The 256,514-nt window shown below is 43.1% G+C and overlaps 3 protein-coding genes across 13 annotated transcripts; 1 reads left to right on the top strand and 2 right to left on the bottom strand.

The window, feature by feature from the left end:
- Positions 1-36,898: 36,898 nt before the first annotated feature.
- Positions 36,899-61,298, top strand: LDLR (low density lipoprotein receptor). The gene is made up of 18 exons (XM_063294446.1): positions 36,899-37,130; positions 43,605-43,727; positions 45,597-45,719; positions 46,292-46,669; positions 47,820-47,942; positions 48,434-48,556; positions 49,838-49,957; positions 50,455-50,580; positions 50,741-50,912; positions 52,176-52,403; positions 52,929-53,047; positions 53,866-54,005; positions 54,929-55,070; positions 55,270-55,422; positions 55,538-55,738; positions 56,301-56,378; positions 56,644-56,801; positions 57,997-61,298. Exons 1-18 carry the CDS (start codon positions 37,055-37,057, stop codon positions 58,030-58,032), a joined length of 2,619 nt encoding a protein of 872 aa, XP_063150516.1. The 5' UTR covers positions 36,899-37,054; the 3' UTR covers positions 58,033-61,298.
- Positions 61,299-66,904: 5,606 nt separating this feature from the next.
- On the bottom strand, positions 66,905-136,361 carry KANK2 (KN motif and ankyrin repeat domains 2). 2 transcript variants are annotated; one of them, XM_063294443.1, is made up of 13 exons: positions 136,264-136,361; positions 106,197-106,321; positions 84,070-84,187; positions 80,318-81,841; positions 74,556-74,678; positions 74,374-74,476; positions 73,662-73,898; positions 72,663-72,750; positions 72,237-72,456; positions 70,549-70,691; positions 70,058-70,258; positions 68,858-68,956; positions 66,905-67,057 (listed from the first exon to the last, which is right to left on the bottom strand). In XM_063294443.1, the coding sequence occupies exons 3-13, from the start codon at positions 84,104-84,106 to the stop codon at positions 66,998-67,000; spliced, it is 2,835 nt and encodes a 944-aa protein (XP_063150513.1). In that variant the 5' UTR covers positions 84,107-84,187; positions 106,197-106,321; positions 136,264-136,361; the 3' UTR covers positions 66,905-66,997. The 2 variants fall into 2 exon arrangements, with proteins under 2 accessions (XP_063150513.1, XP_063150514.1); XM_063294444.1 differs by lacking the exon at positions 136,264-136,361 and adding an exon at positions 136,018-136,049.
- Positions 136,362-150,474: 14,113 nt separating this feature from the next.
- DOCK6 (dedicator of cytokinesis 6) lies at positions 150,475-250,942 on the bottom strand. 10 transcript variants are annotated; one of them, XM_063294435.1, is made up of 49 exons: positions 250,787-250,942; positions 238,097-238,187; positions 229,849-230,024; positions 223,515-223,583; positions 220,961-221,090; positions 218,822-219,034; positions 218,191-218,276; positions 216,953-217,019; positions 215,415-215,564; positions 212,195-212,275; positions 211,511-211,667; positions 209,316-209,440; positions 207,735-207,828; positions 206,762-206,924; positions 201,609-201,726; positions 200,500-200,570; positions 200,088-200,226; positions 199,503-199,604; positions 198,360-198,446; positions 197,406-197,637; positions 196,403-196,552; positions 194,811-194,986; positions 191,894-191,998; positions 187,848-187,937; positions 186,179-186,274; positions 185,484-185,624; positions 184,545-184,658; positions 183,783-183,953; positions 182,895-183,034; positions 181,510-181,679; positions 178,797-178,948; positions 177,822-178,004; positions 176,771-176,897; positions 176,011-176,095; positions 174,825-174,921; positions 173,791-173,925; positions 172,499-172,651; positions 171,554-171,712; positions 170,623-170,723; positions 169,596-169,788; positions 168,974-169,117; positions 166,978-167,109; positions 161,194-161,319; positions 160,556-160,645; positions 159,850-160,086; positions 159,173-159,316; positions 156,958-157,064; positions 154,174-154,341; positions 150,475-152,311 (listed from the first exon to the last, which is right to left on the bottom strand). In XM_063294435.1, exons 1-49 carry the CDS (start codon positions 250,828-250,830, stop codon positions 152,269-152,271), a joined length of 6,324 nt encoding a protein of 2,107 aa, XP_063150505.1. In that variant the 5' UTR covers positions 250,831-250,942; the 3' UTR covers positions 150,475-152,268. The 10 variants fall into 10 exon arrangements, 7 of the variants coding, with proteins under 7 accessions (XP_063150505.1, XP_063150504.1, XP_063150507.1 ...); XM_063294434.1 differs by having other exon boundaries at positions 150,475-152,262; XM_063294436.1 differs by lacking the exon at positions 150,475-152,311 and adding an exon at positions 153,743-154,019.
- Positions 250,943-256,514: the final 5,572 nt, after the last annotated feature.

Genomic DNA, 256,514 nt, shown 5'->3' with positions numbered 1-256,514 from the left:
GTAGGGGATGCACTTTCCATTGCTGTGCCCTGCATCACACAGGGTTGTTGAAGGAGGCACACTACAAGGGCGAGAACAGGCACCTCCCTCAGGAGCCGGTGAGTGGAAACCTGTAGCTGCCTGGGCAATTTTTTCTGGAGTGACTGCAGTGGTAGCTGGGTGCCTTCCATGAGCCTTGTCGAGTCCACTCTCTCCTCCCAAGCTGCACTCCTCATGTGCTTTCCTCCTGCACAGACCGTTAGCTGGACAAAGCATCTTTATATTGCCGGCTTGCAGTCTAGAACTCTGTTCTGCTGCTGTTGAGCACTGCCTCCCTGTGTCTGCTTCCTGATTCTGCTGCTTCTATACGTAAGGGTACACATAACCTGCAGAGCATAGGTCAGCCTTGCAAGTATTGGGCAGCCATGGTTTCTATGCCCAGAAAATCTCAAAGCAAATATGAAAGAGAACGTCCTGCGGGGTAACTATTTTTTCTTGCTTTCTTGATATGGTTACCTAAAGGTGCAAAGTGCTGCCTTCTTCCACCAGAAAATCCTGGTAGTTTCTTTATCCTGCCTTTGTAAGCCCATCTGGGCCAGGCAATGTGAGGGCTGGGGCTTAATGACGTGGCATTAGCCGCCCGGGGAAGCCCTGAGCCCTCTGCCTCCGTCACGTGGCACAATGCACTGAGAAAGGGGGCCTTTATCCCTGCATCAAGCAGGCTGCTCGCTCAGGGCTGATCCACATGACCAGCTGGCTTCAGGGCAAGGGCTAACCAGTTCTGAGAGCAGGAACGCACAACGTTGTCCTCTACCTGCTCCCCACCCTCCAGGAAGGCCACCTCTGCCTGTCCTTCTGTTACGTGTCATAAAATAGCTTTTTCTCACTTGTGCCAGTTCAAGAGATGCTGCCTGCTGGGCTTCATTTCACTGTTCTCAAAGACCCCTGCCCCCTTGGCTACCAGGAACACCTCCTCCCCCCAGTCACTGTCCTCCATGACCCTGGTGAGACCACTGTGCCATCGGTACAGTGAAAAACTGGGCTTTTTAAAAAACAAGTTTATCCATGAAACAATAAAATGCCTGCTTATTTGTTAGTTTGTTTATAATCAGGTGAAATAGACCAGCTTTTGCCACTTTCGCCTCCTAGCCCAAGAGCATTTTTAAAAACATTTTCCACAGTGGATTTCTCCAGTTGGGCTGTGGGAAATATGTCCCCGTTCTAATATCAGATGGTCACCATGGCCAAAATGGAGGAAGGTATTTGAAATCCCCAGAAAGGGATTTCTTAAGCCACCTTTGATCCCAGCTGGTCAACACATGGGAAACAAGCAGCTCAACGAGGCAGTGCAGAAAATCCCTGAGTCTATCTGCTGTGCAGATCATATTCCCATGGAAAGTTATGCAAAAACTGACTTGGCTCTTAAGTAGCTTCAGAGAGGTGGCACAGAAAGCTTGCAGCAAAATGTGAATTGAAATAGGCCTGAAGTTGTTTTTGTACCATAACCCTTTTGTTACAGTTGAGGCATTGATCTGCTGTGTTGAGCTGCAATTGGGACTGAAATTATAAATGTGGTTTCACAAAGTACCTAAATCGTACAATATTCCTCATTATAAGAGCAGCGTTCATCCACGTAGGGAGAGACTAGCACATAGTGCCACAGGGCTTCTGCTGGGAGGCACTGCTCATCCAAGCCACCAGCAGGATCAAGTCCTGGCCTTTCATTAAATGCTCAGACTGCTCTTTTTTCTATAACTGTGGATTTGCATTTTTTAAAAATGTTCAGATTAAAAAGAAGTCTCTATTTTAGAAACTTAAAAAGCTTTAAAAAAATAAGGAAAGAAAGGATGGAAATAAAAAGCAGCTTATAAGGCTTCTTCTGCCTTTAATCAGAATGGGGAAAATTTTACATACATTCACTTTTTTAAAAAAAATTGTCCTCCATTAATAAAATCTCAGGAAATGGACCACTGGATGGCCTTTGGAAGGAAGGTCCATGGACACAGGGAAGGGAAGGAGTATTATTTATTTTATTTATTTTATTTTCTATCCCGCCTTAATTATTTTTTATAAATAAGTCAAGGCAGCGAACATACCTAACACTCCTTCCTCCTCCTATTTTCCCCATAACAGCAACCCTGCAAGGTGGATTGGGCTGAGAGAGGGCGACTGGCCCAAGGTCACCCAGCCGTCTTTCATGCCTAAGGCGGGACTAGAACTCTCAGACTCCTGGTTTCTAGCCTGGAGCCTTAACCACTAGACCAAAGAAGTACCCCTGCTTGAAGAAGAAGACCATGCTCCTCCCGCTGAGCTGCCTCTGAAGCCTCCTTCCCCAGGAGTAGCTCCAGTGTTCCCACTATTCACCCCACCAGCCACCCGGTAGGCATGGCTCTTGAGTCTTCCAGGCGCCACATGGTGAAATGGCCACAGTGGCATCATTCAGAAGACCTCTTCAGAACTGAGTCATCCTGCCAGAGTTAGTTTTCTCACTCAGGTTCTCTTTCAGAAAATTGACAGCCAAGCATTCAGGAAATTTCCAACATTTCCAGATTTTCCATGCAGGGAATAGTAGCAATAGCTTTGGGCACGATATTTGGACAGATGTTTCTGTTTCCAAAGTTGATCACCACAAGAACAATCTCTCTTTCTTCCCCACACGAGTTTAAAATGAGGCAAGGCACTGGCTTCTTTGTTATAAACTATGTTGTCATGCAGCCAAAAGTGGTTGGCTCATGGTACTGCTATATTATCACAACATTACTTGCTAAATAGTGAGGCACCTGCCAGGCATTATGTGGGCTCCTTGTATACACAGGGCTAGCCCCTTTTTAAAAAAGTGCTAGCCCTGTTTTTATTTGAAACAGGCTTGGTGCTCTGTGGAAGGAGTGCTAGCTCTACATTTAAGAAACAAGAGGGGCACTCTCTGGAGGGCCCATTAGCCCAGTGCTGCAGAGGAGGCTGATTTGAACCACAAGAGCTGGGTTCTGCTGGCTATCCCCTATTAATGCATTACTGGTTTTCCAATAAGGGATTTTGCATGGCCGGACTGTACTTTAGGCTGTTTTGATGACCTTGGGGAGGGGGCAGGGCCATTTTGCCTACTCCGTGGAGTATTTCCAGATGCTGCCAGCCACTGCCAGTCCTTTCATTCCCTTGAGGCACTTATGGATCCTTCCCTCTCATTTCATCCTGTAGCCTTCCTCTGCACTTGTGATCTGTCAGCTAGGCTGTTTTTGGATACAGATTTAGCATTCTTTCAAAAGATGCTGGACCTGTGTCCAAAAGTAGCCCAGGTCCTTTAAGCAACTTGAAAGGTGGCTAATCCCTCTGTTCCAGGCAGCCATCTCATCTCATCTCATCCAGCCTCACCCCACCACACATTAAGGAGAAGTTCTGGTGGAGGATTTCCCCTAGTGTGTGACTCTTTGGTGGGAGAGGAAACAAAGTCACAGAAATCTACAAATCGTTTTCCTTAATTTGTCTCACACTCAATCTGTAGGGACGGCACCACTCACCAGCCTTGTTACTGTTCAAAAGTCAGGTCAACGAAATTTATGCTTAGCTGTCCATCAAGACTGGGAGATAGCATTTAATGCAGCCATGAGGAAAAGCACTCTGCATTGCACCATGCAATTTCCCTTCTGGACACTAGGGGCCGCCCTGCTTCCAGACATCTAGAAGTGAATTGTGGTCCAACAAATCTGGTTCAGCCTTCTGCAGTTTCCCTCTTGTCTAACTAGCCTACTGTTACACTGTCTGGAGACATGGTTTCTAGCCTAATACCTCTGCAAGTTGCCAGAACTGGGGAAGAGTGTTGAAGAAAGGGGTGATCAGCTTAGAAACTGCATAAGATTCTGTGTTGTTTCTCTTTTATCAGTCCTGTTTTAAGACAGTAGTTTTTGTCTTGAGTTTCAAGAAGAGCATAAATGACAAGAGAAGGCAAGGCATATATATATAGTTCTAACGCAAAAGGCCATGAGGTCCAAAACAGGTGCTTGATGATGTGCTGTCAAGTCAGTGTTGACTCTTAGCAACCACCTACAGATAGACCATCAGGATAATCTGGCTCCAACCGGGCTCTTCAGGTCTTCTAATAGTCCATCTATTTCTATTGTAACTGAGTCCATCCACCCATCTGCTGGTGTCCTCTTTTTCTCTTTCCTTGACCTTTCTCAGCATTATAGACTTCTCAAGAGAGCTAGGTCTTCCCATATTGTGTCCAAAATTTAATATGAACCTGGTCAAAACAAGTAGGGTGCATCACATAGGAAAAAAGGGCAGACAACTTTTTTTCCCCAACCATCCAAATGAGGATGAAGAAATGGAGAAGCTGACAGGTCCCCTTGAGGGCCCAAATGGACATGCTCTTTCCCATTGCAAGAGATGTTCCTGACAGTAGAGGACCCCGCACATTCAGGGTTCAGGTATTATGAACTCCTTTCCTGACTGGGATGTATAAATCATTAACAAGCCTGTCTGCTTTCTGGCCTGCCATAATGGGACAAAATTAAAGTTTCACTTTTCTAATATTCATGTTTGTTGTTGTTTATTCGTTTAGTCGCTTCCGAGTCTTCGTGACTTCATGGACCAGCCCACGCCAGAGCTTCCTGTCGGTCATCAACACCCCCAGCTCCCCCAGGGACGAGTCCGTCACCTCTAGAATATCATCCATCCATCTTGCCCTTGGTCGGCCCCTCTTCCTTTTGCCTTCCACTCTCCCTAGCATCAACATCTTCTCCAGGCTGTCCTGTCTTCTCATTATGTGGCCAAAGTATTTCAGTTTTGCCTTTAATATCGTTCCCTCAAGTGAGCAGTCTGGCTTTATTTCCTGGAGGATGGACTGGTTTGATCTTCTTGCAGTCCAAGGCACTCTCAGAATTTTCCTCCAACACCACAGTTCAAAAGCATCGATCTTCCTTTGCTCAGCCTTCCTTATGGTCTAGCTCTCGCAGCCATATGTTACTATGGGGAACACCATTGCTTTAACTATGCGGACCTTTGTTGTCAGTGTGATGTCTCTGCTCTTAACTATTTTATTGCGATTTGTCACTGCTCTTCTCCCAAGGATTAAGCGTCTTCTGATTTCCTGGCTGCAGTCAGCGTCTGCAGTAATCTTTGCACCTAGGAATACAAAGTCTTTCACTGCTTCTACATTTTCTCCCTCTCTTTGCCAGTTATCAATCAAGCTGGTTGCCATAATCTTGGTTTGAGGTTTAGCTGCAAGCCAGCTTTTGCACTTTCTTCTTTCACCTTCATCATGAGGCTCCTCAGTTCCTCCTCACTTTCAGTCATCAAAGTGGTGTCATCTGCATATCTGAGATTGTTAATGTTTCTTCCAGTGATCTTAACCCCAGCCTTGGATTCATCCAGCCCAGCACGTCGCATGATGTGTTCTGCGTACAAGTTGAATAGGTAGGGTGAGAGTATACAGCCCTGCTGTACTCCTTTCCCAATCTTAAACCAGTCCGTTGTTCCGTGGTCTGTTCTTACTGTTGCTACTTGGTCGTTATACAGATTCTTCAGGAGGCATACAAGATGACTTGGTATCCCCATACCACTAAGAACTTGCCACAATTTGTTATGGTCCACACAGTCAAAGGCTTTAGAATAGTCAATAAAACAGAAATAGATGTTTTTCTGAAACTCCCTGGCTTTTTCCATTATCCAGCGGATATTGGCAATTTGGTCTCTAGTTCCTCTGCCTTTTCTAAACCCAGCTTGTACGTCTGGCAATTCTCGCTCCATGAATTGCTGAAGTCTACCTTGCAGGATCTGGAGCATTACCTTACTGGCATGTGAAATGAGTACCACTGTTTGATAGTTTGAACATTCTTTAGTGTTTCCCTTTTTGGTATGGGGATATAAGTTGATTTTTTCCAGTCTGATGGCCATTCTTGTGTTTTCCAAATTTGCTGGCATATAGCATGCATTACCTTGACAGCATCATCTCGCAAGATTTTGAACAGTTCAGCTGGGATGCTGTCATCTCCTGCTGCCTTGTTATTAGCAATGCTTCTCAAGGCCCATTCAACCTCACTCTTCAGGATGTCTGGCTCTAGCTCACTGACCACACCGTCAAAGCTATCCCCGATATTGTTATCCTTCCTATACAGGTCTTCTGTATATTCTTGCCACCTTTTCTTGATCTCTTCTTCTTCTGTTAGGTCCTTGCCATCTTTGTTTCTGATCATACCCATTTTTGCCTGGAATTTACCTCCAATGTTTCTAATTTTCTGGAAGAGGTCTCTTGCCCTTCCTATTCTATTGTCTTCTTCCACTTCCGCGCATTGCTTGTTTAAAAATAATTCCTTATCTCTTCTGGCTAACCTCTGGAATTTTGCATGTAATTGGGCATATCTCCCCCTATCACTGTTGCCTTTTGCTTTCCTTCTTTCTTGGGCTACTTCTAGTGTCTCAGCAGACAGCCATTTTGCCTTCTTGGTTTTCTCTTTCTTTGGGATGTATTTTGTTGCTGCCTCCTGAACAATGTTGCGAACTTCTGTCCATAGTTCTTCCGGGACCCTATCTACTAAGTCCAGTCCCTTAAATCTATTCTTCACCTCTACTGCATATTCCTTAGGAATATTAGTGAGCTCATATCTAGCTGATCTGTGGGTCTTCCCTAATCTCTTTAGTCTGATCCTAAATTGTGCAAGAAGTTCGTGATCGGAACTACAGACAGCTCCAGGTCTTGTTTTTACCGACTGTATAGATGTCTGCCACCTTTGGCTGCAAAGGATGTAGTCAATCTGATTTCGGTGTTGTCCATCTGGTGAAGTCCATGTATAAAGCCCTCTCTTAGGTTGTTGGAAGAGAGTGTTTGTTATGCAGAGTGAATTGTCTTGGCAAAATTCTATCAGCCTATGTCCTGCTTCGTTTTGTTCTCCCAGGCCATACTTACCTGTAATTCCAGGTGTCATTTGACTGCCCACCTTAGCATTCCAGTCTCCCGTGATGAAAATAACATCTCTTTTAGGCGTGTTGTCCAGTAGGTGCTGCAGATCCTCATAGAACTGCTCCATTTCAGCTTCTTCAGCATCTGTGGTTGGGGCATGTATTTGGATCACTGTGATGCTTGCCCTGAATTCGAATTGAGATCATTCTATTGTTTTTTGGACTGTATCCGAGCACTGCTTTAGCCACTTTACTATTAATTATGAAGGCTACTCCATTTCTTCTGTGGTCCTCTTGTCCACAGTAGTAGATCTGGGGGTCATTTGATGTGAAGTGGCCCATTCCAGTCCATTTCAGTTCACTGACGCCCAAAATGTCTATCTTTAATCTGGACATCTCACCAATAACCACATCCAATTTGCCCTGGCTCATAGATCTTACATTCCAGGTTCCAATGGTGTGTTGATCCTTAGAACATGGGATTCGCCGTTCACCACCAGCACCGTCGGCCGCTAGCCGTCCTTTCGGCTTTGAGCTAGCTGCGTCATCACGTCTGGGGCTAGTTGAACTCATCCTCTGTTCCTCCCCAGTAGCATTTTGACCATCTTCCGACCTGGGGGTCTCATCTTCCGATGGTATACCGACATATCTCTGGTTGTACTGATCCATTTAGTTTTCATGGCAAGAATACTGGGGTGGGTTGCCATTACCTTCCCCAGGGATCACATTTAGTCTGACCTCTCTGTCATGACCTTCCCGTCTTGGGTGGCCCTTCATGGTTTAGCTCATGGCATCATTGAGGTGCTCAAGCTCCAGCACCACGACAAGGTAACGATCCTTTGCTGAAGCTAATATTCATACAATTATAATAAAAAGCACCATAAACATCCTAGTTATCTAGTTACGACATCTTTATTCTAATGCCTGTTGAAAAAACCTACGCTTTTTAATAACTTTCTGAATATAAACATTAGGATACAGTTCTTAACTCTAAAGGTAACTGGTTCTACAGGAGAGGAGTTCCCACGGAGAATACTCATCTCCGAGTCCCCTCTTGCTGCCTTTTACAGAGGGAGGAGACTCTTAATAAATGCTTTCTACAGGGACACCTCAGGCAGACAGATTTTAGAGAGTTGTGGTTAGCTGAGAAGCCAGCTGATTGTATCAACTTTGGCTCTGGATTGGGTTGTGCTCGCCTGAAAGTGGAGGTTCACCATCTGGAGATGCTCCTCAAGATATCTCTGGTGGAAATAACAGGCATAAGCTGTGGCTAGGGAGGGTGTACTTTGGCTGGTGCACCTTTCCTGGAGCAGGAAGTGTTACAATGTGCCCCAAATTTCTTTGCCATCTTGACAGGACCATTGTAATTTGCTTTACATGGAACTAGCCTTGATGACCATCTGGAAGCTTCAGCTGGTACAGAAAGCAGCTGCCCACCTGGTCACAGAAGAAATGTCATATCCTATCTCTACTAAGGGAGCTGCACAGGTTGGTATTTCATTTCTGGATGCAATATAAGGTGCTGGTGATCACCTCTAAGGCTTGGGGTCTGAGTATCTTTGAGACCATCTGTCTCCTCCAGGTATAATCTGCTCGACCAATTCATGTAAGCTGCCTGTCTCCAGCCGTTGTGACGTTCAGTGGAAGGAAACTCTGAAGCAAGTGTTTCCGATGCGGGCTGCTCTCCTCTGGATCAACTCACCCTCTGAAGTGAGATGACCGCTCTCCCTCCTAAAACAGAAGAAGTTAGTTAAGCCCTGGCTTTTCCCTTCAGGGACCCTCATCTCCTGGCAGTGAAAAAAGAGCATGGTCACTAACATGGAACTGTACCTTTAACTTTGTTGGTGGACTGTTGTTTATTTGTTTATTTTTAGATTATATTGTTGGACTTTATCAGCCACTTAAAGTTTTTTTTACTGAAGTGGGATAGAAGTCACAGTAACAAATATCCTTTTATAGAGTTTTTGATCTTAATGACTAAGAATCTTTTGTTTTTAATATAAATCACTTTGGTTTCAATTCTGTCACAGATAAATTTCCTTGCCATGTAGTTTTGAAAAAAACTCATTTCCTTGATGTAAACACTTAAAAATATGTCCTGCTTGTATGTGGCTTTCAGTGATGAACCTCCTTTTCAGATATTATTGTTTTCAAAGATTTTTGATCAGGAAAAGCTTAACTCATGTTTGTTTGATGCTGGCATTTGTACTATTGCATAATTGGGGGGTGGGGGGGGTGGGGGTTGAATACCCAGTGGGATTGCCCCCTAGGATGTACCCTACTTAAGCCCTTCTCCTGTGCCTTCCTTGCACATCTTTTGTTGCATTGGTTGCCTTTTCAGCTCCAAGGTTCAGCTGTGACCTGGAAGACAAAAAACAACAAAAGGTGCTTGGAGGAACAGAACTGTATGGAAGTAATGCACTGCCGGTGTCCAATTGCTCCAGCACAATCTAGTTGCTTCTACAAAACAACCTTGAGCTGTATGTGGCTCGTGAAGTCATTGTGGATAACCTTCCAGTGGCATTCCCTGTGATATACCTTATTGTTCGTAATCCAACTAAAGCTGGACATTTATTTTAATATTTAGTAATCTCTGCTCTGCTTATGCACAGAGGCATTCTGAGCCACAGATAACAATATCTGCCGTGGGCCTTGTCCAAGGATGCAAACAAAGAACATAAAGCAGGCACTCAAAAACCATCTCTGGGGAAGAGAAAAGATTTGGGTTATAGTACTCCAAATTCACTCCAGGTTCAAAACTACAAAATATCAGGTATTCAAGGGGTCAGGTCTAAAGAATAATCAAAAGGCAGACCGAAATGCAGGAGCGACTCACCAAGGAAGACTACAACAGACTACTTGTTTGCAGCTTTGGTCTTGTCTTCCATCTAAGGTGTTTTTGCAAAGGTAACAGATGGCTCTACTCACCCACAGAGTTTATGCTCCCAAGTCCTAAAGAGGAATGGCCTATTCAGGAGAAATTCCTGGCTTGCAAGCAAAACTTTACTCCCAAGAAGCCCAGCTCCAAGCCTTGAATTTCTGTACCATTCAGTGCATTTCTCTGCACTTAATGGTGACACCATTCTTGGGAGCTTGGGGTCTATGAGGCACCCATAAGTCAGATGTCTGAGCTGCAGGAACTGACAATGTAGGAGGCCTGGCTTTACCCCTGACTTCATGTGCAGATGAAAGGCCACCAAATCTCTGATCTCATCTGACTCTCATCTGACCATCTGCCAGCAGAACAAGGCTTTATTGTTGCAGAGCAAACTTCTAGGGAGCAAACAGCTATTGTGTTTTCTCTGCAGCAGAACTAAGTTCTTATGGTGCCAAACAAACTTGGCTGCAATGGGCGACAACAGGATCCACCCAACAGAGACTGCTTGACTTTAGTTATGTCCAAGGTGGGCAACCTTCCACAGCAGTCTTTAGAAACCACCTGAGTGACTGCAGCTTCTTCCCTGGGGACCTATGGCATCTTCAGGCTTTGCCCCTCCATTGGCAAGACAGTATAAAGCCTGTCCTAGAGTTGTCTTTTTGGCACAAAGACTCTAGAACAGAAATGTTTATGGGCTCTTCCCCACACCTCAGTTCTTTCTGCAAATAGAAGGAGCCCACTCTTAGTAGAAGAACAAGGCTGGTTCCATCCCTCGCCCTCTAAAAAAAGATGGAAGAACAGTGCTAAGAATCCTTTGCATTGCATCGGTTGCTTTAAAAAACAAACAAATTAAATGTTCCGTGTCTCTTTCCAGAGTAACAGACGTGTTAGTCTCCTGTAGCAAAACCAGCAGAGTCCTGTGGCTAACAAATCCACTATTGAATAAGCTTCCATGGATTATGTTCATTTCATCAGATGTACTCCTTTGTTATGACAAATGCATACCATACCCAAAGGCCTGTTCCCAAAATTCTTTCCCACTGTCACATGATTAATAAATGGAAAGCAACTACTTCTGGTATATTAATAAGGGCCTAACCTTGCTTTTCATTCCAGATATTGCTAGGGCAGCCTTTTATTCTCTACAGTACAAGTGCACATTTGTTGCACACTCTTGATGTGGGGACAAAGCACAGACTGCTGTGAGGAACACAACCAACACAGTAGGCCTGGGCCAGGGTGACACTGCTTTCATGCTTGGAAGTCTTCTGGAGAAGCAGATGGACTCAGAAGGCTTGCAGTAATCTACCATGTATCTATGAAATGTAGACCCATATTTTAATTATGCACTTTGCTGTTTGTAAAAATATGTGGCATAGAGAAAAGAGAAGTTGCTTCTCTTCTTTCCTTACTTCTCACTGCTCCCTCAAAATTTCTGATTCCATCCAAGATTTTAAAAACTCTGGAATTCCTATGAGGGTTGTGAAAGGAACTTGTCAAGGGATTTTTCAGCAGCCCTGGAAGGATCGCCCAATAATATTAGTCATGTAGAAAAGCACTGCATGTATTGCTACTACGTGTGATTGCTCATCGTTTATTGGTGGAAAGGATGGGACACCAAAAAAGGAGACGTTCCCTCCTGCTACTCCCAGATTTAGCGTCTGGTTTTGAAGCCTTTTTACTCAGCATAAAATATAGAAAAACCTTTGTTCTCCTCAGCATCTCTGCCAAAGAAAGAAGGGAGCGATGCTGAATGTTAGCTAGAGTTAAGTTCTCCAGGGGTGTTTCCAGGCCGAGAACTTCTGGCATTACCAATCAAAGACATTGCACAACTTTTGTATATTTTTCTCAGTAGATTACATGGATTAAGAGAAAAAAAAAGAGCTAAGAAAATATTAGAGGGTTCCAGATCAGAAGCAATTGAATCTGCACCCTGTAAAATCCTGTGAAAGACAGTTGCCCCATAAAACATACATCCCCACACCCACCCGCAGCTGCCTTCTCCTGGACATTATCCATCCCAGAGAGGAAAAGATTCCAGACAGGTACAATGATATATTTCAGAGCAAAACTTACGTCGTAGTAGGAAAATGTACATTTTCACTGAAAAATAAGGAAGTTTAGTAACTCAGTATCTTTTATATATCCTTTCACTTCCTTGCCAGTGCCAGCTGAGAGGCCAAAGCAAGAGAATAGCAATCCTCCTCATCACATGGAAACACTGAGGCAGAAGAAACTCTTCCCCGGTGACCTGCATTCTGGAATGGCAGTAAAAAATATGTTTCTTCAGGCCCAGAAGACCATCTGCCCACTCACCTGGGGAAGGGAGGCATTTCTGGTATCAAATCAGAGGTGCAGCCCTCAATAAGACAGGTCTGAGTTTGGATGCCTAAGTAAGGGAGCTCTACTCTCCCAAGTCTAGAAAAATCATGTTCCTTTTCTTGCTGGGCCTGTGCAGTTTCAGTCCTCACCCCTGGCATTGTTACTGCTTCTGTGCCTTTGAGTCAGCACTGTAGTCCCTGCAGTTTTCTTGGCAAGGTTTTTCAGAAGAGGTGTGCCCTTGCCTGCTTCCCAGGACTGAGAGAGAGGGACTGGCCCAAGGTCACCCGGCTGGCTTTGTGCCTCAGTTGGGACTAGAACTCACGGTCTCCCAGTTTCCAGTCTGGTGCCTTAACCACTACACCAGACTGGCTCTCTTGGCATCCTATTTATTGCCCCAAAATACTTATCAATGTACATGCAAGGTACTTCAAAAAAGTCATTGGGGTAGGAGCAGGGATGAAATAGTGCCTCACAGAAAGCTGTTTCTAGAGAATGTTCAGAAGAGCATTTGACTCCCAACTTTAGAGATACAAATGCTAAATTAGATGTATGGAGACAACTGAATATATTTTATTTATGTATCTACTCCAGCCACATACCGTATATATAAAGCAGAGCTCCCTCTCCCTCTCCCTCTCTTTTATAAATCATATATAATGCCCTATAAACCTATAGGGCTAAAAACAGCAATAGCAGCAATATTTTGGTACTGCAGACAAAATCACCTGGTTCTTAATTTTGAAAAATCCAACATTTTGGTCTTTGCTAAGAAAGCCATCCAATAACCCTGGAGAGTTGGAGGGCACGAATTAGAGCAGGTTACCGCATTTAAATACCTTGGGGTAAGTTTCCCCTCTAAAGGCGCACCGGAATCACGTAGCGTGGCCAGCTCTTAAGTCTACAAGTGCCTTTAAGTGCTTCTTTTATACAAGCAGAGGCCAGTTAATCCTGGCAGCACTAAAACCTTTTGAGGCCAAACCACTGGCCCAAATCCTTTATGGTGCACAAGTAGGAATTTATGCAAAGAAGGATGCACTGGAAACAGTGCAAACAAAAACATTGAGATCAATCCTCACTGCACCCGATGGAACGGCAAATGCCCAGTTAAGACTCGAGACAGGAATGCCTGAAATCAAGGCAAGGGCCTGGAGCAGGAAGACAAACTACTGGCTGAAAATCCAATTCTTCCTAGACAGACTGACGTCTTGAGTTTTAATAGACAATTCTCCCTGGAAACAGGCCGTAGAGCAGAAATTGGCATTATATGGGCTTTCCGTGCCATTCCTAATTTCTTTAGGATATGACCAAGCCAAACAACTGCTCACCCAATGAATAAGGGATATGGTGTTTCAGATTGAAGTTAGTTGGCTGCCCCAACATGGCAGAAATTGGATGAATAAGGGCACTAGGGAACAGGCCAGCTACCTACAAAATCTAATTCTCCCCAAGCTGAGGACAGCATTTTTCAAAGCTGGACATAACATCGTACCATCCACACCACTGCAAAACAGATGCTCCAAAATCCCATTAACTGAGTGTACCTGCCCATGGGGTGACAAGGCGATTGACACCACTGTGCATGTATGATTACACTGTAAATTCTACAGGGGCATCAGTCTGATTATATTCTCCCCTAGTATTTGAATTTCTAGGAAGGCCAGATTATTTCTATGTAAACCATCTCCTAGAAGATTCAAAACCCTTCATCACTTGTGTAGGAGCCAAATTCTGTGTTGCCGCAATGAAAATAAGGCATAACTGGTAAATGCTAAAGTACATGCTAGCTATCTCATTTTAGGTGAAATATATCTCATGTAATATATATTTTTACTTCATAGATTGTAGTATTTTAGATTTACACTCCAGTGCTGGCTGGGGAATTCTGGGAGCTGAAGTCCACATGCCTTAAAGTTGCCAAGGTTGAGAAACACTGGCCTGAAGGATGCCAGAGAACACAAACACTAAAAAGACAAGAATCGCAGGGAGGCGCAGAAAAAGCACATAGAGTTAAGGCTGGTCTACTGCTTGGTAAAAGACCTGCATGTACTAAATGTGAACCCTCAGTTTCTGCTACACCAACCAGTCCTGTTGGGTTCAAGGATCCTTCAGAGATCAAACCTGTAATCTCTGCATCTAAGAGGAACAGCCTCTGCAACTGCTCTGAGCTTCGGAATTCCATGCATTCTCTGCGCATTTCCACCACCCTATTCCTGACGTAGAGTTGTCCAACCAATCAGCTGGCGCGAAGGGAGGAGTCTCAGAGTGGTCTGATTGAGGCTAACATTGGCAATCACCCTCATGTGGGAGGGCCCTTTGTCAGTCTTCAGGCTGTCCCTGGAGGGAGGGCTGGGTTGTGCCATGAATATCAGTAGAGAGATCTTTCGACTGCTGTTTGCACCAATGAATTGCATAAGAACAACAACAATAAATTGCAGAAGGCAGCATCCTTAGTTACCATTGCCAGACCTTGAACATGCAAAACTGACATCTGCCTCTGACTGTAACGTATGGAAAATGTAACAATGATGTTAAACCAGAAGCACCAGGCTAGAAACCAGGAGGCTGTGAGTTCTAGTCCCACCTTAGGCATGAAAGCTGGCTGGGTGACCTTGGGCCAGTTGCTCTCTCTCAGCCCAACTCGCCTCACAGGGTGGTTGTTGTGGGGAAATAGGAGGAGGAAGTTTGGGGTTTTTTTCCCTTGATTGTATTACACAAAAAATATTGCCTGAATCAGTAGTATTTTGTAATGATAAAAACATGTATCTTTCCACCCTAAGCCACAAGTGTTGATTTGTCTTGGAATTAGACATTACTGTTTTAAAAAATGATAAACAGGTAGAAGACAAGCGAGAAGAAACACAGACAAGTTGAGTTATGTATAATGAACTCATGCTAACTCCATAATATTCTTTTAATTACTTTACGGTGTACACATATAACTTGTTCTTACATCCCTCTAATTACAGCACAAAGGTGCTTCACCAACCATTATTAAAGGATTGTGATGTTGTCTTTTCTCATCTCCACCCTCTTGGGAAGGCAGTCCACAGGGAATTATGAGGAAGCACTCCTTATGTTCCTTGCATGTGAGTGTCCTTTAACTCAGGCCATTTCTGGAAAAGGGTCTTGCACTCTTTTGAACCCATGTCAAAAGAAAGAACACCTACCTTATAGGTTGATGAAAGAGGGGTGCCAGGTAAATTGGGAGGCAATTTTCACAGTGCACTGGAAAGCACCTTCCTGGCTGATCCTGCACCTCTCCTGGACATAATTGAAGCATTCTTCCAGGAAGCCACAAACTTGGGTTCAGAAATGACATGTCAGTTGGGCAGAGCAGCACTGCGCTGTCCACCTATAACTGGGGCAACTTCAAAGATGGCTTAAAGCCACTGTCCCAGGCATCTGCCCATACTTGCTTAACTCCACTCCGCCCCACCTTATGAAGAGGGATTGCTGATTGCTTTTGCCACTGGTGGGTAACAAACATAGTTAGGGTATCTGGCCCTGAATAAATAGCCCTGGATGGAAGCTGCAAGGACAGCACCACTTGCAGCCAGCAGATTAGAATTCAGATGTTGGCCAGCGTAGTAAGATGGTATACTTTTTGGCTGACTCAAACCCTGGAGGCAAGCACACTTATACTAAGATTCCCACCCAGGGAAGTAACAGATCATGGCAGAGATAGCACATGCACATGTGCACATCATCCTTGTTCTCTACCTCAGTGGGGATAGCTACCCCAACATCACATATTCCTTACAGTAACTTTAAGACAAGAGAAAACAAGAAAAGGACACAGATTAAGGTTTGTCCTCTTTTAAAAGTAAAACCACAACACTGTATTCCTATAGCTATTACAAAAATAGGATCCTCTTTTTCCTATCAGGTTCTCTGAAGAATTTCCATCCTGACAAGACATAACAATCCTTCTATAGGGCAATGTTTCTCAACCTTGGCGACTCTAAGATGTGGGGACTTCAACTTCCAGAATTCTTGGAGTTGAAGTCCCCACATCTTAGAGTCGCCAAGGTTGAGAAACACTGCTACAGGGAAAGACAGCATGCTGGTATCTTTCTTTGGTACCTTTTCCTTCCTGGTAATCCCACTGAAGGACTCCACAATGATTTGGCTGTGTTCATGTGAATATAGCCTTGGTTGAATCTTTGTAGCTGAAGGTCATTTGGAACATAACAGAGCACCACATGATACTAGACAAGGCCACAAAAAAGCAAGGAGGTCACATTTCCTGGTTGGGGATGTCCCAAGGCCTGCAAAGAAAACGGGGTTGGCTTCTTGTCTGTGAACTTTCTATTTGAACAAGGACAACTTCACTTGGACTCTCATTTTCTCCTTGGAAAAGGAAAGACCTTGACAAAATTATGCTGTGTGTGTCACAGAAGAGAATTCTCTTCAAGGAAATACAGATCAAAGCCTGGGGAAACAATCCCCTTGGCATTTTTCAATGTTGTATCTTCTGTGAATTGAAAAAAAAACGTGAAGATTCTTGTGGCACTTTAAATGCTGAAAAATGCCTGATGCCAGAATTTGGGGGATCATTTTCTTCTATGAATTTTTAAATGAAATTGAAACAAGGCACAGAAAAGACAAATGAAGACCAACGTACCATTGTCTCAACCTACAGTTCTATATACTTGTAACAATATTACAGAACAGGCTGAAAATACTTTTGCAGTAGGGAGCTTCTGCAGTTGCTGGGGGTCTAAGCACCTATTATATCCAATCTAATAAGATGTGGATTAATACTACAAAGCAGTTGAATGCTTAGGTATTGCAAGCTAATAAACTTTTAATCAATACCCCAGGTAGACCTCTCTCAATTCATAACATAGCAAAATGCTGGTTGAAATGTTTGTGTGCTTTAGGGCAAATTTCACCCTTTGTTAAAAATGAGGAAACTATACCAACCCAGATCATCTCAATAATCTACCAGTGATCACTCAGAAATGACAAGTAACTCAAGAAAGTATACCAACCTACCTACCATAAGTGAGCTCACATATATTCTCTATCTAAACTGGGAACTAAATATCTAAAAATATTAAGCAGATTTACAGATAGAGATCACTAAGTGTCAGCCCTTCAAGGTAGTCCCAACCAGGAAGCCAAAGTTATGAATGCTAATACTACTGTTATTATAAGATTACAGTAACAGAATCTTGCAATGTGTCTCCTGCCTCCCTGACTTTATGTTTAAGAGAACTAGGGAGGGTCAAATCTGCAACACTTTCTCAAATTACATTCCTGCTTTGGACTCAGATTTCTCTTATCTGACCATTGTCTTGGTTATGGCTCTTCTTCCTGTTCCTCTAGGTTATTCTCACAGTCTTCTCAAGGCTGAGAAAATAAGTTATATATGCAAGAAAGTGAGTCAAGCCACAGATTTGTGTGTGTGACATATATTAATCAAAGGGCAGTAACCTATGTTGCTGCTTGCTCCTATAAGCTTGTGTTCTTATTGGCCGAGAAAGGGCATGGGGTTGAAAGAGTTCCTAAAGTGCAGTGCATCTGAGAAGATGATAATTTCTTGGACAGGATAGCTGAAGATAGTGAAGAGACCACCAGTGAACAGGAAAAACTTCCTTTGGCAGAGGAGAACACATGGAAGCATGCGGCTGAAGAAGCATGAGGATCAGGAGGCACTCAATGCCAGTGGAGCTCAGCAACTGGGATCACATCAACAATCCATAGCCAGCTGAGCAAACTTTGTCATGGAACATTGTGAAGGTCACTTGGGCCCCTGTGCACTGAAGAAACCCAAGGGTCACTTTTAGAAAGAAGAGGTGTGTTGTGGTAGTGGCTGAATCCCTGCTGAGAGAAACTAGGTGCCTGTGTGCAGCTCTAATATAATGTTGTGAGAAATGTGTTGTTTTCCAGGTGCCCGTATCGGGGATATGGCAGAGAAGTTACCTAGACTATTCAAACCCACTGACAACTATTATTTCCCCTTGATTCATGATACCACCAGAAGAGACCTTGAAAGAATCTTTGGAGACTAGGAGGCCTTGGACAGGAAAGTAAAGGAATTGGGAACACAAGTAGGTTTTTTCAATCAATCCTTGCAGTTGAGAGTCCTGATGCATGACAAGAAAACAGGATTCTGGAAGTCAACAACTGCATATACAGATGGTAACACCCAGATGGCTTTGGCTTCTACAATAATAGCCTATGCTACTTTCACAAATATTCCTGGAAAGAGACAAGCTACATCTTACAAAGGCTAGGAAGGGAGTGCTTGGCAAAGGCTCTTGGCAAAGGCTCTCTGGACTCTTTAGAAGGTTGTTAAGAACAAAACAGGGAGAGGCAGGTGCAAAAACCCAGCACTGAATGTTCAGCCAAGGATTGGGACCAAGGAAAGTCAATACAGGGAGAGAAGCAGGATACCAGAGTGAGGACTCAGAGTTTTGTAGAAACGACAAAAGATCAAAGTGAAGCCAGTAGGTGGGGCCACTCAAATCTTCATGTATCTCCACACTCATGCACAGAGTATGGGAAATCAACAGAAAGGACTAGAAGTCCTAATTCAAGAAGACCAGTACAATGTGATGGGCATCGCTTAAATTTGGTGAGATGGCTGGCACACAGCACCGGAAGACTACAACTTGTTCAAATGAAACGGACCCAACCGAAAGGGTGGTGGTGTTGCACCGTACAAGAGACTTGCGCAGAAGTTCAGGAAAAGCAGCATGGACCTTCTGCTGGAAAGGTTTGAGCAAGAATCAAAGGGAAGGGAAACAAAAGTGACACTACTCTGGGACTTTTTCGTAGACCATCTGGGCAGAAGCCCTTCTGCATCAGATGAGCAGACTTTCAAGAAGACATGGAGTAGTGATGTAGGGAGTTTGCCATTACCCTGGCATCTGCTGTGAAGCTAATTCTGCCAAGAATCAGATTGCTGCAAGGGTTCGGTTGCTGGATGGGAAGCTGGGGCTCCGTGTGCTCTACAGCAGTCCTTCCTCAGGCATGAAAGCCGGCTGGGTGACTTTGCCCCTCCCCCCCCGTCTCTCTCAGCACAACCCACCTCACCGGGTGGTCGTGGTGGGGAAAAGAGGAAAGGGGAGAATTACGTACGTCACCTTGAGTTGTGCAAAATAAAGGCAGGATATTAATCTAATAATGAGTGAATGAAACAGAGATTCTCTATACTACTGTCCTGTCTTGTGGACAACCTACTTGGTCAAAAGGTCACCTCACGGGGTCGTTGTTGTGGGGAAAATAGGAGGAGGAAGGAGTATTAGGTATGTTCACCTTGAGTTATTTATAAAAATAATAAAGGCAGGATAAAAATAAATTTAAAAAAAGAAAGAAGAAAGAAGAAGAACGAACAAACGAACGAACAAAGGACAAACAACCATAGATTTAAGAGGTTGACTGAAAAGTTACCACACAGAAGGATTGAACTTATTCACTGTTGCCCCAGAAGGCAAGACCAAAACCTATGAATTGAAACTATAGGAAAGCAGGTTCAGGTTAGACATCAGGGTGAACCACCTTGATGTACAAGCTATCAGCCAATGGAACAGGCTGTCACATGAAGTGATGAATTCTTCTTTACTGGAGATCTTCAGACAGAGGCTGCTCACCTTTTGTCAGAAATGCTTTAGTGAATCGGGCTTCTGGGGGGCGGTCATGGTGGACTGAACAGCCAGTAGGTGTCAGCTCAACGGGAGGAGCTGACAACGCGGCAGTTTTTTGGGGCTCAGGTAGGTTTTCCTGAAGCCCAGGAGTGTTTTCTGGATGAAGGAAAACACCTGGAATCACCCCAGCTGTCCTCCAGAAGGCTGCTTGAAGCCAGAAGATCGCAAACAGCATTTCGCGTCTGGCTGGTAAGAGCTTAGCCGGGAGGCTGGGATGTCACCATTTTCCAAGCCACACTGTAGCCTTACAGGGACACTAAGACCAGCCACCCCATTTCTAAATCATCCAATTTATATATTTTTTTAAAGTATGTGTACTCTAAGAGAGGCTTTCTACAGCAAGAAGTGGGCTCTCTTGGTGCTTATCGTTATTTTGGGGATTACTTTTAAAAAATTCTTTTTAAGTTTTGGACTTTTGAATTCCCTCCAGATATTGAGGATTGAGAATAAATAATTGTCTCCCTGTTATTATTTCTGTACTAAATTTGAAGAGATTAGTATTTTCCTATACATTGAATCGGCTGTTTTGAACTTTCAGTTCTCTGCTTCTACTTTCCCTGGGGAACTGTCTGCATATCTGTAATGGTTGCCTACTCCAATATACTCAGTCTCACAAGCCCGAGCTTTAAGATAACTGATTTATTAAAGGAATAGTGTGCAGATACAGACAAAGCTGAGAATAAACCAAAAGCGCGTGAAATACAATTCAAATAATGTTGCTTCAGTCCAACTCCGCCCCATGCCTCATCGTAGCAACCACCCCATCCCAGATGTCAACCATCGTCATACATCGGCCTGGGAAAGTAACCTTGAATAGAGTCACCAACCCAAACATGCATTCCAGAGATTACAGCCTCGCAGGGCTGGAAATTTCCAACAGGGAAACACGGATTAGAAGAGTGACATGTGAAACGTTACGATGTATACAGGACATTGAAACGGAGAACATAACAATATCTCACTTTCACTTATGTAAAGAAACTTCGGAATTCTTTCATATCTTCGACTTTCGCTGGTTAAGCTCCTAGGGGGCGCCATAATCTACTGCATGAGACATGGAAGACTTCAAACAGATTTTCTGACTTCCATCAAGATTTTAAACAGATTCTTTCTGACTCCTACCAAGTTTTTATGCAAGACATTCAGGACATGGTGGAAAATATGAGGTCTAAAATGTGTCATCTGGCTGGGGATGTTGTGGATGAAACTGAGGAATTTCACAGCGACAGAAATGTCTTGTCTAAGAGTGAGATCGGGATTTCTACTGAAATGCTGGATGAAGATTGGATAGTCGAGCTGGAGAAATTTAAGGGAGATAGCGAGCTGCAAGCCACAAGTGAAATTGATTTTCTGGTGGAACGCCATGGAAAAGAAGGGGTTATTATGTATGGGAGGTTTCCTGAAGAGAAGTCAGAATTTTTGAGGGGGGAAGTTGGGCTGTTTGATTTTTTTAGGAAAAATGCTCTGTGAGCATTGTGGGGATATGTAAAGGCTCTGGTTTACTTTGAAGTGGGATGAGGGTTAAAGACTATTTATCTGGACTGCTTTCAGGGTTTGGCTGATTTCATTAATCTTTAATGATCTGGATTAAGATTATTAAGGTATAATGAAAATAATAAATGTCTATTTAGATGGTTTTAGGTTTAATATGATTATTATAATTGTTGTATTATCAAGTATAATGGCAGACAATGCATATGTTTTTTTAGTTTGATTTTTATTACAATAGTCAGAAATGTATAGAATAGTAGTGGGAAGGAAATAATTAAATAAATGTTATCTCTGGGGGGAAGTTTTTGTTTTTCTGTAGCTTTTATCTTTGCTTGAAATTTAATAAAATTCTTATTAAAAAAAAAAAAGAAATGCTTTAGTGAATCTTGCACTGAATAGGGGGTTGAACTAGATGAACCCTGAAGCTCCTTTCAATTTTTTTTCCTTTTTAATATTTTTTTTAAAAAATCATTCAGTCATGTCCAATTCTCGGAGACTGCCTGGACAAGTCCCTGCAGTTTTCTTGGCAAGGTTTTTCAGAAGTGGTTTGCCATTGCCTCCTTCCTAGGGCTGAGGAAAGTGACTGGCCCAAGGTCACCCAGCTGGCTTTGGGCCTAAGGCAGGACTAGAACTCCAGGTCTCCCAGTTTCTAGCCTGGTGCCTTAACCACTACACTGAAGAATACAAAATATAAGCAAAACACCAAGATGCACTAAAATTACAAAATTATAAATTTTATTTTGTTTAACAATTCTTAAACTTTAAAAAAATGATAGAAATGAGAAAAAGAGGAAAAAACTTAAAATATCTATCTTATATACTGAACTTATAGATAGTCAATCTATAAGGTATTTACTAATAAATACCATATAATACTGTAGTATACTCCGATACAAAATATTACTATAAATATCACTAAAACTCTGCCAAAGTTGCCTTTTCCAGCATGGATAAGTTACACATTTCCAAAAGCCATTCCTAAACATCTAGATAATATAACTTTTCCAATTTCTCAATCTTATTCTTTTAGCCACCCCCTATGCATGATACAACCATAACCTGATGCCCATCCTTTCAAGTACATTCTTTGGGGAGTAAAAAAAAACATACTTAGAGTATACTGGTTTCCCCAATTTGAGGAATGTGGGCAGACAGTCCTGCCTCTGGGCAAGGACTGTACAAGGAGCTCTTCTGGACTTTGTGTGCATAAAGCAACTGCATTTGGAGGCTGCACTGAGATTCAGTTTTAGGTTAGTAAATAAACACAAACTGAAATCTCAACACAAACAGAAATTAGTTGCAGTTGAAACAAGTCATCTCCTCCTGCTAACATCTAGCCACGTGTTTTGGGGGTGTGGGCACAAAACCATCAAATGAAGGTTGCGTATGCATTGAACATGGTGTGAATCCACAAAGAGCAAAGACAACGAATGTGCTTGTTCAGACAACCAGGACTACTCTAATGAATAGATGAGAGATTTATTTACAGCTAAAAGAACCCAAGTACCCTACTAAACATGCCCAATCCAGGCTTTCCATCTGATGGCCATCTGGGATGATCTGAGATGGCTACTTAACAAATAAGTGTCAGCTAATTTAACCTGCACTAATGTGTAGACCAGTACAGGACATTTAGAATAAAAAACCAAAAATCTCTTAGGTGAAGACAAATTGAATAGTGGAATGGCCCTTGCACTTTTACTCTGGATCCTTAAGTGTGCAGGTGTGATCATTCAAGGTGTCACATTGGAACTACCATGTGTTCATGTTCTGTTGAAAAGGAGCCAATAATGATGCAATTGGTAGTGTCTTGATAAGACAGTGGCATGAAGATAGATGTGAATGTGTACTTTTCCACATTTTCCATGTATGAAGGAACCCTCACTATAATAGTAGAAATTAAAATCTGGCCAACCTGAGGAACACTTCTGAATTCAGTCAGTTGAATGACAGACAGAACTGCCTCTTCCTCTTCTAGACTGGCTCAATTTCATTGCTGATAAAAGCAACATTACCCCCCCCACCCTCCACATCCCATCTCTTTATCTCCTTGTTAGTGCACTATGCCCTCAGGTCACACCCAGTGGATGAGAACTGCATTGCAGCTAAATCCTGGAATGACCCCTATTGTAGTAAACATGCAATTGTATATTATTAAACTGGTCCAGCAATAACTGTAACAATATTACGTTATGCTTCTGTTGATGGTTCTATCATGGCAACAGCAGTACAATGGAGAAAATGGATGGAACCAGAGCAACAGAGAAGAAGCAGGACTTAATCTGTAGCTTAAGTTTTCTCTCATCCCACCCAGCTCCAAGTCTGTACTGTGCCTCACTGCCAAAAATCAATAAAAATAATGTGTTCTTCTTGCAAAAGGAAAGTTAAAACACTGTCAGGAAAATCAACAGAAGCCAGTGTTGACTTGCCCTCCTCCTTCTGCAGAGCCATAGTTGAGGGCAGGATTTCAATTAACTCTACAACCAATTTTATCCCAATTTGGAAACACTTATTTTATCCTCTTACCTGGAGAACTTAAAATGTAATGGAAACATTGGTGATGGTAACTGTGATGAAAGGAGACTTGTGTAAGCACTGAACAGTAAAAGCTAAGAACAAAAATAGGAAGGGTAAGTTGCTTACACTTGTCCCAGAATGCTTTTTGATATTTATTTATTCATTCGTTCATTCAGTTTATATTGCCTCCCATCTCAAACTAGTGACTCTGGGCAGCTAACAACAATAAAAACAGTCATAATATAAAACAATAAAAACAATAACAAAAATTAAATATAAATATAAATATAAATACAGCCAAGTGATCTTAAAAGCCATGGTGTTAACATAACCATGAAACAGGGCCCTTTGCACACTCGGGACCCCAGGCCCGGGCACAAAGCCAGGTCTTCAAGGCCTTCCGACAAACCAACAGGGTTGGGGCCATCCTAATCTCAGGAGGGAGGATTTTCCAGAGGGCAGGCACCACAGCAGAAAAGGCACGCCTTCTGGTCCCTGCCAGCCAATGTTCCTTGACTGACGGGACCTGGAGCATCCCCACCCTGCCGGACCGGATTGGACCAGTAGAGACAACTGGGAGAAGACAGTCCCTCAGGTAACCAGGTCCAAACCATGAAGGGTTTTAAAGGTGACAACCAGCCCCTTGAATTGCACCCGGAAGCACACTGGCAGCCACTGCAGCTCCTGAAGCAGAGGTGTTACATGTGCTGAGTAGCTGACACTGTTTACAACCCGGGCAGCTGCATTCTGTACCAGCTGAAGCTTCCGAATGCTCTTCAAGGGCAGCCCCATGTAGAGCAGTAGTCCAAACAGGAGGTCACGAGGGCATGAGTGACAAGTGAGTAGTGCCTCCCGGTCCAGGAATGGGCGCAACTGGCACACAACCCGAAGGTGTGCAAAGGCCCTCTTAGCCATGGCTGCCACCTGCTCTTCCAGCAGGAGCCATGAGTTCAAGAGGACCCCCAAATTGCACACCAGGTCCATCTGGGGCAGCACCACCCCATCCAGGACCAAAGATGGAAGAACCTTGGTACCAGGTGGCCCAAACACCCAAAGCCACTCAGTCTTGCTTGGGTTGAGCCGGAGCCCGTTGCGCCCCATCCAGATATCCTGCAGATGCAACAGAATTCCAGGCATAAATATTCACCAAACCTCCCAACCCCAGTGTTGAAAATGGGGCTGTAAGGGCAAGACATGTATAACATGCAAGCAAGGGAGCAATGGATTTGCAGGGAAGCAAGGACTCCTTTGTGTCATCTAGTCCTCACAGCTCTCCCATAGCTTTTTTCTGCCCTTACCTGGATCAGCCTGCCAAAAGATCTGTCCTGGGAGCTTTTCTATGGGCAAAGCTGTTGTTGCTTAGCTCAGTTTGAATTGCAAACATGGTTTGAACAATCCTTGCTTCATGCGTGCAATCTGACATACATTTTAAAAAGTGAAATTAATATTTTTCCAGACAGTCATCCCTTGAGAAAAGGACAATCTTTCCTTCTCCCTAAACTTCTAACAAAACAAATTTTCAGCCTGAAAAATACCTCTCTCTGAGTCTGCCCCAATCTTTAAGAAGGCCTTTTTCCAGAGCAAGATTTGAGTTGTTGGATTCAATGGCCAAATATGGACGTTTTCACAACATTCCATATTATGGGAGAACTCGTATATGCGGTTCGCCTGATATTGAAAATATTTCTCATATCCTGTTTAATTGTCAACTATATGCATCTATCAGCTTAAATATCTATCTCCACTAGTGGAAAGAACAGCTTACTGGGACCTGAATTTTAGATTGTCTTATTTTCTCCAGGGTATCTGTCCTAACAACCAGGAAACACACTGAGACAAGGAACTGGTCTCTAATATTTATTGCTAGTACTTAACAGGAATCCTAACAAACTGAAGAAGCGTGGGGAAAACCCAGACATATAAACCCCAAGGGTTAAGGCGGTCCCGATCTGTGTCTCTTTGAATGGCTGAACAATTCATCAGTGCTACGCATGCGCTTGACAGTCTGGATGGGAGCCCCCTGCTCGCCATCCTTACTCATGACAGTATCAATATAAATATTGTACGCAGAACTGCTATGTTCATATTGAAGGCCGGGGCTTTAAGATCCCAATATATCGAACAAATACCCTGTAAAGGTGACTCTCTCATCTGATTACTGCCTCCTTGTACTGTGATCACATATATATGTACTTTGTTTTATTATTGTATCCCTACTTATTATTTGATTATGCTTTGTTTATATTTTAATTTTATCTTGCTGTATTGATAAGGTCAATTTGACTAATCAATAAAATGAAATGAAACCCTAAACCTGTAGTCAGTTTCACAGTCCAATAATGTGATACAGTCAGTTCTTAATACTTTATGAGCAGTTTCATTTAGAAAATGAACTTGATGTTCCCTGTTTACAATAGCTTACACTCTCAGCATCCCATAAATTAAACTGATGTACTATGTTGAAACCACTATACTCACCATATGGTGCAACTGCCTGAACAACCTATCCTGGAAGCAGTCAAGAAAAGCCATGAGTTTTGAGCATCAAAGCAGAGATTTGAACATGCGTCATCTACTTCATGAGTGAGCAAGTCATATAATGCCCATGTGGATCCACATGTGAAGGCCTTCTCAGGAGCTGCTTCTAACCAAGAAGAAAGGGTAAAAGCTGTTAATGGCTTTACATTGCAGCTTAATCTTATGGTCCTGCTACCCTAAAACTACTTTGCTGTGTGTCCCTAATATAGCAGCACACAGAATTTTTTATTTATTTTATTTATTTACCAAATCTGTCACCGCCCAACTCCTCCGACTGGAGGGACTCTGGGCGGTTCCTGTGAATTCCTGTGAAGCCCCCAGTACAAAAGGCCAATTGGACATTCACTTGGTGCTGGGCTGTGGAAAAGGTGTTTAAAAACTCTTAACACACTCAAGGGCCTTTCCCCACTCAGCTGAAGCACTTTCAACCACCCTTAAATCAGCAGAATACTATGCCTGCATGCAGTTTTCTGTCTTCACTCATTGCTGTCTATAACCTGATTCTATTCCCAGGTATTCAGTCTCCTGAATTCCCTCCAATAGGTGAGAAAGGGTAACAGCTAAGGGTGACTTAAGCTGGGCCTGGGGATGAGTTAAGTCAGTGGTACAAGAATATGTCTGGGGGAAAAAAATGTTGCCAGGGCTTGATTGGGTTGTAGTTAGATGCAAATGGGGAAAGGCCCTCATAAATGGGGGAGACTAGATGTGTGTATGTATGTATGTATGTATGTGATTTCTATGCTGCCCATCTCAGCAAGGGACTCTGGACAGCTTACAACAATAAAAATTTTGCTCCCTTCTCCCTTGTGCTTTGTTCTATATGTGAAGGAATATAACCCCTCTTTCAGCTTTATATGTGATTGCAGGGGGATATTACAAAGTCAAAAGCACAACGTAATGGGCCTTCTCTACAGGGGCCCCCGTCCTCTGGAACATCCTGCCACCGGAGGTCAGGCAAGCTCCATCCCTCCTGACCCTCTGGAAGTCCCTGAAGACCTGGCTCTGCCGAGGTGCCTGGGACAGGGAGGGGGGTGGTCATTCCTGGGGGTGGGTGGCACCTTAGAGTGCACCCCTCCTCTTTACAATCTTTTGTAGCCATCTGGATTTTTATTTTTATTTTTATTTTATATTGTATTATATTTTATGCTTTATTATGATTACTGTTTTTAATGTTTGATTAATTTATTGTAAACCACTCGGAGTCCCTCTTTGGGGGGAGATGGATGGTAGTACAAATTTGAGAAATAAATAAATAAATAAATAAAGAACATTCACCACTATTGATCATGTGCCATCAGTTGGTGTTGACTCTTAGTGGCCACGTAGACAGATTTTCTCCAGGAGGATCTGTCCCCATCCTGGTCCTTCAGGTCTTCCAGTGGTGCACCCACCACCACTGCTGGTCATCTTCTTCTCTTTCCTTCCACCTTTCCCAGCATTAGAGCCTTCTCCAAAGAGCTGGGTCTTCGCATGTGTGTCCAAAGTATGATAATTTGAAACTGAGCATTTGTGCCTCGAGTGAGGATTTTGGATTGATTTGTTCAATGATCTATTTGTTTTCTTGGCTATCCCTGCTATCCAGTTTGGTCTAGTGGTTAAGGTGCTGGGCTAGAAACTGGGAGCCTGAGAGTTCTAGTCCCGCCTTAGGCATGAAAGCCGGCTGGGTGACCTTGGGCTGGTCACTCTCTCTGTCATGAGTAAGGATGGCGAGCAGGGGGCTCCCATCCAGACTGTCAAGCGCATGCGTAGCACTGATGAATTGTTCAGCCATTCAAAGAGACACAGATCGGGCCCGCCTTAACCTTTGGGGTTTATATGTCTGGGTTTTCCCACGCTTCTTCAGTATGTTAGGATTCCTGTTATGTACTAGCAATAAACATTAGAGACCAGTTCATTGTCTCGGCGTGTTTCTTGGCTGTTAGGACACTCTCTTAGACCAGCCCACCTTACAGGGTTGCTGTTGTGAGGAAAGGAGGAAGAGGAAGGAGCATTAGGTATGTTCACTGCCTTGAGTTATTTTTAAAAATAATATAGGTGGGATAAAAAATATATTTATATATTCATATATTCATTCATTCATTCATTCTCAGGAGTCTTCTCCAACACTAAAGTTCAAAAGCATCACTACTCTTTATATCTTGATTTTTTCAAAGTCCAACTTTTGCTTCCATAGAGTGTCACAGGGAAAACTATTCCACGCTCAGTGCTGAACTTTGTAGGTATAAATACATCCTGACATCTGAATATCTTTTCCAAGACCTTCATGGCTGCTCTACTGAGTGCCAGTTTCAGCATATTTCTTGACTTCTGGTTTCTTTACTGGTGATCATTCCTAAAAGGCAGAAGCTATCCACAACTTCAATATCTCCACTGTCAGTTCTAAGGCTGGTTGCTGTACCTGTTGTCATTAGTTTAGCCTTATTTATTTATTTAAGACATTTATATAGCTGCCCATCTTGTACTGAACTCTGGGCAGCTCACAGCCAACCGATAAAACATCTGTGTACAATAAAAAATATTAGAACCACAAATATTAAAACCTGGCATCAGAGTTAAGCTTTATCATAGTTAAACTTTGTTATTTAATCTTAGTCCCATTTTTCCCCATGTTCCTTGACTTTTATTACTACAGCTTGCAGATCATTTGCATTTACTGCTACTAACAAGAGCTCAAATAACTGAATAGTCCCTTTCTCAAAGCACCCTGAAGGAGCCTAACTTCCAAAAGAGCAGAATGCCACGAGCCAATCAGTGGTCTCTCCAATTAAGCAGTAATGCAAAGCAAGTTACAATCAATTTATTATCACGAGCTACTCCTGTTGCCAATCCGGGAGCCATAGTTTCCTGACTATAAAGTCATCATTCTTTCGGCATTCCAAAGCTTAAGGTCTGCTGTGAAGGTGAAAGGATAGCATCTCAGCTTTTCTGCAACCAGCACTTTTCCCAGTAGCTGTCACAAGGGTTGCATGTTGTAGCAGTGGTCAGGTTAAGAGAGAGATACAAACACTGTCCACCGACGTGCAGCTGGAATAGGACCCTGAAATGGCTGCCCTGAATTCTGGAGCCAATCAGACAGGAGCAGCATGGGAAAACAGATAACTGGTAATCTCTGCAGAGAGAGCCATGTGTATTGAAAAGGAGAAGCCAGTTTTCTCTAGGATCAAGTAAACCAACATGGAGGAAGAAATAATCTGCCTTCCAGAACTAGTTGCCACGGTTTTGTCTGATAGTTCTAGAACTATTTTTGAACTACTGAAAAGCCCTTGTACTGGTATGTCTCTGATGTTAGCAGTGGCTCAACAGAAGAAAAAATAAAGGAGGTCTCTCAGGGTAGCCTAGGTGTTATTTTGCCTTTTAAAACATGTAAAATATGTGCATTAGAGTTGCTTCTCTTTCCTGCCCCAGAATGTTCTTGGGCCTTGCAACTAGGCAGGAGGTCGGGGAGAGATTTAAGAAGCAGTTGTCTCTCACAGTGGTTCCCAGCTGAGGGCGGTTTTCCCTCACGACCTGAACAGGCCACAATGTCAATTGCCAAGAAAGTCAGGGGAGGTTGGCCAGTCCTGCAGGGAAGACGGGCAAGGGGAGAAGAGGTCTCAAGACACAGCGGGAAGCATACCTGAACTCTGGCGCTCTCCCGTGGAGCAGAACGAAGAAATGGAGGCTGAGCTGAGCTGGGAGCAATTAGGCATGTTCCCCACATATGCTCTCCCATTTTTGCAGGGTGAACAGCTGTCTAGATCAGAAATCTTGCTCCCCTCTTCGGTGATTCCCAAAAAGACAGTATGTGAGGAAGGACCACTGTTACCACCTAACTGATATTCCAGTAGAAACAAAGATTATTTGCTTTCTTCTTCACATAGGCATTGGCGGGCTATATGCAACATGTGAAGACAATACCAAACAAATCACTTCATGGCTTATCATGATGTGTGAATTCAGCTAAGGAGATTAGTGGATCCACAGATCTACTTCTGTTGGGGACTGAGTAGACTAAAATTGCTTCCTCGTGTCTCATGTACTTGTCTGCCTTTTCTTTATGCTAGATATCCCACTGTGTGTACTTAGTTCAGCTAAATTGTCCTGATTACCAGGAAACACACTGAGACAATGACTTGGTCTCTAATATTTATTAGTAGTACTTAACAAGAATCCTAACAAACTGAGGAAGCGTGGGAAAACCCAGCCATATAACCCCCAAAGGTTAAGGCGGTCCTGATCTGTGTCTCTTTGAATGGCTGAACAGTTCCTCAGTGCTACGCATGCGCTTGACAGTCTGGGTGGGAGCCCCCTGCTCGCCATCCTTACTCATGACATAAATAATGAATCTCATCATCAATAAGTCTTGGAAGTAGTATTTATATTTCTATGAGCCTATATGGTACAAGAGGACAGGGCATTGCATGAGACTTGAGTAAGAATCTATGCTATAATCCCTGGCCTCTTGAATTTGAAGCTACTTCCTTAGCCATTAGGTTGCACCTACTGCCTTCAGAGACGGGGCTTCTCATCAGTGAGTAGCACTGCTACTTTGGGACACCCTCTTGGAAACCTTGGCAGCTTTCACTGTATAATTCAAAGTGCTATAGAATGTGTATTTTGCAAAACTTTGGGGGATGGTGGCTGCATTTACCAGTCTGGTCCTTGGAAACTGGAATAGCCCCTTTCTGGTCTATCCATTATGTCAAGCTATTTGATTTCACTCCAGCCGCTCTTCTGTTTAATTAATGGCCTTTGTTTTTATCATTGTTTTACTATTTTATATTAAGCCATGCCATGGCAAGCTCCACATTTTAAAAGATAAGAATAAAAGGAAGTGTGCATCAAGAGAGAGTAAACTATATGTGACTAAAGCATGCCTTGACTGAATGATTTTCAGACTTCTTGCATTTGGGTTCTAATCAGTGGAACAGTATTTCTCGCATCCCTTATAGCACACTTGCCTTGACTGCTTGGGCCTTGGGCCCAGCTTACTCAGTAAACAGGGCAAACTGTTCAAGGACCAAGAGTGGGTAAACAAATACTTGCTCACCAAGGCTCTGTGTGATGCTGAGATCAGTCAGAAACCTTGGTTAGCCTTCAGGTCCTCTATTCCGTCCAGCAAAGGAGTCAGCCTTGTGATGGAGCGACGTAAGCAGCAGGCAATCACTTTCTCCTGCTCTTGGCTTATCTTGTGGTAAGAATTGCTGCTACAATCTTCAGAGTTTTTCCTAAAGGAAAAAAGATAGAAAACCCCATTTATTTCACTAATACTGAATATACAAGCATCGTTGCTGTTTCCAAGGTTCACCTACATTTCACCTGCACACATCTGGTCATTACATTAGGAAGATTTTTTTTGTCCTTATGAAATGCTAATAATGGAGATCCATTGATAAGCATCTGTTTGGGTTAGGGTTGCAGTGACACATTTGTATACTCTGATAAGCTATAATGTGCTTTGCTTGGCTTAGAGTGTCTATGACCTGGTCATTTGACCTGAGAGATGGCCTCCTGCCGTGGGTGAACCCTTCCACTAGGATTTGCTTCACACAACCCATGAAGCCATAATGTGGTTTCATAGAATTGCTCAGTTGGAAGGGGGCATTTAGGCCACTGAGTTCAATGTCCTGCTCAGCAGAGGAATCAAAACAAAAGCATCCTCAGTTTAACTTATCTTCTCAAGGGGAACCCATCACTTCTTTAAGCAATTGGTTCCACTGTCAACCTGCTCTTATCACTAAGCAGATTTTTCTAGCATTTGAGTCTGTTTGGATTTTAGCTCTGTAAGTTGTGTGAATCCAGCCACTGTGGCTCTTCAACAATGATATATGGTTCAGTATTTTTCAACAGATGTTGCTTCACCCAAGAGGAAGGGGAGGTGCTGCTGGTTTTGGTGCCTGGAAATCCCACACAAGTTTTCTGCTACATTTCTAGGAGGAGAAGAATTAATGATATTTTGAAATTCCCATGTATGCTCAGAAGGCAAATGTCTGGCAAGTTCCCTGCTTTGTTGCAAAGTTTCCCCTTTTAGTACTGGGCCCTTTTTTATATAGTATCACACTACCAGGAAATGCATTATGGGACACCAGAGAAAGAAAGCTGGCTTGAGTTCAGTCTTTGCAGAGTTTATTCATTTAATCCAGTTTGGATGCTCCAACTGACTCTGGGCTTATAAACTGCTACTGAACAATAATTTTTAATGTGACAAAAGGGGAAGATTATTAAATATGTGGGCAAAAATCATATTGCCTATATTTGTTAAATTTAATTACATTGAATTTAAAAGTTAATCCAGATTTAACTTTTGTCTAGGCCTCACCCACTATTTTTTGGCATATGGCCCCTACAGAAAACTAATTATACAGCTTTGGGGCTGAAAAAGGTTATACATCGCATAACCGTAGCATGGCTTATTCAGTTTTGGTTTTGCATGATGAGTGGACCCAGTCTTTACACATGGGAACCAAACAGAGAGGAAGAAGGAAGGGAGACAGCTGGATTATAAAGGTGTGTTTCTATTTTCAGATCTGTCTTGAAGGATACATCATCCCTGCCACCAGAAGGAATTATAATATCATGTAGAATTGTGAAGGTCCATGATATCTCTCATTCAATCCTGTCTGGTCCTAGAAAAACTAATTGGATGTCAAAGCAAAAGCAATTTGAATTGCTCAGGGGCAACTGTTGCAATATTGGGAGGGATTGGCTAAGTAAGAACTACTTACTGATGTCATGCCTTGTTGTATGCAAACTGCAGCCCGCAAAAGATGTGCAATTCGTACGTGGTTTACAAATTTATGGTAAGTACAGCAGCCTCCATGATATGAACATACTTTTAAATAATCCAGATGCATATATTTTTGTCACATCCCTTGAATTCATTTTATAAAGATTGGGAATTGATAGGAAGAGGTATATTTAATTATTTCATCTTCATGAGCCAGAATAGTATAGCAAAGACCTTCCCAGTGTGGGAGGGTCAGTGGGTGGGAGAGGCTTTCATATGTTTTCCTTGGGACAACTTGCCTAGCTTCCCCCTCGTTGATTTCAGATGTACATTAAGAACCATTTTAGTCAAGCAGGATTTTTATGAGACATTCTGCTGCAGTTTCTAATGGCTGAGGTTGATGAATTTTGTATTTCAATTTCTTGGGCTTCTACCAGAAAAATGCTAGAATTCTTCATTGCTGCCCAAGGAGAAAATTTCCCAGGGACAGTGATCTTGTGCTGTAGAGTTGAAAAAATAATGCTAAAAAAGTCTTTATGGGTATTAGGCACTGAGCACTGTTATGGTACAGAGCACTGAGAATGAATATCACTCATTATGAAACTACTTCAGGTCTTGGTGGCTTTGAAAATTATATTTCCTCTTTGGTCACAAATATCAAGTAACACCTTAAACATTTCTGAGAATTAAATAGATTTGGTGAGGCTACGCTAAAGGAAATGAATGACTGTGACGTTTACTTTTTCATTACTTTTTCACCATGCTGGCTAAGGAATTCTGGGAGTTGAAGTCTGCACAGCTTAGAGTTGCCAAGGTTGAGGAACCCTGCCTTACACAATTATCTTCAGATGTATAACTGTCTCTCTCAAATAAAAAAATTAGTGCCAGAGCAGGGTGGCAGAAAACTTTTGCCCCAATACTTTGCAGATGTGAAGTTGACTTCTAAGGGCAGTCCTATTTTTCTTCTCTCCTTTTTTCATTTTTATAGCTCTGCCAGACCTTACATTAGGCAAGAGGTCTCCAGCATTGGGGCCTACAAGCACCCTTGGCATTCTGAGAGCATGTTATGAGCACTTCCACAAAATGGTTGTCACAAAACACCCATAGACTAGAAGAACCAAAGCCTACTGCAGCCATCCACAATTTTATCAAATTAAATAGTGGTGGGAGCTTAGTGGGTGCCAAGGAATGTGTTGGCAAACACATTGGCATCTCCAGGTGCCAGGGTGAGGTTTTTGCCACAAGTAGCTAATTCTAAATAGTACACACTGCTACTGTTGTTACATTTTTGCCAATGAAAAGGGAAAAAGATGCTTCAGATATTACACATTTTGACTTGTGGAGGATGGTAATGGCAACATTTGCTGCTCTAGCTGGAACTTAAGTTGTTTAGAGTTGGTCTGAGTTTGTAATACAATCTGCTGTAAAATGTACCTCTCCCCGCTTTCCCTCTAGATTTCTGTCTAGTCGTTCATGATGGGATCCCAATCAAATAATACAAAATTAGATGTTGATGTACATGTTAACCATATCTTAATTATATGACAGCACTGAGGGCAAACAAAGCCACTATGTCCTCATGTCTTATCCGTCTTGGCACTAAGACAAAGTAAATCCTTAGTAATGCAGGTTGAGTTTGCAGCCTCCTGATAGCCTCTCTTTGAAGACTCTGTGTGCCTGTATAAAGACCAACACATGGGAAGGAGCCGCTGGGTGACCCTGGGCCAGTCCCTCTCTCTCAGCCCAACTCACCTCACAGGGTGGTGGATGTGGGGAAAACAGGAGGAGGAAGGAGTATTGGGTATGTTCCCCACCTTGAGTTATTTATAAAAATAATAAAGGCGGGATAAAAATAAATAAATAAAATAAACTCCTAGGGTAGAAATATTTTGTTTAAAGCGCTCCCTCACAGCAGTACCTCATGCTTAACTTTTGCTATCACACGTAAGATGGTATGATGGCCGGAGGAATGGAACTTTTCCCTCAAAGTATCTTAACCAGAGCAACTCCTCTCAGCTGGATTAGAGGAATGGGCCGAGGCTGTCCCCAAATGTCAGTTGGGGAGAAGGAAAGGGAGGTTTGATAGGAGGACGAGCTGTGCTGGCGGGAAGCGCTGGGTCTTCACCCAATGATACCTTCCAGCAGACTTGGGTGTTTGGTTTATGAACAGTCCTGTCAGCTAGAGGATAATGCTGACAACAGAAGAATGCCCTCAAGTAATGAAGACATTTCTGAAGAGGAAAGACCTTTTTAAGACCTTCTAAACCAAATTAGACCTTTTGGTTTAATTTGAAAACACACTTACTTTATTCACTATAGAGCAATACAAACCTGTACGGGCCTCTTTAAGTTGAACAATAAATGCTGTTTTATTTTTGTTTCTGAACACCGTGCAGAACATTTGCGACTGAGCCTATAGACGTTCTCCCCGTATTCCACTACTAAAACAAACAGAACAGTTCCAGATTGGGAAAAGATACTAAGGTGGTAGCAATACTGGGAAGATCTTATACTAGTTATAGGCCACCTTTTGGTCAGGAGCTCAGGGTGGCATATATAGCATTTCCTCCTCCATTTTTCTGGGGGCTTTCAGATTCTTGTTAAATAACATATGACACAATCTGGTGTTAATGTAATAAAGTGATGTTAAAATATACCGTTTTGCAATAACTGAATGATAGTTAAGGGAACATCTGAATTTCCTTTTGATTATTCTTATATTTTTACTACTTCTCTTTGTGAATATGAATAAAGAGAGGTGGTCAGATCTGGTGACAGCTAATGTATTTCTGGGCCCAAGTTAATCCCTTGATTTTGGCTCATACAGTAAAGCCTTAAAAAGGGATCGGTATTATATGCAGAACTGCCTTTGTTTTCCCTGCATTCTGAGAACTCTGTATTACAAATCCTACCTGTGGAGATGAAATGGGAACAGCAGGTCCTGCTTAGGCCAGGCTCCATCCCCGGCAATCGCTCTCATGGAGCCTCTAAACACTCCTCTGTTTGTCTTGGTGTGTAATGGAATTCCAATTTCATTGCAGCACCTATGTTAGTTTAGACTCTAATTAGTTGTACGCAACTGCTTTAATAGAAGTGGCGGTTTTTAAGTTTTGTAGTACTGTATGCTGCCTGAGCTGACATTTAAATTCTGTCAATACCCTGCAAATTGGGTACAAGGATACTATACTGTAGTAATATAAATTGTAATATAAATAAGACATTTTTAAAAAAGAGGGTGAGGAAAATAATCACTTTAACATGTTACATGGCCAGGTGGCATGGGTACTATTCTGGGTAAAAGGGAGGAGCTGAATAGTAACTGGGTTCCAGTCAAGCCATTTTTACTTGCAAACTCCAAAATTAAAAAAAAAAAAAAAGCCAAGGTGGAGGCAGGGTCTGCAGTGAGCGAACCTGCACAATTGATTGCGAGGGGTCGTCTGGCCCAGGCAGCTTTGCATTGGACAAAGCGCCCCACCCGCTGGCTGTGTCTGGCCGCTAAGCCAGGCAGGGTCAGGGCCCGCGATTAGGCTGTCTCAAACGCAAAACTTTGCCATTGCCCTTGGAGGGCAGGGGGCAGAATCAGGTCCTCCTTGCAGGAGTTCCCCCTTTAAGAGCCAGACAGCACTGTTTTTCACGAAAAGTGGAAACGAATCTCTGGAATGCTTTTTACTGTTTTGTTTTTTAAGTCAACTGGGGGAAGGAGAACTTGCGCCATGGAACGCGCGCACCTTGCCACGAATTTCACAGACTTTCGGGGCGCCACGCCAAGAGCATCCTGAGCTGGACCTGGCGGGGTTAAGCATAAAGACGTCACATCGTGCGTTCGGAACTCCGCCCCCCCGCAATAATGTGGAGAGGTTTGAAAATCACCCCACTGGAAGCCCCGCCCCCCCGCTTGCCTTGAGGAGGAGCGCGAAGAAATCGGGTAAATGAAGCTGGTATCTACCGCGTGTACTCGTGAGTGGTGAGCGCCTGGCACCTGCCCGGATTCCGCGTGTTTGTGCACGAGTCCCTCGGGGTCGCCCAGGCGCAGCCGAAGCAAGAACAGAGCAAGGAGGGCGCTACGAGAGAACCATGAGCCCGGGCGGACTGGAAACTTCATTGCTCGCCTTGATGCTGTTCGGTACCCTCAGCCGAGTTTCCACGAACGGTAAGAGGGAGCGGGCAAGGTGTTGAAACTTAGGTGGCTTTTCAAATGACAAGGGGAGGGAGGCAGGGAGCAAAACAGAGGAGCCAGCAGAGGTTTCGTTTGTAGCTAAGAGGGCAAAGCCTGGGGAGTGGAGGAGGGTTGGGGGCTCGGAAAATGCAAATCCTTCCGACGCCCCCGGGAAAGCCGCGAACTCTGTCTCCGGGTTAGAACCTGGTACCCGAGTCCCGGGCCGAAGGTGGCGCCTTCTTTCATTAAGAAAGCTTCTGAAGTTATCCCCGCCCTCCCCTCCGCGTGGCTTGGGTGGGCTTCTGAACGCGAGTCGTTCCCACAGCTCCCTTCCGGGGCTCGTTAATAGCGTGGTTCCAGCGACGGGCGAGAAAGCAACGCGTTCCTCAGCACCTGGTTTTAAAGGAAGTCGCTCCTCGCTTGGGATAACTGGATTCCCAATTCGTTCGGCTTTCCGCCGGTTTTTTTTCCCAAAGCATAGCGTCGTTCGCTTCGCTTTTTGCAGGAACGGGCCATAAACCTGTCGCCCCTTAGATTTTGACAAGGATCGATAGTTAGCTTGCCTTTTCTCCGGCCCTTCCCATTCCCACCTAGCTGCCGCTGTCCTTTGTATCTCATTCAAGGCAGCGGAAGTCCCGTACTCATTCAAGGCAGCGGGACTCTACCCTCTGTGCTGGTTACTCCGCCCTTCAACTTGAACGGGAGAGATGAGCTCACGCGCCGGACCCTCCCACCGCGCGGCTCTTTGGTGCCTCTGAGTTGCTTCGTGACCAACTTTCGCCGGGTGGGGGAGGCACCGGGCAGCGGGACCTTTACGGGCAGGCTGTAATTAGAAGGCGGTTTGCTTCCTTTTGCTGTTCAGTTAAACGAGGAGTCTCCCCTTGAGTAAATCCCACGTTGAATGGTCTGGTAAAGATCCGAGGTGGATTGTTTTGCCGCTCCTTAGAAAGGCAAATATTGATAGGACATTTTAAACTACCCAGAAGTTAGCCAGCGGTGCGCACTTGCTTGCTACCGTACAAATCCTCTTAGAATCATTGCCGCTTAAAGACTAAGGAGGATTTTCAGAAAAGCGCTCGAGGTTTAGGTATTTGGGTGGAGCTCTGAGTTGAGATGTGGTGGAGGGCACTCCTTTTGCAGGAGGTGGCCGGAAACGGGAATATGGGTAGGACTGAGCTGTGAGTAAGCACCCTCTGCTACTGGGGGTTCTTTTCAAAAGAACTGGCGGCAGGATGGGGGCTGTTGTTCCCTCCCGGAGTTGCACAAGGCTGGTGGACCTGGTCGGGGAGAATAAAGGCATCCTTTCTTGGCGCTTGGCTTTTTCCTTAGAAAGGTATCTTGCGTGTATATTTATGGCTGAATTATTCCAGTATTTTGAACCGCAACCCGTTGGTGTTTAAAGGTGGGTGTATGTGAGGAGCCATCTGCTTTAAGAATTGCAATTATTTCAGGGAGTGTAAGGGAGGAGTCCTACAGAGATGATCACGCTTCTTGGGGAGGATCCTTTAGAGACCAGGAGAAGGCTGATGGAAATTAAGAATGGGCTGTGAGGTCATGGAGGGAGGTAACTTTTCCCTTTGGCGGCATGCAGCTAGCCAATCACGGACTTTCTCACCCTTAGGTTGCCATCCCCATATGCTCCTCTTGCCTATTGGTTGGTAGAGAAAATAGGGCCTCTAATAGCTCTCTTGCTTCAGGCAGTGGCAGAGCAAAGAAGGAAGGCTCTCCAGTTGAGATCCTTTGATGTTAGACATTCATTTTTCCCTGGTTTCTGCCATCCCATTGCAAAAGCCTGGCTAGACAAATACCTCCCTCTTCTCGTGATACCCTTTAATATCCCTTGCCTATGCTGGTGTTGCAGTTTTAGATTTCTCTACACATAACAGGGTAACTGCTAGGTAAGACAAAAATATTTGTGATGGGGAGGGTCTTGAAAGTATGGGATATGATCTCTTCTCCGAATGCCCCCTTATTTAAAATTGCCCCCAATTTTATCACAGATCTTTACAATATACATTAATAAATTGACAAGGATAGACTTCACTTTTTTTCTGTGCTTGTTTGCAAATAGACATGCTCTTCAGGTTTGCTGTAGTTAAAGGTTTTCAAAAGAAAGAGCTATTTTCTGCCATGTAGCTGTTAATAATTGAAGGAAATCTGTTCTTGCCTAATATATCTGCTATTTGGGTAGCAAAGTTCCAAAGGACAGTTACCCCCACTTTGTGTCTGATATATTTGCTTTAAAAACTCTGCTGCCATAATCTGAAATGAACTTCAGTCATGTTTACAAAGGGAGGCTTTTGATCATTATGGCAATACTCGGTTGTGGTTTGATAATACTTCTCTCAAAATTATCAAAAAGTTTAAGCCTTGGTCCACAGAATCCTGTAGAAGGTAGTGATTTTACCACAACAAACTAACTTGACTCTTGCTTTGGCAAACTGTAAGCTCAGGAAATGGTTGGTAAAATTTGGCATTCAAGAATAGCCTTTATGAACTTCTGAAGGTGTTGGGACTGCAACCTCCAGAATTCCCAGCTCATGTGGAAGCACTTGATTAGAGAAAGCTGTACTAGAATAAAATTAAAACTCAAGGTTGGAGCAGTGTATCTGGTTAGAAGAGCTTGGGGTCCTCGACTGTGCTTCAGACTTTGGTGACAGGAAGATCTGGAAAGGGTCATGGTATCTTCTCATTCTCCAAGGCGTATTTCTAGCTTATGAAGAAGCAGAGTTCTGGTCGAGAAAAGGAGAAAATAGCCATGTGTGAAGAATGGCAAGCATGTTGGTCTTGCCCAGAATATATTAACAGAATGCAAAGTGTGCTCAGGCAATATCCTGCCCCTTGAGAAAGACCTTCCTTAAGAAGTACAACCCCTGACATTTGCACACTGCACTGCTGGTGGGGTAGGTGTGTGATGCTGCCTCATTTACCGAATCCTCTGGCCATTTACTTGTTGGAGCTGCTTTAAGTCAGCACCTTATGCTAGATTCAGCAGGGCAAGATGCATTGCTGCTATGTTGGCTGCACTCCCAGACACACTGAACTGAAGGCAAGTGCTCCCCACTAAGCTGTAATTGTACGGAATGCTATGCAGGTGTGATTCATTTGTCCTGCTGGCATCTCTGAAGCCAGAAGCTGTAGAAGTTGAGCTTGCCCCACTCCAGTGTGCACTTCACTACTGAACTGACGTCATCTGAACTCCTGTTAGGTGAATCACTTTAGTCTGGCCAGCAAGATAAGACTTGGGTGTGTGTCTTTAGTGGAAATAAGCTCCTAGTTTAATGCCGTGCTTTGGTAATGTGCAACTGCAAACTCATGGTTCCGGAATGCCCTTTATAAAACAAATACATATAGGAGGCTAGAGTATTTTGTGAGGCATTTTAATAATATTTTTTTAAATAATTAAGCTGTATGGAAACTGGGAAGAACATCTATTGGGTTTGCTTAAGTAGGGGTTGATACTGGGAGATAATGTTTTATGGAAGCCATGTTCACACTAGGTACTGCAGACTAGGCCCATTTATAATAACTCTGTGGAGTTGTTTACTACAGGCCAGACCATAAAGTAATGGTTCACATAGCTATGCAGGCATCCAGTTTTGAAGGTAAAAATGTTGCCCTTTGAATCTGAAACTTTGTCCAGCCTTAATTGTTGGATAGTTGACAACCTATACTATAGCTGTTTACTATAATAAGATAACTATAGTCTGCCCATAGTTGACTACCTAAATGACTGTCCTATAGTTGTTGATTGGGAAGCTGTGTTGGGAGAATAGCTTACAGTACTCCAGCCCTATATTCCAGTGTTTGAGATTGAAGGTCACTGGTGAGGTGGTGTCTTATTTGAATTTCCCATAAAAAGCTCCTTGAGATCCCTTGAGGTTGCATAAATGTAAATCTGCTTGTTGCCTCTTCTGACTGCCCCCTATGTGGTGTCAGGCACAGAACCCAACAAAAGCATCATAAAGTGAGTACAGGAATCAATTTTCGACTTCAGTAGAATCAGAGTCATTAACTGTCTGTAGTTAATAAAGAGGTAAGCAAAGTCGGAGACAGAGGTGTGTGAGGTTGTTTTTAATAACTGGGTTACAAACTTACATTTTTTTTTAAGATACAAATCTGTAAAGGTAAATATTGTGAACTTTTACTGCAATGAGGAATAATTAACAATCATAAACATGGTTGCATGCTGTTAGAAATACTTTAACCTTAGATTGTGTGTCTGGAGTAAGACAAAATGCAGAACTGGGAACTGTTACTCCCGGCTGTCCAGGAAGCTGTGTAGTATACTCCGTGTAGAGAGCAGTTTCTACTTTTTGGTGGTCCAGTTCATATCACCATGGGTAAATTGACTGACAGACTGTTGCTCAGTTGTTTGCTGTTTGTTCTGTAAACAGTGTGATTGTCTGGACTGCCCATCCTTCAGTTAATTTATTTACTACGAGCAGTCCTGAAAATAAGAGGAGGTGGTGGTGTAACTGCAGCCCCACCTCAGGATGTGTACAGTTGGCAATGACAACCAGCCTCCTCCCTCTCATGAAAGGCAGGGAATGACTTGGTGATTCAGCTGAAACCTGTCCTATATCTTGCCCAAATTGCACCATCAGAAGATATAGTTATACTCCTCCTGCTATATATGCAGTTTTTCAGCTATAAATTACAGCTCAGGGCAAAATTGAGGCTTGCACTGTTTGCACAATTAACAACTGTGTGAATGGTTTAAATGTTAATTACGGCACTTCCAGGCAAAACTAGAGCAGACCCTTGCAAGGTCTGATTATAATTAACTCTTCAGTGATTTAACATGCCACCAAGATCTTAATCTGACATGCCCCATGCTTGTATTTTAGATCTGTAAAGCCATTTGCAGATTATGACATGCGTGAATGGCGCAGAAGACCCTTTCTTTAAAACTGCCCACCATACTAAATCCATGGGCATAGGCCCATGGACATGGCCAAGCTTCATATGAAGTAGGCTTAAGGCTGGACCTGGGTTCAGTGAACAATCCCATACTAGAATTTGAACAGGCTACCTCCACATCTGAGGATCTCATTAAGTGTTACAGTGCTGATGTTAAAGGGCTGTGTGTGCTTATCCATGGCAGCAATCACACAACTGAAGAGTCCTATCCTCATGCCTTGTGGGAGTAAGTCAAATTCAGGGAGCTTCTCCAAGCCAGAGGCATCTGTTGTGATGGTCTATTCTATATCTGGAGGAGTAAGTCTCCAGAGCAGATTAACCTCTGATGCTATACTGCATTGGATTTGCTAAGGGTTGGATCTAAAGTTAATCAGCAAAGCTTTATTTAAGGCAATTTCTCTTAATTAACTCATGAAAAAGAAGATCTATGCCCAGTCCTTTTGTGGCAACTGTTAAGTTTCTATAAGGCCCATGTGACATTGCCCGTATTGTCTCGGAATGATAGGAGGACTCCAGTTGAGAGGTTGGCATAAGGTTTTAGCAACAGGTATCCAACCAAACAAGTTGGCTTGGAGGTCATGTCCTTCCCTGAAAAAACTTTCCCTCAACTAAAATCTAGGAATTAGTGAGCAGGGAAGAGATTGCCTGTGTTTACAACAGCAGTGAGGCAAACAGAACTCTTAGCAAATTCCAGGGGTCAGCCCTGGCATTAAAGAAGGCTCTGAAGCTTGTGACCCTGCTGAGGATACAGCTAGTCCAAAATCAGACTAGAAATGTGCATATTTTAGCAGCTAAGAAAGCAGTTCTCCAATCTTCAGTCCTCAAAAACTATCTACAACATACAGTTGGAATGGAATTGATGAGTGGACTAGCTGTTAGGGAAGGAAGGGTGCACCTTCATTGAGATGAAAGCTGCTCTCACTGCTTTGTGGCTTCCTGTAGAAGCTCAAATGGCAGCCTCTTCACAAACTAGAGTACAAGCTGCTGCCCTAGATTGGGTCATCTGACCCAGATTGCCAATCCTCATGGGTACCTCTTGCCCAGAGTTTCAGGCACAGCTGTTCCAGGCCAACCTAGGTATGCAGGGGATTCAATTTCCGTATGTAAAGAGTGTACTGTACCAGTGAGCTACAATTCCTCCTCCAGCTGTATCAAATAAATCTCACTGTTATTGTCTCATCACACATCGTTCTGTGTGTGGGTATGTTTGTTCGTTTGTGGATACAATCAGAAGTGTCTAATTCTAGATAAATCTATCTGGTCGGTGAGATCTTTGGAGTCCCTTCCTGCCTCTTCCATCTTTGTGGAGTTTGAGAAGGATAACTCTGCACTTAGAATTAATTTAAGCAATTGAGGTGTGTATAGTAATAATACATATAAAATAGACTTGGATTCATATCCTGTGGTGAAGGTACTGATAAATACCCCATGAATAGGTTTTGTGTAATTCACACTTAAAGAAGTTGTGCTTACTGTATAGTGGTGAGGACTGAAGGCAGAATGTGGTTGTTGCTCTTTCTAATGGCAAATGAAACTCTCTTGCAGAGGCGGGTAAGTGTGGAAGAAACGAATTTCAGTGCAGAAATGGAGACTGTATTCCTTACAAATGGATCTGCGATGGCAAGGCTGAATGCCAGGATGGCTCTGATGAATCTCTGGATGCCTGCAGTAAGTTGGCTAATGCTAATTTTGAGCAACTTTTCCTCTTCCAATCTCCCCAAAAGCCACACATGAAGAAGGGACAGTCTTCAAGTACCTGTGCCTACAAGAATGTACTCTGGGTTTGCCTGGATCTCTACTATCTCCTTCATAGAGGCTGGATTTGCACATGCTAAATCATGGTTTTGCTAACTAAGCTGTTTAGAATAAATCACAGCTAGCTGTGATTGCTCAATACACTAATACATAAACTGTAATATAGAAATCAGAGTGGGTTCACACAACATGCTAAATGATAAACAGGTAAGTTACCTGATGGCTTACTGTAATGTGTACGTTCAGCCAGTATCTTACCAATTATATTCTGCCCTCCTACTGAATGTTTTCCAAGTTCCAATGGGCCATAAGTAGAGGAGACATTCTTCCTACAGACAAACTGCTTGTTTTGAGGATGGATGGAAGTTCCCTACCAGGAGAAGTGGAACAGCTGAGAACAAAATATGGGGTTAATCCCTGTTAGCTTCATCTTGTCTCATAATGTGGGGGTTCCCTGCTTCAAAAAGAATTTGGAGAAGAGAGGAGTTTTGTGGAACAGGAAAGAGACCAGTGTGGCTTGTTTATGCATGCTGAGGATGCACTTGGAATAGCTTTGTCTTTTTTTTAAATTCTGTGAATGCTAGCAGCTTGAGATGACATGGCAAAATTTGTTTTATGTAAATGACTGCAATGTTTTAAGCTGTTAGCCTTCCTTCAACACTGCTCTTGGTTTAGAGTATATGAAATGGAGCCACCTTGAAACTTGTAGCTGATCTTGAATGTAGGCAGCAAGTTAGACTAAATTTCTCTGCATCGTTAATCCTGAGCTTTGTAGTGAAACGAATGAAGTTCTAAGGCCTTTATTGTATTCATGATTTGATCAAAAAATAAACACGGAGACTTTCCAAGTAGATCGAAAGATGTATTCATTCTGTGGATTTCAGGTTTTACTGACATTCCCCCCCACCCCCCAAGTCTGCAGCTAAGAGTTTTCTGCTGCAGCTTCTTAGCCACCTGACTGGGTGGCCTCCTTCCAAGATTCAGGGGTGAGAGAACAGAAGTGACTAGATCTGTGGAACAGAGTATCTTTGGGCAAAGCATAATGGGCCAGCACAGTGACGTTTTCTCCCAGATGCTAGAGTTCCTCTCTCAGGAGGTGGGATGGAAGTACCTGGAACCCTGGAATACCCTTTACAGCTCTCGAAGGGAAAAGTTGGAGGGAGGCATGGTGGCAGCAGTCTTGCAAGGAAGATGATTTTTGCCTCTGTAAGGATCAGCTGCAGTGCTGCATGTCAGGAGAGCAGAGTTGCCACGCCTTCTTGTCAGCCCCACTAGGTAGGTCAGACCAGGAAATCAACTCCACAGGAAGGCTGGAACTACTTTTATTGAGATTGGCTGTAATAACAGAATCTTGTAAGCCTGATTCTGCTGTACCACCTCCTCCTCATAGTTCAGTGATTTAGGGAGGTGTCTGTCTGAGCCACTTCCAAATGTCATTTCATCATTCTGTAGTTAAAAAAAAATGCGTCAGCCCTTTTTGCCTAGGTAACAGTCCCTGCCTATCTCCATCAAGGTCGTGTTCCTTACTCTCTCTATGTCTTGTAGCATTGCACTTGCTAGCCTGACAGCATGTGCTGGGACACATAGCTCAGCTGACCAAGACTGCCATGTTTTTTTCTCCCCATGCTAGAGCTTGTGCTGTCTCCCTCTCTCCCAGGCTCTCTGGGCAGAGAGCAACATCCCTACGCCTAACCCTAAGGGGCTGCTTTGCTGAGGCTGTTCTGTGCCACAAGGCTGTGGGGTTACAGTGTAATACAATCAGGGTTGTGTGTGTCTTTTCAGAATCTGTAACCTGCAGTTCAGGCCAATTCAGCTGTGGTGGCCGCATCAACCGTTGCATTGATATGTCCTGGTGGTGTGACTCGCAAGTGGATTGTGAAAATGGCTCCGATGAAGACAACTGCCGTAAGTCAGGGCTGCGCAACTTAGTGATGGAGGATATTGTGTCTTAATGGCCTCATAAAGGCAGGTGGTACCATAATACTGTCACTTTTAATGTAATTGGCTGTTTTTGTTGCTGAATGCTGTGTGAACTGTAGTAAAACCAACAGGGATAGAGATTCCTTTGTTGGAGCACCAAAGCTTGCGCTGCTTTTAAAGATATGAGAGAGAATGTCCCCTATTACGCCTTGTAGATTTTGATTATCATAGTCTACTAATCTTGCATTTTGGAGCGTAAAAGCTAAAGCTAAAAAATTAATTATTGTCCTCTATCATATTTATTAGTTGAGACTTCAGGCTTCTTGCATTCATCTGTTGCAAGCAGTCTTGGACAGGTAGATGAAAAGCAGCAAGACAACTCTGAATCCGTGAGAAATGATATGTTCTTCAGGATCAGGGCCTCTCCCTTGTTGTTTAGTACGAAACCTGTGTCTACTGATGGTGCCCTGTTTAAAAAAAGAATAACTCACTTGTAACCTTTGTATCCCACTGCAGCTGTAGGTTGTGACCGATAATCTTGTCTTCTGCCTTTATAGCTCCTAAAAGCTGTGCTGATAATCAGTTCCAGTGCCAAAATAGGAACTGTATTGCTTTGGATTTTGTCTGTGATGAAGATGACGACTGCGGAGATAGCAGTGATGAGTTAGACTGTCCCGCCCCAACCTGCAATCCGGAAATGTTTCATTGCAACAGCTCGGAATGCATTCCCAAGTTCTGGGTCTGCGACAATGAAGCAGACTGCAAGGATGGATCGGATGAATCGCCCGCGTTTTGTGGGGTCCAGGCAGGAGCCAAGAAAGCCAATCCATGCTCTCTGCTGGAGTTCCACTGTGGGAGTGGGGAGTGCATCCACCAGCGCTGGCAGTGCGACGGAGGCTTCGACTGTAAGGACAGATCAGACGAGGCCGACTGTGGTAAGCATGAGCTGAGCACTTCTCTGAGCTCTCTGCAAAAGCTGCGGGAGGTTATGATACACGTGGCACGAGATCCTTCACTGAAGGAGATGTTCGACTTGGGAGCCTTGGGTGGCTGAAGGGAGGGGTCAGGGATCAGTTATTTAAAGCAGCACGTTTCAAGGTAACCTGGAAGAGGGCTGGAACAGACTGCCTTAGAGAGGCTTTAAAAGTGCTTCAGTGGAAAGAACAAATAGGAATCAGGGAAGGTCTTTCTTTTTTTTTTTAACTGCCAGATGCCCTGGGCAGAGCAGGTGCTGCATGTGTTCTCAAGTCTTCAAGCACTTCATGTAACAATAAACACAGCTACTGTATGTGGGTTCAGTACGATCTCTGGGACGCAGGCTGGGAGAATGAAAGGCATCTGTTTCCCCAGCCCCATCTAGTGAATGTATGGATTGGAATTAAGAGCTTGATAAAGAGAGCAGACAGTTGGAGAAATGGTGGTTTATGGAAGACTAGACCCAAGTGAGAGTTGAGCAAGATGCTGAGCAGCCTTCAAGTTGCCCCCAATTTCATTCATGATGTCTTGCCCTTCAGTAGCTTCTGGCAGGTGCTGGCTGACAACTCAGGCTTGATGGAGTGCTTTACACTACAGGCAGTCCTTGTTTAGTGACCACAATAGGGACTGGCGATTCTGTTGTTAAGTGAAGTGGTCACTAAGTAAAGCCGTGACTGTGCTTATGTTCTTACTTCAGCTTTATATTACAGACCTGCTAAGGTTATAAATACCTTAGTGGTTGCAAAGTTACTTCTTCATCACCGTTGTAACTGTTAATGGTCGCTAAGTGAGGCAATCACTAAACAAGGACTACCTGTCCTGCTCTCTGGCTCCTGATCAGAGCTGCAACGAAGACAGCCTCGTGTGGTTTTGGAGCCCCCTTTCTTTGCTCTTTTAACTCCACTAGCCTAGTGACAGATTTCCATTTATGGCAGAACAACATAGTAGCTGCTCAGTTCAGGGTGCTGTGCAGGAGAGTTGGAGGTGCAAGCTTGGTCCCACGAAATGAAATGAGATGTACTGTGTGTCGTGCAGAGCTAAACACTGGGTTGGCAAGGTTTTGGCCAAATGGTGTTGTCTGTCTCTAAAGATCTTCTTGCTTTTGCCCAGTGAAAGCAACCTGCCGGCCGGATGAATTTCAGTGCAATGACGGGACGTGTATCCATGGGAGCCTGCAATGCAACAAGGAGTATGACTGCAAAGACCTGAGTGATGAGGTCGGCTGTATCAACGGTGAGCCCTGCAGGTGGCTTTGTGTATGAGTCTGGAGAGCCTGGGGGAAGGCCACGTTCTGTCTCACCCTGAGGTCCTCAGAGAAGGCACCTCTGCAGGTGCAGAAAAGCCGGTGACGCATTTACAAAGAAGAGAAGAAGTTGCTTTCCTGTGGGGGTACCCCGACTTGGACAGTGAGGGGAAGACTGCCAGCTGGTTTCTTCATTCTTAAATGTTTGCTGGGATTAGCTTATTGTCTGATGAAACTGGAACTGCGTTTGCAGTATGGTAATGTTTTACGTTGCCTTGGGATGTCTTGTGGATGAAGGATAGTTCAGATTTTTTTTTAAAAAAAAATAGAGAATATAGTGTGTGTTAATGTGTTAAGTGCTTCTGCTGTCTCCTGTTGCTACTTTTCTGCTTATCTTCACTTTCTTAACAGCTTTCCTAGAAAAGCTAAGTGGAAACTGCAAAGGGAGATTAAACAATGTTTCTTTTTGCATTCGTAACAGTGACAACTTGCAAGGGGCCAAACATATTTAAGTGCCTTTCTGGGGAATGTATCAGCATGGACAAGGTCTGCAACGGGCTGAAAGACTGCAGGGACTGGTCAGATGAGCCTCTGAAGGAGTGCCGTAAGTATTTAATAATTTCATATGCTCACTGTAGTTTGCTGTGGCTGCCACAGGTTTGCTAAGCTGACCTTGGCTGAATCCTCCCCCAGTAACGTTAAGCAGAGTCAGGCTGGCTACTACTTGGATAGCAGACCCCCCAGGAAATACTAGTTCTGTAGGCTAGTCTGGGGAGTTGAAAAAGCATCTGGGAAGAAGACAGTAGCAAACCAATACTTATGTTGTGTTGTAAAAAACCATACATGGATGTGTTGAACGGGACTGGAAGGGCTCTGTTTTCGTTTGCTAAGCTTGCCCTGTTCCACTTCAAATCAGAATTCCAGATTCCTTGGCTAGAAGTAACCATTGCTTACCTGAGCACCTTCACCTCCTCCAGGCTAAGGCAAGAATTCTTCCAAGCCTGGCATAATGTTTTACTTTCAGTTTCCCCTAACTGGTAGATAGAGCAAAAACCCTATACATGAACACATATGCCAGTGGGACCCTGGAGAGGGAGGGAGGGAGGGAGGGACAGTTCTTTAGAGACAGTTCAGTTCTCTGCACCAGCCTTTCTCAGCCTTTTGACCCTGGAGGAACCCTTGAAATATTTTTCAGGCCTCGGGGAAGCCCTGCACATTCAGGCTCAAATATAGGCCAGACGTTTTGAAATTATTATATTCTATTATAAATTATAATCTATTCTATTCTATTAAATTATTCTATTATATATTCTATTCTATTCTATTATATATGCATTAGCAGTGTTCTTCAACTAAAAATAAAGCATGAAACTTACCTCTTTAATGTGAAGTTGCCTGAATCTGAAATAATTTTTTAAATAAATCGTGATCTCCCAGGAAACCCCTGGTGACCTCTCGTGGAACCCTGGTTGAGAAACCCTGCCCTGGAGTGATATTTGGCACATTGTGCAAACACTGGAGCTGAGCAGGAACAGCAGATGTGGAGAAATAGCAATACTTGTGACCTCAGTACTTCAGTGGTTGAAAGCTAGGCCTTTAGAAATCCTTACAAAAGCATGTTTCCTATACTACTGTATCTGGCAAGCTCGTGGCAGAGGCAGTATTTGAACTGAGACTTCCTCTTGGTCTCGGTCAGTAATGGGAAGACACTACAAATGGACACAGCATTGAAATTCAGATTGCTCAAGAGGGCTCTTTGTAAATGTGTCCTTAGATCAATCATTTTGGAAAACAACAAGGGTTTGCAGATGTTTGTGAAGACCAAAAGTGCTTCAAGGTTGTTTCTCTGAAATCAGCTTCATAATGTACTCTCCTAACTTTCCAGGAACCAATGAATGTTTGGCTAACAAGGGAGGTTGTTCCCATATATGCAATGACCTCAAAATTGGATATGAATGTTTATGTCCTGAAGGCTTCCAGCTGATTGACCAAAGAAAATGTGAAGGTAAGAAAGTTCTGCCATTTAATTTTCTACAAGATGCTTCTCGATTTAATGCTGGTTTTCCCAACTTTGTAGTCTCTGGGTGTGTTGCTAATGTAATTCCCATCATCCCCAGTCAGCATAGACAACAATGAGGATGAAGGGACTCTTAAATTTAACATATTTGGAGATGAGAATTCTTGCCTAAGGAAGAGGATTTCTTTCTCAGAGGCTTCCACTTTTTTATTTCTTTTGCGTTGGTTCTTGAGTTGCATAAAATGTGTTCTTCCTTGCCATATTTCATCATGCAAACTGCTACGGAAGTTGTTGCTTCCTGGTAGTAGCTATTGTGCAGATTCCTTGCAAACCTGGATAGGAACACTTGCCCCTCCTCTTTTGCATGACCTCATGGAAAGTACCCTTGCATTCACAAAGCACATGAAGCCTTTTTCAACAAAAGATTGACCACAGCAATGCCACAGTTCCATTGAATGCTTAGCAACATCATCTTGGCTTTGTAGATATTGATGAGTGTCTCAGCCCTGATGCCTGTAGCCAAGTCTGTGTGAACCTGAAAGGAAGCTATAAATGTGAATGTAATGAAGGATATCAGATTGACCCAACTACCAAGGCCTGCAAAGCAATTGGTAAGTCTAGGATTCCTTCTGTGCAAGAGTACTGGGGAATCCTTTGGAACCTCTCAGTTCACTGATTGTTTTGTGTGTGTATATGTGTGTGTGTGTGTGTGTAAGAGAGTCCATTAATGACCCTGGAGTCTCAAATGTCCCCTTTCTTATTCCTTTGTAGGCACCATTGCTTATCTCTTCTTTACCAATCGCCATGAGGTCAGGAAGATGACACTGGACCACAGCGAGTACACAAATCTGATTCCCCATCTTAAAGAGGCAGTGGCCTTAGATATGGAAATTGGCAACAATAAAATCTACTGGTCTGACAGCTTTCACAGGAAAATATTCAGGTGAATTAGCTGGAGCACCTGTGATACCTTTCTGATTGTTGGGTGAACTAGTGAAGAACCAGAACTGTCCTGGGCAAGGGGATTCACCAGCACCTAAAAGGGTTCTGTGAGCAGATTTGTGAGTTGATATCTTGGAAAACTACACTTTTGGGCCCAGGGACAGCAGGTTGAGATCTCCCAACATCTTCAGTTTAGGGAACATTACTGCCACCCCAATAATTAGGTTGAATGACCCCACCACCCCTAATGCCGTTGCATAGCAGGGATAGCAATGCACCTGCAGCAAGCCCAATTTCCCCTGCAGGCCCAGTTGCACAAACAAGGTTTCCCTTCTGGTTATCCACAGAGCAGTGCCTCTTGATGCCAGAAGACTCCCACGGATGACTATAACTACTCCCCCTCTCTTCCCCTCACATGGGACTGTAGCTGGTGCCAAAGCTGAAACCCAACCAGGCAGAATCTTTGTCATCTAGTGCCAAATCCCAGGTGACTTGGCAAGCTTTTGGAGCTCCTCAGCCACCCCAGTAGCCCCACTTCCACCCACCCTATTCTCACTAGAGACAGGAGGTCACAAGCAATGCCCAACCCTGGTTTCTCACCCAAGGTATAGCCCTCCAGGCCCCCACCCAAACTCCGTCTTGAAGAGGATCTCTTGATATTCTTACATGAGGAGCAGATGCGAGGGAGCCGATGACGGAATCAGAAGTTATTGCTCCAAATCACATTCTCACAGATCAAGTCTGTGTTAAAAGGTTTATGCAGCAGGGCGTTAACTCACCCCCAAACACCTTCCACTTAACCTTGATGTCACAGAGGTTCGCTGGAGAACCCATGCCCAGAGCATGTCCTGTGCTAGCTGCTGCCAGTCTGGATCTCCTGTTGTCCACACAACCTTTGGGGATCCCATCTGCTTCCGCTGCTGTCTGTCTGTTGATGCTCATGAGTCAGGACATTAGGGAGACAGACAAAATACAGTAGCAACCAGGGATTTCGCAGGGGATCAAGAGAGAGTACTTAAATTGCCTAGCAATTAAAGGTTGCTGTTAAGAAATGGGTGTTTTGGGTTTGTTGAATGCTGTTTTTATCAGGCTAGCTAAACCCTTTCTCTGCTGATTAGCAGGGCTCAGTACTAGCTGCTTCTGAATTATTGCTTGGAAGTGTATGGAAAATAGATGCTGTTTGCCCACTAATCCTGCACCCACCAAATTCTGCCATTGTGCAGCCTTTATTTAAATGGGACTTCCCTGTTTGTCTTGCACACAGTACCCCAATTGATAAGGCTGGCAACCACTCCCATCATACCACTGTGATCAGCAGCGGCATCAAAGATCCAGATGGACTCGCTGTTGACTGGGTGCACCGCAATATTTACTGGACTGACTCTGGCCTAGGCACCATCTCTGTGGCCAGCAGTGAGGGCTTGAAGAGGAAGACTCTGATCAAGGAGGTCGGTGCCAAACCACGTGCCATTGTGGTGGATCCAGTCCACGGGTATGAGTCTTCTTTGAATACTTAACTGTTGGAAAAAAGGAGGGCAACCAAGTCCTTCTCTGTGGGAACGTGCAGTGAGAATGGCATCAGGAATTGTTAAGGAGAAGGGCCTGTGGCTTAAGAGAAAAAGCACATACTTCGTATGTGAACAATCCTAGGCTCAGCCCCTGGCATCTTCACTAGGTTCTGGGAAAAGTTCTACTCAAAAATCTAGGCAGCCATTTCATGTAGATGGACCATAGACCAATTCAATATAAAGTAGCTTGTTACATCCTAGTGCATCTGAAAATTTAGGACAGCACAATCTGGCTGCTGTTTCCTCTCGTGGTATTTCAATTGTGGGACAGGATTGTGGGAGCAGGGAAGGCTATTGGGAGAAGCAGAGAGGCTTGACAGATTAGGGAAAGAAGGTGCTACGGTAAGCATTCAGGACAGCGACGAGTTTTGTAGCTATGGATGAATTGGCTTAAATGGACTTTTTGCTCTAATTGTCTTTTCCCTCTCCCTGTCTCCTCTCCTTGGTAGATTCATGTACTGGACTGACTGGGGGATGTCTGCTAAAATTGCCAAAAGTGGTCTGAATGGAGTGGACAGTTTCCCTTTGGTGAAAGAAGGCATTCAGTGGCCTAATGGAATAACACTAGGTATGTCTTGAACAGTTGAAACAAAGCTAGTTCAAAAGAAGACAAGGTTCTGTTCATCTGCATCTAAAGAGAGATCCTTCCCTCTGAGATTTCTGTTGCTTGGCTCCTGCTATCTTGTTTCCTTCCCTGACAGTCATTTGCCTAGTTAGAGAAGCATAATACAGTTTTTTAAGCTCTTCCCACATTGGACATTCCTGTGTTGGGGTCGAGCAAGGCTGTGATACAGTTTGGGACATGGCTGAATAGTGCATCCTAACCCAGAGAATCTGCTTTTTCTGTTGGACTCATACTGGTTGTCCAGTATTTGCATGAAAAGCAAATATGACATGGTGCCCTTTTTCTGTTTTGGAGTATAGTTCCAGTAATCCTTGAGTCTAAGTTTAAGGGAGTCCAAACCGTCTGAAGGGAGTCAAGTTGACTACTGCAGCTTTAGACTCTAGGCATCAAAGGATAACAAACACATTCAATTTTGGAATTCAGATCATCACATTTCTTCTCTTGGGGATGGCCTTTGAGGGCAGATTTCTCAGTGGTAGCATGGGACTGGGAATAGCTTCTTGGAAGTTGTTTGGGTCAAAGTGTTCCTGATATCCAGGGCACTTCAGTAAATGCTAAGGGCTCCTCTTTGGAAACTGATCCTTAAAATAAATGAGAAATTCAGCAGCCTCACCTGGAGGATTGTGTTGAAAATATTGCCTCGTGTGACTTGTTTTCTATTCTAGGCTGCTGTGAGCTGTTGGAGGGTTTTTTCTTTGCATGTGAACAAAACGGTGTGGGATTTTGCTGTATATCATTTTGACATCTTTCTTCTGTGCTAGATCTGATTACCCATCGCCTTTATTGGGTAGACTCCAAATATCACTGGGTCTCCAGCATTGATGTGGATGGGGGAAACAGAAGGACTATCCTTGAGGATGAGAAGATGTTGGCTCACCCTTTTGGCATCACAGTCTTTGAGGTAAGATAGATTAATAAGTTGTGAATCTTCGGCAGCACCAAATAGTGACACAGTGTTGCTTGGATAAGACAGTTGCCCTGCGATGGAATTAGCTCTAATACTTTTTTCCTGGTTTGTAATCAAAACAGCCGCCACCACCACCAGCAGCCCAGCAGCAGTGAGGGGACAGAAATAGTTGCTGTGAATCCCAGACCAGTTTAAATATATACAACCCATCCTCTTGCAGGAATACTTAACAAGTTGCCAGCATTTCAAAAACCAATTATAAGACTATAAAGAACAACTAGTAGAAGAATTGGATTTTGTATGGTATTAGCTTTAGTAGCAGAAGAGTGAACACAATTTTAAAAACAGAATTGCTCCAGATGTGTGCATTAGATGGCTGCGAGGCAATGGAAATTCTAATTCAATGCATCTGAGGTACACTAAAAATGATATTTTAGACATCTGTTCTAAAATGTCGAAAGTGTGGATTTCTGGATAAAAATTTAGACCAGGGCAGAAAATTTCTAGTTCTCCAGATATTGGTGAATTACAACCCCCATCAGCATGAACAGTAGGGAGGGATGTTTGGCAATTCATCAACATCTGTATGACCACAGAATCCCTATTCCTGTCTTACACCCTCGATACAAACAAAATAGATGTTACGATTAAAACCAGCTTACGCTATGCCATCTCCTTTCTACTGCATTTAAAGTTTGCTTTAAAACCTGAAGCAATTTATTCACATGTTTGAAGTGGCCGATTTGTCAGCAAATCCTATTTTCCTAGACCCTTTAATTCTGCCCCCTCCCCCCCAACTTACTTCTGAATGGATCCCTCTTTTGTCTTGGGAAACTGCGGTGGCTGGATGGGTTTGGCAGAGTTTAATGCAGCTAGTAGTCAGCAAGATTCACTGTCCATATTGACTCCTTATCCAGGATAAAGTATTCTGGACAGACGTCATAAACGAAGCCATCTTTAGTGCCAACCGCCGGACTGGCTCAGATATTGTCAAGGTGGCAGATGATCTCTTTTCACCTGAAGATCTGACGCTGTTTCACTCTGTGCGGCAACCAAAAGGTAAGATGCCTCTTTTTTTCCCTTAGTTTCCCTTTTTCCTTTTATATTTTAGGCTGCAAGTCTGAGGGCTGGTCTTCGTTAGTTATTTGTTGGGGTCACTGCCTAAAAAGTGATGACTTGTTTTATAAAGGTCGCCCACTTAACTTGCCCATAGCTTGTGAAATCTTCTCTGAAGGAAGAGGGTGTCTCTCTTTTCCAGGTATCAATTGGTGTGAGAAGAACGGCATTCCTAACGGAGGCTGCCAGTATCTTTGCCTTCCTGCTCCCCAAATCACTCTCCACTCTGCCAAATACACCTGTGCCTGCCCTGACGGCACACACCTGGACACCGACATGAAAAGTTGCACCAAAGGTACAGAGACCAAAGGGATAAAGTCAGGGTCCTTGTATGGAGCAAGGGGGAGCTTGCAAGGGAATCAATGCTGCCTTGGTGGAGGTGTTGATTAGCAGTTTTCTCCACCATTCAGGTCCTGTTGTATCTGATGCTCCGGCTGCTGTTGCTGCAACAACAGTGCAGTCTGCAAAGACCTCACCTACAGCATGGCTGCTAACCTCAGCCGGGACGCCACGGCAGAGAACTGAGCGTTTGCCTGCAGATGTGCCGAATAACGTTGCTACCAGCATCCCGGAACATACCACTCGTAGGATGGTCACCCTGTCCCAGCAAGGTGAGGGGCTTCTGTTCCATCCAGGGACCCCCTTACCTTTCAGGGCAGAGCTGCAGCACCAGTTAGCATCACTTAACTGCCATTGTAAACTGCCCAGAGTCCCTCGTTGGAGGGAGATGGCAGTGACAAAATTTGAAATATAAATCAATATAAATAAATTTTTGCCTGACAACTGAGTGGCAACCACTGAAAAGAAACCTATCCCCAAAATAAAATATTGGTTCCATCCTGTTAAAACATTTCTTCCACACACCTCCCACATGATGGGAGGAGATGGGCAGGGACAAATTGAGTAAATAAAATAAATAAATTTTGCATTAGATAAGATTTTGTAGTCTTGGAATAAGACCTCCGTAGTAAAAGTGTAGTGTTAGAATCTGACTAACCCTAAAATGAGGGAAATGGGGTGGAGAAAGCCTGGCATGAATCTGTTCTGCAACTAAAGGAGGTTTGCTTCACTGCGTCAGTTCAAAATGGGGAGCAGGACATAGTCCCCTCCCCTTCCCGTGGAAATTCAGCACATACTGGTTTCTTCAGTCTCTCCTGTCTCTTCCCTCCACAGCTCGAAATGGCATTGCTGCAGAAACAGATGGGAGAGAACGGAGTGGTCCATCGGCACTTGCTATCGTCCTACCTCTGGGTAAGACTATTTTCAGAGGAGGGTTTGCTGGGGGCAGGGAGAGGAGGAGGAGGAGAGTGCTCTAACTCACAACAGTTAATATCTTCAATTAAGGGCCATTACAAAAAGTAAGCATTTGTGCTCAGAAGGCATACTGGTGTAATTACAAATTATTTATGATTTGACCTGCAGTTTTTACACGTCTACTTAGCATGTTTCTTGTTCTAAGCCACTGCAATGGGTTGCTTAAACTGATGTGTCTTCTTGGGGGCGGGTTTCATTTCAGTTCTGGTCAGTTTAGTCTCTTTTGGGATTTTCCTCATTTGGAAGAACTGGCGTCTCAAGAACACCAACAGCATCAATTTTGATAACCCTGTTTATCAGAAGACAACTGAGGATGAAATCCATATCTGTCGGAGCCAGGAAGGATATACGTACCCATCGGTAAGCTGAGGTTCAAGACGACAGGAAGATAAAAGCTTCCACAAGGCACTTGGTGGGCAATATTGGGCTATATTTCAAAATTACTGCCAAGACACTTGGCTTCCTTAACTTGCTGTACTGTTATTGACCCAGCTTGATCCTCCACCCCTTTAGTCTCATAACCACAGAAAATGCCCCAAGTAATAGTTTGCTTAGATTGAAGAACAGAAACTGGGATACTTAATTTCCAGTTTATGCAAGTTTGTAGAGTTTATTAACAAAAAGAAATTCGTATTAGTTAAACATCCATTAGTTTTACATCCATGGCATGTATACAGCATATATGTGTATGTACACACGCACATACATACAGAATATAAATGGAATGTGTAGCAGCTCTTAATTTGAATTTCTTTAAACAGCTACAATTTTTTTAGCAAATAGATACCTTTATTTTATTAGAGTTGCACAAATCAACCCTTTGATACTAACATTTTTTAAATGTATTTTAAAATGTATTTTAAATGTAGCCTAAAAGTTCAGTGTCAAACTCTTACATTAGTTTAAAAATTCTTAGCCCACCCGTTGTCTTTTATAGCATGCCCTCCACTCCCCAATGCCACACTGGTTTCTCTTTTTAGAAAGATGTGATAAAGCAAACAGCTTTGGTTATCTAACCATCCTTACTGAAGGGAGATGAAATTTACTCAGAGGAACCATTGGCTTGCTCCAAATGATGAATTGATTGAACTACAATAATTCACTTATAGTTAGGTTTGGTTTTCTAAAAAAGTAACTGCACAAGGGTTCAGTGGAAATGCCAAGATGCCCAGCCCTTGGAGGCTGGTGTTCCATTCCCTAACTTGGTTTCACACCTTTCCTGTTGGCCAGTGTTCCATAAAATAGAAAACACTTAGTTTCCAAAGTGCTTAGCACCTCTTTTGAACTGTTGATGCCTATCCCACATTTATGAATCTGTAACTTTCCAAAGCTGAAGCAGTTTTTAAGATCTCTGAAAAGCTGAGTAAAGTAGATGAATTTGCAGAACTTAGCCTGACTTCTATCATTAAAAGTGGGAGAGAAAATGCCCATATAAATACTTGGCCTGACAAAGATCACTTGGCTGCCCGACTAAGATCTGAACCCAAGATTTTTTGAACCATCCCACCTAGTACACCTCAGTAGCTGATTTCTTCATTCCACATCTTTCTTTTAGAGACAAATGGTCAGTCTGGAAGATGATGCAGCATGAAACTGCCTCTACACTTCAAGTTCCTCTCTCGGGACTTTGCTGCTTATTTTCTGGGTAGAAGAACACACACCGTCTGGCTTCAGTTCTCCCCCAGGCATCCAGTACCACTTCCTGAATGACTTGCTGGATTGTTCCCACTCTCCTTTATTTTTTTTAAGAAGGAGGCATTTGTCAGCTGCCATCTTCACAGAACACTGCAAATGAAAATCGATGGCATTGTTGGGTTTTTATGTTTTTTCTATATTTATTGTGCCCAGTGCCAACAGGACACTGGTATCTCTGATGTGCTCTGGGTCTCCTTCATCTGACACAGAATATTCCTAGGTGTGAAAAACAGGAATTCAACAAAGAGGAGAAGTTCTTCTCTGGATGCAAGTTGGGTGTGCTGGGCTCTTCCTGTGGGGAGACCTTTATGCCCTAATTTATTAGGCATGAAGTGAGCCTGGAAGGGCTGGGAACCTAAGTCTAATATGAGACAAGAATCCAAAGATACCTAGTCCATGAGCTGCTAGATCCCTCCCTCCCTCCCTCCCTCCCTCCCTCCCAAACTAGACTAGAGAAGTTTTGAAAGTGGATCCAATCACCCATGTTGTCAACAAGAAACATTGACTTTATTTTCTAACCCCAAAGGAAAAAGCTCAAGGTATTAGGTCCTCTTGGGAACCTCCCTCTTGGTTCAGGGTTGCCCGTTCTCCAGCTTTCCCTGTCCAACCTACCATGCACTTTTGTTTTCGGGTTCAGTTTGTGATCTGTGTAGCCTGTGATCTTGTATAACAATATTTGCACTTGATTGTTTTCCTTGCCTCTCTGGTCACCTGTGCCCAGAAAGTAAGGGGAAAAAAAGTAAACCAATGACACAAACAGGCTGACTCTGGGGATGTTGCATTTGCTTGGTGCTGGGCCTCTTGTGCCTTTAGTGCAGGTAGACAAAAAGGGGCAATAGACTGTGCTGGCCAAAAAACAGGAAACAGAAGCCATTTTTTTTTCATATTCCATCTCAAGTCACTGCTATACTGTGGCCTTAATACTGCATCTCTCTTTTCTTCAGCGTTACCTTTTTATACTTGTATCCCTTCCCATCTTAAAGGGAACAACACTTTTTATATGGGGAGGGAGATGCACAATGGATTCCCCCTTCTCCACTGAGTTGTAGCACAGAATCAGAGTTCCATGTAAGACAGAAAGAACCTGTCCTAGATGTGCCACTTTCTATGGTTGAAGGCAGTGGTCTGTCACGGACTCTGAAGTGGGCTGAAACCAAGCCGATTTGCTCTTTTGCAACTGAATTTTCTGGAATGGTAAACAGATGATATCCTGACTACTTGCTTCTTTTAAAATACTGGTATTGATACTTACAGAGAAGTAGAATTGGGATATAAATACGAAAGATCTGCTATTGGTATAATCTTTCCCATTCCCTCTAAGAAACAGAAATTACTTGTGCATCCTGTCTCCCTTCTGTAATGCAGAGCAATCATTGGCTAGAAAACCAAGTGGCAATTTTTTGCTCTTGGCCTGGCACTTCTAATTCCCTTCCCTTTGAGAGGAAAAGCACTAAATGCCAAGGGGAAGCCCTCAAACCTTTTGTTCAGAAGCTGTGAAAGATGCCAACCTCTTTCACATATTGTAGAATGTGTAAATGTATGTGGTCTATGTTAAGGTATAGATTTCCTTTGCACAAAAGTTGCCTTGTCTATTTGTACATATGTTCATAAAACACATGACTTATTTATTTATATGTTTATATTATTGTGGTTGCTAATTGGACTGTTTTTCTGTCCCGCCTTACGTTACAATGTCTTTTACATTGTTTTCCCTTCCACAAAACTCTGCTTGGTGTGTGCACGTTTGTGTGTGTGATGTAAGCGTGGCCCCTACCTGGAGTAAGCCTGCCAGGGTGAAGGCAGTTTAAAACAGGCATTTGTGGAAATGTACTTTTCAAAGAGAAGACAAAATCTACTGCCACTTCACATGGTTGGACCTTCTCCTATATGGTTTGAATCACAGGTTATTTTTGCTTTCCTACTGGTGCTCTTAATAGTGTTCCTGGTAGCAGGTGACTGATACCAAATGAATGATTAACTTTGTCTTCTGCAATAGTTATGAATCTAGTTAACCTAGAAGAGGTATGTCTCCCTTAGATTTAACTGCTGACAGCATTTCTTAACTAGCTTAGGGCACTGCATGTTTTTGTTATTGTCCTCTGCTGCCCAGTTTCTTCCTTCTGGGTCAGCAGAATTGACTACAGCTGAAGGCGGCTGGGAATCAATTGTTTTTGGTTCTGCGCCTTTTGCTGTTGCACTGTGAATTTTTAAACCCTTAATTCTGCATCACTGTATTAGAATTGCATGTGAGTGTCCAAATTCAGAAACGCAAGTTGTGAGGGTCAACAAAAATTTGTAGTGATGAACAGCTAGGGGGGGGGTTCTGTTTTTATGTCTTCTGTCAAAGTAAAACCTTATCAGAATGACAATCCTTGTGAAAAGCCTCACCAATTAAAGGCTGAATCCTCAAAACAGTCTAGGCATATCTAGTGGGTTGTCTTGGTTTAGTCGTGTTCCAAAATCTGCAGTTTTTTACACAAGCATTAGCAATGGTGCCACTTGGGACAAAAATGTGGATTTTGAGAGGATTGTTAGCTGTCTAGTTTTTTTTTTCTTCAGCAGCCTAGAACTCTGCTCTAATACCTCTCGTGCATCTGCATGACTCTAGAACTGGAGGATAGGACTTTAGGGTGAGCCTGTGTTCTCATTTTATGAAGCAAGGCTCTAGGAGAATCTCTTCGGCCTACAACTCATGAGCCACACTTAACAAACTTGTGCTGATCCCTGGAATGATAGGGCCAGTTACGTTTCAGGATGTCTATGTTAAATCTCAGTGTGTTTTAAAAAGCAGAAAACCTGTGGAAGATAGATGGGGATGGATGGGGTGTGAAGAGAACAGCGGGCCTCTGCTTTGATGTGGTAGAAGGTTGCAGAATGACTCGGGATGCAGGGATGGCAGGGTTCTCCCTCCTTTCTGTGATACCCCCACTTCATGTTTGCATGTGTTGATGCTCTTGCCTCCCTGGTCGAGGCAAAGGAAATCCAGGTGAAGCCATTTTAACTGGATAGTTAAACTGGTTTTACATGTAAGCATCTGACAAGTAAGTTGTACCTTTACAGATGTGTTGAGCAATATTTTTAAAAATATTAAACATGCCCCTGTTGAAATTTATGGGGTATTTCCCCAGATGTTGAATGAATTTAATAAATGTTTAAATATGCTGGAAGTGTGTCATGCTTCTTTCTATGGCCAGGGTCTGAAAACTGCATTTCAGTGTAAGTGTTGACCTGGGGGAGGAGTGGTCTTTTGTATTGTCTCAATATATTTGAAGTTGGCATTCTTGGATTTTTGCAAATACCCAACATGCTGTTTTTGTGGAACTGAACTCAAGAAGCCTCATGTTGCCAAGTCCCAAATGTACATGAAGTTTCAGAGGCCAGTAAGAGTTTTGAATGCATTTGCACACAGGCAGTTGAACATAGTCTGGATGCCCTCTATTGAGTTACAAGAAGCCCTAGACCTGCCTAATGGGAGCTCTTCTACCTGGGCCAAAGAGGCCTGTGGAATAGCGAGCAAACAGACTTCACCGGGGCACACTGACCCGGCCTAGAGAGCATGCCCAACCCTCGCTCTCCCGCTCTTGGGAAGAGATTGCTGCAGGCAGCCCTGCTCACCCACAAGCCCTTCCCCCAGCCCTTGCTTTGAGGGTGCTGAATGTCCCTGGCATAAACAGGCTGCTGGAGAGCCCTAAGGGGCTATCCTGGGAGTTTTCTATCCCCTGAAACTAAAGCCAAGCAGAGGTTTACCTCCACCGTGTGGTGGCCTTTGTTCCTGACAGGGAATGAATAATGGGAAGAGAGCGTCCCTTTCCAGCAAAAGTGGTACAGGATTACCTCCTGAATGGGCTGGATTTCCTGGCATCCACCATGAATTCAACTCAGTTTCAGGGGGGCACCAGAACACAGCAGTCCGCAAACCCTTTGACCCTTCTCCACATAGGGTTTGTGGCTGCCCTCCAGCCACAGTCCTCATGGAACAAGCTCCCAACACACCCCACCCTACACCTGGCGGGCTGCGCAAAAGTTGCAGCTGGTTACAGAGAATTGCTTTCTTTGTGTGCTTGTGGTAGGCTGTGTGATTTATTTTCATTTTCTTGTACTTTTCCTGGCTTTTGATGCTTTGTTAGCTCTGCTACAGAAGCCAGTGCAGAAACAGGCAACCTTCAAACTCACCTTGTGTTTCTTGGGGGAATTTCTTTACAGCTGGGCGGTGGAGTTAAATCTAGAAACAGTGGGGAGCTGGAAAGGCACAAGATATCTCAAAAGCCCATTACTGGAAGAAAATGCTTCATAGTTTCAAAAATCATTTTAAATATTATAGGGGGTCTTCATAAGCTAAGAACTAAAACGTTGGTTTGATGCCGATGACCAGCTTCATGCCCTATGCGACCACATCCAAGGGCAGCGCATCTAACTGATTTCTGTGCCGCACTTAAAACCAAACTAGTCCACTAAGATGCACTATGTTCTTTGAAGGCCATTTGGAAACTTTAATTAGTACAACATTGTCTCAGGGTAGGCAGTTGAATCATACTGCACCAATTCTGTATCAGCTGTTCTGGTTACCAGTTGGATGGGAGACCAACAGGAAATCAAGGTACCATACACTTGACTGGAAAGTTGAAATTAGGAGTTGAGCTTCATCTTGAGGGAAAGTTTACTTCTTCTACATGTTTGCTCTTGTACAAAAATTCTGGGGATGCGAAGGTGAGTGTTCTCAGTCCTTTCTTTTGTCCCCTTACTTTTCTACCTTTCTTGTTTTGCATTCTCCTCCTCCTCCTCCTCCTCATTCCTTCTATTTTTGTTGTCTCTACCATACCCCACAGTCACTTCCTCTCCCTTGCCTGGGAGATTGCCTTAGATGCCACAAAGCGATACGTTTAAGTATTCTCTTTGTGCTTTTTAGGAAGAAATGAAATGAATAGAAAATAGTTGGCAGTAGAAATAGGTGATGGGGAGAGTCCTGCCAGCTCTGAAACTGCCAGGTCCATGAGGACAGGATGGTGAGCAAGGGTGAAGCACCCTCCTTGGCATTTAGTTTTTAATACTCCCTTTCTTGGGCAGGACAAAGAGAACTCTGGGGCTCAACCAGAAGCTGAAAGGTTAAGGACCCACTGATGCCAGGGAAAATCTTCTCATGGAAAATCAACAGTGCCTTGCCTTTTGTGACAAAGAAATGGCACTTCCTGACACCCTGAGAGTTACCTAACGCGTAGGTAAATAATTAAAATGATAGCTAATTGGGCCATTATATAAGGGAAGATGATTACAGGTCAACTTACATTTTGCCAAATATTAAATACTTCTGGATGTTCTGTAGTAACGCTCTACGTCCAGTACCACCAAATATTCAGATAGTTAGAGAATACTCAATGTAGTGTCAAAACTCACCCTGAAATAAGACTAATTCCAGCTCCCACCAAAACTAACTGCAGACGACTTTTCATTCCAGGGGGAGAAAAACCCTTTACTGTTTCATCACATGATAGAATCATTTGCAAACCAAATATTAAATATGACACCAAGTTATTTTTATTAAATTATTTTGCTGGAGGGACGCGGTGGCGCTGCGGGTTAAACCGCTGAGCTGCCGATCGGAAGGTCGGCGGTTCGAAACCGCGCGGCGGGGTGAGCTCCCGTTGCTAGTCCCAGCTCCTGCTCACCTAGCAGTTCGAAAACATGCAAATGTGAGTAGATCAATAGGTACCGCTTCGGCGGGAAGGTAACGGCGTTCCGAGTCGTCATGCTGGCCACATGACCCGGAAGCGTCTATGACAACGCCGGCTCCAAGGCTTAGAAACAGAGATGAGCACCGCCCCCTAGAGTCGGATTCGACTGGACTTTACGTCAAGGGAAACCTTTACCCTTTATTTTGCCTTTAGGCATCCATGTCATGATCCATCAACCAATGCAGCACAAGGTCTGTGTACAGAGGACTCCACAGGCATCAAAAGGAGGACAGGTTTCCCCCGCATCTTTGACAGGCATAGATCCATACACGCCCACAGCCCGCTTTGAGGAACAAAAGGTCTGCTTGGGACTGGATTCATCTCTCCTCAGCAGTATTGTTTCCAAGGGCCCAAGTCAGAAGGAGGCAGAGATGGGGATATGGGGGAGGAGAACCTTTGGGGACTCTGTAATGGTCCACTCTGTTGAATGCGAATACTGCAGGACAGTATTAGAGGAATGGCGATTTCTGCACGTGCTGCAGGCAGGCACTGCTCCCCACTGGGGTGGATGGTGCCCTTTGGCAGAGTTACGTTTCTGATCCATAAATAAAAATCTGATCATGAGTTTGGGTGGGTTTTATTTTTGGTGCAGAGAAAGCAACGTATGACGATGTTTCTAGAGATGAAGCAGAGGCAGCCCTCTATTCTATTTTTATTTATTATGATGTATATAAATGGCATCAAGTTCATTTAAATGCATAGAAAATACCATATAGAAATTATAAAAGAGATTACACATATATGAAGCAATATCTCAAATACAATATTCAGATTCACTCCTAAAGACGTGCATTTCTGGCATTTCTAAAATCTTCCCTGTTGCCTTTTAAAATATCTGCCTCAAAACAGCAACAAATAATGGCTGTTAAGAAGAAATACTTGTACCATCTGTGTATTCAGAGTCACGGAAGAGCCAGCCAACTTCAGACAAACCCCAACCTGTTTCTAATAACTTTTACACAAAGCAGAATATAAATTGTGCAAAGTATCAGCCAGCAGATTTGCAGCTAAGGCAACAGTTCTTCTGGCCAGCCTCTTCCCTACACTTTGGACATCGCCTTCTATTAAAAAAAAAACCCTATGTGATGTGCATTGGAATAATTTACATAAGCCATTTTTTTTGGTGTATATTACTATATATTCATATATTGATATAAAAATAGGATGTGCCCTTTATTATTTCAAATGATTAGCAATTACAAAAACCACTATGGTTCATTTTGTTTATTATACGTTTTGTTAGGAGAGACATAAGTAAAGTTTGGCATCTGACACACAAATAATTAAGTGAAGAGGACTTTTCAACTTGCAAAGCAAGTGGAATATCGATTTTCATCTGCTAATAAGCCTGATTCTTTCCAACAAGAGGAATGGCTTTGCCTAGTTTTTAATACTGATTTCAATATTTAGGCAAATACATTTTGTTCATATTGTTCTTGGATCAAAACTCTTCAGTTTCAGTAAATTTGATTGAACACAGCAATTGACAAGGAGAGGTCATCTTTATTCCAGGCTAAAGGTCCAATTCACTGGGAGAAAATCTCCTGTGCAAACTTTGTTTAAATAAATAAGAGCTGTGTAACAGTGCACAAGCATCCTTGCACAACTCCACCTTTATATTTTTTTAAAAATTACCAAACAAATATATATATCTGTGGCCTAGGCCCAAAATAGCTATAATCTTGGGAGTGGGTACATGTTTGTTATGTGTGCTATTTATTTGTTCTGTGATTCTTTTATGACTTGCATTGTCAAGTGCAATGATACACTTGTCATACAAATATTTTGACAAATGTATAAAATCTTAAAATTTAGTGTCAAATACTCATTTTAGATCCATTTAAACACTGCTTATTTTGTGATTTTACATTGTAATAAAAAAAAAAAAGAACTCCTGCTTCACACAGGGCTAGGGATTTCAAAAATGATTTCAAGTAAATTAAATACAGAGGTTCCATGCCATTAAAATAGGAAACGAATGGATTATTTATTCTCTATGGAGTTGATTTAGAGAGACACTCCTTCATTGGCCTCTTAAAAATATTTTGCCCTTTTTACAATGGAAGAGGAACAAAGATGAAGAGAAGCAAGGGATTCAGCCCAAGAAGTTCATGCAGAGACATGGGTCTAAAGTCTGCTGGATCACTCTACAACAAACAGAATTGAATCACCAATATCCAGACTATCCAAGTTCTTGGTGTCTTTTTATTGCTCAAGAATCAGCTCCGTTTTGTGTGATTTTATGTTTGGACAGCTGAGCTGATTTATTTTTCACTCAGCTTTGGTCTATCTGAAATTGCTGTAATGCTGGTTTTTCCCTTTTGAAGCACCAAAGCTCTCTGGTGGGCACGATGATTTTCCCCTGCCTCCTGCCTCAAGCCAGCATCTCCCACTCTTCAGCTATCATCACACTGTGCCAAGTCTTTGGAGGCCTTGCAGTTCCCCTCACAGCAAACATTCAGGTTTTTGGGAAATCACCAGAGGAAGGCACAGAAGGAAAGCTAAAAACTTGGAGGAGTGGGCCCTGATTGAATAAGGTTGGGTTTTTTTTGCATTTTCTTATTGGCCATCAGAAGGGAGTATGGAGTGCTTTGAATTTGGCAGCCATGACAACGACAATGTGGATCACTGTCAAACTACTGTTGAGGGTTTGGGGAAGAACACTGTAGTTGTTCTTCCTCCTTTTGGCCTCCTTTTATGGCCCTTGCTTCTTCAGTAATTGGGATGAAGAGGAAAGATACACAAGCCTCTATGAAGCAGAGAAGCCAGGGCAACCTCCAGAGACCTTAAACGGCCAATCTTCCCCTTGGCTCACTGTCCGGCATAACGGCATCTGATCAAGCATAGCTGGATACATGGCCACCCTGCTGAAACGAAGCTTATAGGCAGAGTTCCTTCTCCTGGAAAGTCGGCTCCCCTTCTCTCTGAACAGAGCGGACGGCAGGATTTCAGCTGGTGCAGGCAGTGAGAGAAGCTAGCATTTCTACAGAACTGTATACATTGGCAATCTGTACGGTGTGTGTGTGTGTGTTTGTGTGTGTGTGTTCATTCCTTCATCCAGACTGTGCCAAGTTTTCAAGTGGAAGTAAGAAAACATTTGGGGTAACAATAAATCGATCATCCTACTTTGGGTTACTGAGTATCACTGGATATCACAGCTGCATTTTCAGGCTTCAGCTGCTTCAAGGTACCCTGAAAAAAAGCACTTCATTATTGCTTCTTAACAAAAGAGCCACACTTTCCCCAGCCTCATTTAGCCTGTTGAATTGTTTTTAATCAATCTTTCTCTTGTCTGACAACAGCTACATGAACCCAACAGTCTACAGAGCCCACACACATAGGACCCCTGCTTACTTACCACTCCATGTTAAGCCTAGCAGCCATTTGGGGTGGGTTATTATTATACCCAATATGCAGAATGGAATATGGAGGCACAGAAGGATAAGCAGCTTGCCCTGAGGTCATATGGCAAAATGGGTTAAATAAGGTCCTAGAATTCTCTTGCTGCGGCTGCAAGTGCCCATCCTCCATATCACTTCACTGAAATCTGGTGGCAATTGTCAAGTAACCAGATTCTCCACTGATTTTCACCAAAACAAGATATGTTAAGCATGCTACCATGGAAAAAAGTATTTAAAAAATCTGATCAATCTTCTCAGTGATGTCATAGCATCACAGCTATGCTTCCTGCAGTTCTCAGCCATCAACAAAATTATTTTTTTTAAAACTGCATCCACAGAATAATTGCCCATCTCTGTTATTTGGGAAAATACAGTACCAAATGCCCTGTCAGTCTTCTCCAGGGATTCTGAATCATGTTGTTCCAGTCCTGCCTTTTTTGTGTGACATCATGACATCACTACTCTGTACCCCCTCTCTGTCCTAACAACCAGGAAACACACTGAGACAAGGAACTGGTCTCTAATATTTATTGCTAGTACTTAACAGGAATCCTAACAAACTGAAGAAGCGTGGGAAAACCCAGCCATATAACCCCCAAGGGTTAAGGCGGTCCCGATCTGTGTCTCTTTGAATGGCTGAACAATTCCTCAGTGCTACGCATGCGCTTGACAGTCTGGATGGGAGCCCCCTGCTCGCCATCCTTACTCATGACACTCTCCCATTTAATCTTTTCTAAAAAGGTTGACACAAAGTGGCCGGTCCAGGAAAAAGAGAGAATCCTTACTGAATTAGTTATGATGATGATATGAAATTGGAAAGGACAATTAACACTTGAGAAGGGAGAAACAACATTCAAAATAACTTTGATAGAAAGGAAACTTGACTGAAATTACCAGAATAAAGAGTCAGCAGAAAGAAGCGGACTTAGGTTTGCACTTAAAGAAATAAATAATAACCAGCTATGTAGGTGTGTGATGAAAAAAACTGGCTTGGTAACCATGGAACTAGAGATTGTTGATCACAAACTGAACAGCAGCACTGTGTAGCTGCAAAAATTAGTATTACGTTCATGCTGCATAATGCCACCTAATATTGCATTACCAGAATCTTAATTTCTTGGTCACAAAAAGTTTATTCTGCCTTAAACCAGATTTCATCTGGAACTATGTAGCTGTTATCTTTGGACTTAAAGAAGGCTGTAGACAAAATGAAAGAGGACATCAACAAGTATGATTAGGATTATGGAAAACAAGTCCTACGAGCAAGGCTTAAGGGAACTGTTTAGCTTGGAGAAAAGTTCATCCTTTGTAGTGCTACCACACAGAAGAGGGCAAAGACTTTTTCCGTTGGCTGGGAGAGTATGTTCTAATGGGCTTAAACTGCAGAAGACAGATTTTGGTTGAAGACTAGAAAGAACAAAAGGATCCATCCCCTACAGGCTTTAGTGGAGATCCTTAAACAAAGACTGGATAGTCATCCTTTGGGAATGCTCTACCTTGAAGTTTCCTGGATTGAGCAGAGAAGTCAAGAGAAAATGGTTTACAAGACATTTTACGACAGAAGCTTCTACAATTCTAGGGGGCAACTCACCAGTGATGTGGCTTTGGCAAAGTTCAGATGAGCATACAGCATGATGGCAATGTCGTTCTGGCCTGCCTCTAGTGCAATGGAGAGAGCTGTGCTGCCATCCTATGGAAGAAGACAAGAAGACACCCTTATGGCTGTAGTGATGGCGGTGCTGATGGGACCACTGTTTTTGTCAAGGAGGAATTGCTAAATAGGAAGGGAGGGCAACTGAAATAAATTATTATTTCAGTTGCCCTCCCACTTCCTGGAATTCCAGGAAATGGTATCTGGGATTGAGCCATACAGATCTATTAACTGTTAATATAGCGTAGTGCAGTGTTCCTCAACCCTGGCAACTTTAAGAGGTGTGGACTTCAACTGGCTGGGGAATTGTGGGAGTTGGTCCACACCTCTTAAAGTTGCCAAGGTTGAAAAACCCTGGGGTCGTGGTTAAAGTACAGTATTAGACTCGCACCAGGGAGACCGAGGTTCTTCACCATAGTTGGTTAACTCTGAGCCAATCATTCCCCCCCACCCCACTCAATCTACTCCACAAGATTGTGATTGTGGAGATAAAATTAGGAAATACCTCTATGAATGCCACCTTGAGCTCCCTGACAAAAGGTTATTAATGCAATAAATGGAACAAATTAGTATTCTTCAGAAGTGCTAACTGGAACTTCCTAAAGCTCACCCCAAAGACAAGAGAACCAGCCCCTCCACGCTCTGCATGTCCTTACAGGCAGACAGCTGTCTGGCCTCTTTCTGTTGGAAAGAGGATGTTCGGCAATGTACACATGGGGTCTGATCAGCCACACCATTGTTGTTTTCTTAGGTTCTCACAGCTAGATAATAGGAGAACTGTGGCAAATTAGAGTAGAAGGCCCTGCCATGCACAGGACCAGGGAGGCTGGTGTGTGGGGGGTAGAATTACTTGAATTTGACAGTCAGATGAGGAAGTACATAATGTCTTGATTATATTATTCCCAACTTGCACTTTCTCCTCCTCCTCTCTCTATTAAGATTGAGCTGCAATTACTGATTGCTTCAGATAGTCCAGTACTAAGCCTTGGCCCGAGTAAGACTGCTTATTTTCCTGGGGAGCTGAACTAAACCTATTGTGCGAAGTTTTTGCTATGGTCACTGAGATGGAAGACAAGGGTTTTTTTTCCACCCAACAAACTCAGCAGCAGCAGCAGCAGCTTAAGCATAAGCAGGACTCACATTGTCTGAGAGAGCAACATCACATCCAGGAGTAGCCAACAGCAGGCGGACGATCTCAGCATGGCCGTGTTCACAGGCGCACATCAGGGCGGTGGAACCATCATTGTCTTGCAAGTTGACATCTGCAGCACTTGCTAACAAGGCACGCACCATCTCCAGATGCCCGTGGCTGACAGCTAACATCAGCGCAGTCTGCCCAGCCTGCAGGAATGGGTAGAGAACCCAAGCGTGTTCAGGGGCAGGTAAATGCAGGGTGGGGAAAAGCCCGCTACAGTGCCTCGCCCTTAGAAACCGTGTGCCTCAAGAACAATCTGAAATATTTAAGAAGCATGAACTCTATATTTTGATGATTTTTATATCTATTGCAGCCAGTCAATAGCATTTTAAAAGATTTTGAGCAATTCCCACACACCCATGTGAGAGTACGATTCCTGGTAGTCACCACCATCCTCCTCCCGTGTTCTGCAAGAAACTATTGGGAATGTTGGTACCTGGCTGGCTTTGGCATTCACATTGCCCCTTTTCAGTAGCTGCACAATAGTCTCCATGTCATTTTCTGTCTGGGAGGCAGCCAGTGCTGTGAGCATGATGGCTGTATAGCCAGCTTTGTTCTGTTGGTCCACGTGACACAAACCTAGAACAGCAAGACTGTATTAGAAACCTCATCCCTCTGGAAATAAATATTTGGACATGGTGGGTTCTACAGTCTCAACTGTGCTGCTGGGAAGCAGTGGTAAGAATTCGTTTTATGATGTATCTAAGGAAAGAGATGCCATAAACAGGGAAGTTAAAGAAACTGAAAAATCTGCCAAACAGACTCCATCTGTGCAACAGAAGGCCTTACGGTCCATTACTATCTGCCTTTCTCTGGTTGAAAATCTACAAAACCTCCATTTTGAACAGAAACACAGTGATTGCATTTTAAGAAAGATTAAGTAGGGTAGTCCATTTTAAAAGTTCACATAAGGAAATATATACCAAACAACTAAGTAACATCTGAGAAATATGCAAAGATTTCTTTAAATGTTAAAAAGAAAAAAAAATATTTCCCAGTATACTGCCCACCTGACATAAATCCTACACCTTTCTCCCAGATTCTCCAAATAGTTGGCCTTCTTATGAGCATCTTCCTACTGCTTTTGGAAAAATCCTCACTCTTTGCATTACTTCTCCTTGCATTAGGCTTAACTTTCCCCACTACTTTCCCCACTACTTGCATTAGGCTTAACTCCCCCCCCCCACAAAGTCCCAGCCCACCAGTTTCTCACTGACAAACTGGGGTGCTGCTGTGGCCAGAGCATTGTCTGTGAGGTGGGAAATCCAGCCTTAAATGTGGATATGTTGGGTGGATTTGGTGAGTCTCTTTCCCTTCAGCCTCTTTTGCTTCACAGGGTGATTGTCAGTGCTAATGTTCTACTCTAAATTCCACGGAGGATGGATATACTAAATGCAGATAAATACCATACATGGCCTTAATGCCTTTACATCCACCAAAACCAGTGCACGCCACCTGGTGCCTGCAGAACATCCCTTGGGGCACAGCAGGTTTCCTGTGCCATTTAACTTTTTAAAAAGATTCTCCCAATTTAAAACATAAAGTGGAAAATGGATACATGGTGAGGCAAAATGCCAACCAGTTGCCTCATATTTATTTCAAAAGATGCCTCTGGATCCAAGACTGGCTCCATAGGTTTTCTTAGAAAACGGAAGTTAGGGAGGCTGCAATCCAGGACTTTGTTTGGAAGTCTGCCAAATCTTCTGTGGGTGGGGGTGGAGGACAAAGTTAAATTAGGAGGGGGAGAAACCTCCTTGGGGGGTTAAAGGGAGCACCAGGCAGCAACCTCTGCAAGTTGTGCAAGTGTGGTGACTCTGTCAAACAATTGTTGGGAGCTATTATTTAAGCCGGCAAATAATTCTGTCCATGACAGCTATCATATGACAGCACCCCACCAGGTTCTCAGAATTCAAAATGTCCTCACCAGCCAAAAGTGGGGGCCTACCTTCAAACCCTTAGGCTCCCATGGCTTTAAAGTCATCCTGGGCTCTACACCCCGAAGTGCCCAAAGCACGCGGGTCGAAGTGACCCGGCAAATGGGCTGCCCTGGACAGCCGTTTCTGTTCATTTAGATGGGCTCTTCCGCTCAGAGGGCCCCCTCCCTCCTCTTCTGTCCCCACTTACCTGTTTCAAGCAGCTTTGCCACCACAGGGAAGTTGGAATGCGAGACGGTGTAATGCAGGGCTGTGTTGCCGTTGGCATCGGCCATGTTGATGATGAATTCTAGCAACTGCGGGGAAACGGCCTGGAAAGCCATCAAGTGTAGCCAGATCGGCTCTGGATCGGCTTCTTTGTGGCAGGAAAGCTTGAGCCAATAGTGGAGCACTGAGCTATAGGCTAATTTCTAATACAAAGAAGAAAAAGAAATAACAGAAGAGGCACATAAAAAATTGTTAGGGCCCACTTTGGCTTGCTGTCTTCACGGCTGAATGCTCTGTGCTTTTTCAGTATTTCCATGCTCATTATTTTCCTCTGGCAAATGTGTCAGCGGAGGCTATTTTATTTGTTAATTCCTCTCCATCCACCCCATCTTTAGAAATACATGCATACCGTCTCTTCATCCATATGTGGGTTGTGATTCTCTAGGTATTTCTGAAGAACTGCACAGGCTGAAAGCAACTCTTTGCTGAGAGCCAACCTGGTAATCAAAAGAAAGCAAAAAAGGGGGATATATTAGTTCCTGCCTGCATTTACATGTATTACTAATGCTACTATTTAGCATTATGTATAGAAAACTGGGCTCATGTATTCTCCCTGCTTTCCTTTTGCATGGCTACAAGGGTTAAGCAGGATTCACTTTCAATTCTCATGATTCTGGCTTGTTTTTTAAGTTTGAACAAGATCCTGTACTTTGAAACAAACTATGTTTATTTTAAAACCAGCCAGCATACTAATTCAGAGTTTGTGGTCAGCTTGTTTAATAATTCACTGGAAAGTTTGCTGTAAATCTTTTGTTCATATATTACACAATTTAGATAAAGTGGGAGGAGGAAGAGGGAATACGTGAGCCAAGTTTTTGTGCAAGATTACACAGAGCAATAATCCTAAATCCTGGTTTAGCATTACATGTGAACCAGGTTACTAGGAAGTTCCTCTGAGAGGGAAAAGTGGTACACAGAGGCAGAATTTACAGTGAATTGTTCTGTTTTGTGCTAGTTCTGGATTACAACTCTATTGCAGTTGTGCAACAACTGTTGGCACTTTAACATACAACACATGGAAATAATTATTTTACCCAAGAAATAAAGAACTCTGAAACTATTTCCAGGGCTGGGCACTATGTAAAGCAGGAAAGGACCATTTTTGACCCTCACATCTCCTGCTGCTGAATGTTGGCAACAATAATTATCAAATATCAGCAGTGGAATTTCAGCCTCAGTTTGGTGTTCGTTGCTGTTTGTTTTGGAGTTTGGGGTCAGCAGAGTATGAAGATAGCTGTAGGTCAGCTTCGAACTACTTTCAGAGAGTCGGGGAGTGGCCCCGTGCAAGTGCCTGCCCAGTACAGTACAGAGTCTCAAGAGCTCTGAAGATTTCCAAGCTGATGGTTACCCAGTTTTGCCTGCTGGTTCCTTGGTGGGACCTTCTGCTGTAGTTATTTTCCCCACCTCGACAGGCACTCCAGGATGTGGTGTATCTGGGGTTATTCCAGAAAGCTTCGGGGCTTCAGCTACCACTCCCTGCCCTGCAGGGAGGCCCTCACTCGCCTCATGGTATTCACTCTCAGTGCTTTCGTTGTCTGAGATGTTCTCAGCTGTGCTGGAGTCCTCCGAGGAGGTGGACTCATACCTGGAATGAGACAGGGTTGAGAAAGAGGCCAAAGGAAGCTTGAGAAGCTATCCCAGATTCTCCCCAGAGCAGAGAGAGACTAGGGGAACCCCAGCTGTGAGCTGCCACAGCACTTCAGAATGGAGACTTCAGAAATGCCAGGTGATTTGGGATCTCACAGGCCACAATGGACAATGGAGATCCCAAATGGCAGCTTAGAAGAAAAGTGGCAAGAGCAAGTAAAGCTCCCTCCCAGTGATGGATTATGATAGGACTCCTGTGCAAACTCTGACAAAACTGTTCAGGTGTTGGGTTTCTTTGAGGTGCGGATGGGATATTGCTTCTCTGGACTCCAGATTAAAGGTAAAGGAAGCAAACAAGATGGGAAAGCTGCCTCTGCTGCTAAACACCCGTGTGCCGTGCTTTCTCAGTTGGGGAATTGAGGAATGAACTGGGAGATTTCCATTCTGTGTATTATTCTGGAACTGAGATTTACCCTCCATTGACACCCACAAACTGGAGGCTCTTCTTGCTAGTCAGAATTTCTGTAGGTTCTTCCTTCTTCTTCATAATTGACCGGATCCCTGTAGCAGATGAAGCTATGGGGAAACAGAGGGAGGTGGCAGCATCAGCTTGTCAAAGGATTCCAGGGCACCTTTCTCCATCCCACTTTCTTACCTTGATCCTCTCCCTCTTTCTGCACATCCAGATTAGGTTCTTGAGAGAGGCATGGAGCCACCTGTTCTGCCCGAAGGGAGTCAAGAACTGAAAATTCAGTTTTCTCTAGTGGTTCTTTGGGCTCTGAAAGAGGAGAGAGGCAACAAGGTTACTGCACCCTGGAGGTCTTCTTGTTTATGAGGTATCAATATTGCCGCTTTGTGGGCTCATGCTAAGGAATGCAATAGAATGCATGGCTTGATTACAACAGGACCAAGTGCCGTATAGTAACATATATTATTCCAAACCTGGAAAACAGAGAACAATGTATGTAGACACTTTTGTTTATATGTAAGTAATATTCAGGCACTGTATTAAGCCATGATTTTTCTAACCAATATTTGTTGAGCCACAATGGCTGAATTTACACATAGCACTAAGCAATAAATCATGGTTTACATGCCAGAGTGACACAGAGTTCTCATAACATGGTAAAGCCCAAAGCAAACAAACTACATTGCTTAGCACATGTGATATGGGCCAGGGTTTAATCTGTAGATAAATGGGAGGGCAAAAGAACCAAACTGAACCTTGAAGAGCACTCAGAATCTGCAGCTGGTCCAGAATGCAGCGGGGTGGGCATTTTTTAGCGTTTCTCATTATGCTCATGTTACATGGCTGCTCCATGAGCTGCTGTGGCCCCCAGGGGGCTTCTGAGTGCAGTTCAAATTGCTGGTTATTACCTATAAACCCCTATGTGGCATAGGGCCAGGCTGCTGGCGGGACTACCTCTCCCCCATTGTCTCAGCTCAGCCCACCAGACCTCCAGGTCCCTTCTATTAAACAGCACCATGTTGTTGGACCCTGGAGTTGTGCTTTCTCTGTGGCAGCACCTGCCCAATACAACAGCACCCCTCTGCAGATCTGGATGGCCTGACTCCGCTAGCCTTTTATAAGCTGCTGAAGACCTGGCTGTTTCCCCAGGCATTTGGGTCAGGAGGCTAGGTGACCTCTGCTGCTGTTGATGTATTTTTTGTGACTGGGGTTATTGTTACTATTATTTACTGTTATTTATTATTGTTATTGTTCTGTCCTTGGGCCCTGGGGATTGTATGCTGTGGTTCATGCTTTAATTCTTGTACACCACCCACAGTCACTGTTGTGAGATGGGCGGGCATCTAAATCATATACATAAATCAGTTTTTAAAAATCAATACACATATACATCTATACAAGACTGCCTTTTTTCTTGACAACTTACAATACAGAAAGAGTGGCACATAGCAGAAATCCTGTTGCACAAAACTCATAATAAATTCACAATTCATCGTAAGAGTTTGTAGGAAAAATAAAGATGGGTTGGCACTGAGAGAAATAGCATAAGAGGGAAGTATTGTGAATATTGTGAATGAGCACTATAGAAAAAGAATAAAAGAAACTTGGAGTCAAGTATCTTTCAGGCAATGCCCACCACTTAGGCTATCTTGGCTCCTCTGTGAAGACTGCTTCTTCATCTAGCTTCCTGAAGACCATCCTTTGTGATTAAAATGGAGCTTACACCTCCCATTGCACAGGTACTCACTCACCATTAGAGTATCTAACATAATCTCCATACTTTTGGGGCTGGTGGCGTATTTGGAGTTCTGTGAATAATATCTGCATTCTCACCAATGGCTGCTGAGGAGCTCGCACAATCACATAATGGGGACAGCAGACTCATGTTGCTTAACATCCCTCCACCATGAGATATTCCCTGCTATTGTCTTTTTTTCAAGACAATTGGTACCTTTCCAAAGTAAACCTTGGGCTGAAGCCAAAGAAAGCTTATAGAGTCCATTAGGGGCCAAGTATTGAAAATCAAGGTAATGCAGGTGGCTGGAATTTTGCTTAACAATAGGACAACCCCCCCCCCACTTTTAAAATTAAATTATTATTTTTTTAATGTAAACAATCATATTCAACTGGAGCTCGGGGGTGTCAAGGAAAGTATTCATCTTGGCAATTATTGACTGAGCTGTATACCATCTATAATACATTTTGTACCAGTTTTCTCTTAAGTTACAACTTGGGGTGAATTCTACAGATTTGCATTTAGTCACACCAGGCATTGGCTGCTCTGAAAAACGCAATGGTTCCACTTGGTAGCTGGAAGGTTATAGAGAAACATAAAATAATAGTAAATAATAACAGTTTAATTCTTTGTGACATTAGGGACAGAGAGTCAAATCTTGCTACGAGACACAAAAGTGGGAAAGTTGAGATCATGTTAAATGTTAAACAGACTATGATCACTTTGCTTTCCTGATTATTTGCTCGCTCATTTATACTTATTTTGGCTTGCATGTTAGAATTTTTTTTTATAAAGCTCAAAGTGGGTTTGGGTTTTCTTTTCTCTCTTTTTTTGCAAATCTCAGTTTTTCAGCTTACAGGCTTCTCAGCAGCATTGTGCCAGCCCCATAGAAATATACAGTGAAAAGCTTCTTGGGGTTGTTGCCTGAATTTTTTTCATTTCTTATTGGATAAGAAAAGGACACATATTCTAAGCTAGTGGAAAGTGAGGGACTAAGTCTCCTTAGTGTGAGAAAACTTTTGCATCACACCAATAACTCCAGGAAATAAAAGAGCTTGATGTACTGTAGCTGAAAAATCAGTACAGCATTGCATTAACAAAGTTGGAAGAATAAATAGATAAGCAATTAGACATTGCGTTCAGCAGGTGACAACACCTAGGCAATTTTAGCTGATCTTGAAAAAAAGCAGGTCAAAAGATCACCAGGAAATCCCAGGGCTGATGGCAAGACTGGGAAATTGAAAAAACATCCTGGAAGAAGACAATGGTAAATCACTTCTGTATTGTTTCCAAGCAGCTAGATGGATTTGTCATATAGCCACCAGGAATCAGGCTTGACTTGAGGGAGTCTTTATGCTTAATTAGGCAACTCAGGGAAGTAAAGTGTTCACCAGAGTTGCTAGTTTAATTAAGGTTGTTACCTCCTTGCCTTTGTCTGCAATTTCCACTCAGCAACCACAGGAACAAACTTAAATCGAGACGGGTTATTTTAGGTGTTGTTTTCTTCAGCCCTGTTCCCCCAGCCACCGCCCCAGGATTACAGGAGTGGGATGAACCAGGCCCCTTTTCCTATCACCCTGCAGCCCACCCCCACCCTGCAGACCACCCCTGGCAATAGAACCCAAAGCAGCACAGCTGTTCCAACCACAACACTCACTATGCTGAAAACAAAAGCCTCTTTCTGTGATCAACCTTGCAACTGCAGCAGGAAGAAGCTTGGACAAATAAGACAGTAAGTGCTCCAGTTTGCTTTCAGGTTGCAACTCTGAAACATCTGGAAAAGCCCTGAATGTCTGTCCAGGTCCCAGTGCCAAGAATCTAGGCAGCTCATCCCAAGGGACCAGAGTTGACTTCCACCCCATGTTGGAGATTCTGCTGTCATTTTCACATGCAGAGTTAAGGACACACCAGTACCAACGGAGAGCTAAGGAAAGGATTGTGGGGGAGAGTTGGGTCCTCCAGAGATTTGGGCTTGAGGTAGCCCTTTTGGCCCACCCTGTAGGTTTAATTGGACAAAGATAGTTCATAATTTCAGCTTCCAATAATCTTTTTGCTCCAGAATGTTTGATCTCCCCACTGGGAATTTCACTGCCTATTTTAAAACTGCCTTTTTCTTTTGCTCCAGCTATAAATTGTGGTAAAAAAAGTCAGTTCCTTCCATGCACACTTCTTTTAGACAACAATTGTGGGAGAAAATAGTTGAGTTTTGCCATAAATTTGCAGGCCAGGGAATAAACATAGATAAGCATTTTTTCCCCTGGGCTTTGACAAGAGGGACAAAGGGATTCTGCCAGAATTTTTTTATCTTCCTAAAGACTATGGACACCCTGCCAAGCCTTTTGTCTTGGCTATTTTTAATAGATTCAGATATGAAGTGATTTTAATTTAATATAATATTATATCATATGTCATTTTAAAAATTACGTTCATTAGTTGAAAGTTTGGTCATAACACATCTAACCTTTTATAAGGTAAACTGAAAGATTCCAGTTCAAAGGCAATACAGGTAGTCCTCGACTTATAACCATTTGTTTAGCGACCGTTCGAAGTTACAACGGTGCTGAAAAAAGTGACTTATAACCAGTCCTCACACTTACGACTATCACAGCATCCCCATAGTCATGTGATCAAAATTTGTGCACTTGGCATATTTTGGGCATAAATATGTATTTATGACAGTTGCAGCATCCTGGAGTCATGTGATCGCCATTTACAACCTTCCTAGCCAGCTTCCAACAAGCAAAATCATTGGGGAACTGCGTGATTCACTTAACAACTGCCACAAAAATATCGTAAAATCGGGTGCGGTCATGTGATGCCTCACTTAATGACTGCACCACTTAATGACAATGTTTCTGGTCCCTATTGTAGTCATAACTGGAGGACTACCTGTAGATAAGCAAAATCTTTTAATGCACCCTTGGGTGAGAAAGTGAGGTAAAAGACACGTTACCTCATGGCAAAATCTTTTGCCAGGGGGCGGGGATCTCATGTAACAATAGTCTATTTAATGTGATATAAGCTAGTCCAAAATGTCTTTAATACTGCATTTTGGTTGTCTTATTAACTATTCTGAACACTGGTAGAAAAATGGAAAAATGGTAGGTTTGGGGACTGGACTGATTTGCATGGCAAATATTTACTGTATCTTAATACCCCTAGAAGTTCAACAGCAACCCTCTAGTTCTCAACAGGCACACAATTTATTCCAGATGCTCTGCATCTATTTGAAGCCAAATCATTGGCCCAGCTTCTACATGGGGCCCAGTTAACACCAGGCGCTAGCTCAGCTACACTAAACTAAAAACAGTGCAGTGCACTAATTTTGTATGAAAGATATTTCAAGTAGCAAGAAGTGTTTGCAGCATAGCCCTATGGCTAGAAGCTGGGCTGTTGAGGAATGAAACAAGGACATGACTATGTATATTTAAATACTGGCTAAAGATTAATTTTTAACCACAAGGCTTGACTTCTCTTATTTTGTTTGATCTACCTGGAAGTAACAAATTGAAGATAAAATTCAGAAATTGGGCTTTACACCAGAGGTATTGCTGTCACTGGGACAAGAGCAGGCCATGGCAATTCTTAGACAAAGAATCCTTGACATGGAATTGCAAAGTGAATACAGTAGGATACCAGCTGGTATAAAATGGGGCTGTAGTAAGACCCACTTCAAAGTGGCCCAATACCTTAGCCAGCTTGCAGTTAACACATTTTATAGGGCGTTCACACCATTGTGTCTTGGTACCTTGCCATCAGCTATACTAGAGGGCAGGTTTCTGAAGATTTGCTGTGCAGAAAGGATTTGCCCTTGCCAGCCTGGGAATACTGAGTTGTTGGCCCCTGGGCTACTGTACTGCAACTTCCACAGAGATACTCACCCAGAACCTTTCACACCTTTCATTAGGCACTTCCTGGACATCCAGATGAATCTTGCGTATGCAGAGTCAGCATTTGCATTATTAATGTCAAATTAACTTTGGGCTGATTTTGGGCTGTACCACATAAAGTATTAGAGAGTTATACCATTTTTATTTTATTTTACTATTTAGTGTTTTTCTTTTCTTTTACTTTATTCTTTTATCTCCCTGTCTTACTGTCCTGATATGTATATCTGTGACCTGCAATAAAGTACTTGAATACCTTGTCTGAAAAAAGGTGTTCTGCCCCTCTCAAAGCAAATCCATGACAGATCATTTTCCTTGTTCCTTACCTCTGGCTTCTTTCTTTCCACTCCCATCCTCCTCTGTGTTGACAATGCTGATCTTTTTCACAGAGTGGAAGGTGGTAGCTGTGGCTGCTGGGCCAGCGTGAATCGGGAAAGTGGTTTCCACCACCTCACTGCTGTGATATGCGGCACAAAGCGGCAGCCAAGCTTTCTCAGAAGCCGAATCTTTGCCTGCTGAAGGTCTGAGGCTGGCGTAGGGCTCCTTGCTCTCCAGGACTTGTGCCCTCTGAGGCCCCGTAGCTATGCTGGCTGCAATCTCTGGCTCTCTTTCCACTTGGACAACTTTGACGGCATCAACCCGAATGGGGGCATCCCACTGCTCTGGACCTTCTATCCTCACTCCCCGTTCCGTCAGGCCTACATCCCTCGTCGAAGTTTCTTTGTCTTCCTTCTCCCTGCCCTGGTGCTCCAGTTTCTGATGGGCAGCCTGGAGATCTTGAAGTGCTTTCTTCAGTTGTGTTTCTAGCAGAGCAACCTTGCTGGATAGGGCCTGAATAGCCTGGCATTGCTGTTCCTCCTCTGGGGAAGGCAAGCCCAGCTCCTCCTCCCTGACTGCTACCCCTATGTCACATCTTCCCACTTCCACATTCAGCTCTCCATCTTCAACTGTCCTTCCCACACCCACCGACCTCACTTCCTTCTTATCCAATCTACCCTTTGTGCCAGACCTTGTACTGCTGTCCTCTGTATTTCCGTCTGCCCCCTCCTCAGGGATGTCTATGTAGAGCTCCCCTCTGGATTTGCCCTTGCCAAATCCTCCTGGATGCCCTAAGAACTTCTGGCTTTTAAGCTGAACACTAAGTTGCCGTTTCTCTTCCTGTAGCACTGAGATCTTCACCTGAAGCACTGGGATCATCTTGACCTGTTCTTCCAGTTGGCGCAACTTCTTCAAGGCCACAGCCATCTGCTCACGGACATGTTGAAGATGTCCTGGGGTTGGCGAGACTGGAGTGGACAACCCAGAACCAATTGGTGTGAACTGTCCAGGAGCACCTTGCTGTGAGCCATTGTAAGAAGTTTGACGGGAGACACTCTGGCTTCCAACCAAAGAACTTGTTGATCCAGATACACTGCTGTGGAGACTTCCGAGACCACTTGCTGTGGGTGTTTCCCCATCTAAGTCTGCTTGGTCTTCTAACTTCTTTCTAGCATCCAGCAAAGTTTTCTCCACACGGGCATTGAAACTGCTTGGAATTGCACTAGTGTACTGTGGGTAGAAGCTACGGCCGCAATAAGAATAGGAGGAGTGGCGACTGTCCATACTGGCATTGGAACAGAGGGACTCAGTGGATGTCCACCATGAACCAGTGTAGCCATAGCCCCGTGGCAATGAGCTGTAGCGTGGTCGGCGATGGACTGGAATGCGCTTAATAGTGTGGCCCTTCTCAATGTCATCCACATACTTGAGAAAGTCCAGGTCAAGGCGGTAGCCATAAGGAGTCTCCACTGAGTAAGCTAAGTCTTGCTCCTTCCCATGGAAGATTGTAGCAGAGGCTGGATTGCCCTTTCCTGCAAAGCACCAAAGAGAAAGATCAGCTTAGAACACTTTTCTGTCTGGGTTGAAGATGTGCATGAAAGGACTGACCACAGGAAGACTGGGATCACCAGGACATAGTTTAATAATGAACCTTTTGCATATCAAAAAAGAAGAGAAGAAGACTGAGGGGAGACATGATGGCAGTCTTCTAATACTTGAAGGGCTGCCACAGGGAAGAGGGTGTCAATCTATTCTCCACAGCACCTGAGGGTAGGACAAGAAGCAATGGGTGGAAGCTCTTCAGAGGGAGATCCAACCTGGAAATAAGGAGGAATTTCCTGACAGTAAGAACTATTAAGCAGTGGAACAGCTGGCCTCCCGGAGCTGTGGGTGCTCCGTCAACTGGAGGTTTTCAAGAAAAGATTGGAGAACCATTTTTTCAAAGGTGGTATGAGGATTCCTGCCTTGGGCAGGGGGTTGGACTAGAAGACCTATGATTCTATGATCATGGCATGTATTGGCAGATCTCAATATAGGTAGATGTAGTCATAGATCTAGCTCCAATTGTCTCCCACTTCCATTCTGTAAGAGAAAAAAATAGCTTAGAACCAACTGTGTTTTTTTTAATCTGCCTATTGTATCACAGCAGCAGGGCCGCAACTAGGGTCTGTGTTACAAGGGGCAAACATGGATTCCACGCCCATTTTGGCACCCCCCCCCCCAGTGCGGCGCCCAGGGCACATGCCCGCTTGCCCACCTCCCCACCCCCATTTGCATCCCTGCACAGCAGCTCTCCTCAAACAAGGGGGACTAGTTTAAAACAGAGTTCTTGCAGCCAGTAAATAGGAAGTCTACATTTCCTCCAACTTTGTATTACTTGGATCTGGCTGCCAAACCAACAAGCCTCACTGATGGATTGACTGATGGATTGCAAAGCTACGTCTTAAGAGTTTGATGCCTTAATTCTGTATTCTCACACCAAATGTCGTAACAGCTCATTCATACCTCAGTACTGACGTGACTTAAGATAGTAGGGCTTGCATTTATAAAGCTCCATGTATGGGCAATTCTAAATTCACAGGCAATCCTATGCCATTCTCTGTGGACCGCAGATCCATCAGCAGCCCTGATCATTTTTTCCCATAGTCCCAATGATCAGCTGTCAGTACAGTGGTGGGGAAAAGACGTTGTTCTGGCATTGTTATTAAAGTATTTCCAGAATGGCATAAAGTATTCAAATATGCAAAGAAGTTTTTTTAAATGCTCTGCATGTACACAAAAAGCATTCTAGAAGAATACAAATAGTGTTCCCGAGTCTGTATACTTCTAAAATGCTGGATAGAAACAGGGAATGGAGACCATTAGCTTGCTCTTATTATAAACTGACCTTAGATGCATTTCTTATTAAGTTGCCAAGCTGGGCATCTAGCTGGCTACTGTTAGAGAAGTGTAGATAGGGCTTGGTTTGTTCTAGCAAGGAAATGATTTTATTCTTATAACAGACTTTTTCCCAACCCCTTTTCTTTAGTCTGAAGATGAAACAGATCTATGCAGTATTTAGGGATTCCTAGAATGCTTCCAGATGGGGTTTTTATTGTCTGTGAAATCTTATTTAATGGTCCAGTCAGAATTATTTCCCATTTGTAACCCTCCCCTATTTTTGCCACCACAAATGGAATGGTTGTATGATACATTGAATTGACAATGAAAAGATCCTTCTGTCAGGAAACACTTTGATTCCCAACTTGTATACAAAGACTACCAATATACAGGTAGTCCTTGTTTAGTGACTGCCTTGTTTAGCAACTGTTCGCAGTTATGACAGTGATGAAAAAGTAATTATGCGACCAATCCTTGCATTTACAACCTTTCCAGGCCTGTAAAGCGAAGGAAAGCTGAAGTAAGCACAGTCGCAATTTCACTTAGAAACTGCTTCACTTAACAACCGAGTTGTCAGTCCCAACTGTGGTCACTAAACAAGGCTACCTGTATGCTATAGACACTGAACTATATCATTAACTCCTGATAGGATTTTACAGGCATCAAGTGGAAACATATTTGCATACCCCAAAAAACAGAATTGTATCCCACATCCCTTCCCACGCTACAAAATAAGAGAGCTTTCAGTGAGGATAATTCAGAGATTGAATGTGGCAATGTGATCCAAGATTACCATCTGGGCTGGCACAAAGGATGGTGTTATAGCACCGTGCCCTCTGCTGACACTATCTGTTCAAAAGTAGTCTTCACACACACCTACCTGGGAAAGCAGTCTCCATGTGCAGAACCTGGGCCATTCTTTCCACTTGATCTAAATTCAATGGGCACGTTCAAACAGCCCAGAAGTCTTCTCACAGCACACAGGAAACACACATTGCCTGAAAATAGAAATCAGATGCCACTTTAATCCACATATTCTTAAGACAACCAGCCCAGAGTAAGGAATTGTTGTTCTGCTTGCTGCTTAAAATGTTTGTGGGAATGACTAATAGGAATTTGAGACTACTTTCAGAAAGCAGGACATGGTGCTCTGTGATAATTACTTCCAATAACACTTTTAGTGAGCAATCACCACCAATCTTGTGCTATGTAGGTGCTGCACTGAACTTAAAAATGGCACAACAAAACAGCGTTTACAGTTCCCAACTGGGTTATTCCCACTGTAATTATCTTCAAGTTACAGAGAACGAAAGTAGCAACAAATGTGTAATATTCTAAAAGATATGCAGTAAAAATGTGCACAACTGAACATAGCTCAAACGTTTAATAGCTTATCCATTAAAAAACACCCTATCTAAAACTGTTTATATACTGCTTGCTTGCTAATTAGAAGAAATATTAATACACAGTTCTCACACCATTCTGCCCTTCATCTTCATGTGCTTAATTATATTGTGGAAATTGTTTTAATTTTTTAAAGTATAAGTCACCACCATGGGGGCCTAACTGGCTCAAAGGACAACTCAGAAAGTTTTAATAAACCTCTTCTTTTCATGTAGTTACTGCAAACTAATAGGCTTGCCTAAAAACACCTCCTCTCTGTACATTGTGTAGAATGCACTGTGCCTATATATATAGTATATATATATACACACAAATACACACACGCACACGCACAAATACATACATACATACACACACATATAAATATTTACATGCCACCTGCTCTAGTTTTTCTAGGGAGCATATCAGTGTTGATAAATTAACACATAAATGTATTTTAGGTTGCCAGTGGAGGAAAGTCATGCATCTTCAAACTCGCTGCATGAAAAGCTGTCTGCTAATTTGTAAACATCCTAATGGTAAGGAGATAACATCAAAGCTTCCAGTGTGCTAGTCTCATATTGAAGGATTTAACAAACACAGTTGTTACAGAATTAACAAATACAGTATCCTCTCCAGGATACTGACGACCACCTTTCAATTTTCCATGGTCTTTTCTCTGAGCAGTTGGGCACCATTCCAAAGGAAAAAACAGCCTGCATTCAACCACCATCTTTATTCATGAAAGGGCTCATGCAAGGGTCACAGGCTTGATTGATTGATTGTCTCTATACAAGCTCAGTAATGGCATGTTTTTGCAACTTGGAACTTCTTCACAGCTAAGTTGCCTCCAAATAGGGACAGACCAGATTTTTGTGGCCTCCCAGGGCTTTAGATTTTCTTTATATTTTTCATATGAGAGATTTATTTATTTATTTTCTATCCCACCTTTATTATTTTTATAAATAACTCAAGGCGGCGAACATACTTAATACTCCTTCCTTCTCCTATTCTTTAGGATGGTGTCTGTAAATTGAACAGTTCTATATTTTTATTTCTTTTTTGCCATTCAGTATCTTGCATGTATATCTCAAAGCTAAAAAGATTTTAACATTCTCTTTTCCCTTTTTTTTTTTTTTAAAGAAAGTTTGATTTTATCAATCTTGTTTATCTCCCAAGGGAAGGGAAGGAATTCTGCTAGCTGCATGCCTTGACCAGGAGGTGGCACTGTGTAATGTATTTGATTTTTTCTCTCTTTTTTAACAGGGGGTACTGGACCCCTCACTCACTCACTCACTCAGGTTCAGGGAGGGGGGGTGGGGAGAACAGCAAGTAAGGTGCTCCCTAGAAGATAGGCAGTGGTAGCAAGAACTAACAGGCTGCACAGCAAGGCAGGGAGCAGAGCTAAGCTGCAGGCTTGAGGGCTTCTGGGAGAGGTGGGCTAAGACCACCAACCTTTTATCCTACAGGCCCAGCCCTGCTGCTGCTGCTGCTGCTATAGTTACAAAATAAAAATTCTTAATAGAAAATTAAACAGTTGGGAAATAGAGTACTACATATTAACAGATTCCCTGGAATCCAGAAAATATATGCTACAGCATGTATTATAAGCCTTGCTGGCTTTTTGAAAAATTATTTACCTGAGTCCATGTAAGTTAAAAAATGCAAGTCTAAGTCTTGTTCATACTGATATGGGTATGATTTTACCTATTGTTAACACTTTCCAAGTTATGGCACTATGTAAGGCCTTTTTACTCTCAAATTATGACAATCTGCATCTTGGTTGTCTTCAGCAATAAAATATCTTCTAACTGATGAAATGACGTAATTAAACTGTACAGTAGTTTTGTTGTTGTTTATTTGTTCAGTCGCTTCCGACTCTTCGTGACTTCATGGACCAGCCCACACCAGAGCTTCCTGTCAGTTGTCAACACCCCCAGCTCCCCCAGGGACGAGTCCGTCACCTCTAGAATATCATCCATCCACCTTGCCCTTGGTCGGCCCCTCTTCCTTTTGCCTTCCACTCTCCCTAGCATCAGCATCTTCTCCAGGGTGTCCTGTCTTCTCATTATGTGGCCAAAGTATTTCAGTTTTGCCTTTAATATCATTCCCTCAAGTGAGCAGTCTGGCTTTATTTCCTGGAGGATGGACTGGTTTGATCTTCTTGCATATCCTGGAGAGTGTGTGGTCTGCATATTGTTTAACAACTGTTTAAGCCAAATGTATGGACAACTCCTCCAAGTAAAATTAGAGTATTTGTTTATTACATTTTTAATCTACAACTGTCCTAACTACCAGGAAACACACTGAGACAAGGAACTGGTCTCTAATATTTATTACTAGTACTTAACAAGAATCCTAACAAACTGAAGAAGCGTGGGAAAAACCCAGCCATATAAACCCCAAAGGTTAAGGCAGTCCCGATCTGTGTCTCTTTGAATGGCTGACCAATTCATCAGTGCTACGCATGCGCTTGACAGTCTGGGTGGGAGCCCCCTGCTCGCCATCCTTACTCATGACAACAACAGGTAATTTGGGTGAATTATTCAGAATAAAAGAATTTTATAAGTGGACCTTACTTAACTAGGATTGCTGTCAGGGGCTAGAAAATTGTAAAAAAAAAAATGTTTCTTCTATATTTAATGGAAGAGGATATAATGAATGATCAGGACATCCAATCTGAGGGCCATGTACTCAACTTGGGCAACTCAACCAATTTACCCAAATTTGATAATGTAGCATATTGGCTACTATTAGCCAATTAGGGGGAAATGGCAGCTGGGCGCAACAATGGGGAAACGGGGATAAAAAGGCCCTCCCCCACATCCAAGAATTGATTAGGAGCTCCCATAATAAAAGAGAAGGAAACTCCCAGGACCTGTGCCGTGTTGCTTCTGTCCCAAAATCACACACCATGATGGCTCAGGCAAGTTTTTAGGGAAGCCAGAGACTTGTGATGGGGGGAGCCTTCGCCACCCCCATACCCAAGTGTAATAGGCTTGGCTTGGAGATGCAGAGGCTGGAAAGAACACACCTCTCTCTTCTCTGGGAGAGCGGAGTGGCTCTGTCCGTGTGTCGGGAAGAACGGGACAGCTGTTGCTCCCCTCTTTCACTCTTCCCACCCCCGCCCAGGGCACAGCCTGAGGTGGCTGCCTCCATCTGCCTGTCAGGCTGGCCCGCAGCTTCAGCCCTGGACATAGGAGAGGACTAATCACGATGGGCTACCTTTTAAAATGCCACGTTTAGAGCTCCCCTAATGGGTGAATGCCTTTGAAAAGTCAGGGCACCGTGAGAGAAGCAGATGCTGGATCCTGTCGGGCAGATGCAAGAGTTGTGGGCTGAGAACAGAGACCATCTGGGTTTCCATCTGGCAGACAGCCCAAGCGCCGGACAAGGGCAGCAGCAGGGGAGCTGAATGGGACTTTGTTTTCCATGGAGTGGCATCTCTTAAATTTATGGGGGAATTGTGGCAAAACCATAAACATTCCTGTCTCCTTATTCCTTTCTCATTGCGGGTTTCACATTCTTTGGCTGCGAAGCACAGCCACGAGGAAGATTGGATAGGGGAGGACACTTCCTCCTCGCTCGCTCACTCTCTCATTTCAAATTCCCCAGCACTGGGTCAGCAGATAGTCTGGGTCTTTCTCTGTCCAAAGCCTCAATCCTCTAGACAGGGCTGCTGCCTCGGCCTGCTCCCGCCACTGCATTCCCTCAGCAACTGCAGCCAAGACCTGGTGCAGCAGGATTGCAAAAGCCCTTCCAGTAAGAATTCCTAGGCCAGAGCGGAGGAGTGCTGCAGAACGAATACAAAGAGGAGTGGGAAGTGCTGTGACTCCTTCTGCAGGCAACTGGCCAGGGATGAATCCCTAAGCAGAGATTTGCTGGCCTCAAGCCTGCCTTGCATGTAATACACACTGCTCTGGAAACTCTAATTGAAGCAGGAGGATGCTGGAGAGAAAAAATGCCCTCTGCGTATACTCAGGGGCTCTTCTCCATAGCTTCGCTTGTTTTAGAGTTGTCCTGGGCACAAGAGACAAGTTTTGGGGTTAAAGCCTGGAGAGCTACATGACTGACTTGTGGGCTAGAGTGAGAGGAATCTGCATTTGTAGGACATCCGGTTGGAGAAGACTGACCTGGTCAATTCACCACCCCAGATGACCTGAGATGGCCTTTTAAAAGGATGTGGTAGATTCACCAGGACAAGTCTGTCAGCAGCAGCTGGTGTCCAGTTATCTGAAAACAGCTTCTTTCCTCATTTTCCCCCATGCAGGCAGCTGGTCTTCCAAGTGGAAGAATAAAGGTGTGAAATGTAAAATGGACAGCTGCCTTTCAACCAACAGTTGCCCAAGGCTCATATTTCTACTGTAGGAGAAAACGGATATTCAATGCCAGCGGACAGAGGAGAACAGAGAATGCACACCACAGCACTTTTTCTTGCCCCCATGTAAGGCCCTTACATCTAAAAGTCTAATTTTTTAAAGAACTTGATTGTACCTATGTACATCAATCATTTTTTGGTGTCTTGCCCTTTTCCCTAGAATGGCAGTGCTTCATACAGTTTATGTTCTAATGTCAGTGGATATCCAATTATGAAGCTGGGTTAGACAGTTCAAGCATAACAGTCAAGTTGCTTTGTTACCTAGCTGAGTTCTTTTCTGATACCAGATGTGGTTTACATTAGGGCTGGACAACCTACAAGGCAGCCCCTGAGCCCCTCCCCCTCCTCTTTTGCTTTTTGGATTCCCCCTTTGATCAGGCTGCTGAATTTTGATTGTGCAGTTTTTGAAAAGTGGCAGTGTGGTTTCTCAACATTTTAGTCAAGGAATACAGGGAATACAAAGAACCTTGTTGTGTAAGCCTTAATATAGTCATTTTTTTAAAAATCCATTCGATCATGTCCGATTCTCAGAGACTGCCTGGACAAGTCCCTGCAATTTTCTTGGCAAAGTTTTTCAGAAGTGGTTTGCACTTGCCTTCTTCCTAGGGCTGAGAGAGAGTGACTGGCCCAAGGTCAACCAGCTGGCTTTGTGCCTAAGGTGGGGCTAGAACTCACAGTCTCCTGGTTTCTAGCCTGGTGCCTTAACCACTACACCAAACTGGCTCTAATATAGTCTTAACCATGTTTAAAAAGGATTCCCCCCTTCCCTCCCCACAATCAATTCTCTCCACATCCCCTGATCAGGAAACTTTAGTTAACTCCATGCACTTTGCATCATCGCCTCTCTCATTGTAACCTCCCCCCAAACAGATAAATGTGGTTTCCAGCAACATAAAAGATGTCCACCTACGGCCTACATGGTTAAGCTCAGATTCAGGAAATCTCCTTAAAACAAACAAACAGTTTTAATTTCCTGAAAACTTACTTCACCTGGACATGTGAGTAGACAAGACTGCTGCTCTAGAGAGTCTTCTTTTCACCCTTGTTTAAAAATGTTCAGTGTCAAAGAAAGCTACTAATTATACAGAAGGTTCTACTCTGGAGTCCCAAATACTAGTTGCTGTTGCCTTCCTGCCCTGCCTTGGATCTCTCCAGGGTGTCTGTGGAAAACAGGATGCTGCAACCAGCTGTAGATCCAGATGGATGTTTCATGTTTTTTTTAACAATGCATAGGTTGTGCCAGCATTTATACCAGAGCAAAATTCCAGTTCTTTGGGTTTTTTTCGTGTATAAGCCATAGTTACCCCCAATTAATACTTAGGGCAGTTAGACATCATCACTACAAAAATCCCTTCACTGCTATTCAATAGAACAAAATCAAGAAATCATGAATGTTTCCCCCCACCTCTTCTGTGGATTTGCCTAGGGGAGGGGAGGGGGAGGGGGAGAGGGCTGTTTTGGGGGGGAATCTGCTGGGTGGGGGAAAGAAAGGCCTTATTTGGAATGCCAGTGACAGGCTTCAGGAAGCGGATGGTGTTGCTCTATGGAGCAGATGGAGTAGAGTAATGCTTGCTAGAGACCAGGACTCAGGATCAGGGTGAGACAAGAGTCCCGGTCAGTGGGAAAGCTGCCTCCTATGAGCTCTGCAGAATTTCAGTTTTGCAAATGAAAAACCTTCCTGCAATTCTAGATACATTGCAGCTGAGCCAGAAACACATCAGCATAGATCCTAAGAACAGACCAGAATGGGAGATCCCATGGGTGCAGAGATACTTCTGATATGGTAAAAGATCCTTGTGTGGACATACCCTTAATTAAGCTCTAAGTATGGGAGAAAGATGGGCATATAGCTGCTTGGAAACTAAAATCTTCTTTATTTCCTTCCTTTAATCACATTGCCATGGCTGGAGGTTGGCATGGGTTTTAAAATCCAACAGGTCAAGTAGTCATTAAATGTTTCTGCTACAATTCAGAGCACCATTTCAAAGGCATAACTGGAGATTCAACCTGCCAATTCAAATGGTAACACTGAGAGGCCTCTGGACTTAGCAAAAGCCAGTTTTCACTATTCTAAGATGTTGTTTTATGCAAACAAGCCAATGATGATTTTCAGCCATGTTGCCATGGTCAGTGGTTAGCAGGCACAGAAATCTGCATGCATCCTAACTCCTGCTTGACAGCAATTTGCACTTTTTAAGGTGCTTGAGCCCACCTGCTAACACCTACTTCAGCTGTTGCTACACAGCTGAAAATGGGCATATCCTGAAAAAGAAAAGAATTCTCAGTGGGCTCAGTGTTTTGATTCAACAGCTTTTCTTTGCAAGGAACAGCTGGTTCATTTCACATGCACTGCAGTGAAAACAGCTGGCAGCATAAGTTCACTGCTGACACCAGAGAGAAGCCAGATCCCAGAGCCAATTCTCCTGGGAATTGTGGGAAAGGACGCGGCTGTGCTGGGGCTTCAATCTCAGGGTCTTGCTGGAATGACTCCATTGCTGGGACAGGCATGACCGTTCTTTTTAAAGAAACCGTATGTGATCCTTTCTCAGTTTGCCTTTCTGAGGCTGGCAAAAATATTCTCAGGCTCTTCAGGAGGGGTTAGTTTTGATGAAAAAGTTATTTGGGATACTGCCAGCCATTATATCCCTATCGTAACTGCTTGCAAGCAAGGAGACTGCCCAGACTGGGAAAGGACTAATCTGGATATGGGAGATTTTCTGAAACTCTTTCTGCCTCACCTTCCATCTTTGAGAAGCTACACCAGAGTTTCTCAACCTTGGCAACTTTAAGATATGTGGACTTCAACTCCCAGAATTCCCCAGCCAGCATGCTGGCTGGGGGATTCTGGGAGCTGAAGTCCACATATCTTAAAGTTGCCAAGGTTGAGAAATTTTGAGCGACACTCTTCGCCTCCCCCCACCCCACCCCAAGTGCACTGAATGCAAGCCAGCAAAGAAACAGGGTGAGCAGGGCAGATATTGTCTGTCTGGCAGAGACCCCAGAAACCCTTCCAACTTTGTCTGTAGCATCCTGGACAGAAGAAACAAACAAGTGGCAGATAAATGATGCATATACAAAGAGGGGCTTTTCAAAAGCCTTATTCTTGGCAATGAATAATTAGAAGAGAAACCTACAATGTCATGCTGTACTCTCCAAGACAAGGGAAAGATCCAGGAATACCAGATTTACCATTCTTTTTGGGATCTCAAGACTTCCGCTGCCTTTCCAGACACCTCTTCTGCCCTATCAGAATCTGAGGGGTTCCCAGACTAAGATGAAGTTCTTGTTTTAGCATGAGGTGAGCCCTTTAGTGACCAAATAACCTTGTGACCAGGCAGGTTTTGAGCATGTCACTTCCCAATATATCCCCATTGTTTCTGTGGGCGTGGCTCTTCCATTTCTTGGAAACTGATGAGCCATGACAAAACCAAACCTGAGCAGCTGAGCATTTGGAACTCACCCCCTTTCTCAGAGAAAGGGACTTCAGTTATCTGGGAACTCTCTCTGTGATTTAAACGGCATAAAATGGGCCACAAAAAACCCCCAACCCACTTTGCAGGCTGGTTTGTCCCTGATGAAGAGAAGGCAGATTATTATTTTTTCCCTGTAGCCTGCCAGGAAGAAAGCAGACAGTCCCAACTGATCAGTGGCCATTTAACTCTGGTCAGTTTCACCACCACTTGATTTGCTGGGCTACTTAACACACAGGAAATGCTCAAGAAGGAAAGACAAGGAATAGATTCACAAACAGTCAAGCGGAACAGATCAGCCTCAGGGGCAGTGAAATCAGAAGGATTGGGAGAAGGCCAGTGGTCTGGAAATGGCGCTCTTTCCTTAGCTTTAAGCACTTATCTCTCCTGCCTGCTCTTCCCAAAAACACTAATATTGCCAACAGAATCTTTGGCCCAATTGCCTGTGAATAATCCTCATTCTCTGTAATGTCACTTGGAAAGTATCTGATCTTAGCAACATATTTGGTCCCCTTATTATATCAGCGAAGCATCATAGCCCAGGGAAAGCATACCGCTTCCCAAGGATGCCAATAAAGACATGTGTGTGTGTGTGGTCCCCCCCCCACCCCCCCGCTGGAATTGTAACCAAGCAGATCTGTAACTCCCAGCAAAACTCCATGTGGTTTGGTCACATCCATCCCCTGCCCCTGTGGGGGTTCTGGAGAGACTGACAGGGTAGTGATGCTGTGATACAGTTGCACATTGCATGCCTCTAGACCATTTTACACAAGACCAACGGGCATATGACCACACAAAAACCTTCAGTTAAGAAAAGTATATATATGAAAGAAACCAGCATGCAGAACTCAGTGGAAGAAAGAATCACACATCATATGGTGGGCCGAGAGGAGGCCTGTGTGTGCTCTTGGGCAAAGTTTTAGAAAAAAGAAATTAAAGGAAATACAACTCAGGGAGGAGAGATTGATTTTAATGCCAGGATTTGTTGTTTGTTTTGTAGGAGAGACTGATTCTACCACAGAATTATGAAGGAAGGGATAGACACAGCCTTCAAAACAGAATTTAGATGAATTTTTGCCACAATATACAACTATCTTGTTTTGCAAATGATTTTTTTTCCTAACACATGGTCTACAGACATTTTACATTTAAAAAAATTAAACTTCTCTTGTACTTTAAAAGGTCTGGTTTTCTGTGAAAATGATTTTTGGCTCAGCCCTAGTTCTTAAATTTTAAAATATATCTGCATTCACTATCAATGCTTTAGGGACTAAAGAACAGTTTCATTAAGACTGAAAACACTTTGCTAACTTAGTATAACCAAATATTGAGTCTGCAGGAAGGAGAGAACTAACTCCTCACTGTTAACACTGCAATTTGTGATTATCCATACAAATTTCTTGAATACTGGCATATTGTTCTTTAACAAGATGGACCATTATATACCAGGTACATGTTATACATTTTTGTCATTTAACTGGAAAATCTAGGCGCAGGGCCAGAAAATAAGCAGTGGAAAACATGGGCTATCCTGAAACCTGGAGATTGCATGCTATTCGCTGATCACTTCTGAGTTGAAGTGCTTTTTAGCCATCCTTCTTCGTTGGCCAAAATCTGAACCAGCATAAAATGTTCAGGCCCCACTGTTCATCCCTGTGCTATCTCTACTGCCTTTGTTTGGTGTTGAAGAGTGCTGGTTATGCATCTGCAATATATTAAGCAAAGTTATTGATTGAACCTTCTGCCTTTGCTGCCTTCACCAACTTCTGAATGTCACCAGTTGGCAGGACACTTTAACCAATCATATGGGGCCAAGTCAGACATCAGAAGTCTGATTTCTTTGAGCTTTTTATCCTTTTTGTTGAAAAGTGACCAGGTATTTGTCAATGTGCAGAGGAAGATGCAGATGTGCATTTCTTCCACAATTATCTTCAGGTTACATCTCTCCAGAGATGTGCAAAATCTATTGATGTGGGAATTGACTATTCCAGGGAGACCCAGAAAGTTCCATTTCCTTCCAGACCATGTCAAAATTCTCTAGACTATGCCATTCTAAGGGGCAGGTGGGCAGTTTCTGGAAGTAAATGTTCTGATTTACAGGTCCCTGAACAGCTTTTTAAAATGTCAGAACACCTTGGACCTTCAAGTTCATAAAGGATAAGTATATTTCAGGGACAAGAAAAATCAAAACAGTTAAATCAATGATCCTTTGAATGATAATATATTGGTTTTGCCAGCAGGCTTGGAATGGGAGGGGGAATCGCCATACCTGGGGATGGCTAGCGCCCTAGAGTGACTTCTGATGGACCTGTTATACTCACGGTCTGATAAGGACCTCTTGGCCATCTAGATTCCATCTCATTTTTACTTTTATTGTATTTATTGTATTTATAACTGTTCTGGTTTTAATTCTATTTTATTGTAAACCGCCCAGAGTCCCTTCTTGGAAGGGAGATGGGCAGTGATAAAGTTTGATCGATCGATTGATAAATAAATAAATAAATAAATAATATATAGCGATCAATGGTGAACACTAGGAAAGAGAAAAACGGCTTTGAACTATGGATTTGGAGATGATTACTAGCAGTACCATGGACTGCAAGAGCCAGTCAGTCAGTCAGCCTGTCCACACACTCTCCAGGAGTCAAACCCAACTTTCTGGCACCTAACTAATATATTCGTTCAGCATCACTATCAGTAAATGAAGATAATCAGCTTATTATGTAGGAACCTTGTTTCTTAATTATGCTTTGATATACATGGGCTGCTGTGGCTCAATCTCAGTTAGTAGTTGCTACGGATGAGAGTTTGATCTCTTACCTTTAAATATTACTGCAAGTTTTTGTCACTATTTCCTGATTTTTTGTTTACAGAAGAATTTAATTTGGTTTTGCTCTGGGTCAAAAGTTACCCCATACTGATGCTAATGTTTCACTGGCCTCCAAATACATTATGAAATATTTTGGATGATGTTTCCTGCTGCTTTTTAAGGGAAAGATATTTTAATTTTTAAAAATGCCTAATTTTTAATTTAAAAAATAGTATTGCAATAAATAACACTGACTACAACTCAGTGAAGGAGTGAGAGATTAAAACAAGCTCCTGATGCATAATCTAAATATTTGTGCAACGTCTTCACATATGTGCAGCTTGCTGGACCTTCAATGACTGACATTGCAAGGTGGTCATATAAGTCATTGTCTTTCAGCACAGCCCTCCAAGCTGTGATTGGAGTGAACAGCAAAGGAAACAGGCTTGTACTATGTGGTGATAAAAGCAGTGGTTACATCTGCAGCATTTTTATAAGCTACTCTACCAGCTGAAGTCTAATTGCTACCTTCTAATATTTCTGGAGAATGCTGCAGGGTTATTGTAACAGGACTGTCACAGTCCCTTCTCTTCTCCATTAGTATATGCCCTTAGGGCTGTAATAAACGAGTTGTTGTTCTCTTCTCCATTATAGATTGTTCCAAAGTCACAATGAGAATAAACTGTATATGAAATGAGTCAAAAACAACATTAGTTCTTTCCTTTCCTGTTACATTTGCTTTTTGTCTTGTGTTCATGGACATGCTGATGCCCAATTTCGACTGTTTTAAAATCTATGATTCCTCCATTCTATGGGCAGCTTTCTTCTCAATCCCTGAGAACAAAATGGTTCCTCAATACAAAACAGGAAATTACCTATCTAGACCTCTCTCTCTCTATATATATATATACACACACACACACACACAAACACACACAAACACACACAAACTTACATATACATATGCTGTTTATTTGTTTAGTCGCTTCCGACTCTTTGTGACTTCATTGACCAGCCCACGCCAGAGCTTCCTGTTGGTTGTCAACACCCCCAGCTCCCCCAGGGACGAGTCCATCACCTCTAGAATATCATCCATCCACCTTGCCCTTGGTCAGCCCCTCTTCCTTTTGCCTTCCACTCTCCCTAGCATCAGCATCTTCTCCAGGGTGTCCTGTCTTCTCATTGTGTGGCCAAAGTATTTCAGTTTTGCCTTTAATATCATTCCCTCAAGTGAGCAGTCTGGCTTGATTTCCTGGAGGATGGACTGGTTTGATCTTCCTGCAGTCCAAGGCACTCTCAGAATTTTCCTCCAACACCACAGTTCCAAAGCATCTATCTTCCTTCTCTCAGCCTTCCTTATGGTCCAGCTCTCGCAGCCATATGTCACTACGGGGAACACCATTGCTTTAACTATGCGGACCTTTGTTGTCAGTGTGATGTCTCTGCTCTGAACTATTTTATCGAGATTTGTCATTGCTCTTCTCCCAAGGATTAAGCGTCTTCTGATTTCCTGACTGCAGTCAGCATCTGCAGTAATCTTCGCACCTAGAAATACAAAGTCTTTCACTGCCTCTATGTTTTCTCCCTCTATTTGCCAGTTATCAATCAAGCTGGTTGCCATAATCTTGGTTTTTTTTAGGTTTAGCTGCAAGCCAGCTTTTGCACTTTCTTTCACCTTCATCATAAGGCTCCTCAGTTCCTCTTCGCTTTCAGCCATCTGCATATCTGAGATTGTTAATGTTTCTTCCAGTGATTTTAACTCCATCCTTGGATTCCTCAAGCCCAGCTTGTTGCATGATATGTTCTGCGTACAAGTTGAATAGGTAGGGTGAGAGTATACAGCCCTGCCGTACTCCTTTCCCAATCTTAAACCAGTCCGTTGTTCTGTGGTCTGTTCTTACTGTTGCTACTTGGTCGTTATACAGATTCTTCAGGAGGCATACAAGATGACTTGGTATCCCCATACCGCTAAGAACTTGCCACAATTTGTTATGGTCCACACAGTCAAAGGCTTTAGAATAGTCAATAAAACAGAAATAGATGTTTTTCTGAAACTCCCTGGCTTTTTCCATTATCCAGCGGATATTGGCAATTTGGTCTCTAGTTCCTCTGCCTTTTCTAAAGCCAGCTTGTACATCTGGCAATTCTCGCTCCATGAATTGCTGAAGTCTACCTTGCAGGATCTTGAGCATTACCTTACTGGCATGTGAAATGAGTGCCACTGTTCGATAGTTTGAACATTCTTTAGTGTTTCCCTTTTTTGGTATGGGGATATAAGTTGATTTTTTCCAATCTGATGGCCATTCTTGTGTTTTCCAACATGGAAAACATGATGGCATATAGCATGCATTACCTTGACAGCATCATCTCGCAAGATTTTGAACAGTTCAGCTGGGATGCCGTCATCTCCTGCTGCCTTGTTATTAGCAATGCTTCTTAAGGCCCATTCAACCTCACTCTTCAGGATGTCTGGCTCTAGCTCACTGACCACACCGTCAAAGCTATCCCCGATATTGTTATCCTTCCTATACAGGTCTTCTGTATATTCTTGCCACCTTTTCTTGATCTCTTCTTCTTCTGTTAGGTCCTTGCCATCTTTGTTTTTGATCATACCCATTTTTGCCTGGAATTTACCTCCAATGTTTCTAATTTTCTGGAAGAGGTCTCTTGTCCTTCCTATTCTATTGTCTTCTTCCATTTCTGCACATTGCTTGTTTAAAAATAATTCCTTATCTCTTCTGGCTAACCTCTGGAATTTTGCATTTAATTGGGCATATCTCCCCCTATCACTGTTGCCTTTTGCTTTCCTTCTTTCTTGGGCTACTTCTAGTGTCTCAGCAGACAGTCATTTTGCCTTCTTGGTTTTCTCTTTCTTTGGGATGTATTTTGTTGCCACCTCCTGAACAATGTTGCGAACTTCTGTCCAGAGTTCTTCTGGGACCCTATCTACTAAGTCCAGTCCCTTAAATCTATTCTTCACCTCCACTGCATATTCCTTAGGAATATTAGTGAGCTCATATCTAGCTGATCTGTGGGTCTTCCCTAATCTCTTTAGTCTGATCTTAAATTGTGCAGTAAGAAGTTCGTGATCTGAACTACAGTCAGCTCCAGGTCTTGTTTTTACCGACTGTACCGATGTCCGCCACCTTTGGCTGCAAAGGATGTAGTCAATCTGATTTCAGTGTTGTCCATCTGGTGAAGTCCATGTATAAAGCCCTCTCTTAGGTTGTTGGAAGAGAGTGTTTGTTATGCAGAGTGAATTGTCTTGGCAACATTCTATCAGCCTATGTCCTGCTTTGTTTTGTTCTCCCAGGCCATGCTTACCTGTAATTCCAGGTGTCATTTGACTGCCCACCTTAGCATTCCAGTCTCCTGTGATGAAAATAACATCTCTTTTAGGCGTGTTGTCCAGTAGGTGCTGCAGATCCTCATAGAACTGCTCTACTTCAGCTTCTTCAGCATCTGTGGTTGGGGTGTATATTTGGATCACTGTGATGTTAGATGGCTTGCCCTGAATTTGAATTGAGATCATTCTATCGTTTTTTGGATTGTATCCAAGCACTGCTTTAGCCACTTTACTATTAATTATGAAGGCTACTCCATTTCTTCTGTGGTCCTCTTGTCCACAGTAGTAGATCTGGGGGTCATTTGATGTGAAGTGGCCCATTCCAGTCCATTTCAGTTCACTGACACCCAAAATGTCTATCTTTAATCTTGACATCTCACCAATAACCACACCAATTTGCCCTGGCTCATAGATCTTACATTCCAGGTTCCAATGGTGTGTTGATCCTTAGAACATCGGATTCGCCGTTCACCACCAGCACCGTCGGCCGCTAGCCGTCCTTTCGGCTTTGAGCTAGCTGCGTCATCACGTCTGGGGCTAGTTGAGCTCATCCTCTGTTCCTCCCCAGTAGCATTATGACCATCTTCTGACCTGGGGGTCTCATCTTCCGATGGTATACCAACATATCTCTGGTTGTACTGATCCATTTAGTTTTCACGGCAAGAATACTGGGGTGGGTTGCCATTACCTTCCCCAGGGATCGCATTTAGTCTGACCTCTCTGTCATGACCTTCCCGTCTTGGGTGGCCCTTCACGGTTTAGCTCATGGCATCACTGAGGTGCTCAAGCTCCAGCACCACGACAAGGTAACGATCCTTTGCTGAAGACATATACATATACATATACATACTCCTTTTAAAAACATATATGGGTCTCCTACTTATTATTTCTACTGATAGGAGGAGACAAAAGGAGGAAATGAAGCAAGGAACAACAGAAGGAAAAACATAGAAATATAAACCATTTACCTTCTACCCTCCCTCCTCTGCCTTTGCTGCTGCCATCTAATCAGCAGCATTTTGCAGTTTCACAAGCTACCAAGGCCCCATCTTCTTTTCCATTGGGCACTTCCAGCCAATTCCATCTGGTGCTCTCCACCATTTTCTTTTCCCAAGTGACTCCATGTTCTGCAGCTACTGGGGATGCTTTTTTCTCACTGAGCTATGTTTTTTTTTGAGTGGGAATTTGCCTTTACATTTTTTTCAGGTGATAGTTCTGCAGACTTTGGCACTCCACAAACCGACTGATACTTCTCTTTTCCGTGTGGATTGCGCTGTTTTGACTATGTAGGGACCTTTGATTCATTCCCAAAAATTGCTGATAGAGGCAATAATTATATAAAAATTACAATGGGTCAAGTTTAGAAGTTATGGGTGTACAAGTATTTATGAAAAGAATGGGTGCTGTAAATGTTCACAGACATACAAAACACCCACTTCTGCTACCTTAAGCCCAGCACCCGATGCTCATGGAGACAACATGGAAAGCTTTACCTTCCTGGCAATGCCTGTTCCACCAAAGGGCCTCCAGCTTGGGTGAATGGCTGCATCACCGTAATCTCTCAGCTAAAGAAACAGAGCCTGGCCATCCCAGGTAAACTGCTACATTTTTGAGCAGGGCTGGGAAGGCTAGCCTGACATTTCTTCAGAATTAAGTATCCACCGTGCAAATCATGCCTGCTCATTAGAAGTACATATAAATAAGGCTGCTTGCTTTTATGAGCACTTCTTTTCAGTTTCCTGCAACATCCCAACTAGAAATGAAGTGCTAAAAAAGAGCTCTTTTTGTTGCTCATAATTGATAGATGCACAGAAAGAGTTTGCAGAAGCAATAGGAACTCTGGATGTAACTCCCAATATCAAACGGGACCAACACAGATGTAAAAGCAACTTTTTAAAATTCAGCTTGGCTCCTGATGACTTCAAGGACAAGTCTATGCAGGTTTCTTGGCCACAGTATGGATTATGATACCCTTAAATGGCCTGGTTCTATTCCTTTGTCTCACAAGACCCAGATAACACTCAAGATGCCAGAGATGCTTGTCCTCTTGAGCAGAAGCAAGGTCTGTTAGGCTTTACAAGAAGCAGCATGTGAAGGAGCACACAGTTGAGAATTTGTCCTCCAGTGAAAAAGTATCAACCATGTGAAGGCAAGAGAAAAAACAAAGCATGTGTTTAATAGAAAAAAAGAGGGACATTCTAGCCACATCTTGACTGAAGTCTAGTCAGAATGATGGGACTTAGCTGATATAGGATGGGGTGGAAAACTGATGCCGCTTTAGGCTAAATCTCAAGCTAGTAGCCCAAGATCACTAATATCTTGCATAGAAACAGACTGATCCTGAATAATAGTATTAGTAGTATAGTACATAGCAGTAGTAGTATGGAAGGAGGAGGAGGAAGAGGAGGAGGAATGATTTTTAGCCTTGGCTTCACTTGTCACAGGGAACTGCACAAATTCCAAATAAATTGCAATGCCATTCAGAGATTCCCCACAAATGAAGCACCCGGATCTAAAGGATTGACATTATGTCCTGTGTGCTTAAACATACTGTACATAGGAAAGTCTGAACCCATCAGTAAGCCAGAGCCCTGCCCCCTTAAGGACCCCAAAGCAGAGATGTTTTGCCCAACATAAGGATCCCCAAAGATGCAGTAGCCTCAGAAATAGGCAGAAGCAACAGTTCTGAAGAGGTGTGGTGATATGGGATCAAATTTATTTTGGTTCAATATGAATTTAAGTCCATATTGTCCTGCCTTATTTCCAGTTTTGTAAAGCAACCCAATCCACAAACACCAAGCACAGGGTGGAATAGCCTTTTTCTTCACCCAACCCACCCATTTTTTTTTAATAATGGAAAAAAAGTCCACTGGCATCAGTGGACAAGTTTAGTAATGAAACCCACATTTGCATGGTTTCTAAAAGTCTGTACATATGTGCATTTTTCTTTTAACAAGTTGGGTACTGGGATAAAGGGTGACTTCCTCCACCCAATGCTAAGTCCCAATCTGGATGGGGTCACTATGTAATTACAATTAAGTAAAGCCAGAATGCAAAACTTCAAATATCATCTTGTTTTGCCATAGGAAGTTCAGGCATGATATGCATAACATTGGCCCAAGGAAGAACAGACACATTGTTTTAAAATGGGCTAGGCTGGAACAAAGCACTTCCCTCCCCTTCCCCCTGGATTATGCTGCTTAACCTCAGAAAGCATTTGGTTTAGAATTCCTTGCAATTCTGCAGTGAATACTGGGCTATTTAAGGACTGCATGAAACTGCTAGCATCCTCCTCAAGCTTATAAGGGCTTCAAGGGCATACTTCTTCAATCAAGCTGCAATTCTTACTGTCATCCTAAAAGACATTATAGATGGCTTGGGCAGCCTGACCATGACATTGCTGTTGATTACTGCAGAATGAGCTGCTGATCAGGACTACAAGTGTTGGAAGAAGGTTGAAGAGAAAGGGTGAGGAATGACACTAAAGGCAGTGGACAGAGACACACGCGAACATTAGAGATGATATGAGGATTTGGAGATTTTAAGAGACTGAAGCAAAAACAATATATTTATTTGCTTATGTAGGACATAAAACCGAGAACCACACTGTTAGAATAGGACTGAGGTTTCAGTTTCAAGCCCACCCTCAGCCATGGAAACTCGCTGGGTGACTTGAGCCAGTTACATATTTGGTGCAGATAAAATAAAGGGGGGCTCCCACATAAACCACCCTGAGCTCCCAGAGGAAAGGTGGGAGATAGACAGACAGATTTGACAACCAATAACAATAACAACAATAACAATACATTATTTTTCAATGAAACCTTCAGAATGGACTAAAAAACAATACAGTTGGAAAAAATAGGAATAGTTATCAGAGGCAGTAAATCAGTAAAGAGATAATTTTACAGTAACAGAATGGGCAGCCAAATATATCCACTCCCACACATACCTGGGAAAACAAGAACATGTTTGCCTAGCTCCAGGAGACTTAAGGGATTTGCTCCTGGGGAAGACATTCCAAAAGACAATTGAAAAAGCTTTCAAGTAGCCACTTATTTGATCCAAATTAATGTCTCCAAAGATGGTAAGAAAGGTGAAAAAAGCAGGCTTATATAACCCTAACCCTGCAGTAGCCAAATTCAGCCATTCGGATTTTAAAATAAGAACCAGTGCTATGAACCGAGCTTGGAAATGGGTACAGCATCAGTAAAGCCGTTCTGAATTCTGACTGATCCCAAAGCTGTATTGTGGACTGAGTTCAGTTTCTTAGAGTCTTCAAAGATAATTGCATGTGCACTATAGTCTAAAGTTACCAAAAAATGGCTAATACACAGTTACAAGAATAAGAGCCATTGAGTAATGACATAGTAAGTCCGAGAGTTGCTGAGGAAGGAGAAGAGGAACCTGAACATTTTAGCCCGGGGTAGATGCTGTATGTGAAAACGGCAGGAGGAGAGAATTCTTCAAGAGACAGGCAGAACACAGTGCTGGCCTTTTCCCCCTATATGGAAGCAATTTTCTCCAAAAATAAACAGTTTTGTAGGCTGTTACATGAGAACTTCCTCTTACCCACAGAGAGATCTTCACAATGATGAGGGAGGAGGAGAGGCTGAAACATCAACCTGATGGGATCACAGAGAGCAAGAAGTTTAGCAGCCAGGATTTTCCTGGAGCAGGAAGTGGTGAGGGGAACAAAAGTTTACAGTCAGAATGTAACTGAGGCAGCAAAGGACAATTTGGGAAAGTGGAAATTTGGCGTCCCTTCCACAGATCAGTGGGATAGGGAACACGGATCGCTGAGAAGCAGATTGTAAGATCACTGGATCTTTCCAATGACCGAGGATCCTCAGGGTATCAGTCAATTAGAATCTGCAGCAATCACTTTGCTGTCTGAGGTGAAAGTCTCTCTCTGCCCTTGTAAGTCAAAGTGCCTGGTGCCCAAGACAAGCTCTGGCATCTGAAGAGATCTGAGCATGGTTCCTTCTGAGAACTTAGAACCTGATGCCCTTTTATGGCCTTAGCAATCAGCCGCCTGAGTTGTTGCCTCAGCATATGCAACATCCACCTCTCTTTCCAGAAAACTCCATTCCACTTTGCCCATCCTGAGCTCAAGGTGGCCTCCTCCCTACTAAGTTTTCAGAAGGCAAGGCAGTCTAACTAGTGCTCTTCCACTTTGCCTTTGGGGCATAAGAGGCATTGTTGAGGGGCTATAGTAATTTTAATGTAATTTTAGCAGTTATTCATGGATCTAGTTGTATTTTTTACATTATTATTTTACGCTCTGTATGCAGCCCTGACTGGGACAGCATATAACTGACAAACAAACAACACATTCACTCTTCCCCGCCCCCACGCCACTCCCATTTCCAGAGTCAGGGACATTCTCTGCTCAGTGAGCAAGCTTTGAAGGTCTTTAGCTTTACCTGTATTTCTTTTTTCATCTCTCCCCACAATGCTCAGTGTTATTCATGCTTCTGCAAACCTGCCTCCTGTCCAGATGACACCTTGTTGACTACATTAGAACCCGTTCTCAGAGGATTCAGTTCACTGAGTTATCCTCTCAGTTGTTATCTGAATTAGGTCCTGGTTAGTTATTGCCCTTTTGACTATTCTCTGGAGTTGCCATAATTTCAGTATTTCACCTCTGTCCTGATAGGTGAAGCAGTCACATTTTAATACTGTATAAAGAGATTAATCCAGTCCCTTGGTAGAAGGGAAGCAAAGGTTTGTTTATTTAATTATTTAATTAATTTAATTAATTTCTATAGCTAAAGGTTATGAGGTGCCCTCTTTTTCCCTTTGACACTGTAGTCCATAACTCAATCTGAATGAAAAAACCTGCTTTATAAACTCTTTTCCACAATGCTGCCGAACAGTGTCCAGTTTCATTTCCAAAAGTAGTGTGCACATTCTCTCAAAAGCATTTAATAACCGGATCTTACAGCACAGGAAGTTTAAAATATAACTTGTTCAGAAATGCCACATCTATGCATGTGTGTGAGAAGTTGTCTCAGCTCCCCAGCAGGGCCATACAACTGCTGCCCAAATAGTTCCAAACAGAGGGAGTGACAGTTCTGAGGCAGAGTTCAAACTAGTTCCCCGCAAGAACAAACATCAGTTCAAACAGAAAATCACTCATGTGCTGCCTTCCAAATATATTAATTTACTCATAGCTAGCTATCACCTCAGATAATGTCAGCCTTCCCCATTCCTTTGATAAATATCTACTGACAATTCTTCTTCCACCTTCCCTGCTTCATGGGATAAGCATAAAGAAATAAAGCAGTATCTTAGCTCGAGACAGTATGTGTCCACAGGCACTTCCAGATGACGAATGATTTTCACCACTCCATTCTCCACCTTAATGCCTTGAGAATCTGCCTGCAACTATACTCACTACAGGTAAGTCCTCGTTTAGAAACCACAGTTGAGACCAGCAACTTGGTTGTTAAGAGAAGCAGTCGTTAAGTGAAACCCAACCGCTTATGATCTTATTTCAGCGTTCCTTTGCTTTACAGACCTGCGAAGGTCATAAATGCAAAGCTTGGTCACAAAGTTACTTTTCATCACCGTCATAACTGTGAATGGTTGCTAAACAAGGCGGTTGCTAAACAAGGAATCCTGAAAGTGTTTGCCCCGCCCCCTCCTCTCAGACCCTTATAGGATGTCATCAGGGTCTTCTCCATGTTCATTTCTAATGCAGGAGTCTATAGGCAAAGCACCCTTAACCAAGTGGCCAGCTTGAAGGCATTATCTTCTCCAACTTTCTGTGCAGCCTGGCCCTTGTTCTGACAGGCTGCAATTTCAGGTAGGCCCTTCGAGACTGGATTCTTGGAGAATCATGACCATGAAGCCCTGACTTCTCTGTGGCCACATTTTCAAGCCATTAATTCCCCAGTGTATCTCTCTTCCTGTTCCAAAGCTGTCTTCAAATCTTTATTTTTGCTTTCACTTGTCTGATTAGGGAGTAATGAATACTAATTCATTCTCAGTGAATCATGATTGAGAAGCTATTAATTATACATAGTTGCCAGATACTCAGACCAGACCATGATGAATTCCCGCCATTCGCTCAGAAACTGCCCTTGGAAGAAGTGAGTGTTTTGCCTTAAATTCCAGTTCAAACAAGCACTCTTTTTCACCATCAGTTTAAAAAGACCATTCCGAACTTCAGATGTTGAATCACACTGTATTCCAGCTCCATCACTGACTGGCTAAATCTTGTGTTGTGCAATAGGGATGTCGCAACAAAGTGAGATTTAATGAGCCAGGTCCTAGACCCTGAGCTAATCATCTCTGGATAACCTGAATAGAGTCACTCGACTCACTTAGAATATTACTACAGCAGGATAGATAAGGCAACTGTTACCCATCACCTTGTCCCAGGTCTCTGTTCCAGGAGGCTGGAGGAGAAAAGTGATCCATTGCCCTCCAAGACTATAATGAGAACTGGGTGTTTTAGGCACAGCTCCATTTGACAGCTGGGAATAACCTGCAGTTTTCTTCAGGTTCAGGCCAGGATCTGTACTCTACTGCACTAATAAAAAGGAAACGATCTTTGACTAAACATCACAAAAGCAGCCATAATAGTTGCCTGAGCAAGAAAAGTTTTTCTCACCTGGATCAGAACGACATTCCTATCTCTGCTGCCTGGAGAGAGGAGACAGGAGACTGAATCCACATGCTTGTCTCTCTTTTGTCTTCCCTTCTTTTCTACCCAGCAGTCCCAACGAATCAATGACCCTGCAAAGCAAGATTTAAGAAGGCAATTTGATCTTCCATTTTTTCCCCTAAAATGGGAAAAGGTCACTTGATTCTGCAAAAGGAAATAGAATAAGATAAATGTATATGTGAATACATGAATTTGCCTTAGAATATTCAGATTCAAGCCACTATCAAGCTGTTAAGTGGTCCAGCAATTGCTACTCTGAACAAAAAAGCCAGCGGAACAAGAAGACACCGCTCTGAATCACCCCAGTTCACATAATATTGTTCTGGTATTTGTACTGTTAAAATCAGCCCTGTCTACACAATTTCATCCAAATCTTGTTCCTTGGGTCTCTTGCAAGCCTCAGACTCTTAACACTGCTTAGCAAAGGCTACCTCCCTACACTTCCTTTATTTTTTAAATCCATTCAATCATGTCCGATTCTCAGAGACTGCCTGGACCAGTCCCTGTAGTTTTCTTGGCAGGTTTTTCAGAGGTGGTTTGCCATTGCCTCCTTCCCAGGGCTGAGAAAGAGGGACTGGCCCAAGGTCCCCCAGCTGGCTTTGTGTCCAAGGAGGAACTAGAACTCACCATCTCCAGGTTTCTAGCCTTGTTCCTTAACCAGTACACCAAACTGGCTCTCACTTGCTTACACATTTCCTTTATTTTCCTTTATTTAGAGAAAGCAACATTCAGATTAAGCCCAATCTCTCTGTCTCTCCTTATAAGTGGGGGCTTATAAAACAGCAAAATAAACACACAGAGCCAGCCCACCCATCTTTTCTGTTCTGACTTCACCCTTGACTTGTCTATTAATTCATGAATTCACAAAACTCATCAGGAACTCAGACTTCTTGCTGCTACTCCCATCCAGGCAGGATCATGCGGCTGCAGCAGGAGACAGCTGGTTGTCTATTTCATGCTACATGGGACCAACAGCTTTCAGGCACTGGGGTTTCTCCACCACCCCAGCCCTCTTGGCTAAGATCAAGCGTAGAAGGCATCAGAGGGCTCCTTTCTCACTCCTGAATACTGTGGGGGATCACTTTTCACAGATTCTGATTGGAGCAGGGAAGCTGATTTCATGTCCAGGAAAGCAAAAGTTTTATCTCTGAGCAAAATCAGGATTTGGTAGTCTGGTCAGAACTGAGTAACAAACATTGACTTCAGTGGGGCTAACTGGATTGCTGTCTTCATTCATAGGAAAGCCATAATAGTTGCCTCTGGGACTGAACATTTCAAAATGCATCTGAAGGCAAATGTCAAGCTTTGGAAAGGCTTGCAAGAGATATCCTATCAGCTGCCTCAAAGACTGGGCCTTCCTAATGCTTTAAATATCCAGACCTTTAACCAGGGCCAAAGCTAGAGCTGCATTAATATTTTCAAAAATGTTTTCTGACTCTGAGCTGCATTTTTAAGGCTGATGGTCTTCCTGTTCTACTTGGATTCACCACAAGGACCACTGGAGTCCTGGATTATGGCCAGATCAGGCTAAAGCAGGGGAGGAAAGAGTGTTAGCAGAAAGCCAAGAGCCTAAGAACTGGCAGAAAATGAGGGAGAGAAGAGTTTAGGAGCCACAAACTAGCAACGGTCAAATCCACACCTTTTTCAAGCACTTGGTGTTGCAGTGCCTAAAAGAAACAGATACCCAAACTTGACCAGATGCTGACCCCCTCATACTTGGGACATTGGTTAATTATACCTCCCCATCTATTTTGAAATCAGTTCTCCAAACTTCTATGGGACCAAAACAATGCCGCTGATTTATTATTTATTTGTTTGTTTGTTTGTTTGTTTACCTCCCAGCTCAGTCATCAGTTCTGAATGATGCTATAATTTGAGACAGACAGTAAAGCAACATAACGATCGAGGCCAATATATTTGTGAAAGCAGCTCCTTAGCTTAATGGCAGGCAGAGTACAGCTCCTGTCCATGAGAAGGACGAGACTGAAGCCACAGTTCAGCCCACTCCAGCATATGCTACCTAAAGCAGTGTGGTAGCAACCCTCATTTGAATCAACGTTAAACGCAATCAGTCTCAAATGCTGGGTCCTATGCCCTCAAATTACTTGCACTTTGTGGGAGGGTTCTGCAAATACCTGGGGCAGCAAACACTTTGGGCTATCTATGAATACACCTTGGCTGCATCATGGTAATCCCAAAACAAAGGATAAACAACCGTCTGTGGTTCAGGATTTGGCACAGTAAAGCTGTACATAGAACTATCTCAAATTGACCACTGCTTTCTTCTTGATAAAATAGAACAATGTGCCATGGGATTGTCTTACTACTAGATGGATTTGCAGTTGAGCAACCAAACCAACAGGTGGTCCTTAGTGGATTGATGCCAACATGGAGGAGGTATGCAGTGGGGTACCCCAGGGCCTAGCACTCCAACATTTTCCTAAATGACTTAGATGAAGAGACAGAAGGAATGTCAATGACGCAAAGGAGGGGGTGGGGATGAGCTGGTATTGCTAATACCTCAGAAGACAAGCTCAAGGTTCAAACAGGAGTTGGTACCCAGGTATTGGGCCCTATCCAACAATATGATATAAATTTAAATAATAAATAAATATGCAGTTCAGTGGTGAGAAATGTAAGGTAAATGTAAGACAAAGAAACCCAGATACATAAGTCAGGCAGTAGCTGGCTCAGCAGCAGTACTTGGGAGAAGGATTTGGGCATCCTGGTGGACCACAGACTTGGTGTGCTGCAGCTACCAAACAGCCAATGTAGTCTTGGGCTGTATCAAAAGAAGTCAAGATCCGCTTTACAAAGTACAGTTCCACAGCAAAATCCTCCCCACCCCGCGGGAAAACCCTGGCTCTTAGGCAGCTGAAATTATTAAACTAATTTCAACAGCTTCATTGTGTTTCTTCTAGATACCATTTGTTTTTACTTCTCCCCACCCCCTGCCCCAGGTCTTCTGGTTGCATTCATTCAATGCCCACTTTTTTCAACAAAGGATTTATTTTCCTTCTGTTGCCAGAGGCATGATCTTTTTGTAGCAAATTAAGGCCAAAAGGCAACCTAATAATGGTACAAATGGTATATTAATAATCATAGCATATTACAGAATACTACTTTTCCAATTGATGTTCTTGCTTAATTTAAAAGTCTTTATTTTTTGCTCTATTTTAAATTTTGCCCATCAAACTTGGAATGTGGCCTCAAAGCTTTTCCCACAACTGGACAATATAAGATTCTCTACTGTGATATAAGCATAATAGACATTATTTGAACAGCTTGCTTACTTGGTCCTATACGAAGACCCCCCAGTTGGGTGGTAGCAGCTACCTGAACTTATCTGACATCTGATCTCAAGAGGCTTAACAGGTATACACTTTGCTTTGCCATTTAAGGCAGCTAACAAACTGATTAAATAAATACCATAAGAACATTCCATGGTCCTATCCGCCAAGTCATCAGGAACTCAACTCAAAGCCAATTTTACCCTTTATATGAAAATTATCCTCTGGAGCTTGGGAGGTAGCATTTGTTTCATGGGGAGAAAAAGGCAAAAAACAATGTGCATGTCATTTGGTTGTCATGACAGACCTTCTGTGTGAGGCACAATTAATAACTGAAGATGTCCCTCTCTCTAATTCTGAAAAGTCAGTCAGTCTGCCAACCTATCTCTCCGTATGCCTGAGTTCATCCAATTTACAGTATAGGGAGAATCTATAAAACCACAATCTTACACATGATATTTGGAAGACTAGTTAGGAAATCTGGCCACTCCTCACATCTTGCACCAAAGTATGCCCCAATCTGCTTTTTTCAGTTGTCCCTTTCCCTAGAAATATATGTCACATGGAAACACAATAATAGAAGCTGGGAGATAAGACAGATTGTGAGGAGCAGGTCATAAGCTGCCCCTCTCCTTGCTACGATAGTCTAAATTAAAAACCACATGCAAGACCACCATCTCTCTTTTTCAATTAATATTAATCTAATAACTCTGTGACTTTGCAGACAACCTGGATATAACTGCTTCTCCACATTCTTCTCCACATTCTGATTAAGAGAATTAAAATCTCTTTTATTGTCCCTTTTTGCACTGTGCAGTAGGTGCTCCCAAACCCTGTGCGGGGTTTAAAATGTGCTAGTGTGTGAGCTCTTCGCTAAAAGTGCAGAAATATTTAAGATTGTGAGAAATGATTTTTCTTTTAAAGTCAAGTGTTCTTCATGCCTTTTCTGGCTAGGGTTTGCTTACTTGCTGTCTTCATCTTGCTGCTTGATACCAATTACATTAATTAGAAATTCAGGTATAATTTCTTTAATGAATTTGTTCACGCATTGATATGTTTTTGGATGGATATTCAGTTTAAAAAATCATAATCTGGAGAATGATTTATACATTTTTCCCTTGTGTTGATAGATATCCTCCTCTTCTAAATGGCACATATTTCATTATTCATAATTTCTGGGATAATGTAATTGTCAGGTCAATTTGGAATACTGTGGTATTTAAAATAGCTGCTTTAATTAGATTGATTAACAGCATATATTCTTGGTATTATATGCAGCTCTGCATATTTTTCTGCGTATTATTGTTAAATATTCATCACTGTCATGGGTAAGACTTATTTCAAAATGGAAAGAGCATCCACTATTAGTTTCCAATCTCTGCAGCCTTCCAGAGAGAAAAGCACAAAAAAGTATATGTGTGGAGTCCTAGGTGTGAGTTACATGCACTGATGAAGTTACCTAGTTGGGTAATGAAACATCTGCAAGCAAACAACCAAGCTCAGAGAGCACCAGGGGCTCCACAGTTCAACCCTGAGCTACAGATAACCTCTTCTATTGGGAGTGTGTGTGTGTTTGTATTGAGAAGAGGAGAGAAAGTGACTTCCACACCCCAAAGCAGGCCAGGGCTGACATTTAAAAAACAACAACTGAAGACTAAGATTTTTGAATCGAAATGAATTATGTGGCACTGCATAACCATGGAGAAAAGAAAATTTGAGCTAAATATTGCTATTCAAACACAATTGTGCAATGAGTCTGTATCTCCTGGTAAGAAAAAGTGCAGAAGAAACAGTGGGAAAAGACAGGAGGCCTACAAAGGAAAGTCAGTGTTTGCCTCCCCACTTCTCTAAAATTTCATACGGCAAAGGCTTCTTCTGGAAGTCCGATGCAGAGGTCGACAGGCCTTAGAGCCTTCAGGAATGGGCAGCATACAAATAACATAAAGTAAAATAAAATCAACAAGTGGACCCAGAAATTTTCATGCTGGAACTGAAGACATGGAAGTCTCCTGGAGATTCCCAGCATTTTCTGTGTGGATTTTAAAAGAAAGCCAAAAGTTGTGCATGAACACAGAAGTGAATCCAAGAAAGGAAGGGGTGGGGATCAGCTTTCAGGCAGAGGTCCAGTGCCTCATTCAGCTGGAGTAAGAGAAGGTCCCCAAATGCTTATCACCCTTGGCTTATCATGGCTCCATTTGAAGTGATGTACTTGAAATTCCTATGTGAAGAGGTTCCCCCACCCCATAGGTCCATTAACTCCAGAGTCTAATATGACTGAAGTGTCCCAATGCATGGGACCGCTCTTATCTATCCTCCGTGAAATCTGAAGTCTTTTGGGCAGACACCTTTGATTTCCAGAAGAATGAAACATTGGGGAAAAAAGAGCGGAGTTAACAGATTATTTGAAGGGAATAGCCTGAGAGTTGGGGAAGCATATGTGTGTGTAAAACAGTCTCCTGTTTTAAAACTGGTTTTAAGTCTCTTTTTGGGTAAATGGGCTCAGTTAAGGGAATGCTAGGTAGGCACTCCTCTAGTCTGCTCCCTGCCTCACATGAAACACTTAAAAAAATATTTTAATTTAAAAATTGGCATGCTACAAAGCAAATAAAAATAGTGAGTGGATATAGCCCATGTTTTATTTGGAAATATGTCCATCTGACCCAGAAACAGGAGAAAAGGAAACAAGGTTATAGAGAGTTCATGAAAACAAGGGGGACTTTGAGGAGGGCCACGGGGCATTCTGATAAATCCATGCTTTGTAGTTGGTTATATTCCCATTAGAAGCCCTCAACATGTCCTCAAAATTCCAAATTTGCCCAGCCCAAAGTCACTGGGGATCCCAGCTGTACACTTTCTCACCCTACCCACAGGTCTAGACATACTTGACAATGTTGTTTTCAGAACCTAGTGACTTGATTAAAAAAAACAAAAAACAAGAACTAGTAACTTTTTAAAAAAAATGCTGAATATTGAAATTTTCAGAAACCTAAATTCTTTTCGAAAGACAATCAAAACAGTATAATCATCACTTCCAGACTGCATAAAGTAGTCTAAGGCAGAGAAGGCAAAAAAGGCCTTGCCTTTCCATTCTTGGTTAAAACAAGAAGTGAAATTCCTGGGGGGTGGAGGGAACAACCCTAATCCCACTCCCCTCATCCATTACACATGCAGAGAAAGCAAGTGTCTTTTTTTCAAAAAATAGTGAATGAAGTAATTAATATAACCTTCTCCAAAAGAAAAATGAAACCATTTCAGGACAGTTATTTGATGCTTATTTGAAAAGAAAGCCCAAGTTTCAGCTTTAAAGGAAAGAAGACTTCTGCTCATGTAAGAACAAAAAAATGGGGGGGGGGGGTGTTCGTAAAGCTTTCACTTTAGCCAGGCTGGACACACTGCCCTCAGCAGTCCTTTTCAGACGTTTTAAGGGTACTCCGATGCACTTTCAGCTATGTCCATGTGGTGATGGCTCAATAGAAACCCTAAGCTCTATGTTGTTATATTATTCCCTATATAAGGAGTCTTACCAAGTCATCTTGTCTGCCTCCTGAAGAATCTGTATAACGACCAAGTAGCAACAAGAACAGACCACGGAACAACGGACTGGTTTAAGATTGGGAAAGGAGTATGGCAGGGCTATACTCTCACCCTACCTATTCAACTTGTACGCAGAACACATCATGCGACATGCTGAGCTTGAGGAATCCAAGGCTGGAGTTAAAATCGCTGGAAGAAACATTAAGAATCTCAGATATGCAGATGATACCACTTTGATGGCTGAAAGCGAAGAGGAACTGAGGAGCCTTATGATGAAGGTGAAAGAAGAAGGTGCAAAAGCTGGCTTGCAGCTAAACCTCAAAAAAACCAAAATTATGGCAACCAGCTTGATTGATAACTGGCAAAGAGAGGGAGAAAATGTAGAAGCAGTGAAAGACTTTGTATTTCTAGATGCGAAGATTACTGCAGATGCTGACTGCAGTCAGGAAATCAGAAGACGCTTAATCCTTGGGAGAAGAGCAATGACAAATCTCAGTAAAATAGTTAAGAGCAGAGACATCACACTGACAACAAAGGCCTGCATAGTTAAAGCAATGGTGTTCCCTGTAGTAACATATGGCTGCAAGAGCTGGACCATAAGGAAGGCTGAGAGAAGGAAGATAGATGATTTTGAACTGTGGTGTTGGAGGAAAATTCTGAGAGTGCCTTGGACTGCAAGACGATCAAACCAGTCCATACTCCAGGAAATAAAGCCAGACTGCTCACTTGAGGGAATGATATTAAAGGCAAAACTGAAATACTTTGGCCACATAATGAGAAGGCAGGACACCCTGGAAAAGATGCTGATGCTAGGGAGAGTGGAAGGCAAAAGGAAGAAGGCCGACCAAGGGCAAGATGGATGGATGACATTCTAGAGGTGACGGACTTGTTCCTGGGGGAGCTGGGGGTGTTGACGGCCAACAGGAAGCTCTGGCATGGGCTGGTCCATGAAGTCACGAAGAGTCAGAAGCGACTAAACGAATAAACAACAACAACATATAAGGAGTCTAGACAGATCCTTATATATCCATTATTGAAGAAATTTCCAGGCCGGGAGAGTGACTTCTATCTAATGTTACTTCTTTCGGACAAGGACCCAAAAATATCTTCCCAGGTTGCCCAGTTTTGTGCTACCATCTGCAGAATACGCCGCACCATCACTTAGACTTTGAATTTCTTAACATAGTATTTTATTTCAATTCATTTTAGTATTTTCATTCTCAATTAATTTTGGATTGTAGTATATAGATTGTGTGTGTGTGTGTGTGTGTGTAGGATTGTTACTATTGTATAGTTTTATTGTGTCTGGCGTTAGGGCTGTAATAAACCTGATTGATTGATGGGGGGGGGAGTTCTAACTCCTCACCCTGATTGTTGTCTGTGTGATTAAACAAAGACAAAACCTGTATTTTCACTGTGTGGTTTTAAAGCAACTAAAACTAATAGTCCCTTTTCCAGGTCAAGCATTTCTTGATCAACCCACTCTTCCATCTTTTTCTTGCAACAGAACATCCATTATAGGATGCTGTCTTTTAACCAAAAGCACAAAGGACAATCTGAAAGTACCTTCATTTTTGGCAAACAAGAAAAATTAAAAATATGAATCAAAAAGTTGTAATAGGGTTTTTTTTTCATTGGGATTTTATACTACAATGTCTGAAAAAGAATTTGCAATATATTCATTTAAGTATTCTGTGAATATGCAAAAATGTGTTTGGGTTCTATTTTAATACTTATTTAGAAAGACTTATTTGTATCTCTTTCTGATGCCTTCATAAGCTTTCTGGTTTACTGATTGCAGTTGAGGTACCAGTGAAATGATACATTAAACATGTACAGGATGGATGGGAACAGTGGAAGTGTTCTGGAGTACCACATAGCTCTTTTTTGCACTTTTCACATATTTATAAATGATATAACTGATAAAGCACTGCACATAAATCACTATAGAAAGCAATTGTCAAAAGTGCACACTGAAATCTACATTTATTCCCCTTCTTGGCAGCACTTACCAATACACCACAAGTTGAATCTACCTATTTCTGCAGATTTATCCACAAAATTATCTTGTATTGTGAAAAGAATAGAGATGCTATGAGACTGGTAAATCCATCCAAATATTTCTGCCCACCCATTTTCCTACACTTTGTGGCATTTATAGGGGTAGGTGTATTAAAAACTCATTCACATATTACAATGGGGCAGAAATTGTATATCTCCCCCCACCCAGTCTCCTTCTACTAAAAATATCGAAGACACAAAATGTAAGAGTCAGAGGGAAGGAAGTGGTGGTGAGAAGAGAAAGCTATGCAGGAGTCTTTGTGACCTGGTGCCCTCCAGATGTTTTTGCAATATAACTTCCATTATTGCTGGCTGCAACCCTGATGATCTTGATAATTCTGAGTTGGAACTCAAGAGGACCCTTTGGCAAAATGCATCCTGACATACTTTTAGCTGCATCCTTATCCCCTAGATGGAGAGGATGCCTTGACCAGATCCTCACATACAAGGCCTAAGTGGGTTAGTAGCTTCTGCAGCAGCAACAGCCGCAGCTCAGGGCTATTCTTAGCATCTGGAGCTCAGCATGGAATGAAGCCAGCATTCTGAAGTACAAAGGCCTGCTTGTGTGGGGAGGAGGGGATGAAAAACAGCCTCCAAAGCTTGGAGCTAGGGAAGGATGGGAGAGGCTTGCCCAGGGTGAAGGAGTGGAAGAGAAAAACAGAAGAAATGCACAGGAAGGAGGGAGAGGATCAAGAAAAACAAATTCTCTGCAGGCAGAGATCAAGAGTGGCCTCACTCTAGGGATCCCAGCAAAGAGTCTCCTTGATCCAGATGCTGCCTCTGAGTCATTTCTGGCTCATCCCTGGAGGTGGGGCTTGCCCAGAGGTCTGGAAAAAAAGAGCAGCATCGAGCCCCAAATCACCAGGGAACAGGGAAACAGAGTTTGACTCTTGCCCCACCAGGATCCAGTTGCTGCTCATGCAAAAAGTTATTACATTAGGAATGGAACCTCACAAAATTGCCAAGTGATCGATTTCAAGCCACTCCCAGCCTCTTCCCCTTTCTCCTTTCTTCTTCTCATTTTAACCTTAATTGTTTTAGAACTCAGTTTGCTCCTAGCTGCTTTTAACTTTGCTTGTATTGAGAGCTACATATGAAAAACAGCTGCTTTTGCTTTAACAGTGTCTCTGTTTTGGACCAAGCTCTTCCTGGAGGTTTGCAGCCCTGCTTGCATGGATAAAGACACAGAACTAATGTGAGCACGTACACAGAGGGCAGTCAGCTTGGGGAAAAAATCTACTGGAAACCGTAATTAAGTTTCAATTATGATTATGTAAAACTGTAGCATGATTATAACTATACAACTACTTTCATGCCTCAACTACATCTTTGAGACCAATGCTATTTGCTCTGGTTTGCTTTGATGCCTCTCAAAGAGAATTGGCCGTATTAGGACATCCCATGCTTTTGCAAACATCTCCATTCTTTTCATTGTGTCTTGTTACACCCCAATATTAAAGCTACAGAACTAACTGCAGAGATGCACATTTGTTATGGCTTTGGGTATTGACATTGTTGTAATTTCCACTCTATTTAATGGAGACCTCTCAATAGAAATTCTCTTGTCCTAATCCAGAAGTGAGATTAGTGTATGCAACAGCTGTGGATGTACTTTAGGATACTGGCCTGGTCCTCAGTGAACTTGATGAAACTCTCCAACCATATTCATTCCTGTCTGTGGTCACTAGCTATACTGAGCAAAAGCGTAACTAGAGCAGGCTCAAGATCTTTGTGTTTTTTAAATGTCTGATAACAAGAACTTCCACATGTCCAGATGTTTTGCCATGTTTCTAAATTAGAAGTGTTTCCCTGGGCTGGAAAGCATTAACATTCAGGAAATTCCTTTACACCCGTTTCCTAACAATTATACCCTTTGCTATTTTGACAGCTGTTTCTTTTGCAGCTCAGAAGGACATGCCCACTGCAGGAAAAGTCCTCTCAAGATACTTTACTACTGATAGCCATCTTTGTATCCAGGACTGGCACCTGTAATTAACTGTCAGTGCTCAACGTTCCCTTTTCTGAATAAATACTATGCTGGCTTCTTTACTATGCTTCTCTGCATTGAATCCATATTATTATAAGTGACACACATTTTTTGAAAAAAAAAATGGTATTATAAGAAAGGTAAGCACAGAGTTGGGCATCTTGGCATCCTCCAAATGCTTGGGAACTTAACTACCATGACTCCCAGCCATCATCATCATCTAAATTTGTATGCCGCCCAGCTCTCAGTGACTCTGGGTGGCATGGCCAATGAACAAGGGATTGTGGGAGTCGTAAATCCAAAACATCAAGTGAGCATCAGACTCCTAGTCTGCTCCTAGCCTACTCCTAGTCTGGTCATCAACTTCATGGAATCTTCTGTCCAGGATATAATAATGCTCAAGTGAGATTTTAAGAACTGTTCTGATTAATCAGGTAATAGGAATGCATCCCTTTATTAAGCCAAAGATCCTTCCCATATGCATGGTGGAATGAGGTGCTTCTACAGAACTACTGTAGGTGCACAGTCCAAATTCCTTATATGAAACAAAGTCCTAATCTCATGAAGGTATCACTCAGAACCTCTCTTCTTACTTCCTGGTATACAAGCTCAGGCACTGAGACAGAGGGCCATCCCATTGATCTTACAAGATCTTGAAAGAAGGCAAAAGACAAAATTGTTCTCTAGATGAACATGCTGAAGTTGGTCAATACCAAACAGGAAAGCTTTGTGGATGTTGGAAGTGCAGCAGTTGCAAGTATCAAACAGCCTAAAGATTAGCAGACAGGCTTCAGTCCTCCTGAAATGCTAACTTCTCCTTTGCCAAGGGAGAAAAATATTGTGAAGTGGAATGCAAAATTGTGATGACAGAATCTGAGGCAAGATTCAGCCCCAAACCTATTGGGTGTGTTTTGGTTTGTTTTCAATTCAACATTATGATAAATTGGCAGCTGGACACTTTTTAATGAGCAAAAGAAACTAAACTTTCCATAAGGTCAAATCTTATGATGGGCAGCAGGAGTTATCCATATTATTGTTTTATTTATTCATTTTGAATAAGCAGCTTAATCTGGAAGCCATTCCTCAAAATTAAAGCCTGGACTTAACTGGGATTTTGCATTTTCCCAACATTTAAGTCCCAATCATGTTCACCTGAAACACAGCAATGCTTCCCCATGCTGCATCATTAATGTTATTGAGACATGTTGTAAGTACATTTCAGACAGTGAATCCCCACCCCACCCCTCTTGGGCTGCATTCACAATATTATCTGAAACCAGCACAAATGTGATATAAATTTCTAAACCCCTTCAGAAAAGTTATATGCACAGTCTTCCCCTCACTTCAGAGACTGATTAAATTCACATTTCAAAAAATTCATTATGTGTTTGTGGGCATTTGTTTTCCCATAGGAGGGAGTGCCTGTCATACTATCTCCCAATTACGAAGCTAGCCCAGCTAAGGGAAGAGTGCTCAAATGCACTTCTGCTGGTATACTACCCTCATAGGGTTTGCTGCTATGCAACAGTCTCAGAATTTGCTGAGACAGCTCACTTCACATGGCCGATTAGAATACAGCTTTTACAAGCTTTGCTCAGCAATACTGATATGGTGCTATGGTAAACAGAAGACTTTTGAGGCTTCTCAATATATTTGTTACTAATGCCAGAAACAAACCTTCCCATGCAACTGTCCCCATAGCAGCCTATCATTTTCCAAACCACAAGATAAATGTGGGTGTTTGGGGAAATGAATGCTTGGCATTTTATTTGCTTCTTTTTTCTGAAATAAGGGAAAGGTTGTTCTTAATTCAGAGAGATGGGGTATGTGTGGAATTCTTCAACACTGTTCAATCTGAAATAGACAAGGCTAGCACCAATTGGCTAACGTTTTCTATATTCAGCTATTGTCTAGCTCACACTGAGTGAAGTTTGACTGAAAATATTCTCCAAATTTGTTAAGGCTCCGGGCTAGAGATTGTGAGTTCTAGTCTCGCCTTAGGCATGAAAGCCAGCTGGGAGACCTTGGGCCAGTCACTCTCCCTCAGCCCAACCCACCTCACAGGGTTGTTGTTGTGGGGAAAATAGGAGGAGGAAGGAATATTAGATATGTTTGCCGCCTTATTTATAAATAATAATAATAATAATAATAATAATAATAATAATAATAAAAGTGGGGTAGAAAATAACTAACTAACTAAATAAATAAATAAATAAGCACATGTCTAACGCTGTCTTGAGACCTGCAGATAGTGGGGACAATATGGACAAATTGCAGTTTGGCTATTGCTCCAATTTACTGGAGTTTTTCTTAAGGTATTGTAAGTTTCTTACATATTTCAATCCAATGTGAAGACATCCTCTCCTTTGATTCTCCTCTCAATCTAACCCTAGTTACATTGCTATAATGATGCAGTATATCTGCACTTTCCCCTGCCTTCACCACATGGACACAGGAAACTTACAAACCACACTTTACATAAGGGAGGTATGTAACTTTGAAGAATACACTGCTACCACAAAATATACCTTCTAATGAATGCTTTTGAGTACAAGTTGGAAGGCAGACTTCAAATCTTCACTATGTAAATCCGTAAAATTAATTTGAGGGTGATTAAGAAGGGCATTTAGTTTAGTTCCTTTATAGATCTCATGGCTGCCATCAGACATTCTGAGAGAAGCAAGCCATATTCAATTTAACATACACCCTTTTTAAAACATCAGTTTTTAATTATTTTTCTCTCCAGGAAAGAAAAAGGTAGACACGTAAGATCAATAATTCTGCCAAATCAATACTGTATTCAACTAGTTCCTTTTACAAATATGTAGGATCTCTTTCTTCCAAGTTTAGTGTTAGAGTGAATATACAACTCAACAGAATGCAGAATATATACTTCTTTACACTGTAAGCACTGCTGGGGTAGGAACTGATTTTTCTGAATGCTTCACTTTTGCTTTTTTTGTATATATGCATGCTGAGAATCATGTAAAGTCCCTGTTTGGGGCAGAACTTAACACTGTATACTAATTCATGAAAGATAAATCTGAGCTTTTTTGTTTTAATTATTAAAAGTTGCTTCTGTGGAGAGGAGAACTATTTGAAATCGAGGCAATACTGTTTTCCCCAACTGATACTAGTTTCTGCTCCGAATCATCCTTAGATTTTGCATCTACTCTAAATGGGTACCTGGAGTACTGTCAGCTAAAGCTTGTATCATGCCTCCACTTAATTATATGAGTACAGAAAATCTATTTTATGCAATGTCCTTCCATATTTTCTCACCATTACATCCATGTTTTCCCTTCATCATAAACAAACATATACAGAATAAAAAATCTACATGGTTCCACCATCAGCAGTCCTCCATCTATTAAGAACTCCAAGAATTCCAGAGTGGTGGAGTCTGCAGTAGAAAAGCAGCAGAGGGGTTAAATATCCTTCTGTAACTCCCATTCTATTCACAAATGGTTTAGACATAATTATAGATGTACTCAAGTTTGCCCATGAGTGATGCTTAGAAAGGAAGAGTGAAGAGTTCCAGAACTATTTCTCCAGAGTAGAAAACTGAACAATATTCCAAATGTGGTTCAAAGTAAGCAATTATTCAGTGATACTCATTGAGGCAAAAAATAAAAATCCAGTTTCACATGTACAGTGATAGAATCTGAGCTAACCAGAAAAGGACCTATGGTGGTGTGCAAAGTTCTGATTGCTCTCCTTCATAAAGATATTGTTGCGGCTAGAAAAGATGCAGTATGACTATTTGGAGCAACTCCCATATCAGGGGTGTTTTATTTATGAAAAAGGGCAAGCAAAGGAGAGAAAACATAAAAGTAAAATTTTGCTTAGAATGAAGAAAATGGATATGGAAAAATATTTTCTCCAATACACAGTAGCAGAACCCACAGCCATGTAACAAGACTGAAGAGGCAGGGCAGGCAAAAGCGTTTCTTCAAAACACCACATTGTGCAACTATGGAATTCATGGCCAGAAGATGTAGTGGTAGTTGAAAACTCAGACTTCTTTGAGATGGCTTCTACTCTTGGTGGCTGCACTGGTTCAGGTATTAAAACCAGTATGTCATTTATGTACTTATTTCTGTAGTGCACAAATCCTTATCCGACATTTGCATTTCTGAGTTTCTATCTTCAAATCTCACAGGATTCGGTTTAAAGCCCTCCTGATCAACACATTATTCCCAGCCTATGTGAGATGCAATCCATCTAATGCCAGCAGCCCATCATCCACATAACAAATCAAAACTCCCCCATCAATACTATCTCTGTAACTAGTCATTCACCTGCGAATTATTCTTTCCTTTTCAACTCCTCTTCTATGGATTAAATATGTATGTATGTATGTATGTATGTATGTATGTATATATTTAAGAATACTTAATCCCTCGAGTTCTTCAGCTTCATTCCTAAGACAATGAAGTCAGAGACAATACAGTTGTGGTTGTTTCTGTTGATAATATTGTTTCCTATAGTTGAGCAGGAACAGATGCCAGTCACTGGATTTGATAAGTGTTGGCAACTGGTCTGTCTAACCCTGACCTGAGCTTCTGAACACCGCCCACTGTGAGCCAGTGAGATTAGCTGGAACACATTCGTTTCTGCTCTACATGGGAAGAAACCACCAATGCTTCTCTGCCTCCTTTCGTTGGCAGCTTTTGTGCCTCTGCTGCTCTGCAGGGCTCCAGCCTCTTCTCTGCTATTCAGCTAGTCTTTCGTTCTTACCCTGGAGACTCAGAGCTGGTTCCTTCTGCCCTGAAATGATTTCTGAATAAGTGCAGAATATTTTCCGCATCTCTTGTTTCTGGCTGCCGTTCTTATCTAGTGGGCTTTCTCCCTGTGGAGAGTTGCTTCCTCTGAGAACTCCTCTTGCACCTCCTCTGACTGTTCTAATAAACCTTCACGTTCTCTTATAACCAGGAGGGGTCTAATGAAGCGAGCTGTAGCTCATGGAAGCTCACGCCGTTCAATACGTCTGGTTAGGCTGAAAAGGTGCTACCAGACTCCTGAGCGTCGGCTGCCGTAGTCTAATGTGGCTCTTCAGTTATGAGTGCATGGCTACTTGCAGCTCCAGCGTTCTTGCTTTTCCTTCAGGCACCGCTACATAAACTTGCATTTGGCAGGCTCAAACATGGTTCAAACTTGCCAAAGCTTTATAGGTCCCAATTACAATATTGTCATCTTTGCTTCTGTTTCTCATGGCACCATCAACAGAAAAGTTTTGTTTCTTTTTGGTTGTTTTCATGTTCTTCAGCTGCATATGGTCAGCCTAATGGGGGAAAAAATGTCATGGACCTTTCCCTTTAGCATTGCTACCAAACTCCAATTGGCACTCCCTGTTCTTTTGCTCAGTGAGGTCGGAGCTAGAAAGTTAACTTTCTAAAATGCCTAATCCAGTGTTCCTGCCCATTTAAATGCAAGATGTCAAAGAGAAAAAACCTTTTATACAAAATGTAAAAGAAAAACCGCCAGCACCACAAAAAACCACTCTGGTTAACGATGCTGCTGTTCTGAAATTGCTCATTCAGCAACTGAACATGTTCCACAGTCTCTTGATTATGCTTCAGAGTAAAAATGGAATCGTTACATAAAAGGAAGAAGGTGAAAGTGTTAGAGGTAGCCAACCAAAAGCATCCTGCCTATTTGGTAACATCCCAACACGGTCTACAACAGCCTGCCACAGCCTGATGCTTCCAGAGTGCCAACACAGACAGAAAGCGCCTGGCCGGGGAGGCTGAGTCAAGGAAATGATTCCAGGATATCTTTCCAACAATGCAATGGGACCTCCATGAAAACATCATCAAAACAGGGGTAGACATGCTTGTGGCCCATACATCTGCCTCACTCACAACAGGAAACTACTTTGCCGTGTGTACCCAGTGTACTTTCACACTTTTTATGAAGTGTAATTTTCTTTTCTTTCATTTTCTCCCTCCCAGTTGCAGCAAACTATGCCTTAGTCAGCGAAGGGAAGATAAGCTCAGTGATCTTTACCTATTGTACAAACCCGTTGTTCCTTGTGAAATTTGATCCATCAGCATATACAGCTATTCTTGCAGTATCTAGATCGACCCTACCAAGTAGCCATGTGAACCCCTGGTGCAGATGGGAAAGTTCTAGGAAAGATTTAACATGTCCCATCTTGAAAGAAAACAGAAGTGGGCTAATCGTTGATTTCCATATCCTAAGTTGTTATCTACACGACCACAATTAGATCGTATGCCGCAAGGATTTCAGAACTGCGTTTTTAGCTTTACCACAGTCTTCATGGCTTAGCAGGTATTGAACCTCTCCCATTTTAAGCACCATAGAGAGTGCAATCCATTTCAAACATTTGATGGATAATTTTGATGCCCATCACCAGCTTCCCTAACCCTGTACCCTCCAACAGAATAGGCTAAAGACCTACCACTTCTCCAGATAACATGCTTTCTGGCAGCTGTTCTCACAAAAGCTTGGGAAAGGCCCAGATTGTTCTTGCTAGAATTATTCATTTGCAGAGGGTTTTTGAAATTAGGCCACATGTTGCCCATTTCTTTTATGTTTATCTGCATACAGAAAATTAATGTGGAACACAGGCTGTAAATACTGTGCTATTTTCCAGAAACAGCAGCAAAGGAAACCTGCCATCCTGATAAATATTAGTTTAAAAAAATGGGAGGCTACTGGTGAAGCATGGGAAAGAAGAATTAACTTTATCCCTTCTGCTGCCTCAGTCTAAATTTCCCCCTCTTCCTAGTGATTGCTGTTTGGAATTGAAAAAGAACACCAGAATAGAAACTCAGTGTCCATAATATGTGGGTTGTCCCTCAGAGAGAAAGAGAGAGAAAACTGCAATTTGTGGCTAAACATTTTCAGGATAAGAAGCAAAGGTGAAGCCTGGACCACAGCGAAATATACGTACGTACGTACATACATACATATTATAGATCTCCTGTTATTTTCTTGACCAGTGGGAAGCTGCCTGCAAAATTGCCTGAGAGGGAAAAAAAAAAAGTTTAGGACCTGAGCACAGAAGAGGCAAGAGTCTCACGTCCTGTCTATCTGTCAGCCTTTCGGGATAGTCCCAACCAGGAAACCAAAGCTATGAATGCTAATACTGCTGTTGTTATAAGGTTACACTAACAGAATCTTGCAAGTCTGAATGAGCCTCTCCTCTCTCTGCCTTTACTTTCAAGAGAACTACGGAAGGTCAAGTTTGAGGTGCTTTCTCAAATTCCTGCTTTAGACTCAGATTTCTCTTATCTGGCCATTGTCTTGGTTGCGGCTCTTCTTCCTGGTCAAGGTTATCCTCACAGCCCATTAGATCATCTGAAAGCCCATCTGGAGCTTCACTTTATAATTTCCTCCGTTGGTATATCGTCACCCCTCAGCAAGGCCTCTCAGGCATTCTTAAACGTTAAGATTTCTGTGCTTTTGGATTTCCCCTCTTGCTCCTTTCAAATATAAGTGAGTCAGCCTCAAGGAAATGTTCCCTTCAACAAGAAAAACATGTGCTTGAGATGCTTTTGGTTGGTAATTGCACATTTTTAGGACAGAATATTTGCCCTTGGACCAGGGAAACCCGAACTCCTTGGCCTGCTCAGCTTGTGGGCCTCTTTTGCCACTGACTAGCCAACCTCATGGCACTCTTGTGGGAACAGGATGGGAGAACTCTCTACTGGCTGTGCTGGAAGGCCTTAGGGGAAAGATACAACTGTGATAGCTGACATTGTCCAATGTAACAATATGCATTTGCTCTGTCAGATGTTGTGAGGAGATGACAAATGACTGAAGAAGCAAGATCCAGTTCCTCAGTTCGCTGACACCCATCATCGCTTTGGAATGAAGAAGGGCAAGTGCATGTAGACCACCGGGAGGCCAGCACTGGGCAGCTGTTGGTTAAACAGCAATAACTGAGGCAGCCCAGTGAGGTGAAAAAATGTCACTGAAACAGGGCAAGCCACACTGATATTCTCTGTCACTGCTGGGCTGGGCTTTATCTTATAACCTGCCACGTTTGCTGTTACCCCACACCTGTAAGGGTTGAGTCTGACTCTGAGGCTGAGGCAGGGGAAATCAAAACCTGTGCTAGGCAAATCAGGGAAGTCGAAACTTGGAGTGACTCAGCAGAGCGGGAAAGTCCTGAGCAGCCGATTGGACAAAACCAGGAGCTGGATTCAAAGCCGCCAATCAGTGCAAGGGAAAGGTGAGCTGAAAAGCACGCCAAGCAGAAAGAAGCTTGACTGGTTCCAGAGGAAAAATGATGTGAAGGGAACAAAATAAAAAGGAACCAGTGCAAGGACTGGGCTGCTGGATACAAAAGTTCCACTGAGCTAACAACTTCTTTCAGAGAAGAAAAGCCGGAACTGTCCACAGAGCCTTGCCCTGTAGCCGCTACGGAACCAGAGCCCTCCCAGCCTCCTGAGCCCTACCTTGCTACCTCACAGTGAGGCCCAGCCAAGCCTAGCCTTGTCGCCTTGCCACGAGATCCAGTCAAGTCTTGCCTTGCCATCTTGCCAGGGAGCTCCGCCGAGTCGAGTCCTGCCACCTTGCCACGAAGCTCCATTGAATCTTGCCTTGCCGCCTCGTCAAGAAGTCCAGCCGAGTCGAGTCCCGCCACCTTGCCACGAAGCTCAGTCAGATCGAGTCTTGCCACCTTGCCATGAAGTTCAGCCGAGTCAATTCCTACCATCTTGTCACAAAGCCCAGTCGAGTCCAGTCTTGTCACCCTGCCATGGAGACCTGTCGAGTCTAGCCTTGTCGCCTTGTTGCGATCCATAGCCGAGTTTTGCCTTGCAGTCTTACCACACTCTCCAGCTGAGGCTGGTTCAATCACCTTACTGCCATCTTCGGTCAAGTCCTTTCCAGCCGCATTGCTGCCAATTCCTGCCGAGTCCGGCCTTGCCTCCTTGCCACAGTCCTCAATTGAGTCCTGCCTTGCCGCCTTGCTGCGATTTCCAGTAGAGTCCTGTCCAGCCGCCTCGCAGTGTGCTCCAGCTGAACCTGGCTTCACTGTTTTGCCAAGCACCCCGCCATTGCCCGGTTGGGCTTGAATTGAACTGAACTATTATTCAAAGGACAATTACCAGTTGTATACAGTTGTATTGTAAATAACGAATTCCATTTTACTTCCCTCTGGTCACCTCATAGTCTAACCAGAACAAGACCAAATTATCTTATATAGGCATCACCTTCATCCAGTGGAGGCTAAGCTCTGTACCTGGAAAAGCTGTGCCCAATATTGCCTTTAAGAGAAACAAGTAATTCTGATAACGTTTCAGAGACAGCAGACCATACTTTTCAGTGAGAATAAGGGCTTGTCCACACAGCCCACAAGGTTGTGTTTTCCTCCCCTCCTTGAGACAGGAGGAAAGTATACTGACATCAACCTCACTGCCCTCACAGCAATCCAGGCTGTTTGTTACTTGCTGCTGTGGCTGCCAGTGAAGTGAAGAGCAGGGAGGAGGAAAGGCATGGGGGTCCTTCTCCTTCTCTGCTGACTGACTCTTCCCCTGGCTTGCAGGGATGCTGTGCTTTCTCCGTTCCTCTCCCCTTATGTCTGCACACTGGAGAGCATTGCCACCACTCTCAGTAGCAGCCACAGCCAACTCTCTCCCTTGGAAGGATCCATGCAGGGCCCAGGGTGGTGATCCCCACTGCTGTCCCTTGCTGGAGAGCACTGCCCCCAGCCCTTTCCTTACCCTCAAAGACAGATAGGCGCAGCGCCCTGAGGCCAGAGGGGAGGCAGTGGGCCAATTGGAGCTGTACTGGTAACTCGCCTTCCTCAAGTTCCTCCTTCACGTGGCATAAGAGTGTTTGCAGAGGATGCTTTTTCCTATTTCCTAATGGAAAACTTAACTTCCCTGCAGGTTCACCTTGATCTGGCTTCAGTCAGCCTCAGAAGCTGATTGGCCCTGAGAGGGAGGCTCCAGTGCAAGCATGGGTCCTCAGCAGGCGGTAAGCAGGGTGTCTCAGAGCCAAGGCAAGGGGCTATGCACCCTCAGCTCCATGAAAATTAAGTAGCTGGACTTAATTCAAACTGCCAACGCTGTTTCATTAGGCCAGGGATGCAAAAGTCATGACTCCTCTCTGCATGTTAGCTGTTTTGCTAAGCTAGGATTGATCTGGCTAATGTCGGAGACCAGGACATTATCCTATGCAATGAATGTAGCTTCCTTTTACAAGAGGCCATATGATGCAGTGGAAGAATTGGACTAGTCAGCTGCAATCTGGCTTGTCTGCTTCCAAGTCTGCTTCTAAAATGTTTAATGATGTTCAAGTCTATACCTCAGTGTTTTGTCTGTGGGTTTTTAAAAATTACAGTGTGTTTTTTACTATTCAGTATCATCCCTTATAACTGATAATGTTCTCTGGACATCTGAGTATACATGCAATTGCTTTTTCAGTACAATAAATATCTTGAACATTTGAAAGAAGATATGCACAAATGTTATAATTGGTTTTAGCTTTGACCCCAGCTTTTGTCCAAAAGCAAGATTCTGAAAGAGAAGAACAAGACTTAAACATTCCATTAGGAGATCTCCACACTTGACCCACTGTAATGGCATTCAGAGTTACTTTCCAAACAGGAGACAAGCCAGTGTCCCTAATGCAGGTCAAAAGAAAGGAGAGAGTGATGGTAGTGAAAGAGATTCAAAACACCTCATCCATAAGTTTTGGTCTTCAGCTTCTTGTTGCTCTAGATCTAGATCTCCAGCTACCTCAGAAATGATTAAAATGAATAAACAAAACTGGCCTCAACTAGTCTACATTAAGCACCTGTCAAAGAATTCCAACATGATTTGGGGTTGGATCTCCCTTCTCTGTAATATTGCTGCTGCTTCAAACAAACTGAAAAAAGGATCTAAACTTCAAAAGGATGCTTTAGCAGAGCTCTTTGTAAAAAAAAAAAACACCTTTCACTTCCATCTTCCACCTCCCCTGCACTCATCTAGACTCTTCTCATGGTCAGATGAAGGCTGACAGCATTATGGGATGCAGAACACTATCCCATCTCTCCTGACTGTTTTCCAGGGCTTGAGTGACTATAGCTCTGGCTTTTTCCATGTTTCTATGCTCAGGTTTGGAAGTTGAAGATAAGCAACAGGGTCCACCTCACCCACAGAGGTGAAGGCAGTTTGAAAGGGAGAAATTACTCTGTTAAAACCTGCATCCACCCTATTTATTGGGGAGGGGGTGAGATGTTATTTAAAAATATGCAGTATGCAGAGACTATGATGTGACAAGAAGTGGGTGTATCATGGGAAAGTTTCAATTAGTTTCAATTAGCGTGCCTTGGATTAACCTCATTGGCTACAATACTGCCACTGCCAAAGCTATATCATGGGAATGTATGTCTCCCAAGAGTTTCAGTGAATTGGTTTAAATCGAGAAGCAGGACAGTATGCAAGATAAACATGCTAAAGGCATCAATTCCTCTACTTCCTTTAAATTTTTAAACAGACTGTTATCAGTACAGCTCCATTATCAAAAAGAACATCAATAGCTTAAGCTTTTTTTCCTCCCCAAGTTAATCTGAAAGGGGGCTTGGGTGAGTATTTAGAAGGCAAGTCATACACAAAAAGATAGTTCATCTACCACATTTCTTGCTGGTCTGGCCTGCAGAGCTCTGCTTTTTGAAATCCCTCTCCATGCAGAAGCATCTGCCTCTTTAAGGCAGTGTCATCCAGCTGCCACACACACACACACGGATTACATTAGGTCGTGCCTGAAAAGCCTGGAAGCTCAGCAGCTGGGCGGGGTTCCCTTGAAAAATTGCCTTTCTGGATCAGCCTCTTCTGATCCTTTCAGATCATGCCATAAGGACTCCCCTCTTTCATATACTGAAATTTGTAAAAGATTTGCTTTCTACACATTCAGGCTATCTGGTCCTCAGGGCTGGGAATGCTGGTCTGGATGATGAAACAGGATTATTCTCAAGAGCCCCTTCTTGCTAAGAGACGCCCAGGTATATTCTTCCAACGGAGTCCTGAGCATAAACAGGCAGAGAACATTAAACAGGAGCTTCCCTGCTCCTCTACTTATAAATACATATTAAGAGCAAATGAGGGACAGGCTGAAAGTCAGTTTTATCCCTGAACAAACACCAGGCCAGTGAAGGTCGCCTTTCACAGCTGGTCTCTGAGCATAAACACACTTGAGACTGGCTCAGCTGGACCAGAGAGGTACAGACCTCAACTTGAAGATATGCACATGGACAGAGAAAACAGAAAATAATCCCTAGGATCCTGGAAAATAGAGAAACTCTACATCTCACTTCTGCCTCATTGTTAACCTTTCTCTCAGAAGGAGCCCCACTTATACAGATGTAGGCAATACACTTGGATACACCATTCTTGATGCCTTCCCATCTCTCTCCATGCTGTGAGTCCTGATTCTGAGGAAGTGAGGACTGCTCTCTCAGGATAGTTTTATGTATTAATCTACCTTAGCTAATTTACTGAACTCTACTATTAATACGGGCATATAATAGTTTCTTTCATTGTTAAAAAGTACACAAATACTAATATTATGGTAGTAATGCTTCTTCACTGTTAGAAGACTCAGAAAAGAACTTGCAGCCTAGGATTTTCTGGAGTCCCAGAATTCTGTAGTTAAAGAAAGTGCTCATAGGTCTGCTACGTTTAAGAAAATGAATAGTGGGTGGAGGGAAAGAGAAGTGAGGGTGATGAATCAAATAGTTCAGTACATCCTATCAGCACTGATCTCTGTAAGGATAGATGGAAGAAACAGATTTTTTTTAAAAATAAAACCACTTAGAGAAACATGCTGTATAAATGCTACATTGCAGTTCAGTGGGATACAAGAAGTAGAAAAAAATGAAAGGAGCTTTACAACTTAAGTCCCTGCTGTCTTCCAGAAAGTCAGTCTTTCCTTACAGGCTTCAGGCCAGTGCTGGATGCCAGTGATTTTCTGCCTCACTGTTGAGATGGTTAGATGTTCAGAACGCCGTGCCAATTAAGAAGAGGGCGGGTTCTTCCTAGGCTGATGTTGACATGTGCAGTAAAGAAACCTCAAGAAGCGTGCAAAGACTCTGCTCCTCAGAGCCAAACTATACACAATGTCATTCGGACAATTGGTAGTTTTTGTAAAATTAAAAAAAAAACAAAACCAGCAAGCCCAGGGACTTGCTCTAGATTGGGACTGCAGCAAGGGCAAAGCAGTTAAAGATTTTCTACTTCATCCTCCCAGGTTCCCATCCAGATTGGGTACCAAACCTGCCACTTACGCTTTAAAAACCATGAACACAATTGCTAATTACATTCAGCTCTGCTGCTGGTAGCCACCTCATAAAGGCTCAGTTACAAAGCAGACTGCTCTGGATTTCTAAGGACTGGTGGTTCTGTAACTTGCATGTGTAAGAGGGCATTTGGTAAGACAGGTAATCTGCACCTTGTAGCTGGGCATGAAACTAATAGAGCTTCTTTCTGCATGCAGGCAGCTTGGCAGGAGGCCTCTGAAGACCCACATCTTCTGAAATTCAAGCATTAATTGATCAACCACAATTAAGTTATTAAAGCTCAGAGCATTAACTGAAAGAGTATGTAAAAGAAATTCCATCTTTCACCAGAAGCACTGCACCAATGTGCCACAAGGCTGTAAAGAAGTAACTACACTGTGGTAAGTGACACTGAACAGGTGTTCTGGAGAACATGGCATCTTTTCATTAAGGCTTCTTTGGTTCAAGCTGCTAAAATGGATGTGCAAGAGTAAATGCTAATTTAAACTTAGCAAAGTGTAACTGATGCTGGCCACACCCCAACTTCTTCCCATGGTAGGGCAAGGGCAAAAGGAGGGATTTTAATAAGTGACTCCATCTGGCATGAAAGAGTGAATTGTGTGATCTCGGAGCCCATTTATACAATGGGGCCCTTGAGCCAACAACTCTGGAACTGCCAACTGATGCCCTGCAGGCGATGTTTTTGTTCATATGGAGATCTGGGGAGAGAGCTCTGCCGATGGAGATCATACATACCTGCAGAACTGGGTTCTTTCCTATGGAGCTCTAGGAGAAATAGGTGTGACACCCTGGAGAACAACAGCAGCCAATTTTGGAAAATCGGGGCTTAGACCAACAAGCATGTCAGAAGAAAATTCAACACTGAGCAGAAGCAGAATAAAAGTGCATCACACAAGGTTATTTGAAGGGTCAGTTGCTGTCGCCTGAAGTCATTTGTGGTGTTACCAAAATGACTGTTGGTTATTATAATGCCCCACTGGAGGTAGAGAGTGATCAAGTACCCTGTATCTTGTTTGTACCCTTCCCAAACACAGCCTTGAATTTGCTGTCTTTTCTTGCCCTCCTGCTCTGCTGTCTGTGAGAGACTTACTATCTCATTAACAATCAAGCAGTAGGTAGAAAGGGTTCCACTTCTCCTCCCCCAGCATAAAGGTACTTTCTGGCTGCCTTACAGATGGGACAAGATCTGTATTCTTAATCAAACTTGAGCAAATGACACTCTGAGATCCTACCATCCCCTTCTTAGGAAACTTGGTGGGGAAGAAGAGCTTCCTGCCAGAGAATGTGTTATCATCATCCTGTCAAATGCTCACTCTCCAAACAGGTATGTTGGGAGTTGCTTGAGGATCCACGAGCCTTCTCTTTGTTTTCTTTCTGTGTGGCACTCTTTGGGGAGAAGACTGAGTATCTTCAATACACTGGGCCCAATTACACCTTAAATCTTAAAAGCACATAGAGAAGTTAGTTGCTAACCATCTTCTGACAAACTTAATATGGCTATTTGGTTTTGCCTTAGCATAATGTGTGAACTCACCACTATGCTTTAGCATTAAGTTGAAATCAGGCTAAAGGTATCTTCAATAACCATAATTTTTAAAAAAAGAGTTCAGTGTTCTGCATGAGTACAGCTAATGATAACCAGCTCCACAGTCCCAAATCCTACTAAAGTACCAATTAGAGGGTGTCTCGCGATCTACTGGTTGATCTTTGAATAAATGGTTGTGGATGCCAGGCATTCTGACTCTTAAAAAACAGCAAGAGAATCCCTTCTCTCCTCAATGGGGTCTTGGATCAATAGCTTCCTTAACTCTATGACCTCAGAGGATGAAGTATGATAGAACAGTGATAGTGTATGGTACTCAAACTTTATTATGCACTTCCAAGTGTTACATGCAAATAGAGCAAGAAAAAGTCTGCAGCAGAAACCATACCATACTGTATCTGAAGTTACTTTGAAGCATCCATCCTGTCACTCACTCAATAAGGAATAGAATCTGGGGAGGGCTGAGCAAAGGCAGCCTTGCACAACCCTTTAGAAGACCTCAAGGCAGGAAATGTGTGGAAAGTAACCTTGTTCTGCACACTCAATTTACAAGGACAGGAGAAAGGTTTAGTCTGTGTGACAGTTATCCCTGAATGCATTGTTTTATTTACTGTTAGCTGCCACCTACTCTACTTATGGAAAATGCAATGTTACAAAATCTCCCACCCTTTATCAAGGACCCATAAATATGGAGCAATTGTCCTAATCTGGCATCACCACAGCCCTGCTGTATTCCCACAACATAGTCCTCCTTGGGCAAGCAAGCCAATTTTCTTCCAGCTCTGACGCAGCACAGCTCAAATAACAACTCTTCAGTTTAGCAATTTGTGATGCTGAAGCTCCATGAACTTGGGATAGGGCCATTTTTCCATTCACAACAGCTCCTGCCTTCCCTTGCATCCCTAATCTGAATTTGGAGCTCCCTGGTAGATTTCACAGGCATCCTTATCAGCAACTTTATTTTAATTCTTCTAGATGGTTTCACAATCCTTGCAAAAAACAAACAAACCCAGTGCAGCATGTACAGTCAGACTCTCCTCCTTGATTTAAACAAGTTATTTCTCCCAGCAGCTCTACATGCAACCCACAACTGTGGTTGCAACTGTTGGGAAGAGTATCTGCCTGCAAACCTACATGTCGTGCCATCCCCACAGTTTCCAGTGGGAATTACATGCAAGAAGATTGGGATCTTGACAGGCAGTTTTCCTTTCACACAGATTACTCAATTTTTCTGAAAATGGCCAAATGCACGTGGTATGTACTGAAAGCACAGGGAGCAGGGGGATGCTAGCACTGTGCCCTTCCCTTTGGTTGAGGGAATTTTTCTACCTCCCTGCTCAGTTACAAAATCACTTACTGATTTTGACTTTCGGTTTGCTGGATGAAGCCCTGATTGATCTCTAGTGTTTCCTAGCTGCATGCAGGAGTAGCTTGGGCAGAGGGTCAAGATGGTGGCCATGACAATGCAGTCATGGGGATCCCTGTCTTATGCATGTTGCTCACGTGACCCGTGAAAAGGGTGGGGCTTCAATCACAGGGTCGTGGCTACCATCTCTACTTTTTAAATTCTCCTCACAGATGTCTCTGGGTATGGAGATGATCACACAGATAGCTTCAAAGAGCTTTGAAGGGATTTGTCTGCTAAGAAGCACATCAAGGAATGAGGCAACACCCCACTGCACCTAGTACTTAGACACTTGGCAGGCCCTACCCTTCTGAGAGGTCTCTGCAAAATATAGAACCGCCCTTATTCACATAAGCTCGTCTTACCAGGATGGCAAAAATGTTCGTGAGACCGATACAAACCCAGGAATGGAGGACCTCAGTGAAATTAAACACTGCAGATTAGAAAGGGAGTTCTCTTACACAGGAACAGATTCTAAGGCCCTCTGCCCCAGAACAGGGCCTCAAGCTCACAGCTACTTGCAGCCTCCCAGGTTATTTGGTGTGGCTGTGCCTCACTCACCATTTAGGAGGGTGATGACCAGAGCAGGGCAGGAGGTCCCCAATCCTGAGCAGATACTATGGACCCTCCACACCTGGGTAGGGCAGGCTGACAAGTGGCTGCACTTCCAGATCCTCATCAAGACACTGTCACAGCCCCAGCCTGGACCTGTAGGGAGGACCTACAGTACAGTGAGGGGAGCAGGAATCCCACTTGCCTGCCCCCTGGCACCTTTAAACACCTTCCTGACAGTTTGGTTCCCCCACCCCAGCTAGAAGGCCATTGGTTGGGATGCAAGGACCGATCACTTCGGGATAGGAGAACAAACACCAATAATCGTGGCCAGGAGGGGAATGTGCTCACAACACGTAGGGGGGCAGAACACCGTCCCAACCTGAGGATGTGGTCACGGTGTGGTCTTTGCCAGCTGCCCTCTGCCATCTGGGGCCAAGGTGAGAACGCCGCCACCTTCTTGAGTCCTTTCTCCAGAGCGCTCTCTCACCTGTCACTCAGGAGCTGCACCTGGAGGGGCTTCCACACAGCCCTGACCACCCCACCCCCTTCCAGGCACTATTACCTGCTTCCACGCATTCCAAAGAGGCAAGTCCCAATTAAACACCAAATGGCAATTGTTTTTTTTTTCTGTGAAACAAGTTTTTAATCAATTTTACCTGCTTATCATTAAAAGTAATCTGAAATTGAGCTAAAACTTGAAGAAATTACAGCTTTTTATGATAGGGTGGCACATACCATATTGAAGATAAAACATAGTGTCTTTCCGGTCCCTTACGGAGAACTGCCAATGTCATTTTTTTTATTTCTTGGCAGAATTGGAAATAATTTGCAGGACAGTTTTATCTGCTGTGGGTATAAATCCTGCCAAGTTTCAGATGGTTAGGTTCAAGGGTATTATGCTGCTATTCAGCAAAACCAAACCGAATATTGGTGTTCTGGTTAATGAAAAATGTTGATAGAGAAGTTCACACCGAATGGTGAAAAAGTAGCTCTGTTACGCAGTATGGTCCCTGGTGCTGTTTACATTTTTTAAAATGCATATTTAAAGGCAAACCTTGATGCTCTTCATGATTAACTTCTGAAAGAGTTGCAGAACTGCAGCCATCTGGCTAATGGACTAGTCCACATGGAGGCCTCACAATTAGTTGAGCTTGACTGCTCTGGCTCTAGAAAAGTCAGCAACCCTTGCCCAGCTTTTCCAGGTTCAGGGACAAGGGGAGACCTTTGATATCATGGATGTGAGACACGGGGCATGGGGCTATCTGGCTCAGCTTCCTTCTGGTCAAGACAGCCACCCAGGGTTAATTGAGAACTAAGGCCTGCTCTGTCCAAGAAACTCCTCCTGCTCAAGCTGGCTTTTTTTCTGGAGAGGGGACCCAGCAGGCACCCGCTCTTTCACTGCACTCGGCAAGGCGAACAGGAACCTGGCCTGTTCCTCCACCCCCTCATTTAGCACTCTTTCCTTCAGCTGCTGAACTTCTGCCCCCCCACCCGCCGAGTCGATGTGGTCCTCCTGCCCCACCACTTCTTGTGGGCAGCAACTCGGAGAGATCCAAGATTCCTCCCCACCCCGGGAAGTCCCAGAGCAATAAGTTACCAACATCAGCCTGACAGGCAGGGGAGCAAAAGAGGAGAGGAAGAAAGGGAGAGGCAGAACGGGGAAAACAACTTTAAACATCAGCGCCCCCGTTCGCAGCGAGCGAGTGAGAGGCTCACTCTAATGGCAAACAGCTGTAGCTGACCACGCTACGCGGCCGCCGCTGCCCCGCCTTTCTCCAGACTAAAACAGGCGCTGAGAGCGGCGAGGCAAATCACAGGATTTGGGTGGGGGGTCAGGACGCCCAGATGGCGTTTGTCCTCCTTTTCGCTCTTTTCCAGCTCGGGCTGTGGGGAGCGGGGAAGAGCAGCAACGCAAATATATTAAAACCACAACGCGGCGAAGGAGGGTTTGGGCAGGCTCTCAGGCAAGCGGGCTGGCTTCCTCTGGAGTTGGAGGGGACTCGGCCGCCCGGTTGCTCAGAAGCCACCCAAATCCAGACGAGGGCGGGGGCGAGGAGTCAAGGGTGAGGCGGCGGGGTCGGAGGAGCGGGGCCGCGAGCGAGGAGACCCAGCGGGCGGAGGAGCCCCCGCTTACCTTGGCAGAGCGGCCTCGGGACCCTCCGTCCGCGGGGGCATTTCTTAGAGTGAGTGGAGCGGAGGGGAAGCAAGGAGTAAAAGGCAGCCGAGGCGCGGAGTTTGGAGAAGCCTCGGAAGAAGCGGCGTTAAGCTCGGAGAGGGGAGGGAGCTCGCGGGCCAGCAGCAAAGCAGCGGAGCATCTTCGCGTCGAGCAGAGCTAGCTGATCGGACGGGGCTGCTCAAGCGGGCCGGCGCGGTAGGGTACCTTAGCTGCCTCTCCAGCCTGCGGCGCGCCACTCCCGACTCCAGAGGAGGCTCCTCGCCCGTGAAGCGGACTTGCCCAGCGGGGACCCTGCGACTGCGTGAGGCTCCGCCCCCGCCCGATGAGGCCACGCCCCCTCCGTTGGCTGGACCGAGGGACTGGGTGGGGGAAAGTAGCGGATACGCCTGGCCCCACCCTCAGCGGGCTACGGGCGGCCGGCTCGCGGCTGGCACTGAGCGGCCCGGGCAGATCTGGTGTCTGTCCCGCAGCAGGAGAACAGCGAACGGTCTTCTGACCTCTGCAATTTAACGCGATTTAGTCATAGGGGGTTTAATTTTTCTCGATTGGTTGCATTCCTTTTCAATGGACACTCTGCAGAAACGTGTATATCAAAAAGGGGTCTTGGAAGCCCGCTCTTGTAAGATGATGAAAACAGTTCTCTAGTCTATTGGCTTCTCAGTCCTTCTAGGAGGTAGCAGAGACATGTTTGTTTCAGGTGGTTGCTGCTGCTGTTTCCCCATAGAATCAGAACTGGAAGGGCCATTTGCGCCTTCAGGTCCACCCTGCTGTTCAGGCCTCAATTCAGATGAAAGCATCCCAGGCAGCTGGCGGTCCAGCTCCCCTTGAACACACCGGCGGCAGCAGAGCTTAGCCTCCTGAGCAATATCCTTTCAGGATATAAACCGGGCTAACAAATCCTCCCTGTGTCTTCTCATTCCAGTGCTAAACACAGCCAGGTTCTTCAGTATTAGTTATCCCATCCAATTTTGTGTCATCTGCAGACTTGACAAGCATTCCCTCCATCTTTTCACCCAAATCACTGATTACAATCTTGAAAAGTAGAGGGCCCAGAAATGAATCTCATGGTGCTCTCATGATGAAGAGGAGCTACTAATTAGGACCTTCTGAGTAACATTTCTGAGCCACTCAATTGTCATGGGGTACTCCATCAAACTGAAATTGCTGAAATCTATACATCTATAGCAATCTGATCCACACTGACTTCTGGTAATTATTATTTTTTTTAGATGCATACTGATGGATCCCTTGATAATCTGCTCTAGAATCTTCTCAGTTATGGTTATTCAGCTGATTGGTCTGTAATTTCCTGACCCTCCTTTTTTTCCTTTTAAACATGGGGACAAAGTTTGTTCTCCAGTTTGTTCATCTGGCACTCCAAGGATAATACCTAAAAGTTCAGCCAGACCATCACTAGCTTCTTTAGAACCCTATGATACAGTTCACCTGGCGCTGGAGATTGAAATCATTCTGAGTAAGGAGTATTTCCTGACTACCTTTCTATCAGTCACTAGCTTCAGTTCTGTCCCTTTACCTGGCTTGCCACAAATTCCTGGTGGATCACATATTATCTTCCTTACTGGCATTGTTGGCCATTGTGGTTCTGGTATCTCTGTTTAAAGGAACTCCCATTCATTTTGAGCTTCTTTTCCTGCCATGGGATCCTACTAATAATTCTTCTGAATTTGTCACATGCACATACTTTTTTTTAAAAAAAATCCAAGATATGTATTAGGCTACACTCAGATTCAATTCTCCTTAAAATCAAGAATGCCAGCATTTGGTGTTCACTTTCTTCTAGTGTTCCTACTACTTTTATTATTCCAGCTAAGCTTCTCCTATTGGTTAGTATCAAGTCAAGAGTAGCAGATGTTCTTCTGCCTGCCTCAACTCTCTGAAAGAGAAAGTTGTCTGCAAGTCAAGAATTTTTGGGAAGGACCATGCTTGGCAGAATTCTCTCCCAACAGATGTTGGTGTAATACAAGTTTCCCATCACTGCTATTTCAGGCCTCCTTGAAAGATCTGCAATTTGCTTTCAGAAGGCATCATCTGCTTCTCCTTGTTTGGATGGAGATAGTAGACACCAGCAATAGTACTGCTTTCATTTGTTCCTCTCCCTTTCTATTATTTCTGTTCTTTTTGAAGAACAGTATCTTTAAGCTGATGTATTTCTGTCACAGAATTTATTCTGCTAGGTGTCTGTTATGCCTGTTAAATCATACTTGCCTTTTTGTTTTTTCCTTATAGTTCTAGCAGCACACTCTAGACCAGTGGTTCTCAAACATTTTGCATTCTTAAAAATGAGTGAGGGCCCCAAAGAACTTTAGTTTAGGTGGGCTATATCTATTGATATTTATTGTATTAGCAAGTAAAACTGAGAAATTGTAAAATATTTATTTGACTTTGCAGACCCCCTGAAAGGGTCTCTGGGACCCCCAGACCACACTTTGAGAACCACTAGTCTAGACTATAAAGATCATGTAGTTTTAGGACCAAGGGCCTATTACAACAACTCCCTCATTTTTTTCCTATAATGCACAAGCAGTGCCTTTATCTGAGGTCCTTACTTCAGGGTTTTTGTCTCCAACCCCCACAAGATTCAGTTGAGAGGCTTCCTGATCAAGCTTGTCCTGCTTCAGATAAACACATTTTACCGATCCCAGTGAGGTGCAATTCATCTTGAGCCAGAAGTCCATACACTGGATAACTCAGTCCATGGTCCCAAAAACGAAATCCCTCCTGCCAACATAATTGGTTTGCAGTACTCTTCCTTCCCTTACTGGTTCTCTTCCATGGATTAGAAGGACAAATATCACTTCACCCCAAAGATCTTGCACTTCCATCTTAAATTTTCAGAGTCATTCTTTCCAATATCATTGGTCCTCTCATGGGTTTAACAGGCATGGAGAATTGTCAGTGGACTTGATAAATCTTCAGAGTTGATCTGTCATATCCTTGATTCTTGGCCAACAGTTCACTTGACAGATGGGTCTGTTTGGCGTACACCTGCTCTGATTCCTGTAGCAGTGAGTTATCAGTTACTCTGATGCTTTCCTTTGTTGTCTTGTGAGGCACAGCAATATCCCCTCAGCCCTCCAGGGATCCCTGTCCTGTTCCGTGTTCCACAGAGTCTCCTCCTTTTCCTAGAACAGGGGCGGTTTGTTCTGTGAGGGCCTGGAAACTGTTTCTGGGTTCCAGTTGTGCGGAACAGCTCCTACATCTCTTCCATCTGGTTGCTACTCTTTTCCACTGGGCTCTCTTTTGTTTGATTGCCCTTCTAATGGGAAGTTGCTTCCACTGTCAGATTCAGTCATAGTGCCTCCTTTCTTCTCACTAGTAAATCTTTGTTCTATCTCATCAGCTGAACAGGCCGTTTGCTGGTCCAGGATTTTGACTTTTGTTTTAAGGGCTGCTGTAAGCATGGGAGGTCAAGGGTGGGTGGTAAATGATGTCAGTTGTATGATGATGTCATCACATAACTACCATACCGTTGCCTTGTGTCAGATGTCAGGCTGCAAGTATGTAATGGTGACATTTGCATGATGACATCATAGTAGCTTGGAGACGGCTGCTTATAACTCGCCCCTCCCTGTCAATATGTGCCAGGTGGTACTTGGTTAGGAACACACCCACACCAGGTCACAATAGGGGGGCCCTCTTTACTTTTCTTAAGATATACCAATAGACAGGCTTATATTTCTCATCTTTCCCTTCTTAGGCTTCCAAATTAGCCAAATACAAAGCAACTTTCTCTTCACCACTGCAGCCACATTCCACTGACAAACTGTTTACTAGCTCAGTGAGCTCCTTCCTGGCTATGTTATAGTCTTCCTACAGTCTTTGCCTACTGAGCAGGGAAAAATTCTTTTATCATTTGCCCTGGACGATCGGGACACATTCCTTGCAATCGGCAGCTCTTCAGAGTTGAGTGCACAAAAACGAACAGCTTCTCTGCTGCCTCTCCCTTCTCCTTCCCCCTGAACCCTGCTGGCAAACCGAGTTAGCCCTCGCTCTCTTCAGCTGCTCAGTAACTATGACCTCTTTTAAATTAGCTGGAATACTGTTCTTCTCATCCAAATAAATGGTAGGACAATGACACCCCCTTCCCCCAGCATGATGTGCAATGAAGGCAATCATGAGTAAGTTCAGTATGAAGCTATCCCTTGTGGTGTCATTACCTGAGGAAAGACAAACAGGGAATATTTACTGAAGATGTTACCACGGAGGGTACAAGTAGAACCAAGCCCCATCTTTTGTAAATCATAGGCGTTGTAATGTAAAGTAAATAATTACTCTATGTTGCATGAATGTGTGCGTGGGAGAGACCTGGATTAGGACCATCGTTCTGCACCTGCTATTTATACCATTACTAATTTGTTATTTGGTCAGGTTCAAAGTTTCATCTGTACACTTAAACCATAATATGATTTTAGCCCACAGTGCTCTGTGAACTCAGCCACTGTGATTTGTAAGAGGTGAAAGGTCCCCTGTGCAAGCACCGAGTCATGTCTGACCCTTTGGGGGGACGCTGCTTTTGCAACGTTTTCTTGGCAAACTATAGAGCGGGGTGGTTTGCCATTGCCTTCCCCAGGCGTCACCTTCCCCAGCAAGCCCTTTTACTGCCCTGGGAAGGATGGAAGGCTGAGTCGACCTGAGCCAGCTACCCGAGAGAGAATCCAGCTTTTGCTGGGATCAAACCCAGGTCACGGGGAGAGTTTCAGCTGCAATACTGCCGCCTACTACTCTGCGCCACACGAGGCTGTTGTGATTTGTAAACCATGGCTTGCTTATTTATTCGTGACAGAAGCATCACAATTAAAATAAGGCATACTGTAAAACATAGAATTTAAAATATAAGATTATGATTTAGCATGTTCTACAAGTCCACCCAACTGTGGTTTATTCAACAAACCATGCTTACATATGGATGTATGAATTAGTTGCTGAAGTGGGATGGGGGAAGTATGGAATTGTAATGTCCTTTAATTAACCAGTAAGGGAATTCCACCTGGAGGGGTCCAGGAGGTGGGCCTTCTCTGCAGTGGCACCCGACCTCTGGAACATTCTGCCCCCAGAGGTGAGGCAGGCCCCTTCGCTCCTGGCCTTCTGGAAGAACTTGAAAACCTGGTTCTTCCGCCTCGCCTGGGATGGGAGGGGCACCAGTTCTTCTTGTGGGTGGCTAGTACCATAGATCTCTCCCCAATGAATAAGATCTTCACCTCTTGGATTTTATATCTATTTTATCCTTATTTATTGGTCTGTTATATTGTAATTTATATGCTTTTAATTTTGATTTTATTGTAAACCACCCAGAGTCCCCCTTTTGGGAGAGATGGGTGGTAACAGAAATTTGATTGATAAATAAATAAATAAATAAATAACTGGGATGGGCAATGAGTTTTCTTCCAGATGTGGTTGACTTTCAGCCCTAGCCAGCATGGTCAAGTGCTGAAATTCAACTATATTGGGAGGACATGTTGTTCATCCCTGTTTTCTAGCTTTTTCTGTCTAGTCCCTCCAGATATGATGCCATTATTCCCATCATTCTCACCCAGCAGCACAGCTATGTTTATAGGAATTAAGAGATGGTGTAGCCCAATACATCTGCAGATGATCAAAGCTACTTTAGAATTTTTAACTCCAACAATCCTGTACATTTCTTTAACACTATGCTCTAGCAGTGTGCATTAACCCTGCATGTACAATTGTTAAACATTAAGGAAGGTGGTAGACAGTTAAGACCAAAACAATTGAGGAATTATATGGAATTTGAATTGAAGTTAAAGAAGTGTGTTAAGGAAGGTGGTGGGCTAAACACATATTCCCCATTCCTTTTATTTTAAGTTAGCAGCGGGCAGCATGTAGGTTTGTGGGGATCGACTTTGTTTTTGATGAGAACATATAAATCTACCATCAGATGCAAAACAGGAAGACAGGCATCAAATTGGGTGCCTTCCAAGCATGAGGTGTCTCCAAGCACATGCTGTGTCTTGGGATTTATTTTCAGTGGTGGAACTGGAGTTTGCACAAAAGAAGCTTGTTTTTGAGAATGGACCTTTCACAGAAAACAAGCTGTCTTGCTAGATATCGTAAATAAAGCCTTTTTGTAACAACTTTTGTTCAGGTTTAGTGAGTCAGAGTTCCTTGTTGATCTACTGCAAATCACCCAGAGATCTGTCCATCAGTCCTGGTCTGTCATCTGCCATTCCTGCAGTAACGTGAAGGAGGATATATTTTCTTACTGGAGCAGGAATAAGATTGTCAGCAGGGTGAAGAATGTTACTTCCCACCCACCTACTTCTTGTTCTGACACTGATACACTGACTCCAGATGCATATTTTCACCACCCCACCCTGCTGCTTCACAAGCTTTGAGTTTCTAAAAAACTTTCCCCACCCTCAGTCTTGAGCCTGTTTAGCCTTTAACACATTTTTCTTTTTTATGACATAATTGATACTAAATTTGAAAAATTGCTGTATAGGGTGTGCTTGTGTGTGGAGTATCTTCATGACAGAACCAGAGAATCAGCTGCCCTTGGAATCCAGAAGGAAGAACAGTAGGTACTTTCACCTACAGTTGCCATCTGAACATCTGGGGGGAAGACTGAACCCAGGAGAGTTTAAAGCGTAGAGGACATCCTTGTGAGAAATTAGAAGCCAGACTTTCTGATCCATGTCCCTCCTGGTTGCTTAAGGCATCCCTCATGGTGACATGCGGTTGTGTCTTTGTGGTGGTTAATACATCCTTGCAGGAGAGGGCAGTGCCATCTTCCATCTCCTCAAAAAGCTAGTCTCAGTGGACCTGAACAAATTTTATCCAATCTCCAACCTTCTCTTTTTGGGGAAGGTGGTTGAGAAGGTAGTCAACCTGCAGCTCCAGAGGGCCCTGGAAGAAGTGGATTATCTGGATCCCTTTCAGTTGGGATTCAGACCTGGTTACAGTGCTGAGATGTCATTGATTCCACTTGATGACTTTTGGCAGGCTTGGGATGGGGGAAGCTTATACATCTTGGCCCTTCTTGACTTCTCAGCATTTGATATTGTTGTGAGATCTTTCTGGATTGGTTCAGGGAACTGGAACTGGGAGGCACAGTGTTCCAGGAGTTTTCCTTTGTCCAGGGCTGGTAGGTGGGGAGAGATTGAGCCCAAAACCTTACTACTGGGGTCCCTCAGGGGTCTACCCTCTCCTCACTCTAACAACTAAATGAAGCTGCAGGGGGAGGTCATAAGGCCAGGTTACACCTTTCTCCCCTTGTTTCTGCTCAGCACACCAGATCTAACAGAGGGGGCATGCTCCTGGTCCCTTCTATCAAACAATGTCATCTTGTGGGATCCAAGAGCCATGCCTTCTTTGTGACAGCTCCTGTCTTGTGGAACAGCATCCCACCAGATATCTGGATGGCCCTAACCATATTGGCCTTTTGTAAGGCTCTGAAGACTTGGCTCTTTCTCCAGGCATTTGAACCAGGAGGTTAGGCAGTCTCCACTGTGATTGGAAGGTATCACTTTCCTTGAACATCATGGGTTATTGTTTTAGTTGCTGGACTTTAATTTTTGTACATCCAGAGCCACTATGGTGAAATGAGTGGCCATATAAATTATTTAAATAAATAAATCTATTGACATGAGGCAAGCTATCTGATGATACCCCGTTATACATCTCTCCCCCAGGCCAACCAATTGATACCATCAAGGTTCTTTCCTAGTATCTGGTAGCTGTGGGAGCCTGGATGGGGAAGAACAAGCTCTGATGCAATTCGGGTCAGCTGAGTGGCTGTGGGCTCCATTTTTATTTGAGAATGGGGTTGCACTCCCCCAGACAGAGTTGTGCACAATTTGGGGGTCCTCTTGGACTCACAACCTCTGTTGGTCGAGCAGGTGGCAGTCATGACTTGGAGGGCCTTTGCACAGGTTTGCCTTGTACTGTACACCAATTGCATCCATTTTTGGATCAGGAGGCCTTTGTCACCTCCTGATTACCTGTAACACATTTTACATGGGGCTGTCCTTGAAGGGTGTTTGGAAATGACAGTTTGTCCAGAATGTAGCCGCACAAGAGTTTTGCACATTCCACAATATGCCCATGTAACACCTCTGTTCTGCAAGCTGCACTAGCCACCAATGAGCCTCTGGGTAAAATTCAAGGTGCTGGTCATTACCTATATGGCACAGGGCCAGGTTATTGGCAGGACTGATTGCTCTACCAGAACCAACAGAATTGGCATACTCCAGCAATTTCCTATTAAATCTTGCAAAATCTAGCAGTTGTGCTTTCTCTGTGTGCTGCACTTGCCATGTGGAACAGAATTCCCTTAGATATCCAGATCACCTCCAGTCCTGTTGGCCTTTTGCAACGTGTCAAAGACCTGGATGCTCCCACTTGCATTTGGGCTAGGAGGTTGAGGAAGCCCCAGTGGTTGATAGTTTAGTTATCTCTGTGGTTGAAGTGGAACAGGTGTTTCCCCCACCCCCCCAGTCCTTTATGTTTATAAATTGGGTTTTGTTTGTTTGGTTTTAACTTTTTGTAAGCCATCTAAAGTCACTATGGTGAGATGGGCAACTATATAAATTGCTTAAATCGATCAATATTGGTGCTCACCTGAAGTGCTGAACTGCAATACCTACAAATCCCCAGGTAGCATGGCTCAGGTCTGAAGCCAGATTGCAATGGAGCCAGAAATAGAGAACAGTCTGTAAATCCTTGGACTTGTGACACTGCTATGCACTGTACCAGAATTATTAAGCAACTTATAACTGATACCTTCAGTAATGTTCTTTGACTCCATGAATGCAATTTCTATTCCTAGGGAAGCAATTATCCTATGTTCTATTCACATAGCATCTTCTTTGGCTGCCTTAAGCAACTAGAAGAACAAGAACTAAGTGAGATGCTTGGCCTTCCTTTTCTAATGGTCTGGATCCCATAAATAATCTGTACATTGAAAGGTACCAACAATATCATGACAAGCAACAGGTAAGAGCATATCCAGTGATTCTACACTTAATGTCTAATCGAAGAAACAGATATAAGCAATACTGATACAACTTATCAGTCGACCACAAGTGGGCTACAGGGAATCCTCTAAGATGTGGGTGATGAGCCTCTTCCAACATGTAACATCTCCGTTAGCTGACTCTGAGAATACAGCCACAGCAGGCGAGAGGTATTTCATTTTCTCATTTGATTTTGTTACCATCACTGCTGTGGAGAAGGCCGTGAAACTGACTCATTTTAGTATGGTTAGTTAGAAATTATCCTCTGCTGTTGCTTTAGTTCTGTGGTATCACTTCTTCACCTCCTTGTAGTGATTTGCATTCCTCAAAGTTTCTGCTGGCCAAATTGGCAAATAGGGAAGAGAATGTTGGGAGATCCACTGCTGGAGAGGGAAGTGTTCATCCTCTCCTCCTTTACCATCACCTCTTCAAATCACGTCTCCCTTTAATATTCTTCAATTGTTATAAATGGGACATTCTTTTGTTTTTAATCCTACTGCTGTGTGTTTAGGGTTAGCCCTCCCCTGAAGTAGTTTACTTGTGCATCCACGTGGCATAGAATCAGAGGGTTGGAAGGGACCTTGGAGGTCTTCTAGTCCAACTCCCTGCCCAGTGCAGGTACCCTCATACCACCCAGGACAAATGGCTATCCAATTTTTTCTTGAATACTTCTACCACTGGAACACCCACCACTTCAGGAGGCAGGCTGTTCCATTGCTTAATGGATCTCAGAGTCAGGAAATTCCTCCTTAGATCAAGTTGGGATCTCTCACTGTAAAGCTTCCATCCATTGGTTCTGGTTATAAAAATCTAAAAAACGTTTCCATCAGTGCTAGTGGAAGCTTTTGAAATTGGTCTGATCGCTGAGGAGGAAGCCCAGTGCAAGGGCAGAAGGGATGGGATGGGATGGGTGAATGGTGGATGGATGCCAGCCCGCCCTCTGCCGGCACCACCTTCAGAAGAAACACAGCCCTTGGAGGACATTTCCAGCCCTTTCCCTGGTCAGGACCCATCTTGCCTACCTTTTCAGGGATCCACAGGAGTCTAGCCAGCAAGGCAGTCCAAACTGCCTGCTGAAACAACCTCCTGCCTGTGGGTTTTTTGTAGAGGGGAGGGTACTCGTTGCTGTTCTTTGGACTGTTTCGTGTTTTGCTTTGCTGTCGTAACTGCCTTCTCTCCTCTGCCCTTCCCTTTCTGGAGTCAAGTCTCTCCAAATTCCCTTTCACATCCAAAACAAACTTCTCATCCTTGGGTCTTGATCACTTGCCCCACCCTTTCAGCTTTACTTTTTGCAACAGTGCTGTCTGCTAGCCTTCCCTGCTCCTGGGATTTCACTGCCTTCATGGAGCTGAGACTTGTATGCACCCTGCAGACAATCTTCAAAGCCTGGGTTTCCTCCAGAATGTGTTCTTCTTTGTCACCTTTCTCCTTCCTGTGACTCTGCTCTTCAACTATCCTAGAGCCTTACCACCCACTTAGCCTTGTTGAATACAAACACACACTAATTTGTGAAAAGAAACAAGTGCTTTCCCATTTGCTATTCATGGCCATGCTGTTTTCTCACAGGAGATGCGCATTTTAGAGAAGCATGTGCGAGGTGGGAGGAGACTCAGGGACTCTAATGCAGAGATCTCCAGCCCTTCTGGACCAGGGAGGACTTCTGGAATTTGGCAAGCATGTTATATAGGTTCTCTCACAAAATGGTTGTGATGGAGGCCATGGCCCATCACGAAATACACATTTCCCAGAAAGCAGCCTGCTAGGTTCCTCCCCACAATCCCTTCATGCCTCCCAGGAATCTCAGTTTACCTTTCTACTTTTCCCCTGAGCAGACGGACACCCATCCAAGCAAAGCTCTGAGTTGCAGCTCCTTCACCACCTTATTTTCTAAGCATGCCTGGAGGCCAGTGATTTCCTTTGCAGAATGCTACCTTCCCACCTTTCTTAGTTAAAACAATCTAAAGTGTATGTAAAATCACGTAAGGCAGAGTGTCTGGTGTGTATCATGTCGATAATGAGGTCTTAATGAAAAGGTCACAAGCTCTGTGCTAGAGCTCATGTCCAGGATACCCCGGTCCTTGGCATGTCCAGGTAAGGCTGACAAATACTCTGGAATGAAATCCGGATTTCAGTATTTTCCTGTATATCTGTGCAATCAAAGTGTTCTCTTTTTTCCTGTGCAACCTCTGGTCTAAGATTTCCAATAATCTTTTTAATGAATGAACCAGTACCGTTCCTGAAGGTGTGAATCAATTTAGTACTTACTGTTCTGTTTCCAAACAGGTCTGGAGGATTTGACACATGCAGTGATATGAAAGGGAGATAAGCTTGTCCTCTGCATCTGTCTTTCAACACCCTTTCCTTATTACCTTTTAGGTTTTTAATTTGCAAAACACGATTTTATCAGTCTCTTGGGTTTCATTAGGTGTGCATTAACTAAAATTTCTTTTACCAAAATAGTTTAAAAATGCTTGTAACGGTGCTTAAGGGGATTGATTTTAATGACTTGTGGGAGTGTTTATTTGCTGTCTTTTAATTACTACTCACTGTTCAGCCTCTTTTCAAAATGTGCTGTCTAAACTTACAGCATGCCCAAATGAATCCGCTCATGTGGCAACATCAGGCCTGCTGAGGTAAATGGAACATAAGGGCAGAAAGAAACCCATATTCCTCCTAAATGTGGAAAGTGTATTTATAGCAGACTAGTTGGGCTAGAAGTCTGCACAATCAAGGTTTTGAAACATATGGCTTGGACTAACTGCTTCTGTGCAGAGCACAGAGCAGCCATTCCAGCAGCGCATTTCCAAACACCCCTGCCTTCGATTTGTTGCTAGCCAGGCTGGGCTGTCTGGGTGGACAGCACTGTGTAGAAACCCTTGCTCTACAGATATGGCCAAGTTTAGTCTGCACCTGCTAATATTCCAATGTCCTCCAATGCATGGCTGGCTTTCTGATGGAAATGTTGCTGGCATACCACACAGACATAGGTAGGCCCTGTTCTACTGTTGCACACTTAACAGGTGTACAACTTCGAAACGGGGTCCAACCTTGCTGTGCTCCTGCTTTTCTCATACCCGTAATTTGTTCACATAACAGCAAATGATTCCTCTTCCCAACAGCATAGGGCCTTGGTATAGTACAAGTGTGAGAGCCAGTTTAATGTAGTGGTTAAGGCATCAGGCTAGAAACTGGGAGACTACAAGCTCTAGTCCTGACTTAGGCACAAAGCCAGCTGGGGGACCTTGAGCCAGTCACTCTCTCTCAGCCCTAGGAAGGAGGCAAGGGCAAATGACTTCTGAAAAACCTTGTCAAGAAAACTGCAGGGACTTGTCCAGGCAGCCTCCAAGAATCGGACATAAACAAATGGATAAAAAAAAGGTACAAGTGAATGCCTGAGAGAAGAGGGCCTCTTTATTTGGGAGGCCTACACTTTAGTAGATCTCCTTATCTTACCTAAAAAAGTAGGTGTGGGTGATGTTTTTACAGAGCCTTAAGACAGGCAATGAGCTGAAACAATCCTTCTGTTCTAAGCTGCCACACAGAACCCTTCCTTCTGTTCTGTTTCTACTTGGATAAATCATAGCACAGGATGCTATTTTCTGCTGTTGCTGTAAACATCTCAATGTCATGGGGATCCCATTAACTTTTCCAAACAAATGTCTACATCACCCCGGCTGCCTTCCCCACATCTGAGGCCAGAATTGCAGCCAGTTTTGTAGAGATAGCCCTCTCCTCACAATCTCTTGTGGGATTTAAAGCACTATTCTAACAATACAGATAGCTTCAAGTAGTTGCTGCTCTTTTCTAACAAGGAATTTCATTTCTAATGGCTTGTAAGTCTCCTTCTCCCTCATCCCAATTTTCAATAGGGGGGGGAACTCCCAATGTTGCATTCTCTACCCACAGCTTCCCACCCCCCTTCATAGTACCTGTTCACTTTGAAATTTATTGAATTACAAAATCCAGTGTGTGCAAATAGGGTTCTGTGAGAACATCAATGATAAAAGCTTCCCCCATTTGCAATTATTTCAAGACAAGCACCAACCCTTCCGTCTGGCTTCCAATGGGATGTCCTCCATCCTAGAATCATTGAGTTGGAAGGGATTTGGAGGACTTCTAGTCCAACCTTCTGCCCAGGACAGGGATCCTCAGACCATCCCAGACAAACGGAAGCTCAACCTTTGCTTGAAAACATCCAGGAATGGAACATCCATAACTCCAGGAGGCAGGCTGTTCTACTGCTTAATAGCTCTTGTGGTCAGGAAATTCCTGGATCTTCTTCTGTAAAGCTTGGTTCTTGTTCTACCCTTGAGACTTATGGAGAATGAACCCATGCCCTCTTCCATGTGACAGCTCTTCAGGTATTTGAGGACTACTATCATGTCCCTTCTTTAGGCTGTTTTTCTGCCACCAGAAAAAAATGTGCCTGGCCTCCCCAGCACTAGTATTTAGGAGGTTTAGCTGCTTGGCCAAGTAGTGTGTCATAGTCCAAGCTCAACTCTAACAACTATCCTCTAATGAGAACTGGACTATGTACTGCAACTCTATCATTAGCTCCTTCATCAAATTCTCATGGCTACATGGATCTCATATCTGCCAACAGAATCCTTCCATCATTGTCATTTTTTCATCCCACTTGACAGGATCCTGAACAGTAGATGGTTCCTGAACAGTAGATCTTCCTGTTTTTTCCTTGCTTTATTTCTTGTTTCACTGTCATATTCATATTCTTTTTCCTTCAAATTTTTACCCCTTCCCCCAACTGGCTTTTGTTGAACTTGAAAAACTAAAAAAGGTCAAACCTGGGCAATGCATGGATGGGAGACTTAACTAATAAGTTGAAAACCATCCCAAAAGATGGCAGTGACTAACCGTTTCCATATTGTTATTAAGAAAGCCATGTGGATGAAATCCACAAAATCCCCAGCAATCACTTGACTTGGAAACTACCTCTCTCACAGCAAAGAACCAATTACCCCAATGATTCTTCTCCCAGTCATTCTATGCCAGAGATAAGGCCAAAGTGGGCACTCAACCCCTGACGTGACAGCTCTAAAGGTCTGGAAATAATGCTGAAGAACATTATTCCACATCAGACTATGGAAAAAAAAACCCAGGTAATTCTGGCTAACAGATTACACTTACTAAACATCTGACTGTTTTTACAGCAATATGTTTTACTGATGGCAGAGAAAAGACGATCAGCAGCTACACAGTAACGAAGAAGAGATAAACTATCATATCAAGGCTAAAGGAAGAACAAGGACCACATGATAAGTAATCGCAGTAAGTAATCTCAACACTATCTCCCCCTATTATTTCCAAATATTAAACAGAATCTGTCCATATTCTTGAGCTTTTGTTTTAGCAATGGAGGCTGGAAACCTGAGCTATTCAAAAATGGAAATTCATGGGACACAAGTTTCATCACATTGCTGATTTAATTCCGATATGGAACAAATATAGCTTGTAATTCTTCAGTGCCTGACACACAAATAAACAAAGCTTTCCTATTCATTAAAAAGAACAGAGCCAGATATTTAGAAAATTGGATTATAAATAAAGTTTATAATTTCCTCAAGTGAGGAGTAAGACAGACAAAAATCAAGGCTCAGCTATCCATTACAGGCCTGGAACAAGGTAGAACTCTGATCGAGGGAAAATGGTGGAGGCATATTTTGATTCCAAACAGGAGCAACTTTGGTTAAAGCTGACAACCATGATGTGCTGCTGATCAATTTTTGCTTTCTACTGTTAGAGAACTCTTCACTTTAAAGCTTCTGGGTCGTAACACAATGGTCAGGACACCCACATATTTAAACGGTACAGTGTTTCTACGTGTTCCTGAAAATTAAAAAGGCTATCTGGAACAAATGTGGCTCTTCCTACATATATGCCTGCTTTGTTTAGTTTACTTGAGGAAGTAAATTTAAATTGGCCACTGAACCCTAACCAAGAGAGCCCTTATAGATGCAAATTCTGGACTGAAACTCACACTGTTTTCAATTAAATCAGGGTACTTTTCAGAGATGTGCATTACACACCTCCCCAGAAATCTTCCACCCTACCTCTAGAGTCAAGGGCTCTGCCCAGGAGAATACTTCTATCAAGAATGTAATACAGTTTAGAATTCAAGTTTAGCTTGCATCATTTGCTAGGGGAGAGAGAGAAACACATACAAAGAGGAAAAGCATATTCGTTTTCTTAAGGAACAAATGCACACACCACCTTTGTTTTTGGATGAAGGTTTCCCTTCAACCCATCCATCCATCCTCCTCATTCTTCTCTAGAAAGCACTGCTGTGATTTTTTTGCATGAGAGGGAATGAGAGAGTGAGTGACTGTGTGCCCCTTCTTGGAAAGACTTTAGAAGTTTTTTGGTCCGCTTTGCAAATTGGATTCCAAATAGTAGTTGGTAGGAGCTCTTAATAAAAACCTGGGAGCCAGAACAAAGAGCAGCAGAGGTAAGAATCATAATTCCTGGGTTTCAGCCCAAGCTCTGGGTAGGCAGATCAAGGCGTACTTGCTCACTCCTTAAAGGCAGGAATCAAATCCAGGTGTTATAAGGTTTCAGTCTTCTAACCCTGTCCCAGATATCACTGCCTTCTTCCCTGAGTTAGGAATGCGATCCAGAAAATAAGCCAGTCATTCTTACTGATCACACGTAACTGGATATTCCAGGTGGTTGAAAGCCAAAAAAGTGTTAAGCACAGAACAAAAGAAGGGATGGGGCGAGTGGTGGAGGGTTCCAAATTCTTCAGCTAATCTCAGCTCTCAAGGGGAAAACAGCAGAGAATCCACAGTGAAGGTACCTCCAAGTCCATCTAGAGCCACATTTTGGATCTAGCTGCTGTATATGGAAATTCAAGGTCTGTGTGCTCAAGGCAAATCTTCACTTTGAAAGAGAAAATCTGCAGGAGGTCTGAACTAGCCTTCCTGATCAGATGGCTGTGCACCGAGAAGTTTCCTGAGGGTGGGGCTCAGTCCTCAACAAGGCAGGATGTGGGAGTCAGATCCTTCCTACCACCGTCTTCAACAGATACTCTCCTTCTATTTGACTGACACGCTGGCTTCAAATCTTGAACAGTGCCTGGAAAAATGGGGCAGGAGCTCTGAATCTCAGTATTGTCTTTCAGTGCAAAACAAGAGCACCATCCTTCTGTAAGGCTGAGGATGTAAAGTTCAGGACTTCCTTCCTGAAACTGGTCCCCCTGCAATTAGGCTTCCGTCTTCCGCAGACTCAATCTGTTGAAAGAATTTCTGGAGGAGAAATAGAAGAATGTATTCAAACAAATCTTGGAAAGGAATTTATACTATGTGGGGAAAGAGTGATATGGCAAAGGCAGAAATGTAAAATCTACTGAACAAGTAACAGGACTGCATCAGATTTGGGATTGATTCTGAAGCAGGATCTCTCTAAAGAAACTGGTGCAAATCAGGGTCATTGTAAGACTTTATGCACAATTCAGTTCAGAACAATGCAGAAAAGCAGACAATGTGGCAAAAACTCTTTTTTCCAGCTTCCATTCCTTCATAAATACCAAGATGAAGAGGGGAAGGAGACAAAGGAGTAGAGTGGCACAGGAACTGTCCACTCACAGAGTTTGGGGGGCAACATACAGAGTCTTACAGTAACTTTTCTCTACAAATCCATCTAATGCTAAAACTAAACAAACAAGAGCTCTAAGTATTATCTTTAAAAGAAGAAAAACCAAAATTTAAAGAACCCTGCTTCAGAAGTGATGCACTATCCTGCAAACAGGTAGTTTCATACTCCAAAGACACATCTACCATGTTTGCATTTGCACAGAACTTGCTCATTAAACATGAGGGGATAAATAACTCTGCCACTGGCCAAATGTATATTTTTTTTCTTGCACAATTGTAGGCCTTACGGTGGTAGAAGGGAAAATTATGGTCCCATTGTCATCTCAGTCAACCATTCACACGCTCTCTCTCAAAATAAGCACTTTTATTTTTTTTTTAAAGCAGAATGTAATCAAAGTCCCTGCACCTATGACAAAGCCCCCTCAAACTGACTGCCTCATAAAAGAGACTCAGAATGCTTGAAAGAGACGAATGGACTCTCTAATACACGAGCATTAGAATGTAACCCTGGACTTAACAACAGGGTTCTGTTTCTATAACAGATGGAGATTACTGCGGAAACTGGCTTGGTCCAGTAGGCAAGACTGGGTGGTCTCAACACTCCCTACATTGAGAGTAGCACCTCCTCCCTTTCAGTTAGGTGTCTGCCTAATTTTGGTTCAGAGCACATTGCTGCAAACAGTGCTGGTTTCTTAACCTTTATGGGGAGCATATCAATATTCTAGCACCATGGCCAGACACTGTGGAAGATATCCCTACAAGTGGGAGGGACGTTTTTGGGAGTTAGCCTGCAGACCACTGACATCAGCTCCAGCCACTAGAAGTGCCAACTGTGAACCACAGGTTAAAGAAGCAACCCAGTTTTCAGGGTATTCTCCTCCCCTACAGGAAAAAGTGATGAAAAAATGTTTCAGAATTTATGTGCTGCGCCAGACACCCCTTGGTGGCTTTTCAGCTCTATATCTGATATCGTTGTAAGCCACCCAGAGTCACTTGCTGAGATGGGCAGCTATAGAAATCAAATAAACAAACAAACCACTGGAAGGAATGTATCATTTTTTCCCCTTCCTAAATCATAAGTGTAATAAAGGAATAAAGCCAATTAGATATTTAACCTAGATGTCGCTTAACAGCTACTACCAACATGTTTCAAAATTATTAAGGGCAAGAACCACATCCCTTGAAAACAAGTGGCAAAAGACTTACAGGGGCCTTGTGCCACTTATGGCATTCTAAGCGTCTGGGTACAGCCCAACAGCACAGCGTCTTGTGCTGGACAGCAGCACAAGGGTGCGTTTTCTGGTTTGGGGGAGCAGAAGAATTCTTTTTCCTAGAAGAATTACCTGGGATTCATTATGTCCTGAAGAGGAGAAGATGAAAACAAAACCACCAATTGAAGATGGGCCCCTAAAGGTAATAGCTGGTGGAACTGTACTAATAAACTGGCCTGCGCAAAGCCCTCCATGTTCAAGCATTTACTCATGCCACAAGCAAGCTGCGCAGGCGGGCCTCACCTGTGTGCAGAATGAGGGGCAACTGGCGTGTAGAGCTGAGGGATTTTGCGGTTGAGTAGTGGGTGCAGGGCTTCCTTTAGACGCTGGTAATTCCTCTCCAGCTCTCGGAGGAACTCACGTTGGTCTGGTCCAGTCAGTGTCTTGCTTTTACGAAGGGCATCTTCACATCTAAGAAAGGAGGGAGGTGGAGATGCGTGAAGGTACCGCTGGCTCCGAGTGGCCTTGAAGAGTGCGTCTCCTTCTCCTTTTGGGCTATTCGTAGATAGATGTCCATCTTGGATGGAACTGCTCCCAGCTTCTAGTCTAAAATACCCTCAAAGGGCAATAGAACCAGATTTTTGAAGGGTCTTGTTAAGACTCAGTAGAAGGTTCTGGGGACTAGCTCTTCTCAGATGACTCATACTCAACTGCAGAAGGCCTTGGCAATGCATGAACTCCTACGCTGCAAAACCTTCTCTTTGAAGAAATCTTCTCCAAAGATTGGCTTTACTTTTACTTGTCTGGGATCATTTTAGAGGAAAAGCTGGATATACAGTAAACAAACAGGCTTAAGTCAGCCAACCAAAAGAGGATTGCATTTGCCTGGTTGACATTAAAAGAAACTAGTTTTCTTTAGTTCAGTAAGAACTGAAACAAATTCTTGCAAAACTCTCAGTGGGATCTGTTAGTACCAAGGACAAAATATACAACTGGGTAGAGAACAAAGCTTTGTATGTAGGATGGATAGCAGTAATCTTGTTAGCATTAGTCTGTCTTTCTAGAGGTGCGGTATATAAAATCAGTATCTACCTTTCCTGGTTGAGACAAGATTGTCAAGAGAAATTGTATGGCCAGTAAGATAACAAGTGGAAGAAGTTGCTTTAATTAACACAATGAGACCTTAGATGTTCTGCTGAGGATGTTAAATGTTGCTGAGGATTCTGAGGGGAATGAGTTCTGGTGGTGTCCCAGTCCATAGCCACAAGCATTTTCCATAAGTAGCTTTTCCCCAGTTTAAAATGATCAAAGGGTGGGGAGGGGAAGAACACTCAGCTCTGTTAAACTACTCAAAAGGGGATATTAACACAAATGAATTGAGGCAGCTTTGTTGGTTGACAAGTAGCTGTGTTCAAGGGCTGCTTCACGTATCTTCTTTTAGTGGACCAGGAAGAGCCAGATAAAAAGTCCACCCTCACCCATGAAGCTCACAGAGTGACTCTGAGCCAGTCATACTTTCTCAGCCCAACCTATCTTCATACAGTTGCTGTTGTGGGGGTAAAAATAAGGGAGCCTCCCGGGCTCTCAGAGAAAATACTGCATTTATCCTGACCATTTCCTATGAGCTGAAGAGGGTAAAAGGTAGCCACTTTTGAGCTGAACTTGAATCCTAGTGACATAATGAACATGCCCACATAGTTTTCTTGGTACCACTATAGAAAATGTTTGCTACCGACTTCTCCTGGGACTGTCATATTTATTCCCCAAAGGACTTCCATCCAAGTACTAACCAGAACATCTTTGCTTGGCTTCTGAGCTCAGACATGGTTGGTTAGGTGCTGCCACCTGCTGAAACTATACATAGGAGCCTCTCCTTACTTTATTCCCAGGAAACCTGAGAGAGAAACTGGCCCAAAGTCATCAGTGAGCCCCATGCTTGAAAGGGGCCTTTTACCTGGATCTCCTCAGTCCACTAAAGGAACCTAGCCCTCCCCAGCCACATGGCTGGCTGGGGAATTCTGGGCGTTGAAGTCCACACATCTTAAAGTTGCCAAGGTTGAGAAACACTGGTCTAACCTTTTAAGGACTGCACTCTGCTGATTTTTTGTAATCGTTACAACAGTTCTGTTAAGTTGGATATGTATTACTTTGCCATATTTTGTGTGTGGAAGTAGGATGCAGGTCAGAGCAGTAAAAGCAGAGAGTTCCTTTGGCTCTTTTAATGAGTTCATAGCAGAGGCAGCCTCCATCCCCATGCTCCATGCTCTAATCCTCATCACAACCTCCTCCCAGCACTGCTATTTGCTGGCATGGAAAGCAGAACTCCAGATGATCTTTCTTTAGCATAGTTAGAGTTTTAACTATGTTGTAAGTCAGGGAAAACTGGGTTTAAGAAGCAAGCTTTCTAAGTCATAATCTACCAAGTTTTTTTCTTCCTGCACAAATTCTGTGTATCTTCTTTCACTGACCTTCCCAATACTACTTGCAAAGGAAGACTCTTTCATTCCCCAAGATCATTTCAGGTATGTCATCCTGCAGCTGCCTTTTTATGCTGCCCAAAAAGGCACTTCTTGTCTCTACTATGAAGACTCATATTATTTAAACTGTTCTTGTGCAGAGGTCTCTGCAAAAGGGGGAAAAGCACATGAGGATCTGAGCCTCATTTTATTCCCAGCAGTGATGTTCTGGGATGAAAGCACAGTTGCGCATTTTGCATCTGGATCAAAGTGAGCAGTCTGCATGTTTTAGGGGTCATTTCTGATGTAGCACACCATACTTGAATGGCTACCTACAACAAGAGGCCAGCCTAGAAGTCTCTTTGGGTGGGGCTCTCCTTATTTTCCCAAGCCTTTACATTATGAGCATTTGAATCCACTGAAATTATAGATCAAATCTGTATTTTTAGTGAAGCTATTTGATGCTACTTTATCCTCTGCTCCTGCATATTGTTAACATTATTATTTGTAATTATTTTTAGTTGATATTTTATTTTTGTAAGGCTCTAGGCATGATGGAACAACTTATAAATGTGATTACCAAATCATGCATGAAGCCTACAGTGTTGTGGCCACAGTATGTGCGCATTACCTCTTAGTGAAATCCTTGAAGCACAGTCGCAGCTTGTTGTGGTGCCGATAGAGCTTGGGGTCATCAGGGATCTCAGCCAAAAATACCTGTGCCACTTCCAGAGGACCCTGGAACAGAAAGGGCATGGAGATGTGGTGTGGGAAGGCAGCTTGACCTGGAGTCAGTGTCTGGACAGGAGTGGAAAGTTTTCCTTCCCTCGCCATTCAATCTGTATCAAACTTAATTTTAGGCCAGTCATCTATTCTAAGACATCATTGTTTTCACTTATTTATCAACCTGGGTACTCAATCACTGGAGTATCTCTAGAAGGCTTACACATTAAAGTTAATAAAAAAAATAAAAGAAGAACCAAGAAAAGAGTAATACATACAGCACACTGAGGAAAGAATACACCAAACTCAATCAGTCATAAAACCAAGATGCCCTATAACAGAGTTGATCACCTCAGGGCCTACTGAAACAGGCCTATTTCTAAAGCTTTGTGAAAATACAGCAGAGATGGGGCCATAAGGACCTCAGAGAAAATGCTGTTCCACAGGGCAGGCACAGCTATGGAGCATGTCTCCTAGGACCCTCTAAAGGACAGGGCTTTACAACTGGGACCTGGAGTACATCAATTTTACTTAGTCTTACTGGTTGGGCAGAAATGACAGGCCTCAGAAGAAAGGCAGTCCTGTAGGTAGGTAATCAGAGCCTAAGCCATGAAGGGCTTTATAGGTGACAATCAACATTTTGAATTGCACCTGGAAGCCCACTGGTAGCCAGTGTAGCTCATGGAGCAGAGATGTACAGCTATGTTAGAGTTATGGGCAAAATGGGCAATGCCGATAACCACTTGTTCAGATGCATTTTGAACCAGTTGTACCTTCCAAGTGATATATAAGGACAGCCCCATGTACAGTACTGGGAAGTGACTAAAGCTTGAGTGACTGTGAGACTGGCCTCTTAATCCAGGAAAGGTTGTAATTGGCACACAGAATGGATTTGTGCAAAGGCCCTTTGTTTGTGGAGCAGGAGCTCAGAGTCCAGGCGGACCCACCAAACAACGAACAGGTTCCATCTGGTGAAGCGCAACCCCATCAACAACTAAAGATAGTGTATTCCTGGGATCAGAACAACCTTGACACCAAAGCCACTTGACCTTGCTAGGAACGAGCCTAAGCCTGTCCCTCCCCATCCAGGCCTTTAGAATCTCCAGGCACTGGAAGAGGACCTCCCAAAGATCAACTGTTCAGCCAGTAGGTGAGATGTAATGTTGGGTATCATTTAGATACTGATAATATTTGACTCTGTCCCAGTGGTTGACCTCACCCAGTAGCCTCACGTAGGCGTTGAACAGGAGAGAGTGTTGAGTCCTGCGGAACCCTGCGTGGCAAGGGCTTTGCTATCAACACCAACTGGAATCAGCCACAGAAGGAAGAGGAGAACCATTACAGGACAGGGGGCCCCATTCCCGACCCTCAGAAACAATTGAGAATGTTACTGAACATTGCTGACAGATCAAGCAGGGCCACCCCTATATCTGGAGTCTGGTTCTGTAACACCTTTTAAGACTAACAAATTTTATTAAAAGGTACATGCTTTCCTGAACTGCAGGTAACTTCATCAGATGCATGGAGTGGCTCAGAAGGTCTCAACAAACACAATGGGTTTTTAACACATTACAATTTTTAACTGATAAGGCACTTATGATCTGTCTGACATGTAACCTGCATCTATATAACCATCTTGCTTCCCCTGCCTCCTCCCAATTTAAATCCTACCTCAGTCTAGCCATTCCATTGCAGCTGATGAAGTGAGCTGTAATTTATGAAAGCATATTTCTTTTAACAAAATTTGTTAGTCTGAAAAGGTGCTACCAGACTCTTTTTTTTGGGGGGGGGGCTACCAAAGAATAATACAGCTCTCCTATGACGACCCCTATACAGGATCTGCCAGAGGTCACTGAAAAACACAGTCAATGCTGTCTCAGTGCTATACACACCCCAGACTTAAATCCCAGGCTCCTCTGCAGTTGCTGTACCACATCATTATGTAATATCTCATGCTTCCTCCATTTTGCAACATCTTTGTTCTTCAACTCTCAACTATTATCTCTGCCAGGAGGATTCAGTTCTGTTCTCACCCATCCCCATTGTCCCAGCAACTTTGCTAGCCAGCCAGAAGCCTCTTTTGCCTGCAACAGAACAGTTGTTCTCCTTCCTTGGTTGGGTACCTGGTTGACTATGGTTCCAACACATCCCTGAAGCACCATCTGCAGCATCTTGGCATCAGCTGGGTCCTGGTGGGTAGCAAAAGCCAATTCCTGAGTCTTCTTCTGCATGTCCTCTATGGCTACTTCAATAGGAATAAGAATAATCTGGAGACACAGACAAGCCAATGCAAACACAAACAAAACTGTGAGATTATCTCCTTGTGCTTAAAACAATGTGTACAAATGCAAAGAATTATACAAAACTCTAGTCCCAATCCAAATTTTACATCAGGAAAAAATGGATTCATGTGCTCTGCATATGTTATATAAACTGGTTATAATTGCCTGACCACTGTCTCGTAATTTAATTACAACTAATGTTGGTTACATTTACTATTTTGCATAATTTATTCTCAATTGGCCTATTACATGGGGAGGGGTCTCTTTGCAGAATTCTGCATTGCATTCAAACAGTGAAATGTTCTCTAGGCCATTTCTTTGCCTGTAAGAATTTAACTTTTCTGCGGTTTTAAGAATTTAAGTGCTGAAACACTTTCAAGCATACTTCCATATGTCTTAAAATATAGAAATCTGAGATTTTCAGTAAGCTGACTTTTTCGTACTAACCATATTCTGCAATTTTTTCGCTCCTAGTAATTGTGATCTCTGAAACCTCCATGAGCTGACCATCCCATTACCTCTTCCTTGTGGATGACATTAATGCGGGTTTTGATGTAGGGGAAAGCATGAGAAGTGGTGAGCAGAGTCTTGCGCTTGAACTGCTCATGCAGTTCACCATGCGCTCGTCCATCCAATGTGAAAGGGGTACAAAACATGAAGGTGCGCAGGTTATAGTTCTTGTCAAAATATGTGACACGGTCCTTCAGTTCGTATGTGTCAAAGAAAGGCTCCACATAAGTCAACTGGATGTATGCCTGTGACAAGAGAAGACAGGGGTCAGCATCCTTTCACCACTGTTGCATCAGGCACTTGTTGCTTGGAGTTCAGACTATCATTTGAACAAGGACAAGTGCGTGAAGAAGAGAGCATTTCCCCCCAAACCAGCACTGGCTTCCTGGAGGAAGGAAACAGGACTAGCAGTCTGATAACTTTGCCATTTCAGTCATCAGTAGGCAAGAAATGTATCTTGTTGGGGAAAGAGCAGAAATCTTAAAGGCATTTCCTCTGTGGTATATGTAGTATGGAAGAAGGAATGTGGCAAATCATTTCTTACCTAGAATGCCACACTGGAAAGATTTAGGAATTGCTGTGCCTAGAGATCCACAGCTTCCTGCTGAATCTGTCATATAATCTCAGATTAGTTGGGACAAATGTCTTCTTGGTTTAAATATACAGTCCAACCCTAGAACTGCAGTGCCTAATACCATGAGCAACAGAATCTACCTTATTAGGATCCAGCTTGGTCTTGTCCACAGGATTGGAGCCTTTGATGATTTCTACCATTTCATGCCCAAAACGTTCAGCATAAAACTCCTGAAGGGAAAACAGAACAGGACAATTTTGCAAGGCAAGACAAAAAGGTCTGAGATCATTCTGGATATCTCAGGCCATCAGTACAGAATGAGAGTTAACCCCATGTCCCTGTGGCCATGATGTAAGAAAGGAAGCAGGTGACAGATCAACAGAATTTTACTTGTAAAGCTCTTCTATACAGGAAGCTTATAACTATATTCTTATCAATATATTAATATCAATATATTTTATTAACATAAATAAAGCATCAAATATGTTGATACTACTACCCAGAAAAGAATGTATGGAGATCAGCTAGTCTGATCAGCATGCATATGCACGCTGCACTATGAATATATGTTTCTGAAAGCCAAGAATAGAGCTTTCTTTTCAGCATGCTCTTAGCCAGTGTACAAACAAGGTCCTGCACGCAAACACCCTGAACAGACACAACTGGTGCTGTGCTCCCATTCACAATATGATCTCTGGTGCCTCTATTAACTCCTTCATACTCACTCATTACAAAATTGCTTCATCTGTATTTCCTTTGAGGATATTTCAGCTCTTACCTCAAGCCGATGAGAAATTTCAGCTAATTTAGTGATAGAGGGCTCTTTGTAGACAAACTCCTGCTCGTCCAGGTCTCCAAATTTGCTGCCATAAAAACCAACCCGGAAATATGTTCCAAACATTCTCTAAAGAAATCTAAAAGGATGGAGTGAAAATTACAACAGCAGAGTTAAGATTGGTCATTCAAACATTAACTATAATTTGTCTTCCTAAACTGGTTACCTATCTGTCTCTCAGCAACTCTTTCCTTGAATATCCCGTTTATAATTATTTACTTAAAACATTTATTTTATTTTCTATCCCGCCTTTATTAAATAACTCAAGGCGGCGAATATGCGAAATACTCCTTCCTCCTCCTATTTTCCCAACGGCAGCCCTGTGAGGTGGGCTGGTCTGAGAGAGAGTGACTGGCCCAAGGTCACCCAGCTGGCTTTCATGCCTAAGGCGGGACTAGAACTCATGGCCTCCCAGTTTCTAGCCCGTTGCCGTAACCACTAGACCAGACTGGCTCTCTAAGCCTTTACCCAAATCTTTAGCAGTGCCTTTAAAAGCATGCAAACTAATCAGGTCAGGTACTCACTACATTTCCAAAAATGTGCACCAACTCACCAAATCAGGACCAGGCCAGACCAACAGCAGAGAAGTTGAATGGAAAGGAAAAGAGAGAGAGAAGTTAGCAAGAGAATGGCAACTCTTCAACCAAATCAACTGTCCAGAGGGAGAGCGTGGGGATGCGTGAACGGAGGAAAGGAGTACTGTGTCAGTGATTGACCCATAAAGGGCCTGATACTACTAAGATGCCTTCTTATCCTAAAATAAGCTGCTATTGTTAAATTTGCTATCTACATATCTCTGTGCATATTGACTGCCTGTTGAACACATGTTATTTTTATGGCACAGCTGTAATTATGAGGAGGAAACAACTCCCATAGTTTTGCACTTGTCTGTGCACAGCCCAGAACTTGAGCAAGTTCTGCTCCCTTGGCAATGTCATTCATAGTCCACGCATTCTTCAGTAGCTACTTGAACTTTCTCTGTCATTCATATCATCACAGCTTTGGTCAAAAGTACATTTGGTGACTGGGCCAGAGCTTGATTAACTTTGACAAGGGATGTTCAATGAAAATAAAAACACCAAGAAAGAGAGATGAAATGACAGTGGAAAAACAAAACAAAACAAAACAGAACCAAACAACAACAAAACCAGTGAAGTTCAGCAGTGCCTGAAAAAGCACAGTTAACATTCCTCATGATGCTACTACTGCAATGGCAGAAGTTCTGAGTTATTTGGCTTGCCTCATGGTATAAGCATACGTACTGTCAAAAAGCTCAGTCCCAAACAAATGTATGCAACATTCAGAGCTCCTGAGCCTATATTCCAGCACTCCGCATCCTGGAAATTTCCAGATCTAACCCTCCTGCCGTGTTGCATAGAGTGGAAGGGAGGAGAAGGTACCTTCGTAAAGCACCCTATGCAGAAGAAGCTGAAAGCACTAGCACTGAGCCCAGCTCTCCTTTAATAGTCTGAGATAGCTTTAGTTTCATGATTCAGCTGTTCCTTTTCCTTTGCTGAAGCAGAACTTGGAGGCTGTTCTGAAATGCCTATTCTTTGTCAAGCAAGGACACTTTCTTTGTAAACTGAGGTCAGCATGGATTTCTAGCAGGGCATCTTCCTTTTAAAGCACTTCTAGTGTTATGTTTCCTTAATTTGCAAACTGATGAATAGGAACCTATATATATTCCTCTTTGGCCAGACGAGTGTAGCTTAAGACTGATTATGAAATTAAAATGATGAAAGCACACAGGTATTAGTAATACTAGTTTTTAGGATGTTCCCCACCGTTCATGCATGACAATATTCCCAAGCTATTTTTGGGGGGATCTCAGACAAGTTATTTATTCCATGAAATAAATGAAGAAGCCTTGAGTACTTGAGGATTGAATTATCTACTTCTGGATTTCATTATGAAAACAATAGTTCTGAAGAATACACAGACTGCTACTCCCAGAGTGACCACAGAAAATCCTAAAACATTTGGGCAGGCTTTCAGGACAGAAGGCATGTCTCCTAGGCAGGTGTGAATCCCAGGCTTTTATTTTGAGAAGCAGAGAGAACAGGGCAAGGGACCACAGGACGAGCATGGCCAGGAGAGCTCTCTTTTCCCTCTACAATTCAAAGTGGGGAGTGGGCAGTTCTGGGAAGTGTGAGCCACACAAGACAAGCCCTCAAGCAGTAGAACAAGAACATGGACAATGGCAAGGCAGGGAACCACCAAGGAGAGGAGGGAGAACAACACCGCGGAGTAAGCTGGAGCAGAAGGACTGCAGTTAATCCATACTAGTCAGCGGCTGGTGGCACTGACTGTGCGTGGCGTTTCCCAGCAAGAAGGCCCGCCAGTCCCAATAACTCTTAAGAAATAGGTCACACCTCATGTCCCCCCACAAACCAATGTTATGTTCCTCCCTGTGGCAGCACCACCAGTGGGGAGATGATCAAGAGGCTCATCAACCTAAGCTTTTTCAAAGGGGCTGAAGCTGCAGTAGGAATTGTTCTGGTGGCCTTTTTTTGGCTCCAGGTCCTCTACAGCATAGGAGAATTATGTAGGTTACTCAAACGAAGTCACAAAATGTTTCATTTAAAACGGAAAGGGATTGTCCCCTCTTATAAGCAAGGGTAGTGTGCAAATACAGAATTCTGTTCCTCTTGATAATGACTGTACTGCTGCCTGTACTTGAAGTCCTGCTTTGGTTACCAACGGCTTACTTGACAGAATGGAAGGCATTGGCATTGATGGTCTTTAAAGCCCTAAATGGCTTAGGGCCTGGCTACTTCCCATTACAAACTTGCCTGGTTGCTAATTAAGCAGGAGAGGCCCTTTTGAACCAGAGGCCCACCCCCACAGGAGACAGACCTCACCTGTGTTGCCTCCAAACTAAGGAACAAGCACTCTGGGCAATGCATTTGGTCCCCGCCCTGCCCTCTCACTGTTTAGGAAATCTGTAAAGAACAATCTCTTTCACCCATCTTTTCATTGCTGGGTTATTTTAGTTCTTTATTATTGTTAATTTCAATCTGTGTTTTCAAGTTTCTTAAGTTCTGTTTTGGTTTTCAAATTTTGTTTGCTGTCTTGCCAGAGAAATAAGGGTAACAATCAAATCAACAAACAATTAACAAAACTTACTGAATGGGCTGACCGTCAGAGCCCTGTAGAGCCATGTTTCTGTGCAGAACTTAGATCAATGCTATGGGACCAGCAGTGTCTGTCTGTTATACGGAGATGCTTCTTTTCCAGATTTTCACTTTTCATTGGTGTGTGTGTCAAAATTGCTATTCTGCTCACACTGAAAATAGTAAACTGTTTTGCTGTTGCAAGAGGTGGGTCATACATCCAGATTTTTTTGTCACAGACAAATGGCTCTAGCATTTATAAAGACATTTGTAAGATCACTATGGCATATACAGGTGGTCTGTGGGTTATGACCACTCGTTCAGCAACTGTTCTAGCTTACAGTGCTGAACGAGTGGTAGTTACGACCAGTCCTTGGAGTTCTGGCTGTTGCAGGGTCCCCCTAGTCACATGATTGCAATCTGGACACTTGGCGCCTGGCTCGCAATTATGACATTGCGGCAAGCTGCGGTCATGTGATCATGATTTCTGATGTTCCCTGCCAGCTCCCATGAGCAAAGTCAATGGGGGAGCTGGCAGGAAATCAGAAGTCGTGGTCATGTGAGGTCTTCACTTAATGACGGCAACCTGGACTGCCAGAACTGCCATTGCTAAGTGGCATGGTCATATGATGTCACGCTTTATGACTGCATCGCTTAGTGATGGCAATTCCGGTCCCAATGGCTGTTGTAAACCAAGGACTACCTGTAGTTGGGACAATGAGGACAACAATGTAGGTGTGGAACTGAGATCCAGACAGTAGGTTTCCCTGCACTGTTTTCATTTTTAACTGTGGATTAGGGACATTTTAAGGCACACACACACAGAGACATACCCTACTTTGCTCAGGATAAATAAGAGATTCTATTCTCTTACTATGTAATTGTAATAAAAGGGCTGTAGTGGAGTTTAGTGATAAATGCACAGAGAAAGTCTGGAGATTATAGGACTAAAGCTGCATGCACATTCACACACACACACAAGAAGAAGCAAGACACATTGTAGCCTACCTCCCAGCCAGAGGCCTGATTGACAAAACGAAGGGGACGGGGGAAACAGAGAAAACAGGCAGAAGAAAAGGTAGTTAATTTCTTGAAGCTCAGCATCTAGCCTCTAACTGATCACTGGCTAAGGCCCAAGTGTATGTCTGAACTGAACTTACAGTACCTGTTCTTTAGGAATAGGGATGGGGATGGGTGGGGAGAGAGTTAATTCTACAGTGCGAAATTCCCTACCCTTTTTAATGGAACAGCTAGAAATTGGCATTTTATGCCTAGCTTCAGTCTGTCCTTTCATTCTTAGATCTGTTGCCATCTAAGATCTCAACAATGAAGAAAAAGTCAGTTACAGGATCTGACCACATAAATAGATGATTACCATTCTGAGACCCTGAAATACTTATCCCAGGATGTTGGCCCAGGAAAAAAGAACATATTGGCTGATGAAGCTACCTGAAATTAGCATGGTTCTCATCAATTCCTAACAGCATTTTCTACCCTCATCCATATTTATACAATGAAACAAATAGAAATAAATGGAATACTAATTGTGAATAATGAGTTCTACAGGTTTTTTATTTTCCTGCCCATCCATTTTTCTTTATGGAATCTATGATATGAAAAAGTGACATCACACTAAAGCCATATGCCTCATCCCCCCTTCAAGGAACTCTTTTAGTTCTGAAATTCAAACTGGTATCATATAACATTAGCTGTGATAACTTCTAATGAAGTTATCCAAATGGATTCAGTAGTTTGGTTCTCAAATCATACTCACTCAACCATGGTGTGGCTTGTTTGGTTCCTGCTTCATGTATGGAGCCTAAACATTCTGGCTTATTTTAGAGAACCACAGAATCATAGGATGTATGAGTCTGAAAGGACCTTATTGGTTATCTAGCTCAACGCCCTGCTCAATGTAGGAATTCATTAACCATCCCTAACAAGTAGACATCCAATTTCCACTCAAAAAGCAACAGTATAAGGAAGCCCACCATCGTTCTAAGCAGAAGTTCCACTTAACCATTAGGAAACTCATCCAAATATCCAACCTAGATCTCTTTTTTGTTTCATCCTGCTGGTCCTTGTCCCTCTCCTGGTTTTAATAAAAGAACAAGTCACCCACTCTTGCACATGGAGACTGTTATGTAGTTATAGAGGACATATGTTTTCTGCACTGCAAGCATTCAGCTCCTTCAACTGTTTGTCTAGGGGCTTGTTTCCAGACCCCTTACCATCTTGGTCTCTCTTTTGAACCTGCTCCAGCTTTTCCATGGCCTTTTTAAAGTACGGTGCTTAGAACTGAATGCAACATTCCAACTGCAGTCTTAGCAGTGCAGAGTGCAATGGAAATGTTTCCTCCTGGCTGGCATGCAATGCTTCGGTTAATGCATTTCAAGATTACACTGGCCTTTCATTATGACATTAACGAACTGCAGCTTAACATGATGTGCCATCCTAGCCTGTGTTTATTTTTTCTGACACAGACAACAAAATGGAACACAAGAATGTTTGGGAAAGCATCCGAGGAGAGGAGGTAACACTCCCTTTGATCATCACCCTAATTCACCTCCTAAAATGAGATACTACAACAAACCCTGCTACAGAATATTCTCACCTGGCTGGTTATCTTGCTGAAGGCATCCTGCAGTTTGCCATGCAGAACTGCCAACTTCTTGAAGTCACGGTTGGCTTCATGGATGGGAATGAGGATCTTGTAGGTCTCATGGACAGCCTCATAAAGTCCACCCTGGGAAGAATGAAGCAGCAGAAATTCAGAGGGCACTGGAACCATCAGGACAGCTGACAGGAGGAACGAGGAACAACTGGTATGGAGAAGCAGTCAGTGCTTCAACCAGCTGGCTAGGTAGGAACTCCAGGAACAGCTTAGGTAACACCTAAACAATGAGAGGCTTACACTGAGAAGTCAGCACTTTCATAAAGCTAGATGACATCCACTTAGTTCCTGAAACCCCTAATCCCTTAGGATCAGGGCACTTTCCAGCCATCAGGTTCCAGCACAGTGGTTAAGGCGCTGGGCTAGAAACCAGGAGACCGAGAGTTCTAGTCCCGCCTCAGGCATGACAGCCGGCTGGGTGGCCTTGGGCCGGTCGCCCTCTTTCAGCCCAATCCCCCTTACAGGGTTGCTGTTGTGGGGAAAATAGGAGGAGGAAGGAGTATTAGGTAGGTTCCCCGCCTTGAGTTACTTGTAAAAATAATAAAGGCAGGATAGAAAAATAAACAAACAAACAAAATCAGTCCAGTTGTCAGAGGTTTGAAAGAAGAACAATCCCTGGTCCACACATCTGGCATATATGATAGCAGCAGCATGAAAGAACGAGAACCTCTATCAGTTTTTCTCTTCATCACAGAAGTATGAAAACAAATAGTAATAGAAATCAAGGCTACTTTGTAGAAGACTGGCAACGTTTCTCTCCTAAGGATTGTACCAAGACTGATAGATGCCCCTTGAGGAATAATTTGCTTTGTCCCATGGAAGAAAGCATCTAATTGTTACTGTTACACAAACAACCATCTTCTGCCCCCCCACTTTTTCGGTATAATTTTTATTAAAAGTTTTAGGAGCAATAATAAGGACTAATACTAACTAAATTAGGAGAGAGAAAATGAAAAAGAGAGAAATAAGAGAAAAAGCTAAAAGTGCAATAAGGAAAGAAAATAGAAGGAAGTAGAAAAAAGGGAAAGATATAAAGAAAGATATAATGATATAAAGTAGCTTCCAATATTATTCAGAGCAGGTGTAAGTACACTTATATTTTAACCTCTCTCTCTAAAGTTACCTGATGACTCCCTTCTTTCTATAATCCATCCCATCTAAACATCAAAAACCATCTTCTGTCCTGATGACGGAAATGTACTATGCAAAGTACAATTAACTGAAATGTAGTGTACAAAGATTTTTTGTTTAAAATTTATTTTAAGGCGTGACCTGGAAATGTAGCCTTATTCACAGTTGCATGCATTCACTGACATCAACTGGGCTGACATGTCTAAAAGGGGGTTTGCTTGAGCCCTTCCCTCAACTACAGACTCTCCTGTGTCAGAGTCTAAGGCTAGAGAAAGGCGGCCACAGACCCTTTAAGAACATAAGTCAACAACTGGCAGGAAAACATGCCAGTCTTTCTATGGTCTCAGGTGCCAGCAGTCCTTTCCTAGGACAACAGCATTAACCACAATGTCCTGCTATATGCTGTCCAAGGTACTGACAGCCACTTGGGTTCTGACCCTGACCTGATGCAGTTCAGATTTATGTGACGTCCACCCATCACGAGTGCTTTGCATTAGCCATGCCAACACAGACAAGAATTGCTGCTGTGGAAGGGCAGAAATTGTGCCGTTCCCTGACCCTTCAAAATCTTTCGTACGTCGTTCCAAATGATTAGCAAGCAAAATGGCTCAAGCTGGGCATATGAAGCCATGATATGAACTGTTTTCCAGTGCCTAAGAAGCCAGGCTGTTTTCTTGTCTGTTCTCCCGTTAGTAAACCAGCCAGGTATCATCAAGGCAATACGGAATGCTTTTGTACATTGGAAATAAATGCACCGCTCTTGCCACCCTGCAAGCCCCCATCCTGCCACCTCTGAAGCTCCTACCAAAGTAAATGAAGAAGCTGCTCGCTCAAGCAACCCCACCAGCCCTTGTTCCGTGAAGTATTTTCCAGAGCAGATGCCCTCTTCATCTGGGGACAAGATGTCATCTGAAACCGCAGACTCTTCTAGCACATTGGAGGAGATGTTCTGGGAAACAGAGATCAATTATTGAGAGACTGAGTCAGAGAGAAACAGACCTCTTCTTACAGACTCCTCCCCACAAAGCCCCTCAGATGGAGAGGAATAACGCTGTCTAGAGCTGAGGTAGGCAACCTGGTCTTCTCCAGATACCGTGGCTGACAACTCCCACAACGCTTCGTCACTGGCCATTTGTCAACGGCTCATAAATCGAATTCCGAAATATCTTTAGGGAGTCAGTTAAAGACCTTTGCTCTACAACTTCAATGAAAAATAAAGGCCTTACTAGGGCAGGGAGCATCTATGCTCACTTTCTGGTTCTGTTGAGAACTTGGATAAGGAAGGTGAGAATAAACAGCTTCAAGTTTTTCTTTCAACAGTAGACATAAAAGTCCAGACTGAATGAACAGAGGTGATGCACTACTCTAGAGCAGCAGCAGTTCAATCCTTCTACAGCCCATGCTCCGCTCTTGCCTCCTTTTCTTACCTGGAAAGTGACACAGCCCACAGGTAGGTAGCGGCAGTCTTCCAGCATACTCAGGTATTCAGCGACCAGGGCAGCAGAATGCACCAGACACTGTGCTGCCTCTGCGTGGTTTGCACGCTCCGAATGCTTTGCCGCCATGTTCTGCAGCCACGTCAGCCTCAGATCTGGTGATGCCTGGTATCCCTTGGCTATCCTGAGAAGCAAGTTGGGGTCAGAGGCCAAAGTCTCGGCTTTTACACTCGTCTACTAAGTGCCTTCCCCACCCTCTTACAGTATGTGAGGTGGAGACCCTGCCAGTGTTTTTCTCACGAATATCTACAGGGTGATTTTTAGTGACATTGCTATGTTCTTTAGTTCCATTTTGTACCTTTCAAAAGCATATGCATTCAGAGCTCTAAATGGAGGACAAGTGCGTTTCTGCTCAGGTCGGTTAACAGCTTTTCCCATCTGTTTGCCCTTCAGGTGTCTTGGGCTGTAATTGCCTACCAGCTGAAACAATGGCAGTTCTAGCCGCAAATTTCTGAGGGGAGCTGTCACCTGGCCATTCACCTTGGATGGAAACGAGGAAAGATCTTTCCAACCCCTTCTGATAGTCTTCTCCTTTGACATTCCTTGACAGCCATGCACTCCTTCCTTTCCCAGCTCAAAATGCCTGATGTCTTTATATTAAAGACATGAACATCCCAAGCTTCCCTCTTCCTTTCTATAATTAATTATTCAATATTGGCTGTGACAGAGGTTGACCTGAATAAAACCAATACCAAGAAACATCCCTTTTCTTGTCTGGAAAGCCTCAGCTCCTCGTGGTGGATGCTCATCGCGGCTGTCCAACCAAGGACCTAATGGCAACTGTCCTTTCTGGACCTTCCCTAAAAGGACAGTGGATCAAGGCAAAGAAATTGGGACAGCTGCACCTGGAACCAGTTCGTCTTGATTCTCTGCGGAACATCCAGGGAAGAACCCAGGCTGAGACAGTAAACTCTTCCGGCTCCAGGGTGTTCCCATTCCTTCCTGGCTGCGACCGTACCTATACATCAGGTCTATCAGCATCTCCGGATCCTCCTGATGCTCCTTCATCTTTACTGTATCTGTCAGGATCATGTGCAGATTAAAGACAAGATCTTGCACCTGAGCAGGAAAAGGAGAAAGCGGTTTCTGTTAGCAGCAGTGGAAAACTATTCGTAAAAATCCATGTCAATGTGATAGATTCTGGCTTAGAGGTGATTGCAGGAAAACAATTCTTTTTCTTTTAATCAGAGAAATCTTACTGTTTCATGCAAACTGTTTTTATTTCGTGTCTGTAATAAACAGAAAGATCTATCTCCATTATATTATTACTAAATGTTTGGAAAGACAAACCCTTCCTTCTGCAAGATACTATTACTACTCTGCACAACACCAACCAGAAAACTGGTTATTATTCTGTCCTGAAGAACAGCTTTATTTATATGAATAAACTTTTTTCTAAATTTTAAAATGCTGTAAATACATGGATTTTTTTTCATGTATATTCAGTATCCGTTCCCTCCCCCATTTTCTCCCCAGATCCAGTCTCCTATCTGTGCTCTGTATGTTTGGCATGCCTGCTAAACACTGCCTTCCACATTGCCCACGGTGCCACTCTCCATTTCCTTATTCATATAATAGCTACACTTCAGTACATAACTTCCCTTTAGATAGTTTTTCCCATGTACTTTCTCTGGGCTTTCCTTCATTTAAAGCTACTTATCTTATTTGGTTACAGACGTCCATATGGAGATACACTAGACAACGCTCTGAAACAAAGGAATAGGACTCATGGCAAGAAGAGGAGAACTAGTCAAATGCCATGCTTTAAGTTCTTTGACTCTTAAAGGAGAAGGTAGTACTTCCAGGCTGGGTGATGGCAATCCAAGCCAGGGCCAAGGCCTTGCCCCAAACTTCTTGCTGGCAATATATGGGACCGCGTGCAATGATACCTGCTCAGCAAAGGTTGTCTCTCTCAACTCTGGGTCTTCCTCAGCATAGGTAAGGATGGTTTTCAGTGAGCGCCGCAAGTGCTCCTCATTGAAGTTCTGAGAGGTTCCCACAAGTGAGGAGAGTGACATGGTGACCTGCATCTTCACTCGGGCAAAGTTCTTTACAAGAAAATTCCAAAAATAGTGCTAGAAATTACTTCTCTTTAACGTTAACAAAATTTCAGACATACATAGAAAAGAAAAACCCTGCTTTCTTGATCATATCTAGTTCCTTCAGCTGACCAACACAAGCCGAAAACCTCTGAGGCAAATGTCCGGAAGCACTAAGCACTTTGCAAACAAGTGCAATGGAAGGGATGATGGCTCCTTGCGTTTTGAAAGGGTGACATTTTCAGTTTCTGTAAGAACCACTGAAGAAAGGCAGCTAGGGCCTTGGGCTGCCATAAATACTTTATTCCTCATTTTTAAATATAACACCATGAAGGTCAGCAAGCATGGTGAATGGACAGGTTGTTTGGTTGGGACTGGGGAGACCCTGCTTCATGTCTCCCCTTGACATGAAGCTCATGGGATCAAGCACTTATATCTTAGCTCAACCTATATTACAGGATTTTGGGGGGGGAGGGGCCTAAACATAAAATGGAAAGACACAACAGGGGCATGGGATATAAATGCATTATAAATGCAGTAAGCCGACAGACAGATAAATAAACAATGTCCATAGTACCTTGCAAAGTAATGTAAAACAGGCTCCAGGCCCAAAACACTAATAAATGGAGGGGAGAAAAATATGGGCAGGCAATATTTCTGGAATGAGCGAACCAATCCAGCTGCCCAGATCCTGGCAGGTACTTGCCCTGCCTCCAAGGCAGCAGCTGCATGGGGGAACTGTCCTACCCATTTACATTCCCAGCTCCCCGCCCCCATCTTCCCCATAGCACTTACATTGCCAATCTCAAAGTTCTGTCTCATGAGAAGGTAGAGTGAGGTGCTTGCGTGGGTGCGGATGATGGCTACTCTGCTACTACAGTGGCGTAGAAGGCGCAGGCACAGGTCAGCACATAGTTCAGTGTCTTCCTCAAAAAGCATTTCAGGGAACTGTAAGCATGGGATTCAAGTTATCTGATTTAACAGTGATAAAAATTGCCTTTCTAATGGCTGCAGATAAGCATTCTATTATTTTGTTATTCGTTTAATAGATGTGGAAGGCCACCCAATTCTGTAAGACTTTGGGCAGCATACAACATTAAAATATAATAAAAATAATAAAATAACAAGAAACACAAACTCTGCGTGTCTGAAAAGATAATCCTTTAAACAAATGAAATAGCTACACCTGGGGATGGCTAACGCCCTAGAGTGATTCTCTAGGACCTATTACACTCACGGACTGATTACGAACTCTTAGCCATCTAGATTCCATTATATTTTTATCTTTATTGTATTTATAAATGTTTCTAATTTTAATCTTGTTTTTATTGTAAACTGCCCAGAGTCCCTCCTTGGGAGGGAGATTGGCGGTGATAGAGTTTGATAAATAAATAAACAATAAATAAATCCTAACCCAACCTAACCCAAGGCCTGGGGGAACAGGGACTTCTTGAACACCATCAGGGTGGAAGCCATGCAAATCTCTAGAGGGATACTATTCCAGAGGGCAGGCACTGCAACAGAAAAGGCAATGTCCTGACAAATGACATTGTTTAATCAAGGGGGCTGTAGTATACCCACTCTGCTTGTTGTACAGGATGGGCAGAAAGTACTGGAGATTCCACACAATTGGTATTGGTAAAATTTACAACCCAATTGTGTGAACACTTCTAAAAAGCAAGATACTAAAGCATTCAGAACAATAAGATCTAACTTGTGCCTTTCACTGGACCTTGAACAATGTGACAGTCTCTTTATGTGGGCTGTTCCACATCTGGAGAATAGTGACTGAGGAAAACTGTTTTGGACAATAGAAGGCAAATCTCAGACAAAGAGGTGTCTGGGCAAGTAAGACACCCCCTAGCCAATCTTAAAGTCCTAGGGTAGAGAGCACAGGGTGACTGACAGCAGCTAGAAATCCAAAGGACAGACAAGAGGAAAGGGCCCCTACTTGCCTGAAGGGTTCCAAACAAAGCCAATACTCTACCTGTCCTGTGAAGCATCTGAGAGAAATGACCCTTGCGAAAGTTGCGGTCTGACTAGAAGGAGCTGCACTTGGTGAGACTTTCCACACCAAGCAGACTCACCTTGCTCACTAGTGCTCTCTGGGTGGCAAAGCAGTGTTGCAAGAAGGCAGCACTAGGTGTGCAGCCCATGCTGTGAAGAAGCACCCTCAGCACCCCACCCAGGACACTCTCCTTGGCTTCAGACAAGATCACTGTCTACAGGGGGGAGGAAGGAAGGAAAAATTGAATTCATTAGGTATCACTCCAGAATGAAGGAAGCTATATAGAAGCAACGAAGGAGGGTTTCATGATACCGCACTCTTTATTCCAACATAGAACTAAGAACAAAAATGACAGCTGCACAAGTGAGTGAGATTCCCAATGTGTTCCAAGGAAGCATTTTATCACAAGAAAGGTAGCATGTCTTAAATTTAAAAAAAAGCTGTTTCCTACCTCACTTTAAACAGAGTTTCCTTATGTAAAGCATATTGATAAATAAAGAAGTACACCAAGATGCCAAACTTTGGTTGCAGGCGGAGAAGCCAACACAACTGAGGACAGAGACCTCAGTTATGGCTGGTGACATGAGGGCCTGGAAAAAGCTCTCTCCTACTGAGCAGGACTTGGTCTGGTTTTCCACTTAGACAGACTGTCTCTTTCACCAGTAGAACTCAGAGAAGCTCCTGCTCGTCATAGACACGTCTTCCTTCCTAGCGTCTGTGGCTCATCTTGGTTTCTGCATGCTACCCATCCATCCTTTAGCTTCAGGCCTTCCCCAGCATATTAGTTTCATTTTGCTCAACTGTGTTTCTAAGAACTGCCATGTGTAGCAACCACCAAAGATATTATTATAGAGATAGGAATTGTAATAAATGTAATATGTTTTGGTTTCCATGTCTTTTGGAAAACTTTGTGTCTTTTTCTCTCTCACCCCCTTCCCCATGTTCATGAGCTAACTTGCCAGATACATTGTGGGAAGCAGAATCTTTTCTCTTTAAGGCCAGTTCTGAATGCTCCACAACAGAGATAGGGGTAACCCTCACGTTTGGAGGACAAGACAGGTCTACTGAAACGCAAAGCTTTGTCGCAATGAGTATAGCAAGGCTAGATCTTACTTGCACAATAATTTCCAGGGTATCCAGCACCACCATGTTGGCCTCTGTGGCCATGTTTCCATCTACTAAAGCATCATGTTCCATCTCTTCCTTTGACCTAAGCAAGTGATAAAGAAAGTGGACATTAGGACATTCTGCATGACCAGACATTAATCTAAGTTTGCAAAGTCATTTAGTTGTTTCCTGATCACCATGCCACCCTACGTAGCCTTCAGAGCCAAAGGGCAGAACTGCCTTTTCCTAAAAAGGAGCACCCCCCAAGACATGTCTGTGAAAGCAACTGGCTACCCCAAAACTGCTGGCTTATCCCTCCCCTGGCAAATTACCAAAGGGCAAGAAAATTAGGCTGTGAGTTCATGGAAGGCTACGGGCTGGGAAGCAGAGGTAAAAAGCACATTTTGCCTGGTAATTTACCTTTTGGACTTGGCCTTTTCTGCTATAGATTTTTTAAAAAGCTTTTTACCAATTTGATGGACTGTGCAACAACATAAAATCACATTTTAAACCATGGCTAACTAAAGCCTTGAATACTGGTTGCTGGGGCATGACTGGGACGTGACTGTAGAAGGGAACTGTCGCTCTCCCGGCCTGGCCTGTAAACTTCACCATGCATCCAGTTGACCACCAGACGGTACAGAATGCTGGACGTGGTGGGCCTAGGGCCTGGTCCAGCAGGGCTCTTCTTACGCCCCACAGTCAGGTACGGTGAGAGGCTACTATTGTATTACTGAACCCAAGTCTGGTTCCTGTGGCTGGGTAAGTGCCTTAGCCATGACCACGAGTTAACTCCTTTCGGGAAAGGTAAAATTTCTGAAGGAAACCACTGAAACTCACAGACAGAGGTGAAGCTAAGGCTAGGACCCCTATTTCCCAATTTCTGAACTGACTTGAGAAGAGCATCATTTAATTTTTTGTGTTATTTCCAGAGGCTTCAACTCATACAGCTGCTAGAATAAGAAATGCCCAGTGAAGTGGCTCTGTAAGATAACATGCAATCAGGAAATCAACTTTTTCTCCTTCTTTGGAGGAAAAGTGAACATGTTACTAAGAAATGAAAGGGAGAAGAAAAATCTCCTCCTTCTCCAAAATTACACGTGGCCACTCATTGTGTACCACACCAACTCCCCAGCAGCAGAATGTGCGGGTATAGATAGGAACTCTCTGCCAGAATTACCCACAAACGCACTTGTCCACCTTGTCCGAGTTCTGCCTCCAGTGAGCAATATTCTTCCTCCAGCGAACGTTTTCTTGGTTTCCAAAGGGACTGCGCTCTGCCGAGAAAGGGGGAAAAGGGTTTGACTTTCACTGCTGCATAAATACGAAACGTGGAGTGGTTAAGCCTCTGGACCAGAAACCAGGAGGCTGTGAGTTCTAGTCCCGTCTTAGGCCTGAAAGCCAGCTGGGTGACCTTGGGCCAGTCACTCTCTCTCAGCCCAACCCACCTCACAGGGTTGTTGTTGTGGGGTTAAAAGAGGAGGAAGGAGTATTAGGTATGTTCGCCGCCTTGAGTTATTTACAAAAAATAATAAAGGCGGGATAAAAAAAAATCTTTAAAAAAAAGACCAGCTTGTTGCTCTCTGGAACAGGACGGGAGACCCATCTGGGTTTTTGATTTTATTTCAAACAGAAGTTCCTTATTTCAGATAGAACTGTCAGGCTTTATTTTGGTGCAAATTAAAGCTGTCTTTAATTATGGCTCCATTTCCATACCACTACAACAAACAGAAGCTTCTTTCTTATGTCTTTCCATCTGAACCAATCTGAAAAATAAGGAAAATCAAACCCAATGTGTTCATTTTCTTCAGGGAGGGAATCTTTGGCATCACTGACTAAATTTGCAACAAACGTGGCCCAGAAATGATGGTCCACCTCATGGGGAGAGGGAATGGTGGAAGCAGAGTTGTGCTGGGGCCTCCCACTCCCCCCTGCACTTTGGCTGGTCTCACCTCGGCTGCGTCGAACCATTTCTTGACGTGCCCCAGAAGTGCCTAAGATGGCTTCCTCCAGTCGCGCTTTCATGTCCAGAGATTTTTTGAAGGTCAGGCTATTGATGCGTTCAAAGGCCTTTTTGCCCTATGGGATGGCATCAGTCCTCATTAAGCAAGGAGGAGATACTTGCAGGACCAAGATCTGCCAGCCAATTGCCCAGAGTTCTTCAGAAATAGGAACACAGCTTCCCACAGAACAAAGTAATCAAAGGCCTATTTCAAAAGGAGTTCAGTAGTGAACATCACAGTTCGTTGGCTCCACCAAAAGTATTGCTGGCTGAAGCCAAATCAGCTTACATTCCCAGCACCAGTTGCTCTAGAAAGTTGTCACATCTCAGTTGCACTAAGCCCATTTCAATTTTCCAGTTCTAACACAGCATTCCCTCCCCCATTTCCACTCACTGCCATCAACAATCCCTTTTTTAAAAAAAATTCAAGAGACTTCTCAATATTTTATGGAAATGCTGGTAATATGGTGGCCAAACTAAATTATTTCAAGTCACTGGTCTAGTTTTTTTCCTGCATTTGTCTTCTCATCCAGTTTCCACACAAACAACATTAGTCTTTCCCATCCCTAACCAACCTGTCTGCCTGAGGCTTTGCGTTCATAATACTTAAGATCTGCACTTAATAATGAAAAGCACAGCGCAAGGATAACACTTGTCTTTATTCATTTGCTTTTGCTATCCTGCTATTTGACTCAGGTGAATTAATTATTTCGGTATTCATTCAAATACTTCATAGACTAAATTACAATTATGTTTTTCTTAAAAGTTCAATACATTATTTTTTTTCCAGGTTTTCCTAAGCACCATGTTGCTCTTCGATAAAGATTTTCCATACTCAGGTTAGGACCTTGTGACAAAAATGCTTATGAATTATACTTCTGGCTTCCATACCAACTTCTAGGGAAATAGTATATGAGCCAAAGACAGGACTCTTGTTTTTACCTCAGTCTTTGAAGGAGAGGACCAGGATCAAAATATCATAATTCTCAGATTCTTCTAACCTTGTATTCAAAGCAGGAGACACAGAGGTAGAGCAAGTCAAGTAGACGGTTCACATGGAAAGCCGAGAGGTCAGCCAACCAACGATGTAGCACCGCTCCATCAGCATTCTTTAGTACCCAGAGGAGACACACCAGCAGATTGCGACTTGCCTCAGCAGAAAGCATGCTGTACTGGCGGGGAGGCTGCAGACAGACAAAAGCCACTCAGAACAGTTCATGCAACAAACTCCTGAACATGTCTTACGCTGCGCATGATCAAAGTTCACTGATTTAGTCAACTCTACTTGAAAGAGCTGCTACAATCCAGAGGAGGGGGAAAAGAGTTGTACCTGCAGGGAAGGGCTATGCTTGCATGAAGATGGTTCCAGTTCAATCCCTGGCATCTCCAGTTAGAAAAGAAAAACTGGCTAGAACCAGTCACAATCAAAAAGGATGGGCTATCTGAACCAGTGTTCTAACTTGCTATTTGGCAGCTTCGTAACTCCTCTAAAGCTTTTAGATGCCATCCAGAATAAATGACCTCCACTGCCATTTTTTCTTTGCGCTTATAATGCTTTTATCAAGCTTGGATCCAGCTTGCTCAAGATACTGCTTTAATCAAAGGATATGCAGACTAGATGCATTCTCAGTGGCCACTCCACAGCTTGGCATTTGAGAGCCTTTTATTTTGGGATGTCCCACAATATTCAGCATGAGCATGTGATTTATGAGATGGCTGCTCAGATGGCATGTTCCTACCTATCTGCTGAATCTTCTCCTGAGACCTGTGGATGTAAGAAGAGTCCTTGTGTGGTTGGATTCATGTCACTGGGAGAAGTACAATCCTTGTGTACATGGTTTCATCTCTGTGAGAGAAACTTGAAGCTGGAGAATGTGAAGTTTCAAATCCAGAGTGTGATGTGCAGGAATTCCCCACCTCTGTTAAGCCTGGATTCTGTCCTATGTTCCTGTGTCTCAAGAACAATGGACACTCACCACTGATGGCATCTGGAATACTGTAGACCGATGAGGATGAGGCAGGGGAGAGCCTGCAATTGCCATAGCAACTGATGGGCTAATGGTGCTGCCATCTCCATCTCCATCATCAACCATCACAGAGGCTAGCCGCCCTCGCTGGATGTGGTTCTCTGTAAAACAGAATTGGCTAGTGCTTGAGTAACAGAGGAAAAAAATCAACTTTTTTTCCCACCCAGTCAGCTACTTTGATGGTGTTCCATCTATGAAAACTGCCAATTAAAAATATCGTGAACACAACAAAACAGTACACCAACGTTAAAATGTACTTCAAACCATTTCAGGTAGTCATTTTTATTTTTAAAGTAAAGACCAACCATTGTTATTAGAACAAGAAGCTGATCTTTGGAAAAAAGTATTGACAAGACTAAGCCTGGGGCCGCTAAATCTGGAGGGAAGCAAACTCAGTAAGCAAGAAGTTCTACAATGCTGACCAAGCAAACCCAGGAGAGCAAATTCTTAGCATTTTCTTTGTTGATTTGTTTGATTTGCAGGGCTGCCCAATTGACAAATGACTCAAGGCAGCTTGCAAAGAGGATTAAAAGCATAAAAACCTGCTGGGGAGGATAAAAACTTAAACCACAAACACATAGGTACATAAATTGCCCTGGCCCAATGTGTAGAGCCAGGTTTTAAAGGCCAGCAGGGTTGAAGCCATATCAGTCTCAGGAAAAATGCTGTTCCAAAAAGCAGGTGCAGCTTTCCCCAGTCTGAGTGGATTATAGATGCGTGGACTTCAGTTCCCAACATTCCCAAGCCAGTATGGCCCTCACAGAATTCTTGGAGTTGAAAATCATAGGTGGGAGCCCTCATGGTACAGGAAGCACATCCAGCCGATCCCCAGAGACCACAACTTGTCTACAATTATAGGGGTTAAGCAAGGCAGACCTATACTCATTTCCCCAATGAATAGGAGCTGACACAATCCTAAAGCCTAATGATCAGGTTCCACAATCAAGCTGTGAGATTCCTAGATCAAGCCCCAGATCTTATTTTAGTTCTTTAAACTCTAATTATTCTTCTGGCTTCCCTTCCTAATCTTCCTTCATAATAGTCTTGTTTGCTATTTCACTAGCCTCTTGCTCCATCTCTCCATGGTCATTCATTCAATTATACTTGCTTTAATTTTGTTTAAATTGTTGTGTTCTTCACAAAAAAAACTGGCATGGGATACACAATTATTCATCTCCAGTTTGAATCTTTTTGTGAGGTAACTCAAATTTTAATAGGTTTTATAATTGAAAGTTGATCACTATTTAAAAAAAAAAAGCCAATCTGTTGTATTGGCCCAATAGATTTTACAGTTGTTTTGTTCAACTAACAGGGGTTTCAGTAACCAATAGTGGCAAAATACGCTTTAGTGATAGCAGAGTTAATCCAGAATACATGGATTAATTAAGAATAGGAAGGAAGTAAGGAAAGAAAATGGATGCAGCCATGAATGTGAAACAATCATTTCCCTATTCTTATGTCTGGCAAATCATAATGTATTCCTAGATTTGGTTTTAATTTTACATATCGTTCCCCATGTATCAGAAGGATCTTTTGATACAAAGAAATGAACAATACAGAACAATTCTCAAATATATTGTTAAAGCTGACTTTTATCATCTGTATGTTGGAATCAAGTGACATAAATATAGGTGATCAATTTGTATCCATCGCCAAGGATTTAGCTGAGGAATCAGAACAAACAGCAGAAATAGAAAATTTGATAAGAAAAGCTATGATAGATTGTCAAAGAGATTAGAAACAATGAAATATAAAGCAAGTCTGATTTTAAGCTTTGAAATAAAACGGCTGTGTTTAATAAAAGTAGCTACTTCAAACTATTTGGTCAGGTGCAGAACAGCAAAGCTATTAAAAAGTCAGCCTGGCCTGGCTTCATTGTACTGATCATTGTATTGAAATGGCTGGGCAAACCAGGTAGCAATGCTTTATATCACTAAATGTCCTCTCTTACTTGGAGGGAGAACTCCTACTTCCAACCACTTTGACACCACCGATACCAGGATAGTGGGATCCCACTGGTCAACTGATTCTCTCCAAATTGAATTCAGTGCTTTATTGTAATCAAAGACCATGAGTATATAGGAGTCACACAATTATAAAACTATTAAAAACTGAAGAATTTAAAAAACTGAACTATTAAAAAAAGAAATAAAACAGCAGTGCCAAACAATCCACTCTGTATAAAATCTACAGGCAATATAACAAAATTTAGGAATGCTCAGATTAAGTCATTCTGATTTGACAACAGGTGCTAAGACAGAATAAATCCGGGTGCCCTGGAAAATGAACTATTTATGGAATTATATAATGAGTATGGATGACTTCATAGAAAATACAATATAAAAGAAAAAGGGCCTTTGTTTCAATAGTTCTGCATGGATGGAAATCATTTTCCTGTGGAATTTTCTACCACTTCCCTGTTGGTAACACATTAAAACGCGCCAACATCATAGCTCTTCTATATTTCAATTTGACTTAAGTATCTAGCTGTACTGAAGCTGACAGACTAACTACTTAAAAAAACAGGACAGCAGACTTGTCACTGGCAAAAATGGTCTAGCAAGGTGGTCTCCTCTGGCACTGTCTGCACACACTGGCACTTTCATCTATTACCCTCCCACTTTCATCTATTACCCTCCCACCCCACAACTCCTGGCCTTACCTGTGAAGTCATAGAGCTGCGGTAGAGCATCCATGATGATGCCAATCAGAGGCAAATAGAGCTGAGCCACTTGGGCTCGCACAGCAGGGTCCATGTAGCGGGTATCAGAGTCATGACTGCACAACAGGTTGTGTAGGGTACAGATGGCCTTCTTGTGCAGGAAGAATGCCCTGATGGAGGGAGGGAACGAGTAGCAATACCATAAAAAGATTCTGAGAACAGAGACACAAAATACTGCTCTTTCATTCATTCCTCCAAGGACAGAGGAAAATGCTGGCCATTGCCCATGGGGTAACAAAGAAGCCCCCAAGTCCTTCCCTCATTCTAGAATTGCTGTAAGGAAGTAATAAAAAAATATTCACACCCTGCAGGTGGCAGCACCTGGCTGACCCTGTCTGAACTAGGAAGTTAGACTGGGTCTGGCCTGGTTCATCTATGGATAGGTAGGAAACTACCAGGGAAAACCAGGCTCCAGCCAGGTTGGGAAATCAAAACCATCCTGGAAAAAGGCAGTGGCAAACCATTTCCATGTGGTGGCCAAAAAAACCGCATGGCTGGAGTCACACTCAATTCAGAAGATTTTACCCTTTAATGGGAATGGCCTCATGCACATACGGACAGAGTGCCTCTTTCAGAATTGCTTCACTAATGTTACAGCAAGTGGCTGGCTAAATATTCACGTAAGACACACGGCTTGCTGGCCTGGAGAATGGTGCTCAGCGTCTCCAGGAGAAGCCATCCCTCGGAAGGCTCTGGTTTGTAGTCTGGAGAGGCTGAGCAAGCCAGCCCTAGCCTCAGAGCGTAAACAGCCGCTCTGGCAGGAAGCCTCAGTCATAAGCTGTGGGCAGAAGGTGAAGGGGGTCTCCTCTGGGACAGGGACAAGCCTGCCTCAGTTTGCTTTCTATTTCAGGGTTATCTCTTCTCTGTGATTTGCTTTGTTCAGTGAGGCACTGCCTCAGACGGAACTTTTGAGATTTGCAGGCAAAGAGATAAAAAACACACTCTACTGCAAATTATCCTCTTGACCAAAGATGGACAGTCCTGTAGTGGGCCTGGGGTTGTGCTTAAGAGGGAGGGCAAACTGAAGATCCAAAGTGGGTAAGGCTGTGCCACACACATGGGTGGCACCAGGATTTTCTGTTATTTGTCTTCAGGGTTTCAGGGGAGAGAGTTTGGGAAGGGTAAGGTTTATGCCAGTGTTTCCCAACCTTGTCAACTTTAAGACACATGGACTTTTAACTCCGAGAATTGGTTTACACTGGTTTCCAGCCTGAAGGAGTGGAAGACAGTATCTCCCATTTTTGGCTATTGTGGCCAGGGGACTTGGGGGGGGGGGGGCACATGCAGCCACAGGGCTTCAGTCTCCCCCACTAGATCACACCTACCCCTCCGCATCAGGCTCCAGGATGAGTGCCAGCTCCATCAATACCAAGCCCGCCAGGAAGTGCTGTTGCCGAAAGGCTATAGAGAGCTCAAACATGCTGGCCACTCGCTGGTCCTGAGTGTGGCTGGAGAAAGCCGAACTCTGCAAAGAGGAGGCGGCCAATGAAACGCCAGGCAGAGCCGCATCTCGAGCCATTTCTGCCCTTAGAGTACAAAGCAAAGGGCAGCAATCCAAGGGCCCTTTCCCCCCCTGCAGCCACTATTATCCATCACTGACTCAGGCTCTGTCTTCCCTTTAGGGACTGTCTGCAGTGGCGAGTAGGAGGTGGAGAACAGAGAGAAGAGACAAAAGGCTGCGCAAGTGTCTATAAAGAAGAATAGATAACTCAGCAGCACAAATGTTTCTTTTCCATCATAGAATAATGCTCTTTTCCAGGGAAAGTATACCCTGCTGTCACCTCCTGCCACTGATTGTCTTATCCCTGGCAGTTCTGCTAATTCCTGTCCTGAACCTGCCTCCAAATTGTTACCTGCCTCTTTTTATACTGTATCGCTACTTTTATATCTTGCCTTTCCTGTAAGAGGTTCAGGTAGTGCAAAAGCAACATTTCCCATTTTTCCTATATTTCCTGGAAACCTATTTCTCTGGCAAATTTTCCCTGAGCCCCAAGTCTTTCTCCCCCACCCCGTACCTCAACAACTATTTCAAATGCTGGAAAAATTCACAGAGGAGGGATCCATCCAAAACCTGAAACCTGGCAGCTAAACAGAACCTCCAAGTTCAGGGTGGTGGTAGCTCCTGGAGGTGATGGGAGCACAGAAGGGGAGAACCTGATCTTCAGCAAGAGGCTCTTGTCTCTCATCCTCTTCCTTCATGCTGGTCTACCTACCTGGGAAGTTGCTGATGAGATGGAGGGAGAAGGGGAAGCAGGAGGGGAGAGGCCACTGCAGGGAAGGTTCAGGGTGACATAGTGTTCATGGCTGCAGATGATACGGATCAAGTCCATTCTGAGAGCAATGAGGGCATTGGGATTCTGTGTGGTCAACAGCCAGTTATTGATCTGGAGAATGAGAAGAAAGCCTTGAATTACCCTGGTCTTAGTGAGCGATGCAGATCCATCTTCCAGGCTCAGGAAGGTTGTTATCCCAACAACCTTCTTTTGCAATCTATACTAGGTCAGAGCTTTTACACTAAATCAGAAGCTCAATAATATGTCAGGGCAAGCCCCTCTATCTTTGTGTGCACCCATAAAAGACAGCAAGCAAAGCTTTCTGCAGGAAGCAGCAAGGAGGCTGAATTAGGTTTGGGGAATGAGAGGGAACACAGAACGGGATCAAAAATATTCTGTGCAAAAAATGATGCTCTAACTCTGCAATGAGCCACTTCACTACTGAGTAACTTCACAGCCAATTTTTTTAAAAAAAATATTGACGTTAGGACAGTTGAATAAAGTAAACAAGTGCATAGCAAAATGAATTATAGACACAGTTGGACTATACACTGGATTCCTAAAGGTAACTTGCTGACGTAGTGAAAGGATTCCTCTTCTACCATAAAGATCTCCGATCAGTATCAGCAGCTAGCCTCGGTCCCTCCCCAGCAGGAAACTGGGAACTCTGGGAGAAAGGCACACTGAAATCCCTCTTATTACCTGCTTGTAATAGGAACGCAGGAGGAGGAGGACAAAGCCACGATCCATGAATGACAGCAGGTCATTGAGGAAAAAAGCCAGGCTAGTGTTGAGATGCTCCACCAGTTCCACATCCTATGGAAACAGCATAACCACCTATGAATTGGCACTACCCGAGGCTTTTATGGACCTTTGGCACACAGAGTGCCGCAGCAGAATGCACAAATTAAAAGACTTTTCACACTCTCCACAACTGGTGAGCTGTGGGCACAGCAGGCAGAATGCAAATGGGGCAAGACCCTGAGAGAACAGGCCTGTGACTTGGGAGTTACAGCTATTGCCGGGCAATCTTTGCCCAGGTTTGGCTGGTGTACCAGTACTAGCCTTACCTAGATGATAAGGTTCTTGTGACAGTGACACATGTCCTCATCATTATGTTGCTAGACTATTCCAATAAGCTTTAATTGGGGCTGTCTTTCCAAAGACAAGTGTAATGTGCTTTTCGTGAATAATACCCATCAGTAGGCAGCTGTTCCATTTTGTATTAATTGCAGTTTTCAAAAACTGCAATTAATACAAAATGGAACAGCTGCCTACTGATGGGTATTATTCACGAAAAGCACATTACACTTGTCTTTCAGACCCTATATTGGTTGCCAGTAGGTTTTGGGGTGCAATTCAAAGTGTTGATTTTGACCTATGAACCCCTGTAGGGTTGGGCACCTAGGTATCTGCAGGACCACCTTCTACTGGAATCAACCTGCCCACGGCATTCTTCTCAGACGCTCCTGGTTAAACCCCAGTTCCATGATGTGAAGGGAACGAAGGCCAGGAGAAGCTATTTTTCAGTTGTAGCCCCAACCTTGTGGAATTAAGGCCAGAATTAATCCTTGCTCCCTTTCTCTTCAACATTCTAGAAGCTACTTAAGACTGGACTTTTCCTAAGAGTCTTTCACAAACCTTCTGACAACGGCTAGCGATTTCAGCACTGATAGTGCCCACCAGAGCTGAGATGTCATCTATAAAGCGGCCAGGGAAGCGCATCTTGCGCGGGGCCTCTAGCTTGTCACATAGGAACAGATGGTGCACCATACTCTTCACCTGCAAGAAGCACAAGTCCCAGTTGTATGCATCAGCCAAATAGTCCATCCAGTGGGTTCCAGTCTGAACCTCAACCAATCCAGGCTGCCATGCAGGCAGAGTGACTCCTCCCAGAGTAGTGCATTTAGCCCGTGCTTTAGTAAACTATGAACTGTACTTCCAACAAGGAATCTTATTCAATCGCTATCCTGACTAGTTCTGTCGTTTTCCTTACTGAAGGGTTCTTACTGAAGAGTTAGAAGCAGTTAACAGGATAGGCCATGTGGGCGAGGGCTTCACTTCAAATGTGAAAAATACGCGATCATGATCAACATGCAAGAGGCGGAGCCAATGAAATTCTTTAACTGCCCATCCTCTGCTCCCAAATACAGATGGTGGGACAATTACTATATCTAACTACCTAAACGGACAAAACAGAAAATTGGAAATGTTTGTATGGTACAGAACAGAAAATTCTGTACAGATAGCAAAAAGGCTGCCTATGAAAAAAAAAAGTTAAGCAAGTAAAGAGAAGCCAACGTTTCTGACCATAAAGACTGGCAATCTGAACATACCATCAGCTGGAAGAAGAACCACGCTTGATGCAAAGCAGCCTCCCGCACAGAACTGGTGCTCACCACCCACTGGAGGGCCAGTTCTTCATGAAGCAGCTGCAGGGCCAGAGAGCAAAAAGGGTTACAAAGGACACAGGCCGTGGCATGCTGTACTGAACAATTCAGAGGCGGCCCTGCAGAATCAGTCCCCCAGTCACCAGCCGGTGCTTCTGGAGCTCTCAGCAGGGGAGGGGGAAAAGTAAGAATACAACATACATCCCAACATACATTCCTATTCTTCCATGGATGCTGCTTTCAGAGACTCCTAATGCTATAAAGCCAAAGGCACACTGCAGCTCTTCTGGGTTTTTTCCTCCTAAATAGATTTTCCATGGGAAGACATGATGGGAAAAGTGGTGGGACTAACATAAATATGGGACAGCTACAGTGGATGGGGCTGTCTGGACCCCTTGTAAAATTCTGTGAATAAGACTGGCCAGCCATACTGTACAATAAAAAGCTTCTCTGGAAATACCCTCTAAATCAAATTATAGCGTTTTGGCACAGTGGCTGAACAACTCCCTTTCGATTCCCAGAAGCTACTGCTAGATCCACAAGAAGTACAGATAGCTATCTGAAAGATAGCTAGAAAAGGGGCTAGGTTTTTGTGGCATTGTTATCCCCAATCAAATTACTTAGATGCTATTCACTTTATCCATCTTTGTGACCTGTCTGACCTACATCATGGCTGGGTACCAAATGGTTTGAAACAATGCAATAAATCCAAATGTTTAGAGAAAGAGTATTAAATAACTTGGGCTGAAATTCCAAGCACTTGGGACATGCATACTAATATCATTGGGTCTTTGGGCATGACTGGCCTACAACTTTGCCTTTTTGAGTTCTCCAAATACTGTAGCTAGACGTAATAGCACAGTCCATCCTCCAGACCAGTTGCACATTTAGAAACTGACATGCTTCCAGAAGTGAGAAAAGTAATCCATATATTGCTCATCCATCAAGGAGATAAAAGAAAAACAACTTCAGTCACAGCACACCCACGAAAGTAGCCAACAAACTACAGCGTTCCTCCCTCTCCAAGCTCCAGTTAGGAGCAGCTCCCACTTCAGACAGCCCAAGTCAACAGTGAACAGCCTGGTCCACACACACTTCCCTGGTAGCTCTGTGGACTCCAAGAGCAGTTTAGAAGATTGGCTTGAGAGGAAAGTCTGGGGAGTGACGTATCACGTATGGAAGAACCAGAGCAGTTAGTCAGCGAGGAAGTGGCAAAGGCTATCATGGTCTTTGGTTAGAACAGAAGGGCAGAAATGAAAAGTGAAAACAGAAGGACCCAGTAAGCTGAACCACAGTAAAGGATCGGCTTATCATCATTCCTAGTGTGGCTTGGTCCCTGCAGTCAGCAGGTTCTGGAGTTTTGCTGACAGAAGCCAGTTATGGAAAGATGAGCATCAGCTGAAGCTGTGCCATTCCGCAGAGCTTACGCGCCCTCATCCCACGCATTCATTCCTACTATACCACACTGTTACAGCATCTCTTTCAGTTCTCAAGGTTTCTGGTCAAGATGCCTTTTAGCTTAATTCTAAGCCTGACTCAGTGCAACTTCCTCCCAAGCGTGCCTAGGATCAACATTTCAGTCTGTCATGGAGAACATGTCTGAGTCCTTCTCTACCTTTTTGGTTGCTGGTCTCAGTGGAGCTGCCGGCACAAAAGTGGAGCCCTCAAGATAGGAGGAGATACGATTAGGTGCTCGCTCTGCAGCCTGTGAGGGGAAAAGCAGCAGAGAGAAAAAGAGAGGAGACAGTGATGGTGAAGAGGTATTACACAGAATGAAAGAAACGGTGAAGTGGTGGTTAGGGAAAAAGAGCCTGGCTTCCGTACCTGAGGAGAAGTTGCTCAGAATTGGAAAGCAAGCTGTATTGGGCCGGGAAAGAGGAAGCTAGAAGAGTTAGGGGGCTTACTAACTCTGGAGCTGCTTCAAGACGATCAAGCAGCTCAAAGGATCTTACTCCCAAAGCAGGGCAAAAACAGGTGAACCTGATACGTTCCTTCTTTTTTTCTTTTAGTGCAGCATTCATTCATGCATCCCCCTGCAGCTTCTGGACAAGCCCTGCCCAACTCTCTTAAGACTGGCCCATCCTAGAATCCTCCTGGCATCAAACTCACCTTCTCTATATACCAAAGCTTTGCTTGTTATCTATTCTGTGTTGCAATCTGGATGACCGGGCAAAGCCATCATAATCGCAAGAACTCTATTTATTTCCACTCCAGTCGGTTTAGCTATCCAGAACTGGGGGAAAGACCAATCTCGGGCTCCAATCTCTCTTACTGTATGTGCTTATAACTCCAATCTGAACAGCATGGTCTGGAAGGTAGACAGGACAGGCAGAAGAACATGCCAGTCGGCCTTTACTGCCTTGCCAGTATTACAAATATGTTAACCATGCCCAAGTTTAGTTTGGATATAAAACTAAAACCGAATTACATGTAACCTCTTTGCTTCTCTAATTCCAGTGGCTGTAAAGAAAAGATCAATAGCATTGTTCCTGTTACCAAACAATCACAGGTTAGAGTTATATCTGAATTTTAAACGCTTGTTAATCTTAACTGCAGTTTGAAATAAATTAACTAAGCCATGGTTTTAAACTGGCTTGTTTCATTACACCATCATTGACTGACACAATTTGTCCAGTTTGGAAATAACCTAAAACTGTGGCAATATTAAAAAATAAAACAAAATTTCCAGTCTCCTCAAGGGCATGACAGAGTAGGAGACGGGAGCTGACAAGCCCAAAGTTCATTCACATCTGAATGAGTTCCAAGTGTCAAAACTGTGCTTACAATTGACACTGTTGAGGTAGAGAGCTGTAAGCTGTCCGTGGAGCAAGAGAAAATGTGTTTTGAGAAATGAAAAGTTAGGCAGATAAACAACTGGGAATGATTAACTTGCCAGCCCAGAGGATTTAACTGTATACGCCTGTGGACAAAATCACGACTTGTTTAAAAGTCAATTGTATGAGCAAGAATGAAAAGACAGTAGGAAAACTAGTACACTGGAAATCATGCAATGGCAAAGGAATCATAGCCTCTGAGCGATGCAGCAGTTCCCAAATATTAATTGAATATTTTCAGAATATTTTCCCAACTCTCTCTCTCTTTTTCAAACAGACAGACAGACAGACGTCAAACCTTTAGAGAGCTTTTTATAAGTAGCCAATTTTTGTGCTTGATCCTTAGTTCTAGGCCTGTAGAACTACAGAAGATCAAAGTTCTGTTCACACAGGATGAAAGACCAGGTGGCACAGCCAAAGGGGTAGAAGCCCGAAGAACTCACACAGAGCCCTGAATTAAACAGATCTCCAACCTTCTGGCCATCATGGTTTCCAAAGGGAAGCCAGTTCCCTTCAATGCAAGAAGCTTGTTTGGTTTCCTGTTTTAATTAGCATGTTATGACTTTTCTGGGCTGTTTGTTATTATCCCTTAACTAATACCTTGCCATGAACTTCAGAGGATCACCCATCAATTTCACCCCTAATCTGCAATAGCAGCCAACCTTTATAGATCTGTGAGACAGATTCAAGAAGAAACAGGTATGGAAAAGTTTGAACAACTCAAAAAAAATGCAATTTTTGTTATATACCTAACTACTGTCCTGCCTAATGAAATCAAGAAAACAAGCCAGATCCTCTACCAGAACCAGCGGGCTGGCACAAACTAGCAAGTCTGCAGCACATGCACATGCACACACACATCTCCAAATACATATGTGCAAATCAGTGAAAGCACAAGATTGGCACTGCTCACAGAACAAGTATGTCCAAGAAGACTATCATCTTTTCCTTAAAGGAAGAAGCCCCTGAATGAAAGACAATCCCACTCTCCACCCCCCATATTTAGGATGCTACACACCATGAAGCAGCCTTCGCTATGCTGAGTAGGAATGTGGGAGTTGAAATCTAAAGTATCAGAAAGTTACCTGATTGGGGAAGGCTGCTGCAAGTAACACTAAGGCCTGCTTTCCTTAGATTCCTTGAAGAATTGCAGGAATTAAACCATTTCTTTCTATGGCTGCAGTGAAATGCTCAGGGAGCAGTTACTTACTTATCACCAAAGCTAAAAGGGAAAGCCGGGGCCAAGCCAGCTTGCCTAAACTGGCCAAGAGCAGTGGCCAAGCCAATGTCTGCTATCTATCTATGACTGCAGCTTGGGGGTTGCAGCACAAACACTTCTACAGTCAGGGTGGAGAGAGGAAAATCTCTGGCTTGACCAAAAAGCGCAGGTAAAATTAGGGCCCTCTTACTGGTCAGGCATATAGCAGAGGGTAAAGGAAGAAATCGCACAAACCACCATCTATTCTTGATCTTGGTGAACTCGGAAAGCCTGAACTAAGCTACAAGTTTCGAATCCAGGGAACAAAGGATATATGTGGAGTCGTTGGGAGTAAATAAAAGTAAATATCTTACATAAAATGAGTGTCTTGAAAATTATCTACCCCATGTACATGTCATCCTTCCTCTAAGATTCTCTAGGTAGTATGGAAAGGGTTATTATGATCCTTTAATAATCTCCTATGAGATCAATGAAATAGTGATTGGTCCGAGGCTACCTAGTCTAAGGGAGACCTACCTGAGTGGGGATTTCAACACAAACCCCTCAGATCCAGTTCAACAATCTCTGGACTCCTGCCATGCTGGCCTGATGATCGCCTCAAATGCTTTTTTCTTTGCTGCCTGGCCACCATGGCACCCTTAGCTTCAGAGCAGGGCTTACAGACAGGCCTAGATGCTCCTCTCCTTGCTATGAGGTATTTCTGGCCAAATGCTTTGCTCTGAAGGACACAAAGTCCTGCCAGCTATGGAAGGAAAGCCTGAGGAGGAAGAGACAACCCCTAGCCCACCACCATCTCACAGAGGAGCCAAGAGAGCAGAATTTCTCCAACGCTTAAACCAACAGCCATTTAGAGAAGTAACAAAACAAGTTCATGTTAATGCATTTCTTTCTTTTTGAAACAGGAATGGATATAAATAGGTGGTACAGTACAGTCCACTTACTTGGCAAAAGTAGCTTGCAGGAGCCAATGCACCTCCCCGCAAACCATAAAGATTTTAAGGGTTAGTCAATGACAACAGTGAAATGTATAAATTAACAACTGAGGTGGTTTCATTAGCACACCACCCTAAGAGACTGTTTTGGCTTTGTTCAGCCACAAACTGCTTAACCCATGAGCCATAGATTAACCCACGAGTTAGGAGATAGACACTAGGAAATCGGACAGCTTTGTGCCTGCCCTAAGCATACTGCTATCAGCAAGCACGAATCTCAGTTATCAAGGAAAACAAGCAAGGTCTTCTCTGGCAGCACCCGGCTCAAATGCTTCCAATATAAAAACAGTATGCTCTGTCCCAGCAAGAAAGCCTTGTGTGTGCCCTGTCATGCCACTGCTCCTTTTTCTAGGAGGCACGCCATGCTACTCCGCATTCTACTGGTTTTTCAAAGTGGCAAAGGAAAAGTGGAGGACATTTGAAATCCCAATCAAGTAAGAAAACTCATCTTCTGTGAAAACGGGGCAGATGGCCAGCGCTGTGCTCAGCAGCCTCCCACTTCAGCCGTTTGGAAAGCTTTATTCTCCACCTTAATCTGGCTCCTACTGCAGATGCACTTGGACAAGCCTGCCAAAGGGAGAAGCTACAAGCACAATGGGAGGGAGAGGAAAGGCACCTGCTTCAGGTCCGTGCTGGAGTTCGGATGGTTCCTGCGAAGCACAGACTTGGGGCCTCCAGGGGCATAGGCAGAGTTGACCCAAGAGTGAGAGCGGTCGATCCCCTATGCAATATGTAAAAAAAGAGTGTGAAAGGAAAAATAATCACAACAGATACAACGATCAGGGCAAAAGAACCACACCGAACGCTTCAGAAAAAGCCACAACCACTGTTGCTGCAGTTTAGAAGAGACAAACGTTGACGGAGGTGGCTGCAAAGAAAGAGGAGGAATTTTAGCGCTAAGATTCTGTTTAAGCCAGAAACTGCAACAAATCCCTAAAGGGATTCTGGAACTCTCAAGCCTTGTTTCCTAATAGTTTTAGGCATGTTGACATGGATATCTGGGCACAAGCCTTTTCTGAGTCCCAGAACGCCACTCCATTAGAGAAGCAGAACACAAACAGCGCGTGGGTCACCTATAAAGATCACTTATTGTGCCTGTCTGTTCAGGCCCACTGTAGTGATGAAAGCATCTGGCAAGGAGTATTGAAGTATTTTCAAGAAGTACTCCGTGTTAACCGAAAAACATTTTTTTTAATGCCAGGGATTGTTCACAATCTGACAGGCCCAATGTACAACTTGCTGAGAGAATTGCTTTTGAATGTAAAAATGCCCGGATTTTATCTGATTTCAGTAGCTGGAACAGAGTGCAGGGATGTAGTAGTTACTTGAGGAAAGGAGCAATGTTCAAGTGTGCCGTGTACTTCCACATTCCATGTTAGAGATTCCACATAATGCTACCAAGGTTTAAAGATCAGCCACATTTTTACTCCTTTAGCCATTTCTACCCCTCTCTCTTTCTCTTTTTTTTTGGTAGCCATCTTGCCTGAGAAAACTATATTATTATCTTAATACAGATGGTTTTCCCCCTCGTGGCCAGCATGGCTGCTTCTGTTTTTCAAAAGAGAGGACTCCTGCTGGATTTAGGTTTGCTATTTGATCTGCTATTCAGAAGCATGAGCTGCAGGATCAGGTCAACCTCTATAGCTGTTCTGCACTTCCCCTGAAAATTTGGTGGAAATCAGCATGATTTCTTGCCAACTTTTGGCAGTAAAAAAATAAGACATTTGAAGCCTTTAAAAAGGCTTTAACATGCTATAAATGGCCATAATAAAAAGCCAAAACAAAAAACACAACTTCATAGGAAAACTCAGTATTTTCCACTTGCATGTCATATCATCCAAGTTCTGCTGTATTAAGTGAGGCCTTCTCCTCCCCACCAGTTGCAGACACTATAGTCCTAATAAACACATCTCTCCTCAACAGCCCTCTGAACTTCCTGGTAGTGTGCGGCAAGAGTCAAGCATCCAAGAACAGAGCTGAACTTCAAGGTAACCTGAGGAAGAAATCCCAGGAGTTGTAGTCCAACACATCTGGAGGAAAACAGGTTGGAGGAGGTTGTTTTAAATCAAATATGTCCCGATTCCGTAATAAGGACTGATACTCAGAGAGATTCTCTCAGATTGTTTTATTAACCCCATTCTATTATTAATTCCATCTGAGTCAAACTCGCAGAATTATGCAGATAAACCGGTGCCAGTAATAGCCCTAAGCCAAATAGGGCCAGCTCTAATTGCCAGGCAACAGAATCATCTCCTTGTGCTAGCCCAGCCAATGTTTTCCCATCAGATCTGAGATCTGCTTTTCATATAGCGCAGCCATTGGGCAGAATCAAATTGCTGGTGTGGTTTCACTGTGGATCCCAAATGTTCTGAAGTCGCTACTTGACTTCCATAGAAACCCTTTGGCGCTTTTATGGTTCAGTGGCAGCATTTTTTTTGGAAAGATAGGAAGAACGAAAAAAAAAGTAAGGAAGATAATTACATGGAAGATAAATATCAGAATAAGCTCTGTAAATGCTGCTTCCCTGGAAAAATAAGACCAGATTATTGTCCAGTAAACCCACAATTATGCAGGGCAATACATTCTGTTTACAGAAGTGAACTAAGAAAAGCCTTTCTCCAGGCAGCCTAAAGCAAGATTGGAGGAAACCATCTGAACATGTCAAAGGTCATACGCCAACAGTGGATGGGTGCTGGTGGAGCCAATGTTGGCATGCCTTTTCCCAGATTTACACAAATACACCTACCTGATACAGACACACGCGTCCTCATACACACATCCTTCCCAGTCCCATCTCCCCAGGTGATCAATGCAAGTCAGCTGCAACAGGCATTTTCTATACCTAAGCACTAAGAGAAGGAGCTTCTCTCAGTGCTGGGGGAGGAAAACATACATTCTCTGAGTAGAATTAATTATTTTCTCTTTTCCCTGTGCTGGGTAGGAGAATTGGAGGGAGAGGAACTTTATAGGGAGGATAAAGTATTCCTGCAGGCCACACTTGATGCAAAAACCCAAGATTTTCCATGTCCAGATTAGAGTCTAGGGGTAGCCTACGCTGTGAAATAGCTGCCCAGGCCTTTCTTATGAGCACACGCACTTTGAAAAGCCAGGGAATATGAAGACTGATGGAGAACCCGTTTTAGGCATTCTCCTGTTAGGTCTACAAATTTTTGCAATTCTGTTTTTTATCCTTATTTGTGGTAGAAATTGTATTTATTTATTAGACATCTAAACTGTTCATTATTAAGAATTTTCTGGGTAGGGAGCAATCCATTAAAACTGTACAAAAGCAGCAGAAAACCAACTACAAGAACAGAAACCTCCATAAAGAACAGTGCAACCAGTAAGATACAAGAACACAGCACAGAGTTGTGAGACACCAAAAATGCCTGGCCAGCACCTGGCACTTAAAAACCGTAATTCAGGCACCAGGTTGAGCAGATGGTTGGGCAGCTAACAGAACTTCCTTCTGCTTGAGGAGAACACCGTGAGCAGGGTGTTGCCCCTGCCCCTTAATTCTCAGCAGTACCAACCTTGCTGCTGATAATCTTCTGAACCTCTTCATCGGGGGAAGTTGGTGTGGTGGTCAAATCAGGATTGCTGTTGCTGATACTTTTGGAACGAGAGAGGTTCAGGCTGACAGGGCGTCCGGTTGCACGGGACAAGGTAGCGTACTGGATGGTACTGCTGTGGGGTGGTACTCCAGTCTCTGCAAGAGGTACAGAGTGAGTTAAATCAAGAGAGTCAGACAACTCCACGTTTAGACCGGGAGAGTGACTTCTTCTGCCATTTGTGCAGAGGTTTAAAAATCTCTACAACTCTTCCATGTTTAATGGGACTCTCCCTTATCAGATTCTCTTTCATTTAAGCAGAGGGGATTTGCCATAAATTTGAGGATAATCTCTCTCCTTTTCCATTAGTGTGCTCCATCTCCTTCCCTTCAGAAAACTCATTAAAATATTTTTCTATTGCAATTTCACCACTGGAGCTTCTTGACTGAAATGTGGGATTATAATTTTGAAGTGCTACAAAAGCTATTACAGGATATTCTCTTCCACTATATGCTGTATGGGTACTATTGTTAAGCCTCACCCTCCTCCTACATATAATGGAGCATGTCATGTTGTTTCAATCTTGGCTGTTGTAGTAGAACATAGGGAGGAGATGGAGAGATTGGTTAAGCAACCACATTACAGGTAGACCTCACTTAACGACTGCCCTGTTTAGCAACTGTTCAAAGTTATGACAGTGCTGAAACAAGTAACTTTACGACCAGTCCTCGCATTTACGACCATTGCAATGTCCCTGTGATCCCGTGATTGACATTCAGATGCTTCACAACCAGCAGGTGTTTATGATCATTGCAGTGTCCCATGGTCACATGATCACCATTTGCACACTTCATAGCTGGCTTCCAACAAGCAGAGTCAACAGAGGAACTGGCAGTAAAATCACAAGTCGTAATCATGTGATGTCTCACTTAACGACCCACAGCGATTTGCTTAACGACTGCAGCAGAAGTGACGTTGTAAGTCCGGTGTGGTCACGTGATGTTTTGGTTAATGGCCACATCACTTAGTGATGCGGTTGCCGGTCCCAATTGTGGTTGTTATGTGAGGACTACCTGTAGTCTGAGCTTCTGAAATTCTATTTTTAATTTCAAATTGGGAGAGGGTATAAGCCTCAAATAGGATCTTCTCTTGAGCAGATATCAAGAGAATCATCAAGCTGTCCTTGATCCTTGGAGCCTGGTTTGGCAACTCCCTCAGCCTGCTTCTCAGACTACCTCTGAATCACCCACCAGCAACTAAATCAGTCACCACAGGTTTATAATCATTCAGACAAAGATGTCAAGTATAAACAGGTCTTTGTTCTCTGCACACAATCAAAACAGATAGATGGTGTTATCTAATTATCCTTTTTAACAGAGATGTATTGACAATACAAGGAGTGAAGCACTTTTTGTTCTGTGAATATACAGTCCTCATTGAACCCTTGGAATGCCTTACATAGCTCCTAAGCTGCAGGCCATGGAAAATGGCCCACAGCCCACAGGAAGGATGATCAGGCACGCAGTCATTTGCTCTCCCACAAAAATACCAAGCATTTGTGATCTCTGGCGAACCTGGATCCATCACAGGCAGATGGAAAACGTAGAAAATGTAAGAGGCCAACAGATGATTGTGGCCGTGCTGGTCTTGGCTGCTCTCTAAGCTCTTGTGGATCTGGTTCACCATCACAGCCATGGCTTCAAATGCTGCATGACCCAAGTTCACTGGAAGAAGCAAGCAAAGAAATGGGGAAAGTTGTGACTAAACAGAGTGAGACAAACGTTAGGTAGTGGAAGATAAATTAGGTACAAAACGAAAAAAGATGGGCAGTTTAAAAGATTTCTTAAAAGCTAGGTGAGTATAAGATTTGAATCCTATGCATTGGGGCTGCTTGGGAGTAAATTCTAATAAATTCCCTGGGATTTACTGTCATACATAAGACTGTGTTACGTATGCCATGAAAACCGGATGCCTCAAAAGCAAAAGATACTCAGATGCGTTTTGGTCAAACAGGACCTGCCATATATTCAATGTAAGGCAAAAAGAAAACAGCTTAAATCTATTGCGTATGGTATCTTAGTATATTGACAATAAATTCATGGCAGAAAAATTCAAGTAAGTATTTTCTGTATAAGGGCACTAATAGACTAATAGAAATGTAGCAGAGTGATTGACAGCATTCCTTGCAAACAGCTGGAAAGACTGACAGCACCTGCTACCTACTTCTCCCAATACCAGTCTGCCACTGTTATCCACAGCAACACTGTAAAAGGGTCTGTCCCTTTGAGATACAGATGGATACTTCAAGCCTTCCTTGTTACGCTGGCATCCAGAAGGCACTCATCTCATCTCAGTGTGGAAGCCTAATCCAAAATGTGCAGGCTGGAATACTACTCATACTTGTGAAGGTTCATTTTCTCAGTGGATGGAGGGTATCCCAAAAGTGTTCCTTCCAGCACACACCGCGAGTGAGGATTCTTCAAAATACTGGGATTTTAGGTTCTCCCACTTGTCTCAGATGACATGCAAGAAAATCCTTTCAGAGGAAATAGAAAGGGACACAGATGGGGCACTCACCAATCTGCCCTGCAATGACAGGTGGGTATACAATGAGTTGGATCAGCTTGTTGAGGATCTGATGACTGAAGGCCACCAGAGGTTCCAGGCTAGCCACTCGCAGGTTGCCCACGCTAGATTTCAACTCAGACTCTATGTTGTTCTCTGTTAGGATCACATCTTTGAGTCGAAAGGGAAAGGTGTATTCTTCCAGCACGTGTATCAAGGTGAAAAACTTGTCCAAGAATGGATCCTGCCAGAACAAAGAATGACTATGTGCAGAATATCAATTAAGCTTTAGCATCGTTCATCTATAACAATAATGTGATGTGACAGAGATAAAAATACATACCAAATATTAAAGTTGGGCAGACAATTTATGGCTCTCCAGATGCTGCTGAACTGTAATGCCCAGAAGCTCCAGTTACCATGACCAAGAATGAAGGGATTATAGTCTAGCAGTATCGTGTGGGGTGGGGTGTGGAGGACATGTTCCCCAACCCTACATTAGGGAAGATTAGGATCTGTTTTTAGATCCCTTTATCAAATGTGGATCATTTCTCATTGTAAGAACCTCAGGGACAGCTAAGTAGCACAAGCCTGCTGCATAGTCACCTTTATTTTCCTAGGCTTCAGAGAGATGGCAGCTTCATATATATGGTCTCTAATGCATGCTATCTTGTGGTGTTAAGAGTAACTGAGAAAATCCTGTTTTTCTCAATGGGATACATTTTGCTTCATAGGCTGCCAAAGAAGAAATCTATTATGAATCTGGAAAAAATTTTGGTATGTACTTGCAAAAAGAAAATCAACTCAAACGTGGGCTGAGATTTCAGTTTTAGACTTGGAGAGGGCAAAACTAATGCAAAGACTAATGCAAATTCCCAGCTGTCAAACAAGAAGATGACACAACCAAGCCCAACTCTTGGTTTTGCCTGGCAACATGGAAGATCCACCACTGACTTGACCTCTCACCTGAGTGTGGACAGAGGAAACTGCCAGAACTTCCACACTGAAGACCCCTTTGTGATTGTCCACCCACTTCATGCCAGGCAGCTGCACCTACAGAGAAGCAACCCAGAAAAATGCATTGTAAACAAAATGCATAATGAAGTTCTGCCAGTGGAAAATCTAGTATTCACTGTGAAACAAGCTGCAATCCTGAAGTCCTTATGACTAGGCTGACCTGTCAAAACCTGGTACGCTTTGGAGTTAATGTCACCTGTGATCAGGATGCCACAGGGATGCTTCATTTTGCCACGCTCTCTATGAGGTATCTATTTCTTTCAAACGAAAGAAGGTCAGGGGAGCAGCAAGCATGCTTTCTGAATACAGAAGTTGAGTTTCAGTATCAAATGAAAATAAGCTATGAGAAGGAAAATGTGGAGACTGTAAACAAATGAAAACAATCGCCTAATGCAATCTCAAAGTAACGTAGAGCATGTGAGGTGTGTAGGCATGTGGGTGCACATTTGTGTCTGGTGAGATAATACAGGAGGTAACCTATTTTTTTTCAAAAATAAAAAAAAATCAATTTCTGGGATACCGGTTCAGTTTGCCTAGAGGCAAAATAGCCACAACTTTGAGCCTCGGAGGTGCAGTAATTCATGTGATCTGGACAGCTCAGAAAAGCCTCTTCCAATTTCAGAATTTGACCTCTGCCCAGGCTGGGATTTCCCCATAAGATCCCTAGTCTTTCAGAAGCTGGTGACAGGCTGCAGCTCTTCCTATCTAACAGGGTATTAGTGACTGAATTGGCACCAAAATGTTGCCAGAATATAACTTATTTCTAACCCCTTGTGATATATATTTGCTATATATCAGTCTTCTACAACATACAGCCTGCAGACCAACTGTGGATTCCTGCTCCATTTGCAACCCCCTGGAAAACCCATATATCAATTTGTTTATGGCATATCTAGCTTGCTGACAGAAGCAGGTGATAGAGGTGAGGAAGAGAATTGTTACAAATGGGGAAGTAATACACATTTTGTGAGACATGGGGGGGGGGGGTACAGTGGGAGCAGCAAGCGCGAAAGGAAGCATCTTTTGCAATGCAGCCCAGGAAAGGCCCTTCAGGCTCCGTCCTGCATAAAAACAAAGCCATTCACTACTTACATCAGGGGTGAGCACTGAATAACTGGGTGGAGGCTTGTCAATTGACACTGGCAGGCAAAACTGCCCCGTTCTCAGCCGTCCATGTTGCATGAGAGGAATCCACTATGAAGAGAAGACAGGCAGAGTAAATCCTTGCGGGCTGGCATCTTCGCTTGTCACTTTTCCTCTGCAATCCACCCCTCCCTTCCTGTCTCACAGGTCAGTTTTACTAAGAAAAGCAGACATACAACCACATGCAGCATACAGAACTAAAGGACTCTTCTTCCACCATTCTACCTTCCATATTCGAGGCGATTTACGACTGGTATTGACAACAGTAAACCCCGCTGAGCAAAAATCAGACGGGACGGGAATTCTTAGTAACTGGCATTCCAGGTAAACTGATCAAATACGAATGTATATAATGTCAGATCATACTCTGATCCGTGCACAGTTGGAGAGTCTTAGAGCAGGGGATTCTCCTAGTCCTCTTATCTGAACATCCTTGCCATGGGGGATAGTGGGGATTTAAACTGGGGCCCTTCCACAGTAAAGCCTAGGCTCTGCCTTGCACCTACAGAACCCCTTGATTCTTTTGAAACTCACTGTGTAGCCAACAGGAGTCTCCAGAGGTGTGTTCTGTTTCTGTTGACAGCTAATGTGGTAGAAGGTGAAGAGCAAGTGGTGGTTGTCTGTCAAGTTGGCTGGGATCTTCAGCTTGAACTCCTCATAGAACTCAGGACACCTGTGGACAGGGGAGGGATGTCACAAGACTCTGCCCAAAACTAACTGTAGCTAAGGCAGCGTCTCAGCCTCCCACAAGTAGAAAGCTGATATGTAACACTTTACGAAACTTCTCATTTCCTTAAGAAAACACACTGGCGATAAGGATCTGCATGGACAATCACAGACCATTTTTCTGACAAAGTCTGCATGGCTCAGTATAGGCTTGCCAGACAACCACCTGTAACCTATCTGCAGCCACCATCAACTCCCACTCTGGTTGCTAAAGACTCACTTGCTATGGTACACAACAGCCGTGTAAGCTTCTTTTGCAAACTCACTGCAACTCGATTTTCCAAAGATAACCTGGAGCATAAGGAGAAAAAATAGCATTGGTCAGCAACAGGGGGCATGAAACTCAGCTGGTCAAGGGAGGGAGCATGAAGGATAAACCAGTGAAACGGGCACTTAGCAGGCCACGTGATTTTCATTATTTGTCTACCAAAAATACCACATATGTCTCAATACTTTCCATTGTGGCACTAGCCTTTTTGGGGAAGGGAAGGGATCTCTGCTTGATCCATACTCTTTCCTTTCCTACATTATTGTGATGATTCAAGTTCAGAGATACCAGAAGGATAACCTACCGGAGCTGATCTTTTTTTCCCAACCTTTCAGATATTTTCAATGGCTACTATAACATTCCCATTTCCCATTCTCTGCTCAAAATCCAAACAAGGCAACAAAATCCAATCACTTCCCCAGCTCCACTAAGAAACACAGACATGGCCTTTCCGAAATTCTCCCTTAAGAGCCGTCATAATCCAGAGGCTGCAAATTTGGGCTCTGATCTGTACTCTGACTGAACCCATGAGCAAGTTGCTACTTTGTAGGATCATTTCTAAAGAAAACTGTGAATTGAAAGCAGCTGAAGCAGAATCCTGCTGGCAGGGAACAGGTCATTCTCCCTTAAATTGCTCAATCAGTATGCTTCCTTCTGAGTTTATCAAACTTTTTGGCAAGCCATGCTGTGGTGATAAATGCCAGGCAGGGCACAGAACCCTGACTAGATATTAAATAAATGGGCTGGCAAACAGCAGCCAACCTTTAGTCTAAAACACCAACTTATGGTGGGTATTAAATCTGCCGTAGACACAGCACAAAGCCTATCTTCATATGGGAAAAGTGTAGGAGTTTGAGTTAAGAAGAGAAAGTCTTATAGGAATAGAAGTTGTGGGTGATATCACAAATGAAGCCCCGCACCCGCCCTGAGATAGCTCAAGAGGGAAGGACTGGCTCAGGAGAGGGTATTTGGGGCTGTCTCTTCAGCGGCTCCCTCCTGCCCCACCGTTCCAACGATGGACAAAAGAGAGAAGGAAGCAGCTGAGGGTGGGCCTCACTCACAGGCATGGCTTGGCTGGGGTCCTCTCCAGCCATAAACTGCAGTTTCACTGCGATGTTCCGCACCGACCCTTGACGGCTGCTGAAATTCAGGCTCTGGGGATAAATGTAGAGCAGGTTCCTGGAAAAAAAGGAAAATGTTGGACACAAGAGGTGGGCAGGAGGAGAGCATGTACTTGATGACACAACAGCATTGCCAGAATACTTTTTCTTTATCTTCCAAACCACTGATTCCACAACAGAATGTTTTAGCAGGGAATGCCTCTGGTCAGCTTTCTAGCTTTGCTCTTTTTCAGGATCATCCCATTACTCTTTGCTTCCCAAGCGTTTCATTTTTCCTTCCAGTCCTTGGCATTACAAGGCCGCAATGCATGGTTGGTTCTTCCTGAGTTTTTTGTGGCTTCCACCCCACCCCTCATTCTTTATACTCCTGTAAAATTCTGGATTCCTCTAAACCTGGTGATACCTGCCTTTCATGATTAGGAGGTGCTGTTTTGGCTTCATAAGGATCCATACATTTTAGAGTAAGTTTGTTATTAGTCTGCTTGATCTCAAGTATTGTTTGCCATCTTAAACAAAGGAAGTGTGAATTGTTTTTCAGGAAAAGTGGGAGAAAGTGAGTGATTACATAGAAAAAGCCAGAGGCATGGCATGAACAACTCTGATATATGGACATTCAGATCATGCCAGCCCCGCAAATAGCAGCAAATTACATAGCATTGCTCCTCCGGCCAGCCCAGCCAGGATAAATACACTGAGCCTATCATCAAGCTGTGCAATCCTCAAAAACAAACCTGAATGTCTCTGTCGTAATCTGGCTGCAGCCTAGCCTTGTGAAATTCTACTGCTCTAAGAGAGGGTCTTTGTGCCCTACCAGTGATCAAGAGTGGGATAAGAGCAGAGTTTTAAAATAGTGCTGACTCATTCACAGCCAGAGAGGGCAGTTCAGGAGAGATCCCAAATCATCTCTGTCTCCCCCCGCCCCTCCAATCCTCCCACCCTCTATATAAGGAGAAGCTTCCAGTCACTCTGTTTTACCACTGGACCAATCAGAGCTATGCTGGCTTCCATGTTCTTAAGCCTCCTAATGTGCCAGGTAAGCACCCCTGCCCCTTCCCTCATGGGCCTCCAGCAGGGGGCTCTGCAGGAAGAGGTCAATGTTCTGGTCTACGGAGTGCTGCAGTTCAGCCAGGCGCTGCACAACCTCTACAACTCCATGGCGCAGAAGCTCGACAGGATCAGGCAAGGCATGGACTTTTATCAACAGGGTTTGAAAGTACTGTATCACCAGATTCAGAGCATACAGCTGGACCGGAATGAGATCAGAGGGATAATTAAAGGGCTGAAGGTAACTGTGTTTACAGTGACTTTTTTTAAAACAGGAGGAAGCAGGTTGATGATATAAAAGGAGTTGTGCTGGAGCTTTGGACACAGCAATTTGTGGTATATGCCCCTGGGAAGGTGGGATATAAAGCCAATGGATAAATAAATAAAATATAAGGCTATATGGACTCTCATCTTTCACCTGGCTCCATTTTTGTCATGGTAATTGACAAATGTACAGTGCAAGATTTTCAATCTAATTCTCTTCTAAGTATCTACTCCTGGTATCCAGGCCCTAAAGCTGCTCTTCCCCCCCTCTCCCTAGCTTACTCCTCTGCTCTCTTTCCAATAGGCAGAGGGCACAATATTGAAGCAACAGGCTCAGGCCAAGAAGGAAGAACTGCACAAGATGCTGGTGAGTCATCAAAATACACTGCTACAAGTTAAGGTGCTTGAAGAAACGCTGTCCACCATGGACCACCAAGATGTCCAAAACAAAGAATGGGAGTTTTCAGCAGTGAGGGTAACTATTTCTTTTAGTTTGGGGACACTACTCTATGAGGTTATGCTTTATGCTTTTCACAGCTCCACTTAGTAAAATCCCCAGGAATAACCACAGACTTACCTACAGCATGGGTAAAGGGAAAACAATCTTAAGCTATTTTGTTTTTTAACTGTTTATTCACAAAGCCTCCCTTGATTTGAACTGATTATGCTGACACATCCGTGTTGTTTTCTAGACACTATTACGGAAATGGTTTCCCACCTCCCTTCTTCTGGGATGTTTTCTTAACTTCCCAGTCTAGTTGACAGCCCTGGGATTTCCTAATGGTCTAAGTATAACCATTCTGACACTTCTTAACTTAAGATCATTACAGTTGGCTAGATGCTACAACCAGATACAGAGATGAGTACATTTACTGTAATCTGAGGTTTCTTCATAAATGTGCCCTTCAGAGCATCAGTTCACCCACTTGTCTTCCACACAGTGCATATAATCCAACTCCAAATCAGAGTATTTTTTCAGAAATGTGGTTATCAGACTTATATCTCAGTTTTCATTCTCTCCTGTGCAACCTATGAAAAGGAAGTTAATTGTTTCTGGAAAGACACTCAATGAAAGAAATCACAGTGTGCTATGGAAGAGGAATGGCTTACCTTCCCTTGATTTGGGGTGTGTTAAACTCTGGTATTTTAAATCAGCAGACTGCTGAATCTATCCAAATTCATTAATCCCCTCTATGTTCATGTAATAGTATGTGGGAATGACCTTGGAAGACAGGAGGAAGAGCTGTAGACTAAAGGACTGTCACGCAAAAGATATCTCAGTCCACAGAAGGAAAAGGGATGCGGCAAGCGTTTCAGAAGGGACCCTCCCTAGTTTTCCAGAGAGCAAAAGGAAAGGAGGGGAGGAATACTTCCAGACTTGCAAGTTTCTGTTAATGTAACCTTACAGTAAAGATAGAGCTAGTATTCATTGATGTGCTCCTTGTCTGGACTGCCTCGAAGAGCTAACAGCTCATGAGACTTCTCACTGCCTCCATCGGTATACCCAACCATTGTCCATCTCAGCAAAACCTGTTCCCAATTCCTTTTACTGCTTCTCTTTAAAGCTCACTTGCCTGGCTAACACAAGAAGCTGTGGGGGAAGCCCCTACTGCCATGGGGTTGGCACTGCCCTACACCAACTTTTGCAGGCAACCAGGGATCATGGAAACTTTCCTGTCTCCACTATGTCGAGCAGCCACAGTTAGACACACTCCACATGACAAAAAGTTCTACAAAACCCTCTCAGACACATGAAACTCTAGTATGCAGTGGGAGAATATGAAGGCATGGAAGAAGTCATGAATCTGACTGCAAATGTTTTCCACGGCTAGTGAAAGCCTGTCCTGGTTACATTTTGGCAACTGGGTGAAAGGGGTTAAATGAAAAACTCAGACTAGCTTCTAAACTGGCAAATTCGTAGGCCAGCTTGCTCTTTGAGGAGAGCTCCCAAACTCATCTCCCGACCCAGCTGGGCAAGCCTCACTAGCCTGCCTCTCTGCTCCAGGAAGAGAATGCCGTACAGCTATTAAGATGCATGGCTGTAACTAATAAGAAACACACAGCACACCTCGCATGGGACCAAGCACAATATAATCAACCAGCCCTCTCAAGCAACACCCGGCTGTTTGTGTCTCAGCAGTAGCAATCACACTGCTCTGAAAAATCAAGCCAATCCCCATCTACTTTAATCTCATAAGCTTATTTTCAGCTTACCCAGATCCCTTTTAAGGTGATGTCTGATTTAACAGTCTGTACAGCAGAGGTCTTAGGGCAAGGATTAGAGTTGCCTCAGTTATTAGCTGGCATTTCTTCAATACCAAGAGCATTACAGGGACAATTCCTGCTGGTCAACTGCAGCAATTCCCCCCGACTCTTACAGCTTTTCTTCAATGCACCACCCTATTTCACCAGCAAAGCCGCTGGAGGGAATAAACAGGCTACCTGTCATAGATACAAAAGCTCTCTGGCATGCTGTTCTTTCTCTAGAGAGCCAGGTTGCAATTGCAATTTTATTAGTTTTCTAGGCACACTAGAAAACACACACGTGAACACAGCTCATTCCTAGGAGGGCCTGCGTTCTGCCTTAGAGGGATGGATGGAGGAAAGGTTTAGGGTGAGTTCAGTCTACAGAAGGCAAGTAGAGGACATGCAGTGAAAGTGGTGAAAGGTTTGGGGTCTCAAGCACCAGCGCATGCAGGGACACTTCTGTGAGAACCAATCTCTTCTCTCTTCAAGGCCCATGTGCAACAGCAGAATCTCACCCTCTGGTTCCTACTGGGAGCAACCAAGCAGCAGCAACAGCAAATGGCTGAGCAGGCAAAACAGCTGCTCTGGATTCAAGAACAGGCAAGGCAAGAGGGGAAGGTATTCCTTAGGGAAGAAACTCTAACACACATCAAATGATGTGACCAGTGGCCCTGGCAGAGTTGACTCCTACAGGTAATAACAGAGCCATTACGAAAGTGAAGTATCAGATCACTGACAAACGAGACACTTATCTCCTATTGGTTATTAAAACAAACATGGGCTTATGTTTAACAAGACCTGGTCTCCCTGCTCTACTAAGCAGCAGAACCACTTGAAGAAAAAGGCATGGGCTAGACAGTCTACCTGCCCAATACAACTGCATTGTGCCCCTTTTTACAGATGAAGAGCCACAGAGGTGGCAGACTGAATGTGGGGGATCTGGAAAAGGACATCTCAGCAGATTTATGTTGCAGAGGGGATTGTGGAGCAGAAAGTCATCAGTCACATTCGTTGAATGGTTAGAACTGCCTTGCGGGAACTACAGGCAACATGGTTAAGTATGGCTATCCCTGCAGCCATAGTGATAAGCCAGTAAGAGATCAGGAGAAGAAAGTGATCCAGGTTGACAATCAACATATTTATCTCTGTTGGATTTAGTTACGTAGGTTGATGGAAGAGACAATTCATCAGTCCTTAAGTTCCCCTGCAGACTTTTAAAAAAGCGTTGTATTTTAACACAAAGAAAGCAAAAACCTTTTCTGCAAGTTTGATGGTCTTCACTTTATCTTTTTACGAAGAACACTTTTTGGAAACTGAAAGAAAAGGGGGAACGTGTGAGGTAGGCCGAGTGAAAAGGAACTGAAGTTTCAACAAACTTTATGTTCCAGTACAAAAAAATTAGTGGAATTTCATAATCTACTGGGTTCAGTAGTAGTATAAGACTGTGAGGGTTAAAAAGTTAGAGTAAGGAAACACCCAAAACAGAGCTTCTTTCCTCTCAGGGGTGAAACTTGCAGGGTCACATGATGTGTGCTCACCGATACGTTGTGTGAGGGGTATAGACTTCTTGGACTGGGAACTCGAGGATCTCCTTGGTGGGTCGGACACGCAGGTCAGGGTAGGGCTGGACGTGCAACAGTTCAGGTGAGAGGCAGTAATGGGGGTTTTCTGGCACTGGTGAAATATCAATCTTGAACTGGGCTGTGGTGCAGAAACAAGAGAAGTGTAAGAATAACTTACATACAGAGCAACACGTCTAGGCAGGCATCAAGCACAAGGTCTGAGCATGGACAGTGGGAAGATGGGGAGATGCTGAGATCAATCTCTATCCCACGTGAAGCCATTCTGAAGCTGAAGGAAGCAGAACCAGCAGCAGAACCCCTTAGGCTTAAAAGGTGCCAGAGCAAGAGCTAGACCACTGGGGCTAAACAACAGAGAGGGAACTGGCCTTTCACACATAGGAAAATGCTGGTTAGAGTAGGCACTCATTTCATTCAGTTTAGAGATGCTTCTTGCTTTAACTGACCTTTTGACTTCACTTTGTAAAAAAGAACAAAAATACACTATGGAAGAGCAAACCATGTTTTTTCTCAAAACATGTATGTAACAGGGCTGCTCTCAGCATTTGATAGTTTGCACATTAGTGCAAACAAATCAACAGGAAGTTCAGCACTGCTGGTTTGAAGGCTTCCTTGGGTCATTTCCCAATGCGTGGGCATGCTCAGTGACTCTGTAGGGCTGGCAGCTCCAGCCAAAGCCTTGTGGATGGGTGCCTGCACAGCCAACTTGGGAAAGCCTTTGAGGTCGCCAGGCTGAGCTCCCTAGAGAATGTGACTGCCTCAGTACTTCTGCGTCAGTGTAATTTCCAAAGCACCCCTTCAAAACTGGTGCTGAGCCCTATTCAGTAACTCATTTTGGGGACAATTTGAAACAGATTGGGGCTTAGAAAAGACCATGCTAGAGGAAGTAATCTAAACAGGCAAAAACTGGTCCTACAATACCCTACTTTACCTGTAACTGGACGGAGTCTTCTCAGGACAGAAGATGGGCGCCTCATATCTGCCAGGAACTTGTACAAGTCCTCATCACTGAGACGATCGCCTTCCTGAAAATGGAGAGAGAGAGAATAAGGCAAAGGAGGAGGCATCCACTGGTCCAGGGAATAAAGCCTCCTATGAGTGTTCCCTATTACCCCCCATCCACAAATGTTTGTGGAGAGCTTCAGCACTCAGAAATTAAGACAGACAGGAGTTCTTTAAGGAACACAGCATGCGAAGACTCTCAGCCTTCAAATCTGCTTTGTACTGAAGACCTAATTATGTAATTCCATCCCATTTAAGTTTAATTCCTTCTTAAAAAACACCAACACCACAACACCAAGATGGAAGGTTATATAATTTTGATTGTCTAATATATATGTTTCATCTTTAAAATGTTTTTTAAAAATATGTGTTTAGAATTAGATTAATGGGGGGTTAATTTGTTTTGTTTTTTTAAGGTTTGTTCTTCAATTTCAGGGCAGTGTTTTTTATTTTTCTCCCTAGGTCATTTAGAATGGTTTCCTTTCCTTCTTTTTTTCTCATTATATAGTTATTTTCTGAGATATGGTACATTAGGGTTTTTTCCAAAGTGTACAGATTTCTATACAATAGTAATATAGTTCATATAGTTATACTGCTATTTAGTATACAGTAAATGTAACATTACAAATTGATAACTACACTTTTTAAAGACATGTTATATTTTTAATGTTGAATAAAATGGTTTTTTTTTTAAAAAGATTCTTTAAAGAATGCAGTATGCTAAGAAATGTGGAGACAAGGGCATTCTGAAGTCCTTGTTCCTTTCAGCCTTGGTGCTCACCCCATTACGTTAAGCAAGGATGTTGTATCCATCATGTTGACATATTTACATTTTGGGAGCTACAGAAAAGTGATTTCCCCCCTCCTTCCTCATGGCAGACCAAGTGCCACATTTTGCCAGAAGAGATTCTGGAAGTTCTCCTCTTTCTTTTATAGCCTATGGGACGCGGTGGCGCTGCGGGTTAAACCGCTGAGCTGTCGATCGGAAGGTCGGCGGTTCGAATCCGCGCGGCGGGGTGAGCTCCCGTTGCTCGTCCCAGCTCCTGCTCACCTAGCAGTTCGAAAACATGCAAATGTGAGTAGATCAATAGGTACCGCTTCAGCGGGAAGGTAACGGCGTTCCAAGTCGTCATGCTGGCCACATGACCCGGAAGTGTCTATGACAACGCCGGCTCCAAGGCTTAGAAACGGAGATGAGCACCGCCCCCTAGAGTCGGATTCGACTGGACTTTACGTCAAGGGAAACCTTTACCTTTACCTTTCCCCCCTCCTTCCTCATGGCAGACCAAGTGCCACATTTTGCCAGAAGAGATTCTGGAAGTTCTCCTCGTTCTCTTACAGCCTGTCAGTGAGCTTCACTCACTTCACAGATGGCTTCATGTGAGGAAACAGATAGTGCCATACAAACAACTCCCTCCGATCCCATGCTTGCATTCTCACTGGTTCAGAGATATTAAACCTACATGATGTTCTGGTTGAGGGTGGTCCAAACATCATTCTAGCTTCTAACCTGTTTGAAAAAATTGGTGACTGTGAGGGTGGCTGGACGGAAGTTGCTAAAGCTGCACATCTCCTCCCCAACACTCAGCCGCCCGTAAGCTTTCCTCCTGCGCTCATTCCAGGTACCTTTGCGCTCTGCAAAAGGAAGAGAGGTGTTCAATAGGAGAGGCGTGCCCATGTCCTCAGGGGACACAAGCAAGAAATAATGGTGGGAAGAGAACTAGACTCGTGCATGCTGTTGGGTGAGTTGCTACCACGATCTCTGAATTCCATATCTCCAGCCCAGAAAAAGAGAGTAATCTTATTTCAAAGGCAAACACAACGGAGACGGAGCTGCAGTTTCCGTATAATCTGTCTGAGGGAGTGGAGCACCAACTGGCCATTTTCAAGCATTATTCTCTGGCTTTTTAAAAACAAGCAAGTCAAAAGAGCCCCCAAGAAACAGCAGTAGCCATTAACAAGTCCTGCTCTGGAAGGAAATCTCAGCATTCTAAAAATGGGCCCTGAACTACCACAGTCTACTGCAGAGGTATATTCTAATGCTTTTTGGCAGGTGGAAACATCCAAAGCTCTTATAGGAAGTCAGCGAAATACAAAAAGCTAAATTCATGCTATAGCAGGGACAAGACACGATGTAGTTAGCAAATGGCATGGAAGGTCTGCTGAACAGGGGGCCTCGAAATATCTTCACAAGGGTGGACTTACATTCCTCATCTCTACCTGTGAATCTACTAAAAGAGTATTCCTTTCTTTAAAAAAATTGCAGATTTCCTTTGAATAGGCCATAAACAAAATGCACCATTCTGTATTTCTCTACTGTGATCCCTATGTGGCACACCTGCATGCAATTCTCTCATGCTAGTAAACTATCAAAAAGTATGATTCAGCCAGGGGGACTGTCACGTCATTGTCTTCATGATGCCAGTCACAAGGCATCTCAGTTCTGATTCTGGAAGAATAATGTACTTTGTGATGTGTCAAGCCCATGGACCATAGCTGGCAAGACCAAGGAAGCAAAAACAGCATGGATTTCAGTCAGTTACCTTTAATGCTAGTCTGGGATAAATAGACACTCTTGGAAACTGTGAGAGAAATTTTCAAGCCCCATTTAGAGTTATGCTGTTGAGCTGGCCAGCCTTAAAAATCCAGTAATAATTTTTTTAAAAAATAAATTTATAGTGAGTTAATTAAGGTGGAGTCTTGTTAAAATGCTTTTCCCCCAGATGTCTTCCCATCTGAACTGAACTGCCATTTATGAGATAATTTGTCAACAGCCTTACCCCCCACCCCCGCTTGATTTGACTTGATTTATTTTGTATGGCCGCCCATCTCACCTAAGTGACTCTGGGAGGCTTACAACAGTTAAAAACAACAACCCAATAAAGAAGTTAAAAGCCAATATAGAAACATGTAAAACCTCAGAAACCACTCAGAAAACAAAAATAACCATGGCCAGTGGCCAAAGTCCATCCTTGAGTCAAGCTCAACAAAGTCAGCACAAAAGCTCCCCATCATTGCGAGACCCCCAAGCATGATGGCAGAGCCATGTCTTCAGGGCCCTCCTGAAGACCAGCAGGGTTGGGGCCAACCTAAGTTCCTGGGGGATGATGTTCCAAGGGCAGGTGCCACAGCAGAAAAGGCTGTCTTCCTGGGTCCTGCCAGATGGCACTCCTTCATAGATGAGACCCATAACATGCCTCTGCTGCCAGTCCTGATGGGACGGGTTGATATATTTGGGGAGAGGGTTGATGCATTTGGGGAGAGGGTTGATGCATTTGGGGAGGTCCCTCAAACAACTCAGTCCCGTGTGATATAGGGCTTTGTAGGTCATTACCAGCACTTTGAAATGCACCTGGAAGCATACTGGCAATCAGTGCAGCTTGCAGAACAGAGGTGCAACATGCGCTGATCGAGGAGCACACATAACTGTTCATGCCACCACATTTTGTACCAGCTGCCGCTTCCGAATGCTCTTCGAGGGCAGCTTTCCCAGTCTCCCCACATGATGCATTCTACGCTTCACTTACTCCACCTATCGCACACTTCCCACTCTCCCAGAGAGCATTTGAGTTTGATGCAGAAATACTTAGTTCCTATCCCATCTTGGGGCATAAGAGCTAAATATCAAAACAAGTAGCCCCAAACTCATCACGGGACACAACACGGGTGATCCTTTTGCACTGAGCTCAGCCTTAAATGACTTACCATTTTCAGAGTCTGAAGCATCCCTCTCAAGCATTCCAGTAGTGCTGATTATATTCATGAGGTGGATGGCAGTCCAGGCAAATGGCATGCGGTAGCGCCCCAACCGGGTGCAAAATTGCTCCCCTGCCACTCGCAGCTTCTCCAGCTTCTCCTTGTTCTGAAATCACAAGGGGAAAATGTCATCACTGTGTTTCAGTTCTGTTTGATTCTTACCACAGATTTTAGCAAACTTATGCTCTGTAGATGTGCTGGGCTTCAAAAGGCAGTATAGCTGGGGATTGTGTGAGCTGAAGGCACCATGTTGGGAATAGCTGCCTAAATAATAATTCTGAGTGACAGGCCACTGTTATTCCAGTGAGAATGACTGGAGTCAGGGGAGTGATTCAGATGGAATTAAGCTAAATAACAGATGTGTTCTATATATACCAACCATCCCTGTTTCCAAACATTCCTCCCCCCACAAAAAAAAACTGGCAGGGCAAGCTACTGCATATAACCAGGCAGCAAACCCCACACCCACTTGCACTGATGATGTTACTGAGTCAGAGAATGAAATGTCTGCAAGCAAACAACCAAACTCAGAGGGCACCAAGAACTCCACAGTTCAAGCCTGAGCTACAGATATTCTCTTCTGTTGGAATTCCACACATAGCTAGCAGTTTCTTCATGCTGGATTTCATCTACCTTCAGAGCATCTGTTTCCTTCATGACCATATAAGGTTCACAGCATTCACTGATGTCCCCTTGCTGTAGCACCTTCTCCAGCTATAATGGAAGTGGAAACCTAAGTTATAGGATGTAACACAATCTAACAGATATCCTGAATCTAACAGATATCCTGAAGTTCTTAAGAATTAAACCAAGATGTTTTGAGCACCATCTCATGTGTTATTCTTTACAAGGCAAGAAAGTCAACAATAAGGACTTCAAAAACTAGAACTTGCAACCTGCGATGACTAGTCCTACATTTAGAGATGGCTTTTCTCAATACTAAGGGAATAAAACTGGAATGAAAATCTATTATTTTTATTAACAATAGTTCAGTTTTTACTAGTAATTCAAAAGAATGAGAAAATAATACAGGAGCTTACTGTATTGTGAAACTTCTGATATTGTCTGTGATGGTATCTAAAGTGGGTTAACTTATTCAGAAGACAAGATACAACATGCAATAGCTTTCTGGGCTATACCTTTTCCAAGGAAACTCCATCCCAATCTCTTATCCTGATCAAGCTTGAGGCAGAAAAACGAATAGAGTTTAAGAAAAGAATGTGAAAAAGTGAGAGTTGTGACTTGACATTCAATTGTGGGATCCTTTTGTGAATGAATGAATGAATGAATGAATGAATGAATGAATAGCTGAGCCCATGAATTAAAGCCTGCCACTGACTGTTAATAAAGATGTGGTCATCATCACACCAGACCAGAAAGACTCTCCATAGCCATCACCAATGTTCCAGCCTTTGTTTAATGTTAGATAAATCAATGCTAGTTAAAGAACCTATGAGCGTATAGCTATTACAAAGAAGAAATCAGTCCATCAGTGGTGCATTAACAGGAGCACCAATGAGACACAATTTCTACGGAATGTAGTTACCATGGAGTAAATAATATAAAGTATTAATTATTTAATATTAATATTATGCACTGAACACCTTTTCCCATTCTGAAGCTTGATAAAGAGAACCAAAGCGATTATCCCTTGGAAGGGAGCAGAGACTATGTCAGTCTGAGTGATACTATAGCTATAAAGCCTCTAAGCTGTAGGAAAGAACTATACAGTCACTCTGGCCAAGATCTAAACAGCCTGATGTGATATGTAGGGTGTTGAGTCAGTTGGAACAAAATATGTTCAACTAGAACACGGGATACTTTCTTCACTTAGCATGTATTTAATTCATCAAATCATTTTTTCACTGCCAGGAAATCTTGAGGGGATCCTTAACTAGACTTCAGCTTCAGAACACCCCATGCTTTCTTAGTATTTAGTTGAGTATTTCATGGAATAACTCAGTTTAATCACTCTAAAAACTGGAAGCTTAAAGTATTGAGTGGACAAATGAAAAACCCAAGGAATAATTTATCTTGAGGAAAAAAGGGGAACCATTCTTTTTTTTTTTAAAGCAGTCTAGAGATAAGTGTTCCCACTGTGACAGTTCTATCCAATTCCTATTCTACCAGCTGAAGAAGAAGAAAGGTATAAGACATTTCACTGAAGTGAGTATCAAAAGTAAATATAAATAGCAATCTCCAAAATATCATATTTAACTTGCCTTTCCCTGGGATTAAACAGGATGTATCCCTTGTTTTTGGAAAACATACAACATGAAGAAGCATTTCAATGCCAGATGCTTCTGAACATTGTGGAAGATCAAGATCAGACTGATTTAAGAAAATGCATCTCTCTTCCTTAAATCTGAGAGGCAGAGGGCATGACATATCAGAGGAGTTGGGCGCATCTTCTACTTTCTATTTAACAAGAGAAGAGGGCTTTTGTTTGTTGTTGTGTCTGCTCTCAGGAGAGACAGGGAAGAACAGGGAAGGCTTTCCTAGGAAAGGGCATAGTACAGATAGCTAAGCCACATGATGTCCTATTTTCTGAGCAGAGAAGAAGAGTCAACTCATTTTGAGTGTCCCCAAACAAAAACCGGAGGAAACTGAAGCCCCGTCCTCCTGAGTACCAAACTTTACTGAGATCCGTTACAGCAGGGTCCCCAACCCCCGGGCCGTGGACTGGTACCAGTCGTGGCCTCTGTTTGGAACCGGCCGCACAGCAGGAGGTGAGCGGTGGGCAAGTCTCTCCCCCCCTTTTCCTTCCCAGATCAGGACTCACACAGGGGAGGGCAGCCTCCTCGCCTTCTCTCCCTTCTGCTCACTGCCGGGATGAATCTGAGCATGCCATAAAGTTTTCCCCGCCGAGCAGCGCAGCAAAGCCAGGCCACTGCTTGGAGGGGCGGGGGCGGCGGGATGTCCCCTTCCCCTTTTCACCCGGCAGCGCTGCCTGAGCGCAGGCACACATTGCGAAGCCTCACCCAGGGCGCGCCGGTGGGCAGATCTGCCACAGCCTCGGTGGGTGGCCGGCGGGTGACGTCAGCACGGGGTTGCGCAGGCTCCGGGAGGGTGCCTTAAAAGCTGGCAGGGGCGGGCTTGCAGGATCACGAGCGCGGGGGGATCGCTCCACCTGGGGGAACTTGGCAGGGCAGAGGACAACTTGCACAGGGCACCTGCTTGGAGAAGCCGCCATGCTTGGCGCAGAGGGGAGTCCAGCCGCTGCTTGGCACCCGCTCTTCACTTCCGAGCCTGGACTTGGCTCTCGGTCTGTCCGCAGCAGCAGCAGCAGCCCACCTTCTCTGCCTGGCCCCTGTGGGATCCCGAGTGGAGACCCGCTCCCCTGGCCGCCTCCTGCTTCACTTCTTCCTCATCATGGCGAACCTCCCTGCCTGGGTCCAGAAAAGAAGGCTGGAGCGGTTGGTCCTGCCTTTGGATGGTGCCAAGCAGGGCCGCAACTGGGGGGGGGGGGAAGCAGGGTGTGTGCCCTGTGCGCCGCGCTGGTGGGGCGCCAAAATGTGCTGGTGGGGCGCCAAAATGAGCGCTGGGGGGGGCGCCAAAATGGGCACAGAATCCATGTTTGCCCAGGGTGACACAGACCCTAGTTGCAGGCCTGCCCCCCGCAGTCCATGGAAAAACTGTCTTCCACAAAACCGGTCCCTGGTGCCAAAAAGTTTGGGAACTGCTGCGCTACAGTTTCAGAGAATCCAAAATAGGTGCTTTCTTCATAAGTGTATGAACATTTATCCTTTTTTGCATTTGTGTAAAATAACAGAGTATATAGTCATATGTGGTCCCCAGCATTTGTTAGGATGGCTGCAAGTGATGGATATTAATAGAGCAACAAACATCTCACCTTGATCACCAAGAATATATCTGGGGAAGGATGTGTGAGAGAGAAGATAGCTGCACGAGCTAGTGTAGAGATGGCAGGGTGAGCACTGTGAGCTCGCAGAAGGCCTTTCATATGCTCCGAATTGAGATCAAAATAAAAGTTTTCCGAGATCTAGAAAATAGAGGGAAGGACAGCAATCAAAAAATGCTACCAAACCTCCTCACGACCCTCTCAGCAATAAAAACAATGCAAAAGGCAACATCTCAATAGCCAGACAAAACTGCAGCTCTGATGAACAAGGGCTATTCATGTAATATTGGACTCGTTTTTCTTATTTTAGGCATTACAGAGACTTAGGACGCCCATTTTGTCCCTCAGCCCCTCTCAAACCATGAAAAATGACTGATGGGGAGAATGTTAAAGGATGTTACGGAGACTCAACAGGATTCAACACACATTTTGCCCCTTAATTCTCCTTGACATGGGAAAACCAGGAGTGAAAATTTTAGCACCACTGATATTGGTGATGTCACCTTCTGGGGGATTATGGAGACCTCAAATGGGGTTTTGGAGACTGTGTGTGACCAACCGGTCAGGGGTTACCTACCCAAGATTTAGTGATTTCAAAAAAACCATTAAAACTAGAAACAACACATCATGCAGAATAAAAATTAAGTCAAGTTTAATGGGTGGCCCACTAGGGGCTGGGAAGCAGTTAGAGAGAGAAACATGGAGGACAAAGTTAGCAGGATGTGCAGCCCACTGGGCTTCTTATTGTGTCTGAAGTTACTGTGGATTTGAGAGGGACCAAACAAAGTACAATCTGTGAGGGAGGAAGGTTCTTGGTTGCTATTTCCTATGCATAATCCTAAGCCCAGAATATCCACCCTACGTTCTTTGGAATTTGTAATTGAAAAAGGGATCACTGGGAATTTGCTGCTTGAACCTAAAGAAAGAGACAAAATCTCTGAGTTCTAGTCCCACCTTAGGCATGAAAGCCGGCTGGGTGACCTTGGGCCAGTCACTCTCTCTCAGCCCAAGAGCCAATCAGGCATAGTAGGAGAGTTCTAGTCCTGCCTTAGGCCTGAAAGCCGGCTGGGTGATCTTGGGCCAGTCACTCTCTCTCAGCCCAACTCACCTCACAGAGTTGTTGTTGTGGGGAAAATAGGAGGAGAAAGGAGTATTGGGTATGTTCCCCGCCTTGAGTTATTTATAAAAATAATAAAGGCAGGCAGGCAGGCAGGCAGGCAGGCAGGAAGGAAGGAAAGCTACAGCTTCAGGGGAAGAAATGAACCTGCATCATGTGGTCTTGAAAACCTGCTAGTTAGACACTCGTCCTGCATCTAATTCTTCAGAGCAATCCAGTTTATGCTCCCCACCTGTATCAAACTAGTGTAGCAGAAGGAACAGAAGGTAAAATCTGCCACTGACTGTCAAGGTCATTCTGCTGTGCTTAACTGGCTGTACCTTTCAATCTGAAGTTGGTTCTAGTTGAACACAGATTGGCACTGCCAACTACTTCTTGTCATGACACAAGAGATAAATCAGAAACAAAGTACCTTCTTCTTCTCTTTCACATCATAGAGCGCCAGTGATCCAAAGATGGGCTCAACTTCTATCTCAAACCTAGTCCATGGAAAGGAGTATGAAAGGAAATACATTACAAACAGTTAAATGCCTGGTCCTGTCCTAGCACATAAAATAGTCAGGACTCTGGAGCTCTACATCAAAGGGAATCAAGAATCACCATCACCATAGCCACCCCTCCATCCACCATTCATAATATAAACAGAAGATGACCTGCTTCTAATAACTCAACCAAATGAAACAATATCCTCAACTGCCATTGGACAAACGAACTTTTCTGATCTTAAGTAGTGATAGCCCAATGAAATCCCAAGATAAATTTGCCTACAATGGATTTTCACACTATTTTGGTTCATCACTATGGTGGACTTTGATGCTTCAAAGAAAGGTAGTCCCTTTCCCATCTCACCTCTCTGTAATGACACAGCTGAGGTCCTCAGAGTATAGATCAAAATTGGCAATATTTTTCATAACGCATTCTTCTACCAGTCCCTTATCAAATACTTGAACACCGATTTCAAAGCAATTCACAGTTAAAGAAATATAGATTGTTTAAAGCAAAATTGGATTTCTATTGGAAAGAGAGATTTTGCAGTCCTCCTATGATGGAAATCTGTAGAGAATCAAGTTGTGAGAATCCCACACAACATTCAGAAGTTAATGACTGTTCAAAGTTGAAAAATTTAGTGGTGGAGGGAGATATCATCTTGCATGTTCCCGTATTTTTTCCTACCAATCAAAATCCATTAGAGAGGAAAACGTCTTCTGACTGGTCATGCTAGGCCGTCTCCTTCTGTGTATGCCCTAAGTATGTGGGCAGTACAAACTGCATTTCTGGGAACCAGTTTGGCAGGCTGGGCTACCAGGAGTGTGCAGCTTCCACTGCCTGGGAATATGAATCCAAAACCAAAGGTGCCTCAAGTAACCTTCCCAGATGGGGAATTACCTGTCTGTAATTTATCACAGAAGCCCGCTGTGTGAATACAACTGAGTACTAACGCAGCCGCTTCACGCTGTGGCAGCAAATGCACACATGCAAAACCAGTACATGTGAAGCTGTACCTTGCACGCATCTTTTGGCCCCCTCTTTTGCACACTACCAACCATTAAGCAAAAACAACAGCAAAACCCCCATTTTATTCCGCATTCCACCAGTTTTTTTTCTACCTGACATTTGGCAGCTCTATGTCGCCAAGGAATGGTGACTTACTTCAGAGACAAGCACTTCACTAAGATCCTCTGACCAAACTGCTCTTTTGGAACTTCTGGGATGCTGCATCGTTCTACTGCCTCCTCCTGGGAAGTCAAAGTAAAACATGCCATTGACCCAATTGTGAGCCTGAGACTGAGGAGAGAGACGGGAGGCTGTGGACGCTAACAGAGTATGGCTTTGTTATTCTGTATTAGCCTTTGCGTTTATCTGTACTACATTCAAACAACTCCCATCCTGACATAGTTCAAGGGGTTATAAGAACAAACAAATTAAACGAACAACTAAAAATAGGCAAGCATGCCCTTGGGGTGCAGAAAAAGATTGGCCAATCCAAGGTTTCACACAGAGGAAAAAGTAAGGTCACGCAAAGCCAGTTACCACCACCAGTGCTGCCTACCAAGACTTAGTGAAAATTCTGCTTCCCTTTGTTTTCAGAATCAATGGAAATAGAATCCCTTAAATCTTCCTCAAAGCTCAGCAAAGACCACAGCAAGGAAACATCATTTACACAACCTGCTGCCTGCTCCTTCTGTGCAAATGAGTGCATTTCTAGGCCCAGGTGGCTCCCATCTGCTGGATCCTACCAGGTTCCATAAAAGGCCAAGGGAAATTCAGCACCTGTACTCACTTCATCAGGGGCAGAGTAAAGGGCCAGGATCTCTGGGTGCCGGTTCTTCTTGCGCAGCTCCTCATTGGTGCGGTCAGTCTCTTCAATGGCAGTGCGCACCAGGAGTGAACGCAATAAAAAGTCAGCTGCAGAATTCTTCAGGTCAAAGATACTGGATGTCCAGCTGCCTCGGGGTGTATCATCCAAGGAACCAGAGCAGCGCTTTGTGTCATCCTGGAAGGCAGGTGGAGCATTTGCTATTAAGGCAAGGAGTATGTCTAATACAGCCTTATAGAGAACCAAGGGTGGTGGTGCTGTTGCTGCTGACAATAAATTTAAAGAAGCATTTTGCAAACGAGCACCAATCCAGAGAGTTTGCTGCTCAGGTTATGTGCCAAGTGCTTCCTTACTGCAAGCAGATATCCTAGCCAAGCTAGCACTGCTTCCAGCTGACTTAGCCTTCTCTGCCAATGTTAGAGCAGCTACCCAGCATATATGGAGTGAGGCAAGAGGTCACTGGTGCTATACTGCAGTACTGAGAATGGTTGAAGACAAGGCTCTATTCTTTATCTCTGCCTTTGACGCAATCAAATATTTTTCCCCTAATTTTGCATCTTAGCTTTTGCAGGTATGAAATACTGCCCTTGTGAGCTAAAAAAAAAAGATGGCTTTTTAAAAAGCTTCTTCTAATGTAACATTCCATGCCAAAAGTAAACAAGAGAAAAATTTAGTCAACATATTACCTGGATCTTTTTGTATCTTAAATTTTAAACTCTGAATTAAGAGAAGGCAGACAGTGTTTCCATTTCCCAGGAGGCAAAAAGAGGGGGAACTATCAAAATAAACAGGTGGATTTGCAGGAAGAAAAGGCAGGGGTCCTTAACCATGCTACTGCTTACCTATTCTGCTTGCAAATTCCACACAGTTGAACACTTTTTCCCTCAGTCTAGTACAGAGAAAAATTGTGATGGAGAGACTACAGGAGAGCACAAGGTGAATTAACTATCCACCTACTCTTACCAATTTTTATAATGTATGGTAATGTCTCATCCCTTCAAGAGCAACTGCATCTAGTATTGTTTCAAGACACATTATGTATCTTAAAGATGTCTAGGTGATAATGACAATTAGTTGAGAAGCAGTTGGACAAAGGCACTGGGGGTCACTTATTTACAGTCCCTCTACTTCTCTTTCAACCGTTGCCTCAGGTTGCTGAACTCCTTCTATGCTACATCCTGCCTGCCAATGTTTACATTAAAATACTATATTTTGAATTTGAATTTACATTAAATATATTAAACCTACATTATGAGAACTATATTTATTAAGACTTCCATAAACCAGACTAGCATTGAGATTGTTTTCAACTCAAAGGACCAACAAATATGGAAAAGACTCAAAGTCCAATGAGTCCAATTCAAATGTACACGTAGTTTTGGTCACACTCCATACATCTTCTGCTTTCACACCCTTGTTTTACTTCTAGAAAATTTCTGCCTCTTTGATACTGAAAGGAGGTGTGGTGTGTTGGGGATTTGACTTTCCCCAAAGGAACTGTGGAGAAATAGATTTGGGGATTTGGGCGTCTGCTTTCAACAAGTGTGGGTTAAATTCCCAACTTGCTTTTTGAACTCCCGGAAATTTAAGAAAGCTGGCAATGACATTTGGAGAAATAACAATATACAGATTGTACACTTCTGAATATGGCCTCACAGTTCAGTTACTAGAAAGATTTGGGGTTTATGAGATTTCTGTCTATGTTTTTGGCATAAAAAGAAATCAGATCTGAAAACCTGTTATGCTGCATGTACTTTAGTCCCATCTACAGCTCACCCCTTGCGTGAGATAGGCTTACAGGTGCAATAGCCAGATTTACAGGAACCTGAATCTCAAATCTGTAAGTTCAGAAAAGTCAATCAGATCACAACCTTTGATAAATCCTGGCTCACAACTTTCCTGTCAAGGACATAAACCAAAGAGTGCACAGAGGAACCTTTCTGCGAATCAAGATACTCACTCTCTAAAGATTCTAGCTTGAATCTCATCTGTTCTTACAGCAGATGGACACCCTCCTCCCACCCCAAATTAGGTAAAGAAAACTGCAGGTGGCCAAACAAGTTGCTTAATATAAGTTGGATTCTACAGTCTTACTTGACTTACCGTATCCCCTTGACTGCTCCTCTCTTCAACTACTTCATCTAATTCAAAGACTTGCCTAGATAATCCTTTCTGTCTCTCCCTTTGCCTCTCAGCAGTAATGGCATTATACATGGTACTCAGTTTCTGGTACCTAAATGAAGGCAGAAAAAGCAATGATGTAACTGCCTTTTGGGAAACTATGTGACAGCAGGAATGCAGAAACGATTTAAAGACAATCCTATCAAACGCCTTCTAGATGTAATTCATCTTTCTACGAATACTTCTGAGTGAACCGCACCATTAAGAAAGTTCTGCTTTCTCCAAAATGAAATGGTTTTCAACACCAGAATTACATCACTCTTAGGATTAAGCTGGAGTTTTTTCAGATTTTTCAGAAGGATATTATTATTATTATTATTACTATTACTATTATTATTATTATTATTATTATTATTATTCAGATTTATTATAGCCACCCTACTCCAAAGGACTCTGATTAAATTTCCTCTACTGTGATAGTGCAGAGAAGGGGAATCTTTTCTTTCTATGACCACATTTTCTTGGGGAGTATATTTACAGTGAACATTGGCGGGACCAACACAAACTTCCTTCTCTTTCTACCACTCCTTCTTCATTGCCACCTCTGTGACTTTACACTCAAGACACCATGTGGCTCTCTGGGCCAAAGTCCGCCTTCTGTGCCATAATACTGTACATCTCTGGAAAAAAGGGTCAGCTGCCAGGAACTGCTGTTTAAGCAGAGGCTGTGTAGTGATGCAAGCATGTAAACGTGGGTATGAATGGAGGAAAATAGTATCTTAGAAATTACCAAAAAAAAAAAAAAGGGGGGAGGGGGTAGTTGGCATGGTTGTCAGTTCCAACAACGATCAACATTCTATGCTGATCAACTATAGAATTCAGAGGGTTGTTTTAATTGTTGCCCTATATTCCTACAGAAATTGCTCTGAGAGCTTTTCACTGAAAACTAGTAAACAGATATTTTAGAGACTTAATATTCACCTGAAATATTTTCTGCCAGCCAAAGGTAGGGAATTTAACACAGGGATTTGGGAGCATATCTTCTGTAATCATATGCCTGCTATATCTGGGCAAACACTACCATGTTTTTTCTTCTCAAGCCTATAAACTATAAACACATAAGAACACTATAAACATATCAAAAATGCTTGGCTCATTTCCCCAGATGTCTCTTCAGTAGCATCTAGTAAAAGTAAACACGCAATATAACGTCCTATTCAGTATTTCTCAAAATATAAGCAATCCTCAATTATTTACATTTGGGAGCTAGGAAACGCTGAACACGGTTTCCTGCATTTCTTCCAGTAAGCACTATCAGGGAGCCACTGCACTAAAACAACCACATACAGGCCCCAAACCTTGCCACCTTTGTTTGCACATGGCCCTGTGAAAGACAACAGATTTGTTGATCGGCAGGCATATGATTACAAAAGATTTGTTAATCGGGAAGGGGGTCACATTTCCATCCCAGTGATCTCTGCAAATTACTAACTGGGAACAGTTCCAAACCATGAAACTGTGAGGCTCACAGCAAGCTTTGAAACAGACCAGAGAGAGAATGCCTAGACAGATGTTCAAACATTTCTAATTCATTCACGGCATGACATATCTACCAGTATAGTCAAATGGAAAGTAACAACTTCTTACTTTCTTTGGTTGCTATATTACCCACAATATCCAAAATAAATCCCATCAGTAAACCTAACCCTGCTATATGGCACAACAGCTGTTTCAGTTGCTTGCTTGCTGCAAAACTGTAGTGAAGGAGTAATTGGAAAAAACATATTTTCCCAGGTGTTTGGGTCTAGCTGAATGGCGTATACCTTTGGTCGCCTAATTATTCTGTTTGGTCACCATTTTATATTTTACAACCTTCTTTTTTAACATTGTATGGTTATTACTTGCTTCTGTTGTATGCTTCCCAGATTCACACTGTTTGAGTTGAGTGGCCCTATAAATCCAGGGGACTTCAGTTTGTTCAGTACATACCAAAAGAAGAACAGTGGATGGTGACCAAGGCAGAATTCCATAATTACTTCTCATACAATCTATTCAGTGAATACAATGGTCCACTCTCTTATTCAAAACATTTTGAGGTCAACAAGATCTACTGGATTCACCAATTTAGGAATGCAAATCATGGGCTGCAGGGAAATTAAATGTAATGCATATCTATAGAAGCTAAGGGTACTCTTCCTTCATAGAGTGAACTCCATGTCAAAGATTCACAAGAATCAAGACTGGCTGACAATTGTGACACATCTCACTGAAACAACTTCATCATTACTACTGGATCATTGTTAAAACTATAATTATGGCTTTAGATATCTTGACTTCTGTGTATCAAATGTCAATCACCTAAAAAAAAATTAATACAAATTCAGATATGCAAAACCCACATTCAAAAGGGTAAACTGCCTCATGTGTTCAAAGCCCATATCATCACCACCACGCACAAGAAAATCAGTTTTTACTATCCTTCTTAAAAAGACTGCAAAAATGGAGGTAAATGGTAAATAAATGTTACTAAACTTACTTCCTCTGGATGATGACCCAATCCTCTGTGTAGACTTGGACAGCATCTCTTACCCGGGCATCTTGTTTCCTAAAGAAGAAACATGTGTAAAGATACTCTGCAGAAAAACAAGCTTGTTTAATAAAATTCTGAACTTTCACAAACTTATTTCAAAGACCAATTTAAGATCAAGTTTCTCTATGCATATAAAAAAAATGGTATCTTCTTCTGGACATACTTCTTGCCAACTTAATATTATTTATTAGTATTATTGCTTTTCTTCAGCAAAGGATCGTTACCTTGTCGTGGTGCTGGAGCTTGAGCACCTCAGTGATGCCATGAGCTAAACCGTGAAGGGCCACCCAAGACGGGAAGGTCATGACAGAGAGGTCAGACTAAATGCGATCCCTGGGGAAGGTAATGGCAACCCGCCCCAGTATTCTTGCCGTGAAAACTAAATGGATCAGTACAACCAGAGATATGTCGGTATACCATCGGAAGATGAGACCCCCAGGTCGGAAGATGGTCAAAATGCTACTGGGGAGGAACAGAGGATGAGTTCAACTAGCCCCAGACGTGATGACGCAGCTAGCTCAAAGCCGAAAGGACAGCTAGCAGCCAACGGCGCTGGTGGTGAACGGTGAATCCGATCAACACACCATTGGAACCTGGAATGTAAGATCTATGAGCCAGGGCAAATTGGATGTGGTTATTGGTGAGATGTCAAAATTAGAGATAGACGTTTTGGGCGTCAGTGAACTGAAATGGACTGGAATGGGCCACTTCACATCAAATGACCACCAGATCTACTACTGTGGACAAGAGGACCACAGAGAAATGGAGTAGCCTTCATAATTAATCGTAAAGTGGCTAAAGCAGTGCTTGGATACAATCCAAAAAACAATAGAATGATCTCAATTCGAATTCAGGGCAAGCCATCTAACATCACAGTGATCCGAATATACGCCCCAACCACAGACGCTGAAGAAGCTGAAGTAGAGCAGTTCTATGAGGATCTGCAGCACCTACTGGACAAAACACCTAAAAGAGATGTTATTTTCATCACAGGAGACTGGAATGCTAAGGTGGGCAGTCAAATGACACCTGGAATTACAGGTAAACATGGCTTGGGAGAACAAAACGAAGCAGGACATAGGCTGATAGAATTTTGCCAAGACAACTCCCTCTGCATAACAAACACGCTCTTCCAACAACCTAAGAGACGGCTTTATACATGGACTTCACCAGATGGACAACACCGAAATCAGATTGACTACATCCTTTGCAGCCAAAGGTGGCAGACATCTATACAGTTGGTAAAAACAAGACCTGGAGCTGACTGTAGTTCAGATCACGAACTTCTTATTGCACAATTTAGGATCAGACTAAAGAGATTAGGGAAGACCCACAGATCAGCTAGATATGAGCTCACTAATATTCCTAAGGAATATGCAGTGGAGATGAAGAATAGATTTAAGGGACTGGACTTAGTAGATAGGGTCCCAGAAGAACTCTGGACAGATGTTCGCAACATTGTTCAGGAGGCGGCAACAAAATACATCCCAAAGAAAGAGAAAACCAAGAAGGCAAAATGACTGTCTACTGAGACACTAGAAGTAGCCCAAGAAAGAAGGAAAGCAAAAGGCAACAGTGATAGGGGGAGAGATGCCCAATTAAATGCAAAATTCCAGTGGAAGAAGACAATAGAATAGGAAGGACAAGAGACCTCTTCCAGAAAATTAGAAACATCAGAGGTAAATTCCAGGCAAAAATGGGTATGATCAAAAACAAAGATGGCAAGGACCTAACAGAAGAAGAAGAGATCAAGAAAAGGTGGCAAGAATATACAGAAGACCTGTATAGGAAGGATAACAATATTGGGGATAGCTTTGATGGTGTGGTCAGTGAGCTAGAGCCAGACATCCTGAAGAGTGAGGTTGAATGGGCCTTAAGAAGCATTGCTAATAACAAGGCAGCAGGAGACGACGGCATCCCAGCTGAACTGTTCAAAATCTTGCAAGATGATGCTGTCAAGGTAATGCATGCTATATGCCAGCAAATTTGGAAAACACAAGAATGGCCATCAGATTGGAAAAAATCAACCTATATCCCCATACCAAAAAAGGGAAACACTAAAGAATGTTCAAACTATCAAACAGTGGCACTCATTTCACATGCCAGTAAGGTAATGCTCAAGATCCTGCAAGGTAGACTTCAGCAATTCATGGAGCGAGAATTGCCAGATGTACAAGCTGGGTTTAGAAAAGGCAGGGGAACTAGGGACCAAATTGCCAATATCCACTGGATAATGGAAAAAGCCAGGGAGTTTCAGAAAAACACCAATTTCTGTTTTATTGACTATTCTAAAGCCTTTGACTGTGTGGACCAGAACAAATTGTGGCAAGTTCTTAGCGGTATGGGGATACCAAGTCATCTTGTATGCCTCCTGAAGAATCTGTATAACAACCAAGTAGCAACAGTAAGAACAGACCACGGAACAACAGACTGGTTTAAGATTGGGAAAGGAGTATGGCAGGGCTGCATACTCTCACCCTACCTATTCAACTCGTACGCAGAACACAGCATGCGACATGCTGGGCTTGAGGAATCCAAGGTGGGAGTTAAAATCGCTGGAAGAAACATTAACAATCTCAGATATGCAGATGATACCACTTTGATGGCTGAAAGAGAAGAGGAACTGAGGAGGCTTTGATGAAGGTGAAAGAAGAAAGTGCGAAAGCTGGCTTGCAGCTAAACCTCAAAAAACCCAAGATTATGGCAACCAGCTTGATTGATAACTGGCAAAGAGAGGGAGAAAATGTAGAAGCAGTGAAAGACTTTGTATTTCTAGGTGCGAAGATTACTGCAGATGCTGACTGCAGTCAGGAAATCAGAAGACGCTTAATCCTTGGGAGAAGAGCAATGACAAATCTCGATAAAATAGTTAAGAGCAGAGACATCACACTGACAACAAAGGTCCGCATAGTTAAAGCAATGGTGTTCCCCGTAGTAACATATGGCTGCGAGAGCTGGACCATAAGGAAGGCTGAGAGAAGGAAGATAGATGCTTTGGAACTGTGGTGTTGGAGGAAAATTCTGAGAGTGCCTTGGACTGCAGGAAGATCAAACCAGTCCATCCTCCAGGAAATAAAGCCAGACTGCTCACTTGAGGGAACAATATTAAAGGCAAAACTGAAATACTTTGGCCACATAATGAGAAGACAGGACACCCTGGAGAAGATGCTGATGCTAGGGAGAGTAGAGGGCAAAAGGAAGAGGGGCCGACCAAGGGCAAGATGGATGGATGACATTCTAGAGGTGACGGACTCATCCCTGGGGGAGCTGGGGGTGTTGACGACCGACAGGAAGCTCTGGCGTGGGCTGGTCCATGAAGTCACGAAGAGTCGGAAGCGACTAAACGAATAAACAACAAAATTATTGCTTTTATATTCTACCTTTTTCCTCAAAACCCAAGAAAACTTACATAGGGTCCCCCCTAATTTTATCTGCAGAACATTATGAGGGGGATTGGACTGAGAAAGATGGATGGACTTCTACAAAGAGCACTGCATTTATGGTTTGGTATTTGAATGTGAGCTCTTGAGCTAGTCAGGGTTTTGTTTTGTATTGGATACTGCCAAAACAAAGTCTATTGATTGGGGTGGTATATACATAATATTAAAATAAATAAATTACATCACCTATTCAGCTATTTAATTGGGGATGGGATGGCATGAACCCAGACCTCCTGTGAGGATTGTAGTCCTTTCATCTTAAATTCAGTAACTCTTGCCACCACCCATCCAGGATATGCAAAAAGTTCTTTATTAAGGTAAGTGACCAGTACCAGGTTAAAGCCTTGAATGAAGATTCCCGTGCAAAACGTTCAATTAAGACATTCCATTCCCCTTTTCTGCCAGCCCCCCTTTTGCTAAAATAAACGGCTCAGTACTTTTCCTTTTTTACTGCATCCCCACTCCCTCTTCTTTAAGCTTACAGCAGTTCCCAGATGGTGCCAACTGCCTGACCTTGATATGAAACTTCGCGTAAACAATTCCTAACAACTCTGCAGGAATACTGGCAATTCTCTCCCCTGTGCCGCTATGTAACAAGTTCTAAACTACACGTATCTATTCCCAGCTACTTACACCTAATTGGTAGAGTGTTGCATTCAGACACCATTAATTATTGTGCCTGAATGCTCCACTCTGACATACTGCCCCCTTAAAGAAACACCACCCTATTTTCCCCAACCTTCCCTCCCCCCTTTTCTACAAGACTAAAATACATGATGAAGACAGAATTGTAATATTGAATATAAGTATATAATGTGAGTTTTGAACAACGTTTCTTAAGTTGGTTCCTCAGGGAAGTTTTTGTGGAATTGCTTCACCAGTTGAGGTGCTTGAACATTCCCTTTATCTACCCACTCACTGTGAGCCTTAGGGAAGTGCCTGAATGTTCCACTCTGACATCTCCACATTCTGAGTCCAACATCTTGATCATTACACTACATAGAGTCTGAAAGAGGTCACAAGAGTCCAACTATCTTTTTAAATTCAAGTACAAAATATTGCAACTTTGATTCTGCAGGCTACTGACAGTCCTATTTGGCAGAAAGCTAAATGGCCACCAGTAGTACCTTCAGCAGAGGTAATCTTTGGGAGATTCAGCCCAAAGGACTATTTGCTTTGTAGTTTCAGTACTTTTTACCAACGTGGTAGACTATTAACCCTAACTCTGTAACAAAGATAAGACTACTGTTCTAACGGTTACGACGCTGGACTAGGATTTGGGCTGTCCAAGTTCAAGTCCACCCTCAGCAGTGGCAGCTCACCGGGTACTTTTGGGGAGTCACTGTCCCTCAGCCCAACCCATCTCTTACTGGAGGAGGAAGCACTACATATGCCACCTTGAACTCCTGGAGGATAGGTGTGACAGCAACTAAGCCGATTAGCTAAAATAGTCTAAAAGGCCTGAACTCATTGAAATGTCCTATCCCAATCTGAACATTAGCAAAGATCATCCTCCTTGGTATACTACTGTATTAGTAGTACAGTTTTAGACCGGTGAGGGCTAGAATACAGACAGAGGAAAGCTCATGCTGAGTTTGATTAGACACAGGTTAGCACTAATTACTGAGCCTTATTTATGGCAAAAATGGCATTTAAGAAAGAGTTCTTTTCCATTTTGATTGCATCTTCTCAGCGTCATTGAACAAAACTTTTCTGAAAGGTTAGAGGCCAGGCACAGATACGGTTGAACCTCAAGTAGTAAATGTAAACAAGAGAAAACTTCTGGATATATTGGCCTTAACTCCACATGATCTCAACCCAGAGAATAATATCTGACATTATCTATAGCACACCATACTGTGGAATATTTTAACCTAGAGGTCCTATATGCACCACATGGACTACTGCCTCTATTTCAAAGCTGCTAATCCAGAGCCAAAAGGCCTACATTTTAAACTTTTATTATTTTTAACCTACACTCATATGTGGTTCAGTGAAGCCAGGTTCAGTGAAGCTATTGCTGGTTTCTTTTCCTGGATTTTATTATCCAAATACATTATATACACAGAGTACTAATTTAAGTTTACTTAACTCTGTTCCCATTTTATTCAGCATTTTGTGCCTCATTTTTATGCTTCTAGCTGAAACTCATCACAAAGTCCAGCTGTAAATATTTTTGGCTTCCTCCAAAATAATTTGGGAATTATGTTAAGGGTTATTTTGCATCTCATTCCTCCCCCTCCTCCTACGTGTTTTGCTTCAAAAAGAAATCTGTTATTTCCCCTTCTGACTACATGCTTTGTGAGCTGGGTACAGTCAAAATATAGAGTAAGCCATGTCCTGGGATGCTGATGATGATTTTAGAATATTCTTGCAACCTACTGTCCGGCAATACACCAAAAATACCCCTGAGATATATGGTCCCATCTTTATGCTATTCTCAAGCAAGTATAGATGTGAAAACACTTAGACAAAAAACTAATATCCATGGATCATTCTAGGAAAAGTCTGTTAAGAGAAATCCACTCAGAATCATCTTGTAATACCCAATAGTAATACATCTGGTAGTTGTATGGTTCCTCATATTTATACAATCCAAATTGTCATTAAAGGATATTTTGTAATTAAGAACTATTGATTTCCTCTTAAAACACTACTTTCGCTTCAACATGTTTCCACTGGTCAACAGCACAAAATTAAAAAGTGCTAATTCAAAAAATGCAAGCATGCCGTCAAATTCTCTGTGCTGGCAATCCTTGTAGCCTTGTGTCTTATGGGGTAAAAGGAGAGGGGAACAATATGACAGAACTCTCCCAGGAATTATCCATCACACCACCTACCCATCCTCAGGGACACCAGGTTCCAGGGTCCGACAGTCCCGGGGTTCATGGGTCACTTCCAAGTCATCAGCAGGAAACTCAATCATGTCACGAAGTGGGCCTGGCTCAGCATCTGGCAAGTGACTGCCAAGATATTCCTCAAAGTCAATTGGCTCTACCACTTCTGTCAGAGGTATCTGAAGGAAAGGGGAACAAGAAGAGAAAAAAAAACAGAGAAACTTACAAGAAAAAAGGAACATAGGATGCAGCTGTTTCATTTACATTGCCTGAAGTTCCTGAACCACTCCTACCCCATGCTTGTTGTGATTAGGATAAGATGAATCCACCTCAACTGCTCTGCACAAATTTAGAATTTTTGAATGAATGCCCATCATGCTATTAGCTTCCCAGGTAAGAAGCCTTATGCCAAGTGCAGAAAGGGAGTAAAAAACAATGAAAGACATGAAATGGGGGGAAAAAAGAAGGAAATACAAATTTATTCAATATACGTCTCTATAGCAAACCTTATGTCAGGATGTGGGATCCTGCCAATGTATGTATGGGAACTGTAGTAGGTAGATTGCAAGCATACTTAGGTAGCAGTTAGGAATGCAGCTGAAATAGCTTAGTGAGGCAGTGCATGAGCTTCAAGGCTAAAGGAGCTATATTATCAGGAGCTGTTCAAAGAAGCGTGCAGCTACTGGTAGGTGGCTAGCAAGCTTTTAGAAATTTAGGAGGGACCAAGGGGCTTTTTCTTTCTGTATTGGTGGGCTTTGGGGCAGATTGGTCTTTGAACTGCAACTGGTTACCATGCTTTATTAAAGATTTCTTTCATATGCTACATTGCCTTGTGTTTAAGAAATTCTGGATCAATAGCAGGAATCAGGAGCCCCACACCTTACTTCCTCCATAGCCAGACAATGATTCATACACTGTCTTTGTCCCTTGTACAACTAACTTCTCTTTTTTAAGGACCTCATCAACTCCATCCAACCATGATTTTCTCAATCTTTCCCTTTCTCTCAACTCATTCCCTTTGTCATGAGTAAGGATGGCGAGCCGCATTTCTTGGTTTTCTGAAGACATTTCCAAATGTCCCTCCTTAATTTCTTGTTCCTCCCTCTTTCGATGGGAGTAGGAGTTTGTTAGGATTGATGTCCTAACAGCCAGGAAGCACGCTGAGACAAGGAACTGGTCTCTAATGTTTTATTGCTTGTACATAACAGGAATCCTAACAAACTGAAGAAGCGTGGGAAAAACCCAGACATATAAACCCCAAAGGTTAAGGCGGGCCTGATCTGTGTCTCTTGGAATGGCTGCCCAATTCCTCAGTGCCACGCATGCGCTTAACAGTCTGGATGGGAGCCCCCTGCTCGCCACCCTTACTCATGACACCCTTCATGTGCCTGTTTTCAAATTTTGATTCTCATTCATTTTCTCTATAAGACCAAACCATTTCAGCATACAAGTCACTCACTTTAATATTCTGTCCACATTCATTCAGCACACATAATTTTTTTATTCTTACCCTTCTTGTTAAGTACCCAAATGAAAGCTGACTCAGTGACTTTGCCCTAGCAAATCTCTCTCAGTCCAACCCACCTTACATCTATGTTTCACCTGAAATACTCATCTGTCACATCTCGCTCTCTAACCAGGTGGGCAGATGCATGTCCTCACAGACATTTTTGTATCTTTTACATTTTTACATTTTCCACAAACATTCCCCACAACATGACCATTTCCCCAGAGCTAGAGGGTAAAAGTTTATTAGATTTAATAAAATATTATATTTAGAGGTAATAATCATTGCACAAAGGTACGCAAAGTTAGCTACGAGCTCTCATTTTTTGCCATATATATGTATACCATGCATTATTTCCCCCATTTTCCTTTCAAACACAACTATGTCTTTCATATTCAGGTGCATACTCCTCGCTGCACCATACAAGCTATCTAATATTTGCTGCAAATCTTTTTGATTCTTAGCCACACAAAATCATCTGCATACAGAACTATACACATGTCCATGTTCCTAACCAATACATCTCTAATGGCACCACAAACATTTGTTATATATTTATCTATAAATACATAAGCAAAATACATCACTCATCCTTGTCTTGCTTCTTACTCAATGCTGAATCATTTGCTAAGTATTCTATTTATTTTCACATGTGCTTTGTTTTGGTCATATACTGCACCCTTATCACACTCAGCAACCATTCTTCAACTCCTTATTATTGTAAAACATTGTATTATTCAGGTCTACACACTTTATCATACACTTTCCCCCTTAAGCAACAAACATACAATGAATTTTGTTCTCACGTGAATATATTTTTCAAACACTTGCTGAAAAGCAAAAATCTGAACTGTACACCCCCTGGCCAGTATAAAGCCATACTGCACTTTCCAAATGTGCATTGTCACCTCTTGTATCCTTTCCATCAGAATTCTGTCAAAAACCTTCCCAGGCTCACTTAACGAATTAATTCTTCTGTAAACTTATTAAACAAATTACTCCATCACTCCATCTGCTAACCAGATCCATATTTTAATATTTCTCCAGTTACCCAGTCTATACCTATAAGGTTACCATTTTCAATATTCTCACAGCATGATTGATTTCCTTTTCATTATTTTTCTTATATGCCAACATTTACAGAATTCATTTCAATTCCACTCTTTGTCATATAATTTTCATTCCAATATAGATCTTTAAAATGCTCATTCCAGCATTTCTACACTTCAGTAGAAGTGTTAAGTTCTATTAAGTTCCATTTGCTACATGTTTTGCAATCACCTTTTCCGCTATATACACATTTTAAAGTACCTTTCTCTCACCCTCATTTTTTGTCAATAATTCTCTTATTGTTCTCAGCACACTGACAAAGGACAAAGAAACTTAGCCAACATCCTAGAGGCAGCTACTTTTGTCTGTTAATCAACAACACTGAACTCTCCTGTCTTCACTCTCTGCCAAAGAACGATTAGTTATCGGATTTTAGATAACAGGATTTTCCTGTTATGTAGCAGCAATAAAACACTAGAGACCTGTTCCTTGTCTCAGCGTGGTTCCTGGCTGTTAGGACATCAATCCTAACAAACTGAAGAAGCGTGGGAAAAACCCAGACATATAAACCCCAAAGGTTAAGGCGGGCCTGATCTGTGTCTCTTGGAATGGCTACCTAATTCCTCAGTGCTACGCATGCGCTTTACAGCCTGGATGGGAGCCCCCTGCTCGCCATCCTTACTCATGACAATATCTATGTGTGTACAATTATTGGGCAACTATTAGTGTGCAGAATTATTATGCAACTAAATGAAAAATGAAAATTCCCTCATCTCATTTATTTTCATCTGTTAAAGTGAGAATAATAAACAAACAACTCAAAATTTACAAATAAACATTTCTGACATTTCAAACAAAAAATCAGTGACCAATATAGCCACGCTTCTTTGCAGTAACAGTCATAAGCCTTCCATTCACGGAGTCTGTCAGTTTCTTGATCTGTTGACGATCAACTCTTTGTGCAGCAGTAACCACAGCCTCCCAGACACTGTTCAGAGAGGTGTACTGTTTTCCATCACCGTAAATCTCCCGTTTGAGAAGGGCCCACAAGTTCTCAATAGGGTTTAGGTTAGGTGAGGAAGGGGGCCATGTCATTATTCTTTCATCTTTGAGGCCTTTACTGGCTAGCCACGCAGTGGAGTACTTGGATGCATGCGATGGAGCATTGTCCTGCATAAACATCATGGTCTTCTTGAAAGATGCAGACTTTTTCCTGTACCACTGCTTGAAGAAAGTGTCTTCTAAAAACTGGCAGTAGGTTTGGGAGTTGATTTTGAGTCCATCTTCAACCCGAAAAGGTCCAACTAGCTCATCTTTAATAATAACAGCCCATACCAGTAACCCACCTCCACCTTGCAGGCATCTGAGTCGAAGTGGAGCTCTGTGCCCGTTACCGATCCAGCCACAGGCCCATCCATCTGGTCTGTCAAGAGTCACTCTCATCTCATCAGTCCATAAAACCTTTGAAAAATCTGTCTTCAGATATTTCTTGGCCCAGTCTTGCCATTTCAACTTATGTGTCTTGTTCAGTGGTGGTCGAGTTTCAGCCTTCCTTACCTTGGCCGTGTCTCTGAGCACTGAACACCTTGTACTTCTGGGCACTCCGGGTAGGTTGCAGTTCTGGAATATGACAGCACTGGAAGATAATGGGTTCTTGGTAGCTTCACGTTTGATTCTTCTCAAATCTTTGGCAGTTAATTTGCGTCTTTTTTTCTCAACACGTTTCTTGCGACCCTGTTGACTGTTTGCAACAAAACGTTTGATGGTTCTGTGGTCACGCCCCAATATCTTAGCAATTTCAAAAGTGCTGCATCCCTCTGAAAGACTTCTTACAATTTTTGACTTTTCAGAGTCAGTTAAATCTCTTTTTTGGCCCATTTTGCCTGAGGAAAAGAAGCTGCCTAATCATTATGCACACCTTGATATAGGGTGTTGATCTCCTTAGGCCACACCCTCCCTCATTACACAAATACACATCATCTGATATGCTTATATCCAATAAGCATTCAGGTTTATACAGCTTGGAGGTGGAAAATATGCATTAAAATGATATGGTCAAAATACTCACTTGCCTAATAATTGTGCACACAGTGTAGAGGGTAAAAAGAAAACAACAGCCAAACTCTAACTGAATGGGTATCTTAACATTGCTTCCATTAATCCAATGTGTACAACTTGATACATCAGGGCTGCCAAAAACTTGGGTGTGGTCCTTTTACAGACTTCTAAAAATAGTTACCAAATTGTAATTTTTAATATAACACAGAAGGATAATCACAGCAAGTATTATTAAAGTTAAATATGATTAAACTTTTTTGGAGTGTGATGTCTAATATGCCACTCAAAGACTAAATATGACCCTCAGCCTGGGAAAAATTATGCATCCTTGCACTATAGCCAAGCTGCACAGAGCAATTTTTGCAGATCACCAACAGGTACATTTCACAGAGACAGGACAATCAGTGCCCCAGTTTAGCATGAATAGCTTCTGCTCTCCTGACCCCACCCATGAAGCTGGCAAGCTAAGGATGACAGGAATTGTTTTGCCTCCACCTGTCCTATGCAAGGACATTGGACCAGGAAGAAACTCCCTGGTGCACCTGTGTATCCCTGAGAAAGAGGAATACCCATACACTGGAAACTATCTTTACCCAGAGCTGAAGGAGCAGCAGCAATTCCAAGGAACGTATCCCTCGCTAAAATTCAATACAACAGAAGTGGGACAATCTTTAATCCTCACAACCTACTCATGGAGGACTTAGCGTTATAGTAGAGCCCTCCTCAAGTTGACAGGTTGAGAGATGATAGACATGTCTCACAAACGCAACAAATACTGTACAGAGCTTCCTCACTCTCTAGCCTCTTCTCTCTCAGCTACCCAGACTCATTCCTGACATGGTAAGGAGACACACGTACGGTACCACGACTGTTTTTATTCTTAGCCCCCAGACTTCTCAGTCCACCATTCCAATAATCAGACACTTGATCTCTACAAGGCAGGGAATGCTTAGTCCAAGGATCGCCCTTGTAAGACCAAGGGCATATGAGACATTGTTGGAAAGTTAGGGAAGATTCTTCAGGTACCATCTCTAACGCTGAGTCGGGGGTGGGACAAATAACAAGAAAGGGTAAGTTTCCAAACAGGATGCCTGTAAACGAAGAGTATTATGGAACGTCATTAATCATATATTTATTAAATAAAAATGTTCCCGCAAAACTACTCGTTTGCCATTTCGCTTAAAAATCTAGTCAGCACTTGATAACTCATACTAGACAACCCGTGACCCACTGGGTCATCGTTTCAGAGATATTTCCTGACCAGATTCCTCAATGCCTTCAACAACAGCAGAGCTTCTAATGTACTGCCTTCACTGGAAAAGTTCTTAAAAATTCAGGGAGATATTCAGAGATGTATCTGTCATGAAAGTAGCCAATGTTGAACTCTATAGCCCAGTCAAACATCAGGAGTTGACCACAGGAAATGTTTTATGACGTTTTGTATTATGTCATAAAATGTTTTATGGTGATTTTTATGTCAGAAACTGTTTTATAAAATTTGCCAAATTTCTATTCCATGGGAGTCAGGGGTCCCGGAGTTTGGACACATTCCGTAAGTTAGCCCATTTGAGGTACCTTGGTTCAGAAACTGTTGCCCTGTGATGCACCGTTTCACCCAGTTAAAGGTTAGAAAGTATCAGACACAAACAGATAATAGAATCGTTATCTTTCAAGAAAGATACATTCAAAAGCCATTTGAAAGATATATGTAAATTCTTGTCAAATGAAGATGTTAATTTCATAGTAGCATGTTATGAAAGAGATAGAGCATCTAAGTTTCAACTTCAGATAACAAGGTATAAAATACCAGAAGATAATCTAAACTAAAACAATTTCTGTATTCATAAGAAAGCAAACTGTATTCACACAGTTGAATAATTGGAGGACCCCAGACTGTGCACAGGTTTCAAGTACTGTAGGGAAGTGCAACCCCACTGATAGTCAACGACAGAATCCCTCCAGTTCTGGGGGGCCCAAAAAGACATAGCCATTTAGTCTTGTTAGGATTGAGCCTGAGACTGTTCCTCCACATCCAGACTTGCACAGCCTTCAGGCAGTGAGTTAGGACTTTGGCCATATCACTCAGCCAGCCAGGGGTCAAGCATATTGATGACACCTGACCCCAAACTGGAAGATGACAACCTCACCAGCAGTTTCAGGTAGATGTTAGCACAGAGAGCATCAAACCCTGCAGCACCCCACAAGTGAGGGGCCATGGGCACAATTTCTCCCCACTTGTCAACACTGATTGAAACTGGCCAGAGAGAAAGGAAAACTATTGTGTAACAGTGCCTCCCACCCCCAATCCCCTAAGCTGGTCCAAAAGGATACCATGGTCGACAGTAACAAAAGCTGAGAAATCAACACAAGGATGGATGCATCACCCCCATCCCAGCTCCATCACAAGTCATCAACAAGTGCAACCAATGCCATGTCCATACTAAACCCTAGCCTGAAACCTGATTGGAATTGGTCCAAATAATCCACTTTATTCAGGGAAGGTTGCAGACCAGAATTCTCCATGACCATTTGGTCCAGTGATGACTTCTTGAGGAGAGGGTGCACTTCCTGAGGGAACCACCCTGTCCCTCAAAGAAGCTGACACCACCACATGGACCTAACCATAGGCCACCTCCAGTCAGCCCTTTGAGGTAGTCCAGACAAGCAGCACAAACCATGAGTACTAACACTACCTTTATTGTAAGGTTACAGTAATAGAATCTTGCAAATCTGAAAGCACTTCCCCCCTCCTTTACTTTTAATTTCCAGGAATCTAGACAGGATCCCTTCTCAGACACTTCCCACGCCTCTTTTCCTTCTGTGGGTGGAAATACCTTCTGCATGACGGTTGTCTAGGCTGCGGCTCTTCCTCCTGTCTCCCAAGGTCATTCCCACATACCATTACACCTCATGGGTGGCTTTAATCATCTAGGAGTGGCCGGGATCTAACAAACAAGTGGCCGAGCTAAGAGACTGGAGAACCCCATTCACATCTCTGGAGTCACAGAATCAAACTTGCTCCAGATAAGACATTGCCCAGGGCACCTCAACTGAACCCATTCAGTCAGAGTCCAACTCCGAGTGAACCTGAACAACTTTATCTGCCAAGTAGCAAGAATATTCCTCACAGCAGCCCAGCAGATGGTCCTGCAGCTCGTACCTTTCCAGCAAGGACTAGGTTGCTCTGAAGAGGGCAGTCAGACAGGTACCGCCAGTGCAATAAGGATAGAGAAGTGCTGTAAGAACATTTCACTGCCCTTTATTACCATGATGTAATCCCTAATACAGGTTCTTACTCATGCAGAGTCTGATTCACTCCAACAGTGCTCCAGGAAAAGAAAAAAAGAAGGTACACTGGAGACAAAACTAGAAGGAATTGTTTTGTGCTACAGCTATATTAAGTCAAAGTATCTGCATTCAAAATATTTTAGTTTTACAGAATTTTTCAAAAGTATTTTGCTTACTGTGGAAAATATTCTCTTTAAATAAGTTGCTGCTACTGTGTACTGAGTAAACGTTCTCTCAAATGCACCAGAAACTTACTGTGGTTCTTGAATTTACAAGTTTGTTTACTATTTTAATAACCAGATGTGCTTCCTGACACAGCCCACCATAATAGACTGCCAGATAACTCACCGACTGTGGGGTGCCACCACGTTTCTTGGAGAGCTGTGGTGAGTTGCCATATTCTCGACACACTTGTTTCCTCACTTCGGCTGCCACAGTCCTGTGAGGTAGGAAGGTAATAGTGAAACATCCACTTATTTCTTCATTTCTGTATCATCCATACCCTCAACCCTTTCCCACTCCAATGGAAATGCTATGAGGAGTGCAACCCCTTCAATGCCAAAGTATACACCTATTTTGAAACCAACAGAACCTCAATTAATGGTAGGCCCCCAACTGTAAATGTGAGTTTCAGATTATCTCCACCCACTGTCTCCATCTACTCTACTCCCAGGTCAAACAAGGTCCGAACCTCCCTTGTCTTCATTCAGTGGCAATAAGATAGAAGAGATGAACATCATTTACAACCATCATTTACAACCTGATCAGAAAGGCCCCCAGACATTAAATATGCTTCTTTTGTTTCAGGCAAAGAACAGAGCTATCAACTCTTTGCCCAAACACAAAAGGCCACCACACAGGGGGATTTCTCCACACAGCTGTGGCATTTCCCCCCAAAACAGAAGAATCTGAAAAAAATGAGAAGGAAAGTAAGCAGACAACTATAGAAAGCTGCTTAAAAAGCTAAAGAAAGGCCATTCCAGCAGGTTTCCAATAGCGATAGAGGCGGGGGAGAGATTCTTCAATTGCTGTTCTGGAAACAGAGAGGAGCACAGTGGGAATTAACTTTGGTCTTCTCCTTGGGAGAGAAATGAGCATCTTCTGCTTCTTAGCTCTAGAAGAGGTGAGCTTGTGTAAAGAGTTCTATGGACTCCCAGGGCAGTTTTCTTGGACCAAAACGTTTACTCTGTGTGTGTTGGTGTAATAAATACTTGTGTCCAGCTGTGAATTCCATTTTTTTATTTCCTATGAGACAAGGTGGATGAAGAAAGGTTTGCACAACTTCATCTGATTCTGCTAAAGTGCAGAGCTCTGATTTCTTGAATAAGTTACGAACTGGCTTCAGGGCAATATCCCACTGAATTCCTACTGCTGGACTCGCTTGAAAATTCACTACACCAAGTGGGTGTGCTTTCAATCCTCTGGCTCCATCCACTGAACCAGGAACTGGAACTGGAAGACATGTATCATGATGTACCAGGTACAAACAGGCACTAGAAGAAAAACGGGAAAGAGCAAGAGGACTGCTTCCCACAATGACGAAGCTGTTGTATAAGACTGATATATGTTGTTTATTGTGTTGAGAAAGCCAGTTGTGAAGCAGAGAGAGAGAGAGAGAGAAAGTATCTAAGTACCTCATTGTTACAGCAATCAGAGAAAGAAAAACACACCCCTTGTATTATTAGCAAATCTCTAGGGACTATTTGAGGCAGCACAGTGAGGTGCAAGACGCTTTGAAAGAAGGTAAGCGGCAAAGCAACTTTTCTACGGCATTATTACATATTCAAAGTATAGCTCTCTGTTCAATGACTTACACCGATGTGGGATTTTATGAGCCAATCTTACTGCTGTGTCTTCTGTCCCACCCAGTTCACGCTACTAAATCAGATCTTCCCATCTCCCAAATGAAGACAACATATGAGAGCATAAAAACCAAGCAATTGGTGCTGACCCAGTGAGACCTCTTTTTATGGAAAGGGTGGGAGGCCTTTATTATTTTACTTCTTTCCTTGAAACTCCTCCAAACCCCCTTCTTCTGTCCCACTGAGCAAATCAGCACAGATGATGTGGGGCAAGCTACTATAAGATCTCCTATAACCTAAGATTTTCACATGACCTCAGCAGCTGCAAAGGAAGAATGCAATGACTCACACACCACTCACTTATCAGGAGCATATTTCTGCCATAATACAGTAAGAGAACATCCATCACCAGCTTTTTAACTGTGGCTTCATTAAAATATTTCCAAATGGAGTCTCTTGTATGGTTGCTACCATTATTAAGCAATAATTAAGTACACTTCAGGACCAAAACATACAATAATCCTCAAATCCTGCAAACTGTGTTGGGCTCATTTTTTGTTTCAGCTGCTATTCCTTTCCCTGTTGCTTGCATTTAAATCCAGATTCAGCCTCCTCCTTCTCAAATGCTCCATTCATTGTCCTTCATAATCTTTGCACCCTCAGAGAGATGGCAAATATAAGATTTATTACCAGATCTCCCATCCCTCTATTAGCCAATCAGATGCAATATAATTAAAAGTTATTTTCTGGATAATATCTATGAGCTACATTTATTTTTTTAATGAACCATTTTAAAATGTTTTAAACTCTGATTTAATTTTTAAAAATCAGATCTAAATTTAAGAATGATTTTTCTACTCTATTTGAAAATAGAGGATATAGGAGATAGTTATGCAAACAAAAACTTTACTACAGGCGGTCCTCGCTTAATGACTTGTTCAGTGACCATTAAACTTACAACAGAGCTGAAGAGTGATGAACCTACGACAGGTCCTCATACTTACGACAGTCGCAGTGTCCCCACAGATCATGATCATGTGCTTGGCAACCAGCTCACAATTACGATGTCACAGCATCCCGCAGTCACATGATTGCCATTTGCGACCTTCACTGCGGGCTTCTGACAAGCAAGGTCAATGGGGAAGCCAGCAGGAGGTTTCAAATGGCAACCACATGTGGTCGCACTTAATGACAGTGCGGGATTTGCTTAACGACAGTAACCTGAACTGCCATTGGTAAGCGGCATGGTCACATAACATCACACTTTATGACCATATCACTTAATGATGGAAATTCAGGTCCCAGCTTGCTGGGGGAAAGGTAATTATGACTGGGGAAGGCAATGGCAAACCACCTCCATATAACTTTTGTGGTCATTACTGCCACAAATCTATAATATATTACTGGAAGGAACATCACACAAGAAATGTCCATATAAATTACAGAATTTTGCCATGGAACCAAATATGTATGTATAAAAGAGAGAAACATCAAATAGTTTTACTTGAAGGCAAGTTAATCAGTTACTTGAAGTCTTGTTCTCAGCGATTTCAAGTATTAAATTTATAGTGCTGTAGTGCCAACTTGCTTTGGAAAGCAATTAAGAGAAAATAAAGCAAGGCAGGAGAAGGTGTCCTGCAGAATATCAAAGGCTGTATGCTTTTGGGGAACATGAAGAAGATGAGGCTGGTACAGGCATGGTTCCCGCTGGCATCTGACAGGGCTTTGCAGGAACAGAATGATGAACTACAAGGGCCTTTGGACTGATTCAGCTCCCACACTCTTCCTGTGAAACTGGCAAGCTCTTTTCTGCATGGCCAACCTCTTGGGCATTGTGAAACTTTTCTAGAGATCCAGTGCTAAAATTTACCAGAACACAAAAAATCTCAAGCTTTACTCTTTAGCAGGGCAGAAATTCTATACTTTTTTACTCCACCTAATCACACATTCTACCAAAATAGAGCTGAGATCTAGAAGACCAACATTTGCTAAATCCATAATGTGCCCTATTTTGTCTTTTTTTCCCCCAGATTGCTTAACAATTTCAGCTATTCCAATTACGTGATACGATATAAAAATTAAGAATCCATCTAACCATGTGCCATCTGTGAGAAGCTGGAATGAAGAAAAAGTAGTGATTATGTATCACATCTCCACAATATGCCAGGGGTTACACTTAAAAAAAAACTAATCAGAATATCCTGCATTCTTATTTTTAAAAAAATGCACAAAAGGAAAAGTTGCCTCTGGATGTTATTTCACATAAAGGTATCTAGGTTTCTTAAATCATAGTTTGTCAACCTCTATAGCCTGGTCTGTGTATAATATGAGTCATAAAAAGTGGGTCTGTACATCACAGTAAACCAAAAAATGAACAAACTGCATTAATTTTTTAGCATTTTGTGTGAATTAAACCTTTGAAAATGGAAGCTGTTCCTGTTCGGCCTTTTACAGTTCTGAGCTACTAACTCACCTACTTTTAAGCTCAAGAGTAACAACTTCCTTTCTGAAGTTTATGCACCTAACAGAGCCCAGCAGGGACATAACAGATTACCTGTGGTTAAAAGCAGAAGGCAATTATTTCAGCCTCCCAGTAAAATACAAATAGAAGTTCAATTCTCTATATCCTGGAAGCTCCATCGATATTTAATGATTTTAATGATTAATCTGCCGTATTTTACAGCTAAACCATCTCAAGGCGGCTTACATAAAAGAATAATTCCGATGAAATATAATCAAGCAGTAGAAAAAAGCCCCAAGGCTACACTCAAATAAAGTGCAAGAATAAAAACCATTAAAACGCTACAGCAACTCAAGGCATATTGAAACAAATTGGTTTCCAAGGCCCAAGGAAATCAATAGAACCAAACTGATGTCACTTGGCTGAGAGCCCTACAAATATGGGGCCACTGCTATCACAGTATTAGCTGAATTTTGTAATTAACACTCATACATGTCCCAAAGCAAATACTGATTTAAATACCCACTTTGCTTTTCTCCTCGTATTTCAGGTAAGTTGATTCTATGTTTTGATTCTTGAACTTTTGATTCTATGTTTTAAGAGAAGCATCTATCACCCAGATTAAAGTAATCTATTAACGGTTTCTGAAATAACTGCAAAACAGTTTCAAGGGTTGAAGGGAGAACTGGTAGATGCCAGTTAATAGTTTTTTCCACATGCCCAACTGTATGCTGCAGATTTGCAGAAATGTATTTTTAGAGTTTCCCTAAACTTACAAACATGTAAAGAAACCTTCCAAATCAGTCCCACCATGCAACTGATACCTCTCCATCATAACCTTTTTATAAGATAAATACCGAAATTCATTAAATCAGTACCCAGTTAAAAAAAAAGACTGATTCACAAACAGACAAAACTGTAAACTTACTATAAACCAGAACTTGGAGCCTGACCTGCTGGTCCTTTACAAGAACTGGGAAAACTGATGCTATGTAATCTGCAATTTATTAAATGTACCTATGTTTATAGTGGTGCGTAAAAGTTTGTGAACCCTTTTGAATTTTCAATATTTCTGTATAAATATAACCTAAAATGTGACCTGTTTTCCACATAAATCCTAAAACTAGATAAATAGAACCCAATTAAACGAGTCAAAAACATTATACTTGTTCATTTATGTATTTATTTATATTTATATTTTTAGATTTTTTTTATCCTACCTTTATTATTTTTATAAATAACTCAAGGTGGGGAACATACCTAACTCTCCTTCCTCCTCCTATTTCCCCATAACAACGACCCTGTGAGGTGAGTTGGGCTGAGAGTGTGTGACTGGCCCAAGGTCACGCAGTCGGCTTCATGTCTAAGGCGGGACAGAACCCACAGTCTCCTGGTTTCTAGCCTGGTGCTTTAACCACTAGACCAAACAGGGTCTCAAATATGGGAAATTTATTGAGGAAAATTATCCAAAGCTACCTATTTGTGTGTGGCAAAAGTATGTGAACCTTTGTTTTCAGTAACTTCTTGAGTCGTACCTTGGAAAGAAAATGCCTTGCACTGAGATTTCCTGATGGGACGACTAAAATTGGAATGAAACTGAAATTGAAATGAAATTGGATTCCCTTATTTGTAATAGTTTAGCAACATCTGCCATTTCCTTTTCAAATTATTATTTCTACAGTTGGATGTTAAGCTCCCTGTTCTAATGCAAGGCTTCTGCAGAACAATGGAGAGGATCTTGGTGTATGCGTATCAAGCTAATTCCACAATAAGCCTATCAGTGCGTCCTTCCTCTCAATAATGAACAATGAACCATCCACAATTCTTACAGAATTACAATATTCAATGTGACAGAAGCAGCATCGTGCAACATGAGTGGAGAGTAACATGTATTTTAATTAAAATGAAATCAAATTTAGTTTTTGTCCTGACCTCACTCATTTTATGGAATCCACTCCCAGTCCCCACTCAAACACCAAGCGAGGCCTTCAGCTCAGAACAAGTTGTACATTCCTACCTTAAAGTTTGGAAAGTTTATTGAAAAATATGTATTTGTGAACAGAATGAGAAAGGACAGAGAAATTAACAAAGATCTTCCTGCATACATTTGTTTCCAACTACAGTAGACTTCTTAACAGAATAGTAGCTGTGCGCTGAATTCACCAACCAGATCAAAGGCATTCAGAGCAAGAGGTAGAGGAAGCAGGAGGCTGTAAACAGCCTGCAATTATGGAGAGCTTTATAGAATGGAAGGAAACAAAATCCTAGATTCTTGGGAACTGATCCAAGAAGCTACCTCACCCTTTCCTTTAGCTAAGGAAGTTGCTTTATCAGTGAATTCACAGAGAATCCAATTGCATTTTAATTCCAGTGGTCCCATCAGGAAATCTCAGTGCACGGCATTTTCTTTCCAAGGTACAACTCAAGCAAGTTCAATAGTTATGAAGGGAGAGCAGGGAAAGAATGAAAAATAAGCAGAACAATCACTTACTGTGGTTTGATGTCTACCGGCTTTGCAAAACAAACACTAACAAGTGCAGGAATTTAGCAAATTAGGATTTGCCTCAGAACTAATTCTGATGTGAACTTCACAAGGAACAAAGGGACCATCCAAGCCAATCCATTGTCCTACTGCAGAACATGTTAACTAAAAAGTTATTTTCTATGGACAAGTTTTCTTCTGTATCACCACTTTAGCATCTCTATTATTTGACACCATGGCCACCATTCACCTCACTATTATCTCTATCCTCCATTTATTTGCAAATTAGGTTAACTGGAGCTCACTTAGGCTGTGTAACAGCTGTTTGCCTTCTATAAAGGTACATTATGCGCAAGTATGAAAACTTTACATTAACAAAACCATTTAGGCCTCATCAACAATACCCATCAGCTTTCGAAATAATGTGAGTATTTCCTGGATCTTTCTTTTCTGTCTCTCTCTCTCTTAAATACTGATATATATCAGGTTGAAAAATAGCTATTCACTAATTGAGCAGATTGAGTGAATACCTGGCAAAAACGAACCAATATCCAGGCAAAAAACAAAGAAGAGGCCTTGTTCTCATCCCAGATTCCTGAATGTCAATATGCAAAAGTGGATTATTTCAAATCTGTTGTGGGCCACTAAACTTTGCAAGTTTGGTGGCCACAGACTGTGGTCTACCTAATCCAAGGGCTATGGTTTATCTCTAATATTTAAGTCATACCTATTCTTACTTAAAAAGAACAGGCTACTATGGATTCTTGTTAATGTACACATGGATGACCCCTCACAAACAATAACTTAAAATAAAAGTCTAAATAGAAAAGACACTGGTAGAAATCTTTCCCATAATCTATTAGATAGTACATTTCAGTTTTTACATGAAGTAAGACAATGCCCCAGAAACATTCTTAAGAGCACTAGAAATGGAAATCATTTTTCTTTTTAAAAAATAACTTTTACTTTACTGAGATCAGATATTAAACCTCTATTAAAATCAATACTGACATGTATATCCTACAATTTTTCAAAGGGTTCAAGATGCTACTGTTTTTTCTGAAACATAACGTTTCCAGCTGAAGGACTGGAGATATTTTTATTCACAGTTTAGCACAAGGCCAAATTAATTATTTTCACATCCGTTTCAGAGACCGCTCCAACATTAAACATGTACTGATGGTTGTAGATGAAGTCAATTATAAGTACCTGCATTTTCAATTAGAGTTGGGAACAAAGGGTTCATTCAAATTCATTTTCTTTCTCTTACCCTCCCAAGGCAAAGGTTGAACATATGTACCTGCCTGTTAATCATAATTAACAATCAGGAACTGTAAATGAACTGCAAAAGGAGGAGGTGCAAAAATGAACAGCAAGAGGAAAAGATCAAAACAAGAGCCACTCAGAGAACAGCAGTAAATAACCCTTGAGGCTTCATTCCAAAAATAGTTGCTTGAACTTTTCATTGATCAGTCAAAAGGAAGCAAAAGCATATAACAAAAAGCAAAAAAGGAAGAAAACCTTAGCACAGCTGCTGAAGTTCCTTCCTGGCCAGAGCAAGAGAAACCACTGTTTTCTTTCTTTACATACTGTTAACAATTCATATACAGTATTAGAGACTCATAAAGACTGAGATTTAAATGTGTGTTACTAGTTCCTTGTTAATGACCTACTCTGCAAGTATGTTCACCCTCAAGCTTTTAATAGGAAGCTTCCTAAATTATCACCAATTCATGAAGAACACCTGTAAGGAAGATATTAGCCCTGCTCTCTGAAACACCAAGCAAACGTCTCCCTCCTTCTTTAAAACTCACTGGGCAATTGAGGTTGGACTAGTCTCTCTCAGCCCAACCTACAGCACAGATGGTCGTTGTGGGGAAAATAAGGAGAATGGAGTGTTACGTACATTGCCTTGAACTCCTGAATGAAAGCAGTGATAGAAATTTATCAAATAGATGAAATCCAGATTTAAAAGCAGTTAAGCTTATTCTGGAATGGACTGGAATGGGCCACTTCACATCAAATGACCACCAGATCTACTACTGTGGACAAGAGGACCACAGAAGAAATGGAGTAGCCTTCATAATTAATCATGAAGTGGCTAAAGCAGTGCTTGGGTATAATCCAAAAAACAATAGAATGATCTCAATTCGAATTCAGGGCAAGCCATCTAACATCACAGTGATCCAAATATACGCCCCAACCGCAGATGCTGAAGAAGCTGAAGTAGAGCAGTTCTATGAGGATCTGCAGCACCTACTGGACAACACGCCTAAAAGAGATATTATTTTCATCACGGGAGACTGGAATGCTAAGGTGGGCAGTCAAATGACACCTGGAATTACAGGTAAGCATGGCCTGGGAGAACAAAACGAAGCAGGACATAGGCTGATAGAATTTTGCCAAGACAACTCACTCTGCATAACAAACACTCTCTTCCAACAACCTAAGAGACTGCATTATACATGGACTTCCCCAGATGGACAACACTGAAATCAGATTGACTACATCCTTTGCAGCCAAAGGTGGTGGACATCTATACAGTCGGTAAAAACAAGACCTGGAGCTGAGTGTAGTTCAGATCACTAACTTCTTATTGCACAATTTAGGATCAGACTAAAGAGATTAGGGAAGACCCACAGATCAGCTAGATATGAGCTCACTAATATTCCTAAGGAATATGCAGTGGAGGTGAAGAATAGATTTAAGGGACTGGACTTAGTAGATACGGTCCCGGAAGAACTATGGACAGAAGTCCGCAACAAAATACATCCCAAAGAAAGAGAACACCAAGAAGGCAAAATGGCTGTCTGCTGAGACACTAGAAGTAGCCCAAGAAAGAAGGAAAGCAAAAGGCAACAGTGATAGGGGGAGATATGCCCAATTAAATGCAAAATTCCAGAGGCTAGCCAGAAGAGATAAGGAATTATTTTTAAACAAGCAATGCGCAGAAGTGGAAGAAGACAATAGAATAGGAAGGACAAGAGACCTCTTCCAGAAAATTAGAAACATCAGAGGTAAATTCCAGGCAAAAATAGGTATGATCAAAAACAAAGATGGCAAGGACCTAACAGAAGAAGAAGAGATCGAGAAAAGGTGGCAAGAACATACAGAAGACCTGTATGGGAAGGATAACAATATCGGGGATAGCTTTGACGGTGTGGTCAGTGAGCTAGAGCCAGACATCCTGAAGAGTGAGGTTAAATGGGCCTTGAGAAGCATTGCTAATAACAAGGCAGCAGGAGATGGTATCCTAGCTGAATTGATCAAAATCTTGCAAGATGATGCTGTCAAGGTAATGCATGCTATATGCCAGCAAATTTGGAAAACACAAGAATGGCCATCAGATTGGAAAAAATCAACCTATATCCCCATACCAAAAAAGGGGAACACTAAAGAATGTTCGAACTATTGAACAGTGGCACTCATTTCACATGCCAGTAAGGTAATGCTCCAGATCCTGCAAGGTAGACTTCAACAATTCATGGAGCGAGAATTGCCAGATGTACAAGCTGGGTTTAGAAAAGGCAGAGGAACTAGGGACCAAATTGCCAATATCCGCTGGATAATGGAAAAAGCCAGGGAGTTTCAGAAAAACATCTATTTCTGTTTTATTGACTATTCTAAAGCCTTTGACTGTGTGGACCATAACAAATTGTGGCAAGTTCTTAGCGGTATGGGAATACCAAGTCATCTTGTATGCCTCCAGAGGAATCTGTATAGCGACCAAGTAGCAACGGTAAGAACAGACCACGGAACAACAGACTGGTTTAAGATTGGGAAAGGAGTATGGCAGGGCTGCATACTCTCACCCTACCTATTCAACTTGTACGCAGAACACAGCATACAACATGCTGTGCTTGAGGAATCCAAGGCTGGAGTTAAAATCACTGGAAGAAACATTAACAATCTCAGATATGCAGATGATACCACTTTGATGGCTGAAAGAGAAGAGGAACTGAGGAGCCTTATGATGAAGGTGAAAGAAGAAAGTGCAAAAGCTGGCTTGCAGCTAAACCTCAAAAAAACCAAGATTATGGCAACCAGCTTGATTGATAACTGGCAAAGAGAGGGAGAAAATGTAGAAGCAGTGAAAGACTTTGTATTTCTAGGTGCGAAGATTACTGCAGATGCTGACTGCAGTCAGGAAATCAGAAGACGCTTAATCCTTGGGAGAAGAGCAATGACCAATCTCGATAAAATAGTTCAGAGCAGAGACATCACACTGACAACAAAGGTCCGCATAGTTAAAGCCATGGTATTCCCAGTAGTAACATATGGCTGCGAGAGCTGGACCATAAGGAAGGCTGAGAGAAGGAAGATCGATGCTTTGGAACTGTGGTGTTGGAGGAAAATTCTGAGAGTGCCTTGGACTGCAAGAAGCTCAAACCAGTCCATACTCCAGGAAATAAAGCCAGACTGCTCACTTGAGGGAATGATATTAAAGGCAAAACTGAAATACTTTGGCCACATCATGAGAAGACAGGACACCCTGGAGAAGATGCTGATGCTAGGGAGAGTGGAAGGCAAAAGAAAGAGGGCCCAACCAAGGGCAAGGTGGATGGGTGATATTCTAGAGGTGGCGGACTCGTCCCTGGGGGAGCTGGGGGTGTTGACGACCGACAGGAAGCTCTGGCGTGGGCTGGTCCATGAAGTCACGAAGAGTCAGAAGCGACTGAACAAATAAACAACAAAGCTTATTCTGGCCACGCCTCCAGTTGTTTTAGTGCTTTTTTCTACTTTTTAGCCTTACCTATTGTCAACTCTCCTCCCCATATACATGTGCTCTATAAGCTGCATGTCAGTTCTTTCCAAACTCAGCTTTTGAATAAAGCATTTTACTGATAGTTTACCAAATGCTCCACGGATCCTCTGCATCGAGCCCAATCGTTATGCACGTACATCTTTATGGGTGAAGGAGGACAAACAAGGCATCTGGGGTACTCTACTGAAGATAGCAGCCCCATTTTTGAATGTATGTGCATATGGAAGGAGGAGGGACAGAAGTGATCCCCTATGTTCCTCTCCAGTCACAAAAGCCCAGAGACCAATTTCAAACTCCAGGGCATATTTTACTGATCTACATCTATGCAAATCCACATGTCCCGCTTTATCTTAAGAGAATGATAATCTTCATAATAAAGGGTCAGAATTTGGTGTACAGTACAGTATTACTGAAATGTCATTGGGGTATACAATCTGTTCCCTGATGGCCTCACGCGCACACACCCCGTCCACCCACCCTGTGGAGATACAAATCCAATTGAACCCAAGGGATTTCTCTGTGAGGGCTGAGATCTAGATCATGAGGTAGCCTTCCAAAGCTCTCCTCCTCCTCTTCTTCATCCAGCACACATCTTGTCATAGAAAAGGAAGCTGAAAAGGCAAAAGGGAGGACTCCCTTCTTTATGCCTATCCTAGTAGTACAGAGCAAAGGGTTGAAGAACCAGTCACTGAAAACGGTATTATAATGCTTATAACTGACAATACACTACTGCTTTCCTCTATTTTCAGCCCCTGTTCCTCTACCCTTAATTATAGACTACAACCCCCTTAAGGAAAAACCTGCCTGCTGATTCCAATATATATTGATAACAATGCAAAAATAATTAAAAATAAACAAAGGCTCCAGATGAACCAGTTCTGGGCACTGGCTCAAAATCTGCCTGAAAGGGTGGGGACAACTGCTTTGCCATTAAGTGCCTATCTATAGAGATCACGTGCAAGGAAACAGTTAAAGGATGAGATTGCTCTTTCACCTTAGTTTTAGCAAGGCAGCCGGACAAGGAACTGAGTGACTATGAGATGATGCGCCGAATGGAGAGAAAAAGAAAAATGGGGAGAACTGATACTACTACTGAGGGGGCAGACTTCTGAATGAACATCTGAATAACCGATAGTACCTAATGACTGGCTTCAGGTGATCAGGAAAAAGTCCCTCCCTCCCTCCCTCCCTCCGGGTACTTCTTCTCCTTCCAGGATGCAGTCCCAAGAAAAGTCCACACAGGCAAGGAATCACCGAGGTGGACTTTTGTAGGACTGCTTGCAAGGGTGCCCTGGGTAGCTCGAGGGAACGGGAATCAACGGGTCTCAACTACGGAGGAAGAGCAGGAGACTGAAGAATTGGGGTGGGGTGATTGTTCCTCAGGAGGCAGGGGGAGAGGGTCTCACAGCTGCCCGAAAAAACGCCCCCTGCCACAACTGAGCCTTCGCGTCTCGCCTCCCCCTCTGCTTGCCCTTCCCGAGAGGGCTGCCCATGCATGCATGCGGGCGGGCGTCCATCCGTCCCTCACCGGTTAATACGGTGCGCGAAGGCCCTTCGCTCCGAAGCCGCCATGCCCTCTCCGGCGCGGGCGCGGCCGCCGCTGATCCTTCGCCCGGGAGTCCCGGCGCGCGAGAGGGCGGGACGAGGCTCCACGCTGCCTTCGGTGGGAGCCTCCGCCCGGCGTTGCGAGCCAACTCAGCCGCCGGCGGGCACCGAGGGAGCAGGAGACAGAACCCAGGCGGGGACCTCAGTTCCAGCGGCAGAGACCAAAGCGCCCCCTACCGGCTTCAGGCGGCAGCAGCCGCGATCCCTTCCCCGCCCACCCCCTCGGTCTCCCAGGCTTGCTTTCTCCATCGCTCCACCCTTCCCGTTGGAAGCAAGGCGCTAACGAAGCCTCGTTTCCCGAATTGGTCACTCGGCGGGGATGGACAAAAGCAATCCGGGGCTGTGGCTGCAGGAGAATCTGTTCTGATGGCGAACGGTTAGCCTTAAAAAATGTGTATTAAATAAGAAGGAACGAGAGTGCCTCTGAACATGGGCAGAGTGTATTCTTTCCGTCTCTGCTGTCCCCCTCTGGACGTAACGCAGTTACGTATCTTACTGGCAATATGCCAACAAACAAACTTCTGGTTAGATACTGATTTTCTCCCGCAAGGAATTAAGTACTGCGGTGGATGCCAAAAACTATCTCGGAAACGGCATTTCTTCCTGCCAGGGAACGCCTAAAGCTATTTCTGCTGTAACACGAACGTGCATCATTTAAAAACAAGGAAAGTAGTTTTTGGATTTTTTAAAAAGATCTTCAACTAGATATAAATATAGACAATAATCCTACTTGTATTCACTCGGGAGTAATGCTTCTTTAACACTGGGGCATTCTGGACAGGCATGCATAGCATTGTGCTATTAAATCAAAGCCGACCAAAATGTATATAATTGGTTATGATTAACATCAGTGGAAAAGGCCAGTAGGTCTCCAGAGTCCTAACAAGTTGCTAGAAGAAGTGAGGTGGATGAACCCTGTATGTTGAGCTCTGCACATTCACCCATGATACTGTCTTCTGGGTGTAACTCATGTCCCCCGGACCCATCTTTTCTTTCCACTAAACCACTGTTTCTCAACCTCAGCAACGGCAAGATGTATGGCCTGAGGAATTCTGGGAGTTGAAGTCCAACACTGCACTAAATGTTGATGGAGTGACCAACAGTCACAAAACACCACCTGAATCTGTCTGGCAGACCTGGGCAGAAAATGGCCACTAGATGGCAGAAAAGAAAACTAATTCTGCTGCCATCTAGGCCTGGTCTGGATTTGTGCAGCCCTCCGGTTACCAAGTATCTGAACAGGCAAAGGAGGACATGGAAAGGAGCACAAATGGGGGGGGAGGGGGGAGAGGACACACTAACTCTAGCTTCCTTGAGATCTGTGACAAAAATTACACAAAAAAACCCTGTAAAAATGTACTTAGGCCTACATGTATATGAAATTACTTCTTCCAGCATCAGAAAGACTGGTTTTTCAATTGCAATATTTTTCCAACAAATTTTTAAGAACATATGCTAGCAATAATATAGAATTGATGACAAACTTTTCAAATTTCACCATAGTATGATGAGTCATGTGATTTATAGACTACTGGTAGTCCTCCATTAACATCCACTTGTTCTGCGACCGTTTGAAGTTACAACAGCACAGAACGAGGGGTACTTACGATGGGTCTTCATAGTTACGGCTATCACACCATCCCTGCCGTCATGTGATCATGATTTGAGTGCTTGGCAACCAGCTTGCAAAGACCTTCTCTGCTGGCCTCCTACAAGCAACGTCAATGGGGAAGCCAGCAGGAGGTTGCAAATGGAGATCATGTGACTGTGGGATGCTGCAACTGTGTGGGATTTGCTTGACAACAGCAACTGGGACTGCCAGAACTGCTGTTGTAAGCAATGGGGTTCCAAGTCCCAATTACCGTCAGTAAGCGAGGACTACCTGTACAGTGATCATAGATTTGAATGGGCTGAACTGAAGTCAATTGCTGGAATCAGGAAATATATAACATAAACCTAGGCTGTGGAGTCTGTTGTTGATGATGAAGGAAAGAAAGAAGCAGACAGTTTAGGTCACCATACACAAAATTTGAATGACTACTCTGGTGAAAAGTCTAAAATTAAAAAAAAACCAAGATACTCAAAAAGCTGGACAATATTTGATTTTTAAGGCTTTGCCTGCTGGGTGAAGGACATGAGCCTTTTGCCGGATGTCTGGTAACCCTATGCAGCCCAGATTTGGCAGTTTTGTGTACTTTTCACTTGTGAGACAAGAGCAGAAGACATTTGTAGGAGGGGCTACCTTAACTCTATCTATGCCCACCAATTTTCCCCAGTAATGCCCCATCCAAGCCATATGAAATTTTAGCATCTCCCCACACATGAGTCCTTAAAAGGGAGAGAAGAAAATTGGCCAAGGAGAGAATCTGAACAAAAGGAGAGGACTAACTGTGTCCAGCATCAAATACTTCAAAACAAGTAGTGAGCGTCCCTGGTTTCCTGCTTAGATGTAATTTAATGACCTGTAGTGAGTTAATATTACTGTGCCTTTAAGAAAGTGCAACAGGAATGACAATGTTTATTCTAAGGGTGAGAGAAATACGCTGACACATTATAAATATTAACAAAAAGATTTATAATAGCTCTCCCAGACATTTCCCCTGCCTCATTTTTCCACTCCTAATAAACTCAAGCAAGTTTGTTTGGGAGGAAAAAGGGAACAATGAGGTTTTCCTTCTCTCAGGAACTTTGTGCAGTTAATTGTAGACATTGTAGGAAAAGAGCTGTGTTAGTCGATGGTAACCAAAAATCAAGAGTCCAGTAGCATCTTTTCTAACAATTTTTTATTAAAAGGCATAAGCTTGCATCAGTGCCTTGGACTGCAAGAAGATCAAACCAGTCCATCCTCCAGGAAATAAAGCCAGACTGCTCACTTGAGGGAATGATATTAAAGGCAAAACTGAAATACTTTGGCCACATAATGAGAAGACAGGACACCCTGGAGAAGACGCTGATGCTAGGGAGAGTGGAGGGCAAAAGGAAGAGGGGCCGACCAAGGGCAAGATGGATGGATGATATTCTAGAGGTGACGGACTCGTCCCTGGGGGAGCTGGGGATGTTGACGACCGACAGGAAGCTCTGGCGTGGGCTGGTCCATGAAGTCACGAAGAGTCGGAAGCGACTAAACGAATAAACAACAAAAGCTTGCATCAGCCATAATTCACTTCATCAGATGAAACAGCGTAGCTGGACTTCTGTAAGTCTTCTTAAATTGGGTTGAGGCAGTAGGGAGGGGAAGATAGGCAGAGTGGTTATGCAGATGCAGGCTACATGTCAGACAGATTAAAAGTACCAGTTGACAGTTGTACTAAAATCTATTGCCATTCCATAAAATCTGTTAGAAACTGTGCTACCAGAGTATTTCTGAATTTTTGCAGATAATTGGCTTTTCACTGTGGGAAGCCAGGGAGTTAAGGGTGATCCCTGGAAGGAGAGATAGTTGCTCCTGTGATTCTGAACAGGCTTGCTGACAAAGAAGGCAACGAGATTTCCACCTTGAGTAATGTGTTAGTAGATCACTGGCTTCTCACTGTGGGAAACAGCAGTTTTAAACAGAATCACTGGAAAAGAAATAGAAACCTCTTTTGCTGAAGATCACTCATTTCCTGCTGCTAACTATAGTGGGAACCACTGGCTTTCTCTCGGTGACTCATTACAGGCAGGATTTACAACTCTCTTCACTGTCAGTCCTCCTAATCCACACACACTTGTCCTTTTAACAAAAGTTTTATAACACTTTTAGCAAAAGTTTTTCCCATCTCTCCTGTGACCAAATGTAATAAAATCTAGACGTGCACCTGTGATTCAGAGCATTGATGCCTTAAGCACAGATTAAATAGCCAGGAAGTGAGCATTGATTACCCAACTATTCCTGGTGCTCAGCTGGTGGCCAGGAAGGCACGGGCTGTTTGAAGACTGGTTTTATGCAAGTTCTGTAGACTCATAAAGATGAACATTCACAACTCAAGCAGCAAGGACTGCACCGTGCAATTCTCTTGTTATAGTGGTTACAGTGGTTTCCTTTGAGAAATTAACAGGATTTCTTTTCAATTGCAGCAGGGATTTGGTCACATCACATATTACTGCAGCCCTTAAACTGTGCTGTTTTGCTGCTTAAAATACGAGCAAACACAAATAAGGAACTGGTTCATTTATTTCTCCATGCAAAACACACTGATTGACAGAGCACAGATGTTCACATCAGTGGGCTGGGTGATTTCTACTCACCAGATGCTTAATATTATAGTTCCCATTAATCGCAGCATGTGCGGCTAATGACCAGAAATGTGGAAACTGTAGTCCAAAACCTTAGGAAAGAACCAGTTTGCCTACTCTTGCTTTAAACCCACCTTTTTATAAAACAGTTTCCTCTGTGCTATGATGTAACATGTTCAAAAAAGGGAGGTAGCTGAATCAACTCCTATGGGTATATTTTTGAAATGAGTTTCAAACAGTCCAGTGCATGTCCTCTTCCCATTTTTCCCCACAACAACAACCTGTGGGGTAGATTACACTGAGGGAGAGTGACTGGCCCAAGTCACCCAGGGAATAGCCATAGCTGTGGGTGGACCTGAATGTGGGTCCCGCACCTTCACAATTACATTGCACAGTAGCTTTCCTCAACCCACATCCAGCCAAGGAGATTATAGTTTATCTGGAGGGCTGGTTGGACAATGTGGCATATACTTTGAATTGAGCTCTCTTTTGATGGAGTTTTTAAAGGTTAATAAAAGAACTCCAGGCAGCTAACAGCAATCTTACAGAGTAGAAGCGTGAACCAAAAGAGAACTTGCACATTAAGATTAATTCCGTTCAGAAAATAAATTCAGTCTTCACACTGTAGTTAGATGAAGAAAAATAGAGATAGCTTACTTTTATTCAGTAGATCTGGATACAGGTAGATTCATAGTACAAAGCATGTATGTATCACTGGTTCTTTGTAAACACTTTCTAAAGGGTGAGAGCTGCATCCTGCAGCAGCTCCTGCTTGCAGGTCTGCCAGAAGGGTAATGGAGATTGTTAATCCCCAAGCCCAAGAAGAAGGAGGAAGTGGAAATCAGGTGACCCATACATCTCACAAGCACAATAGAGATGTGTTTGCTAGAGAGACTCCCTTATGCTTATGAGACAATGCTGAGTTGACCCCTGATACAACATCTTTGACACAGAATCAAGGGACTGTTTAAACAAGTTGAGCTTAGATCCATAAACACCCACTTTCATCTGTCACTTTTCTTTCTTCAAAAGTCTGATATCTAATGTCCTTAGCAGGATCCCAGATTTCTTAAAATATATTGAAATTCACCATCTTATTATAATTTAATAAAATGTTAAAGTTAAAAACTTCGTGTAGTGAAATGTTGTTTCAACAGAGTCACTGTGGGGAGGACGTGCCCATTTTTGAGGAAAGTCTTTGGAATATCACAATTGGATGGTGAGATTTACATCCCTTGGGAGGTCATGTCAATTGCTTCAATTGATGTCATTCCTAGGATGAAATAAAGTAAATTGCAGCAGCCATTTGGTCTGTTGCATTGTAAAGTCCATTACACAGTGGTCTAGTAAAACATGGTTTCTTCTTTTTAATACATTTTATGTGGTTTTAAAAAGCAGACAAACCAATCACAGGAGGGCGACAAGTGAAGGGTGAT

Source organism: Candoia aspera, chromosome 2, assembly GCF_035149785.1.
Source record: "Candoia aspera isolate rCanAsp1 chromosome 2, rCanAsp1.hap2, whole genome shotgun sequence".
Taxonomy (NCBI): Eukaryota; Metazoa; Chordata; class Lepidosauria; order Squamata; family Boidae; genus Candoia; species Candoia aspera.
Note: the sequence above shows the minus strand (reverse complement) of the source record. Positions and strands in the feature narration are given on the sequence as shown.

What these genes read in the sequence shown, in the direction of transcription:
- DOCK6 (XM_063294434.1), bottom strand. Translation starts at nt 250,830, where the DNA reads ATGGCGGCTTCGGAGCGAAGGGCCTTCGCGCACCGTATTAACCG. An exon ending in CCAGCACGGACCTGAAGCAG is followed by an intron (nt 187,938 to 191,893) that starts GTGCCTTTCCTC and finishes TTCCCCTCACAG; the next exon opens with GCTGCAGAGCGAGCACCTAA. An exon ending in TCAGCAAGATAACCAGCCAG is followed by an intron (nt 161,320 to 166,977) that starts GTGAGAATATTC and finishes AGATTTCTTTAG; the next exon opens with AGAATGTTTGGAACATATTT.
- LDLR (XM_063294446.1), top strand. Translation starts at nt 37,055, where the DNA reads ATGAGCCCGGGCGGACTGGAAACTTCATTGCTCGCCTTGATGCTGTTC. An exon ending in TGCTATCGTCCTACCTCTGG is followed by an intron (nt 56,379 to 56,643) that starts GTAAGACTATTT and finishes GTTTCATTTCAG; the next exon opens with TTCTGGTCAGTTTAGTCTCT. An exon ending in AAGGATATACGTACCCATCG is followed by an intron (nt 56,802 to 57,996) that starts GTAAGCTGAGGT and finishes TCTTTCTTTTAG; the next exon opens with AGACAAATGGTCAGTCTGGA.
- KANK2 (XM_063294443.1), bottom strand. Translation starts at nt 84,106, where the DNA reads ATGGCCCAGGTTCTGCACATGGAGACTGCTTTCCCAG. An exon ending in GAAAGAGGGAGAGGATCAAG is followed by an intron (nt 74,477 to 74,555) that starts GTAAGAAAGTGG and finishes GTTTCCCCATAG; the next exon opens with CTTCATCTGCTACAGGGATC. An exon ending in GAACCAGCAGGCAAAACTGG is followed by an intron (nt 72,751 to 73,661) that starts GTAACCATCAGC and finishes TTTGATTACCAG; the next exon opens with GTTGGCTCTCAGCAAAGAGT.